General features: G+C 52.7%; 5 protein-coding genes across 7 annotated transcripts in view; 1 reads left to right on the top strand and 4 right to left on the bottom strand.

Moving 5' to 3' along the window:
* The first annotated feature begins 64988 nt into the window (after positions 1-64988).
* LOC125438352 (rap1 GTPase-GDP dissociation stimulator 1-like) lies at positions 64989-157884 on the top strand. 2 transcript variants are annotated; one of them, XM_048506764.1, is made up of 14 exons: positions 64989-65195; positions 88897-89007; positions 96653-96775; positions 98931-99056; positions 101524-101652; positions 103255-103380; positions 109255-109398; positions 118986-119117; positions 125915-126049; positions 138552-138677; positions 143180-143319; positions 146694-146820; positions 151503-151631; positions 157648-157884. In XM_048506764.1, the coding sequence occupies exons 1-14, from the start codon at positions 65192-65194 to the stop codon at positions 157788-157790; spliced, it is 1695 nt and encodes a 564-aa protein (XP_048362721.1). In that variant the 5' UTR covers positions 64989-65191; the 3' UTR covers positions 157791-157884. The 2 variants fall into 2 exon arrangements, with proteins under 2 accessions (XP_048362721.1, XP_048362722.1); XM_048506765.1 differs by lacking the exon at positions 118986-119117 and having other exon boundaries at positions 64996-65195.
* Positions 157885-161582: 3698 nt separating this feature from the next.
* Positions 161583-234681, bottom strand: TSPAN14 (tetraspanin 14). The gene is made up of 9 exons (XM_048506236.1): positions 234321-234681; positions 192944-193051; positions 177802-177852; positions 172877-173023; positions 171837-172007; positions 168732-168857; positions 167559-167603; positions 164239-164358; positions 161583-162080 (listed from the first exon to the last, which is right to left on the bottom strand). Exons 2-9 carry the CDS (start codon positions 193022-193024, stop codon positions 162009-162011), a joined length of 813 nt encoding a protein of 270 aa, XP_048362193.1. The 5' UTR covers positions 193025-193051; positions 234321-234681; the 3' UTR covers positions 161583-162008.
* LOC125438069 (putative uncharacterized protein DDB_G0271982) lies at positions 211369-212291 on the bottom strand. Its single transcript, XM_048506238.1, has 2 exons — positions 211499-212291; positions 211369-211462 (listed from the first exon to the last, which is right to left on the bottom strand). The coding sequence occupies exons 1-2, from the start codon at positions 211907-211909 to the stop codon at positions 211376-211378; spliced, it is 498 nt and encodes a 165-aa protein (XP_048362195.1). The 5' UTR covers positions 211910-212291; the 3' UTR covers positions 211369-211375.
* Positions 234682-245007: 10326 nt separating the features above from the next.
* PRXL2A (peroxiredoxin like 2A) lies at positions 245008-271525 on the bottom strand. 2 transcript variants are annotated; one of them, XM_048506525.1, is made up of 6 exons: positions 271370-271525; positions 258002-258181; positions 255341-255432; positions 250691-250831; positions 246883-247047; positions 245008-245413 (listed from the first exon to the last, which is right to left on the bottom strand). In XM_048506525.1, exons 2-6 carry the CDS (start codon positions 258177-258179, stop codon positions 245309-245311), a joined length of 681 nt encoding a protein of 226 aa, XP_048362482.1. In that variant the 5' UTR covers positions 258180-258181; positions 271370-271525; the 3' UTR covers positions 245008-245308. The 2 variants fall into 2 exon arrangements, with proteins under 2 accessions (XP_048362482.1, XP_048362483.1); XM_048506526.1 differs by lacking the exon at positions 271370-271525 and adding an exon at positions 262004-262225.
* A 4171-nt stretch (positions 271526-275696) lies between these two features.
* EXOSC3 (exosome component 3) overlaps positions 275697-284296 on the bottom strand; it is a 12455-nt gene continuing 3855 nt past the window's right edge. The window contains exons 2-4 of the mRNA XM_048504860.1: positions 282526-282675; positions 277541-277692; positions 275697-276163 (exon numbers count right to left, since the gene is read on the bottom strand). Coding sequence (XP_048360817.1) covers positions 275962-276163; positions 277541-277692; positions 282526-282675 — 504 coding nt within the window. The 3' untranslated portion in view covers positions 275697-275961. The remainder of the gene's footprint in view (positions 276164-277540; positions 277693-282525; positions 282676-284296) is intronic.

The following is a 284296-nucleotide window of genomic DNA, read 5'->3' as shown; positions in this document are numbered from 1 at the left end:
GGGGGTGGGGGGGGGGGGGGGTGGGGGGGGGGGGGGGTGGGGGGGGGGGGGGGTGGGGGGGGGGGGGGGTGGGGGGGGGGGGGGGTGGGGGGGGGGGGGGGTGGGGGGGGGGGGGGGTGGGGGGGGGGGGGGGTGGGGGGGGGGGGGGGTGGGGGGGGGGGGGGGTGGGGGGGGGGGGGGGTGGGGGGGGGGGGGGGTGGGGGGGGGGGGGGGTGGGGGGGGGGGGGGGTGGGGGGGGGGGGGGGTGGGGGGGGGGGGGGGTGGGGGGGGGGGGGGGTGGGGGGGGGGGGGGGTGGGGGGGGGGGGGGGTGGGGGGGGGGGGGGGTGGGGGGGGGGGGGGGTGGGGGGGGGGGGGGGTGGGGGGGGGGGGGGGTGGGGGGGGGGGGGGGTGGGGGGGGGGGGGGGTGGGGGGGGGGGGGGGTGGGGGGGGGGGGGGGTGGGGGGGGGGGGGGGTGGGGGGGGGGGGGGGTGGGGGGGGGGGGGGGTGGGGGGGGGGGGGGGTGGGGGGGGGGGGGGGTGGGGGGGGGGGGGGGTGGGGGGGGGGGGGGGTGGGGGGGGGGGGGGGTGGGGGGGGGGGGGGGTGGGGGGGGGGGGGGGTGGGGGGGGGGGGGGGTGGGGGGGGGGGGGGGTGGGGGGGGGGGGGGGTGGGGGGGGGGGGGGGTGGGGGGGGGGGGGGGTGGGGGGGGGGGGGGGTGGGGGGGGGGGGGGGTGGGGGGGGGGGGGGGTGGGGGGGGGGGGGGGTGGGGGGGGGGGGGGGTGGGGGGGGGGGGGGGTGGGGGGGGGGGGGGGTGGGGGGGGGGGGGGGTGGGGGGGGGGGGGGGTGGGGGGGGGGGGGGGTGGGGGGGGGGGGGGGTGGGGGGGGGGGGGGGTGGGGGGGGGGGGGGGTGGGGGGGGGGGGGGGTGGGGGGGGGGGGGGGTGGGGGGGGGGGGGGGTGGGGGGGGGGGGGGGTGGGGGGGGGGGGGGGTGGGGGGGGGGGGGGGTGGGGGGGGGGGGGGGTGGGGGGGGGGGGGGGTGGGGGGGGGGGGGGGTGGGGGGGGGGGGGGGTGGGGGGGGGGGGGGGTGGGGGGGGGGGGGGGTGGGGGGGGGGGGGGGTGGGGGGGGGGGGGGGTGGGGGGGGGGGGGGGTGGGGGGGGGGGGGGGTGGGGGGGGGGGGGGGTGGGGGGGGGGGGGGGTGGGGGGGGGGGGGGGTGGGGGGGGGGGGGGGTGGGGGGGGGGGGGGGTGGGGGGGGGGGGGGGTGGGGGGGGGGGGGGGTGGGGGGGGGGGGGGGTGGGGGGGGGGGGGGGTGGGGGGGGGGGGGGGTGGGGGGGGGGGGGGGTGGGGGGGGGGGGGGGTGGGGGGGGGGGGGGGTGGGGGGGGGGGGGGGTGGGGGGGGGGGGGGGTGGGGGGGGGGGGGGGTGGGGGGGGGGGGGGGTGGGGGGGGGGGGGGGTGGGGGGGGGGGGGGGTGGGGGGGGGGGGGGGTGGGGGGGGGGGGGGGTGGGGGGGGGGGGGGGTGGGGGGGGGGGGGGGTGGGGGGGGGGGGGGGTGGGGGGGGGGGGGGGTGGGGGGGGGGGGGGGTGGGGGGGGGGGGGGGTGGGGGGGGGGGGGGGTGGGGGGGGGGGGGGGTGGGGGGGGGGGGGGGTGGGGGGGGGGGGGGGTGGGGGGGGGGGGGGGTGGGGGGGGGGGGGGGTGGGGGGGGGGGGGGGTGGGGGGGGGGGGGGGTGGGGGGGGGGGGGGGTGGGGGGGGGGGGGGGTGGGGGGGGGGGGGGGTGGGGGGGGGGGGGGGTGGGGGGGGGGGGGGGTGGGGGGGGGGGGGGGTGGGGGGGGGGGGGGGTGGGGGGGGGGGGGGGTGGGGGGGGGGGGGGGTGGGGGGGGGGGGGGGTGGGGGGGGGGGGGGGTGGGGGGGGGGGGGGGTGGGGGGGGGGGGGGGTGGGGGGGGGGGGGGGTGGGGGGGGGGGGGGGTGGGGGGGGGGGGGGGTGGGGGGGGGGGGGGGTGGGGGGGGGGGGGGGTGGGGGGGGGGGGGGGTGGGGGGGGGGGGGGGTGGGGGGGGGGGGGGGTGGGGGGGGGGGGGGGTGGGGGGGGGGGGGGGTGGGGGGGGGGGGGGGTGGGGGGGGGGGGGGGTGGGGGGGGGGGGGGGTGGGGGGGGGGGGGGGTGGGGGGGGGGGGGGGTGGGGGGGGGGGGGGGTGGGGGGGGGGGGGGGTGGGGGGGGGGGGGGGTGGGGGGGGGGGGGGGTGGGGGGGGGGGGGGGTGGGGGGGGGGGGGGGTGGGGGGGGGGGGGGGTGGGGGGGGGGGGGGGTGGGGGGGGGGGGGGGTGGGGGGGGGGGGGGGTGGGGGGGGGGGGGGGTGGGGGGGGGGGGGGGTGGGGGGGGGGGGGGGTGGGGGGGGGGGGGGGTGGGGGGGGGGGGGGGTGGGGGGGGGGGGGGGTGGGGGGGGGGGGGGGTGGGGGGGGGGGGGGGTGGGGGGGGGGGGGGGTGGGGGGGGGGGGGGGTGGGGGGGGGGGGGGGTGGGGGGGGGGGGGGGTGGGGGGGGGGGGGGGTGGGGGGGGGGGGGGGTGGGGGGGGGGGGGGGTGGGGGGGGGGGGGGGTGGGGGGGGGGGGGGGTGGGGGGGGGGGGGGGTGGGGGGGGGGGGGGGTGGGGGGGGGGGGGGGTGGGGGGGGGGGGGGGTGGGGGGGGGGGGGGGTGGGGGGGGGGGGGGGTGGGGGGGGGGGGGGGTGGGGGGGGGGGGGGGTGGGGGGGGGGGGGGGTGGGGGGGGGGGGGGGTGGGGGGGGGGGGGGGTGGGGGGGGGGGGGGGTGGGGGGGGGGGGGGGTGGGGGGGGGGGGGGGTGGGGGGGGGGGGGGGTGGGGGGGGGGGGGGGTGGGGGGGGGGGGGGGTGGGGGGGGGGGGGGGTGGGGGGGGGGGGGGGTGGGGGGGGGGGGGGGTGGGGGGGGGGGGGGGTGGGGGGGGGGGGGGGTGGGGGGGGGGGGGGGTGGGGGGGGGGGGGGGTGGGGGGGGGGGGGGGTGGGGGGGGGGGGGGGTGGGGGGGGGGGGGGGTGGGGGGGGGGGGGGGTGGGGGGGGGGGGGGGTGGGGGGGGGGGGGGGTGGGGGGGGGGGGGGGTGGGGGGGGGGGGGGGTGGGGGGGGGGGGGGGTGGGGGGGGGGGGGGGTGGGGGGGGGGGGGGGTGGGGGGGGGGGGGGGTGGGGGGGGGGGGGGGTGGGGGGGGGGGGGGGTGGGGGGGGGGGGGGGTGGGGGGGGGGGGGGGTGGGGGGGGGGGGGGGTGGGGGGGGGGGGGGGTGGGGGGGGGGGGGGGTGGGGGGGGGGGGGGGTGGGGGGGGGGGGGGGTGGGGGGGGGGGGGGGTGGGGGGGGGGGGGGGTGGGGGGGGGGGGGGGTGGGGGGGGGGGGGGGTGGGGGGGGGGGGGGGTGGGGGGGGGGGGGGGTGGGGGGGGGGGGGGGTGGGGGGGGGGGGGGGTGGGGGGGGGGGGGGGTGGGGGGGGGGGGGGGTGGGGGGGGGGGGGGGTGGGGGGGGGGGGGGGTGGGGGGGGGGGGGGGTGGGGGGGGGGGGGGGTGGGGGGGGGGGGGGGTGGGGGGGGGGGGGGGTGGGGGGGGGGGGGGGTGGGGGGGGGGGGGGGTGGGGGGGGGGGGGGGTGGGGGGGGGGGGGGGTGGGGGGGGGGGGGGGTGGGGGGGGGGGGGGGTGGGGGGGGGGGGGGGTGGGGGGGGGGGGGGGTGGGGGGGGGGGGGGGTGGGGGGGGGGGGGGGTGGGGGGGGGGGGGGGTGGGGGGGGGGGGGGGTGGGGGGGGGGGGGGGTGGGGGGGGGGGGGGGTGGGGGGGGGGGGGGGTGGGGGGGGGGGGGGGTGGGGGGGGGGGGGGGTGGGGGGGGGGGGGGGTGGGGGGGGGGGGGGGTGGGGGGGGGGGGGGGTGGGGGGGGGGGGGGGTGGGGGGGGGGGGGGGTGGGGGGGGGGGGGGGTGGGGGGGGGGGGGGGTGGGGGGGGGGGGGGGTGGGGGGGGGGGGGGGTGGGGGGGGGGGGGGGTGGGGGGGGGGGGGGGTGGGGGGGGGGGGGGGTGGGGGGGGGGGGGGGTGGGGGGGGGGGGGGGTGGGGGGGGGGGGGGGTGGGGGGGGGGGGGGGTGGGGGGGGGGGGGGGTGGGGGGGGGGGGGGGTGGGGGGGGGGGGGGGTGGGGGGGGGGGGGGGTGGGGGGGGGGGGGGGTGGGGGGGGGGGGGGGTGGGGGGGGGGGGGGGTGGGGGGGGGGGGGGGTGGGGGGGGGGGGGGGTGGGGGGGGGGGGGGGTGGGGGGGGGGGGGGGTGGGGGGGGGGGGGGGTGGGGGGGGGGGGGGGTGGGGGGGGGGGGGGGTGGGGGGGGGGGGGGGTGGGGGGGGGGGGGGGTGGGGGGGGGGGGGGGTGGGGGGGGGGGGGGGTGGGGGGGGGGGGGGGTGGGGGGGGGGGGGGGTGGGGGGGGGGGGGGGTGGGGGGGGGGGGGGGTGGGGGGGGGGGGGGGTGGGGGGGGGGGGGGGTGGGGGGGGGGGGGGGTGGGGGGGGGGGGGGGTGGGGGGGGGGGGGGGTGGGGGGGGGGGGGGGTGGGGGGGGGGGGGGGTGGGGGGGGGGGGGGGTGGGGGGGGGGGGGGGTGGGGGGGGGGGGGGGTGGGGGGGGGGGGGGGTGGGGGGGGGGGGGGGTGGGGGGGGGGGGGGGTGGGGGGGGGGGGGGGTGGGGGGGGGGGGGGGTGGGGGGGGGGGGGGGTGGGGGGGGGGGGGGGTGGGGGGGGGGGGGGGTGGGGGGGGGGGGGGGTGGGGGGGGGGGGGGGTGGGGGGGGGGGGGGGTGGGGGGGGGGGGGGGTGGGGGGGGGGGGGGGTGGGGGGGGGGGGGGGTGGGGGGGGGGGGGGGTGGGGGGGGGGGGGGGTGGGGGGGGGGGGGGGTGGGGGGGGGGGGGGGTGGGGGGGGGGGGGGGTGGGGGGGGGGGGGGGTGGGGGGGGGGGGGGGTGGGGGGGGGGGGGGGTGGGGGGGGGGGGGGGTGGGGGGGGGGGGGGGTGGGGGGGGGGGGGGGTGGGGGGGGGGGGGGGTGGGGGGGGGGGGGGGTGGGGGGGGGGGGGGGTGGGGGGGGGGGGGGGTGGGGGGGGGGGGGGGTGGGGGGGGGGGGGGGTGGGGGGGGGGGGGGGTGGGGGGGGGGGGGGGTGGGGGGGGGGGGGGGTGGGGGGGGGGGGGGGTGGGGGGGGGGGGGGGTGGGGGGGGGGGGGGGTGGGGGGGGGGGGGGGTGGGGGGGGGGGGGGGTGGGGGGGGGGGGGGGTGGGGGGGGGGGGGGGTGGGGGGGGGGGGGGGTGGGGGGGGGGGGGGGTGGGGGGGGGGGGGGGTGGGGGGGGGGGGGGGTGGGGGGGGGGGGGGGTGGGGGGGGGGGGGGGTGGGGGGGGGGGGGGGTGGGGGGGGGGGGGGGTGGGGGGGGGGGGGGGTGGGGGGGGGGGGGGGTGGGGGGGGGGGGGGGTGGGGGGGGGGGGGGGTGGGGGGGGGGGGGGGTGGGGGGGGGGGGGGGTGGGGGGGGGGGGGGGTGGGGGGGGGGGGGGGTGGGGGGGGGGGGGGGTGGGGGGGGGGGGGGGTGGGGGGGGGGGGGGGTGGGGGGGGGGGGGGGTGGGGGGGGGGGGGGGTGGGGGGGGGGGGGGGTGGGGGGGGGGGGGGGTGGGGGGGGGGGGGGGTGGGGGGGGGGGGGGGTGGGGGGGGGGGGGGGTGGGGGGGGGGGGGGGTGGGGGGGGGGGGGGGTGGGGGGGGGGGGGGGTGGGGGGGGGGGGGGGTGGGGGGGGGGGGGGGTGGGGGGGGGGGGGGGTGGGGGGGGGGGGGGGTGGGGGGGGGGGGGGGTGGGGGGGGGGGGGGGTGGGGGGGGGGGGGGGTGGGGGGGGGGGGGGGTGGGGGGGGGGGGGGGTGGGGGGGGGGGGGGGTGGGGGGGGGGGGGGGTGGGGGGGGGGGGGGGTGGGGGGGGGGGGGGGTGGGGGGGGGGGGGGGTGGGGGGGGGGGGGGGTGGGGGGGGGGGGGGGTGGGGGGGGGGGGGGGTGGGGGGGGGGGGGGGTGGGGGGGGGGGGGGGTGGGGGGGGGGGGGGGTGGGGGGGGGGGGGGGTGGGGGGGGGGGGGGGTGGGGGGGGGGGGGGGTGGGGGGGGGGGGGGGTGGGGGGGGGGGGGGGTGGGGGGGGGGGGGGGTGGGGGGGGGGGGGGGTGGGGGGGGGGGGGGGTGGGGGGGGGGGGGGGTGGGGGGGGGGGGGGGTGGGGGGGGGGGGGGGTGGGGGGGGGGGGGGGTGGGGGGGGGGGGGGGTGGGGGGGGGGGGGGGTGGGGGGGGGGGGGGGTGGGGGGGGGGGGGGGTGGGGGGGGGGGGGGGTGGGGGGGGGGGGGGGTGGGGGGGGGGGGGGGTGGGGGGGGGGGGGGGTGGGGGGGGGGGGGGGTGGGGGGGGGGGGGGGTGGGGGGGGGGGGGGGTGGGGGGGGGGGGGGGTGGGGGGGGGGGGGGGTGGGGGGGGGGGGGGGTGGGGGGGGGGGGGGGTGGGGGGGGGGGGGGGTGGGGGGGGGGGGGGGTGGGGGGGGGGGGGGGTGGGGGGGGGGGGGGGTGGGGGGGGGGGGGGGTGGGGGGGGGGGGGGGTGGGGGGGGGGGGGGGTGGGGGGGGGGGGGGGTGGGGGGGGGGGGGGGTGGGGGGGGGGGGGGGTGGGGGGGGGGGGGGGTGGGGGGGGGGGGGGGTGGGGGGGGGGGGGGGTGGGGGGGGGGGGGGGTGGGGGGGGGGGGGGGTGGGGGGGGGGGGGGGTGGGGGGGGGGGGGGGTGGGGGGGGGGGGGGGTGGGGGGGGGGGGGGGTGGGGGGGGGGGGGGGTGGGGGGGGGGGGGGGTGGGGGGGGGGGGGGGTGGGGGGGGGGGGGGGTGGGGGGGGGGGGGGGTGGGGGGGGGGGGGGGTGGGGGGGGGGGGGGGTGGGGGGGGGGGGGGGTGGGGGGGGGGGGGGGTGGGGGGGGGGGGGGGTGGGGGGGGGGGGGGGTGGGGGGGGGGGGGGGTGGGGGGGGGGGGGGGTGGGGGGGGGGGGGGGTGGGGGGGGGGGGGGGTGGGGGGGGGGGGGGGTGGGGGGGGGGGGGGGTGGGGGGGGGGGGGGGTGGGGGGGGGGGGGGGTGGGGGGGGGGGGGGGTGGGGGGGGGGGGGGGTGGGGGGGGGGGGGGGTGGGGGGGGGGGGGGGTGGGGGGGGGGGGGGGTGGGGGGGGGGGGGGGTGGGGGGGGGGGGGGGTGGGGGGGGGGGGGGGTGGGGGGGGGGGGGGGTGGGGGGGGGGGGGGGTGGGGGGGGGGGGGGGTGGGGGGGGGGGGGGGTGGGGGGGGGGGGGGGTGGGGGGGGGGGGGGGTGGGGGGGGGGGGGGGTGGGGGGGGGGGGGGGTGGGGGGGGGGGGGGGTGGGGGGGGGGGGGGGTGGGGGGGGGGGGGGGTGGGGGGGGGGGGGGGTGGGGGGGGGGGGGGGTGGGGGGGGGGGGGGGTGGGGGGGGGGGGGGGTGGGGGGGGGGGGGGGTGGGGGGGGGGGGGGGTGGGGGGGGGGGGGGGTGGGGGGGGGGGGGGGTGGGGGGGGGGGGGGGTGGGGGGGGGGGGGGGTGGGGGGGGGGGGGGGTGGGGGGGGGGGGGGGTGGGGGGGGGGGGGGGTGGGGGGGGGGGGGGGTGGGGGGGGGGGGGGGTGGGGGGGGGGGGGGGTGGGGGGGGGGGGGGGTGGGGGGGGGGGGGGGTGGGGGGGGGGGGGGGTGGGGGGGGGGGGGGGTGGGGGGGGGGGGGGGTGGGGGGGGGGGGGGGTGGGGGGGGGGGGGGGTGGGGGGGGGGGGGGGTGGGGGGGGGGGGGGGTGGGGGGGGGGGGGGGTGGGGGGGGGGGGGGGTGGGGGGGGGGGGGGGTGGGGGGGGGGGGGGGTGGGGGGGGGGGGGGGTGGGGGGGGGGGGGGGTGGGGGGGGGGGGGGGTGGGGGGGGGGGGGGGTGGGGGGGGGGGGGGGTGGGGGGGGGGGGGGGTGGGGGGGGGGGGGGGTGGGGGGGGGGGGGGGTGGGGGGGGGGGGGGGTGGGGGGGGGGGGGGGTGGGGGGGGGGGGGGGTGGGGGGGGGGGGGGGTGGGGGGGGGGGGGGGTGGGGGGGGGGGGGGGTGGGGGGGGGGGGGGGTGGGGGGGGGGGGGGGTGGGGGGGGGGGGGGGTGGGGGGGGGGGGGGGTGGGGGGGGGGGGGGGTGGGGGGGGGGGGGGGTGGGGGGGGGGGGGGGTGGGGGGGGGGGGGGGTGGGGGGGGGGGGGGGTGGGGGGGGGGGGGGGTGGGGGGGGGGGGGGGTGGGGGGGGGGGGGGGTGGGGGGGGGGGGGGGTGGGGGGGGGGGGGGGTGGGGGGGGGGGGGGGTGGGGGGGGGGGGGGGTGGGGGGGGGGGGGGGTGGGGGGGGGGGGGGGTGGGGGGGGGGGGGGGTGGGGGGGGGGGGGGGTGGGGGGGGGGGGGGGTGGGGGGGGGGGGGGGTGGGGGGGGGGGGGGGTGGGGGGGGGGGGGGGTGGGGGGGGGGGGGGGTGGGGGGGGGGGGGGGTGGGGGGGGGGGGGGGTGGGGGGGGGGGGGGGTGGGGGGGGGGGGGGGTGGGGGGGGGGGGGGGTGGGGGGGGGGGGGGGTGGGGGGGGGGGGGGGTGGGGGGGGGGGGGGGTGGGGGGGGGGGGGGGTGGGGGGGGGGGGGGGTGGGGGGGGGGGGGGGTGGGGGGGGGGGGGGGTGGGGGGGGGGGGGGGTGGGGGGGGGGGGGGGTGGGGGGGGGGGGGGGTGGGGGGGGGGGGGGGTGGGGGGGGGGGGGGGTGGGGGGGGGGGGGGGTGGGGGGGGGGGGGGGTGGGGGGGGGGGGGGGTGGGGGGGGGGGGGGGTGGGGGGGGGGGGGGGTGGGGGGGGGGGGGGGTGGGGGGGGGGGGGGGTGGGGGGGGGGGGGGGTGGGGGGGGGGGGGGGTGGGGGGGGGGGGGGGTGGGGGGGGGGGGGGGTGGGGGGGGGGGGGGGTGGGGGGGGGGGGGGGTGGGGGGGGGGGGGGGTGGGGGGGGGGGGGGGTGGGGGGGGGGGGGGGTGGGGGGGGGGGGGGGTGGGGGGGGGGGGGGGTGGGGGGGGGGGGGGGTGGGGGGGGGGGGGGGTGGGGGGGGGGGGGGGTGGGGGGGGGGGGGGGTGGGGGGGGGGGGGGGTGGGGGGGGGGGGGGGTGGGGGGGGGGGGGGGTGGGGGGGGGGGGGGGTGGGGGGGGGGGGGGGTGGGGGGGGGGGGGGGTGGGGGGGGGGGGGGGTGGGGGGGGGGGGGGGTGGGGGGGGGGGGGGGTGGGGGGGGGGGGGGGTGGGGGGGGGGGGGGGTGGGGGGGGGGGGGGGTGGGGGGGGGGGGGGGTGGGGGGGGGGGGGGGTGGGGGGGGGGGGGGGTGGGGGGGGGGGGGGGTGGGGGGGGGGGGGGGTGGGGGGGGGGGGGGGTGGGGGGGGGGGGGGGTGGGGGGGGGGGGGGGTGGGGGGGGGGGGGGGTGGGGGGGGGGGGGGGTGGGGGGGGGGGGGGGTGGGGGGGGGGGGGGGTGGGGGGGGGGGGGGGTGGGGGGGGGGGGGGGTGGGGGGGGGGGGGGGTGGGGGGGGGGGGGGGTGGGGGGGGGGGGGGGTGGGGGGGGGGGGGGGTGGGGGGGGGGGGGGGTGGGGGGGGGGGGGGGTGGGGGGGGGGGGGGGTGGGGGGGGGGGGGGGTGGGGGGGGGGGGGGGTGGGGGGGGGGGGGGGTGGGGGGGGGGGGGGGTGGGGGGGGGGGGGGGTGGGGGGGGGGGGGGGTGGGGGGGGGGGGGGGTGGGGGGGGGGGGGGGTGGGGGGGGGGGGGGGTGGGGGGGGGGGGGGGTGGGGGGGGGGGGGGGTGGGGGGGGGGGGGGGTGGGGGGGGGGGGGGGTGGGGGGGGGGGGGGGTGGGGGGGGGGGGGGGTGGGGGGGGGGGGGGGTGGGGGGGGGGGGGGGTGGGGGGGGGGGGGGGTGGGGGGGGGGGGGGGTGGGGGGGGGGGGGGGTGGGGGGGGGGGGGGGTGGGGGGGGGGGGGGGTGGGGGGGGGGGGGGGTGGGGGGGGGGGGGGGTGGGGGGGGGGGGGGGTGGGGGGGGGGGGGGGTGGGGGGGGGGGGGGGTGGGGGGGGGGGGGGGTGGGGGGGGGGGGGGGTGGGGGGGGGGGGGGGTGGGGGGGGGGGGGGGTGGGGGGGGGGGGGGGTGGGGGGGGGGGGGGGTGGGGGGGGGGGGGGGTGGGGGGGGGGGGGGGTGGGGGGGGGGGGGGGTGGGGGGGGGGGGGGGTGGGGGGGGGGGGGGGTGGGGGGGGGGGGGGGTGGGGGGGGGGGGGGGTGGGGGGGGGGGGGGGTGGGGGGGGGGGGGGGTGGGGGGGGGGGGGGGTGGGGGGGGGGGGGGGTGGGGGGGGGGGGGGGTGGGGGGGGGGGGGGGTGGGGGGGGGGGGGGGTGGGGGGGGGGGGGGGTGGGGGGGGGGGGGGGTGGGGGGGGGGGGGGGTGGGGGGGGGGGGGGGTGGGGGGGGGGGGGGGTGGGGGGGGGGGGGGGTGGGGGGGGGGGGGGGTGGGGGGGGGGGGGGGTGGGGGGGGGGGGGGGTGGGGGGGGGGGGGGGTGGGGGGGGGGGGGGGTGGGGGGGGGGGGGGGTGGGGGGGGGGGGGGGTGGGGGGGGGGGGGGGTGGGGGGGGGGGGGGGTGGGGGGGGGGGGGGGTGGGGGGGGGGGGGGGTGGGGGGGGGGGGGGGTGGGGGGGGGGGGGGGTGGGGGGGGGGGGGGGTGGGGGGGGGGGGGGGTGGGGGGGGGGGGGGGTGGGGGGGGGGGGGGGTGGGGGGGGGGGGGGGTGGGGGGGGGGGGGGGTGGGGGGGGGGGGGGGTGGGGGGGGGGGGGGGTGGGGGGGGGGGGGGGTGGGGGGGGGGGGGGGTGGGGGGGGGGGGGGGTGGGGGGGGGGGGGGGTGGGGGGGGGGGGGGGTGGGGGGGGGGGGGGGTGGGGGGGGGGGGGGGTGGGGGGGGGGGGGGGTGGGGGGGGGGGGGGGTGGGGGGGGGGGGGGGTGGGGGGGGGGGGGGGTGGGGGGGGGGGGGGGTGGGGGGGGGGGGGGGTGGGGGGGGGGGGGGGTGGGGGGGGGGGGGGGTGGGGGGGGGGGGGGGTGGGGGGGGGGGGGGGTGGGGGGGGGGGGGGGTGGGGGGGGGGGGGGGTGGGGGGGGGGGGGGGTGGGGGGGGGGGGGGGTGGGGGGGGGGGGGGGTGGGGGGGGGGGGGGGTGGGGGGGGGGGGGGGTGGGGGGGGGGGGGGGTGGGGGGGGGGGGGGGTGGGGGGGGGGGGGGGTGGGGGGGGGGGGGGGTGGGGGGGGGGGGGGGTGGGGGGGGGGGGGGGTGGGGGGGGGGGGGGGTGGGGGGGGGGGGGGGTGGGGGGGGGGGGGGGTGGGGGGGGGGGGGGGTGGGGGGGGGGGGGGGTGGGGGGGGGGGGGGGTGGGGGGGGGGGGGGGTGGGGGGGGGGGGGGGTGGGGGGGGGGGGGGGTGGGGGGGGGGGGGGGTGGGGGGGGGGGGGGGTGGGGGGGGGGGGGGGTGGGGGGGGGGGGGGGTGGGGGGGGGGGGGGGTGGGGGGGGGGGGGGGTGGGGGGGGGGGGGGGTGGGGGGGGGGGGGGGTGGGGGGGGGGGGGGGTGGGGGGGGGGGGGGGTGGGGGGGGGGGGGGGTGGGGGGGGGGGGGGGTGGGGGGGGGGGGGGGTGGGGGGGGGGGGGGGTGGGGGGGGGGGGGGGTGGGGGGGGGGGGGGGTGGGGGGGGGGGGGGGTGGGGGGGGGGGGGGGTGGGGGGGGGGGGGGGTGGGGGGGGGGGGGGGTGGGGGGGGGGGGGGGTGGGGGGGGGGGGGGGTGGGGGGGGGGGGGGGTGGGGGGGGGGGGGGGTGGGGGGGGGGGGGGGTGGGGGGGGGGGGGGGTGGGGGGGGGGGGGGGTGGGGGGGGGGGGGGGTGGGGGGGGGGGGGGGTGGGGGGGGGGGGGGGTGGGGGGGGGGGGGGGTGGGGGGGGGGGGGGGTGGGGGGGGGGGGGGGTGGGGGGGGGGGGGGGTGGGGGGGGGGGGGGGTGGGGGGGGGGGGGGGTGGGGGGGGGGGGGGGTGGGGGGGGGGGGGGGTGGGGGGGGGGGGGGGTGGGGGGGGGGGGGGGTGGGGGGGGGGGGGGGTGGGGGGGGGGGGGGGTGGGGGGGGGGGGGGGTGGGGGGGGGGGGGGGTGGGGGGGGGGGGGGGTGGGGGGGGGGGGGGGTGGGGGGGGGGGGGGGTGGGGGGGGGGGGGGGTGGGGGGGGGGGGGGGTGGGGGGGGGGGGGGGTGGGGGGGGGGGGGGGTGGGGGGGGGGGGGGGTGGGGGGGGGGGGGGGTGGGGGGGGGGGGGGGTGGGGGGGGGGGGGGGTGGGGGGGGGGGGGGGTGGGGGGGGGGGGGGGTGGGGGGGGGGGGGGGTGGGGGGGGGGGGGGGTGGGGGGGGGGGGGGGTGGGGGGGGGGGGGGGTGGGGGGGGGGGGGGGTGGGGGGGGGGGGGGGTGGGGGGGGGGGGGGGTGGGGGGGGGGGGGGGTGGGGGGGGGGGGGGGTGGGGGGGGGGGGGGGTGGGGGGGGGGGGGGGTGGGGGGGGGGGGGGGTGGGGGGGGGGGGGGGTGGGGGGGGGGGGGGGTGGGGGGGGGGGGGGGTGGGGGGGGGGGGGGGTGGGGGGGGGGGGGGGTGGGGGGGGGGGGGGGTGGGGGGGGGGGGGGGTGGGGGGGGGGGGGGGTGGGGGGGGGGGGGGGTGGGGGGGGGGGGGGGTGGGGGGGGGGGGGGGTGGGGGGGGGGGGGGGTGGGGGGGGGGGGGGGTGGGGGGGGGGGGGGGTGGGGGGGGGGGGGGGTGGGGGGGGGGGGGGGTGGGGGGGGGGGGGGGTGGGGGGGGGGGGGGGTGGGGGGGGGGGGGGGTGGGGGGGGGGGGGGGTGGGGGGGGGGGGGGGTGGGGGGGGGGGGGGGTGGGGGGGGGGGGGGGTGGGGGGGGGGGGGGGTGGGGGGGGGGGGGGGTGGGGGGGGGGGGGGGTGGGGGGGGGGGGGGGTGGGGGGGGGGGGGGGTGGGGGGGGGGGGGGGTGGGGGGGGGGGGGGGTGGGGGGGGGGGGGGGTGGGGGGGGGGGGGGGTGGGGGGGGGGGGGGGTGGGGGGGGGGGGGGGTGGGGGGGGGGGGGGGTGGGGGGGGGGGGGGGTGGGGGGGGGGGGGGGTGGGGGGGGGGGGGGGTGGGGGGGGGGGGGGGTGGGGGGGGGGGGGGGTGGGGGGGGGGGGGGGTGGGGGGGGGGGGGGGTGGGGGGGGGGGGGGGTGGGGGGGGGGGGGGGTGGGGGGGGGGGGGGGTGGGGGGGGGGGGGGGTGGGGGGGGGGGGGGGTGGGGGGGGGGGGGGGTGGGGGGGGGGGGGGGTGGGGGGGGGGGGGGGTGGGGGGGGGGGGGGGTGGGGGGGGGGGGGGGTGGGGGGGGGGGGGGGTGGGGGGGGGGGGGGGTGGGGGGGGGGGGGGGTGGGGGGGGGGGGGGGTGGGGGGGGGGGGGGGTGGGGGGGGGGGGGGGTGGGGGGGGGGGGGGGTGGGGGGGGGGGGGGGTGGGGGGGGGGGGGGGTGGGGGGGGGGGGGGGTGGGGGGGGGGGGGGGTGGGGGGGGGGGGGGGTGGGGGGGGGGGGGGGTGGGGGGGGGGGGGGGTGGGGGGGGGGGGGGGTGGGGGGGGGGGGGGGTGGGGGGGGGGGGGGGTGGGGGGGGGGGGGGGTGGGGGGGGGGGGGGGTGGGGGGGGGGGGGGGTGGGGGGGGGGGGGGGTGGGGGGGGGGGGGGGTGGGGGGGGGGGGGGGTGGGGGGGGGGGGGGGTGGGGGGGGGGGGGGGTGGGGGGGGGGGGGGGTGGGGGGGGGGGGGGGTGGGGGGGGGGGGGGGTGGGGGGGGGGGGGGGTGGGGGGGGGGGGGGGTGGGGGGGGGGGGGGGTGGGGGGGGGGGGGGGTGGGGGGGGGGGGGGGTGGGGGGGGGGGGGGGTGGGGGGGGGGGGGGGTGGGGGGGGGGGGGGGTGGGGGGGGGGGGGGGTGGGGGGGGGGGGGGGTGGGGGGGGGGGGGGGTGGGGGGGGGGGGGGGTGGGGGGGGGGGGGGGTGGGGGGGGGGGGGGGTGGGGGGGGGGGGGGGTGGGGGGGGGGGGGGGTGGGGGGGGGGGGGGGTGGGGGGGGGGGGGGGTGGGGGGGGGGGGGGGTGGGGGGGGGGGGGGGTGGGGGGGGGGGGGGGTGGGGGGGGGGGGGGGTGGGGGGGGGGGGGGGTGGGGGGGGGGGGGGGTGGGGGGGGGGGGGGGTGGGGGGGGGGGGGGGTGGGGGGGGGGGGGGGTGGGGGGGGGGGGGGGTGGGGGGGGGGGGGGGTGGGGGGGGGGGGGGGTGGGGGGGGGGGGGGGTGGGGGGGGGGGGGGGTGGGGGGGGGGGGGGGTGGGGGGGGGGGGGGGTGGGGGGGGGGGGGGGTGGGGGGGGGGGGGGGTGGGGGGGGGGGGGGGTGGGGGGGGGGGGGGGTGGGGGGGGGGGGGGGTGGGGGGGGGGGGGGGTGGGGGGGGGGGGGGGTGGGGGGGGGGGGGGGTGGGGGGGGGGGGGGGTGGGGGGGGGGGGGGGTGGGGGGGGGGGGGGGTGGGGGGGGGGGGGGGTGGGGGGGGGGGGGGGTGGGGGGGGGGGGGGGTGGGGGGGGGGGGGGGTGGGGGGGGGGGGGGGTGGGGGGGGGGGGGGGTGGGGGGGGGGGGGGGTGGGGGGGGGGGGGGGTGGGGGGGGGGGGGGGTGGGGGGGGGGGGGGGTGGGGGGGGGGGGGGGTGGGGGGGGGGGGGGGTGGGGGGGGGGGGGGGTGGGGGGGGGGGGGGGTGGGGGGGGGGGGGGGTGGGGGGGGGGGGGGGTGGGGGGGGGGGGGGGTGGGGGGGGGGGGGGGTGGGGGGGGGGGGGGGTGGGGGGGGGGGGGGGTGGGGGGGGGGGGGGGTGGGGGGGGGGGGGGGTGGGGGGGGGGGGGGGTGGGGGGGGGGGGGGGTGGGGGGGGGGGGGGGTGGGGGGGGGGGGGGGTGGGGGGGGGGGGGGGTGGGGGGGGGGGGGGGTGGGGGGGGGGGGGGGTGGGGGGGGGGGGGGGTGGGGGGGGGGGGGGGTGGGGGGGGGGGGGGGTGGGGGGGGGGGGGGGTGGGGGGGGGGGGGGGTGGGGGGGGGGGGGGGTGGGGGGGGGGGGGGGTGGGGGGGGGGGGGGGTGGGGGGGGGGGGGGGTGGGGGGGGGGGGGGGTGGGGGGGGGGGGGGGTGGGGGGGGGGGGGGGTGGGGGGGGGGGGGGGTGGGGGGGGGGGGGGGTGGGGGGGGGGGGGGGTGGGGGGGGGGGGGGGTGGGGGGGGGGGGGGGTGGGGGGGGGGGGGGGTGGGGGGGGGGGGGGGTGGGGGGGGGGGGGGGTGGGGGGGGGGGGGGGTGGGGGGGGGGGGGGGTGGGGGGGGGGGGGGGTGGGGGGGGGGGGGGGTGGGGGGGGGGGGGGGTGGGGGGGGGGGGGGGTGGGGGGGGGGGGGGGTGGGGGGGGGGGGGGGTGGGGGGGGGGGGGGGTGGGGGGGGGGGGGGGTGGGGGGGGGGGGGGGTGGGGGGGGGGGGGGGTGGGGGGGGGGGGGGGTGGGGGGGGGGGGGGGTGGGGGGGGGGGGGGGTGGGGGGGGGGGGGGGTGGGGGGGGGGGGGGGTGGGGGGGGGGGGGGGTGGGGGGGGGGGGGGGTGGGGGGGGGGGGGGGTGGGGGGGGGGGGGGGTGGGGGGGGGGGGGGGTGGGGGGGGGGGGGGGTGGGGGGGGGGGGGGGTGGGGGGGGGGGGGGGTGGGGGGGGGGGGGGGTGGGGGGGGGGGGGGGTGGGGGGGGGGGGGGGTGGGGGGGGGGGGGGGTGGGGGGGGGGGGGGGTGGGGGGGGGGGGGGGTGGGGGGGGGGGGGGGTGGGGGGGGGGGGGGGTGGGGGGGGGGGGGGGTGGGGGGGGGGGGGGGTGGGGGGGGGGGGGGGTGGGGGGGGGGGGGGGTGGGGGGGGGGGGGGGTGGGGGGGGGGGGGGGTGGGGGGGGGGGGGGGTGGGGGGGGGGGGGGGTGGGGGGGGGGGGGGGTGGGGGGGGGGGGGGGTGGGGGGGGGGGGGGGTGGGGGGGGGGGGGGGTGGGGGGGGGGGGGGGTGGGGGGGGGGGGGGGTGGGGGGGGGGGGGGGTGGGGGGGGGGGGGGGTGGGGGGGGGGGGGGGTGGGGGGGGGGGGGGGTGGGGGGGGGGGGGGGTGGGGGGGGGGGGGGGTGGGGGGGGGGGGGGGTGGGGGGGGGGGGGGGTGGGGGGGGGGGGGGGTGGGGGGGGGGGGGGGTGGGGGGGGGGGGGGGTGGGGGGGGGGGGGGGTGGGGGGGGGGGGGGGTGGGGGGGGGGGGGGGTGGGGGGGGGGGGGGGTGGGGGGGGGGGGGGGTGGGGGGGGGGGGGGGTGGGGGGGGGGGGGGGTGGGGGGGGGGGGGGGTGGGGGGGGGGGGGGGTGGGGGGGGGGGGGGGTGGGGGGGGGGGGGGGTGGGGGGGGGGGGGGGTGGGGGGGGGGGGGGGTGGGGGGGGGGGGGGGTGGGGGGGGGGGGGGGTGGGGGGGGGGGGGGGTGGGGGGGGGGGGGGGTGGGGGGGGGGGGGGGTGGGGGGGGGGGGGGGTGGGGGGGGGGGGGGGTGGGGGGGGGGGGGGGTGGGGGGGGGGGGGGGTGGGGGGGGGGGGGGGTGGGGGGGGGGGGGGGTGGGGGGGGGGGGGGGTGGGGGGGGGGGGGGGTGGGGGGGGGGGGGGGTGGGGGGGGGGGGGGGTGGGGGGGGGGGGGGGTGGGGGGGGGGGGGGGTGGGGGGGGGGGGGGGTGGGGGGGGGGGGGGGTGGGGGGGGGGGGGGGTGGGGGGGGGGGGGGGTGGGGGGGGGGGGGGGTGGGGGGGGGGGGGGGTGGGGGGGGGGGGGGGTGGGGGGGGGGGGGGGTGGGGGGGGGGGGGGGTGGGGGGGGGGGGGGGTGGGGGGGGGGGGGGGTGGGGGGGGGGGGGGGTGGGGGGGGGGGGGGGTGGGGGGGGGGGGGGGTGGGGGGGGGGGGGGGTGGGGGGGGGGGGGGGTGGGGGGGGGGGGGGGTGGGGGGGGGGGGGGGTGGGGGGGGGGGGGGGTGGGGGGGGGGGGGGGTGGGGGGGGGGGGGGGTGGGGGGGGGGGGGGGTGGGGGGGGGGGGGGGTGGGGGGGGGGGGGGGTGGGGGGGGGGGGGGGTGGGGGGGGGGGGGGGTGGGGGGGGGGGGGGGTGGGGGGGGGGGGGGGTGGGGGGGGGGGGGGGTGGGGGGGGGGGGGGGTGGGGGGGGGGGGGGGTGGGGGGGGGGGGGGGTGGGGGGGGGGGGGGGTGGGGGGGGGGGGGGGTGGGGGGGGGGGGGGGTGGGGGGGGGGGGGGGTGGGGGGGGGGGGGGGTGGGGGGGGGGGGGGGTGGGGGGGGGGGGGGGTGGGGGGGGGGGGGGGTGGGGGGGGGGGGGGGTGGGGGGGGGGGGGGGTGGGGGGGGGGGGGGGTGGGGGGGGGGGGGGGTGGGGGGGGGGGGGGGTGGGGGGGGGGGGGGGTGGGGGGGGGGGGGGGTGGGGGGGGGGGGGGGTGGGGGGGGGGGGGGGTGGGGGGGGGGGGGGGTGGGGGGGGGGGGGGGTGGGGGGGGGGGGGGGTGGGGGGGGGGGGGGGTGGGGGGGGGGGGGGGTGGGGGGGGGGGGGGGTGGGGGGGGGGGGGGGTGGGGGGGGGGGGGGGTGGGGGGGGGGGGGGGTGGGGGGGGGGGGGGGTGGGGGGGGGGGGGGGTGGGGGGGGGGGGGGGTGGGGGGGGGGGGGGGTGGGGGGGGGGGGGGGTGGGGGGGGGGGGGGGTGGGGGGGGGGGGGGGTGGGGGGGGGGGGGGGTGGGGGGGGGGGGGGGTGGGGGGGGGGGGGGGTGGGGGGGGGGGGGGGTGGGGGGGGGGGGGGGTGGGGGGGGGGGGGGGTGGGGGGGGGGGGGGGTGGGGGGGGGGGGGGGTGGGGGGGGGGGGGGGTGGGGGGGGGGGGGGGTGGGGGGGGGGGGGGGTGGGGGGGGGGGGGGGTGGGGGGGGGGGGGGGTGGGGGGGGGGGGGGGTGGGGGGGGGGGGGGGTGGGGGGGGGGGGGGGTGGGGGGGGGGGGGGGTGGGGGGGGGGGGGGGTGGGGGGGGGGGGGGGTGGGGGGGGGGGGGGGTGGGGGGGGGGGGGGGTGGGGGGGGGGGGGGGTGGGGGGGGGGGGGGGTGGGGGGGGGGGGGGGTGGGGGGGGGGGGGGGTGGGGGGGGGGGGGGGTGGGGGGGGGGGGGGGTGGGGGGGGGGGGGGGTGGGGGGGGGGGGGGGTGGGGGGGGGGGGGGGTGGGGGGGGGGGGGGGTGGGGGGGGGGGGGGGTGGGGGGGGGGGGGGGTGGGGGGGGGGGGGGGTGGGGGGGGGGGGGGGTGGGGGGGGGGGGGGGTGGGGGGGGGGGGGGGTGGGGGGGGGGGGGGGTGGGGGGGGGGGGGGGTGGGGGGGGGGGGGGGTGGGGGGGGGGGGGGGTGGGGGGGGGGGGGGGTGGGGGGGGGGGGGGGTGGGGGGGGGGGGGGGTGGGGGGGGGGGGGGGTGGGGGGGGGGGGGGGTGGGGGGGGGGGGGGGTGGGGGGGGGGGGGGGTGGGGGGGGGGGGGGGTGGGGGGGGGGGGGGGTGGGGGGGGGGGGGGGTGGGGGGGGGGGGGGGTGGGGGGGGGGGGGGGTGGGGGGGGGGGGGGGTGGGGGGGGGGGGGGGTGGGGGGGGGGGGGGGTGGGGGGGGGGGGGGGTGGGGGGGGGGGGGGGTGGGGGGGGGGGGGGGTGGGGGGGGGGGGGGGTGGGGGGGGGGGGGGGTGGGGGGGGGGGGGGGTGGGGGGGGGGGGGGGTGGGGGGGGGGGGGGGTGGGGGGGGGGGGGGGTGGGGGGGGGGGGGGGTGGGGGGGGGGGGGGGTGGGGGGGGGGGGGGGTGGGGGGGGGGGGGGGTGGGGGGGGGGGGGGGTGGGGGGGGGGGGGGGTGGGGGGGGGGGGGGGTGGGGGGGGGGGGGGGTGGGGGGGGGGGGGGGTGGGGGGGGGGGGGGGTGGGGGGGGGGGGGGGTGGGGGGGGGGGGGGGTGGGGGGGGGGGGGGGTGGGGGGGGGGGGGGGTGGGGGGGGGGGGGGGTGGGGGGGGGGGGGGGTGGGGGGGGGGGGGGGTGGGGGGGGGGGGGGGTGGGGGGGGGGGGGGGTGGGGGGGGGGGGGGGTGGGGGGGGGGGGGGGTGGGGGGGGGGGGGGGTGGGGGGGGGGGGGGGTGGGGGGGGGGGGGGGTGGGGGGGGGGGGGGGTGGGGGGGGGGGGGGGTGGGGGGGGGGGGGGGTGGGGGGGGGGGGGGGTGGGGGGGGGGGGGGGTGGGGGGGGGGGGGGGTGGGGGGGGGGGGGGGTGGGGGGGGGGGGGGGTGGGGGGGGGGGGGGGTGGGGGGGGGGGGGGGTGGGGGGGGGGGGGGGTGGGGGGGGGGGGGGGTGGGGGGGGGGGGGGGTGGGGGGGGGGGGGGGTGGGGGGGGGGGGGGGTGGGGGGGGGGGGGGGTGGGGGGGGGGGGGGGTGGGGGGGGGGGGGGGTGGGGGGGGGGGGGGGTGGGGGGGGGGGGGGGTGGGGGGGGGGGGGGGTGGGGGGGGGGGGGGGTGGGGGGGGGGGGGGGTGGGGGGGGGGGGGGGTGGGGGGGGGGGGGGGTGGGGGGGGGGGGGGGTGGGGGGGGGGGGGGGTGGGGGGGGGGGGGGGTGGGGGGGGGGGGGGGTGGGGGGGGGGGGGGGTGGGGGGGGGGGGGGGTGGGGGGGGGGGGGGGTGGGGGGGGGGGGGGGTGGGGGGGGGGGGGGGTGGGGGGGGGGGGGGGTGGGGGGGGGGGGGGGTGGGGGGGGGGGGGGGTGGGGGGGGGGGGGGGTGGGGGGGGGGGGGGGTGGGGGGGGGGGGGGGTGGGGGGGGGGGGGGGTGGGGGGGGGGGGGGGTGGGGGGGGGGGGGGGTGGGGGGGGGGGGGGGTGGGGGGGGGGGGGGGTGGGGGGGGGGGGGGGTGGGGGGGGGGGGGGGTGGGGGGGGGGGGGGGTGGGGGGGGGGGGGGGTGGGGGGGGGGGGGGGTGGGGGGGGGGGGGGGTGGGGGGGGGGGGGGGTGGGGGGGGGGGGGGGTGGGGGGGGGGGGGGGTGGGGGGGGGGGGGGGTGGGGGGGGGGGGGGGTGGGGGGGGGGGGGGGTGGGGGGGGGGGGGGGTGGGGGGGGGGGGGGGTGGGGGGGGGGGGGGGTGGGGGGGGGGGGGGGTGGGGGGGGGGGGGGGTGGGGGGGGGGGGGGGTGGGGGGGGGGGGGGGTGGGGGGGGGGGGGGGTGGGGGGGGGGGGGGGTGGGGGGGGGGGGGGGTGGGGGGGGGGGGGGGTGGGGGGGGGGGGGGGTGGGGGGGGGGGGGGGTGGGGGGGGGGGGGGGTGGGGGGGGGGGGGGGTGGGGGGGGGGGGGGGTGGGGGGGGGGGGGGGTGGGGGGGGGGGGGGGTGGGGGGGGGGGGGGGTGGGGGGGGGGGGGGGTGGGGGGGGGGGGGGGTGGGGGGGGGGGGGGGTGGGGGGGGGGGGGGGTGGGGGGGGGGGGGGGTGGGGGGGGGGGGGGGTGGGGGGGGGGGGGGGTGGGGGGGGGGGGGGGTGGGGGGGGGGGGGGGTGGGGGGGGGGGGGGGTGGGGGGGGGGGGGGGTGGGGGGGGGGGGGGGTGGGGGGGGGGGGGGGTGGGGGGGGGGGGGGGTGGGGGGGGGGGGGGGTGGGGGGGGGGGGGGGTGGGGGGGGGGGGGGGTGGGGGGGGGGGGGGGTGGGGGGGGGGGGGGGTGGGGGGGGGGGGGGGTGGGGGGGGGGGGGGGTGGGGGGGGGGGGGGGTGGGGGGGGGGGGGGGTGGGGGGGGGGGGGGGTGGGGGGGGGGGGGGGTGGGGGGGGGGGGGGGTGGGGGGGGGGGGGGGTGGGGGGGGGGGGGGGTGGGGGGGGGGGGGGGTGGGGGGGGGGGGGGGTGGGGGGGGGGGGGGGTGGGGGGGGGGGGGGGTGGGGGGGGGGGGGGGTGGGGGGGGGGGGGGGTGGGGGGGGGGGGGGGTGGGGGGGGGGGGGGGTGGGGGGGGGGGGGGGTGGGGGGGGGGGGGGGTGGGGGGGGGGGGGGGTGGGGGGGGGGGGGGGTGGGGGGGGGGGGGGGTGGGGGGGGGGGGGGGTGGGGGGGGGGGGGGGTGGGGGGGGGGGGGGGTGGGGGGGGGGGGGGGTGGGGGGGGGGGGGGGTGGGGGGGGGGGGGGGTGGGGGGGGGGGGGGGTGGGGGGGGGGGGGGGTGGGGGGGGGGGGGGGTGGGGGGGGGGGGGGGTGGGGGGGGGGGGGGGTGGGGGGGGGGGGGGGTGGGGGGGGGGGGGGGTGGGGGGGGGGGGGGGTGGGGGGGGGGGGGGGTGGGGGGGGGGGGGGGTGGGGGGGGGGGGGGGTGGGGGGGGGGGGGGGTGGGGGGGGGGGGGGGTGGGGGGGGGGGGGGGTGGGGGGGGGGGGGGGTGGGGGGGGGGGGGGGTGGGGGGGGGGGGGGGTGGGGGGGGGGGGGGGTGGGGGGGGGGGGGGGTGGGGGGGGGGGGGGGTGGGGGGGGGGGGGGGTGGGGGGGGGGGGGGGTGGGGGGGGGGGGGGGTGGGGGGGGGGGGGGGTGGGGGGGGGGGGGGGTGGGGGGGGGGGGGGGTGGGGGGGGGGGGGGGTGGGGGGGGGGGGGGGTGGGGGGGGGGGGGGGTGGGGGGGGGGGGGGGTGGGGGGGGGGGGGGGTGGGGGGGGGGGGGGGTGGGGGGGGGGGGGGGTGGGGGGGGGGGGGGGTGGGGGGGGGGGGGGGTGGGGGGGGGGGGGGGTGGGGGGGGGGGGGGGTGGGGGGGGGGGGGGGTGGGGGGGGGGGGGGGTGGGGGGGGGGGGGGGTGGGGGGGGGGGGGGGTGGGGGGGGGGGGGGGTGGGGGGGGGGGGGGGTGGGGGGGGGGGGGGGTGGGGGGGGGGGGGGGTGGGGGGGGGGGGGGGTGGGGGGGGGGGGGGGTGGGGGGGGGGGGGGGTGGGGGGGGGGGGGGGTGGGGGGGGGGGGGGGTGGGGGGGGGGGGGGGTGGGGGGGGGGGGGGGTGGGGGGGGGGGGGGGTGGGGGGGGGGGGGGGTGGGGGGGGGGGGGGGTGGGGGGGGGGGGGGGTGGGGGGGGGGGGGGGTGGGGGGGGGGGGGGGTGGGGGGGGGGGGGGGTGGGGGGGGGGGGGGGTGGGGGGGGGGGGGGGTGGGGGGGGGGGGGGGTGGGGGGGGGGGGGGGTGGGGGGGGGGGGGGGTGGGGGGGGGGGGGGGTGGGGGGGGGGGGGGGTGGGGGGGGGGGGGGGTGGGGGGGGGGGGGGGTGGGGGGGGGGGGGGGTGGGGGGGGGGGGGGGTGGGGGGGGGGGGGGGTGGGGGGGGGGGGGGGTGGGGGGGGGGGGGGGTGGGGGGGGGGGGGGGTGGGGGGGGGGGGGGGTGGGGGGGGGGGGGGGTGGGGGGGGGGGGGGGTGGGGGGGGGGGGGGGTGGGGGGGGGGGGGGGTGGGGGGGGGGGGGGGTGGGGGGGGGGGGGGGTGGGGGGGGGGGGGGGTGGGGGGGGGGGGGGGTGGGGGGGGGGGGGGGTGGGGGGGGGGGGGGGTGGGGGGGGGGGGGGGTGGGGGGGGGGGGGGGTGGGGGGGGGGGGGGGTGGGGGGGGGGGGGGGTGGGGGGGGGGGGGGGTGGGGGGGGGGGGGGGTGGGGGGGGGGGGGGGTGGGGGGGGGGGGGGGTGGGGGGGGGGGGGGGTGGGGGGGGGGGGGGGTGGGGGGGGGGGGGGGTGGGGGGGGGGGGGGGTGGGGGGGGGGGGGGGTGGGGGGGGGGGGGGGTGGGGGGGGGGGGGGGTGGGGGGGGGGGGGGGTGGGGGGGGGGGGGGGTGGGGGGGGGGGGGGGTGGGGGGGGGGGGGGGTGGGGGGGGGGGGGGGTGGGGGGGGGGGGGGGTGGGGGGGGGGGGGGGTGGGGGGGGGGGGGGGTGGGGGGGGGGGGGGGTGGGGGGGGGGGGGGGTGGGGGGGGGGGGGGGTGGGGGGGGGGGGGGGTGGGGGGGGGGGGGGGTGGGGGGGGGGGGGGGTGGGGGGGGGGGGGGGTGGGGGGGGGGGGGGGTGGGGGGGGGGGGGGGTGGGGGGGGGGGGGGGTGGGGGGGGGGGGGGGTGGGGGGGGGGGGGGGTGGGGGGGGGGGGGGGTGGGGGGGGGGGGGGGTGGGGGGGGGGGGGGGTGGGGGGGGGGGGGGGTGGGGGGGGGGGGGGGTGGGGGGGGGGGGGGGTGGGGGGGGGGGGGGGTGGGGGGGGGGGGGGGTGGGGGGGGGGGGGGGTGGGGGGGGGGGGGGGTGGGGGGGGGGGGGGGTGGGGGGGGGGGGGGGTGGGGGGGGGGGGGGGTGGGGGGGGGGGGGGGTGGGGGGGGGGGGGGGTGGGGGGGGGGGGGGGTGGGGGGGGGGGGGGGTGGGGGGGGGGGGGGGTGGGGGGGGGGGGGGGTGGGGGGGGGGGGGGGTGGGGGGGGGGGGGGGTGGGGGGGGGGGGGGGTGGGGGGGGGGGGGGGTGGGGGGGGGGGGGGGTGGGGGGGGGGGGGGGTGGGGGGGGGGGGGGGTGGGGGGGGGGGGGGGTGGGGGGGGGGGGGGGTGGGGGGGGGGGGGGGTGGGGGGGGGGGGGGGTGGGGGGGGGGGGGGGTGGGGGGGGGGGGGGGTGGGGGGGGGGGGGGGTGGGGGGGGGGGGGGGTGGGGGGGGGGGGGGGTGGGGGGGGGGGGGGGTGGGGGGGGGGGGGGGTGGGGGGGGGGGGGGGTGGGGGGGGGGGGGGGTGGGGGGGGGGGGGGGTGGGGGGGGGGGGGGGTGGGGGGGGGGGGGGGTGGGGGGGGGGGGGGGTGGGGGGGGGGGGGGGTGGGGGGGGGGGGGGGTGGGGGGGGGGGGGGGTGGGGGGGGGGGGGGGTGGGGGGGGGGGGGGGTGGGGGGGGGGGGGGGTGGGGGGGGGGGGGGGTGGGGGGGGGGGGGGGTGGGGGGGGGGGGGGGTGGGGGGGGGGGGGGGTGGGGGGGGGGGGGGGTGGGGGGGGGGGGGGGTGGGGGGGGGGGGGGGTGGGGGGGGGGGGGGGTGGGGGGGGGGGGGGGTGGGGGGGGGGGGGGGTGGGGGGGGGGGGGGGTGGGGGGGGGGGGGGGTGGGGGGGGGGGGGGGTGGGGGGGGGGGGGGGTGGGGGGGGGGGGGGGTGGGGGGGGGGGGGGGTGGGGGGGGGGGGGGGTGGGGGGGGGGGGGGGTGGGGGGGGGGGGGGGTGGGGGGGGGGGGGGGTGGGGGGGGGGGGGGGTGGGGGGGGGGGGGGGTGGGGGGGGGGGGGGGTGGGGGGGGGGGGGGGTGGGGGGGGGGGGGGGTGGGGGGGGGGGGGGGTGGGGGGGGGGGGGGGTGGGGGGGGGGGGGGGTGGGGGGGGGGGGGGGTGGGGGGGGGGGGGGGTGGGGGGGGGGGGGGGTGGGGGGGGGGGGGGGTGGGGGGGGGGGGGGGTGGGGGGGGGGGGGGGTGGGGGGGGGGGGGGGTGGGGGGGGGGGGGGGTGGGGGGGGGGGGGGGTGGGGGGGGGGGGGGGTGGGGGGGGGGGGGGGTGGGGGGGGGGGGGGGTGGGGGGGGGGGGGGGTGGGGGGGGGGGGGGGTGGGGGGGGGGGGGGGTGGGGGGGGGGGGGGGTGGGGGGGGGGGGGGGTGGGGGGGGGGGGGGGTGGGGGGGGGGGGGGGTGGGGGGGGGGGGGGGTGGGGGGGGGGGGGGGTGGGGGGGGGGGGGGGTGGGGGGGGGGGGGGGTGGGGGGGGGGGGGGGTGGGGGGGGGGGGGGGTGGGGGGGGGGGGGGGTGGGGGGGGGGGGGGGTGGGGGGGGGGGGGGGTGGGGGGGGGGGGGGGTGGGGGGGGGGGGGGGTGGGGGGGGGGGGGGGTGGGGGGGGGGGGGGGTGGGGGGGGGGGGGGGTGGGGGGGGGGGGGGGTGGGGGGGGGGGGGGGTGGGGGGGGGGGGGGGTGGGGGGGGGGGGGGGTGGGGGGGGGGGGGGGTGGGGGGGGGGGGGGGTGGGGGGGGGGGGGGGTGGGGGGGGGGGGGGGTGGGGGGGGGGGGGGGTGGGGGGGGGGGGGGGTGGGGGGGGGGGGGGGTGGGGGGGGGGGGGGGTGGGGGGGGGGGGGGGTGGGGGGGGGGGGGGGTGGGGGGGGGGGGGGGTGGGGGGGGGGGGGGGTGGGGGGGGGGGGGGGTGGGGGGGGGGGGGGGTGGGGGGGGGGGGGGGTGGGGGGGGGGGGGGGTGGGGGGGGGGGGGGGTGGGGGGGGGGGGGGGTGGGGGGGGGGGGGGGTGGGGGGGGGGGGGGGTGGGGGGGGGGGGGGGTGGGGGGGGGGGGGGGTGGGGGGGGGGGGGGGTGGGGGGGGGGGGGGGTGGGGGGGGGGGGGGGTGGGGGGGGGGGGGGGTGGGGGGGGGGGGGGGTGGGGGGGGGGGGGGGTGGGGGGGGGGGGGGGTGGGGGGGGGGGGGGGTGGGGGGGGGGGGGGGTGGGGGGGGGGGGGGGTGGGGGGGGGGGGGGGTGGGGGGGGGGGGGGGTGGGGGGGGGGGGGGGTGGGGGGGGGGGGGGGTGGGGGGGGGGGGGGGTGGGGGGGGGGGGGGGTGGGGGGGGGGGGGGGTGGGGGGGGGGGGGGGTGGGGGGGGGGGGGGGTGGGGGGGGGGGGGGGTGGGGGGGGGGGGGGGTGGGGGGGGGGGGGGGTGGGGGGGGGGGGGGGTGGGGGGGGGGGGGGGTGGGGGGGGGGGGGGGTGGGGGGGGGGGGGGGTGGGGGGGGGGGGGGGTGGGGGGGGGGGGGGGTGGGGGGGGGGGGGGGTGGGGGGGGGGGGGGGTGGGGGGGGGGGGGGGTGGGGGGGGGGGGGGGTGGGGGGGGGGGGGGGTGGGGGGGGGGGGGGGTGGGGGGGGGGGGGGGTGGGGGGGGGGGGGGGTGGGGGGGGGGGGGGGTGGGGGGGGGGGGGGGTGGGGGGGGGGGGGGGTGGGGGGGGGGGGGGGTGGGGGGGGGGGGGGGTGGGGGGGGGGGGGGGTGGGGGGGGGGGGGGGTGGGGGGGGGGGGGGGTGGGGGGGGGGGGGGGTGGGGGGGGGGGGGGGTGGGGGGGGGGGGGGGTGGGGGGGGGGGGGGGTGGGGGGGGGGGGGGGTGGGGGGGGGGGGGGGTGGGGGGGGGGGGGGGTGGGGGGGGGGGGGGGTGGGGGGGGGGGGGGGTGGGGGGGGGGGGGGGTGGGGGGGGGGGGGGGTGGGGGGGGGGGGGGGTGGGGGGGGGGGGGGGTGGGGGGGGGGGGGGGTGGGGGGGGGGGGGGGTGGGGGGGGGGGGGGGTGGGGGGGGGGGGGGGTGGGGGGGGGGGGGGGTGGGGGGGGGGGGGGGTGGGGGGGGGGGGGGGTGGGGGGGGGGGGGGGTGGGGGGGGGGGGGGGTGGGGGGGGGGGGGGGTGGGGGGGGGGGGGGGTGGGGGGGGGGGGGGGTGGGGGGGGGGGGGGGTGGGGGGGGGGGGGGGTGGGGGGGGGGGGGGGTGGGGGGGGGGGGGGGTGGGGGGGGGGGGGGGTGGGGGGGGGGGGGGGTGGGGGGGGGGGGGGGTGGGGGGGGGGGGGGGTGGGGGGGGGGGGGGGTGGGGGGGGGGGGGGGTGGGGGGGGGGGGGGGTGGGGGGGGGGGGGGGTGGGGGGGGGGGGGGGTGGGGGGGGGGGGGGGTGGGGGGGGGGGGGGGTGGGGGGGGGGGGGGGTGGGGGGGGGGGGGGGTGGGGGGGGGGGGGGGTGGGGGGGGGGGGGGGTGGGGGGGGGGGGGGGTGGGGGGGGGGGGGGGTGGGGGGGGGGGGGGGTGGGGGGGGGGGGGGGTGGGGGGGGGGGGGGGTGGGGGGGGGGGGGGGTGGGGGGGGGGGGGGGTGGGGGGGGGGGGGGGTGGGGGGGGGGGGGGGTGGGGGGGGGGGGGGGTGGGGGGGGGGGGGGGTGGGGGGGGGGGGGGGTGGGGGGGGGGGGGGGTGGGGGGGGGGGGGGGTGGGGGGGGGGGGGGGTGGGGGGGGGGGGGGGTGGGGGGGGGGGGGGGTGGGGGGGGGGGGGGGTGGGGGGGGGGGGGGGTGGGGGGGGGGGGGGGTGGGGGGGGGGGGGGGTGGGGGGGGGGGGGGGTGGGGGGGGGGGGGGGTGGGGGGGGGGGGGGGTGGGGGGGGGGGGGGGTGGGGCGGGGGCGGGCGGTGGGGGGGGGGGGGGGGGGGGGGGGGGGGGGGGGGGGGGGGGGGGGGTGGGGGGGGGGCGCCGGGGGGGTGGGGGGGGGGGGGGCATTTTATTTTCCCATGCTCTTAAGGAAACACCTGTCTGTAGGTGCCATCCAGCAAGCTACTTTAGGTCGTACCAATCTTGCATATGTGCAGTGGGATTTTTTAAAAACAGCCGGCTTCCACGTCCCTTCTCAAACTTTCTGAAACTTTTACATATGTCAGAAACTGTGGGTAGCCAGCAAAGGAAGGGGGCCCAGCTCAAAGTCAGAGTATGTGTTTTGCATGCAGAAAGTTCCATATTCAGTCCCTGGCAGGGAGTTGCCAGCTTTGGGTTGGGACATTCCTAGAGATTTTGGGGGTGAAGTCTGGGAAGGATGGGGTTTGGGGAAGGGAGGAACATCAGAGGGTCATAATGCCCTAGAGCACTGGTGGCGAACCTATGGCACGGGTGCCAGAGGTGGCACTCAGAGCCCTCTTAGTGGGCACGCAAGCTGTCACCCCAATTTGGGCACTCGGCAGTGGCATAGCGCCAAGGGAACGAGGGATGCGCGATGCAGTGGGCGCGGGCCCCTGCGGCAGTGTGGGTGTTCCGGGGCAGGGCATGGACACAGGGTGCACACGTGACCCAGGTGCAGTTTCCCCTCGCTCTGTCCCTGGCACTCAGTCTCTGAAAGGTTCACCATCACTGCCCTAGAGCAGCGATTCCCAACTAGGGTTCTGTGGTATCCTGGGGTGCCATGAGCATGTCCCAGGGGTACTGCAGCAATGCTACCGGCCCCCCTTACTTTTGTGGTGTCTCCTGCCAGCACCAGCAAGGATATGAAGGCCATTGCTTTCACCTCCTGCATGTGAGCTCCCAAAGGCACCTGGTGGGCCACTGCGAGTAGCAGAGTGCTGGACTAGATGGACTCTGGTCTGATCCAGCAGGCCAGTTCTTATGTTCCTATGTTCTTATGAAGCTGGCCCAGGGGGCAGGGCCTGCTGCAAGGTCAGCGGCCACTCCCCACCCCCCGTGCTTCCATTCACTCTGGGAGGGGAAGGTGGGGGTGGCAAGCAGGGGAACTGGGAGGGGAAGGTGGGGGGAGGATGGCAGGGGTACCGTGAGATATGAAGAGTGAGGTCAAGGGTACCGTGATGTCGAAAAGGTTGGAAAACACTGCTCTAGAGTCCACCTTTCAATGCAGCTGTTTTCTCCAGGGGAACCAATCTCTGTATTCTATAGATTGGAATTCCAGATTTCCAGATTCCGCCCTGAGGATTCCCCTATCTTGGCAGATTCCTTATCCTGGCATTCCAAGGGGAAAGGCTCTTAGCTCAAGGCAGGTGCTGGGAAACGTCTTTCTTTGCCGGAGCTGTTGCTTTCCAAAGTACGGTGGTGCTGAATCGAACAATACTCTAATTCATCGGACGGAAGCTTTACGCATTTGCAGGATTGCTGTTCCCATTGTTGTGGCTTCAGTGCAAAAGAACTTAATTAACACCAGGAACAAAGTCGCTCTGAGAAACGGCACTGTTCTGAATGAAGCGTAAAACTGCAGCAGCTTTACAACCTAAACATGCTAAAGGGGGGCACAGGGACGGACAATGGCAACTCTCCATTTGCAAATATTTGAAATCCTCGCCAGGTTTAATGTTATGCCTTCTGCCTTGTTACATGGCAGATTTAATAAGCAAGAAAAGGCTAAAAGATTGTGCCCATGTAACGATGGCTTAGTTGAATCTTTGGCCCACCAATTACTTCACTGTCTCAGATTCAAGGAAATCAGATCCAAGTATGTGAATCTCACTCCTTTACATTTACCCGATCTCCCCGATTTAATTAGATTACACTACTTGTTGGACAATCCTGATCCTTCTCTCTGTATGATAGTGGCAGCCTTTCTCCTGGAAATTACTAAATGCCAGTAGATTTCCTTCATCCTAACATGTATTTCCAGTATTGTATATGCTTTTTAATCTGTTTTTATTATTGTTGTACTGCTGTCTATGCCAATAAAGGCTTGCTTCATGAAAAATATTTGAAATCCGCTGAAATATTCAGTTCAACACCAGGTATTGTGACGGGTTTTTTTAGAATACAAAGATTGATTCTGCAGTTTTAGTTAAATTTTCATTTCAAAATTCAAATCCCAGCTCCCAATGCATGCCATCTATCAAACTACATGCTGTCCGATACTATCACAGCATGCTAAATATCAAATAAGTAGAATACGGCCACAAAACAGATACCCTCAGCTATTGTTGTTAATTTCATTTGTAGCCCACCTTACTCATGGATACTTGATATGGATTGCAAAATATGTAATTTCAATCAGACAGCCAGAGCCTCCGATAAACAATACTAGAACTACTGGACTGAATAGCAATGCAAACAAAACACTTAGTCCAAAGGAACTAAGGTGGATTCTGCACGGCATAAATATAATGTCTTCAGAATGTTATAAAAAGATCCATTTTGGGTTCCCACAGTTCCCACAGGAGAACACAAGTGTTGCTAGCAAAAAAAAAGATTTTTCCCCTGCCTGCTGTATGGAGTTCTTGTCAGTTTCACAGCGGCATCTGCCATTTTGTGTGCCGCAGCAGATTCTCCATAAAGATTCACATTTTTTTGAGGGGGATGTTTACGAAGCTATGGTGACATGATTAGAGAAGCTACAATATGCTCATATTTCTGTTGCTGTAGCTTTGCAGACATCCCCCTCAAAACAAAACAAAAAAGGAAAATGGCACATGCATGAGATCATTAAGCTAAACAAACTTTATTCATCTACTTTTGACAGTGAAATAGCAATGATAGCTCCCTCGGTCCTGAATAGATGACAACAATCACATCCCAGCCCTGTGCCTGGGGCAGTTACATCAGGGTCCCCTCATATGAGGAGCCCCACCGCCCCCCCCCCTCAGGGAGGTAGGTTTTAAATTGGGCCAGACGCCTTCTATTTATTTATTACGTATTATGGTTATTCGCTGTTTTTATGAGTTTTAAGTCATTTTATGAGATGGAGCCTATGTATTTATATTTGTATGATTGCTCCTGTTGTTCACCGCCCGGAGCCCCCCGGGGATCGGGCGGTATATAAATTGAAAAAATAAATAAATAAATAAATGAGAAATGAGAAAACTTAGAATAAATGAGGGAATATGCGACAATGGCCAAGTTAACTAATGTTACAAATAGAAGGCCGACTTGATGAGAAACAGGAATTATATTTTATGTATTGAGCTGAAATGGTTAAAAAAGGATGGTTTACTTTGATAACCATTGCATATTTTATAGATTTAAAAAAAATAATGGTTAGATTTCCTCCCGACTCTTCCTGAATTAAAATTTCAAAATATAATATTTTATATTCATAGTTTGATTTTTGTTTCTGTTTTTGAATCCTATATTTGATATTTTCTGTTTCCTTGGTATTTTACATAAATGAGACAATATTTTTTTTAAAAAAATTCCATAGGTCTGTAATTCTTCTGAAGTATCTTCAACACCAGATCATACAGAGGCCCCTTTCCCCTCCTCCTCCCTCCCACTCTCACCAGGGGGGGTGGGCCTCGACCAGATGCAGGGCCCCTTCCCCCCTCCCTCCTCCTCCACTCTTTCCTCCCCCAGTGTGGGTGGAGCATGACCAGATGATGGGCCCCTTCTCCTCCCTAACACTCCCCCCAGGATAGGTGGGCCCAGTGGTGGGATCCAAAAATTTTAGTAGCAGGTTCCCTCGCCAGCCCCCCCTCAGCAAAGGGGGCAGAGGCATACCTAGGCAAACCTGAGCCCTGGGCAAAACCTGAGTTGGATGCCCCCCCATGGGCAGCCACCCCACCACAACCCCCCCAAAATTTTTTTGCACTAGGTCATTTCTAAATCATCATCACATTATAGAAAATGCCCCAACTCACAAATCTGAACACAGCAATGGTGAAACACCCAGGTTCTTTGATAGAGACTGGTGAGATAAAAGGTACGAAAGGCTGAGAATCAATGAATTGCAGTACCTGAAAGGGATTAACCCAGTTCAGGGAGTGACATTATTAGTCGCAATTGCTATATGGAACCTTCATGTTCAAAGGCAGTATGCCTCTCGGGGAGGTGAGGGCGTGGAGATGGAAAAGCGGACCCAATCAGTAACCCCCTCTCGGCACACACAAATAATTAGTAACCCACTCTCGGGAACTGGTAAGAACCTGCTGGATCCCACCTCTGGGTGGGCCTCAACCAGATGCTGTACCCCCTTCCCTCCCACAGCACAGGCCCCAAATTAAACCTCTTTTCTTTCTCCAATATGTATGTGCAGCACTTCTTTTCCCCACGAAACGCGTCCAAGTATGCCACGCAGGCGCTAATTGCCTTTAATACACTCTCTAGTACAGTTTAGCTACATTATACATAATGCAGCAGTCATGTTGCATTAGCCTCACATCATATTAGGCAAACTGAATTGATTACTAATGCAATTAGAGGAAGCCAATGATTGGGGGGGAAGTTAATAATCAAGATGACCCAGCAGTTTTATGGAAGACGTTTCCTGAATTAGTCATGTGCCCAGCTGTACTTAAGCTGTACATTTCGGGACTCGATTTCTCTCAGTAAGTAAGTTTGCCAGATTGCAGGGGATGGGGGTTAAGGCAGTGACTAGGGGAAATGGAGCCCGGGACAAAATCTGAGTTTTGTGCCCCCCCCCCCCCCGCATATGGGCAGCGTCCCTCCCCCACCATGACCAAACAACTTTTTTTTGCACCAGGTCATCTCAAAGTCACCATCATATTATAGAACATGCCCCAACACACAAATCTGAACACACCCAGGGCTCCCTAATTTAAACAACATTGACAGTGATGCTATTTTTTGAAGGGGGGGAAATTCACCCTGAAACAGCATCACTTTTAATGATGTTTAAACTAGAGAGCCCAGATTCTCCTTTTAAATCCACCTTAAAGAGAGACTCTGGGCTCCCCAGTTTAAACAACATTGAAAGTGATGCTGTTTCAGAATAGTGGGTTAGGGTTACCAGATCCAGGTTGGGAAACTCCGGGAGATTTGGGGACAGAACCTGGGTAGGAGAAGCTCAGTGGGGTACAATGCCACCGAATCTGCCCTCCAAAGCATTCATTTTGTCTATAAAAACTGATCTCTGTAGTCTGGAGATGAGCTATAATTCCAAGGGATTCTCAAGTCCCACCTGGAGGCTGGCATCTGTACGACTAAATTACTGTAATATTTTCCTTATCAGCAGTGGCGTAGTGGTTAACAGCAGGTGCATTCTAATCTGGAGGAACCGTGTTTGATTCCCCACTCTGGTAGTTTCCTCACTTACCTCGCCCAAAGGTTGCTGCGCGCTACTCCCAGCGCGCGTCATTTCTGGCGTGGTCCCAGGCTTCCCCACGACCCCGCACTCTGCGTGGGGTCATCAAAAGGCGCCATTTTGAGGAGCGGCAGGAATGACGCGCACTGAGGGGGCGCGACAGCGACAGCATCGGGGCAGCTGCGTTGTCGCCGTCCCTGTAGTTGGGAGTGCCGGAGGACCCCGCACTACTTGGGGAGAGTAGCGTGCAGCAGCAGGTAAGTGGGGAAATGACCTCTGCCGCCTGAGCTGTGAAGGCTTATCTGAGGAATTCAGATTAGCCTGTGCACTCCCACACATGCCAGCTGGGTGACCTTGGGCGAGTCACAGCTTTTCAGAGCTCTCTCAGCCCCACCCACCTCACAGGGTGTTTGTAGTGAGAAAGGAGGAATATAAATCCAAACTCTTCTTCTTCTCTTCTTCCAAGTATATGAGAGTTTACACCTGGTATGGATGGCCAGCTGTGAGTGGGAATATTCATACCAGGCATGCTGAGAATTCCTCCCCCTCCCCCTCCCCCTCCTCCCCTCCTTTTTACGCTCTGGGCCCTTAATTCTTATGGGGCCCTCAGCTTTTTGGGTTTGTTTTCCAGGGTGGGTGAAGTTTTATGAAGTTGTCGGATGCCGCTGTAATTGTAATTGTAATTGTAATTTATTTAATCTGCTGTTTTAATCGGGGTTTTAATATTATTGCTGTTATTATTTTGTTGTTCACCGCCCAGAGCCCTTCGGGGGAGGGGCGGTATATAAAATTAATTATAAATAAAATAAATAAATAAATAAATAAATAATGCTGATGATAATATAAGGATCAGCTCTCTATCTGAAATCTCTCTATGCCAGGGTTCCCCAACCTTTTGACCCTCTGGGCCACAGTTCTGGAGAAGGTGGCGGGTGCAACCACACAATGACTGCCACAAGCGGTGGGGCTAGACATGCAGACGAAGCTGAAGTGCAGGCGAGAAGAAGGGCAACTTACAGTCCAATCCAGACCATGGAGGTGGCCAAATATGCTGCTATTAATGCCCTGCCCCACTACCTCCAGATGACTTTCCAGAGGTGCAGGCAGGGACAAAACAGCAAAAATGCTCAGGGGCATAATGCCCATTGGGCAAGGTGGGCAGCTGCCCAGGGCACCATCTTGTGGGGGGCATCAAAATGCAGGGTTCGTTTTTGGGGTTTTTTAGTGGTTTTCCATTTTTGGCCTGCAGGTGGCGCGGTTTTTAGGCTACTGGCTCCAAAATTTCAGCGTATCATCAGAAGACTGTTATTATGCTACCCCTCAAGATTGGTGAGGTTTGGTTCAGGGGGCCCAAAGTTATGGACCCTCAAAACTGTAGCCCCCATCTCCTATTAGCTCCCATTGGAAACAATGGGGGATGGGGCACCCCCTTTGGGAGTCCATAACTTTGGACTCCTTGAACCAAACCTCACCAAACTTGGGCGGTAGCATAAGAACAGTCTCCTAATGATACCCTGAAATTTTGGTGCTTATATGTCTAACAATGCACCCCCTGCAGGCACCAATGTTCTGGTGCAAAAAATTGGTCATGGTGGAGTGGCCGCCCATGGGAGGGGGGGGCATCCAACTCAGGTTTTGCCCAGGGCTACAGTTTGCCTCGTTATGCCCCTGAAAATGCTCCCGGCCTCTAAGAAGCCTTCCACTGGGGCCAATGGACTTACACCACCTGAAAGGATAGCGCAAGTCCAGGGCAATGGCTGCAGTACGACTTGTCGCAAGCCCCGGGGTGGAGCTGACTAATATTGGCTCCGTATCCAGGAATGCCCCGGTCCTCCCACCATCACCAGGGTCCATTCGGATGCCAACGCAGCCCTACCACAGCCAGGACTTACAGCTTTTGTGGTGGCAGGGCACCTGGCCACCCACATCTCGGGCCCTCTTCCAGCACATGTGCCCTTTGTGCCAGCTCCACAGATAGGTCTGTCCTCTGCTCCCTGAATTGGACTGTCCAGCATGCACTGGGAATAGGTGTGAGAGAATAAAGCCACCATTATGGTGGCAGCTGCCCCGAAACAACATTATTTTAATCTGTCCGGCCAATCACAAACCCCTGCTCTATGCTCCCAATTCTGCATCTGTAACTCCCATGCTCAGAATGGGTTGACCCAGAAAGTAAACCATGTTAAGAAAGGGAACCATTTTGTTTGAAAAATTTGTTGTTGCAAACTCATTCCAAGTTCTGCCCCACAGAACCCACAGATAGAGGTTACACATCCACCGACAAAACAACACTTTCTCAGCTCTACATCTTTCCATTCATCCAATTTCAGGGTTCAGAGCTTCTGTGCACAGGCATCCCAATCAGACCCAGACCTAAAGCGTCAAATCTAATTAAACATTTTCAAGCTGCTGCTGGCCCTCTTCCCATTGAATTTATCTTGTAGATTTGTGGCCACCACAATGTCCACTGGCAACGTATTCCGCACTAGCTAGCTGAGTCACGAAACACTTCCATTTGCTGACTCTGAATCCATTGCCCAACTTCAATGGTTGCTTTCATTGGAAGAGAGGAGAAAATGTTTTCTCTAGTGGCATTCTTCACTCCGTACGTAATTTTATGAACTTCTGTCATGTCCCTCTGAGACATCTTTTTTTCAAAACTGGGAAGTGCTAGACTCTTCGGTCTTCCCCAGTGGCATAGCACCAGGGGGACAGAGGGGTGTGCGATGCAAGAGGCGTACACAGAGGTGGGATCCAACCAGTTCTCACCACTTCTCTAGAAGTGGTTACTAGTTTTTTCTGAGTGCCGAGAAGGGGTTACTAAAGCAACCTCCCTGCCCAATAGGGACTGGAGGTGCGTGTGTGCGGCGGCGCCACTGTTTGAATCCCACCACCATCGGAACCTGTTATTAAAATGTTTGGATCCCACCACTGGGCGTACACCAGTGTGGGGCATGGTGGCGACATTCCAGGGCAGGTGGGGGTGAGGTGGGGGTGTTCTGGGGTGGGTGGGGGCAAGGCAGGGGCGTTTTGGAGTGGGGATATGGCAGGGGTGCAAGGCACACCGGTGCCCCAGGTGCAGTTTCCTGTTGTTCCATCCCTGGTCTTCCCTCATAGGAAAAATGATCTAGACCTGCTACAGCAGGGTTTTCTATAGGTTGCCATATCTGTAAACGTCCCAGTCAATCCCCTTCCGACGTATAATAAAACACATCCCGGTTTGTATTCAGTGAGCAATCATGTCCACATCATCAAACAATGAAAAATAAAAAAGGGTCGCCCAGGGAACGTTGACCTGCGTTCCACCGGTTTTTGTCCCTTAACGACAGAAGGAGCCAAAAGAATTTGCTGACGCTGAGTAACCTGCAAGCAAATCTGGTCAACTGTAAAAAAAACAGCCCGTAAAACGCTTGGTTTCCATCCCTATAACCAATTTTACAATGATAAGCATCATTGTTTCACGAGAACAAAATAAAAACAAAATTACCCATCTAAGACTATTGCGTTACCTTTGTCCCTCCCGGCAGTTACTGCCTTTAAGTGCTGGCAGCGGTGCCATTTGGGGACTTTTCTCTTTGGCAGCGGCCTGCCACGTTTCTCTGGGAGCCCTCAGGAGATCTGAGCAGGGATGCAGGAAGGCTGCAGCCACCATCTCGGCCGACGAAGCAGACGTAGTTTCCCTGGGGGAACTAAAACGTCTCTGGGGATTACAGATGAGCTCCGGATCTATATTCAGTTCTGTTGTTATGAGAAAAAAGCACGCCATCAGGCAACAGAGAAAAAATGGAGGAAACGGTGGCATTCTGCCCGTTGCGGGGGCCCCCATTCCTGTTCATTTCAAACGTGCTTGCTGGCAGAATATCCTGGGGAATTGTAGATCACAACATCTGAAATGACAGCGCTGTTGCATGTGTAACCTCTTTCGGTGGGTTCTGTGGGGCAGTACTTGGAAGGAGTTGCAAAGAACTAAATTTAAACAAAACAGTCTACTTCTCTTAACAAATAACACTTTTAAAACATTTTAACATTTACACTTTACCGTCCTGTTAAGTTTGCATTTTCAAGTCCTTATGTTTACAGTCTACTGATATTGCCAAGTTCAATTCTTCTTTGCTTGTGGTTGGCTTTTGAAGACTTCAGAGGCTTGGTGGACGGGATTCAAGATGATGAAGGTTCCCAGAAAACTCTCACCATTTACATACACAAAAACCCTGAAACAATAAATTCTAACATTTACAATATAGCAAAAAAATAAACTCCCTTCCCACTAGTTCCCAACAACATTACAGTTACCTTAAACAAGGTGTTAAGGGCTTAATATAATCAATCAAGGTCCCAGCCTGGTAGCCTCGCTTCTTCCAACCTCATGAATTCTGCAGCATTCTGCTTCTTTTCAGACTCCACCCCTTTCTGGGTCATCCCATTCTTAACATAGGGGTTACACATGCTTCTAACTACTAGCTACAATGAAGAGATTTTGGAATGTCAGCACTGCTAGGATTCAACGTCTGGGGAAGGCCTTGCCTTCTAAGTTGGTTGTTGGCCATCCAGGACAACTGGTTGGCCACTGAGTGGAAGAGGACGCTGGAACAGATGGAATAGTGATCCAGTCCAGTGGGGTTCTTCTTAAGCCAAGGTCCATCTAGTTCAGGATCCTGCCAGAGGGACATGAAGGTGAATATTTTCCTTCCTCCATTGATTCCCTTCCAGCAGAGTGGTGAAAATTGAAACAAATAAGCTCACATTACAGTAGTTAAGAGCAGTGGACTCTAATGTGGAGACCTGGGTTTGATTCTCCAAATGATAGGAAGACTCTAACCTGGTAAACTGGGTTTCTTTCAATGCTCCTCCACATGAAGCCTTCTGGGTGACTTTGGGCCAGTCACAGTTCTCTCAGAACTGTCTCGGTTCCGTCTACCTCACAAAGGGGCTTTCCCCACTACAGAAGGGAGCTAAAGATAGAGCTTCGGTTCCTTCAGGTGGAGGCCGGTCTGTAGGAGCTTCAGGATCTGGGGGCTCAGATTAGCCTTTGTGCACTCCCACACACGCCAGCTGGGTGACCTTGGGCTAGTCACAGCTTCTCGGAGCTCTCTCAGCCCCACCCACCTCACAGGGTGTTTGTTGTGAGGGGGGAAGGGCAAGGAGATTGTCAGTCCCTTTGAGTCTCCTGCAGGAGAGAAAGGGGGGATATAAATCCAAACTCCTCCTCCTCCTCCTCCTCCTCCTCCTCTTCCTCTTCCTCTTCCTCTTCCTCTTCCTCTTCCTCTTCTTCTTCTTCTTCTTCCCAAACTCCACTCCCCAGATCTTCGTGAATTTTCCAACCCAGAGTTAGCAGCCCCATCACTATTAGATATGCCCATTCAATTCACCTTATGAATGTGATGAGAACCTATATGAACCTCCAACAGCCCCTTGCTCCCTGCAGTGTATTTTAAGCCGTGATGTCTGTGTGTCCGCTTCCTAGGTTATGATGCGTGCAACAAATCTGTAACTTGCACTAACTAGAAATATTGTATATAATGACTCTCTCCTTTCAAATCTGATGCAACATGATTTGGATCAGGCATACCCAAGGATTCTGTGCTATGTATGGGTTGTGCTTATAATCTAACAAAGCATCCAGCGAGGACTGTTTTTCAGGGTGTTTTAAAAACGTTACATAATGCTCTGTTTTCTTAAAATACTAAGTGCTGCGGAGAAAAAAAAGTTAAAGGATTTAGCATTGTTTCCACTTTTTTTGCATGTAATCTATGGTATGTAGGCCAGTGAAAGATTTAAGTAGCCGAGCAGATGGTTGATAAGAAACATTACACAATGCAATGGAGCCTAAAAATAAATGGTTCAGAATATGCTGCTATGTGTTTCGTTCATGGGCCAGGTTTCCTTATTTCAAAAGCAAGCTTTGGTCTTGATCAGGCAACTATATTTTAATTTGATCATATCAGTGAACCTGTGATTTTTATAAAGTGCCATATATCATTAGGGAGGGGGGAATTCAAGGCCCTTCCCTACAGAGTTAACCATTCAAATTTCATCAATTGGCAACACCAGGAAACTTAAAGAGAAAGAGAGAAAGGTCACAAACAGTGGATGAGTGTGAACATATGAGAAGAGTTGGTGTTGGAGCATAAATACATCACACTTCCAATACAGGGCTCTCTTTTGGGAACCTATGAAATTCTGACACAGGGTGGCGGGTGCAGCCACAAAATGTGTGCTGAATAGGGTTGCCAATTCCAGGTTGGAAAATACCTGGAGATTCAGTGGTTGAGCCCCGTGACGTACCAAAAAAAAATAGTGTTCAGGGCAAGCAGTTTTTATTTGTCCACCCACCCACCCCTGCCCGGACTCCAGCAGATTCAGGAAGACCCCAAGCAACCCTAGTCGTGTTAACTACCAGTAGAAGGAAGGAAGGAAGGAAGGAAGGAAGGAAGGAAGGAAGGAAGGAAGGAAGGAAGGAAGGAAGGAAGGAAGGAAGGGAGGAAGGGGAAGAGGAAGAGATGGAGGGAGGGAGGGAGGGAAGAAGAGGAAGGAAGGAAGGAAGGAAGGAAGGAAGGAAGGAAGGAGACAGAATGAGAATGAGACCGACGATTGATGGAGCCTGAGACTTGAACCAGTGAAGACCCGGACGGACGGAGAAAAGGGGAAGAGAGAAAGTAGGAAAGAGAGAGAAAGGGGGAAATGGAGGAAGAGAGGAAGGGGAAGAGAGAGAATGGGGTAAGGAAGAGAAACAGGAAAGAGAGATTTTATTTATAAGATGCTTACTGAATCACATTTATCTAGCTGGCTAGCTATAATCGAGAGAAGATTAACTCTATTGGCCTGTTTATTGAGTCCTTTCATTCCTGCTCTGCTTCTGGTGCTTACAGAAGCATAAAACACAGATTTTTGGAAATAGGGGCTTATTTGTGCTGCTTATAGGACATGCTCCTCATTGAGTTGGGAATGCCAAGCACACCAGGCCATATAGCTGAATATCCTTCTCTCTTACAAAATCCGAGGCAGCGCAGAGCTTACTCGCTTTAACGTTATGCCATCTGCCCTACTTTTTGGAAGATTCCAGAGAGTAACCTATGCAGGAAGAGTCTACCTTTGAGATACAGGAAGTACTGAAACACTGCAACACCTATTTTATTTTTCTGCCAATTCTATGTTGAGATTCGGGCCACGTTCTTAACTCCTATTCTTGCACTAAGAACCGACTCTTCTGTTGCAGCTTTTCGTCCTTATTAAATAGCTCTTCTGCAGATCTGCATGAGAGGGTAGCCAGTTTCTTACAGCGCGCTATAAATCTTTGAACTGTTAGGAATAAGTGCCAATGTAAAATCTACAACATATGCATGTTTATAATTTTGTATTCTGTTTCATATTACTTTTTAATGTCAATCAATTGCGTCTCCATTTAATTATTATACTGGATTATACTTTGATGCCAATAAAGACCTATGTATGTACAAGGTGTGTAAGTAAAGAACAAGGGAAGGAAAAGCATACTTCCTTCTCATTACCTCTTCCCATGTACTAGAATCCCGACAACAGCTGAAATCCCCCAGTGTGCGTTGCCGCCATTTTGTCTCAACAGAGGCAATGTCTGTACTTTGCCCGTACCCAGAGGTGGGATCCAGCAGGTTCTCACAGGTTCCTGAGAGTAGGTTACTAATTATTTGTGTGTGCCGAGAGGGGGTTACTAATTGGTGATTTTGCCACGTGATTTTTTTTTGCCTTGAATTCACGCCCTCCTCTCCAGCAGTAAGCGCTTGCCTAGAACTGGAAGCAGTCTAGCAGGAGGCGCACCGGCGTGTGTGGCAGCCTGTGCCTGCGTGCATTCATTTCCTGCCCAAGGACCGGCGCAGTGCTTGCCACAGCCCCGCCTAGGAATGCCCTGCCCCCAGAATGCCCAGCCATGCCCCCATCGTGCCCTGCCCAGCCCCATTGGCGCTACGCCACAGTTTGAATGCCACCTCAGTTTGAATGCCACCTCCATGGGAACCTGTTACTAAAATTTTTGGATTCCACCACTGCCCGTACCTCTAGTTTCAGTACCCTCAAACTGACTTTCTAGGGTTCTGGTTCACCAGTGCTATCCACATATGCCAACTACATGTGTTCCCCTGTTCAAACAATATGGCAACCACATATCAGGTGCATCATGGGTAGCCCACTTCTGTGGCACGTTTAGACCCCGCCTAATAGCAGCTCTCTGTGTGAGCAGTGAGGGGAAAGACAACATTTGAAGAGGAAAAATGGCAATGAAAAAAAATTCATGGAAGGGGAGTGTTGTTGATTTTTAAAAGTAATTAATAGATTGTGTATAAAACACCAAATCACTGGGAAGCATCCTTGGAGAGACATAGTAATAAATTGAATCTGACATCTGGTGTGCCGAACATAACACTGAGAGGATCCTGAGAGAAATTGTAGCTGAGAAGCCACTGTTCCTGCGGCCTCTTTCCCCTTGAGTTGTAAGCAGGCTACTTGCCAAAAAAGAAGAATATCTCTCCCCACCTCCCAACCCACCCACCCACCCACACACACCTGGTAATGCCTGTTGCTGCACAGACAGGCATGTGGGAATAAGATTCATTTCTTCAGATCCCTCCTTGGAAACACGTTTTTTAAGCTAACCTCTTCAGTCCCAACCAAAAGGAAGCCAACATTTATTGACCGACATTCTTCTTCTTTTCCTTGATCGCGCTCTCTTCCTCATCTCTTGCTGCTGTCTCCGACCTTTGTCGAAATGGAGGGCTCAGCTAAATGGGACACCAAAACGATCCATTCCATTTCCCAAATACAAATCCCGCACACTTCTGCTGCTAACCCCAGAAGAAAAAAGAGCCAGAATGCTTATCTTTATCTTTATCTTTATCTTTATCTTTATCTTTATCTTTATCTTTATCTATCTATCTATCTATCTATCTACATATATATATATATATATATATATATATATATATATATATATATATATATATATATATATATATATATATATAATAAAGATATATATCATAAAGATATCTCTCTCTCATAAAGATATCTCTCTCTCATAAAGATATCTCTCTCTCATATATATCTCATATATATATCTCATATATATGATATGTATATGATATATATATATCTCATATATATCTCATATATATATATATCTCAATACAATATATATATATATCTCAATACAATATATATTGTATATATATACAAATTTCTAAAACAGGGATCCCCCATCTTTTTGACTCCACCGGCACCTTTGCAATTCTGACAGGATTGCCAGGGGAGGGCAGGGGAGGGCAGAGCTGGAAGGGGGTCCTACCAGGCTTAAAATAAGACTTAGACCTTGATGGTGATGGCAAGTGAGACACTCTGGTATTGTAGAAAAAAAACTGTATGGTAGAAACTGCTTTTACCGTAGAGTTTTGTCCAAATATCAGCATGTCTCCCTTCATATTGCCACTTTGCGGTGACATCATCATGCCAGTGAAGTGAAGTGATGTCATCATGCCAGTGAGGTCATGAAGTGAAGTGATGTCATCGTGCCAGTGAGGTCATGAAGTGAAGTGAAGTGATGTCATCATGCCAGTGAAGTTAAGGCCTAAGCCTCACTTTAAGCCCAGTAAGACCCTCTCTCCAGTGGTGGGATCCAAAAATTTTCGTAACAGGTTCCCACGGTGGTGGGATTCAAACTGTGGGGCAATGCCAATGGGGATGGGCGGGGCATGACAGGGGTGTGGTTGGGCATCCCAGGGGCAGGGCATTCCTGGGCGGGGCTGTGGCAAGGATGCAGCCGCTGCGCCAGTCCTTGGGTGGGAAACGAATGCATGAGGGCAGCCAGGCTGCCACGCACACCAGTGTACCTCCTGCTAGACTGCTTCAAGTTCTGTCCAATACTGCTGAGAGGAGGGGCGTAACTAAGGCAAAATCACCCATTAGTAACCCCCTCTCGGCACACACAAATAATTAGTAAGCTACTCTCGGGAACCTGTGAGAACCTGTTGGATCCCACTTCTGCCTCTCTCCAGCCAGCTAAATTACACTAAGGTGAGGGGGCCCAAAACAGAAGATGTCCCGCCATCTGGTAACTCTACCGACACAACATGGTGGGTAGAGCCAAAAAATGGCTGCCACATAAAGTTGTCAACATCCAAGTGGTGGCATAGTGCCGAACCTGTTATTACAATTGATCTCCAGATGATCAAGATCAGTTCTCCTGGAGAAAATGGCTACTTTGGAGGATGGAGTCTGTGGCATTATATCCTGCTGGGGTCCCTCCCTTCCCCAAATCCCACCCTCCCCAGGCTCTATCCCCAAAATCTTCATCTATTTTCCAACTCAGACCTGACAACTCTACTGCCACATCAGGCCGAGCCACAAAATGGCTGCCCCATAGACACAAAATGGCTGCCCCAGAGACACAAAATGGCTGCCCCAGCCTACCTTCAGTCACACATCCTAATGCTCTGGTGGCAGCTACTGACAAAGAAATGTTTTTTTAAAAATCCCTACAGCCAATCGAATCTCAAATTGCCCTTCAGAAGGTTTGCTGAGCAAAAAGACCCACCCGACTCCTCCCACTTTCCAAAAATACTCAGCAGGTACAATGAAAGGTGTTGGCAAACACCAAGGCGTCCACGGCAGCATGGAGGGCACCCCTGCTGTACAGCAGATTCTCCCAAAACATTCTTCCTTGACTTTATTTTATACTTTTTTAAAAAACTAATTCCTGGAGAATTGAGGATTCTGGAGAGGGTGGGATTATGGGAAACTGGAGAGAAGGCACCTCAGCAGAGTATGATTCCATTTTCCAAAGCAGTCATTTTCTTCAGTCTAGAGCTCTAATTCCAGGATATCTCCAGATAGCCCTACAGTGAACTCTTTTCTCCCTCCTTCATTTTGTCTTCATGATAGTGTAACCCCCATGCTCAGAATGGGTTGACCCAGAAAGGGGTGGAGACTCAGAGCAGCAAAAGGCTGCAGAGGTCTTTGGAGGAGACAAGGCTACCAGGCTCGGACCTTGGTTGACTAAGCCCTTAACACCTTGTTAAGGTAACTGCAATATTGTTGGGAACTACTGGGAAGGTAGTTGTTTGTTTTTTGCTATGTTGTAAATGTTGGAGTTTATTGTTTCAGGGTTTCTTTTTGCGGTTGTAATGGGTGAGAGTTCTCCTGGAAACCTTCATCATGTTGAATCCTGTTCATCAAGCCCTTGGAGTCTTCAGGGGCCAACCCACTTGCAAAGAAGAATTGGACTTGGCAATATCAGTAGACTGTAAATATAAGGACTTGAAAATGCAACCTGAACAGGACCTTGAAGTGTAATGTTAAATGTTGATGTTTGATGATAATATGTTAAGAAAGTAAACCATTTTGTTTTTAACATTTGGTGTTGCAAACTCATTCCAAGTTCTGCCCCACAGAACCCACAGATAGAGGTTACAACAGCTCTGTGAGAGAAAGAATCTGGGACAAGGTCAATTAGCGATGTTCATAGCTGAGGGGGAATCTGAACTTGGTCTCCTAGTCCAGTACTACACTGCCCTAGATTACCGCAAATAGAACTTGGATCCCAGCCGGGCTATTGACTGCTCAGCCTCTTTGCCCAATGCAGCTTTTTTTAGACACGTCGACACCAGCAGGTGGACTCAGACATCTGTTGTTGACATACATTAACAAAACTACGCCGGGCCTGAGATCCATGTAGTTCGCAATCTGGCATGTAGTGTGGCAGGTACAGTAAAGCGCAGCAGAACGTTTCTATTCCTGGAAATATGCTTGGCGTGCCGTCAAATTTTATCTTGCCGTTCGGGCTGTTTGTACAATCCCTGTCAGTGGATTTGTCACATCTAAAACTTAGATTGTTATCGGGATATAGGTTCCCAAGTGCTCCTGCAAACACAATAATCCAACAGACACTACTGATGAAATCCCAATGTTCTCAACAGAACGTTCCCACAGTGCAATCCAACACAGAGTAACTACGTGGGACGTAGATTGGAGCAACTCTGCATAGGACTGCAATGGTAGTCACAAACTAAGGAAGTGTGCAATCCTGGGTGGCAGGGGGTGAAACTGTTGTGAAAGTACCAACGCAAATGCCCTACATGCAGAGGCGGGATCCAGCAGGTTCTCACCAGTTCCCGAGAGTGGGTTACTAATTATTTGTGTGTGCCGAGAGGGGGTTACTAATTGGGTCCGCTTTTCCGTTAGAAATTCCATTAGGCCCAAAAATCATAAAGTCCTGTTGTTTCCTATGTGGCTGGTTAGCGAAGGTAGAAAATGGGATAATTCTCCCTGTTGGGCTGTTTTGAAAACATGTTTTAGAAATATGGTCAAGTTCCTTGTTTCAGGAAAGTATCCTTCTTTTGATGTCTAGAAACAAAATGAAGTATTTGAAAGTATTAAGTATTTGACAGGCAGTCAATTAGAGGAGAAGTATTTGTTTCTGTTGGCAGTAGACGATAGGACTCACTATAATGAGTTTAAATTATGGACAGAAAGATACCAGCTGGAAATTAGGAACTTTTTTTTACAGTAAGAGTTTTTTACAGTAACAGAGAAATTATTAACGCCCCACCCCCGGAAAGCCCGGCCACGCCCCCGTCGTGCCCCGCCCAGCCCCATTGGCGCTACGCCACTGTTTGAATCCCACCACCATGGGAACCTGTTACTAAAATTTTTGGATCCCACCACTGCCTACATGCCTATGCAAGAGGCAAATATGCTGGCAGGGGGGAGGTCACTTGCACCACCAGCAGGGCGCACTGCAGCTCTGCAGCATGTGAATGCAGAATTTGCCCCTGCGCCAGTGCTCCGCCACTGCAGGAGCCTGCGCCAGTGCTGGGAGGGGGAACTAGGTTGTTCCCGGAGATGGGGTCAGTTTTAGTAAGTTTCCAAGGGGTTTTCAACCTAAGAACATCCCCTGCACGAGAAGTCAACACACAACACGAAAAAGTGTGTCATCACTCATGCAGCTGCATGCAGTTTCTCAGCCAACCAGAGATTTCTGTTGTTTCCTGTGCTTTATGTGCTGTTTAAAAACCCTTTGGGATTCTGCCCCGCACTTCCCTGCCACCACCATGGATTGCACTGTTAGACGCTGGTTAAAGATCAGGTCTAACAAACAACATGTTATCTTGTGAATCATAAACAGGAAAACTGCAAGATCTATTCCCCTCCCTGTACGTAGAAAACTAGTTTATCAAGGGAAAAAGGATAGAGCTTTGTGTTGGGATTTTGCCAGTGTCTGTCACAACTCAGGGTTAACTGTTTGTATGTAAACAAGTTGCTGAAGTCACTGTTTATGGCCCGATCTATTGATTAGCTATTGGTTAGTGAGATAGCCATTGTTTACATGTTAGTGAGCAGGTGCTAATGTACAGTCATTCATAACATTTCATTATACAGCTTTTTATGAAATTTTTCTGGAGTTCATGAATGAATGAGCACAGCAAAAAGTTCATACATGGACAGTCTCCATGAGTAAATAGATCTGTAATCAACGGGCATAGAACGGAGTCCCCATAAAAAAGCGCTCCGCTGCAAAGGGGAACCTCCGTCAATCCTGTCAAGGAATCCAAACGCCTTTGCGTAATAGTGTTTTCAATGTAAGTCTTCTTACAAGTAATATATATTTGTCATCAGAACAATTTTATAAATTAAACAACAATACAGACTAGCCATGAATGAGATGTGAAAAGCAAAGTTGCTTTCTTGTAAGTATGAACTGTGTTGTTGTTTAATTTGTTGTTTAATTTATAAAATTGTTCTGATGACAAATATATATTACTATGGCTCATTCCGCACATTCAGAATAAAGCAGTTTCAAACTGCTGTCAATGCTCTTTGAAGCTGTGCGGAATGGCAAAATCCACTTGCAAACAGTTGTGAAAGTGGTTTGAAAACGCATTATTTTGCGTGTGCGAAAGGGGCCAAGAGGAAAACTTCAAAAATGGCAGTTAAAAATCATTGGCTGAATTCCCTGAAGGAGACTTACATTGAAAACAGACACCAAGCAAAGGTAAGTAAGGTGGAGGGGGCGATTCTCTGGTTTGAAAATTTAAAGCCACTATGGAAGACTCCCTTCCAAATAGCTGAAGTGTGATAAGCTGAATAGACACAGATATTCAGCTTTTGGGATTTTCTAAGTCTTCAACTCTTTTTTTGTTGTGGCTTGTATTCAGGACCAAATCAAACCCGAAAAATGCAGAATCAGGCTTTTTCAGGTTTAATATTGATTTGGCTTTACCGAATCGCCAGGCCTACTTCACACAACTCTCTCCCCCAAAATGAGTTCAGCCCATTATATTTCTCTTAACCCGAGTTTTTGAAAGATGGCTAAACTAGCTATTTTCCCGCCCCCCAACCTGGTTTGAGTGAATGCCAGAAGGCGGGAGATGCTCTATTTCTCCTGGCCGAACCTCTCGCTTTCATTTCCGCCGCTTGCACCCGCCATTTTGTGTGCTGCAGGAGATTCTCCATGGAGACTTTCCACCGATGTTTCCTCGGCTTGCAGCTCATTTGTTTGCTATTTTGCTGCCAAAAGTAGATGAATGAAGTTTGTTTAGCCCAGCGATCCCACACACGTGTCATTTTTTCCTATGCAACAGTGGCATAGGAGGTTAAAAGCTCATGTATCTAATCTGGAGGAACCGGGTTTGATTCCCAGCTCTGCCACCTGAGCTGTGGAGGCTTATCTGCGGAATTCAGATTAGCCTGTGCACTCCCACACACGCCAGCTGGGTGACCTTGGACTAGTCACAGCTTCTCAGAGCTCTCTCAGCCCCACCTACCTCACAGGGTGTTTGTTGTGAGGGCAAGACAAGTATGTAAGCCCTTTGAGTCTCTCCTGCAGGAGAGAAGAGTAGGGATATAAATCACACTCCTCCTCTTCTTCTTCTTCTTCTTCTTCTTCTTCTTCTTCTTCTTCTTCTTCTTCTTCTTCTTCTTCTTCTTCTTCTTCTTCTTCTTCTTTCTTCTTCTTCTTCTTCTTCTTCTTCTTCTTCTTCTTCTTCTTCTTCTTCTTCTTCTTCTTCTTCTTCTTCTTCTTCTTCTTCTTCTTCTTCTTCTTCTTCTTCTTCTTCTTCTTCTTCTTCTTCTTCTTCTTCTTCTTCTTCTTCTTCTTCTTCTTCTTCTTCTTCTTCTTCTTCTTCTTCTTCTTCTTCTTCTTCTTCTTCTTCTTCTTCGATGGGGCTGTCTGCAACACAACACAACCAGAGTAGCTGCAACATGTGCATATTTGTATTGCCGTAGCTTCTCAGACAGCCCCCTCAAAACAAAAAAAGGAAAAAGGCACGTGCATGGGATCGCTGGGCAAAACGAACTTTATTCATCTACTTTATCAGTGAAATAGCAAACGGATTACCTGCAAACAGAGGAAACCTCCATGGAGGATGTCCATGGAGAATTTCCTGCAGCTCATAAAGGTGAGTGCCACTGTGAAACTGACAAGAGCTCCATGTAACAGGCAGGAAAAAAAGAACTGTTTTGCCTGACAATGCTTGTGTTATCCCACGCTGTGGGAATGCAAAACCTCCAAACGGATCTTTTTGTAATGTCCGAAAGTCGCTGTATTTATGCTGTGCCGAGTCCACCATATATTCAAGGTAAATGTAATCTCCTTTAGCAAGCATTGGGTCATTACTGACCCTTATTTACTTACTTACTTACTTACTTACTTACTTACTTACTTACTTACTTACTTACTTACTTACTTACTTACTTACTTACTTACCGCCCTCCCCCGGAGGGCTCAGGGCGGTTCACAACAATAACAACAGACAAGTGGATAGATCAAATACCGTACAGAGTACTGGTCCTCAGGTTAAAATACAGCGCTCAATTACCGTAACCATTTTAAAATACAGATGGCGTCCGACTACTAAAACTCCTCTAAGAGGGGAACAGCGGGCCTTAGTTGTTAATGGGCACGTATATCAGCAGCTGGCCTCCCCAAAGGCCCGGCGGAATAGCTCAGTCTTGCAGGCCCTGCGGAACTCGTTAAGGTTCTGCAGGGCCTGGACAGCTGGAGGGAGAGCATTCCACCAGGCGGGGGCCAGGGGCGTAAAAGCCCTGGCCCTAGTGGAGGCCAGCCGCATCATGGAGGGGGCGGGGATCACCAGCAGATTGGCCTCTGCTGAGCGCAGAGACCGACGTGGGACATATGGGGCCAGACGGCCCCTTAGGATAACATCATATCACAAAATGTACAAGGCAGACTGTGGCCCTTTCTACACAAATCCCTTTAAAAGTTTCTTAAAATGTTTTCAATCTTCCCCTTTACAACTATGTATGTCTGCACTCTCCCCCTTGAAATGATTCCTGGCCATAATTATGTGTTTTTCTTCCTTAAAAAAAAAAAAAAAGCTAAGTTGAGTCAGTGGTTTAATGCTTCACAGTCTGTTGCTGCATTCTGTACATCTTGTATACTTGATGTTTAGAAGATCGGTCTCCCCAAAAAATAAGACAACAAACAGAAAAATGCTGCAAATAAACAGGTGAGGGGAAACAGAGTGAGCTCAGAAAATGGCACCGAGGAGGAAATTCAGGGAAGCAACAAAGCATGGGAAACATAGGTCAATTCCGCACTTGCGTTATCGACCTAAGTTCGAACTGCGTTCAACCTAAGTGCTCCGCACAACCACTGGGATCGACGTGGTTTTGTACCAGCTTCGCCCCGTGTAACGGTCAAATTTCAGACTCCAGTTGGGAACTACTACTTTTTCAGGGAACCACGCTCGAACTCAGCTCAATTCCAGTAAAGTGCGGAATCTCTGGTGCCAGGAGTCCCCCATTCAGCCAATCACAGCTGAGTGTTCTGGGCATGCGTACAGCTGGCCAATCAAAAAAACGCCACCTTCGTCCCTCCATTCCTGTGGCAGTTTTTTTTATAACGTGTGTGGGGATAGACGGAACATGGCCGTAGAACAGTAGCCAATCGGAATGGAGCGGCGAAGAGGCACAGGATGATTCCGCCCTCCGAGCTGGGATCAAGCTGGTTGTAGTGGGGAACAACAATGGCTTCGACCTAGGTTAGTACCCTTCTCAGGGAACTGGGTTGAACCTATTTTACTCGTGTGCGGAATCACCCATAGTCAATAGATTGCACAGCAACTGAAGATGTTTTCAAAACATTGCAACCAGAGAGGATTCATTTAAAACATTCATTTAAAACATTCAACCAGAGAGGATTCATTTAAAACATTCAACCAGAGAGGATTCATTTAAAACATTCATTTAAAGCATTCAACCAGAGAGGAGACATTTAAAACATTTCGAGGTAAAAGCAGAATTCCATGGAGGAAACGTTTTATTGTTTGCCTCAAAACGTTTTAAAAGGTTTGTGCGGAAAGGGCCTGTGCTTACAGGGTGGCTTGCCATTGCCTTCCTTAGTCATCTACACGTTACTCCCTAGCAAGCAGAATGATTTTACCAACCTTGGAAGGATGGAAGGCTGAGTCAGTCCCCCACTTCTGTCAGGGTCAAAGTCAGGTCATATTTGACCCACACATAAACTGATCTGATGTCTGCAGCTAATTGTGTTGCAGAATTTTTCCATCTGGGCTAATCGGACTTCTCAAGGATAAGCCGGTGCCTGGCTGTTGCATCACCCACTAGCTGAAGGCACAGAAGGTTGAGACAGCCAACAAAACACCCAAGGTGTGATTCACGCAGGCTCTTGGATGCCTGCAGAGGAGCTGCTGTGCTTTCTGCCTCCTCTAGCTCTCCCTGTTGCATGACAGCGGGAGGTGGGAGGAAAGTAAGTCTCCCAGGCTAACGGCTCCTTCTTACTACATGGGTTGAAGTGGGATTATGAGCTCTAATGCCATCCTCTATCATTTCCCCCTCTGCTCCCACTCCTACACTTTGCCTTCTGTTTGCTGTTAGGCTGTGTAGCAGAAATATGCTTAGCACAATAGATGCTTCCCCCCAAAATACCTCATTCCTTGGAACCAGTGGTGGGATCCAAAAATTTTAGTAACAGGTTCCCATAGTGGTGGGATTCAAACTGTGGCGTAGCGCCAACAGGGCTGGGCTGGGCACGACGGGGGCGTGGCCGGGCATTCCAGGGGTGGGGCTTACCTAAGCGGGGCTGTGGCAGGGACACAGCCACTGCGCCGGTCCTTGGGCGGGAAACGAATGCACGCAGGCACAGGCTGACACGCATGCTGGTGCACCTCCTGCTAGACTGCTTCAAGTTCTGCGCGCTACTGCTGAGAGGAGGGGCATAACTAAGGCAAAAATCATGTGGCAAAATCACCAATTAGGAACCCCCTCTTGGCACACACAAATAATTAGTAACCTACTCTTGGGAACCTGAGAGAACCTGCTGGATCTCACCTCTGCTTGGAACCAAAGTGAATAACTCCTCAAAATGTCCCTTTGTTGATTTTTATGTTGAATAACAGATAACTTTTAATGGCAAAGTACTGTCAGAACTGAGTCTGTCAGGATCAAACACGGCGGCAGGCGGCCTGGGTGTGTGTTATTATTATTATTGTGTGTGCGTGCGTGCGCAAGGCAAGTAAGGCAGGCGCGCAAGGTGCTAAGTGCAAGCAAGGCACAGCGGTGGCATGCGGATCCTATCAAAGGAAGGTGCGAACCGGTCCCCGACTTTCAACGCTTTGTAGTAACTGCTTTGTAGTTTGTAGATTAGAGTAGGGGGTTGACTACATAGGAGGGGGCTACAGAACATAGGAAGGGATTTGCGCGCGAATTGTCAGATTCTAAGATGCTACCTACGTGCTGCTGAAATAAAGGACTTAGAACCAAATCTACAGTCTCCGTTATTTTCAGATCCGGGGTCTGACAAGTTCAAAGACCCAAAACAAGATACAAAAAATTAAAAGACAACATACAAAGCAAAATTAAGATCGTTTGTTTATGGCCATGCATAAAAACCTGGCCAGTTGCTCTAGACCTGGGCATAGCTGGATTCATTGTTTATTAAATAAACAGTCTTCTGCTGGTATGTCCAGCACTCTAAGCCCATCAATAAGGTTGAGAGGAACTTTCTTCTGGAACGGTTATAATGCAGAACATGGTGTACAGTTTCTGCAGTTACAGATGCAAAAACACTCACTATGGGGTGTTTTGGTGCCTCTTCCATCCCTCAAAGCAAAAGGAAGCACACTGCATCTGGCCAATGTAATGGCACGTCGTTGCCCCGGTTCAGAAAGAGCAAACAAATATCCGGCCACGACTAGGCGGCCGTATGGGATGCCAACGGAGAGGGGAGAGCAGAACTTTTTTTTGCATGAGCCATGTTCTAATTCAAAAAGTCTAGATTTTATAGCAGAGAACATCTCGTTGGGAGGGAGCATGGCTATATTTGTTGAATGGTCTCCCGAAGAACGTAAGACAAGCTTTGTTGAATTGAATCAAAAGTCTGCTAGCCTGGGTTCCTATTTTCCAACCCAGATGCTCCTGGGAAACGGAAAAGAGCATGAAGCAACAGCCCTTGTCTACCTTTTTTTCCCCCAGAAAATGTTATTCAGAGGTATAGTGCCTCTGAACCTGGAGGCTCAATTAGTTACCGTGGGTATTAATAGAACTGTTCTACCTAAATTTATCTACTCCTCTCTTAAAATTTATCTACAGCAGTGGCGTAGGAGGTTAAGAGCTCATGTATCTAATCTGGAGGAACCGGGTTTGATTCTCCGCTCTGCCACCTGAGCTGTGGAGGCTTATCTGGAGAATTCAGATTAGCCTGTGCACTCCCACACACACCAGCTGGGTGACCTTGGGCTAGTCACAGCTTCTCGGAGCTCTCCCAGCCCCACCCACCTCACAGGGAAGGGCAAGCAGATTGTAAGCCCCTTTGAGTCTCCTTCAGGAGAGAAAGGGGGGATATAAATCCAAACTCTTCTTCTTCTTCTCTGAATGCTGCAGTGTTTACCGGCAGTTCTCCAAATGTTGGGTATCTGTCTTTGACGCTCTATTATAGCCAGTTTCAATGTTTGGCAGCACATTACAATGTAGGTAACAAAGATGTAGGTAACGTCTGAATAAGCATTAACATACAAACCACGTAACCCACTGGCAGCCAATTTAAGTTTGGTATTTCTTATTTATATAATAAGGAACAATGCTCATCACATACAATAATATAATTCACTGTTGTATCATCACATGAATTATTTTTCTCTTTTTTTCATTCAATAATCTAAACTAAACCTTTTCTCTTTTTTCATTCAATAGTCCTTTCAAAGGTGTATCCACATTCATATAAATCCAAGTTCTTGCAATTGATAACAAAGTTCAGTCATAAATATTGCAGTCTTCAATTCATTGCTGGCAGGAACGCATCGCACGAAATTGCGCTCTTCGGTGCCTTCATCAGTGCCAATTTGCCATTTACTTGTACATGAGGTGTTCTATAGGTAATAAACGCTTTCCAAGAAGCTGTTAGATCCTTCCACACCTTCCTCTGGTAGCTGACTCTCATTACAATGACTCTCATTACAATGACCTGGAACGATAGGTTGTACCTGAGAGCATTTGGAAGCTGTCAAATACCTGCCCAGCAATCAGAGAGGCCAAGAGCACTTGCTTTCAGTGCTGTGATAAAAAAATTCCCATTCCGCAGGCAAATTCAATGCGGAAATGTCCCATTCAATGCGGAAATGTCCCATTCAATGCGGAAATGTCCCATTCAAAATGGAATCCAGAAGTTGCGCAGGAAACCATTTCAGTTTTGACTCTCCTCCACCAACACAGAAGCCATCTTAAGCCACCTTAAAGGAATTTCTCTCCCGTTCGTTGTTCTCTGACTCTCTGCAGGTATTAGCCACACATCCTGGTGCTGGAGGTTACTTGACAAGGCGATCCTACTCAGGGCTATTAATTAGCTCAGACAGCTCAGCTGTGAATCTGGCATGGGAGGGAGAATTCACTCTCCCTCTGGAAAGTTCCACGCATGCTGCCCAGTGATTGGTTGAGCAGGTCAGGAGGTTACGGCCAGCGTTTCTCCGTAAGCATAGTTAGACCGAAGAATCCTTATTCTCAAAGGCTTTCAAGGCCGGAAGCACTGGGGTGCTGTGTGGTTTCCGGGCTGTATGGCCGTGTTCTAGCAGCATTCTCTCCGGACGTTTCGCCTGCATCTGTGGCTGGCATCTTCAGAGGATCTGATAGTAGGAATGGAAAGCAAGTGGAGTATATATACTGTGAGGTCAAAAGCTGTGGACAAGTCTACATAGGAACCACCAAACGCACCGCTCAGACACGAATTAAAAAACACGAAAGGCACTGCAGACTATTTCAGCCAGAAAAATCAGCAATAGCAGAACACTTGATAAACCAACACAGAATATTATTTGAAAACACAGAAATTCTGGACCACTCTGACAACCACTACCTCAGACTACCCAAAGAAGCCATTGAAATTCACAAGCACATGGACAACTTCAACAGGAAGGAAGAAACCATGAAAATGAACAGAATTTGGCTGCCAGCATTGAAAAACTCTAGAATCAAGACAGTGACTAATCAGCTCCACACAAACACAGGACAGCTATAGACAATAGCAACCAAGGAAACAAAGACCAGGATACTTCTATTCAGATGCATTCACCTATTGACCTTGCTATCTTCATTGTTAGTCCCAGGCTACAGACTTCTTTGTGACTCACATGCCAGGCTACTCTATTCAGAGAGCCTCACCTTTTGACCTCACAGTATATATACTCCACTTGCTTTCCATTCCTACTATCAGATCCTCTGAAGATGCCAGCCACAGATGCAGGTGAAACGACAGGAGAGAATGCTGCTAGAACACGGCCATACAGCCCGGAAACCACACCAATTCTTATTCTGTTTCCCTCTTTCCTCTGGACCTTTTCTTGCTGTCAAGAAGATATTTGTATTATGCTCTGGAACTCTTGTCTTTCAGAGCCAACTGAAATAAGTAAGAAAGCTAGACAGTTTCGTCGCTCTTGTGTAGTTCACTGCCACTGAACTACACGTCTTGTTTTTAATTACCTTTTCTTGAATTTCTTCGTGAAGCCTTTCTTTGCTTTATGTTGCCTGCTGCTCAGGGGAGTTACTGAGACCAAACCCAGGGAAAGCTCGATTATGCTACTGCACCAAGGTAGAGTTAGCCTCCACAATCTCGCAGCACCTACCCTGTTTCTCCGAAAATAAAACATCCCCTGAAAATAAAACACAGTAGAGGTTTTGCTGAAGTGCTAAATATAAGGCCTCCCCCGAAAGTAAGACGTAGCAAAACAGGACAGAACACCAGAGCACCAGAATTCTTCTTCATGGAAAAATAAAACATCCCCTGAAAATAAGACATAGGGCATCTTTGGGAGCAAAAATTAATATAAGACAGTGGCGTAGGAGGTTAAGAGCTTGTGTATCTAATCTGGAGGAACCGGGTTTGATTCCCCGCTCTGCCGCCTGAGCTGTGGAGGCTTATCTGGGGAATTCAGATTAGCCTGTGCACTCCCACACACGCCAGCTGGGTGACCTTGGGCTAGTCACAGCTTCTCGGAGCTCTCTCAGCCCCACCCACCTCACAGGGTGTTTGTTGTGAGGGGGGAAGGGCAAGGAGATTGTAAGCCCCTTTGAATCTCCTACAGGAGAGAAAGGGGAGATATAAATCCAAACTCCTCCTACTACTCCTCCTCCTCCTCCTCCTCTTCTTCTTCTTCTTCTGCTTCTTCTTCTGCTGCTTCTTCTTCTGCTTCTTCTGCTTCTTCTTCTTCTTCTTCTTCTTTTCAGAGAAACAAGGTATTATGCATGCAGTACTTTCCGCAATGCTTTGAGCCCTGCAGTGCCTTCATGGGGGGGTCACTGCCTGCCGCCCGGCTTCTGCTTGCCTCCTGCTTCTGGGTCACTCCCCTGTCAAAAGTCAAGACTGAAGGCTGCCTTTTTTGCCTTTTAAAACCTTTTAAATGTGATATCAATATTCTTTATATCGATATTATGCAGGTCACTTTAATTGTTTTTGAATTTTCAGGGAAAATGCCAGCTGTCGATCCCTGCAGGGAGTAGCCCCTCTACAGCTTCCTATACTCTAATGCAATTGTGAGCGTACGCTTCCTCTCTACTCATTTCATAATTGCATTTGTGAAATTAAAATCCTCACTGCTTTCCATGCTAATATGTGCAAAGAGGGGGGAGTTGTAAATAGAATTGGAAGTGGAAGATTGGTATGCAAATAAAGAGTCCGATCCTATTCTTTTAGTACATAATAAAGAGTCCGATCCTATTTTTTTAATACATACCAGTATCTATCTTACAAAGTCTTCTTCAGGTGGATTGGGGCAATCCTCCAACTTTCCATCTAACATTTCAACCAGTACTAAAAGTTGGGTGAAAAAGAGAGAAAGACATATTTTGTGGGTCACAAACGGGCATTTCCCACGGCAAATTGGGGAGCTGTCCGCTCCAAATCATTTTGAAATTTTCACAGCACGGTTCTTCAGAAGAACCAGATAAATATGGCTCCCTTTACATTAGAAGAAAATACAAAATATTCCCAATCCAATCCAATCCAAAAACCTTTATTAGGCATGAACCAGAAGTGCCATACATTCCAAGTACAAAAACAGGATCATTGTTATATATCATGTAGAACATGGATGAAAAATGTAGCGACTGCTTCAGAAGTTTCTACATTAGGGCTGTTCAGTAGCTTAGACATTTTTAGTTTGTCTGAGAGAAACATAAATTCTAGAGGTAGTAAAGCTCCCAGATTGGTTCTAATATCATTATACCTTGAACAGTAAAGCAGGATCTGAGGGATTGAGTCCATAGCGTTGGGACAGTATCAACAACAACGCTCACTTTGTGGGATGTTAAGGAAACGACCTTGAAGATAGACAGAGGGGAATGAGTTGCACCTTGCTCTTGTCATGACCCATCTGCACTTATAATGAACAAGCTGTTCTAAATATACAGCAGGGCTAGATTTCGGGGGTGTGATCCCAAAGTATAGAGGGGAACAGGAGCTTTGTGCAGCACTCAGGAGAGATTGGTATTCCTGGTCGTACAGTCTGATCTTTAGATGATGGTAAATTTCCATGGCGGTAAGCATATGAAGAGACTCCCATGAGAAACCCAAGGAGAAGATTTTTTTTCAATATGGAGCCACCACTTTGAAAGCTGAAGCTCCCTCATTTCTAGCAAAGATAAACTTTTTGGATCTGCACAAAATATTCCCATTTCAGTGTCAGGACTGATGATCTGGAGTCAAACTGTTAGCCAGGAGACAAGATGCTCTGTCAGGCCAGAGTCTGGAGCAACATTTTGTTTTGTCTTTTGGTTGAAAAACAGCATGTATGCAGTGAGAAAAGACAAGTAAATAAATAGAAATTGGATCCTAATAAAGCCCCTACATCAGGGTGTCCAACTCTGCTTTTCAGATGTTCATGGACTATAACTCCCATCAGCCCCTTTGGCCTGAAGCAACCTTCAGCAAATGGTGAACAATGCCCCTCTCCAAACATGTAGGGCACAGGTGTCCAACTCTGGTGCTTCAGATGTTAATAGACTACAATTCCCATCAGCCCCTGCTGGCATGGCCAATTTCAGCCACCAGCTAGGGTGAAACTGACCAGAGAACAACAAGACATTTGCTCTGCAGGCTCCGATCCTGGGCGCCCATGGCCTTTTGGACCCCAAAAGTACACAGTTGTACTAAGCTGGTCCTGCCAATTCCTACAATATATAGTTTTCCTATTTTTTAAAAAAAATTCAACTTAATTCAATGAACTATCTCTGTCGCTAGGCAGACACAGATATGAGAATCTTAGCCAATCAGACTTTCAGAACTCTCTCAGCCTCACCTACTTCATGATGTGTCTGTTGTGGGAGAGGAATGGAAGGCGTTTGTGAGCCGCTTTGTGACGCCTTAAAGCCAAAACTCTTCACTTCTTTTGTTAAGAACATAAGAACAAGCCAGCTGGATCAGACCAGAGTCCATCTAGTCCAGCACTCTGCTACTCGCAGTGGCCCACCAGGTGCCTTTGGGAGCTCATGTGCAGGATGTGAAAGCAATGGGCTTCTGCTGCTGCTGCTCCTGAGCACCTGGTCTGCTAAGGCATTTGCAATCTGAGATCAAGGAGGATCAAGATTGGTAGCCATAGGTCGACTTCTCCTCCATCAATCTGTCCAAGCCCCTTTTAAAGCTATCCAGGTTAGTGGCCATCATCACCTCCTGTGGCAGCATATTCCAAACACCAATCACACGTTGGGTGAAGAAGTGTTTCCTTTTATTAGTCCTAATTCTTCCCCCCAGCATTTTCAATGGATGCCCCCTGGTTCTAGTATTGTGAGAAAGAGAGAAAAACTTCTCTCTGCCAACATTTTCTACCCCATGCATAATTTTATAGACTTCAATCCTATCCCCCCTCAGACGTCTCCTGTCCAAACTAAAGAGTCCCAAACGCTGCAGCCTCTCCTCATAAGGAAGGTGCTCCAGTCCCTCAATCATCCTCGTTGCCCTTCTCTGCACTTTTTCTATCTCTTCAATGTTCATATGTTCCTGCCCAGCAGAGAGGCCCTCCTGAAAGAAGCTTGTCTGCTGGGTGCACAAGGGAGACCCTTTTAAGTAGCAGCCCCGAGATTATGGAACAACCCCAGGAAGATGCCCTTCCATAGTCTTCTTCCCCAGGGAGATCTAAACATCAACTGAAGTCTGTTTTGAGACAGCGTGATCAGGTATAGGAGCAGATGTCGGCACTGCAGAGGAGCAATCTTTTCTCAAATGGCTCCTGCTCCTCCTATACCTGCCACCTTTTGATGTTTGAACCATATAGGAGCGTTTTTCAGCCTTCTTTTCTGTGACCGATGCTAGTACCCATCGCTTATGTGTCTGCATCCACACGCTGTTCCCACTGAAGGAATTCCCACTGGCCGAATTCCCACTGAAAATTTAATCTAGATACAACCAAATTTCAAAAGAATCGGCACCTTTTCATCCAGGTTCCAACATCCTCACTGCAGCATGTTTCTAGTGAAGACGTCTAGCCCTGGGTGGAAGGGACAAGGACTGGATTTTTCCACACCATTCATTTAAAACATTTTGAGGCAGGAAATAAAATGCTTCTTCCATTGAGTTCCGCATGGTTTTTATCCCAAAATGTTTTATTTCCAGTCTCAAAATATGTTAAATGAATCCCCTTTTAAAACGATTCTCTGGCTGAAATATTTTGAAAACGTCTTAAGTAGCTGTGTGATCTATTGCCTAGGTTTCCCACTTCTCTGCTTCCCTGAACTTCCTCCTCCGTGCCATTGTCTGAGCTCATTCCAACCCTAACCCCTGGCCTGTTTGCAGCGTTCCTCAATTCTTTTATTTGGAGAAGGCAACCTTTGAAGCATTGAGAATATGAGGAGTAGGTAATGCAGCAATGAGGCTGTGAAGCATTGAAGCATCAATTCAACACAGAATGAAGAAAAAATAAAAGGGAAAAATCATATAATGAGCAAAAATCATTTCAACCGGGTGAGAGTGAACCAAAGGGGGAACACTTTACAAACATATTGTCAAAGGCTTTCACGGCCAGAATCGCTGGGGTGTTGTGGGGTTTCTGGGTTGTATGGGTAGCATTTTCTCCTGATGTTTCATGTGAGTTACTCATGTGAGCAGTGGTGGGATACAAAAATTTTAGTAACAGGTTCCCATGGTGGTGGGATTCAAACTGTGGCGTAGCGCCAATGGGGCTGGACGGGGCATGACGGGGGTGTGGCCGGGCATTCCGGGGGGCATTCCTGGGCGGGGCTGTGGCAAGAACGCAGCCTCTGTGCCAGTCCTTGGGTGGGAAACGAATGCATGCAGGCGCAGGCTGCCACGCATGCCGGTGCACCTCCTGCTAGACTGCTTCAAGTTCTGCACGCTACTGCTGAGAGGAGGGGCGTAACTAAGGCAAAAAACACATGGCAAAATCACCAATTAGTAACCCCCTCTCGGCACACACAAATAATTAGTAAGCTACTCTCGGGAACCTGTGAGAACCTGCTGGATCCCACCTCTGCATGTGAGTAACCATGAAGATAGTATAGTCAATTAGTGAGGGCATCTGCACTGTAGTAGCCTGGCCTTTTGATCCCTTTCATTTCTTAGGCTAGGCTACTACAATTGCTTAGGCTGGGCTACTACAATTGCTTAGGCCAGGCTGCTACAATGCAGATGCCCTCACTAATTGACTCTGCTATCTTCATGTTTACTCACATGCTAAATGAGTGGATCCCACCCAACACATGCAAATCACGCTTGCTAACTGCACCCTTTACACTTATTAAAAGACAAATGGTTCTTTCTCCCACCCTGCACATTCCACAGGTATATATATACCCCACTTGCTTCACTACCATCAGATCCTCTGAAGATGCCAGCCACAGATACAGGCGAAACATCAGGAGAAAATGCTACTAGAACACAGTCATACAGCCCGGGAACCACACAACACCCCAGCTTTACAAACGGTTGAGGTGATTTATGCAAAAAGGGCCACTGTCTATCAGAGGCGTAGCAAGGGGGGAAAGCACCCGGTGCACTGGTGCATCTTCTGCCCCCCATCCCACCCCAGAACACCCTCACCACACCCCCACAGGAGCGTGCACCTGGTGCGTCACCCCCCTTCCCCTTGGAGCTACGCCTCTGCTTTCTATTGCAGCAGACCGTTGGCCACACTCAACTACTGCAGGACTGGGTGATGGAGCCACTAATGTTGCAGGTAGAGTGCTGGTTAGAAGCCTTTGCTAGGGCATACTCTAGACTAGTGATAGCTCACCTTTTTGAGACCGAGTGCCCAAACAGCAACGCAAACTCCACTTATTTATCGCAAAGTGCCAACACGGCAATTTAACCTGAATACTGAGGTTTTAATTGAGAAAAAATGATTGGTTCCAAGGTGCGCATTACTCGGGAGTAAGCTTGGTGGTAGTTGAAGCAACCGTGCAACGCTTCGAATGGGTGAATCACGACCCTAGGAGGGTTTACTCAGAAGGAAGCCCCATTGCCAGCAACTGAGCTTACTCCCAGGAAAAGGATCACACTTTAGTTCTTCCTATGAAAATCAGTGGAATTTAACAGCGCTTAACAGGGTTACCTACACTGCTTCCCCAAAACTAGGTCTTAGGTTTAATGCTAACAACCTCCCTGAAATAATTACACTATTATCACACTGGGGGCCTGGCGGGGGAAGGGGGAGGGGTGTGGGGGGAGAGGGAAGTAAAACTTTCGCTTTCTGAAACCCAATAACCCCCCACCACCACCACCACAAAACAGAAGTAAAAAGGCAGTCAAGGAAAGCAATCCTAAGCAAGAGTGCTGTGCGAGGGGTGGGATAACTTCAGGAAAGCTAAATTGGTAGAGCAGCCTTCTGATCTGCTGTTTTTCCTTCACATGTCATCACAGCACTTGACTTCCCACAAAAATGCAACAGGAACAGAAAAATAAAAACAGTTCTAGCAAAGACCTTGGTGTGCTTTTTAAAAAATCCTAAATGCATCTCAGTTTCTCCTCCCTAGCCTTTTTTTTAAAAAAAAAATTATTGTATATAATGTTTTTATAACCATTACATACAATATATTTATTCAAACTATACATTTTCTTCCTTTTTCCCCTCCCTTCCCCTCTCCTTTTTCCGGTTATTCAAGCAAGCAGCAGTAGGTTCATTCTCCGTATTCTCTTCTCCCAGATTTCTTCGTTAAATCCGGCTTCTCTCATCCATGTATCAAACATTGTCCATATCTTCATAATGTCTCTTATCCTCCCTAGGCTTGACCTGCCCAGGCGATCGGCAAAAAACGCTTTGTTTGTTCAACCCCTCGAGCAGCAGCAGCCAGCCTGATCCAGCCTCCACCAGTTCCTGTGTGCACCCGCAGCTCTGCCCTGCGCTGCTCCAGCGGCTCCACCCCACCTCTCTGCCTTTGCCCCACCCCCTCGAGCAGGGACCGGCCTGCTCTAACCTCCAGCAAGCCCTGCACGTCCTGCTCTGCACCTCTCTAGTATCTCCACCTCCTCTGCCTCTGCCCCCACCTTAGGCAGCAGCCACCAGGAGCACAGGCACCAGGCCCGCCAGTCGAGTTGTCCCTGTTCGCCACGGTGCGTGCACGTCATGCCCAGCGGCCCAGACAAGCCTAGATGTGGGGGGGTTTCCTGCCCCCCCCATGATGAACTCTGTGCATGTGTGCCCACAGAGAGGGCTCTGAGTGCCAGCTCTGGCGCTCGTGCCATAGGTTCGCCACCACTTAAACTAGACCCAAAACAGGCACATTCCTCAAACTGAGTAGGGCAGATGAAGCTCCAAACCATCTATGGAGGTTTTTTTAAGACTTATGTTTGATGGTTTGAACCATGTGTTTGTGTAACCTCTATCTGTGGGTTCTGTGGGGCAGAACTTGGAATGAGTTTGCAACAACAAATTTTTAAAAACAAAATGGTTTACTTTCTTAACATATAACATCAACATTTGACATCACATTTCAAGGTCCTGTTCAGGTTGCCTTTTCAAGTCCTTATATTTACAGTCTACTGATACTGCCAAGTCCAATTCTTCTTTGCAAGTGGGTTGGCTCCTGAAGACTCCAAGGGCTTGATGAACAGGATTCAACATGATGAAGGTTTCCAGGAGAACTCTCACCTATTACAAACACAAAAAGAAACCCTGAAACAATAAACTCCAACATTTACAACATGGCAAAAAAAACTACCTTCCCAGTAGTTCCCAACAATATTGCAGTTACCTTAACAAGGTGTTAAGGGCTTACACAAACCAAGGTCCGAGTCTGGTAGCCTTGTCTCCTCCAAACTACATGAGCTCTGCAGTCTCCTGCTCCACCCCTTTCTGGGTCAACCCATTCTGAGCATGGGGGTTACATTTGGCCAGACTATTGGATTGGGGACAGCCAGGTCTGGAGTCGTTGATGGAAATACCCTATTCAGATGCAAATGGTTTTACCACCGAACTCACAAATGGGACATGGTCACAGATGAGCACTCAAGGGATAGCGTGGGAAGCAAACACTGCCTTCATCTTGGCCACCGCTGCGTCATCCATCTTTTCAAGCAGCAGCAAAATGTCAGGGCATTTGGAATAATCGTTAACAACTGTAAGATAGGACTGGCAGTTGTTGTCGAAAATAGCCAACTTGAACCAAGGCGGTTTTGGGAACTCAGAGGAGATCATTGGCTTTCTGTGATTGGTGAAGTTCCTGACATGGTACACAGTGCTCAGCTGAAATACCTGACATGGGGGCTTTCCGCACTGACAGAGTTGTACTGGTTTCCACCTAGGTTCATCTCAGTGAATCCGCACTGCAACCGAGCTCAACGTTGTTTTGTCTCAGTCCCCCCCTCCCTCAGAACTGCGACATCCCTGTCGCAGTTATGAACTACACCTTTCTGCTGGAACAAGATCGATACCGCTTTGAAGCTTCGAAGTGCGGACACATCGAAATGACACCTCATCCGTTCAACCAATCAGGAGCCGCTTTTGTGGCATGCGCAGAACGGGAGAGTCGTGGCGGGCAGAAAACTCATGTAACTGTAAACTGTAAACTGTAAAAAAAGAGAGAATGCTCCCGTTTCCCATGGTAACACAAGCTCCAATCACTATCGAGGAGTGAGACAGGCACCAGGTTGATCCCGCCCACTTAGCTCGGTTCCAGAGGGCCAAGTAAGTTGATGTGCGGACAGCCTGGACTCGCCCTCCACTGAAGGGAACTGAGTCGACCTTAGCTCCCTTCTGTAGTGCGGAAAGCCCCATGGTACACAGTGCTCAGCTCACTGTTTCATGTGTGCATTCACATTGTGATCTGACATGATCTGACAAGCCCACGCCTGTTGGGGTGTAACATCCTGTGATGCGCTGACATCACTTTCGAAAAGAACACTCCAGGAATTCCTCATGTCTCTATGGTAAATACCATAGATACTGCAGGAATTCCTAGGGAGTGTCTCGACGAAGTGAAGTTATGTCCAGGTTTTCTGCTGAAGTGACATTGACATATTGTACAACATCACAGGTAAGGAACACAGGCAGGAGATTGCCCACTGGGTATCATGCAACTTGCAGGCCTAGATCCCAATTTTGCCCTGAAAATAAACATTGGGCTGGCACCTGCACCATCCTGGTACCATCCTCTGATCATCCTGGGTAGAGACACAGCAGTGCAGTCAACATCTAGTCAGCAGTTCTCCAGGAAAGGGATTTGAGAGTCTTAGTTGATAGTTCCATGGGAATGTCAACTCAATGCATGGCAGCTGTGAAAAAGGCAAACTCTATGCTGGGGATAATTAGGAAAGGAGTTGATCATAAAACTGCAAGGATTGTCATGCCCTTATATAAAGCAGTGGTGCGACCGCACTTGGAGTACTGTGTTCAGTTCTGGTCGCCACATCTCAAAAAGGATATCGAAGAGATAGAAAAAGTTCAGAGAAGGGCAACAAGGATGATTGAGGGACTGGAGCACCTTCCTTATGAGGAGAGGCTGCAGCGTTTGGGACTCTTTCGTTTGGAGAGGAGACGTCTGAGGGGGGATAGGATTGAAGTCTATAGAATTATGCATGGGGTAGAAAATGTTGACAGAAATTTTTCTCTCTTTCTCACAATACTAGAACTAGGGGGCATCCATTGAAAATGCTGGGGGGAAGAATTAGGACTAATAAAAGGAAACACTTCTTCACGCAACGTGTGGTTGGTGTTTGGAATATGCTGCCACAGGAGGTGGTGATGGCCACTAACCTGGATAGCTTTAAAAGTGGTTTGGACAGATTGATGGAGGAGAAGTCGATCTCTGGCTACCAATCGTGATCCTCCTTGATCTGAGATTGCAAATGCCTTAGCAGACCAGGTGCTCAGGAGTAGCAGCAGCTGTAGAAGGCCATTGCTTTCACATCCTGCACATGAGCTCCCAAAGGCACCTGGTGGGCCACTGCAAGTAGCAGAGTGCTGGACTAGGTGGACTCTGGTCTGATCCAGATGGCTTGTTCTTATGTTCTTATGTTCTTATGGATCTGAAACCCTCCAAAATGCTGGAGGGCCCAAAAGTCTGTGGTCTTTACCACTGTAGCTCCCAGCTCAGGAACACAGGTGTCTTTCATTAACAGTGGCCAGATCCTGTTGTCAGTGCTCAATAATTCTTGGGTGCCAAAAGTTAGTAAGGAATGGATGACAGGATTCCAATCTCATGTCGTCCCCCGCCCCCTTGTGCCTACTTGAGTATTTTATTATGACGTCAATGGCTGAATTTGACTTTCAGATCAGCCCCTTGCTGTACATTTTTATATGAACCTGATCCGATTCTATTCAAGCTGGCTGAGTTTATGGGAGGGGAAGATCCAGACAGACAGCCTGTTATTGCCAGTGGGCCAGGCTTGACCCAGATCCATTTCACTCCAAATGGTTCCTGCATTAAACTCTGTATTAAGGTGAAGTCAAGGTCAGTCAGAGCTGGGCAGAATCTCATGCAAATGCCACCAAAAGTCACACCTGAGAGATTTGATGTTCCCTTAGACGAGAGAACTTCAGCAAATAAATTCGATCAAAATTGCCACGAAATGTTGGGAAGGGGGCGGTTGCTTGACGCGATAATTACGACTCTCGTTTCCTTTATTATTTTTTTCCCGTAATGACACCTAAACTGGACACACCAGCAGAGCCGAGGATTAAGTAATTAAGCAGCATTAGCGGGTCAGGCAGAGAGGAAGCGACGGGATGCTTCAGTCTGCCAGCCTACAGGAGAGCTATAAAATATTCTCCTTACTCACAGCTTGCCAGCAATAAAGCACAGAGCCTCACAGACTGTGTGTTCCTTATTATCCCCAGTCTGGAAAACCTGCAGTAGCCATGGGTGAGTAGAAATCCTGCTAAATTTAGAAAGTGAATTGCCATTTCATATATGTCAGATCGTTTTTCTTCATTCTGTAGGGGCTGCAACAAACGGTTACAGTATGAGGGTGTGTGTGTGTGTGTGTTTTTGAAAAGCCTGTTTTGTTTTGTTATATATAGCCTGGTAGTTTAACATACCTGCCTGCCACCAAGTCAGCCCAAATTTATCAGTTGGTTGATTGGTCAGGAGATGAGTGATTAATCTGTTAAAAGTGTAAGAACTCTGCACATTGTGTGAAGTTGCATCGGAGGTATCTTGCCGGGAAACAGAACAAAACCTGTTCCGCACAGCGCACAAACAAGGTGTCCGTGGGACATCTTAAAAAGAGGCGACTGCTTCTTTTCATTCCGCACGCCCAAAATAGTATGTCCAAGGGACATCTTAAAAAGAGCTGGCGGCTGATGTGTTTTCCGGACAGCAAAGGCGTCAGAGGGGAAAGGGGGCTTTTTCCTACCTGACCGTTTTGCTCTCTGGTCAGTTTCACCCTCAGCTTGTGCCCGACATTTTGTGTGCAGCTGAAGGGATTCTCTGTGCTGCCATTTGCTGATGGTTGCCCCAGGTTACCCATCTACCTCCCGTTGAGAAGCACTGGGTAGACCTGCCCTTCGCAGACTGACAGCTTTTCTGTGCAGTAAGAAAAAACCAAGAGGTGTCTTCCAAGTGGCTGAGATTCTCATATTTGTGTCTGCGTAGCTGCAGAGGTAGCTCATCCAAAAAATGTTAGAAGAGAAAAACTATATATTGCCAGAATCAGCAAGACCAGCTGAGTACATCTATAGGTTTTTGGGGCTGAAAAGGGACCCGGGATCGGAGCCTGCAGAGCAAACGTCCTGGGGCCACCTTCAGTAAATGGCAGCAAGGAGAATCCCTTCAGCGGCAAACACAAGTGGGTCTCGATTCTATTTTAGCGAGCAACACAAAATGCTGGGCAGGAAAATGGAGAGTGAAAACTGAGTGAATGAGGGTGAAAACTGAGTGAACAGAGGGTGAAACTGAGGGTGAAACTGACCGGAGAACAAAATGGTCAGGCAGGAAAAATAAGACGCCTCCTGAGTTCTGCATTCCTTACAGCCGGGCTGGAGACGTCTTGCGGCCAGCTTAGGGGGAAAAGATGCACTTCAAAGTGTTCTAAAATAAATGCCCTGAGCAGAAATAAGGTGTTCTGAGAATATCTTGGGGGGAAATGCTGTGCGGAGTTCCTCCTGAAGGTGCCCTTTAAATGTCCTCGGGACATTTGCCGTGCGGAATGGACCCCACCTGTGAGATAGATTGAATTAAACTGAAAGTTACCGCTGCCTGATGGAAGAAGGAATCTTCCATGTGTTCTCTTCCATCCCCAGTGACAATATCTATGAGAACCAAATCGCTCTCAATAGTGCGCTGTTGCCTTTCAGTCCCATCAGTTAATCAACTGAAGATTAATCTGCCCATTAAAGCTGGAGCTTATCTTCAAGAGGTGGCCACCTTGGAAAAAGCTAACAAGACTAATTACATTGACGGAGATCTCGCCTATAGACCAGAGTGCAAAGACCCTCAGTGCCATGTCTAGTACTGTTAGGCCAATCCAATCCAATCCAAAAACCTTTATTCCAAATACAAAAACAGGATCATTGTTATATATCATGTAGAACATGGATGAAAAATGTAGCAACTGCTTCAGAAGTTTCTACATGAGGGCTGTTCAATAGCTTAGACATTTTTTGTTTGTCTGAGAGAAACGTAAATTCTAGAGGAAGTAAAGCTCCCAGATCGGTTCTAATATCATTATACCTCGAACAGTAAAGCAGGATATGAGGGATCGAGTCCATAGCGTCGGGACAGTACCGACAACAACGCTCGCTTTGTGGGATGTTAAGGAAACGACCTTGAAGATAGACAGAGGGGAATGAGTTGCACCTTGCTCTTGTCATGACCCATTAGGCCATAGATGTCAAATGTCGTTGGGCCATAGATGTCAGATTCGCGGCTCTCCAGATGTTATGGACTACAGTTCCCATCATCCCTTGCCAGCATCATGTTGGCAGGGGATGGTGGGAATTGTAGTCCATAACATCTGGAGGGCTGCGAGTTTGACACCTGTGCGTTAGGCGAACATCAACACACCTGCATCCCTATTCCAGAAAAAAACAGCACAACACGCATGCTTAAAAAGCCCGAACAACTTGGTGCGTGGCATTTTCGTTTAGATTATCACAGCCTTTCAGAGGAGTGAAATAGTTTCGGATAGTGAAATAATCCCATCCTGGAGAACAAAGCAGGGAAAAACTTGTGGGTATAAAGACTCAAACGTCCGATGGTCTCAACTTGGGAGGATAATGCTTAATTAACCTGGGCTTTTAATTCTTCCTGAAACCTCTATTGCACTTACAGAGCTGACGTTACCACCCTGAGAATTCTCTAATCTCTCCTTAGGACTGTCATTGTAGCCACTGGCACCTAGTCTGCAATCTGCATTGCTTGCTAAAATAGAATCCAGACCCGTTGAATGGAATGCTGTTTATGAAACACTGTGCGTTTATGCCACTTATTTTCATATCGTTTCTGGGGCGGACTTTGGTCTGCTAGGATCAGGAGTCTCCTTGGACGGCTCTGGCCCCGGCCTGGTGGAACGCTCTTCCTCCAGCTGTCTGGGCCCTGCGGGACCTCGGTGAGTTCCGCAGGGCCTGTAAGACAGAGCTGTTCCGCCGGGCCTTTGGAGGAACCGGCCGCTAATGGTGCCCCCTTTCTGTGGCCCCCGACATCTGGCCCACTTGTCACCTAACGAGACTCGCCATGCCTCCCTTTTTGGGTGGGAGGGACTTTTTCTTATTGGAATGCTGGACGCCACTCTATTTTGTAGAGTTTTTTATATAATTCTTGGAACAAAAATTTGTAATTTTTTATCGCTGCTTTTAAATGTTTACTTATTTTATATTGTATCCCTATATGCTGTACACTGCCCAGAGCCCTTCGGGGATGGGGCGGTATAAAAGCCTAATAAATGGATATAAATAAATAATAAATAAATAAATAAATAAATAAATAAATAAATAAATAAAGTTCTCTTTCACTATTCCTCTCACCAGTTTCTCTCTACCCGACTGCAAATCCTGTCCATGCTGATCAGATAGCAAATCCCACAGAACGCTCCTCTGCGTAAACATGCATATGCTCAGGCTGTCTTCTAAGCAGAAGACACTTGGGCGGATCCATAAACAAATCTAGTCTGATTGACAGGTGTGCTCAGCCACTCTTTTAAACCAATTATTCCGGGGACGAAACGATCTGGACTGCAGCTCACAGTAATCTGGACCGTAATCTCCAACAAGGACAACATTCCACCTGCCTTGGCAAACTCAATTACAAAGCAAGCCGTTGCTTCTCGATAAGTTTGAGAAGCAGCAAAAGCGGGCAGTGGGAGAACACGGGAATCTGGCAGGAGGCAGACCTGTCAGCTTGCATTTTGCAGGTAGCTCTGTGCAGATTGTTCAACAGCAAAGAGTCATGGTGTCTGCACTCATCTGCGGGCAGAGCTGAAATGGGTCAGCGAGCAGAGCGTTTCCCACGCGGCTGGCGAGAAGCAACCTGCCTCCATCGTGCTGTGGCTGCTTGAAATAAACCTCAGCAATTCCCAACAGGCGTCATCTTTGATACCCACCAAATTCAGTATCTAGAGAAGGATTGGAGTAAAACACTAATTTGGGGGTTAATGAAGGAACCGGGTTTGATTCCCAGCTCTGGAAGAACCGGGTTGGATTCCCAGCTCTGCCGCCTGAGCTGTGGAGGCTTATCTGGGGAATTCAGATTAGCCTGTACACTCCCACACACAGCTTCTCGGAGCTCTCTCAGCCCCACCTACCTCACAGGGTGCTTGTTGTGAGGGGGGAAGGGCAAGGAGATTGTCAGCCCCTTTGAGTCTCCTGCAGTAGAGAAAGGGGGGATATAAATCCAAACTCTTCTTCTTCTTTTTAATTTTTATCTGACAGCTGACATGGTATGGCAGTTAAGTGCGGCAGACTAATTTGGAGAACTGAATTCAGTGTTCCGCTCATCTACATGAAGCCTGCCGGGTGATCTTGGGTCAATCACAGTTCTCCCCGAACTCTTTCAGTCCACGGGGAGGCAGGCAATGATATTAACCCGGTGAATCGACCAGGGATAGAATAAGGAACCCAGTGCTACTCCTCAGTCAAACACAGGGGCTCCTTCCGCACATGCAGAATAATGCACTTTCAAACTGCTTTCAGTGCTCTTTGAAGCTGTGCGGAATGGCAAAACCCACTTGCAAACAGTTGTGGAAAAGTGGTTTGAGAAAGCGCATTATTTTGCGTGTGCGGAAGGGGCCAGAGTCATGAAAAGTTTAAAGTTTATTCATGATCACGGATAAAGACCAACTGCATCAATAGGTTCAGGACACCGAAGGCAACATTAGCATGCCGGCTGATTTGTTTGATGCTATCTCACTTACATAAGCTCTGCCTCTAGGTTGCTCCTAGGGTGGTACAATTTACATCATAACATGTTTCCCTGTGACACCCATAGCATACCTCCGCATGCACTGTATGTAGATTAAAATGCACAAAATAGCGATTGAGGGTGTGGATTTTACAATTTAGAAGAAGAGAAGAAGAAGAAGAGTTTGGATTTATATCCCCCCTTTCTCTCCTGCAGGAGACTCAAAGGGGCTTACAATCTCCTTGCCCTTCCCCCCTCACAACAAACACCCTGTAGCCAAGGGAACAGGTGGGAGCTGAGAGAGCTCCAAGCTGTGACTAGCCGAAGGTCACCCAGCTGGCGTGTTGTGGGAGTGTACAGGCTAATCTGAATTCCCAATTCATAAGCCTCCACAGCTCAAACAAGCTGACAGAGCTGGGGAATCCAACCCGGTTCCTCCAGATTAGATACACGAGCTCTTAACCTCCTACGCCACTGCTGCTCTTTTTGACTCTTTTCGACTTGACCCTGAATTTGTAGTATATTTCACAAGGCAGCAGGCACTGCTAGTATCTGTTAGTAGAAAGTCCCTGAAAGAGCCATTTGTGGAGCCAACATCCTGCTTTTTATTAAAGCTAAAAGCTGTTTCCTCTGTATAAAACCCCTTCTGTAAAAGTTGTTTGTCTGGCAAACACACAAAGGAGCTGTTCCCCAGTGAAAGACTCCAGTTTCTCCACGCTTGAATCTTCACTATTAGCTCGTTGCTACCTTTTGGAGAAGCGTAAAGCAATGCAAAAGGCTGCACAGGTGTGTTTGATGCACCTACGGCAGGCAGGCTGCAGTGGCAAACCACCTCTGATAATCTCTTGCCTTGAAAGCCCTACGGCAGTGGTGGCGAACCTATGGCACAGGTGCCAGAGGTGGCACACAGAGCCCTCTCTGTGGGCACACACACAGAGCCCCACCCCCCGCACACACACACACATATAGGCTGGCCTGGGCCGCTGGGCTCGATTATTAGCATTAAGCCCTAAGACCTAGTTTGGGAAGCAGAGCAGGTAGCCAACCCTGTTGAAAGCGCTGTTAAACCCACTGGTTGCTACATGCACAAGAACTAAAGCTCCATCCTTTACCTGGGAGTAAGATCGGTTGCTAGCAATGGGGCTTGCTTCTGAGTAAACCCTCCTAGGGTCGTGATTCACCCGTTGGAAGAGTTGCACAGTTGCTTCAAAGCAAAGCCACCCACTACCACCAAGCTTACTTCTGAGTAACACGCGCCTCGGAGCCAACCATTTTTTCTAAACTAAAACCTCAGCATTCAGGTTAAATTGCCGGGTTGGCACTTTGCAATAAATAAGTGGGTTTTGGGTTGCAGTTTGGCACTTTCAGGTCTGAAAGGTTAAGCTATCACTGCCCTACGGGGTTGCCCTACGACAGTCAGCTGTGGCTTGAAGGCACTTTCCAGCACAACCCATTTTTTGTGTAGACCATACTGGGCACAAGTCTCAATCAAGTTCCATGTTGTAACCTTAGATCAGTGATGGCGAACCTATGGCACGTGTGTCAGAGGCGGCACTCAGAGCCTTCTCTGTGGGCATGCGCACACATAGTTCATCATGTGGGAGGGACTGGGCTGCTGGGCTCAATGCGCATGCACTGTAGCGAGCAGGGAGGACTCGGCGGGCAGGCCTGGTGCCCAAGTATATCTCCGGGTGGCGCTGCTACCCGGGGGGAGAATTGGCCGAGGCTGCTTGGAGAATGCTAGAGAAGGCATAGGGAGGTGGCGCATGGGGAGGACTTGCTGGGAGCCTACAGCAAAGCCTGTACACCTCTGCTTTCGAGGCGAGGAGGCAGAGGAGTGGGGCGGAGGCACTAGAGCAGCGCAGATCAGAGCGGAGGGTGCATGCAGGGCCTGCTGGAGGCTGGAGCAGGCTGGCTGCTACTGCTCGAGGGGTTGAACAAACAAAACAAGTGCCTTTCCAAACACCGGGGAAATGCTCAGACCCAAATTTTTTGCTGATCGTCTGGGCAGATCAAGTCTAGGGAGGAGGAACCGAGAAGCATTTAGGATTTTTTTTAAAGCACACCAAGGTCTTCGCTAGAACTGTTTTTATTTTTCGGTTCCTGTTGCATTTTGTGGGAAGTCTGAAGTGCTGTAGGTAAGATGTCTTGTGAAGGAAAAACCGCCAGAGTCAGATGGCTGCTCCACCAATTTAGCTTTCCTAGAAGTTATTCCACCCCTCGCACAGCATTCTTGCTTAGGATTGCCTTCCTTGACTGCCTTTTACTTCTGTTTTGTGGTTAAGGGGGGGTTTATTGGGTTTCAAGAAAGCAAAGGTTTACTTCCCTCTCCCCACCCCCCTCCCTCTTCCCCGCCGGAGGCCCCAGTTAATGATAATGGTGTAATTATTTCAGGTAGATTATTAGCATTAAACCTAAGACTTAGTTTTGGGGAAGCAGTGTAGGTAACACTGTTAAGCGCTGTTAAACCCCATTGATTTTCATGGGAACAACTAAAACGTGAACCTTTCCCTGAGAGCAAGCTCGGTTCCTGACAATGGGGCTTGCTTCTGAGTAAACCCTCCTAGGGTCATGATCCACCCATTCAAAGCGTTGCACAGTTGCTTCAAAACAAAGCCACCGACTACCACCAAGCTTACTCCTGAGTAACGTGCGCCTCGGAGCCAACCGTTTTTTATAAACTAAAACCTCAGTATGCAGGTTAAATTGCCATGTTGGCACTTTGCGATAAATAAGTGGGTTTTGGGTTGCAATTTGGGTACTCTGCAGTGGTGGGATCCAAACATTTTAGTAACAGGTTCCCATGGTGGTGGGATTCAAACTGTGGCATAGTGCCAATGGGGCTACTCGGGGCATGACGAGGGCATGGCCTGGCATTCCCAGAGCGGGGCATTCCTGTAAGGCCAGGGCGTAGCAAGACTTTAGCTGCTCGCGGGATCATGAGCAGGAAACAAATTAACGCGCCAGGCGCAGGCTGCCAGCGCCGCGCTAGTGCACCCCTCCTGCTAGACTGCTTCACCAGAGTTCTGCTGGCCTTCTGCTGAGGAGAGCGTAACTGTGGCAAGGACACAGCTACTCGCATGAGTCCTGGGCAGGAAACAAATGCATGGCGCAGGCTGCGCGTAGATGCACCTCCTGCTAGACTTCTTCCAAGTTCCTGCGCTACTGCTGGAGGAGGAGGCGTGCTTAAGGCAAAAATCGCATTCGGCAAAATCACCAGTTGGTAGCTCCCTCGGCACACACAAATAGTGGTAATGCCTACTCGGGAACCTGTGAGAACTTGCTGGATCCCACCTCTGGTACTCTGTCTTGAAAAGGTTCACCATCACTGCCTTAGATTGTAGCATAACATGAACTTTAGATTCAGACACACACAAGAACCTACCAACACTAAATAATATTAGTTGCAACGCGATACGTTTTGGCTGAACTGATGCCTGCGTTCTCTCAGCCGTTCACACACCTAATTCAGTACTGGATGGTAATTTTTCCTTTCTTTACTTATATTCCACCTGTCTCCCCAGTGGAGACTCAATGCAACACACATCATATTTCTCTCCATCTTTCGATATTTCTAAATGGCCTCCTATTACAACTCAGGAAATCTCAGACCTAATAACTGAACTGAAACCCCGTAAAGCCTCTGGTCCTGATATTATTTCTTCAGAGATACTAAAGTCATAAGAACATAAGAACATAAGAACAATCCAGCTGGATCAGACCAGAGTCCATCTAGTCCAGCTCTCTGCTACTCGCAGTGGCCCACCAGGTGCCATTGGGAGCTCACATGCAGGATGTGAAAGCAATGGCCTTCTGTGGCTGTTGCTCCCGAGCACCTGGACTGTGCTTAATGGACGTAGAGTGGTGGGCACCTCTTTTGGCTAATTTATTCACCCAAATTAATAACTAAGGCCATATTCCCAGATCTTAGCTCTCAGCAGTCAGTGTCCCCATTTCCAAAAAAAGGTGATCTTTCATAGTTCTCTCCTCCATTTAATCCTCACAGGCACGCAATGAGGCACGTTATTTTGGATTCCGCACAGCATATTTATAATGAGTCATTATTGTTACCGCGCCGCCTGGTAACTTTTAATAGCTCCAGACCAACCCAGCTCCTGCCGGCAGTGCAAGGGGGGGGGAACACAAAGCGGGACCCGACACAGCCGAGATATAGTAAATAATAAAAGGCTTATATGCTTCCCAATCAGGCCGGGAAGAACACCAAGAGTCCCAGATTAGGTTGCCTGGGAATTCGGGAAGCGAAACTTGATGACGATGACCCCCTTATCAGCCTGCTGGGGGAGATTAGGCAGGGTGAGGCACTTCTTCCAGGGTCCCCTTTGTCAGCGTCCATTCAGAGTTTTACAAGTGAAAGGGACATGCCGAGGTGGAGCAGGGGTGGATTCCTGCCTTGATCCAAGGAGGTTCCGTGCAGACGCAAATGCAGAGGATACAAAAGATAACTACAAACCCTCCTTTCTATCTAATACAGTTTGTTCCTACCGATCTAATACAGAAATAAAACATTGTTCCATCTTTATTAAAAACAGGTCCAGACTTGGAATAAACTGGCTCCGCTATCATTATAAACGAATGCATTTTCATTTTCCTGTTTGCATGTGTGCCGTTTACATGTCCAGGAAGCTATCCGAACCCATGGAAACAATTTGGGTTGCTTTCGCACCTTTGCAGAGAATTGCTTCTCTCTTTTATTTATTTGTTGTCAATGCATGCCTAGCTGCGAAGGCAGACAGAAATGAACCCTCGCAGCCGTGCCGTTCTCCCACAATCTGATGGGCTGCACCTGCACGGCTTCGCATATCCTACGTACAATTTTTTAAAAAAAGAAGAGAAAAAAGGACTGTCTTGCTATAGCCAGGCAATCAGGAATGTGTTACTGTAGATCTAGGAGTGAAATGGCGGTCATGCTCGATACCATGGGGACAAAATGTGCTTGGGGGACTTATAGAGGCGGATGGGCAGAATCTTCCTGACATGGCCAACAGCAGCAGACAGGAACGTCAAAGGGTGAACGGCAGAAAGGGAGGGGGGAAATGACCAGCAGGCAGGAAGAATAAAGCATCTCCTGCTGGTTGCGTTCGCATGGGAGTGCCTTCAACTCTGGATTTTGCAAAAAGATTGCTAGTTTAGTGATTTTTAGAACACCCAGGTTTAGAAGAGAGAAGAAGAGTAGAGTTTGGATTTATATCCCCCCCTTTCTCTCCTGCAGGAGACTCAAAGGGGCTTACAATCTCCTGGCCCTTCCCCCCTCACAACAAACACCCTGTGAGGTAGGTGGGGCTGAGAGAGCTCCGAGAAGCTGTGACTAGCCCAAGGTCACCCAGCTGGCATATGTGGGAGTGCACAGGCTAATCTGAATTCCCCAGAGAAGCCTCCACAGCTCAGGCGGCAGAGCTGGGAATCAAACCCAGTTCCTCCAGATTAGATACACGAGCTCTTAACCTCCTACGCCACTGCTGCTCCATTTAGAGGAATACAACGGGCTTAAATTGTTTTGGGGAAGAGTCCCATGAAAACCTCTTCCCCAAAATGCTATTTGTAACATCCTGAAGATGTTATATATGTGCTGCGCCGTATCCACTTATGATTGGCCCAAGGTCACCTAGCAAGGTTCCATAGCAGACCAGGGACTCAGACCTGGGTTTCTCAGCTCCCAGTCCGACACTCTAACCACTATACCATGCTGGCTCCATGCCAAAGAGTTTGTTTCTATAGTTACCACATTTTGAATATGTATACATTGTTTCCCTGGCAAAACTAATTTGTGGCAGGTAACAAAGCAATTCAGAATCCCAAAATTTAACCAGTGGTGGTGACTATCAGACAAAATCTTTCAGAAACACTGTTAGCACACCGTATACTAAAAGGCTTAATCTTCTCTGTCTCTACAAGTACTCAGACAAAATCAAAACAATTTTTTTATCTGAAGGCACCAAATGTCCATAGAGTTAATCCCAGAGTCTAGAGAGAAGTACCTGTCATTTTTTGTAGTAGCTGCCAATATATGGAGGGATTTTTATAGTTATTTTCATATAAAGCTTTAGTTAGAATATAATCTCTTTTAATGGATAAAAGTTTGTAGAACGTCGTTGCCCCCGATTAGTTTGCTGATCTATCAACTAGAGAGACAATTTCCTTTGGTGTTTATTGAAGAGCTGGCACTCTGTCTCCTATCTTTTAGGCCATGGGGCCTAGTAAGGTAATTGCACCCATTGCTTGCCAATTGGAACAGCCTCTGAAGTGTGAATTATTCACTCAATTGCAGGTCGTAACTCACTAGAGAACTGCAACACTCTGTGATTTCAAGGGTGCTTCAGGAACATTGGAAGTTCCAATAAGCAATGAATTAGACTCTTCCTCCTCACTTCAAGAGATAAGGAATTTAGCCACAGTCTAGGTTGTTGTTTTATGACTTGGCGGTGGAAAGTTTTCGTTTTCACCAAGTTGGAATGTTGCCCCAGGTCTCATTACCCATAATAGAATCCCCTTCTCCAAGCCCTTCTTCTCCGCCATTTTCTGATCATGGCTGTATGTGATAGTCTGAAGGGGGCTGTCAGGAATTGTGTCTAATGACTGAGGGCATTTCTACTCTGCAGTGGGTTTGCAAGCAATCAATTTATATTGACAGGGATGGTATTTGGTATACTTTCGCTTTAGTGCAAGGTATATGTTGTAACCAGCCTGACATATGTAATAGATCTTTCCTTTCCCCTTGATCTTTATGGCTTAACGCATTCATAGGCCCTTTCCCCCACTTAATCGGCTTAAGCCCCGCTTACTCTCAAGATAGCTGGTCCAGCTGCACTTCACTTCAGGGGTGGCGAGAATCTGCTGTGAAGCCAGCCTCAGACGCTATGGACTACAGTTCCCAGCATCCCCTGCCAGCATAATTCCTGGCGCCTTTTGAAATGGCACCTTTTTATGACCCCACGCAGAGCGCGGGGTCGTGGGGAAACCAGGGCGCGCGCCAGGAATTGCACGCGCCAGGAATTGCGCGCAGCAACCCTCGGACAAAGGTGAGTGGGGAAAGGGCCATAGATAACTAGGCTGACCCTGGTGGATTACTCCTGAGGGAAACAGGATGTTTCTGTGGGGGTAAACAAGCCAGGTGTCTGTATCTTTCCCTATCGCTGACCTTGGGGCGCCTAAGCTCCAAAACAGCTCTTTTCACACATTCTGTGGGAAAGCGGGAGGGGGGACTTTGGGGAAATAAAGGGACCTAGCCAAGCCAGGTCTGGCAGAACTGGCTTTCTCAAGCTGCGTGCTTCGTTGCCTTTCAATAAACACTACTGATCAAGAATCCAGAGTCTGGGAATTGCCTGAGGATCCGGGACCTAACAGGGGCTTCACATGTCTTCACATGCAAAGGGTCATCTTAAAGCAGTGGTGGCGAACCTTTGGCACTCCAGATGTTATGGACTACAATTCCCATCAGCCCCTTCCAGCATGGCCAATTGTAGTCCATAACATCTGGAGTGCCAAAGGTTCGCCACCACGGCCTTAAAGTATAGCAACTGATGACTGGCATATGTTCTCTGATATAACCTCTGAGCTTTGGTTATATCATTGCTGCTGACTTTGGTCAGTTGCCTATTTTGGCTGCAGCTCAAAATAAAGATTTTCTTCGTCCCTGCACTCCTTGGCATCTGACTGATTGGACTGCCCGCAGTGGCGGGATCTCAAACGTAAACCCCCCCCCCCCCCCCACATTGGAAGATCAGTTTCTATCCATCTGGCTTTTGGTCCTAGGGGTAGAAGCAGGTAAGCCAATGAATCTCAGCAGTGTTTGAGTACTTCAGAATCAGTGTCTGGCAAGGTCTTTACTGAATGAGTTTAAAGAAAGGGGTTAGTCTATTCTTAATCAGGAAAGGAATTGATAATAAAACTGCAAAGATTGTCATGCCCTTATATAAAGCAGTGGTGCGACCGCACTTGTAGTACTGTGTTCAGTTCTGGTTGCCACATCTCAAAAAGGATATTGAAGAGATAGAAAAAGTGCAGAGAAGGGCAATGAGGATGATTGAGGGACTGGAGCACCTTCCTTATGAGGAGAGGCTGCAGCGTTTGGGACTCTTTAGTTTGGAGAGGAGACGTCTGAGGGGGGATATGATTGAAGTCTATACAATTATGCATGGGGTAGAAAATGTTGACAGAGAGAAATTTTTCTCTCTTTCTCACAATACTAGAACCAGGGGGCATTCATTGAAAATGCTGGGGGGAAGAATTGGGACTAATAAAAGAAAACACTTCTTCACGCAACGTGTGATTGGTGTTTGGAATATGCTGCCACAGGAGGTGGTGATGGCCACTAACCTGGATAGCTTTAAAGGGGGCTTGGACAGATTGATGGAGGAGAAGTCGATTTATGGCTACCAATCTTGATCCTCCTTGATCTCAGATTGCAAATGCCTTAACAGTCCAGGTGCTCGGGAGCAGCAGCAGCAGAAGGCCATTGCTCTCACATCCTGCGAGTAGCAGAGTGCTGGACTAGATGGACTCTGGTCTGATCCAGCAGGCTAGTTCTTATGTTCTTATGTTCTTATTTATTTGAACAATTTACTTCCCATTCCTCAGCTCACAGATTCTCAGGACCACTCATGAGACAGTAAGCAAGATAATGGCTGCAATTCTTTACATGAATTGGCTGGATAATAAATCTGACAATTGGTCTATCAAGGTCCACATAGTCCACTCTCTCCAGACTTCAAGTAGAGGTATCTAATATCATCTACTACCTAATCCTTTTAATAGCTGTGAATTGAGCCTGGAACCTTCCGCATGCAAAGACGATGATCTACAGCTGTTTCTGCATGGCACAATCATACCAGGTTACAACCAGTTTCTTATCATCTGGGTATGTTTAATCCTGGTTTCTCCCTTTGCATGGCTGCCCCTTCTGTGAAGGAATCCAGTGGGGAGGAAATACTCACATTTCTTTTGCACGAGCCCAGGACTTCTGTATTTACATTGTAAGCGTATCTGAGCATGCCTGATGTCCCACATTTTGATTGGCTGTTGTTTTTGAGTGGCAGCTTGAATGAATGTCAGGCAGGGAGATCAGGAGGGCAGGCGACGAGGTGGGGAGGTCAGGTGGCTAGGTGGGAAAAATGTACTGGTTCTGTTCCCGTGGGCGTTTGCATGGTAGCGGGCTCAAACTGGGAGTTTGGAAAAGAATTGGTGATTTGGTGATTTTTTTAGTACCCTGGGAGGAGGGAAATATTGTGGGGCAAACCCGCTTGAGGACCAGGAACCATGCCCGGTTCTTCCAGATTAGACACACGAGCTCTTAACCTCCTATGCCACTGCGTAGTAGAATATAAATATCTACTTTCTATTATTCAAAAGTACAATACATAAAAGAGTCTGTGCATACAATCACTCTGTTCCATATGGGTGCAACAAACAACTTAACAATGAAGTGTTTGTGTTTATTTGTGGTCATGTACAACCTCATAGATAAGCAAAGTTAATTAAACTATAGATGGGTATAACAACCTTAAAGCAAACACAGCCTAAACATCTGTGCTTTAACCAGTACATATATATCCAGACAGGAAGCACTGCCTTACTCAATTAATATATCAGCAAATGAACAGCTTCTCAAATTGGTATTAAGCATCACAACTTTTACATTCACAATTGCACAGAATGCCTTAGCCAATGTAAAGCAATGTAAACACACAAATCCATTTTGCACGGTTGAACAGATATCCTGCACAATGCCCTTTACAAATCAATCAAACCAAACAATTTGCTATTTCAGTTGTTACATCCATATAGAATGGAATGATTATATGCACAGATTCTTTTATATATTGTACTTTTGAATAGTAGAAGCTAGATATTTACACAGTTATCATTGCCAAACTGTATATGGTTTATGTCGTTGAATGAATGAATTTTATCATTGCGGTCAAAGACCAGTCCTTAAAAGTTTCTACATCATTTCGTCCATAAAATACCTATATACAGATCTGATGGACCTTCTGCTGTTGCACAAGTGCATACAATAAAATATACAGTTACATAAAAATAACCTCAAGATTCAGTTCCTTAGATGGGCAATCCAAAAGTACAGTCATAATATCCATGTATACAATATTATCACATTCCCATCATATCTTAATCTCCCCACTAATTATTTGCTGCTAAAACATATGTATTATAAATTTGTCTTACAATTCCTTTAAATTTAGCTCTTCTCCACTTATCATAAGTGGAATTCTCAATCTGTGGAGCCCTGTTGTTATTTAGAGCCAGACAGAATAGACCACACTGAATATGAGGGACCAATAGACTCATCCAGTATAACACAGCTTCGTATGTTCACATAACTTTTATTTAGTTGTTTCTCTAGAGATTTCAGCAAGCATTCCCCTAGAACAGTGATGGCGAACCTTTTTGAGACCGAGTGCCCAAACTGCAACCCAAACCCACTTATTTATTGCAAAGTGCCAACACGGCAATTTAACCTGAATTCTGAGGTTTTAGTTTAGAAAAAATGGTTGGCTCTGAGGCGTGCGCTACTCAGGAGTAAGCTTGGTGGTAGTGGGTGGCTTTGCTTTGAAGCAACTGTGCATCTCTTCCAACGGGTGAATCACGACTCTAGGAGGGTTTACTCAGAAGCAAGCCCCATTGCCAGCAACCGAGCTTACTCCCAGGTAAAGGATTGTGCTTTTGTTCTTTGCATGAAAATCAATGGGGTTTAACAGCGCTTAACAGGGTTACCTACACTGCTTCCCCAAAACTTGGTCTGAGGTTTAATGCTAACAATCGAGCCCAGCAGCCCAGGCCAGCCTAGATGTGTGTGGAGGGGGGCACTCTGTTTGCGCGTGCCCACAGAGAGGGCTCTGAGTGCCACCTCTGGCACCCGTGCCATAGGTTCGCCACCACTGCTCTACAAATTTACTTTTTAAACACCTGAAATTCTTAGGAAGATTAATTCTGCATCCATTACTGTGTTTGCAGGCACCTGTACAAAGTCAATATATGCTCAGCTCTTCTTGTACTGAGGCCTTAACAGTTTTACTGTATTAGGTCATAGGCACAGAGTCAGTGAGAAATTGAAACCGAGCCACCATACCTGGCCTGCTGCCCTTGCTAAGCCTCTAAACACACTGACCTGTCTGTCACCTTGCAACATCCTTCAGTACAGAAAAGCTTCAGTATATTGCTTCAATACATAACAGAAAAGCAAAACATTACATACTTCGACAATGTTTTGTACCTACTATCGAGACAAAATTTTGAATGGTCATTTTGAACAACCTCTGCCTGGCCTGTACCCTGTACATGCCACACATTTAAGTTTTAATTACATCTGTGTGAATGATTGCTTGGCTAAGAATTCTGCCACTAGTAGACAGTTTTAAGTTTTAACCATAGCAGCAACTGACACCTTCCTTCATGCTGTATCAAATTCAGGTGAACTCCTTGGAAAAGTAACTCCCCTTTGCCTGAAATCCAAGCCTGAATTAACAACAAGCTTCAATAGAGCTTCATTCATTCTATGTATGCTCAGATGGCAGCTATCTCTGGCATACTATTGATTTCTGTGATGAAAGGGCTAACAGAGATGGGGGTTTTACGTGAACAATTGGTTACTCTGACTCTGTTGGCATGAGCTGCTGTAAAGATATTGTTGCTACGAAATACTTTTTTAGCCTCATTATAATTGCTGCAAGGGAACTGTGTTAGACCTTTCGGGAAAGTTGTATACAAAGCACTTATTAGAGAAACTTTCTGTGGATTTCTAAGAACAAAACCATTGGTCCCAAGCAGATAGGATTCAACTCTGGCAAATCTATGCTTGATCACGGCTTGGTCCCGAATGCCTTAATTTCCAAGTATTCTTGTCATAAGTACTGCAAGGTTTATGCCGCTTTTTTTGGACCTTAAAGGGTCTTTCGATTCCATACCCAGAGATCTTCTCTGGAGGAAGCTGCGGACTCTGGGTGTTGATGGCAAACTAATTTCTCTAGTTAAATCTATATATACAAATATGTTTTGCCAAGTTAAATGCAATCAACTAGGCCTTCTTACCCCTCCAATATCAACCAACAAAGGGGTGAAACAAGGGTGTGTTCTTGCACCAACATTATTTAGTCTTTACCTACATTATTTGCCTACTGCTCTTTTAGAACTGGATGCACATGAACTATCTCTAGGGACTTCTAAAATGCCCATCTTACTTTATGCAGACAACGTGGTTCGGCTATTATGCTCTCAAGTAGGTTTAATGCGTCACCTCAAATGTCTCCTTCCACTTCCAGTTTTGGAGAACCACAAAACCAGATTTGGGTTCACAAGATGCTCATCCCAAGAGGACAGTTGCTGTATGTGGTCGATGCAATGTTCAGTGTTCCTCTGAACAAAACAGACCTTTCATTTTCCTCAGGGATGTCACAAAAATTTGTTTTTCTGTGGGTCTTTCCCCACTTACCTTAAGCCCCACGCTACTTGAGGAGAGTAGCGCAGTGTCCCCCGGCATTCAACATGAGAGGGGCGGCGACAGCGCAGCCATCCTGCCGCTGCCGCTGTCATGCCCCCTCAGTGCGTGGCATCCCAGGCGCTCTTCTTAAGGGTGCCTTTTGATGACTGGCGCCAAGAAAGCCGGCTGAGTCCCGATGGGGAATTTTACCAGTGCCCGGCGCCTGGGATGCTGCACGCTGAGAGCAGCGTGTGGCATAGGGGGGATCCAAGAGAGTGGGGAAAAGCCCTTTGATGACTGATCATCTTCAGAAGCACTCACCATGTAGACTTGGGTCTCCAAGTCAAACAAGACTCAGCTCAGTTGACATGAGAAGTTCATTTTAGATGGGGAAATGGGTGAATGCAGGAATTGTTCCCCTTTTGTCAGGTGTTCAGGACTTTCCACACATTTGGTGGAGGGGAAAGGGGTGGCCGTGTGAAGAAATACATGGTTATTTGTTTCAGCAATTTTGAAGGCACCTCTTCCCATCACTTTTTCTGGAAAGAGGAAAGTCCCACATCTCCAGAGAGCAACAACAATCCTTCCTCTTCAGCTCTTGGAATCCCAGCCCTGATTTCATAGTCATAAATATCACCTCTGAGGTAGTGGGGATAGTGGCTTAAAATATGTATCTTTAGAAGTGTTTACATATTGATAAATCTTTCTCATCTTCGTGGAAATGGCACTATTTCTTGAGTCCCGTCTGTATCTCCCTCTGTTGTCAAACAGTAGCGAGATAGATGTTAGCCAGATGGAAGAGTTTCAAGGACTCTGAAAGTCACTGTGCATATGGTGTTATTCTACTAAGCCAATCTCCCGGGAAATCACAGAGCATCTGGACTTTTAAAAATGATATTACATTGTATGTCTAATGATGGAGCCTGAGTCCTGTACATCCCCCATCTCGCCAGGTGTAGAACAACTCCCTTTGAATAAAGAGATCTTCACTGCCTCACCTGTTCCCCAAATGAGAAATGTAGCTAAACATTTCTAACAGGATTAAATATATAGTTACAAACATTAGGCAACTAGAACATGGTTAAATGCACTTCTTTATGTTGGTGACCTTAAGCTTTGTAGCAGCCAATTGTGAACAGAGTGTTCCCCCCTTTTGGGGGGAAAGGAATCTAAAAATATAAGAGCTGCCTTGCTGGATCAAACCAAAGTTTGTGTACTCCAGCATTATCTTCCCAACAATAGTGAGGAAAATTACTCTGAGGGGTCCACAGAAATACAAGTTCCATTCATCTGTTGGAGTTGACAGACATCAATGAATTTTCCTGTAACTTTTTCACAGCCTTCTGAAACTAGTGGTGATCATCCTATGGCCCATTATGAATGGAAGACTTACCTCGGGGCTCTTCTCTGCACAGTAGGCTTGTAGCGGGTTCTCCTCACATTTCTCTCCTTGCATTTCTACACACGAGGAGGCACTCACTGCTGCCATGGAGCTTTTCTGCAGAGAACTCTCCCAAACCTGGTTCCCTTAACTCCACCCATCAACTAATCCTTAAAGGCACAGATCTCATTACAGATTTCAAGATTGCTGGCTTAGCCTTTCAAGCTGCACTTATATCACTATTATTATTCCAAAAATAAATGAAAGAGGCAAAGTAATTCCCTGGACCACAGGCTGCTAAAGAATGGGCAGTGTCAATTTTTTTAAATTAAAAAACTAGAAGCTTTTTTTATCACTCGGAGTTGCTCGCTAAAGAGTGAGAAGAATTGCTGTTGGGTGGGCAGGGGGAAGGTAAAGAGGAGCAAGAAAACCCAGTGCAAACCAAATGCATGCTGTCTCCCCTCGCTTTCTCTGTGAAGCAAGAGGAAAAGTCATTCTTTCATAAGTTTCAGAAACTGCAGAGATACTTGCTTTGAGGTACAGTGAGTTTGGGAGAGGGGAAAACGTGCATTACAAAGAATCCAACCTGAAGGGGATGTACGCTCAATGCGAAGCAGACCATAAGTGCATAAATGGCCATCAAAACAAAGGGAGGGTGGAAGCGTGGGAACATGGCCTCTCAAACGATCTTCTGCTTCTTCTCCATAACCTGGGGCCACTGGCACTTTTATGTGCATTTGTTTGTTGACATCTTTTCCACCAAATGCGTTTAGAACTACTTGCAGAACATTTGAACAGGAGCCATTGTCCTCTCACAAGAAAGCAGACCGCTGGCTTTATATACTAGCTGAACCTTCTGAACAGTCTCCAAGGAAAAACTTGTGCCAATCTTTAGGCAGTAGTCTATCCCTCCCATGCTCTCTTAAAGCTATACATTTCCCTCCTTTCACATCCTCATCATCTCATTCCTTGAGAGTGAAGGCTACTACATAGTAGAGCAGGGGTCTTCAAACTATGGCCCTCCAGATGTTCATGGACTACAATTCCCATCAGCCCCTGCCAGCATGGCCAAGTGGCAGGGCTGATGGGAATTGTAGTTCATTAACATCTGGGGGGCCATAGTTTGAAGACTCCTGCAGTAGAGCAACAACTAACATCCAACTTCCTCTGACTTAGTGGTTTGTTTTCAGCAACACTGAAAGTTCACTGCAGACAAGACTTGAAAGGGAAAATATAACCATACTTACATAAGGTTTTTCCTCCCCGTTCCTTGCTCATCTATGTGCAAAATTCTCCTGGTTGTTAACTCTTTGTGGTGGCCCAGCATTTCCGCAGGTTACCAGCAGGCAAGCGAAGCTGTTTTCTTCTTATTCTCATGGAATGCAATGTACATGAATGGAGGTCTTCAGGGTTGGGTTTTTAAAGAGACAGAACGTCACAAGGGCAATCTTAGTTCTTGTACACACTAGGACAGTGATGGCGAACCTTTTTGAGACCGAGTGCCCAAATTGCAACCCAAAACCCACTTATTTATCGCAAAGTGCCCACCCGGCAATTTAACCTGAATGCTAAGGTTTTAGTTTAGAAAAAAAAAACAGTTGGCTCTCTCTTCCTCAACCCCACCCGCTCGAGCAGGGGCCAGCCTGCTCTAGCCTCCAGCAAGTCCCACGTGCACCGCTCTGTGCCTCTCTAGCATTTCTGCCTCTTCTGTGCCCCCCCCCTCGGGCAGCAGCCACCTGGAGCACAGGCACCAGGCCCACCATCCGAGTCCTCCCTGCTCACCGCGGTGCACGCACATTGTGCTCAGTGGCCCAGGCCAAGCTAGATGTGTGTGTGTGGGCGGGTGATTTTCCACCCCCCACATGATGAACTCTGTGTGTGCGTGCCCACAGAGAGGGCTCCGAATGCCGCCTCTGGCACCTGTGCCATAGGTTCGCCATCACTGCACTAGGAATTGGATCCAACCAGCATTTTCACTGGTGAGAAAGAGAACAGGGAATCTCCTTTGGCCACCAAAAATACTATGCAGGGGACTCTGGGACCTACCTGGACAAAAGCCAGGGGTAACAGGGGAGAAAATATGGAATGGAATTAGGCAAGGTTGAGTGAAAAGTTGATGAGATCCAAAATTATATCCTGGTTCAGGCATTTATCATCATGAAAGAAGCCAGTCAATATTGAGTCTGACCATTAGTCTGTGTGACTCAGGACAACCTCTTACCAGCAGTGGCTCTTACAGGATCCCTCTCAGGACCAGCTAGATTTGATCTTTTATCTGAAGACTGAACCTTCTGTATATTAATCAAATGATCTATCCATGTCCCTCCCCATAAATAGGGTTTCTGGGCAATTGCCTATGTGGGCCAGTGTTGCCAATTGCTCACGATTGGTTGTAAATTTCCATTGACAATCCCCTATCTCACTGATGTTCAACTGAGCAACAGGAGGAAATTGAGGGGAGAGTGGCACATCAGTGGCACACAGATATCACTTCCAGCTGGCACCTGGAAATGATATTGTCTATGGTCTAAGAATCTTCCCAAACTCTATGGTTTTTAATCATAAAAATTGGGCCAAATCCCAGAGTATCAGTGGTATCACTTGCATGTTCACTCCAGATGTGACTATAACATATCATCAACATTCTTTTCCAGAGGTGGGATCCAGCAGGTTCTCACCAGTTCCCGAGAGTGGGTTACTAATTATTTGTGTGTGGAGAGAGGGGGTTACTAATTGGGTCTGCTTTTCCGTTAGAAATTCCACTAGGTCCAAAAATCATAAAGTCCTGTTGTTTCCTTTGTGGCTGGTTAGCGAAGGCAGAAAACGGGATCATTCTCCCTGTTGGGCTGTTTTAAAAACATGTTTTAGTAATATAGTAAAGTTCCTTATTTAAGGAAAGGATCCTTCTTTTGATTTCTAGAAACAAAATGAAGTATTTGAAAGTATTAAGTATTTGACAGGCAATTAGAGGAGAAGTCGTTGTTTCTGTTGGCAGTAGACGATAGGACTTGCTATAATGAGTTTCAATTATGGACAGAAAGATACCAGCTGGAAATTAGGAACTTTTTTTTACAGTAAGAGTTTTTTACAGTAACAGAGAAATTATTAATGCCCTGCCCCGGAATGTCCGGCCACGCCCCCATCATGCCCCGCCCAGCTCCATTGGCACTATGCCACTGTTGGAATCTTACCACCATGGGAACATGTTACTAAAATTTTTTGATCCCACCACTGTCCTTTTCCCCATGCCAAACCTCCCAAATTTCTTCAGGCATTCCAGGGAAGTGACTAGCAATCCAAAACTGGGCACTGGCCAGTCTCTCACCTGATTAGTTTTTATAACAGTGTTGCATATGCTTAGAGGATAGAAGTGATGGAAGAGCTGATACTCATACCTCCCTTTCACCAAATACATAAATAAATATGTCTAGCAGGTATACCACACTATGATACAATTTGAGTGAAGGAGAGTTTCTGTAAATGGGGCCATCATGCACATAGCTGCCATGCTCAATGCATTCACAAAGAGGTAAGTATTTGAAGCACATATTTAAATAATGACTTCATGTTCATGGGTGTAATGGAAGACAGAAGGGTGGACAAACAATATAGTTATGTGTATCAAATAATGATCAAAGCAGCCCATGCAACAATAGCCTTGGGCTGGAAAGAAAAGAAAAAATGGACACTTCAGAAATGGTTAGAATATAGCTGGGAACAAGCGACACTTGATATTTTCGATATACTCACCAAAAATAAGACGTGGCAAGATAAACAGAATGAAATTTTGAAGATATGGATAATACACGTGGACTGGATGAAAGATGGGAAATTCGACGAAGAAATATGGGAGAAGAGGCTACAGAGAATGAACTTACTGCTGTTTGTGTGACAAAACTATGAAGAAGAAGCAATGGGGGGAGGGAGAAAAGAGGGGAAAATATCGTTTGAAAATGTGTGAAGAAGAAAATTACTATAAACTGTAAAATTCAAATGATACAATAATTTTTTTTAAAAAAAAAGTATTTGAAGCACATCTGTATTTCAGGAGCAGACTCATTTGACTTATGCAAACTCATTGTATCTGAATAATATATAGGGGAAAGAACTTGCAATTAACTTTTGTAAGCAGTGGGCAATTCATGGAAATACATCCACTGGGTGCATCTTCCTTTCAATAAGGGCCAACATGGTAAGGACACAGTGTTGGCTTTGATGGCTCAGAGGAAGAACATCTGTTTTGCCCAAAGATGTGTAGACGATACTGCTTGGCATACTTAAGTTCCCAAGTTCAGTCCCCAGCATCTTCTGTTATAAGGACCGGGCAGTAGGTGATGTCAAAAGACCTATAACTGAGACCCAGAGGCATACGGGGGGAAATGGCACCCAGGAAAACACCTGCCCCCCTCCCCTGCATACCCCCGCTCCTCCTTCCTGCCCCACACTTACCTAAGGAGCAGCATGGCAGGGCCAGGCCAAGGGCAACTTGTGGCAGGTTCCCGGCCGGTTGCTAGGAGCAGCTGGGCCAGGAGCCTGCCATGGCCCGGCAGGCACCCCCCATGAGATCCAATGGGGGGTGCCTAGGGTCAACTGAGCCCCACATGTACCTCTGGTCTAAGACATCTTGTCTAATGTAAGTTCATAGAGCAAAACATATGTGTGTGTGTGTGTGTGTGTGTGTGTGTGTGTGTGTGTGTATTGCTTTATATATATATATATATATATATATATATATATATATATATATATATATATATATATATTGTTGATGCCATGTAATATGTAATTATGAAAAGTGTCATTATGATATTAAGAATAATGTTATATGATATGTTATTATTTTTAGATTACAGCCGGTTGGCTTAATTAAGTTATAGTAAACTAGCATGTTCCTGAAGAAGATGGATGATTGAAAACGCAAATACGCGATTGCGTTTGAATTGAACTATAACTATTCATATCACAAATCGAGGCTTGCATTACTGCAGCGGAGCAGCTTCCAGACAGTGACGCTTGAATTTCGCAACAGCGGAGCAGCACTTGAACTCTTTGGCAAGATATTGCTGGCACCGCACTCTGTTATGGACTTTTGCGGTTTGCTTTTTGCTTTCTGCTGTTTCAGATACATGAATAAGGAATCTAGCTTCTTATGAACTATCCCTCTTTATATTTAGGATTTGTGATGCATCTCAGTACATTACTATGTAAAATTGTACCAACAGCTTAAGAACTTATGTCAATAAGATACATTTGAGTTTTGAGACTATAGTAGATTATTCATGTGACTATAATTGTTGACGTTTTCACTACCAGCCAGCCGGTGTGCTGCGCTATTTCCTGACTCAGTATGAGACAGCTTCATGAGTGCACATGCATATATATTTGTCTTCCGGCAGAGGCTCTCAATCTACATCTGGACCATCTCAGACTGGGTGGCGAGGACACCAAAGGTGAAGACGAGATTATCAGAAGTCTTGATGGAGTTCTTCAAGCTCTGGCTGAAGACAGTTAAGTATTACTGACATCCTCTTTCAACTGACTGGGCCAGAACTCTTACCAATCCTCCCAAATCCATCAAAACTTATTTACTTATATATATTATTATATTTATATGCCTTTCCCAGCCTTAGCCAGGCTCAGGGCGGCTTACGAACGAGATTAAAACATCAAAAACAGTCTCAGTTCAGAGGCGTTCCTCCCATTGGGCAAAGTGGGCAATTGCCCAGGGCGCAACCTTGGGGGGGGGGGGGTGTAGGTTTGTTTGTGGGATTTTTTGTAATTTCAGTGTTTTTTCTGTTTTTGGCCTGCAGGGGGTGCAGTTTTTAGGCTAGCAGCACCAACATTTCAGGGATTCTTTGGGAGACTCTTCTGATGATATCACCCAGGTTTGGTGAGGTTTGGTTTAGGGAGTCCAAAGTTATGGACTCCCAAAGGGAGTGCCCCATCCCCCATTGTTTCCAATGGGAGCTAATAGGAGATGGGGGCTACACCTTTGAGGGTCCATAACTTTGGACCCCCTGAGCCAAACTTCACCAAACCTGGGTGGTATCATCAGTAGGGTCTCATGAAGATACTCTGAAATTTTGGTGCTGTTATCTTAATAATTGCACCCCTGACAGCAGGCACCCCCCTAAATTTCCCCAGATTCTCCTTTTAAATCCACCCCTTCCTGCCAACGCTTGTTTTCTTTCTTTCTTTTATTCTCTCAATGCCTAATAAAGGTTATTATTATTATTATTATTAAATCCATCCCCTTCGGCATCTAAACGTAAAACTTAAAATCGAAACTTAACAATCGAAACCCAAAATGAGCTTTGCAGCAGCTTTCCTTCACAAGCAGGTTGAGAACCACTGGCATAAAGAATGATTTGTTTCCCAAAAGACATTATTCAGGCTCTAGACCAGGAGTCGCTAACCTTTTTGAGCATTTGGGAGCATTTGAAATTTTGAAGGGGGGGGGGTGAGCACCATCCCAAAAAGAGGTTCCAGAAAAGGTAGAGCCACACCAGAAATGGCATCTGCAGCATGCAGAGCCAAACAGAAAACGTCCCCTTCCCACCGCTGCTGGGAAGAAGGAACGCCTAAAGGCGTGGTGGAAACACACACTGAGGACAGCCCAGCATGGTGTAGTGGTTAAGAGCAGTGGACTAACCTGTTGAACTGGGTTCAATTCCTCGCCCCTCCACATGGAGCCTGCTGGATGACCTTGGGCCTCATCACAGTTATATCAGAACACTCTCAGCCCCACCTACCTCATAAAATGTCTGTTGGGAGGACAGGAAGGGAAAGGAGTTTTCAAGCTCCAACTGTCCTTGGTGAGTTCCGCAGGGCTTGTAAGACGGAGTTGTTCCGCCGGGTTTTTGGGGTGTCCAGCCGCTGAAAGTGCCCCCCTCCCCCCCCCTTTTTTCATTTTATAGGTAGGGTCCATTCCATCTGCAGGACCCACCCTTTTTCTCTCCCCCCTCGGGCGGGTCTAAGAGGGATTTTGTGGGCATTGTTTTTATGTATTAACTTGCTGCATTTTAAATATGTTATTAGTAATCCATTGATATTTGATTTTATGTTTATTTGTATTTGAATTTTATGTTGTTCGCCGCCCAGAGCCCTTCGGGGGTTGGGCGGTATATAAGTTTGAAAAATAAATATAATAAAATAAATTACAGGAGAGAAAGGGGGGTATATAAATTCTACTACTACTGCTACTACTGCTACTTCTACTCTTCTTCTTCTTCTTCTTCTTCTTCTTCTTCTTCTTCTTCTTCTTCTCAGTTTTCCTTTTTGGTCCAGGTTCTGGCCTGATGGAACTCCTTGCCGTCTGATGCTAGGGTCTGAAAATTGGAAATGTTTCACCAGGACTTTGGCTGAGACAACCATGAGCCACCTTGCTGGCCCCCTGACCCTTATCCCTCCTCCCTTCCTCAACTGAACAGCAACTTGATTTATGACAGCGATTAATACTATTTAGGCTGTGTTGGGATCCATAATGGATACCCGATTAGACACCACTGGATAACTTATATTTGTTTTTTAATATTTTAATGGATTATGTAATATTGTTATTGTGAACCAATATTATGATGAATCGTCGTATTTTAAATTGTGTGCGTAAGCCAACCTGAGCCTGGCTCTGGCTGGGAAAGGGAAGGGTAATAAATCTAATTTTTAAAAAAAGAAAAGAAAACCCTTTTATTTGAAAGAGGGTGGCCAATTACAAGCCCTGTCTTACAGTGGCCCCAATCTACTTTCTGAGAAGCTCGGCAAGTACCAAGGAAAGTACTGGAAGGCACCCCATTGGGGAACTCTGCTCTCGACTGCATAAAGACCTAATTAGGTGTTACAATTCATAAAGATTTATTTTATTTATTTATATATTAGATTTTAAACCGCCCATCCCCGAAGGGCTCTGGGCGGCGTACAGCAGACCTGCAACGACAATACATAATAACATTAAACACAGCAGGCTAAAAAACAACATTTTACACATAAAAACTAAGGTAATTGAAAACAATTTACAAATCTATAACCATAAAACACAGCAGCAGCAATAATATATGGCGCCCGATCCCAAGGCCGGGAGGGAACAGTACTGATTAGATTGTATATCAGGCGTGCCAATGATGGCACGCAACACAAGGGCATCCTAGAGTAGCACACACTACTGTTGCCATGTTGACCAACTTCCCTGTATCCAGACAGCGTTACACCACATGCAAGCGTGGCAGAAAAATTCACACCATTGTGACATCAAGGAAGGAGTTTGACTCATGCTAGAATTGATAGTGGGAACTGCACACCCAAATCTAGTTTTCACTCATAGGGGAGCATTGAATTGGAACATTTCATTCGGTTTCAATTAAATTCAATAAGCCTTTATTGGCATACACACGATATTTCCAGTTAAAATATAATTCCAGTTAAAATATAGGTCCAGTTAAAAAATACAGTTCCAGTTAAAAGTGAATAGTAAAAAACTTCGCATTTGTCATACGTTCAGTTTACAAACTTCTGACAAAAACTTTGCCACTATAAGGCAACAATGAAAATCCTGACAATTTAAAAGCATAACTACTTTATCTGATTCAGTATAATCAATCATAGGGTCTATAGCTTGGGAGAGCAGGCTGGATCGGAGTTCTTGGTATAATACGCAGTTCAGGAGAATGTGTGGGATGGAATCCAGCTGTCCTATGCTACAGGGACAGAACCTCTTATCGCTTGGAAGACCTTTAAGTCTTCCTCTATGTAACGGAGATGGCATGATGTTAAATCTAGCCAGCATATAGGCTCTCCTGTGTATGGGATTTGTGAGCGCTGTAATATAATAGGCTGGGTATTCATTCATTCGGTTTCAAGTCACATATGTGAAGCCTGTGAAGTGATGCTGTGAATAGTCTTTCAGAGAGCTGAAGGACCTTTTTTGTTCATTTCATGGCCTTTTTCATAAAGATGCTCTATTATGCTCTATGATTCTAACTATGAAGGAATCTTGGGGGCAGGGAGTAACATGCAGCCACAAATGCAGTATCTGAGGGATTCAATTCAAATGGAACCACGGTCGGGCCTGGTCAGACCCTGGGTGAACCAAGTATGAATCCCAAAACCCACACAAAGATTCCTTAGCAATCAAATTGATGCTTCACATTTGTACCTTACCCTTTCTCCACGAACCACTCTTAGGGGCTTTCCCCACTACAGAAGGGAGCTAAGGTCGACTCGGTTCCCTTCAGTGGAGGGCGATTCCAGGCTGTCCCCACAGCAACTGAGTTGGCCCCCTGGAACCGAGCTAAGTGGGCGGGATCATCTTGGTGCCTGTTTCGCTCCTCGATCGTGATTGGCACTTGTGTTACGGCGGGAAATGGGAGCATTCTTTTTTTTTTACAGTTTTTACAGTTTACAGTTTACAGTTACATGCGCTTTCTGCCCACCACGACTCTCCCGTTCTGCGCATGCCACAAAAGCGGCTCGTGATTGGTTGAACAGATGAGGTGTCGTTTCGATGCTTCCCCACTTTGAAGCTTCGAAGCGGTATCAACCTTGTTCCGGCAGAAAAGTGTAGTTCATAACTGTGACAAGGATGTCGCAGTTCTGAGGGGGGGGACCTGAGACAAAACAATGTTGAGCTCGGTGGCAGTGGGGATTCACTGAGGCGAACCTAGGTAGAAACCAGTACAACTCTGTCAGTGGGGAAAGCCCCTTAGGGTGGTGTTCTCTCCCCCTATTTTATCCCCACAATAATCTTCTGAGGTAGACCAGACTGACCCAGAGCAACAAGAATGATTAGCGGCCTGGAGACCAGGCCCTGCCAGGAAAGGCTGAGGGACTTAGGAATGTTTAGTCTGGAGAAGAGGAAATTGAGGGCGGGACATGACTGCTCTCTTTAAGGATTTGAAAGATTGTCACTTCAAGGTGATTAGGGAGCTGTTCCTGTTGACAGCAGAGGATAGGATTTGCAACAATGGGTTTAAATTACAGGCAGAAAGGATATTAGAGGGGGAATGTTACAGTAAGAATTACGCAACAGTGGAATCAGTTGCCTAGCGAAGTGTTGAGCTCCTCCTTAGTGGACGTCTTTAAGCAGCGGCTGGCCAAACACTTGTCTGGGATGCCCTAGGCTGGATTTCCCTGGTGGCCTCCCATCCACTAACTAGGGCCAACTCTGGTTAGCCTCTGAGATTGGACGAGGTCAGGCTAGCCTGGACCACACAAGTCAGGGCCATTCTGCACAGCTCAGATAAGACTGGGGTGCTGCGTGGTTTCCGGGCTGTTTGGCCGTGTTCTAGCAGCATTCTCTCGTGACGTTTCGCCTGCATCTTTGGCTGGCATCTTCAGAGGATCTGATAGTAGGAATGGAAAGCAAGTGGAGTATATATACTGTGAGGTCAAAAGGTGAGGCCCTCTGAATAGAGTAGCCTGGTATGTGAGTCACAAAGAAGTCTGTAGCCTGGGAGTAACAATGAAGATAGCAGGGTCAATAGGTGAATGCATCTGAATAGAAGTATCCTGGTCTTTGTTTCCTTTGATTGATATTGTCTATACTTGTTCTGTGTTTGTGTGGGGCTGATTTGTCACTGTCTGGATTCTAGAGTTCTGAAACTCTAGAAACGCCTGAAACTCTAGAAATGCCTGAAACTAAGGCAAAACATCAGGAGAGAATGCTGCTAGAACACGGCCATACAGCCCAGAAACTACACAGCACCTCAGTGATTCCGGCCGTGAAAGCCTTCGACAATACATTGAGATAAGACTTTCTGAGGAGGCAAAAAAAAAAGGCATCCTGGGAAGGCACTCCCAAGGCAAATGCTCAAGAAGTCTTTTTAAAAAAATTATTTCAAAGTGTGCCTCTTTCCCCTAAGCCACCTGCCAGACGCCTCATGCTCAGGAGGCGTCTTATGTTTCGTGCCCGAACATTTTGCTGTCTGGTCAATTTCAGCCTCAACTTGAGCCCATCAAACTGCACAGAAAACCAAAGTTGGTCCGCGGAGGGCAGGTCAACCCAATGTTTTTCAATGGGTGGCAGACCCATCTTCCAAACAGTTAAGATTCTCGTATATGTGTCTGCATCATTACAAAGATAACTCCTCAATTTTTTTAAATAGGAAAACTACGTGTTGCCAGAATTGGCCGGACCAGCTGAGTACAACTATGTACTTTGGGGGCTGAAAAGGCATCAGAGCCTGTGTAGCAAATGTCCTGGGACAGTCTTCAGAAAATGGTGGCAGGGAGAATCCCTTCACCAGGACAAAAAATATGCTGGATGTAAGCAGAGGAGGGAACTGACCAGAGAGCCAAACTGTGAGGCAGGAAACAGCCTCTTTTCCCCTTTGACACCTTTGCTGTCTAGAAAGCACCCAGAAGCAGTGGCGTATCAACAGAAAATGGAGCCCGGGGAAAGAACTGAGTAAAAACCCCCCCCGGGGCAGCCCCTGGGGTGAGGAGAGGGGCTGGAGGCCGGCAAAGGCCAGGCGTCTGTGGGACCCACCTTCCCGACTTGCTCTGCTGCCCAGCGGGGCTACCACCCAGAAGGCGTGCAGACAGGGCAGCAGTAGAGTTGGCCCAGCAGCATTCTTGGGGCGGCTGGCCCGGCGTGCTGTCTGCAGAAGGGTGGGTCCTTCCTTCCCAGCAGAGCACCAGCTACAGGGGACCTGGGGGGAAGAAGGAGGGGTGTGGGGTGATTTTCCGGCCCCCACATGACTAAATGGGTGCCCCCCGGGGACATTTGCCCCTGCCCAGAAGCCACCTCCTTTTAAGATGTCATACAGACATCTTCTTTTGTTCAGAATGGACTATAGACATGCTTGTCAGAAATCCCTATCTACCTAGGACCAGGTATCTGTTCTTGCTAAACCACTAAAAACATTACTTAGAAAGTTCTGTCACTTGTAAAAGAAATTCTGCTACTTTTTCCAAGAGCACGACATCTGTGTTGTTTAACAGAAGCTCCACAACAGAACAGTCAGAGTCACTGTCAGATTTGTCTAGGGCCAGCCTGGGAGAGAAATTCCTAATGCCCACATATCTCGGACAGTCAAGAATAATGTGAGCAAGAGTCTCCACTTGATTTTTTACAGTGTGGACAAACCCGATCCTGGAGAGGGATGGATAAGTAACGACCCGTTGTAATGGTCGATGGGAAGGTATTGGATCTGGCCCTTGTGATAATCCATCTCTGTTGGGGTTCAGTTAATAATTCAAGATATTTGGCTATGTGCCCCCGTTCCGGTATTATTCCAACAGAGAGGGGTGAGCATGATTTATTTGCTTGCCCCAACAAGATATGATATTCCTGTTCTAGAAGTCTACTTTTCAAGGTTTGGATAATCTCTCTTGGTGTCAGCATACAGCTAAACCACTATTTAGCCTTCAAATCCTCATGCAAACCCATCCATCCCCTAACAGTGAAACTAGTCCTGCATTCTCAAAGTAGTTTCCCTGCCCTTTAGAAAGCCAGTGTGGTGCAGAGGTTAGAGGCTCAAACTAGGATCTGGGAGATCCATATTTGAATCCCTGTTCTGCTATAGAAGCTGTCCAGGGGGACCTTGAGTAAGTTATACTATCTCAGCCTAGCCTACCTCACAGGGTTGTCGTTGTCAGGATTCAAGGGAGAAGAGGAAAATGACGTAATCTGCTTTCGATCCCCCTTGGGAAGACGCTGGGGGGGGGGCACATTTCTGAATGCACAGTCTCAAAACTTTCATGGTCTCATCAGGAGACTGCCCTAATGATACCCCCAGGTTTGGTGCAGTTTGGTTCAGGGGGGCCAAAGTTATGGACCCTCAAAACTGTAGCCCCCATCTCCTATTAGCTCCCATTGGAAACAACGGAGGATGGGGCACTCCCTTTGGGAGTCCATAACTTTGGACTCCCTGAACCAAACCTCACCAAACTTGGGGAGTAGCATAAGGACAGTCTCCTGATGATACGCTAAAATTATGGTGCCACTAGCCTAAACAATGTGCCCCTGCAGGCCAAAAATTGAAAACCACTAAAAATACCCAAAAACGACCCCTGCATTTTGATGCCCCCCATAAGGTGGTGCCCTGGGCAGCTGCCCACCTTGCCCAATGGGCATTAAGCCCCTGAAGACGGGGTATAAATGAAGTCAATCAATAAGCAAGTAAATACATAAATAACCTATGTTATTTCTCATTGCAGAACACAGAACCTCCATCCTTCTCTCAGACGGGGAGATTTTGCCAGCTTTCGGCAGGCTCTTGCATAGCACTCCTCTGTGTGCCGTGAAGGCAGCCCAGGTGCTTGCAGAGATAGCCAAAAATGGTACGTCGCCTGTCATTTTTTTTAAAAAAAGAACACTGATTATTTAAGAAGAAGAAGAAGAAGAAGAAGAGTTTGGATTTATATCCCCCCTTTCTCTCCTGCAGGAGACTCAAAGGGGCTTACAATCTCCTTGCCCTTCCCCCCTCACAACAAACACCTTGTGAGGTAGGTGGGGCTGAGAGAGCTCCAAGAAGCTGTGACTAGCCCAAGGTCACCCAGCTGGCGTGTGTGGGAGTGTACAGGCTAATCTGAATTTCCCAGATAAGCCTCCACAGCTCAGGCGGCAGAGCTGGGAATCAAACCCGGTTCCTCCAGATTAGATACAGGAGCTCTTAACCTCCTACGCCTCCTACGCCACTATAACATACTAATCTGTTCATTAATCGTGTAGATGTGAAACTTATGAACTTTCTTGCTCCTCCTCGGAGATGAAGGCCTGCTATTGAAAAGGGATCCAGCTATTCCCTTTTAAAAAAATAAAATCTAGTTATTTGCAGCAGGCTTTGGGATTTAGATTGCCTTGGGCATTTTCCCCATGGCCAATATATCCTGGGATAAGGAAGTGAGCCATTGTGGTTCAGCCATGATTTCCGCATGGCTTCCAGGTCTAACTCGGGCTCACCCCACGAGATTTCCCTTATCCTGTGCCTTTCAAAAAACGGTGAAATTGCGGGTTCTTTTAAAGAAAACGTGCCAATCCCGCTCGCATGCAAACACTGCGAGAGGCGGAATGGTTTATTTTTCCTGCCTCGCCGGCTGCAGCCAATCAGAATGGTGGAAAAATGGGACAGTTCACGCATGCGCGGCAACGTCAGCAAGGAAAATGAAACTAAACCGGGGGCTGTGTGTAATCACCTGGAGTTCTTCCTCCCGGCCTGAATGCGGTGACTGGCTGCCGAGAGATAGAAACATCCCTGTATGTATGACCCCAGTTTTCCCTGGGATATTTTGGCCGTGGGGAAAACACCTTGGCGTGAAGCATTACAAAAATGTTTTGTTTTTTCCCTAGAAGCATCCTGAACAATTTTATTTTACAATCAGGATAATTAAGAAACAGTTCTGCAAAAGCTAAGCTTCTAGGGCTCCTTCCGCACATGCAGAATAATGCACTTTCAAACTGCTTCAGTGCTCTTTGAAGCTGTGCGGAATTGCAAAATCCACTTGCAAGCAGTTGTGAAAGTGGTTTGAAAACGCATTATTTTGCGTGTGCGGAAGGGACCTAGATCACACCTAAGCACCTTACAAGAGCTCATTTCCTCATGGAGTTAAATTAAAGTTGGAGGCAGTAAATAATTCTGTACTGGTCAGGCCTGGTTGCTGGGGTTGTGCCTAAGCAGAGAGAAGAGAGAGTAAATAAAAGGGCGCACAATTTTAAATGGGGCCCAAAATAATGTATTCATTTGAAATTATTTATCACACACCTCTGTATATGACTATACATGACACAGCATGAACCTTAGAATGACAATATATTCAAATCCAGTAAAACATTAAAGTTCAGGTTAAACTCCGAGGTTTCCCTGTTGCAAGAAATATGTGGAGAATCAACTAAGGTTTCTCAAATGCATTTCAAAATGGGTCAGGGGAGAAGCCATAACATGCGTTCACAAACTTCATAAGAGACAAATGTATGGGCTCCATTTCCCCCTTAAAATGTGGTGAAATAAACAGTGGGGTGGAATGGGGGGGGGGGTTATGGTGATCATAGTCTATGTTTGCCATTTGAATATACTGATTTTTAACACCTGTCCTGTTCTTGTGGTTTTACTTTCAAATGAGCCCTAAAAGCTGCAATCTTTGAATTTTAAAATGCTGAACTATGGCCCTTTCCCCACTTACCCTTGTCAGAGGGTTGCTGCGCGCAATTCACAGCGCGCGCAATTCCTGGCATGCACCCCAGCTTCCCCACGACCCCACACTCAGCGCGGGGTCATCAAAAGGCACCATTTGAAAAGGTGCCAGGAATTACGCGCACTGAGGGGACGCGAGAGAGGCAGCGTCGAGGCGGCTGCGTTCTCGCCACCCCTGAAGTGGGGAGTGCAGCTGGACCCCGCGCTACTTTAGGAGAGTAGCACGGGGCTAAAGGTAAGTGGGGAAAGGGCCAGAGATATCAGAATGACAGAATGAATATAGCCTCTCTCTTTTGTCTGTGAAGAGGAAATGAAGATTCCCTGTGTGGATGCTGGGTTGGTTCCCATCTTGGTACCCCTCCTAGACAGCACCGACCAAGAAATGCTGCTTCATGTTGGCAGGGCCATTGGCCGCATTTGCTACGATAACAGTAAGTAGGCACCATGAACTGTTGAACACGTGAAACGTGAGGGAAAGCAAGCAGGAGTGGGAACAGCCGATGCTGTGGCATTACAGTATTGAAGCGTCACAAAACTTTTTGACTAGTAGAAATGTTCTTTGGGTTCAGCAATTGGATCCGTAGGAGCTTCTGTTTTCAGGCAGCCATTTTACTTTTCTTCCCCTGTTTTTGGTGCCTCGCTGGTGCCAGCCAACCATGATTTAATTTTCTTCTTCACAATCCTTTATTGGCATTTAAGGTGTATTTAATCACTGAAGGTAGTTGAAGACAATAGGAAAGGGGGAGACCCCTTATAAAATGGATTAACTCTATAAGGGAAGCCACAACCATCAGTTTGCAGGATTCGAGCGAGAAGCAGCGGCAGGCAATAGCAAACCACCTCTGAACATCTCTTTTCTCGAAAACTCTGTGGGATCACTGTAAGTCAGATGTTTTGTTTGGGTTTTCTTTGGCCCTTTCCGCATGGGCCAAAATCCATGATTTCGGGCCCATAAAACACTGTTTTGGTGGGGACCCTTCACACAGGCGCCGCTGCTACATCGATGCAGTGGCGCTCTGTTCCTGCCAAAACAGTGTTTTCAAAAATCACTCGGGGAGCAAGGTTTTTAGCAAGCGCCGGCTTCCATTCGGTGCCATGCGAACGGCACCGGGTGGAAGCCGGCGTTTCTCCCCCCGGCCCTCCCAAACGTTGCTTACCTCCAGTCTCCTTCCATCGTGTTGTGGGGGCCAGGAGACACGCCTCCTGGCCTCCAACTCCAGGGTCGGCCGGGGGTGTGTGTCCCTTGGCCTCCACAACATGACAGAAGGAGACAGGAAGTAAGCAATGTTTGGGAGCGGTGCAGCCACAGGCGGTGCACCCAAGTGGGACTGTCCATGCGAACGATCCCACAGGGGTGCATTGGCATAAACTATGCCAATTTTTTTAAAAAGAGTTTTGCTTGCTCCAGTAGGGAAGGAAACAGGGTCCAAAGGCCAGCTGGCAACTTTCTTCAGATCGTCTGGGTTACCATTTTTGCCACCCTTTTGTGTGAAAGGTGTCCGAAACTCCCATGAGAATATCACCCCTCCCCCTTGCCTAAGGAAAAAGCTTTGCTTCTGAGGTCTGATAACAAAGAACTAGTCCGAGATATAAGGGCTACTACAGCAGTTCATTCCAGTGGTGGAGTGACAACGGAGTGGGGGGGGGCGCGATGCCCTGGGTGCACGCCTGGGCAGGTGTGTGGCCAGGGCATGGAGGGGACATGTAGAGGTGTGGCAGGGGCGCAGGGTGCTTGTGTGCCCCAGGCAGAATTCCCCCTCACTCCACCCCTGGTTCTTACCCTTAGTACCATACAATTCCATGGAGAGTTACTCTAACCCAGTGGTGGGATCCAAAAATTTTAGTAACAGGTTCCCTCACCAGCCCCCCCCCTCCCTCAGCAAAGGGAGCAGAGGCGTACCTCGGCAAACCTGAGCCCTGGGCAAAACCTGAGTTGGATGCCCCCCCCACATGGGCAGCCACCCCACCACGACCCCCCCCAAAAAAATTGTTTGCACCAGGTCATTTCTAAATCATCCTCACATTATAGAAAATGCCCCAACTCACAAATCTGAACACAGCAATGGTGAAACTCACAGGTTCTGTGATAGAGACTGGTGAGATAAAAGGTACGAAAGGCTGAGAATCAGTGAACTGCAGTACCTGAAAGGGATTCACCCAGTTCAGGGAGTTACATTGTTAGTCGCAATTGCTATATGGAACCTTCACGTTCAAAGGCAGGATGCCTCTCGGGGAGGCATGGGAAAGCGGACCCCATTAGTAACCCCCTCTCGGCACACACAAATAATTAGTAACCCACTCTCGGGAACTGGTGAGAACCTGCTGGATCCCACCTCTGCTAACCTGCTGGGCAGGGTAATTGTCATACCCAGTCCTATGCCTGGCCTGACTATAATTCCCCTTCTGGTGGGAGGTGGGATACAGTAGTCTTTGTTTTCCCCCTCCCCCCCCCTTGAATGCAGTCCTGGGAATCTACAGCCTATTGTTTTTGTTAGACACCTGGGGTTATTTCCTCTGTCAGCTTGGGTGGAGTAGAACACGATAAGGAAGGGCCAGGCCAGCTGTATTCCTTTCCAGATGAGAGGGAAGAGTCAGGTTTCTCTGGGATAGAAAGTGTGGCTAGGGTAGGGCTGACTCCTCTTTTCTATTTGAAAGAGGTTTTTTGGGGGGGGAGGTACTGGTTCTGCAAAAAATGTCTGACGACGTATCTTTCCCAGAACTTCTGTTTCTAAATTAAGACTTTTGCTCACACGGAAGCGCTTTTCTTGGACAGACCTGGGGGCCCTGACGGTAATATTGCACAGGATTGCACCATTGATTTGGGCCATGCTCTCCTGGGCTGCTGCAGTGTTCGATTGTTTATTCCCGGTGCCTCATTTTTGCATTTACCTTTTCTAGACGAACTTCAGGAACAGCTGGTAGCAGCAGGAGTGATCACATCCCTGGTCAGAATATTGTCAGACTATCCGGAGAACGAAGCCCTCGTCCGTGTCAACCTGCTGGCCTTATCCAATCTCGCAGATCTAGGTGAATACATGACTGACTGACATAGCAACCAGCCTGCAGCTGGATTGTGCTGCTGTTGAATCCAACAGAGTGTCCCATGCCTTTCACCATGTCCTCCTTCTAAGCAGCTTTTGTGGCTTAGGAATACAAGCATGCCTAGCAGATTACATTGCCAATACACTGCCGTACAATAGAGTGCATTCTCTCACCCCCATTTCCAGAACACAGAACGTTCTACCAGTGTTGCCACCAAGTAGCAGAATTGCTTGAGTACAAGTCCAGAGCCTTGGACCACTTTTTCCCAAGTGGTGAAATGCTAGGTATATCATTTACCTGGTTTGGGGTCTTCCAAAGGAGCATACTTGTGGCATTAGTTGTGACATTCGTTGTAGTTACAAATATACAGGAAAAACACAGGGGAGGGCACTTCCTATAGGGCAACAGACCCACTACCTCAAACCAGCTATACACACAAACAGAAGGGTGACCTTGGGCTAATCACAGCTTCTCGGAGTTCTCTCAGCCCCACCCACCTCACAGGGTGTTTGTTGTGAGGGGGGAAGGGCAAGGAGATTATCAGCCCCCTTGAGTCTCCTACAGAAGAGAAAGGGGGGATAGAAATCCAAACTCTTCTTCTTCTTCTTCTGGTCATAGCAACTTGTTTTCTGTTGGAAAGCGGGTTTTTCCCCCAGGTCCGTACAGCCTCGTTCAGTTTCCATACACCTCCAGGGTGCTTCTCCCTCTTTCTTGCAGCTTTTCCCTAACTTTGTGTTGGGAAAGATTATAGCAGAGACATATGTATGAGGCCACAAATGTCTGAATATTTCCGGTCCCATCCATAATGGCACCATTTTCCCATTCCCAGTCCATACAGCAATTATTTCCCTCTAACACAGTGGTTCTCAACCTTCCTAATGCTGCAACCCTTTAATACAGTTCCTCATATTGTGGTGACCCCCAACCCTAACATTTATCCATTTTACAGATGGAGAACCCTGATGCAGAGAGTCTTAGGCGACCCCTGTGAAAGGATCGTTTGACCCCCAAAGGGGTCCCGACCCACAGGTTGAGAACCACTGTTCTAACACCTTTGGCTTTAAAAAAAACCCACAAATAACTAATTGACAAATCATTATAGCATGACAACATCATGACAATCCTTCTGTCAGCTTCTCTGAATTCCCAGCCCTTTAAAAATAAACGTCTCCAGCCCCTTCTGCTGCAGAGATATGCCTTTGCCCTTATAACCTCGGCAAAGAAAGGGGCTTAGGACTTCATTTTAAGAGAAAGCTGGCAATTCGGAGAACCTGATAGACTGATTGTTGTAAAGTATTGTCCAATGCTTTCATGGCCAGAATCAACTAGCTGTGTTGTGGGTTTTCTGAGCTGTGTAGCCATGGTCCGGTAGTTTTTGCTCATAACGTTTCACTTGCATCTATGGCTGGCGTAGATAGAAACTCATCTTACCATGACATGGTGTAGAGTTTCTTACCAAGCTGGAGGTCGTAGCAGAATGGAGACCGCTTTCATGTGACAATGGAGGCAGCCGTTTCTCAGCTCAGCTCAGAGGAGGATTTGCTTCCTAGACATATTGTAATTCATACAGATCCCATTTGTGTGCAGACTCGGCTAAAGAGGCCCTTAGCAAGACCAAGGTTGCTGAACAACTGGTCCATCAGCTGCGACAGGTGAACCATCATGAGAAGGTCGAGATCATCCTTGAGGTCCTCCAGACCCTAGCGGAGAACGGTAAGAGTGTCGCTCGTTGGATGGGGTAGCTGATGGGGACTTCAACTTTTGCTGCTTGAAGAAGGAAGAGAAAGCATTTTGAAAATCTATTTCCTAAATGTGCACTGCAAGCACACTCTTTTAGATCAACAGTACTTAAGAAAGAAGAACTACTGTGGTGTCCTCTGTAATGTCACTGTTCCTAACACTGACTAGCCAGATTAAACCCAGATTAACAGTCCTGACCTGGATAGCCCAGGATGGCCAGATCTCTGAAGCTAAGCATGGTTGACCCTGGTTAGTACTTGGTTGGGAGACCACCAAAGAAATCCAGGGTTGCTACACAGAGGCAAACAATAGTAAGCCACCTCTGAATTAACCCTTGCCTTGAAAAGCCTGAAGGGGTTGCCATAAATCAGATGGAACTTGAAAGCACTTTCTACCATCGGCAGTCTGGATTGCAAACTTATGTCCACAGCATATTTTTTTTTAACATGAGCCAGTGTAACCTCTAACTGTGGGTTCTGTGGGGCAGAACTTGGAATGAGTTTGCAACAACAAATTTAAAAAAAAACATGGTTTACTTTCTTAACATATAACATCAACATTTAACATCACACTTCAAGTCCTTATATTTACAGTCTACTGATACTGCCAAGTCCAATTCTTCTTTGCAAGTGGGTTGGCTCCTGAAGACTCCAAGGGCTTGGTGAACAGGATTCAACATGATGAAGGTTTCCAGGAGAACTCTCACCCATTACAAACATTAAAAACCCTTAACAAGGTGTTAAGGGCTTATAGAAATCAAGGTCCGAGTCTGGTAGCCTTGTCTCCTCCAAACTACATGAGCTCTCCTGCAGCCTCTTGCTGCTTTGAGTCTCCACCCCTTACTGGGTCAACCCATTCTGAGCATGGGGGTTACACCAGCAAACAAGCCCTCAGGGATTTTCATTCTGGAAGCTTGTAGAATGGATCTAAGTAATGTGTATAACGAGCTGAGCATCGACGCAAAACTAGCACCAAAGGAAGAGAGAAAGAATGTAATCCCCGCTCCACATTTTATGATAATATGAGTTTTTAGAGGTGCTCCACAGAGTGTGTCATAAAAGCGAGATGCAGAGAGCTGTAGCCAATCAGAATTTTCCCCACAGCAACCATTTCTATCACCCAGGTGCTTTAAGACACAACTTGAAATGTAACCATTGCATGTTAGCTTGTGGAATTTGACTAAGTATCCCAAAAGGTAGACACATGAAGACATATTTGAAGAAGAAGAAGAAGAAGAAGAAGAGTTTGGATTTATATCCCCCCTTTCTCTCCTGCAGGAGACTCAAAGGGGCTGACAATCTCCTTGCCCTTCCCCCCTCACAACAAACACCCTGTGGGGTAGGTGGGGCTGAGAGAGCTCCGAGAAGCTGTGACTAGCCCAAGGTCACCCATCTGGCATGTGTGGGAGTGCACAGGCTAATCTGAATTCCCCAGAGAAGCCTCCACAGCTCAAGCGGCAGAGCTGGGAATCAAACCCTGTTCCTCCAGATTAGATACACGAGATCTTAACCTCCTATGCCACTGCTGCTCATTTGGGTGATACTCTGCCACTGAGCCACAGTGGTGAATCAATAGAGCATGGGCACCGCAATAAATTGAATTACCGTTTGGATTTATGAGATAATTTAATTGAAATATTCACAGCTGTAACTATTTTCCTTCCTTCTGCCCTGTTTTTGAAAATTTTCATTATTAAAGGTAAGAATATCTCCTGATTTTACTTAACAGCCAAATTAGGGGTGGTTGGTTTTTTTTTAATGAATTTAGACTGAAATCATTTGATTTGGACTTTGCACAGGATTGCTCTGTCCTGGGCAAGCAAACAAAACACTCTGCAGTCATCAGCATGGCGTCGCCTTTTGCACTCAGCACAGGGGTGTTACAGCTGTTTGAACACGATGCAAGCACACAGCGCTGCAGTCCTTGGCCTGCTAGCTTAAGCCAGTGGACCACAAAACCCCTCATGGCTATAAATAAACGAGTGAGCCCTCAGATCCCTTCTGGAAATAAGCCAGTAAAATCACTGGGCTCTAGAATAATCTATAAAAAGTCACCCAGCCATTGCGTGTCAACTCTGTTGCTGTCCACAGTGACAGAGAGAGAAAGCTGGGCCCTCGAGTGGAAACTACCAGTCAAAAAGTATTGTAGATAACACTGGAAAGTGGTTGAGCTAGTCTGAGGGGTTTATGTTTTGATTTCTCTTTATCTCTGAGCTATCTGCCTCCCTTGAACAGGAGCTTATTCCACATTTCCGCCTATCTGGTCTGGTTTCCCGTTCTGTTCCTTAAATATACTTGTTTCCTTGTATTTGGAATAAATGCTACTGCTTTTCCTTCAGCATTTAGCTACTGTCTCAAAGGGCTGAGCAATAGCTCTCTGAAGGAAGGCAGGAAAAGATCAACTTTCCTTCAGAGTTTCCTTCTCTTTTAAGCATATGTAGTATCAACTTCATTAATGTACAGTTTAAAAAAATACCATTTCATCACTTCACGATTTCACTTTAACAAATGTTGTGCCCTAAATTTAAGCAAAGACTTCCCACTTCTTCACGAAGACAAGAGTAATCTCTTTTTCTTTGCCACCAGTTGCTGTCACCGTACTGATATGCTGATAATAATGTCTTATTTCTACTACAGTTGAATCTACTCACTACTGTGTAGTGGTTGAGCAGGTGTACTCTAATCTGGAGGAACCGGGTTTGATTCCCCGCTCTACCTCCTGAGCTGTGGAGGCTTATCTGGGGAATTCAGATTTGCCTGTGCACTCCAACACACGCCAGCTGGGTGATCTTGGGCTAGTCACAGTTCTTCGGAGCTCTCTCAGCCCCACCTACCTCACAGGGTGTTTGTTGTGAGGGGGGAAAGGAAAGGAGATTGTCAGTCCCTTTGAGTCTCCTTGCAGGAGAGAAAGGGGGGATATAAATCTTCTTCTTCTAATGTTCAAAGCCGACAGTTAACAAATCTTTTTTCACATTTTATCAGATAGGCGATAAATGGTTTCCAGGTCTTAAGATACCCTTCGGGGTCTTGTCCTCTTATTATGTTTGTTATTTTGTCCATTTCTGATAAATCTATCAGTTTCTCAGTCCATTCTTCTTTTGTTAGTAGTTTCAACCCTTTCAATTTGAGCAATTATCAGCCTCGCCTCTGTAACCATACATATCATGAATACTTAGTATTTCCTATATTTATTCTCTATCATATTCAGCAGAAATAATTCTAATTTTAAAGCCATGTTAAGTTTAAGCCTCTTCTTCATTTCTTCTCCAATCTCTATCCAAAATTTATGTATCTTTTTACACACGTTTGTCTCCGTGTCTGCAGGAAGAGAGACCAATATCCTGTTGTTATTTATTTATAAAATTTGTGCCCCACTTTTCTGCCTCAAAGTGGCTAACTAGAAGGAAATATATTCTTTTATTGTAAATTATGTATTGGATGTTTTAAATTGTTTTAGTGTTGATGGACACCGCCCTGAGCCTTCGGGGAGGGCAGTATATAAATATAAATGAATGAATGAATGAATGAATGAATGAATGAATGAATGAATGAATGAATGAATGAATGAATGAATGAATGAATGAATGAATGAATGAATGAATGAATGAATGCCAAACAAAACATTAAAAAAGCCTTCACCTGCTAGAAGAAGACCATGGCTTAGTACACACTGCCAGCATTCCCTGGCCTCGCCCCACTGACACAAAAAGTTGTGCCAGAAGTGCTCTCACATTCCCTGGGAAAAGAAAGAAGCACACACAGGGGAAGAGGAAGCATGTCCGGACCAGATTTCTTGCCCTGGTGCACCTCTTCTCTTGACACGTTGCAAACAGGAAGCATGTCGGGACAAGATTTCTTGCCCTGACGCGCTTCCGGTCCCACTGCGCACCTCAGCACTAGTGGGTAATTGGCCCATGACAGAAGGGGAAAGATAAATTTCCCTGCGGATCGATTTCCAGAGATGTGGTGCCTTGACTGAGAAGGCCCTCTCCCAGGTAGCTACCTGCTTTACCTCAGAAAACAGGGACAGTCAAAGCAAGACTTCCAATGATGACCACAGTTGTCAGGCAGTTTCATAAATCAGTTTTTTGTGGATGGCCGCCAAAGTCTTCCCAAGTCCAGGGAACCCCCAGCTCTTTTCCCTACAGCTAACTGACCAAGGGATCTCCCCCTTCTAGCACCTGTTCTCATTTGGTTCTGACCATATTAACATGGGACTTTCTCAGTGGCGTAGGAGGTTAAGAGCTCATGTATCTAATCTGGAGGAACCGGGTTTGATTCCCAGATCTGCCGTCTGAGCTGTGGAGGCTTATCTGGGGAATTCAGATTAGCCTGTGCACTCCCACACACGCCAGCTGGGTGACCTTGGGCTAGTCACAGCTTCTCGAAGCTCTCTCAGCCCCACCTACCTTACAGGGTGCTTGTTGTGAGGGGGGAAGGGCAAGGAGATTGTAAGCCCCTTTGAGTCTCCTGCAGGAGAGAAAGGGGGGATATACATCCAAACTCTTCTTCTTCTTCATACAATCAGCCCCTCCAATGAGATCTTTGCCTTTCATTTGTTTCTGAGATGACATCATGTGTAGATTAGAGGTGCCCAATATGGTGACCATGAGTGTCATGCAATGGCATCTGCTGATACCTTTTCTGGTGGCCACAAAGTGCTTTTAGCGAATGGGCAGAGTCTGAGGTACTTGGCTCCCCCTGGTCACCAGTGGGGGATGTGGGGTTGGGTTGCCAGATCCAGGTTGAGAAACAGCTGGAGATTCAGAGATGGGGTATAATCAGTGGTGGGATTCAGCAGCTTCGCACCACTTTGGCGGAACCGGTTGTTAAAATGGTGCTTGTAAACAACCAGCTGTTAAATTATTTGAATCTCACCACCGGAACTGGTTGTTAAATTATTTGAATCCTACCACTGGGTATAATGCCATAGGGCCTGCTCTCCAAAAGCATACGTTTTCTCTCCAGGGGAATGGATCCCTTTAATCTGGAGATGAGCTGTAATTTCAGGGGATCCCGAGGTCCCACCTGGAGGCTGAGATCCTAGTGGGACCACGTAGGGCTTCTGACCAGCAAGCTTTCTGATTGACTCAGTGGTGTCGTGCTCAGGGGACGTGGGGGGCGCAATGCTCCGGGTGCACGGGGGTGTGTGGCCAGGGTGTAGCGGGGGCATTCTGGAGCATTTCAGGGGCATACCAGGGCAGGGCGGGGCAGGGGCGGGTGGCGCTGCAGCAGGGGCGCAGTTTCCCCTAACTTCACTTCTGGATTGACTATTGTTTGATTTGTCTAACAAAGTTGCTTCAGCAGCAGCTGTCACCTCACCATCTTATTGAAGGTAAGCTGTGTTGCTCCTGTGGAGGCCATTTTGTGGCAGCCATTTTGTTGCTGTGTCCACCATGTCAGAATGCCAAATGTTCCAGAGGTTTGGGAACCCCTGATGTAGATCAGGAGAAACAGCTGTTTTCAATGCATTGTTGAAGGCTTTCACAGCCGGATTCAACGGGTTGTGGTGGGTTTTCTGGGCTGTGTGGCCGTGGTCTGGTGGGTCTTGTCCCGAATGGTTCACCTGCATCTGTGGCTGGCATCTTCAGAGGTGTATCACAGAGGGAAGACACACTCGCACTCTGGAAAAATCTGCTGAGTGCGAGTCATCACAGCTTTGTTTCAACACTGCCTAACAACCAGCTACTTCCAATGGGACAATGATTACTATGAGCAGATTGGTTACTATGAGCAGACCATGGCCACACAGCCCAGAAAACCCACCACAACCAGCTGTTTGCCCTGTTTAGTCTGGACACAGACCCAGCGAGAAGCCTTCAACATGTCTATTTCATGACCTTCACAGATACCCTGAAACTGCAGTTGGTAGAAGCCGGCATCCAGGATGCTGTGACAGAGATCCTGACGAGACTCCAAGACAGCTCCAAGCCAGAAGACACGTGTAGCTTGAAAGCTGCCTCTGATCTCATTGTGTCTTTGCTACTCGGAGGTAAGAATAAACCAACAGGGAATTTGGGGGCTCCCAGCAAGATCAGGTGCCACTTCTTAAAATGACCATGAGATTGTACCACGACAGCAGTGCTCACATCTGTCTCCAAGACAAAAGACTCACCTCAGGCATTTCATAGCCCTGGGCCTTTTGGGTCCAGAAGTACCAGGAGGAAGACTGAGGTAGCATCTAAGTTCAGTCAGCCCAAACCTGTGCTCACAACGAGCTTTTGTTACAGAAGAAAAATGTGGTGTACCAATCTCAGGGTAAGATTTTACAGTATATTTGATTTGCATGTTTAGAGGCCCTCAGCTTTTGTTCATCCTGTTTTTCTCCCAGCAGCTCAAGGCAGCATACATGGTTCTTTCTTTGGCCCTTTTCCTCATAACACACCTGAGAGACAGGCAGCCCAACCCAAAGCCTGAGGCAGCCAGGGATGCATCTCTCCCATCATGCCACCACGCTGCCTCCAGAGGGTTTCCAGGTGGTGTGGAGGGGCAGCTAAAAGGAAAGACCTGTCACCTGGAAGCCCTCCAGAGGGCTTAATGGAGTTACACCACTCAAAAGGGTGGCATGAATTACCAGCCCTGAAGTCAGCTCCACCCCTGGAAACAGCTCTATCCCTGGGGACGCCCCCCCCCCCACACACACACACACTGTGCTCCTTTGAAGCAGTGCCCACTACTGGGTTTCACTGCCTCTGAGCTGAGGCCCAGGACATTCCAAAAGCTGTGTAGTGCATCTGAGGGCCTTTCCCCACTTACCTTAAGCCCCGCGCTACTCTCCTCAAGTAGCGCGGGGTCCCCCGGCACTCCCCACGACAGGGGCGGTGACAGCAAAGAGTCTAGGCAGCCGCCTCTAACGCTGTCAGCTGTCACGCTATTCAGCGCCAGCTGCATCCCACAAGAGGCGCTGGAGAAAATGGTGCCTTTTGATGACCCCGTGCAGAGCACAGGGTCATGGGGATGCCTGGGCGCGCGGCATAGGGGGGATCCTGGAGAGTGGGGAAACGCCCTGAGATACCTGGATATGGGGAAGCTGGTCTGATATTGTTTTCAGCCTACAACAGACTACTGACCCTGCTTGAGTCCCACCTGCTCAACGTGTGCATTTAACTAGTAATTTACAAACAAGCCTGGAAGTGTAAGTACTGTTGACTCAAGAGGAAACTCATCCAGTAGAACCTCTGGAGTGTCCTAAGACTTGCACAATTAGAGCTTTTTGGAGCAATGCCTTTACGTGTAAAATGGACAGAAATAATATTTTCCTTTGCGGTTGAAATTGGATACAAGAACTGCCAAGTCCCTACTGAGAAAGGGAAATCTCCTATCCTCAGATCCCATTGAGCTACCCAGGAGTGACAAAGTGTAGCTCCAGGAATCACCAGAAACACCTTGGTAAGAACCATTGGTTTTACAACAGTATGTGCAACGATTCCTAGAGCTACTTGTCACTTCTGGGAAGTTCTAGGAATCACCAGGCACTCTGTGGTAAGAACTTCCTGTAAGCAGATGAAGCCTTATTTTTCTTCTTAACTTTTCTCCCAGGATTTTGCCTTTACACAACCATCCCATTGATTGTTAGGCAGTGCCTGATAACTGTAGTAATATGCATCAGTGGGTTAAATATTGCTAAGTTAAGTGGCATATCTTGTCAGAAGAACTTCAGTTGTGATTTTTATTATTAGACTTATCTGGATAAAAAGAAGCACTTTGACGTTTCTTCCAAATATAAACATTGGAGAAAGGCTGTTCTTTAATTGTTATAAATCTTGCAGCAATTAGGTTGAACAGGAAGGAATTGATGTAAATTAGATGTTCTGTTATTCAGTCGTTCACTTAATACTCAATTTCCTATCACATTGCTTATGAAAGGAGTAATGAACTCTGTTTTTTGCTTCTTCTTTTTTGCTTATTTATTTAGCTATTATTGTTGTTATTTTTCTTGATTCTGGGCAGATCAACATGTTATTTTTACCACAAGAAAGAAAGGGAAATCCCATCCACAGACAAGGTGTCTAATATGACATGTTATGTCATCCCTCCACCTGGAAAGTTTCTATGCCAGAAGCCGACTACAGCCAGGAAGTACATCCTGCAGACAGGAAGTAGCTGTTCTTCCTGGCTGCAACGGCACTAGTGTATTTATTTATTTTATTTTATTTTATTAAACTTATAGGCCGCCTATCCCCGAAGGGTGGAAAAATATAAAGTATCCTATTGAACATGACAGCAACAACATGGGAATGTTTTGTTTCCATGGGATACAGGGAATATCTAGATAGACCCAGCTACTCCTTCTGTTTCCACCTGTTGTTCCAGTTAACAAATGTAACAACATAATAGACCTAGAATCCATTTTTTTTGTATTTGTTTGGGTTAAGGCTACTGCATACAATTATTTTCTTACCCAGATGCAGTTTCCATTTTAAAAAACAGCTCTGCTTGACTTGTTTTCCTCAGACTATTAGTCACAATTTTTAACACCGAAATTTGTAAACCTTCCAAATGCTGCTAACGGTCATGGTGAATAACGCAAATCAGATTTGCCAATTGACATAAGTGTAGTGCCATCTTGGGCAGGAACAATAAAGTTCCAATTACCCAAGATGAAAGACCATGAACCAAGCAGCTAAACTCTGGAAACAACACTACATTCAGTTGTGGGATCCAAAAATTTTAGTAACAGGTTCCCTCGCCAGCCCCCCCCTCCTCAGCAAAGGGGGCAGAGGCGTACCTAGGCAAACCTGAGCCCTGGGCAAAACCTGAGTTGGATGCCCCCCCATGGGCAACCACCCCACCACGACCCCCAAAAATTTTTTTGCACCAGGTCATTTCTAAATCATTATCACATTATAGAAAATGCCCCAACTCACAAATCTGAACACAGCAATGGAGAAACACACAGGTTCTTTGATAGAGACTGGTGAGATAAACGGTACGAAAGGCTGAGAATCCATGAATTGCAGTACCTGAAAGGGATTAACCCAGTTCAGGGAGTTACATTATTAGTCGCAATTGCTATATGGAACCTTCACGTTCAAAGGCAGGATGCCTCTCAGGGAGGCGAGGGCGTGGAGATGGAAAAGCGGACCCAATTAGTAACCCCCTCTCAGCACACACAAATAATTAGTAACCCACTCTCAGGAACTGGTGAGAACCTGCTGGATCCCACCTCTGACTACATTCTACACTTTCTGTGTTCCTACAGAACCAGAGGTGTAGGTTTAAAAAAAGAGTGTCCAGGGCTAACTCTGGGTGCCATGACCCCCCCCCCATACACACACACATAGAGTTGTGCCCCCCAAAACTCCACAGGAAGCTCAGAAGTGGGGACAGCCATTTCACCCTGTCCTCGATCTCCAAGTGGAGATCAGGGGCAAGGGTGAGCCATTGGATGCTGGCCTCAGCTCGCCCGGGTTCAGCTTTAAACTGAGGGCTACTAACAAGTCTGCCTGCCCCTGATCTCCGTGTGGAAATCAGGGCAGAGTGCCAGTTGGCCCCTTCCTGAGCTCCATGTGGAGTTCAGGGGCGGGGAAAAGCCCTACTTGTCCGTATTCAACTGTGATTCTACCCTGAACTCCATGGGGAGTTTGGGGCCAGGGCACAGTTGGAGGGGGTTGCCCTGAAATTAAGGTGACCAGATTGTCACCTTTGTAAACCGGGACCCGGCCAGCCGCATGCGCGCATGCACGCGCAGCCGCAGGAGTGCACTGCCTTTTGGGGCGCTCCTGTTTCCTGCCCTGTCACAGGGTGGGAAACGGGAGTGCCCCAGAAGGCAGTGCAAAAATTGGGACAGTTCAAAAAACCCGCGGGACACAGGACAAATTGTTTTAAGGCGAGACTGTCCCGCCAAAAGCGGGACATCTGGTCACCATACCTGAAATGCTCCCCAAAGGAAGTGGTGCCAGGGTTCCAGCCCCCTCCTGCCCCGCTCGCCACACCATTGTACAGACTGGAGACATACACACAATCTTAAACAAGGACAAGAGGTATGAATCTAAATGAGATAACCTCGTGCAAAATATAATGGGGGAACGGGGGTTTCATCCTGCATCCTCTCCGATGTTGTCAGTAGATAGCATTTACGTACATGGAACACTGGTTTCATAAAGATATCATATAGTTCAGTGTGAAGTATTTAATGATGAAAAAATAGTAACAATAAATGCCGCTTCATTAGATAGACCAGTGGTTGCGAACCTATGGCACGGGTGCCAGAGGTGGCACTCAGAGCCCTCTCTGTGGGCACGCGCAAACAGAGTGCCCCGCCTACATCTAGGCTGGCCTGGGCCACTGGGTTCGATTATTAGCATTAAATCTAAGACCTAGTTTTGGGGAAGCAGTGTAAGTAACCCTGATAAGCGCTGTTAAATCCCACTGATTTTCATGCGAAGAACTAAAGCGCGATCCTTTACCTGGGAGTAAGCTCGGTTGCTGGCAATGGGACTTGCTTCTGAGTAAACCCTCCTAGGGTCGTGATTCACCCGTTGGAAGAGTTGCACAAAGCAGAGCCACCGACTACCACCAAGCTTACTCCCGAGTAACGCACGCCTCGGAGCCAACCGTTTTTTTCTAAACTCATACCTTCGGGACTGCATTACCCCATATGTCCCTACTAGGCCTCTGCGCTCAGCGGAGGCCAATTTGCTGGTAGTCCCTGGTCCCTCAATGATGCGGCTGGCCTCCACGTGGGCCAGGACTTTTACAGCCCTGGCCCCTGCCTGGTGGAACACTCTTCCTCCAGCTGTCCGGGCCCTGCAGGATCTTGGCGAGTTCCGCAGGGCCTGTAAGACAGAGTTGTTCCGCCGGGCTTTTGGAGTGTCCAGCCGCTGATATGAGTGCCCCCCGTCCCCTCCTATATTCCTGGCCCATTACCATCTATGGGTCCATTCTTTTTCTCCCCTTCTGGGAGAGTCTAATAGGATGTTGCGGGCATTGTGTTTATTAATTTGCTGCATTTTAACCTAAATTGTTTATAGACTATTATGTTATTGTTATTTTATGTTGTTCACCGCCCAGAGCCCTTCGGGGGTTGGGCGGTCTATAAGATAGATAAACAAACAAACAAACAAACAAACAAACAAACAAACTAAAACCTCAGTATTCAGGTTAAATTGCCATGTTGGCATTTTGCGATTAATAAGTGGGTTTTGGGTTGCATTTTGGGCACTCGATCTCGAAAAGGTTCGCCATCACTGAGATAGACAGACTCCCTAGCAGTCCCTAAGCCAGCGCCCTGAAAGGTTATAAACCAGCTGGGCTTCTAGCCGGCTTAAAAATTCTGCATCTCTTTCTCTGACTTCTTCATCCACTAATCTTAGGAAACAGGAAACATTCCTCTGGGGATCTTCGGTGCCCTCGCCCCCCGTTTTTCCCCCTCCCCTGCACCCCTGACCTCCCACAATGCATTCTGATGACAAGGCCAGACATAAAATGTTGATCTAGGGGTGACCAACCTATGGTGCTCCATGGCCATGCTGGCGGGGCTGATGGGAATTGTAGTCCATGAACATCTGGAGCACCATGGGTTGGCCACCCCTATCTTAGACAAACTGCCCTCTCCCTTTCCTCAAGTCCCCGGGCAGTAGGGTTGCCAGTCTCCAGATGGTGACTGGAGAGGGCCTGGAATTACAGCTAAGGTAGCCAGTCCCCAGGGGGTGGCTGGAGATCTTCTGGGATCATAAGCAACTGGATCTCCAGGAGATCAGATCTCCTCTAGAAAAATAGCAGCTTCGAAGGTGGACTATGCGGCATTATACCCTGCTGAGGTCCCTTCCTCTTGCCAAAACCATGTCTCTTCCCAGCCTGTGCCCCAACTCTCCAGGAAGTGCTCAACCCCTGGAGCTGGACAGCCCTGTACATGGCGAAACTCAGTTTTCCTGAAACCAGATAGGGTGTTTTCCCAGATTTATCGTGGTAGTTTCACAATCCAGTTCAAGAAAGGAGGCACGGAGATTCACACAGCCAGCCGTAAAGCAACATCATCTCCACCCACATCCCACTGTCTGCAGTGGCAGAGCTACAAGGGGAAGGGGATGCTGCTGCGGCAACTCGGGCACACACGCCTGAGGGTGCGGAAAATTACCCCCCCAGGGCCTTCTCCCCTTCCCAAGTGCCTCCCCCGCTGGGTGACCCCCATGGTAATTTCTCATAGCCACCTCTCCCCACAGCACTTCTCTCTGCAGCATCTTTCCACTTCTTTCCTGACATTATTTTAGTTCATTTCCTTAGTTCCTATAATTTATTCAGTGTGCTTGAAAATGCCTGTTCACAGTACAGGCTAAAAACGGCCTGAGGAACTACAGTTCCCAGGAGACCTTGGGGCTCACAAGGTCTCCTGGGAAGTATAGTTCCCGTCAGGTCGTTTTTAAGCCTGAACAGTGAATAGGCCTTTTTTCAGCCTGAAAAAGTTCTAGGAAGAGGAAAGGAACTAAGGTAAGTGTGGGAAGGGGGGAAGGGGTGCCGCAGGGGAGCCATGGGGGAGGGGGCAGAAAATATAGACTGCGCACTGGGTGCATTTTGACCCTCTGCCTGCCTGTTTCTTCCAAGCTTGGAGATTCCTTCTTTGAACAGCAAGGCCAGAGGTAGTGCTTCCTAGGGGTTAGAGTATCTAACTCAGACCTGGTACAACTGAATTTGAATCCCTGCTCTGTCACAGACCCTCACCAGATGATCTTGGGCCCAAACTGCTCACTCAGTCTAACCCAGGGGTAGGGAACTTGCGGCTCTCCAGATGTTCAGGAACTACAATTCCCATCAGCCCCTTTCAGCATGGCCAATTGGCCATGCTGAAAGGGGCTGATGGGTGGGGTGGGGGGGGGGGGGGGTGGGGGGGGGGGGGGGTGGGGGGGGGGGGGGGTGGGGGGGGGGGGGGGGGGGGGGGGGGGGGGGGGGGGGGGGGGGGGGGCCTCAGGCCGTTTTTAGCCTGTACTGTGAACAGGCCTTTTTTTCAGCCTGAAAAAGTTATAGGAAAAGGAAAGGAACTAAGGTAAGTGTGGGAAGGGGGGTGGAGGGGTGCTGCAGGGAGGGGGTGCTGTGGGGGGAGGTGGCATGAGGGGGTGCCATGGGGGTCACCGCGGGGGGCAGGGGAAGGGGGAAGGCCCTGGGGGTAATTTTCCGCACCCTCAGGCGTGTGCCCGGTGCACGGCGCATCCCCTTCCCCCTTGTAGCTCCGCCACTGCAGACAGTGGGATGTGGGTGGAATGATGTTGCTTTACGGCTGGCTGTGTGAATCTCAGTGCCTCCTTTCTTGAACTGGATTGTGAAACTACCACGATAAATCTGGAAAACACCCTATCTGGTTTCAGGAAAACTGAGTTTCGCCATGCAGGGCTGTCAGCTCAGGGTTGGGCAATTCCTGGAGACTTGGGGCACAGCCTGGGAAAGACATGGTTTTGGCAAGAGGAGGGACCTCAGCAGGGTATAATGCCGCATAGTCCACCTTCCGAAGCTGCTATTTTCTAGAGGAGATCTGATCTCTGGAGATCAGTTGTAATCCCAGAAGATCTCCAGCCACCCCCTGGGGACTGGCTACCTTAGCTGTAATTCCAGGCCCTCTCCAGTCACCATCTGCCCGGGGACTTGAGGAAAGGGAGAGGGCAGTTTGTCTAAGATAGGGGTGGCCAACCCATGGTGCTCCAGATGTTCATGGACTACAATTCCCATCAGCCCCGCCAGCATGGCCATGGAGCACCATAGGTTGGTCACCCCTAGATCAACATTTTATGTCTGGCCTTGTCATCAGAATGCATTGTGGGAGGTCAGGGGTGCAGGGGAGGGGGAAAAACGGGGGGCGAGGGCACCGAAGATCCCCAGAGGAATGTTTCCTGTTTCCTAAGATTAGTGGATGAAGAAGTCAGAGAAAGAGATGCAGAATTTTTAAGCCGGCTAGAAGCCCAGCTGGTTTATAACCTTTCAGGGCGCTGGCTATGGGGGGGGGGGGGGGAGGGAGGAGGGGGGGGGGGGGGCAAGGGGGGGGGGCGGGGGGGGGGGGGGAGGGGGTGTGGGGGGGGGGGGATGGGGGGGGTGGGGGGTGGGGGGGGGGGGGGGGGGGGGGGGGGGGGGGTGGGGGGTGGGGGGGGTGGGGGGGGGGGGGGGGGGGGGGGGGGGGGGGTGGGGGGGGGGGGGGGTGGTGGGGGGGGGGGTGGGTGGGGGGGGGGGTGTGAGGGGGGGGTGGGAGGGGGGGGAGTGGGGGGGGGTGGGGGGGGGAAGGGGCGGGGGGGAGGGGGAGGAGAGGGGGGGGGGGGGAGGGGGGGGGGCGGGGGAGGGGGGGGGGGGGGGGGGGGGGGAGGGGAGAAGGGGGGGGGGGGGGGGGGGGGGGGGGGGGGGGGTGGGGGGGGGGGGGGGCAGCATGGCCAATTGGCCATGCTGAAAGGGGCTGATGGGAATTGTAGTTCCTGAACATCTGGAGAGCCGCAGGTTCCCTACCCCTGGTCTAACCCACTTGGCAGGCTGTTGTTATGAGGATAGAGCAGAGAGAACAATACGATGCACTCTTGGCATGGAGAGAAAAGCAGGTTAACAACAACAACCTTTATTTGGCATTTAAAAATAGGTTCTAGAACATTGCCAGACATTTTTGAAATACAAATCAAGAGTACATTCAAAGCGCAGACAGGAAGACTGTATATAGCAGTATACATTACTTAGAAAGTTCTTATCACTTGTAAAAGAAATTTTGCTACTTTTTCCAAGAGCACGACATCTGTGTTGTTTAACAGAAGTTCCACAACAGAACAGTCAGAGTCACGTTCAGATTTGTCTAGGGCCAGCCTGGGAGAGAAATTCCTGATGCCCACATACCTCGGACAGTCAAGAATAATGTGAGCAAGAGTCTCCACTTGATTTTTACAGTGTGGACAAACCCGATCCTGGAGAGGTATGGATAAGTAGCGACCCTTTGTAATGGCCGATGGGAAGGTATTGGATCTGGCCCTTGTGATAATCCATCTCTGTTGGGGTTCAGTTAATAATTCAAGATATTTGGCTAATTGAAATTGGACTAATAAAAGGAAACAAGATATTTGGCTATGTGCCCCTGTTCCAGTATTATTCCGACAGAGAGGGGTGAGCATGATTTATTTGCTTGCCCCAACAAGATATGATATTCCTGTTCTAGAAGTTTACTAGAAAAGCAGGTTTAACAAGCATATTTAAAACTGCAAAATGTCTCCCCTTCCCCACTATTTGGGCCTCCATCCCGGCAAAAGGGATTGGCCTGCATTCCAAGGAGGCCGGATAATCAGATGACTATTGTGCTAATGTTGCCAACCTCCAGGCGGGGCATGGAGATTTCCCAGAATGACAACTGATCCCCAAATGACGGAGACCAGTTTCCCCTGAAGAACGTGGTTGCTTTGGAGAATGTTCTATGACCTTATATCCCCCCAAATCCTCATTTCTCGGGCTCCACCCTCCAAATCTCCCAGAATTTCCCAACCCAGAGCTGGCAACCCTAGACTAAGTTGCACCCCAGCCTGCAGCGATCTTCATCTCTTCATAACAGCAAGACAAAAAGCCAGCAAGCTAGGTGTAGGATTGCACGATCGCGGTACTACCAGTCTGTCTCCGTTTGTTGTGCTGCAGATGAATCCATGCAGCAGCTGTTTGCAGAGGGGCATGGTGTGATCTACCAGAGCGTGGGCACGTGGCTGGCATCCAAGCACGCCCAGTTACAGCTGACAGGGGCTCTAGCTATTGCTAACTTTGCCAGGAATGGTAAGGATGCCCGTTCATTTTCTATTCCAATGGCCCCGGCTGCGGCTCTCAAAGCATTTTTCTTGAACGCAGGTCCAGTCGAAGAACTGCACCACTTCCTTCCAAGCAGATATGTTCAAGGCTGAGTGACAACAGAGCAACAGTGAAGTCCTAAGTGGAGTTACACTCCTCTGAATCCCTCAAAGGCAAAAGACTAGGAATCAGGCTGCCAACCTACAGGTGGCAGATGAAGATCTCCTGGTAAATTACGACCAAACTCCAGGTGGCAGAAATCAAGTCACCCGGAGAAGATGGATGCTTTGGAGCATAGGTGTCAAACTCGCGGCCCTCCAGATGTTATAGACTACAGTTCCCAGCATCCCCTGCCAGCATTATGCTGGCAGGGGATGATGGGAAATGTAGTCCATAACATCTGGAGGGTCGCGAGTTTGACACCTGTGCTTTGGAGGGTGGACTCTATGGCATTACGTCCCATTGAAGTTTCAAACCCCGCCCTCTTCAGGCTCCGCCCCCAAATTTCTGAGTAATTCTCAACACGGAGCTGGTAACCCTAGCTAAGAAGGGTGTAACTCTGCTTATAACTTGCACTGCTTCATTGGGCAAACAGACATCTCTCCCCCTCTCTCTCTCTCCCTCTCTCTCTCTCCAGCTCACCAACCAGTTATTTTGTTAAATTTATGGTACAATCTTCAGCATCTGGAGTTGTAGATAATTATGTACTTTAAAAAGGCATTTAGAATCGGGAGCCGCCTCTAGAAGGACTCATAGACGTTTGTTGGAAGATGAGTACATTTTTCTTTTGGAAATTAGGCAGAGGAGAAGGAGTTTTCTGGCACCTATTTGGAGACACTGAAAGAATGTGTAAACTAACCTCGTATGCTGCATGGTAAAACTTTAGATATGCTTGATTAATGGAACAGTATTCCAATTAGGATGACAAATTGAACCAAATAACTCCTGGATGGGGTACTGTATGGTTTCCGGGCTGTACAGCCGTGCTCCAGCAGCATTCTCTCCTGACATTTCGCCTGCATCTGTGGCTGGGATCTTCAGAGGATCTGATAGTAGGAAAGCAAGTGGAGGAGTGTCCAGGGTGGGGGAAAGAACCATTGTCTGTTAACAAGTAAAGGGTGCAATTAGCAAGCTAGATTAGCATGTAACAATGAAGACAGCAAGGTCAATAGGTGAGGGCATCTGAATAGAAGTAGCCTGGCATGTGAATAACAATGAAGATAGCAAGGTCAATAGGTGAGGGCATCTGAATAGAAGTAGCCTGGCCTTTGTTCCCTTTGATTGTTTCCTATCTATAGTCATCCTGTGTTTGTGTGGAGCTGGATGATTTGATGTATTGTTAAAGGCTTTCACGGCTGGAATTAACTGGCTGCCGTGGGTTTTCAGGGCTGGGTGGCCATGGTCTGGTAGTTTTTGCAGATGCAATTGAACTCTGCCCAGACACATGCAAATGTGCTTCATGTCCTCCCCCCCCATACACACACACACAGGCACGCCTATGAGGTGGATAAAAGATATACCCCACCACACCATCACTCCACACTGTGCCACGGAGAGAAACACATCTCACCATGATGTGCCTCCAAAGAGGCTGGCAAGAGAGGCAGGTAAAATGGCTTGGAAAACGCACAACAGTCAGTCTGTGTATTTTGTTTGCAGAACTGAAGATGAATGTCTAAAGCTTTGCATCCAGCTTTATTTTAATTAATATTTTCATTAAACAATTAAAAAAATAAAATCTGGCATCACAAGACTGTCCGGGTATTTTGCTGTCAAGTCACAGCTGACTTATCATGACCTCGTGAGTTGCTCAAGGCAGGATTGGAGCCCCTTCCTTATGAGGAGAGGCTGCAGCGTTTGGGACTCTTTAGTTTGGAGAGGAGATGTCTGAGGGGGGACAGGATTGAAGTCTATAAAATTATGCATGGGGTAGAAAATGTTGACAGAGAGAAATTTTTCTCTCTTTCTCACAATACTAGAACCAGGGGGCATCCATTGAAAATGCTGGGGGGAAGAATTAGGACTAATAAAAGGAAACACTTCTTCACGCAACGTGTGATTGGTGTTTGGAATATGCTGCCACAGGAGGGGGTGATGGCCACTAACCTGGATAGCTTTAAAAGGGGCTTGGACAGATTTATGGATATATTTCGATCTATGGCTACCAATCTTGATCCTCCTTGATCTCAGATTGCAAATGCCTTAGCAGACCAGGTGCTCAGGAGCAGCAGCAGCAGAAGGCCATTGCTTTCACATCCTGCAGGTGAGCTCCCAAAGGCACCTGGTGGGCCACTGCGAGTAGCAGAGTGCTGGACTAGATGGACTCTGGTCTGATCCAGCAGGCTAGTTCTTATGTTCTTAAGGCAAAGACATACACAGGTGGTTTTCCATTGCCTGCCTCTGTAGTAGCAACCTTGGTTTGCCTTGGTGATCTCCCATCCAAATACTAACAGGGGGCCAATTTCCTTTTGTTTATGCAAGGGATTCTCCTACTGCAAAGTGTCCCCAGCCAAGCCAAGCCAATCCATTTTGCAGACACCCACTTCCTTGTACTAGCCATGCAATCTCCACCTAGGAAAGTTGTCTGCCACCATTTGCGGTGTGCGTGGAGGGGGGGGAGGGGTTGCTGTATTTGGTCTAGCATTAATTTGCTAGACCACATAAGTTTTAGGTCAGTTTCAAGGGTCTTTTGCTTAAGTGATAGACCCTCAATGTGAAAAAGCAGCCCGTTTGATCCTTCTGAAGTGGTGCCCAGAAGAGCGGGAGAAACTTCTGCTGTGTGGGCAGGGAAAACCAGGAGGAGCAAGAAAACCCAAAGGAAGTGAAATGCTTGTTGATACTCTTTGCTCTCGCTACAAAGGGAGAGGAAAAGTCAAACTTTCACAGGTTTCAGAAACCATGGAGATTCTCCAATCTGAGGCAAAGTGAGTTCAGGAGAAGGGGAAACATGTGCGTATATGAGATTAATAGAATTCAATTCCCCATTTCTGTCAGCATGCATAATTGGCCATGCTAGGGCTGATGGGAATTGTAGTTCCTGAACATCTGGAGAGCCGCAGGTTCCCTACCCCTGATCTAACCCAAAGGGAATTAATGCTTAAGGTGAAGGAGACTGCCATAGAAAACTCAGTGAATCATCCCACCTGTTTGTGCTCAAATCCCATTGTGCCCCAAAGGTTCCAGCTATTATAGAATAATGCACATGTGTAAGTGTCCGTTACTCCAGTCATCAACAAGACTCAGGAAGGTTTCAAGAGCTTTATTGGCACTGTGTCATCCCAGGCTCAGATAGCCAAAACTGGGGGTTTCGCTCTCTGACCCCTGGTATAAACCTTACAGTTTGGTTCAACCCCTGAGTTCCTCTCCCCTGCCCTCACATTCCCATAGCATCAGCATGTGAAAGACAGTGGGAACAGTTGTATTGCTTGAGTATTCAAGTCACTGCTTCAGGAAGGCAGATAAGGGAGTGAGAGGCAACGCATTCTTAGGTCGATTCCGCACTTGCATTATCGACCTAAGTTCGAGCTGCGTTCGACCTAGGTGCTCCGCACAACCACTGGGATCGGCGTGGTTTTGTACCAGCTTTGCCCCGTGTAACGGTCAAATTTCCGACTCCAGTTGGGAACTACTACTTTTTCAAGGAACCACGCACGAACTCAGCTCGATTCCAGTAAAGTGCGGAATCTCTAGTCCCTCAGGAGTCCCCCATTCAGCCAATCACAGCTGAGTGTTTCGGGCATGCGTACAGCTGGCCAATCAAAAAACGCCACCTTCGTCCCTCCATTCCTGTGGCAGTTTTTTTTTATAATGTGTGTGGGGATAGACGGAACATGGCCGTAGAACAGTAGCCAATCGGAACGGAGCGGCAAAGAGGCACAGGATGATTCCGCCCTCCAAGCTGGGATCAAGCTGGTTGCAGTGGGGAACAACAATGGCTTCGACCTAGGTTAGTACCCTTCTCAGGGAACTGGGTCGAACCTATTTTACTCGTGTGCGGAATCACCCTCAATTAGTTACTTTGCAAGCAGGGGGGGCCTCCATAGCCTTGAGCGATGATAACGACTGAGCCATCTGCAGCTGGGGGGAATTGTACGTGCGAACTGCCAGGCATGTCATGGCGCAGGCCTGACAATAAGCTGAGGTTTATTCTCACACCCAACTAACGTGTGCAAAACCCACAGACTGTATTGCAACTGGACCTTACACCTCCCATCTGGAACACCCCTCCCTACATTATCTTGCAACAACCTTCACATAAGCTGCTTTTTAAAAACATGCATGGCCCCATACTTTCTAAAATCACTTGGTGGGCGCCAGTAAAGGCATCAGTGGGTGCCGTGAGGCCCACAGGAACTGTGTTTGGCACCCTGGTTCGGGAGGTTTCAAGCCAAGTGTTCTCCTATGGTGGAGGCAGCTGTTTCTGAACAGGGGCTCACTGGGGATACAAAGGTGACTTTCTTTTCTGAAGAAAACCAGCACGGGCACAGGGCTTTGGACAAGGAACAAGCAGAGGTGGGATCCAGCAGGTTCTCACAGGTTCCCGAGAGTAGGTTACTAATTATTTGTGTGTGCCGAGAGGGGACTACTAATTGGTGATTTTGCCACGTGATTTTTGCCTTAGTTACGCCCCTCCTCTCAGCAGTAGCGCCGCGATGAACATGGTAGAACAGCTCTTAGCAGGAGGTGCACCGGCGCAGCGTATAAGCCTGCGCTTTCGTGCATTCGTTTCCTGCCCAAGGACCGGCGCAGTGGCTGCATCCTTGCCACAGCCCTGCCCAGGAATGCCCCGCCCCCGGAATGCCCAGCCACGCCCCTGTCGTGCCCCGCCCACCACCATTGGCGCTACGCCACAGGTTGAATCCCACCGCCATGGGAACCTGTTACTAAAATTTTTTGGATCCCACCACTGGGAACAAGGGTATGCCACAAAATGCACGGGTTTTGTGGATGCCACAACCACTAGCCCCCCACTGGTAATCGCTGACCTATGCAATCTCAGAATCCCTTCAGCATTTCCAAAAGGGGTTGGGTTCAGGAAAGATAGCAAAACTATTTCATCAAATGCAAATTAGCCTCGTGAAATGCAGGTGATCCATCAATTAGAAATCCTTTAATCTACAGACCATGGTCATCTTAAGACTCATACACGTCCAAAACACAAAACGAAATTTCCCTTTTGCTATAAAAATGGCAGCTAATCAGATTTTTCGGTATAAATTCGACTCAGCCTCCAAAGTCAGTAAAATGAGCACCCAGTTTGCTGTGGGTGAAGTGTGGATAGCTAGGGTAGGCAATGGCAAACCATCCCATAACCGTAAGCCCTTATTCATGTACCCCACATTCATCAGCTTTGCAGTGGGCTCCCCCCCCCTTATTTTGTTTAAACGGGATTCTCCTGCTGCAAAATCAGTCGATCCAATCCACCATTTACCCATCTATTCCCTCTGGCCAACCTCCTCTCCGCTGCCCCTGTGTATGCGCCATCTTGGCATTAGCAGTATTTTGCTAGACCAGGGGTCTGCAACCTGCGGCTCTCCAGATGTTCATGAACTACAAATCCCATCAGATCCCTATGCTAGACGATAACATTTTTGTGCAGATTTCACTAGTCTGTTGCTCCACTAAAACACCGGCAGTGTTAAAATTAAAATCAGTTGCTTTTCCAATTTGCTGTCCCAAAGAGTGAGAAGAATTGCTGTTGGGTAGGTAGGGGGAGGTGGGGAGGAGCAATAAACCAGAGGTGGGATCCAGCAGGTTCTCACCAGTTCCCGAGAGTGGGTTACTAATTATTTGTGTGTGCCGAGAGGGGGTTACTAATTGGGTCCGCTTTTCCGTTAGAAATTCCATTAGGTCCAAAAATCATAAAGTCCTGTTGTTTCCTATGTGGCTGGTTAGCGAAGGTAGAAAACGGGATAATTCTCCCTGTTGGGCTGTTTTAAAAACATGTTTTAGAAATATGGTAAAGTTCCTTGTTTAAGGAAAGTATCCTTCTTTTGATTTCTAGGAACAAAATGAAGTATTTGAAAGTATTAAGTATTTGACAGGCAGTCAATTAGAGGAGAAGTAGTTGTTTCTGTTGACAGTAGACGATAGGACTTGCTATGATGAGTTTAAATTCTGGACAGAAAGATACCAGCTGGAAATTAGGAACTTTTTTTTTACAGTAAGAGTTTTTTACAGTAACAGAGAAATTATTAATGCCCTGCCCCCGGAATGCCCGGCCACACCCCCATCGTGCCCCGCCAGCCCCATTGGCACTACACCACTGTTTGAATCCCACCACCATGGGAACCTGTTACTAAAATTTTTGGATCCCACCACTGAATAAAACCCGATGCAAGCCAAATGCACGCTGTCTCCCTTGCTTTCCCTGCGAAGGCGGAGGAAAACTGGCACGTTCAGAGGTTTCGGAAACCATGGGGATCTTCTGATCTGAGACGCTATGAGCTCCGGAGAGGGGAAAACATGTGTGTTACAGAGAATCCAGCCCAAAGGAAATGTATGCTCAATGCAAAGCACCCACAAGTGCATGAATGGCCATAGTCTGCCTAGTAAACATCATGCTGTGACTCACCCCATGGATCAGTAAAGACCTGGTGTTCACACAGGGGACCGGTTTACCTTTACCTGGAAGGTTTGCAAAAAGTGGCCACCCTAAACAGAGCTTTGCCCCCTGCAGATTGCTTCGGAGGTAAACCCACCAAAATGTGAGATCAGTTTTCTCAGCATTAAGCTATGTCGGCTCTAATCTTTGGACTGTTTTCTTCCTCCCTTGGTTTTCCAAGACAGCAACTGCGTTCAAATGGTGCAACTGGGAGTGGTACATCAGCTGCTGGATCTTTTAGAGCAACACGTGGAAACTGGAGACGTCTCCGTTCAGCATGCTGCGCTCAGCGCTCTCCGAAACCTCGCCATACCAGGTACAAGAAAAACCTCCAAGGAAATTATTTAAGTTGAGAGTGGAAAAGTGGAGAAACAGCGACGGTAAAGAATTTGATTACTTGGGAAAGGGAGTTCTAAGGCAGTGGAATAGCAAATCGGGCGTGCGTGTGTGTGTTGAAATTTGGGTTGCCAACTTCCAGATGGGGCCTGCAGATCCTTCAGAGTTACAACAACTCTCCAGGCTGTAGAGGGGAGTTCCCCTGGAGAAAATGGCTGACTTGGAGAGGGGACTCTATGATATTATGCAGTGGTGGGATTCAAAAATTTTAGTAACAGGTTCCGATGGTGGTGGGATTCAAACAGTGGCGTAGCGCCAGTGGGGCTGGGTGGGGCACGATGGGGGCATGGCCAGGCATTCTGGGGGCGGGGCATTCCTGGCCGGGGCTGGGGGAATGATGCAGGGTGCATGCGCCCCAGGTGCAGTTCCCCTTCGCCCTGCCTCTAGATTCAAATAATGACTGTTTAAAGTAATAAAAAAGCAATATACCGAAAGGTAGTGTATTATTTCCTTTTTATATAATTATATTGATTGATTTTAAATAATAACATAAGGAGCGAAACCAAAAACCGTTTACAATTGTTAACATAGTACAAACATATATAATTGTCTCTCTCAACCCCCCCCCCAACTAAAACATCCTATATTGATTCCCTCCTTCCCATATTTCCTTCCCTCCCTACTTTCTACTTCCCCTTCATATTCCTAGAACTACTTTATCTATTCCACTTGAAAGAAAACTAACAGAGGGAGAGATCCAAAATCCTTAATCTAAAAGAGTAGTTTAAACTCCTGTCTTTCTAATATAAATTTCAAGGGGAAAAAAGAAAAATCTTTACCTATAATACTTTCCCAACCTTTATACCAATGAACCAAAAAATAGAATTACTATATATTGTATTATTTCATACAGTTCATACACATGTGGGGGGTGCCGTGGGGAGCAGGGGGGCCACAGGGAGCCCTGGGGGGCGATTTTGCATCCCCCACTTGACAAGATTTGTTGTACCCAGGGACAGAGATTACCCCCTTGTCCCTAGTGGAGTTAATCATTAATAACCGGTTCTCCGAACTGAGAAAATTTTAGTAACCAGTTCTACCAAATAGGTGCGAATAGGCTGCATCCCACCCCTGATATTATGCCCCTCTCCTTCCCCTCCCATCTCCAGTCCCCCGCCCTGAAATCTCCATGAAATTTCCAACCTGGAATTTGGCAACCAAGTGGAAATGCAAATGTTAACATCCCAGAAACATCAGCTTTGATTGTAGCCATGCAAGGCAGACAACAGAGTATAGATAGACAGCTTTCTGTTGGTTTGCCTGTTTGCCTATATACAGTGGATATCAGGCTGATGTTTGCCAGTTGTCTATTCACAGTGGATATAAGTTTGACAGGGAGATATCACATTTTTGCCAATACAAGCACCATATAGAGCAGGGGTCTTCTAACTATGGCCCTCCAAATGTTCATGGACTACAATTCCCATCAGCCCCTGCCAGCATGGCCAAGTGGTAGGGCTCATGGGAATTGTAGTCTGTGAACATCTGGAGGCCCATAGTTTGAAGACGCCTGATATAGAGACTGTTTTGTTGTGCTGCCTGTACTTTTTGAAAGCATATTTTGCTGATGGAAACCATTTTGGTTGTGGCGAACAATATATTCATGCTGATGCAAGTGTAAACACTTACGTACATTGACTTGTGTGATCTAACAGATATTTAGCCTCAACACATGTTGTTGTTATTGTCATTATTATTCCCATACTAGCAGTAAAGCCCACAGTAAGAACCAATACAACAGGCTTTAGAAAACGGTTGATGGGTTAACGGCGCCCACCAAGGGGAGCAATCACTCCTGCTTTTTCTTTCCCCTTGACCATACGTCACCAGCTCCCTCCTTTTCCTCCTCTTCCCAGAAGTCTGTATTGCCATGCAACAGTTAATGGCACAGCTGTGGCTGCCAGCAGTTGTGAATCTCTCATGGGGAGTGGCTGACGCCTGCATCTGCTCCAACGCAGGCAGCTGCAGACTGTAAAGTGACAATAGTTATTCAGCAATGGGGAAAGAAGGGCGTGCACATGAGAGAGAGAGTGAGGAACCGCCACGTTTGGTTGTTTTGTTTGGGTTGGTTTTTCACCCATTCTGTGCAAGCCCTGCCACCAAGTCAGACGTGTGTGGTGATTGGCTGGAAGTTGTGCAGTGTGATTGGTTGGAAGTGAGTCATCGCCAACACAGCTTGCCTTTTATATAATAGGATGTGTACTGTGTTGCCCTTTTTTGGTTTTCATACAAAGCACACAGCCTCTCTGAAAAGAATTTGAAACTATTAGAAAGAGTCAGACTTGGTAGAATGAGGCAGCAGTATTTGTTCATATGTCTGACCACTGTGGTATGAAACAGGGCACTTACTGGTAAGAGCATTCCGCAGGTATTCTCCTCTGTCTTGTCTTCTGACGCATCAATGTTTAAAGCAGATTCCCCCTCCCCCAGTCCACTTCACATCCAATCTCAATTCCACCCCGAGAGGGGGGGAAATTCTGACAAAGCTTGGTGGGGGTCAGCTCTTTTCACTCTCACACACTTTTTCTTAACAACTAAACTGAGGACCACCTGGAGTTCTTCCTCAAGTCCTGAACGCGCTGACGGGCGGCCATGCAGAGGGAGAAACTGAGATGGAAATATCCTGATATACATAATTCCGGTTTTCCCCGGGATAATTTGTCTGTCCGGAAAACGCCTTTTTCAATACTGCTGAAGAAATCTCCACAGTTTCACAAAGGAGTTGCATTGTCAGGATCAGAATGATTGGGAGACAGCTGTATAGTCTATGAATTAAGCAAACCCCCTCCCCCCCAAAAAAGGAAAAGAAAAAGCCAAGCGGCCTCTGAAACAGAATAAATTAGATACAGTCTTTTTTAAAAAGGAAGTCTAGACAGACACAAGGGCCTTTATTAATTGATTAAATCCTCCGAGTCCTGCCCGAGGAGCTCTCTTTGAAACACATACCCCACTCAAGGGCTTACGGTTTGCACTTTCTGTGCCGAGCCCAAGGAAATTGCAAACAAGTTAATTAACCGCCAGTTTCCCAACACCACCAAGATGCCTGCGAGGGAGGCCGCCAGCCGCACTTGCCCTGGGCAAGGAAGAAAGCAAAGGGCCAGTGTCAGGAAATTGGCTGGCAGCATGCTGTTTCTATTTCCCTCCAGGGACGTTTGCTTTTAATTATTATCTCCGAAGGCTTTAATGTAAGAATACGGTAAGAGGAAGAAAAGGGACATGTTCAAATGTTACCTCAATAGGCAACATAGTTGGTTGATAGGGTTTCTAGATCTGGTTTGGGAAATCCCTAGAGATTTAGGGGTGGAGCCTGAGGAGGGGGGGTTGGGGGGAGGGACTCCAATGGGGTATAATTCCAGACAGTCCACCTCCAAAGGCACCAAATTATCCAGGATAACTAATATCTGGAGTTCAGTTGTAGCGTACAGACTGCCGCGGTGGTTAAGAAGGCCCAGCAAAGACTGTACTATCTGAGACTTCCAAGGAAACAACAACTGAATGGAAAACTCCTGGTGTCCTTTTACCGCTGTGCTATAGAGAGTGTCTTAACCTACTGCATCTGTGTGTGGTTCTCCAGTTGCACAGTGGCAAATAGGAAGGCGCTCCAAAGGGTGATCACTACTGCACAGAGGATTATCGGCTGCCCTCTCCCCTCCTTGGAAGTACTCTATAATTCCCAAAGCATAAAAAAAGGCCAAAATATTCTGAGAGACCTGTCTCATCCAGCACACTCTCTTTTTGAACTGTTACCCTCCCCGCAGATCTATGCTAGGTCTATCAAAAACTAGGTCAAAGAGGTTTAGAGACAGTTTCTGCCTCTAGAGCGCCAGTGGCTATGCTAAACTCTGCAGCTTCGTGTTGATGTGTTTGGGGCTGTGTAGGGATGGGTGGAGGAAGGGGAAAGTGAGGATGGGGTATGAGTCTGAAATTGTGTGCATCGAGGAATGCTGCTGTAAATTTCATTGTGCGTGCACAATGACAATAAAATGCTTATGCTTAATTCTGGGAATCTCCAGGCCTCACCTGGTTGTTGGGAACCCTAGTTGATTTCCATTGCCTGGGTATCAGACCAAAGGGGGAACTTTCCCTTACCTCTGTTGCCAGTACCATCCCCAGAGGGATAGCTGCAGATTTTATGTACTAGCCGGGTTGTACATTTTAACACCCACCCACCCCACGCACACACATCCCAAGCGTCGTTCAGTGCCTATAAAAGAAAGCATGTCTTAACTATCATGGTTTCCCCACAGAGAAACAATCAATAATTCTTTGTGCAGCCCTGGATAGTGTCACGCCCAGATGGTCCTGCCATATTTCTACTTTCTTCATCTACAGAGGGTCTGCTCTTTTACGCTCTTTTACGCTCTTTTACGCTCTTACATCCTTACCTAACTCTGAGCCTCTTTGTGGAAAAACTGCTTCTTCGCATGCTATTCTCAGGATAACATCGTTCGCTCTGTCCTGAGAATCCAGCTTCACCGTTATGTAAACATCCAATTAAATTATACCGTCTGCTTAAACCGGTCCCACCTGGCACTGGGGAAAAGGGGATTCTTATGTGTATATCAATGGGCAGCTTGTGATGTATTTCCAGATCTGTCTATCGTTTCCTACCTGCCAATATCCTGCTTTAGTTCTACAATAAAGAATATCATGTTCCACCTCTATTGTAACATGATCTTCCACATGAACCCACTAGGTGGGGCTTTAGGTGGTCGTCGGTCATCTCTGCCCGCACAATACTGTACGGCCTTGTGCGCGCCGCTAGCAGTTCACTGCAGTATTGTTATCACCAAGATATTTAAAGTGCTTTGTAAACCGGTGTCAAGTTAGATACTGATACCCTGCTCTTTTTTTCCTAAGGAGCTACAGCGATTTACACAATTTTCCCTTCCTCCTTTTTATCTTCATAACAACAACTCTATGAGGTAAATCAGGGTTGAGAGAGAATGATTTAATAGCCCAGCAAATTTCCACAGTAGAGCGACCACATTTTTTCATGAAAGCACCAGGAATTGGGCAGCTTTCCGCCTTGTAAACCAGGAGTGATTCCTCTGGCTTCCAGCGCTCACTTGGCAGTGCTTTTTGGCTTGTGTTCTGTTAAAGGATTTCACTTTTCCGTTTCCGTAGTTCTTATTTATTTTGGTTACTTTCCTCATGTTTGTGCTAGGCGACTGGTTTATTTTTCTCCCACCGAGTGGTAGTCTATGGCACCGAGGCAGCGTCTTCAGTGTTTTTTTTCTTGTTAGAACAAATCATGTAGGGCAGTGATGGCGAACCTTTTTGAGACCGAGTGCCCAAATTGCAACCCCAAACCTGCTTATTTATCGCAAAGTGCCAGCAATTTAACCTGAATACTGAGGTTTTAGTTTAGAAAAAACAGTTGGCTCTGAGGCCTGCGTTACTTGGGAGTAAGCTTGGTGGTAGTCGATGGCTTGGCTTTGACGCAACTATGCAACTCTTTCAATGGGTGAATCACAAGCCTAGGAGGGTTTACTCAGAAGCAAGCCCCATTGCCAGCAACAGAGCTTACTCCCAGGTAAAGGATGGAGCTTTAGTTCTTCACATGAAAATCAGTGGTGTTGAACAGCACTTGACAGTGTTACCTACACTGCTTCCCCAAAACTAGATCTTAGGTTTAATGCTAATAATCGAGCCCAGCGGCCCAGGCCAGCCTAGATGGTGGTGGGGGGGCACTCTGTTTGCACATGCCCACAGAGAGGGCTCTGAGTGCCACCTCTGGCACCCGAGCCATAGGTTCGCCACCACTGATGTAGGGAGTGATTCGATGTTTTCCAGCTGTCCCCACCCATATTTTACCTCTTGATCTTTAAATTGGTAAGTTATTATTTGTAAATTAAAAGTTACCACTTTACTTGGTTTTGTATTTTCTTTTTTTCCCCTTTGCCACTATTATTGATAGCTGCATAGTTTTAAAAAAGAAGTAAAAACATGGTAAAGTGCCGGGCCGGATAAAACTGATGTGAGGCCAGAACCGTAGCAAGGGGGAACTGCGCCCAGGGCCGTGCCCTGCCACGCCCCCGAAACGGTCCCACCATGCCCCCACACAGGTGCACGGCTGGTGCAAGATGCCCCCCCCGGTCCCCTGGGTGCTACACCATTGTGTGTGGCTTTTAGCATATTTTATAAAGGGGCCCTAATTTTTTGTAAAAATACACATGAATATTTAAAAAATATTTACTTGCATAGTGAAGTAATTCAATTTTTTTTGCATTTGCTGAATAGTCAGATAATACTAAATAAGCCACAATTGGGACTGGCGCAGGAACCAATATCTGCTAAGAAAAAAGCACCCAGAAAGTTGATCCTAGAGTTATTTCTCCTGTATACTATCCCAAGTAAACTGCCCACAATGAAATGTGAACTATGCCAACCAATTCCAGCATTGGTGCTTAATTTACAAATTGCTCAAATCACTCTCAAGCGTAATTGGCAAATTAAAGATAGTGATGCGGCTCACAAAGAGCAGTTGGCAACCACGCTCTCATAGGTCGATTCCGCACTTGCGTTATCAACCTAAGTTCAAGCTGCGTTCGACCTAAGTGCTCCGCACAACCACTGGGATCGACGTGGTTTTGTACCAGCTTCACCCCATGTAACGGTCAAATTTCCAACTCCAGTTGGGAACTACTACTTTTCCAGGGAACCACGCTCGAACTCAGCTCGATTCCAGTAAAGTGCGGAATCTCTGGTGCCAGGAGTCCCCCATTCAGCCAATCACAGCTGAGTGTTTCGGGCATGTGTACAGCTGGCCAATCAAAAAACACCACCTTCGTCCCTCCATTCCTGTGGCAGTTTTTTTTATCAAATGTCTGGGGATAAACGGAAAAGTCTCCTAGAACATCAACCAAATGTAATTTAGCGATGAAGAGGGCTTATGATTCTGCTCCTCCTCGAAGCTGGGATCACGTTGGTTGTAGTAGGGAACAAATAATGGTTCTGACCGCAGGTTAGCACCTCCTTCTTCAGGGAACTGGGTCAAACCTATTTTACTTGTGTGCGGAATCGCCCATAGAGAACAGTCCATGAGTCATTCCTTCAGTACAAAAAACATCAGAGGTAATCTTGATGCTTTATATCAGTAGTTAAAATGACCAAATATGATCTAATCTCCAGATAGACACTTGCCTCGGTAAAGTACCTTCAATGGGCATCCAGCTTTTTTTAATCTTGTGCATTAATAACAGCACAATTAACAAACTATGACCACAAATCCTAGACATAATATTATTAAAACGAGAAGCACAAACTTACCAACCTTAACTACCACCTCACGCTGGCTTTCATACAAGGAATGCAATATAAATAATCTATGCATTTAATAGGCTCAAGGGGGCTCCACCTACAAATACTTATCATGTTTCCCCAAAAATAAGACAGGGTCTTATATTAATTTTTGCTCCAAAAGATGCGTTAGGGCATATTTCAGGGGATGTCTTATTTTTTCCCATGATTTTGCCGCCCCCCCCCCACACACGTGACCAGATCAGCTGCGCTGAGGAATCTGTAACTACGACTTATTTTTGGAGTAGGGCTTCTATTTCAAGCATCCTCCAAAAATCCCAAAAAATCATGCTAGGGCTTATTTTCAGGGTAGCTCTTTATTTTCAGGAAAACAAGGTATATCTGCTGATCGAGCCCAGAGACGGAGAAGAAAGATTTTTCTCCAAACCTGGGGGAATCCCCAACTTTGCAGAAAAATGGACAAACAATTAAAAATGCATTGTTGCGGGTTTAATTCATCCCAAACAAGTGGATTGTCTGTGCATGTCCTCACAATGTACCTTCTTCAGGCAGCGAGGATGGAGGGGGTTAGGGTTAGGGTTAGGGCTGGGAAGCTGCAGAAGGCCCAGCAAGGGAGCTATACCATGCGTGAAGTCAATGTGGAGGGTGGCCGGGAGCTGCAGGAAGCCCAACACCAATTATGGCTGGGTGGGAGAGCCCTGGCAACCCCCCGGTGATAACAGCAGCAATTGGGGAGGGAAAAGCTGGTTCACCTATCAATACTGGTGGAGGAGGGGGAAGCTCAGAAGGGCCAGTCTGTTTAACTCTTCAAAAAACAAAACAAAGAAGCTTTCTGCTTGGTTTTTCCTCCCCTTGACCAGTACTCCTCCCTCGATTTGAATCATAGAATCATAGAGTTGGGAAAGATCACATGGGCCATCCAGTCCAACCCCCTGCTACGCAGGAAGACACAATCAAAACACTCCCTTTCTCCAAATATTTTATTTGATGTTATCAGTGGCACGGCTTGAAACAAATGCATAAATTTGGGGAGCGTAGTCATTTTTACTGCATTAATTCTTCCTAATAATGAAAGTCTTTTATTTGCCCAGTTATTAAAATCTTCCTTCATTTTTTTCCCCTATTCTATCATAATTATTTTTATCAGGTTTTTATTGTTATCTTCAAGTATAATGCCTAGATATTTTATTTTATTTTCTATTTTGATATTTGAGTTCCTTTCTATCATCGTCTTTTCTTTTTGAGTCATACTCCATAGAAACATTTTAGTCTTTGTATAATTTATTTTTAATCACGCTACCCTCCCATAATTGTTAATTATATCCTTTATAATACTCATTTTTATTTGTGGTTCATCTAAAAAAATAACTATATCATCGGCATATGCCATCAGTTTGTAATTATAGCCTTTCAGTTTAATACCCTTGATTCTTTCATCATGCATAATTCCCTTTAACAAGAACACTCCCGATATATGAGCCTCTGTTTAAAAACCTCCAAAGAAGAAGACTCCACCACTCTCCGAGGCAGTGAATTCCACTGTCAAACAGCCCTGACAGTCAGGAAGTTCTTCCTAATGTTTAGGTGGAATCTCTTTTCCTGCACCTTGAATCTGGGGAGACCTCAGTTGTAGAGAGACAGCAGATCCTTACTGCAGAGAATGCAGAGTGACTGAGGAGAATGGGAGAGCTCAGACTTGGAATTAGTTACAAGGCGTTGGAGGCAGTGGTGGGATCCAAAAATTGTAGTAACAGGTTCCCATGGTGGTGGGATTCAAACTGTGGCATAGCGCCAATGGGGCTGGGCGGGGCACGATGGGGGCGTGGCCGGGCATTCTGGGGGTGGGGCATTCCTGGGCGGGGCTGTGGCAAGGATGCAGCCACTACGCCGGTCCTTGGGCGGGAAACGAATGCACGCAGGCGCAGGCCGCCACGCACGCTGGTGCACCTCCTGCTAGACTGCTTCAAGTTCTGCGCGCTACTGCTGAGAGGAGGGGCGTAACTAAGGCAAAAATCACGTGGCAAAATCACCAATTAGTAACCCCCTCTCGGCACACACAAATAATTAGTAACCTACTCTCGGGAACCTGTGAGAACCTGCTGGATCCCACCTCTGGTTGGAGGGGGGGGGTCTCCTACGCTAGAGCGGTAGAAAGAAATAGTGATGAAGTAGGGGGCAGAAAGTGAGAAATAATGATGGGGTGTGGGCAGAAAGAGACAGAAAGCGACAGGCATAGAGGAGAAACAGGGTAAGAAAAAGGGCAGCAGTGGACAGAAAGTGGGAGAGACTGAGAAATAGGAGGAGGGGGAGGAAGCAAAGATGGGGGGAATAAGATGCTGCTCCATTGGGTTTTTTTTTCTTTGCAAAGGGATATATTGAGTTAGCAGAGTTTGGAAAACAATGAGCCAAGATTCATGAGTTGCAAAGTTATACAAAGTTTGCTATCCAACTAAGTAAGTTTACATGTATATTGGAAAAAAGATTTTGAGATTACTATGCTAATCTGCCCAGTTACACATATCATTGGTATCTAGCTGAACTCTTAACACTACATTTTATGCTTTACTTAGTAGGAATAGAGCCCAAAAAAAGGGAATACAGATTTACTTTTCAATCACTTTAAGACATGTGACCTGTTGCATGTAAGCAATGGAGATTTAATTACCCAATAGTTCATCAACAGCTCAATTCATCACAGTGTGACATCGTCAAGTTGTTTACATACAAACAACATTTAATTCCTTCAGGACTGGAGTGACATACACTTGTAATACACCAACAAGCTTCCACAAGTTTCTTGTGGGTGTCCACTTGTACATTTTACTAATAGCGTAGGCACATAGCCCGGTTAAAAATGATTTCCCCAATCCCTATAAGTAACCTATAAGTAAGACTCTTTCCTCCCCCCCATTATTTCCTTTCCTTATAATGGGGTGTTGGCAACCATAATGCTGCTGAATAAGAATATATGCAGGCCTTTTTGCTTCTTGTCCCTCTTCCCTTGTTACTAACCAGAATTGTAACAGCCTTGATGAATACCCCTTTGTTCTAGTTTACCCCTTAGAATCAACAATATTCCAATTATGCTGCCTCTAAGACAGTGATGGCGAACCTTTTCGAGACCGAGTGCCCAAATTACAACCCAAAACCCACTTATTTATCGCAAAGTGCCAACACGGCAGTTTAACCTGAGTACTGAGGTTTTAGTTTAGAAAAAACGGTTGGCTTAGAGACGTGTGTTACTCGGAAGTAAGCTTGGTGGTAGTTGGTGGCTTTGCTTTGAAGCAACCGTGCAACTCTTCCAACGGGTGAATCACGACCCTAGGAGGGTTTACTCAGAAGCAAGCCCCATTGCCAGCAACCAAGCTTACTCCCAGGTAAAGGATCGCGCTTTAGTTCTTCACATGAAAATCAGTGGGGTTTAACAGCTCTTAACAGGGTTACCTACACTGCTTCCCCAAAACTAGGTCTTAGGTTTAATGCTAATAATCGAGCCCAACGGCCCAAGCCAGTCTAGATGTGGGGGAGGGCACTCTTGTTTGCGCTTGCCCACAGAGAGGGCTCTGAGTGCCACCTCTGGCACCCGTGCCATAGGTTCGCCACCACTGCTCTAAGGTCTTCTCGTCCTTACAGGCACCAGAAGTCTGTCTTTTTCTGATACAAACTAGAACACAGCCAAATGTTTAGGCTCATTGTTTAGATAAGTGGGACAACTGAGAACAATACTGATAAGGTGAGGTTGGGTCTTAGTTCACGGGAAGTCAGTACCATGAAATAATGACACGCTCCAATGAGGGCATTTGCATGGTAAAATGTTTTGGGTAGCGGGGTGATCTCCCTTTCTGATGATTGATTGATGATGCTAACTTTGGGGTGTATTCTTTCTAATGAACTGTTTTGATGTAACCTATAAAAATGAGAATTTTCAGCCATTTTGGTGTGGCTCCTCTGATACTAGCTTGCCCTTTGTTGGCCTGAATAAAATTATTTCGTTAATTTTATTCCTTGTCGGCTTGAGCTTTTTGGGCTCCAATTTCTTAACAAGTTACCCCGCATTAACAATAGCAGCAGCATGCTGGGATGTTCACTCAGTGGTTTTGCCACATATTCTATTAAGGCGGGCTAATGGAAACAGAGTGGATCACATGAAACAGCCTGAAGCGATTTCAAATAGCCAAGGGAGTAAATGAAAGCCGGGGATTAAAGTCAAGTTTTCCACTTGTGTTCCTGAGCACCCTGTGTAATTGATGAAAACACTAGAACTCAGATATTTCCAAACATGCAGAGTCCTTGAGAGGAACTCTACAGCACATGGCTGCCCAGCCAAACGGTTTTCCGCTGCTTTAGAGCATTGCGCCAAACGATTTTGAGATAGCAGCTGTTCCGTATACCGTTCCCTTCCCTGCCCCCATGGACTTAAAAGTTTGTTCCACCTTAAGGAACAACTGAGCATCTCCTGGCTTTGTGCTCATACCTGCAGAGTTCAGTGAGTGGCATTGGTGGTCTTAATTGGAGCTCTCTGCCTTGCTTCCGACGGGCTGTAACAACACCATTTCTCAGAAACCAGTCTGCCTATAGCCAGAGGTGGGATCCAGCAGGTTCTCACAGGTTCCCCAGAGTAGGTTACTAATTATTTGTGTGTGCCGAGAGGGGGTTACTAATTGGTGATTTTGCCACGTGATTTTTGCCTTAGTTACGCCCCTCCTCTCAGCAGTAGCGCGCAGAACTTGAAGTAGTCTAGCAGGAGGTGCACCGGCATGCGTGGCAGCCTGCACCTGTGTGCATTCGTTTCCCGCCCAAGGACCGATGCAGCGGCTGTGTCCTTGCCACAGCCCCACCCATGAATGCCCCGCCCCCAGAATGCCCAGCCATGCCCCCGTCATGCCCCGCCCAGCCCCATTGGTGCTACGCCACAGTTTGAATCCCACCACCATGGGAACCTGCTACTAAAATTTTTGGATCCCACCACTGCCTATAGCTGTTCTGCTACACAGGTTGTGGTAGTAGGGGCCTTATACTTGAACGCTGTTAGGTTTTACTAATGCGTTTGTCCTGCGTTGGTTGGGCTTTTCCAGAGGTCATCAGTGTAGACACATTAGCCCCCATTCCAGTCTTGAGGGCACCAATTGTAACTTCTGTCTTCGCTTGCTATTTCCCAGTGGCTAACAAGATTCAGATGCTGGATGAAGGAGTCGGCAAGCGGGTCCAGACGCTGTTGAGGTCAGAGATGCCCCCGGTCCAATTCAAACTCCTTGGAACGCTGCGAATGTTGATCGACGGACAAGGTAGGGACATGCCAAGAGCATTCGTGTGGATATATTCGCAGGTTATCAAAGAAAGGGAATTATATTGACCTGTGATTGTGCTTTTATCAGTGTGGCTGCCTCAGGCTGAATGCACAAGAACAGGAGACTTTCCCTCATGTTGACTGCTGATCAAGGTTATGTAGGCTGGCCAAGTTTCCCCTCATGTGGATGATATGTGTGGCCCACTGCTGCTCAGACCAGTGGTGGGTTTTTTTCAAAAAACATTGGTGTTGCATGAACCATGATGTCACTTCCAGGCAAAACCCAGAAGTGACACCAGGTAGCTCTAGGAATCGCCAGAAACTCTATAGTTTTATGGGAAGTGACATCAGAGTGTATGCAGTGTCATGCATACACACGTTCAAACCCCCACCAGTTGCCAGGTATGGCAATCCTTGGGTTAGTATCATCTACTCTGACTGGCACAGGTTCTTCAGAGTCTTATTAGTAGTAGTAGTAGTAGTATTTATTCAATTTAGTATACCGCCCCATCCCCGAAGGGCTCTGAGTTGAGACCTTTCTGAGTTGAGACATGGAAGGAGTGGAGACAGAGGAGACAGAAGGGGGTTCCTTAATTTCCCTCTTACCTCTGCAGTGGAGACCAACTTGCAACATCGTTCTGCCCTCAACTCTATCCTCAAAATAATCCTGAGAGGTAGGCTGGGCTGGAACCCAGGTTAATATTTGAGCTGGAATTTCCCTAGCCTAACACTCTAACCATTATACCACGCTATAGCACAAATGTGAGACAGGTTAATATTTGAGCTGGAATTAACCACGGCCAGGTTAATATTTGAGCTGGAATTTCCCTAGCCTAACACTCTAACCATTATACCACGCTATAGCACAAATGCGAGACAGAAGCTCGTTTTGCCTTGAACCACACGTTGGTTTCTGATGCTTGGATGCCTGCCCACCAATCTTGCTTTCAGAATTTACAGCCGTCAGCACAAAGCAGGGAAAACCCCTTCCGTGTCCACCAGCTGATCCACCTCCCATTTAATTGCTAGCTGTTCTGTTTACCCAGGAGCCAGTGCTGACCTTAATTAACTCAGCGCGACACGCTCCCGTGAACACACGTCTGCTAACAAGTCCCTGCTAAATTAGTCAATCGCATTATCTAGTGTAAATTCATTACCTCCAACAATCACCCAGGCATGTGGATACCTGCAGAATTTAGAAAGGCAGTTTCCTTAAAACAAACGAACAAACACATAAAAAAAGACGACAGCCTGAACCCTCCCGTGTCAATAGCTTTTCGGCAGTGCCAATTAAAAAAGAAATGGTCTGCTGAACAGCTCTCGTGTCTACATAGTTGTACAGTCCCGGACTAACCAAGCTCGCTCAAGGACATGGTTCCAGTTTGGCTCTAGGAAGGCCCTCTGCAAAATGAACGCCAGTTCACCACCTGTGGGCTGCAGGACACTAGCAACAATTTGTACATGTGAACAGACCATCTCAAATCAAACACAACTAGGGTTGTTAAGCTCACAGTCTGGGCAGATAACCCCCCCTCCCCCCACCCACACACACACAAACACTGCTCAGTGGAAGAAAACTTTTAAAAAATTGGCTGCACATCACTTCTGGTAAAAAAAAACAAGGCGGAAAACCAGAAATTCACTCTAGGAATTGTCAGAAACTCTATGGTGAAACCATAGAATTTCCAGCAATTCCTAGAGCAGTGATGGCGAACCTTTTCGAGACCAAGTGCCAAAATTGCAACCCAAAACCCACTTATTTATCGCAAAGTGCCAACATGGCAATTTAACCAGAATACTGGGGTTTTAGTTTAGAAAAAACTGATTGGATCCAAGGTGTGTATTACTCAGGAGTAAGCTTGGTGGTAGTCGGTGGCTTTGCTTTGAAGCAACCGTGCAACTCTTCCAATGGGTGGATTATGACCCTAGGAGGGTTTACTCAGAAGCAAGCCCCATTGCCAGCAACCGAGCTTACTCCCAGGTAAAGGATCATGCTTTAGTTCTTCACATGAAAATCAGTGGGGTTTAACAGCGCTTAGCAGGGTTATCTACCTTCCACAGGGTTACCTGCTTCCACAAAACTAGGTCTTAGGTTTAATGCTAATAATCAAGCCCAGCGGCCCATGCCAGTGCGGGGGAAGGGGCGACTGTTTGCGCGTGCCGTGCCATAGGTTCGCTACCACTGTCCTAGAGCTATATCACTTCCATTTTTTTAATGGGAAATCATATGACATTGCAACCCATTGCACTCCTCTCCCACATATGCACACATACATTTCAGCCCTAATCACTAAAGACAGAACTGTCATATTTATCAGTTATACTTCCTTTCCTCCAAGGAGCTAAGGCTGTAAAGAAGAAGAAGAAGAGTTTGGATTCATATCCCCCCTTTCTCTCCTGCAGGAGACTCAAAGGGGCTGACAATCTCCTTGCCCTTCCCCCCTCACAACAAACACCCTGTGAGGTAGGTGGGGCTGAGAGAGCTCCGAGAAGCTGTGACTAGCCCAAGGTCACCCAGCTGGCGTGTGTGGGAGTGCACAGGCTAATCTGAATTCCCCAGATAAGCCTCCACAGCTCAGGCGGCAGAGCTGGGAATCAAACCCGGTTCCTCCAGATTAGATACACGAGCTCTGAACCTCCTACGCCACTGCTGGATGGAGGATGAGGGAAAGAAGGAAATTGTTTGCTACCTGCCCACCTGCTAACACACCGTCTGTGTTGCCCTCATTTCTTTTCTTCCTACTGTGGCAACTACCTGTGCTAACAGTCTGTGACACTGCTGCTCCTGAGTGACTGACTTGCTTCCACTGAAAAGCGTTGTATTTCCAATGACATGAATGCTGTGTAATTTTGATCCCGTGATAATCTTCTGGGTTGCCATAAGACTGGGAACAAGCATTCCAGGTTTTCCATGAAAGATGCAGAATGCTTCTTTATTCAATGAGTAATTAAATTGTGAAATTCGTTGTCAGCGGACACAGTAATGGTTTCAAGTATAGATGACTTTAAAACAGGCCTAGACAGATTCATGGAGAAAAGTTTCCTCAGGGGCTGCTAGCCATGGAGAGTCTGTTACCAAAAGGAAGTTGTCTCCATTTTCAGTTGGAGGGACTAGCTTTTGGAGTTGAAGCTAAGCTGATGAGGCATTGCCTGGGAAGCAAAAGTACAGAGTGTGAGAAAGAACAACCACAGTAATTCAGAGGGAGGGGGAAAGAGGAGAGAGAGAGAGGCTGATCATTGTGTGAAACAGAATTCTGGACTAGATGGACTACTGGTATGATCTTGCAGGATTCTTCTTATGGTATCATGATAAGCTCTGAAGGCTTCTTCATATTACCCAGATCCAACGCAGTCACTGTAGAACAAATCATATGACTTGCCCAGGTCTAGGGTTCCCTGAGGCCTCGGTTCCATCCCAAGCATGCATGATAAGAAATGGATGAGTACATAGATTTATGCAGTGGTGGGATTCAAAAATTTTAGTAACAGGTTCCAATGGTGGTGGGATTCAAACAGTGGGGTAGCACCAATGGGGCTGGGCGGGGCACGACGGGGGCGTGGCCAGGCATTCCGGGAACAGGGCATTCCTGGACGAAGCTGTGGAAAGGACGCAGGGCGCGTGCGCCCCAGGTTCCCCTTCGCCCCGCCTCTAGATTCAAATAATGACTGTTTAAAGTATTTTAAAAAGCAATAAACCGAAAGTTAGTGTATTATTTCTTTTTTATATAATTATATTGATTGATTTTAAATAATAATATAAGTAAGGAGAGAAACCAAAAACTGTTTACAATTGTTAACATATTACAAACATATCTAATTGTCTATCTCTCTCAACCACCCCAACTAAAACATCCTATATTTCCTCCCTCTTTCCCATATTTCCCTCCCTCCCTACTTTCTACTTCCCTTCAGATTCCTAGAACTACTTTATCTATTCCACTTGAAAGAAAACTAACAGAGGGAGAGATCCAAAATCCTTAATCTAAAAGAGTAGTTTAAACTCCTCTCTTTCCAATATAAATTTCAAGAGGAAAAAAGAAAATGAAAAATCTTTACCTATAATACTTTCCCAACCTTTATACCAATGTACAAAAAACACAGAATTACTACATATTATATTATTTCATACAGTTCATACACACGTGGGGGGGTGCCATGGGGGGCAGGGGGGCCGCACGGGGCCCTGGGGGGTGATTTTGCATCCCCCACTTGACAAGATTTGTTGTACCCAGGGACAGAGATTACCCCCTTGTCCCTAGTGGAGTTAATCATTAATAACCGGTTCTCTGAACTGAGAAAATTTTAGTGACCAGTTCTACCGAATAGGTGTGAATAGGCTGCATCCCACCTCTGGATTTATGTCACTATCTACATATAGCGGAGCAAGGAATAAAAGAACTTACCCAAGGACATTCTGTCAATTGCTATCAATTCAAGAAGGGGGCAGCCATTGTAATTCACCCGCTGTGTGAGACATGTTTCAATCTTTGTCTTTTTCAGCGGAGGCAGCAGAAGAAATGGGCCAGGATCCCATGTTGCTCAGTCGACTGGTACACTGGTGTGACTCAAAAGACCACGCAGGCGTCTGTGGAGAAGCTAACCGATTGCTGGCATCGCTCCTACGTCACAGTCGATCTCCAGTACGGAATGGGTGGATGAGGGTTCAAGTTCACTGTTCTGCCTCACAAAGATGGCTGCTGCACAGTGTCTACGCTGCCTGGGATGAGGCCGTTTTCTTGGTCACTGTAACACAATTCACAGATGCGCACACATCTAACTTCCCACCTAACAATAATCCCTGTATCCTAAGAGCTGAACATTTTTTAAAAAAAAATCCAGACCAGCCAACAACACCTTTTGAGGTGAAGAGGTAGAGCAGTGGTGGTGAACCTTTGGCACTCCAGATGTTATTGACTACAATTCCCATCAGCCAATTGGCCATGCTGGCAGGGGCTGATGGGAATTGTAGTCCATAACATCTGGAGTGCCAAAGGTTCAACACCACGGAGGTAGAGCCTCCAAAGGAGACAGTCAACTAACTCTGTTACCTCTGCCATGGCTTTCTTCACCCATTTTGTCTTATTTAACTTATTTATACTCCACTGGTTTCCCCAAAGTGGTTTACATCCTCCTCCTCTTCTCCATTTTATCTTCACAACAGCCCTGTGAGGTTGGCCAGCTGAAATGATGTGCCTGACTTAAAGGTCGCCCAGTGATTTTCCGTGGCATAAGTGGGGATACAACCCTGCCCTCAGCAGGTGACCAATTCTCTATATAATTAAGCGGCGGTTTCCTAACGACACACTTCGAGCCAATCATCATGCATGACTCACTTCTAGTCAGTCGTCACACGTGACTCACAGCCAATCACCATGCACACACAGCTTGGAAGTGGGATGTACACTGAGCGGGTAAAAACAAACACAAACCAAACAACAGAATGTGGCAGTTACTCTTGAAAATAGACCACTAGAAGTTGCATGCTCCAGACCTCCCCATCCTCTGCTGCCCAGCGTGATGCCAGTTCCACACATGGGAAGGGCAGATGTGTAGCGGCAATGGGGACATCCTGGGCGCCTTGTCCCGGGTGCCGCCATTGCCATCACGTGTCGGAAGTGGGGCTGGGGGTGTTTCAGGGGCGGGGCATATTGAGGTGTTTGGGGGTGGGGCAGAGTGGGGGTGGGAGGGGGCATGTGGGAAGCTCATGCGCCGGGCGCAGTTCCCCCTCCCTTTGTCACTGGGGAAGGGGGTGGAACGGCCCTGAGGAGGGCCAGGTGCTGTTGACAGCAAATGATGGGGGGGATGGATGGGGGAATGCATCCAGGCTCCCCACTGCCAGTGAGGAGGAAGAAGAAGAGTTTGGATTTATATCCCCCCTTTCTCTCCTGCAGGAGACTCAAAGGGGCTGACAATCTCCTTGTCCTTCCCGCCTCACAACAAACACCCTGTGGGGTGGGTGGGGCTGAGAGAGCTCCAAGAAGCTGTGACTAGCCCAAGGTCACCCAGCTGGCATGCGTGGGAGTATACAGGCTAATCTGAATTCCCCAGAGAAGCCTCCACAGCTCAGGCGGCAGAGCGGGGAATCAAACCCGGTTCCTCCAGATTAGATACACGAGCTCTTAACCTCCTACGCCACTGCTGGATGGAGGATGAGGGAAAGAAGGAAATTGTTTGCTACCTGCCCACCTGCTAACACACCGTCTGTGTTGCCCTCATTTCTTTTCTTCCTACTGTGGCAACTACCTGTGTTAACAGTCTGTGACATGCCAAAGAGCCCTGTTTACGTTGTTTCTCACAGACCACAAGCAGACACGCAGGCTGGCCGTGTGCTGGCTGGGCGAACTTCCTTCCCTTCTCCCCTTTGCAAAGCCAGGATCCAGCTTTGCAACTTAGGGAGGGTGCTATGGAGATGAGGAGAACTCTCCCCATTCTCACAGGCACCCTGCTGGCTCCCTGCTTGCAAGGCTGGGGTCCAGAACTCTCCCCATCTCCCCCACTTTGCAAAGCCGGGATCCTGCTTTGAAAATCAGGGTTGCCTATATCTTCACAGGGACCTTTCTGTCTCTATCCCCCCAACCCAGGATCTAGCTTTGTAAACAACAGGTAGCATGGCAAAAAGAGAGAGAGAGATGGGGTGGGGTGGGGGTCAGAAGGACAGTTGGGATAGTGTGGGGGGGAGAGAGAGAGTAGGAGTAGCAGGGCAGAAAGTTAAAAAGAGAGCTGGGGTGGTAGGACAGAAAGAGGAAGTTGGGGATGGCAGGACAGAAAGAGAAGAGTCAGTGAAGGGGCGGCAGTATGGAGAGTGACAGGGAGAAAAGTTGAAAGAAGATGACCAAGGAAAGGCAGAAGGGGTTGGTCCAGTGGTGGGATCCAAAAATTTTAGTAACAGGTTCCCATGGTGGTGGGATTCAAACTGTGGTGTAGCGCCAATGGGGCTGGGCAGGGCATGACGGGGGCGTGGCCGGGCATTCCAGGGGCGGGGCATTCCTGAGCGGGGCTGTGGCAAGAACGCAGCTGCTGCGCTGGTCCTTGGGCGGGAAATGAATGCACGCAGGCGCAGGCTGCCACGCACGCCGGTGCACCTCCTGCTAGGCTGCTTCAAGTTCTGCGCGCTACTGCTGAGAGGAGGGGCGTAACTAAGGCAAAAATCACGTGGCAAAATCACCATTTAGTAACCCCCTCTTGGCACACACAAATAATTAGTAACCTACTCTCGGGAACCTGTGAGAACCTGCTGGATCCCACCTCTGGGTTGGTCTCCTTGGTGGACACTGTTATCCCATCAACAGCTGTCTGCAGCCCATTGTATTGTTCAGCACAATGCCGTATAACAGCCAGTGAGCTTGCAAATTTTGCAGGGCTTAGCCCCATACTAGCCATTCCATTCCACAACTACCTTTTTGAAGTCAGGTCCTGTCAATCAACTGTCTCAGGAATGGAGGTACCAGCCGCAGCTTGCAAGGGAGGCACTGACGGCAGAACTGGCTCCCAGTTACAGCTGGAGAAAACCAGCATAGACTCCTCAAGACCAGATCTACCCTATGGGTCTCCTGAGCTAAGCAATAATCCCCCAAACTCAAAGACCCACGAAAACATTGACTTTTGTTTTACCACAGAGTAACTGAAGGGTACCTAAAAGCCGCTGTTGTCTACCTGTGCTCAAGAACCAAAAAGAATTGACAGTTGGACATTCGTTCTTCCCAGCGAACGGAACGGATTTCCGTTTTGGCCTCCAACTGAGAACAAGTGATCATTTGAGAGTGACTTTCAAGTGATATTTGTACCCCCAAAGATACAATTCATGAGTAACTTAGTTCTCCATACCTGGCAGTTGTTGTGGGGTCAGGGACAAGTGGGGGAAAGCCAGTCACTTTCCTGTTCAAGGACAGCGTCCTAATTCATTTGTACGCCCAGGCAAGAAGACCTCTTTCATCTAACTGGTGTCAAGGCAACCTCTTGTGTCCTGAGAAAATTCCACAAAACCCACCCACCCCTTTTGTTCTTCTGCCAACAGGAAGTTGTCAAAGCCATTCAAGAAGCCCAAGGAGTGAAGCACCTGGTTTCCATGGCAACAAGCGAGCATGCAATAATGCAGAATGAAGCTTTGATCTCCTTGGCCATCGCCTCTGCCATCAGTTTAGGTATTCAAGCACTTAATCGAAGCTGTTCCTTAAGTCACCGCTCAACGCAGATTGTTTCAGTGGTCCCATCTTTGACTCACAGGCCTTTATAGACAAAATAATTCTCTGTCTGATGGTTCACCAAGTTGACCTTTCTTGTGCCCTTGGAGTGTCCCAAGACCTCTCTATCGGATTGGGGCCTGGGAACTGGGCAACAGAACCAGTGGCTGTTGCATAGAAGAAGTGGTGGAGTTTGGATTTACACCCCACCTCTAGTCTATGGGGCTATCAAGAAGAGACTTTTTGATAGAGAGTTTCAACAGATGCTAGAGGAAGCTAATAAAACCTGTTTCCCGATCTCTCTGGGAATACCTGTGGATAGATTAATTGCAGCCCTGTACCTTAATCTCCTGGTTGAGACCCGGTGGCATAGAGCAATCACCTTAGCTAGGTGTAATGCCCTGCCTTCCTCCTTTAGCCTTGGACGCCACCTTGGAATTCCACATAAAGAAAGGAAATGCCCGTGTGGCATGGGTTCTGTGGAAACAGTATCTCATATGCTGTTGGACTGTCCTTTTTATGAGATAGGTAGGAAGAAGCACATAATCCCCTTCCTGCATGGAAGTGAAGGCATTACAGATAAACAGAAGGTTATATATCTTTTAAACAGCCACAACTACGAGCTGTTGGAAGCAGCGGCTAAATTTTTAAATGGTGTTATTTTAACTCGTCAGAAGTTGTAAAGGCTGTTATTATCTTGCAATGTTGATGTTAAACTATTTATATGCCATTAAAGGTATTCGAAATCGAATCGACTCATGCACCCCACCTCTAAGGAGACTCCAGGTGGCTTACAAACTCCTTTCCCCTCCTCTCCCCACCCCAGACACTTTGTGAGGTAGTGGGGCTGAGAGAGTTCTGAGAGAACTGTGACTAGGCCAAGGTCTTCCAGCAGGCTTTAAGCGTAGGAGAGGGGAAACAAATCCAGTTCACCAGATGAGAGTCCATCACTCTTAACCACTACACCATGCTGGCTCTCAGCATTGTCAACTCTGTGTTGACAAGCTAGCATCAACTCTGCGTTGACAAATTCCTGCAGGTGTGGGTGGTACAGCCCAGGGAGAGAGTGGTCTTGAAGAGGGAACTCAGCAAGGTAAAACACCGTAAGAGCCCACCTTCCAAACTTTTTCCAGTGGGACTACCTTTACTTTTTCACAAGACTTTAGGGATACAATGGATATCTCACTAGGGCAGACCTGGGCATTATACGGCCCGCGGGCCACATCTGGCCCGCCGGATGACCCTGACTGGCCCGTATGAGTCACAAATAGTAAAAAATGTTAACATTTTGTCTACCATTGTTTTGAGAAATTTGTGTGAATAAATTACATTTTTTGGAAGACAACCTCACTTTTTCATTGCATAACTTTATTGCATAACCGTCGCCTTGGGCGAGGTCGCACCACCAGGTTTCGTGTGTCTCCACCGATCACAAACACGGGGCCGGGGGGGTGGCGTGGCAATGTTCATCCGTGATTCCATCCCTTTTAGGGCGATCCCTGTCCCGGAGATCACTGGCATGGAGTGTGTCGGCTTGGAGTGGTTGGCTTTGGAGAGATTGGCTATCCTCCTGGTGTACCGGACGCCTAGCGCCCCAGGGGATAGCCTGCCGCGGCTGCTGGAGGTGGTGGCAGACTGGGCGCTGCGGTTCCCCAAGCTTATTGTTTTGGGGGACTTCAACGTCCATGTCGACACCGCCTCATGTACGGTGGCCGCGGACCTGGTGTCATCCATGGCGACGCTGGGTGTCTCCCAGGTAAATTCTGGCCCCACTCATGAAGCTGGTCACACACTGGACCTGATCTTCGGGTCAGGTGTTGACGTGGTCATATCCTCCAATGATAGAGTGCCATGGTCTGACCACCATGCTCTGAAGGTTCGGATGCACATGCCACAATACCCCCGTCTTCCAGGGCGACGAAAGCGGATTTATACTCGTACCGTGGAGACTTATGGATCCTGCCGGATTCCTGACTGCTCTGCGGGATCCTTGAACCCACCGGCACCCTTTGATGGACTGGTGGCGGATTGGAATACCCGCCTTTCCAATGCCATCGAGGCTGTTGTTCCCCTCGACGCTTCATTTAATTCTCGTTCCTGGCTAGCTCCATGGTATACCGAGGAGCTACGCTTGTTTGAAACGGGAACTTAGATGGTTAGGAGCGTAGTGTGGAGGAAGTCTCGTGACGAGTACGCTACAACATCTTATAGGACATTTATGAAGGCCTATGAGATGGTGATGAAGAGGCCGAAGAGAGCATTCTTCTCCTCCTCTTCTCACATCTGCTAGCTCTCGCTAGCACAACTGTTTCAAGCATTATTCAGTCTCTCACCTCAACTATCTGAGGGTTCAAAAAAATGACCAATTGAAATACATATTAGCTGTGAGGCTTCTTATGAGGCTATTTTGCAGATAAAGTCGCCACGCCTCCGCTTCCAGGACCTCCCTGCCACCTTTAGAGACAATTGGGCGAACTGGAGAGCTCCCTTGCACGTCTTCTGGCCCTTGCTTTGGCCCAGTTTTCCCTGCTCTCTGAAGCAGCGCTGTTGACAGAAATCCTGGCTGCTGTTAGAACCTACTACCTGTCCTCTGGATCCGTGCCCCTCTTGGCTTATTAAAACATGCCGAGGAAGGAGTTACGCACTCCCACCTGTTGAATATCATCAACAGCTCCCTTGAGCTTAAGGAGTTTTTTCCGGGTGGGTTGGAAAGGAGGGCAGTGGTCCGCCCACTCTTAAAAAAAAGACCGGGCTGTTAGATCCTAGTGATCCGGCCAATTACCACACCCGTTTCGCCAATCTTTCGTTTCTGGGGAAGGTAATTGAGAGGAATTGGTGTTGGAGCAGCTTCAAAGGTTTCTGGAGGACGCATCGGCCTTCGATCCCTTCCAGTCCGGCTTCCGTGCTGGGCATGGGACGGAGACGTTCTCGTCGCTGTCACAGATACGCTCCGTGATGCAGCGCTTGACCGAGGCGGATCGGCGCTGCTGGTATTATTGGATCTTACCACAGCGGCGTTTGATGTGGTGCGACCATGACGCTTTTTTTGACCCACCGCCTCGGCCGCTTCCGGAGGTGCACCCAAGGCACTCAATCCTTCAATGCGGATTGCCTCGTTCCTCCGGGACCGGAGTCAGCAAGTGTGGTGTGTGGGACCGGGCCTCCCGAGTGCCCACTTCATTGTGCGAGTGCCCCAGGGAGCGCTGCTGTCCCTCGGCTGTTGTTTAATATCTACATGCGACCCTTGCTCAGCTGAGTACGGAGCTTTGGGCTGGTGTGCCACCAATATGCTGATGACACCTGTAGCTCATTCTGTTGATGGAGGGGGAGCCGTCACCGCCCCTGCAGCTCTGCAGCATAGTTTGGAGAAGGCGGTAGCTGGTTGGTTGAAGCAGAGCAGGTTAAAGCTGAATCCAGCGAAGACGGAGGAATCTCTCTGGCTACTTAGGCCGTGGGGAGGGAGTGGGGGGGGGGATTTCCAGCCGCTGATGTGGGAGGGGGGTCTCATTTGGCACCCACCCCCTCCGTCCAAGCAGCCTGGGGGTCCACCTGGATTACGTCTCTCTTCAATGGAGACCCAGGTGGCCCATGTAACCTGGGGTTGCCTTCTTCCATCTTCGACACGCCCGCCGGCTGGCCCCTTCCTCTCCCAGACGCGACTCTGGCCACTCGTAATCCATGCAACGGTCACCTCCAGGCTGGACTATTGCAAATCGGCTTCACGCGGGCCTTCCCTTGCGGCTGATCTCGGAAATTCGAAACTGGTCCAGCATGCAGCGGCACGATCTGCTCACGGGAGGAGTGCCTTTAGAGATCACTATCATGCCCGTGTTGCATCGCTTGCACTTTAGCTCCCAGTTGAGTTCCGGATTGTCTTCAAAGGTGTTGAGTGTTAACGCCCTTTTAAGGCCCTACGCGGTCTGGGACTCTTTCGTTACCCTATGAGACCGTCTGGCCCCATATGTCCCACGCCGGTCTCTGCGTTGCGGCCAGAGGCCAATCTGCTTGTGATCCCCGCCCCTCTATGAATGCGGCTGGCCTCCACTAGGCCAGGGCATTTACGACCCTGGCCCTGCCTGATGGAATGCTCTCCCACTAACTGTCCGGGCCCTGCGAGACCTGTAATGAATTCGCGAGGGGCCTGTAAGACTGAGTTTATTCCGCCGGGCTTCGGAGAGTCCAGTCAGCTGATAGGGGGGTGCCCGGAAACAGCTACAACCCGGCTGATATTCCCTTTGTAGGAGTTTTAATAGCGGGACGCCATCTTTATTTTAATTGATACAGAAATTGGATGCTTTTTAAATTGTTTTAATATTTATTGTTTTACCACTGTTGTAAACCGCCCTGAGCCCTTCGGGGGAGGGCGGTATAAAAGTAGAATAATAAATAAATAAATAAAATAAACTTTAACATATACTAGTCTTGCCCGCTTGTCAAAACAATGCTATTTACTGCTTTTTTATATAAAGAAATACAATAAATATTATGCAGAATTGAGTTGAGTCCTATGCAGAATTGAGTTCAGTCCGCCACAATATTTTCTGTTCCTTATGCGGCCCCATGGAAAAAATAATTGCCCACCCCTGCACTAGGGAGTAGGGTAGGGGGTTAATAACAAAAGCTTTTTTTCTTTTATGTTTCAGAAAATATCGAAGAGGGGTATAAAGAAGCCCAGCTGGTTCAGAATATACACAAACTGCTCCAAGCGGAAAGTACAGGCCCAGAGGTGAAATATAACGCGATTGGTCTGCTGTGCAGCCTCCTCAATTCAGGTAACTTTGGACCAATGGCTGTGTGTTTGAGTGAATCAGCATTTGTCATTTCAAGATGCGAAATACATATCAATCGGGGCCCTTCGCAGCTAAGCTGTGGTGTGGCACACAGCATCCTTGCCCCGAATGGTTTTTTTCAACCCGACACACAGTTGAGCTCATAGCATGGTAAGGCCTGATTCACACACAGTAACTTTGTGGGTTCTCCATCTGACGTTCCCCACTGGGAACTCCATTCTCAGGCACGTGTGTGTAAGTTTGGATCGGGGCCATGGTCTACAACAGTAGGCTGACCAGACGGTGACAGGGCGGGAAACAGCAAGCCCCAGAAGGCCATGCGCTCCTGCGGATCACAAAGGTGACCATCTGGTCATATTATACAACAGTGGTGGCGAGCCGATGGCACGGGTTCCAGAGGTGGCACTCAGAGCCCTCTCTGTGGGCATGCGCAAACAGAATGCCCCCCCCCCACATCTAGGCTGGCCTGGGCCGCTAAGCTCGATTATTAGCATTAAACCTAAGACCTAGTTTTGGGGAAGCAGTGTAGGTAACCCTATTAAGCGCTGTTAAACCCCACTGATTTTCATGCAAAGAACAAAAGTGCGATTCTTTACCTGGGAGTAAGCTCAGTTGCTGGCAATGGGGCTTGCTTCTGAGTAGACCCTCTTAGGGTCGTGATTCACGCATTGGAAGAGTTGCACAGTTGCTTCAAAGCAAAGCTACCAACTACCACCAAGCTTACTCCTGAGTAATGCACACCTCGGAGCCAACCATTTTTTCTAAACTAAAACCTCAGCATTCAGGTTAAATTGCCGAGTTGGCACTTTGCGATAAATAAGTGGGTTTTGGGTTGCCATTTGGGCACTCGGTCTCGAAAAGGTTCACCATCACTTGTCTATGAGGATAAAAGGCTTACGGATGTGCCTGCCATGATCAGCCCATTTCTGGTTTCTTCCTGCTGGGACGTGAGATCTTCTTTCTCTCCTCTTCCGCCCTCCCTCAGAATTACCGTGGTTGTCCTTTCTCTCGCTCTGTACTTCCGCTGCACTTCCACTTCCTTATCAGCTCATGGGACACCTGCTGTTGTAGTTCTTGCAGTAGTGTGGAATGTAGTTAGCCTTGACCCTGGGGGAGGCTGCATTGTCTCTGGACCGTGGGACTGGTGGAATGCCATCCGCCCAGAGTGGGATCCAGCAGGTTCTCACCAGTTCCCGAGAGTGGGTTACTAATTATTTGTGTGTGCCGAGAGGGGATTACTAATTGGGTCTGCTTTTCCGTTAGAAATTCCACTAGGTCCAAAAATCATAAAGTCCTGTTGTTTCCTATGTGGCTGGTTAGCGAAGGTAGAAAACGGGATAAATCTCCCTGTTGGGCTGTTTTAAAAACATGTTTTAGAAATATGGTAAAGTTCCCTGTTGAAGGAAAGTATCCTTCTTTTGATTTCTAGCAACAAAATGAAGTATTTGAAAGTATTAAGTATCTGACAGGCAGTCAATTAGAGAAGTAGTTGTTTCTGTTGGCAGTAGACGATAGGACTTGCTATAATGAGTTTAAATTATGGACAGAAAGATACCAGCTGGAAATTAGGAACTTTTTTTACAGTAAGAGTTTTTTACAGTAACAGAGAAATTATCAATGCCCCGCCCCCGGAATGCCCGGCCACGCCCCTGCCGAGCCCTGCCCAGCCCCATTGGCGCTACGCCACAGTTTGAATCCCACCGCCATGAGAACCTGTTACTAAAATTTTTGGATCCCACCACTGCATCCGCCCTTGAGAACTGGTAGACAGGGGTGGCATCGTGAGACATGGGGGCATAACGTGGCATATAGCGGAGGGTGCCTTGTTGCTTATGCTTTAGTTCTGGTAATAGAAGTCCAAATGCTTATACCTGATGCTGTGTCACAATAAGAGATCATCTGACCACAGAGTCTCATTATTGAGCGGTCCAGGGACATGCCAGTGCCATTTCCCTTATCTGGACTGGTCCTGGTGCAGCCAACATTTGACCCATTGCCAGCATATCTAGATGGCAACCCAGATCTGGAGGGCCCAGGTTAGCCTGGTCTCATCAGACCTCAGAAGCTAAGCATTGAACTCGCGGGACCCCGGGATCCTGCTTCTTACCCTAAAAGGAAAAACAAAAATCTGCAAGAAGTGGTCTCCCCTGCAACTCCACACTCCGGGGCTGCTTTAACTGAGAATAGAGTGAAACGCACAGCAGAGAAACCCATCCCGGTATTCTGAACCGGGTTTTCTTTCCAGCTATCTCTAAGATTGCCTAGAGCACAGGTGTCGAACTCGCGGCCCTCCAGATGTTATGGACTACAGTTCCCAGCATCCCTGGTTACTACTTGGATGGGAGACCGCCATGAAAAGCCAGGGCCGTTGTGCAGGAAAATGCAATGGCAAACCACCTGTTAGTCTTTTGCCTTGAAAACCCGATGGAGTTGCCATAAAGGCAGCTGTGACTTGACAGAAGACTTCGTTTTTATACGCCGCTTTCTCTACCATGAGGACTCTCAAAGCGGCTGACAAACTCCTTTGGTAGGTGGGGCTGAGAGAGTTCTCAGAGAACTGTAACAAAGGTCAGCAAAATAGGCTGCATGCGGAGGAGTGGGGAAGCAAACATGCCCCTCCCCCCAGATTAGAGTCTGCCACTCGTGTGGAAGAGAGGGGAATCAAATCTGGTTCTCCATATTAAGAGTTCGTCGCTCTTAACCACTACATCACAGCACAGCACACACGCACGCACACGCACGCGGGCACACACACACGCACACATAGAGGGCTGCATATAAATTTCCCCAATGGGACAAACACCAGTGGCCCCAGGCAGAGGTGGGATCCAGCAGGTTCTCACAGGTTCCCGAGAGGAGGTTACTAATTATTTGTGTGTGCCGAGAGGGTGTTACTAATTGGTGATTTTGCCACGTGATTTTTGCCTTAGTTACGCCCCTCTTCTCAGCAGTAGCGCGCAGAACTGGAAGCAGTCTAGCAGGAGGTGCACCGGCGTGCGTGGCAGCGTGTGCCTGCATGCATTCGTTTCCCGCCCAAGGACAGGCACAGCGTCTGCGTCCTTGCCACAGCCCCGCCCCCGAATGCCTGGCCATGCCCCCATCGTGCCCCACCTAGCCCCATTGGTGCTATGCCACAGTTTGAATCCCACCACCATGGGAACCTGTTACTAAAATTTTTGGATCCCACCACTGGCCCCAGGGTTGTTTCATATCAGAAAACTAGTCATAAGCCCCTTCTTCCTGCATGCCAGGGTCCCAAACCAAATGCACCTGAGGATTACGTTCCTAGCAGGCCTGATAGAAACTCACCTGGCGACCACAAGGACTATGTAATGCAGGCAACATCCTACATTTTTAAAGAATGCTGAATTCTAACCATGGTTGCAGCAACTGGGACCCATCTTCCCCTCTCGTCGTGTCAGTTTCCAGATTTCATTCCCAGTAATGGGCCGTGCCTTAATCTTAGTTTCCTTGGAGGTCACCTGGATCTTAACTCCATGGATCAAAAACTGGGATCCACACACAGAGACTGTCAAATGTTCTCATGCTTCATTCGTCCAAGGGCCAGAATGGTCAAGAACAGTTTATGGATGAATTGAGCAAATGTGGATGGGACAGAAGGGAAAGGAGGGGGGAAGTTGTGGAAAGGTTAAAAGGTGAGGACAGGGATTCCTGCTGGAGGCGATCATGGAAACACTGATGGCGTGGAATATCCCAGTGCCAGCAACACACTGATGTGGAGACTCTACATACAACTGGAAACTGGGAAGGTGGTCCCTAGATAAGGAACAAATCAGCTGTCTGCAGGATAGCAAATTTTCGAGCTGGTGGCGTAGCAGTTACAGCAGCGATGCTCGCCCGGTGGAGAACCACATCTGTAATTCCCATTAACCACAGGAGCCAAATGATTTGGTATGCCACGTGCCTAACTATTAACATGCAACTGTAATACAAACTTTTTCATCATTATAGTCCCTTTGAGCATGTAAGGGTTGCCATTCCACAGTACAGGGTTTTTTTGTTTTAGGTGTCTCAGCCGCTTATTGCAAATCTGCGGAATCCCAGTTATCATCATTATGGCCAAGTTGTATTGTGTTTAAAAAATAAAACAGGTTTTACCTTGGACCTCGGGCAGAGGTGGGATCCAGCAGGTTCTCACAGGTTCCCGAGAGAAGGTTACTAATTATTTGTGTGTGCCGAGAGGGGGTTACTAATTGGTGATTTTGCCACGTGATTTTTGCCTTAGTTACGCCCCTCCTTCTCCTCAGCAGTAGCACACAGAACTGGAAGCAGTCTAGCAGGAGGTGCACTGGCGTGTGTGGCAGCCTGCACCTGGGTGCATTCATTTCCCGCCCAAGGACCGGTGCAACGGCTGTGTCCTTGCCACAGCCTTGCCCAGGAATGCCCAGCCACGTTCCTGTCATGCCCCGCCCAGCCCCATTGGCGCTACGCCACAGTTTGAATCCCACCACCATGGGAACCTGTTACTAAAATTTTTGGATCCCACCACTGGCCTAGGGTAATAATGAAATGATTCCCACTTCTAATAGGATTGCCCACTCGCCTAGAACATGGGGCAGATTATTCTGTAGCCTAAAAGATATCTGGCTGGCCTCATCCAGGGCCAAGGCGTTCTCGACCTGGGCCTTGACTTGGGGAAACCCTCTGTCTAATTATACCAGGGCCCTGTGGGATCTTATGCAATTCTGAAGGACCTGGAAGATAGAGCTGTTCTCCCAGGCATGTGGATGAGGAAGCTTGGGGTCTCTATGTAAGCCTCCCCCCCCCCCACCCGCCCGGCACCATTCTGTGACTGATCTGAGATTATTGATTGGGGTCCCATTTCTGAACGTTTAGCTTATTTTAAGATTTTTAGGCACCATCTATGTTTTAACACATTTTACTGTATTTAAGGTATTCATTGTAGATTTGTATATGTTGGAAGCTGCCCTGAGCCCATAAACTGGAGAAATAATCATAATAATAATCATAATATGTCCGACGTGTTTTAATACAAAATCCAGCATATTGATCTTGTTTGCTGTGTATTACTGTTTTTGTACCCATAAATAATAATAATAATAATAATAATAATAATAATAGTTGTTGTTGTTGTTATTGTTGTTATTGTTGTTGTTATTATTATTATTATTATTATTATTATTATTATTATTATTATTATTATTATCGATTTCACAGCTGCCAGATCTTTAGCTGGTTGTTGGCCTTCATTACAATCCGAGCCTCACCCAGAGGCCTAGGAAGTTGTAATGTATCGGCATAGTATTCGTGCGGATCCCAGCAGGGCTGCCTTCTGAATTTGACAGATGTTAATGTTGTCAATTCGAAGATGTTTCAAGGGCTGCCCTAGTGTTTTTGGGATGGTGCCCAGCGTACCGATTACCACTGGGACAACCTCAGCTGGTTTGTGCCATAGACGCTGAAGATCGATTTTCAAATCGCGATATCTAATGATTTTTATTATTATTATTATTGTAGATTTCACAGCTGCCAGATCTTTAGCTGGTTGTTGGCCTTCATTACAATTCGAGCCTCACCCAGAGGCCTAGGAAGTTGTAACGTATCGGCATAGTATTCATGCGGATCCCAGCAGGGCTGCCTTCTGAATTTGACAGATGTTAATTTTGTCAATTCAAAGATGTTTCAAGGGCTGCCCTAATGTTTTTGGGATGGCGCCCAGTGTGCCGATTACCACAGGGACAACCTCAGCTGGTTTGTGCCATAGACGCTGAAGCTCAATTTTCAAATTGATCGTCACCTTCCAAATCCCATCCTTGCTCTGGTAGGCTAATTAACTTTATCCACAGTAGGTTGCCTGGGGGTCCTCTCAAATGGCACAACAGGCCCAATTTCACCTTGTATCCACCTAGTTGCAGCAATAAAATATTCATGGAATGTTCTCCATGTCCCTCTACTGCAGCACGAGAGCTCCTCTAAAGAGATGTGGTTTAATTTGGATGTGATTGCTCTCTTTCAGCCGAGTTGAGACGAGAAGCTGAAGAGGACCAGATGAAAGCCACCTTGGAGACCCTCTGTGGCCACAGCAACGGGAACGTAGCCAAGCAAGCTCTCATGGCTCTTCAGATCTTGAACGAGGAGCCCAGGCTCTTTGAACCATAATTGGCTGCACCCAACAGTGCACTTCTCTTTCACTGCTTTGTGGGAAAACTCGGTCGGGTGTAATGGTAATTAAAGCTGTACCTTGCCTAACAAAGAGGGTTTGGGTTTGGAAGTCTTGCGTCTCAGCGTACAAAGTCATTTCAGACAGAGTTTTAAAAACGTTGAAGTAGTTGGTGTCGTGGTGGCGAACCTTTGGAACTCCAGATGTTGTGGACTACAATTCCCATCAGCCCCTGCCAGCATGACCAATTGGCCATGCTGGCAGGGGCTGATGGGGATTGTAGTCCACAACATCTGGAGTGCCAAAGGTTCGCCACCATTGTGTGCCTGTGCCAAAAACCCTTCATAGGGCTTCATTTGATGCTGGATTTTTTATCTCAAAGCCATCCATGAGTTCATTAGAGAACGACACTCCAGAGAACCTAAATTGGAGTGCCTCAACAAACTGGGGTTCATTTTCAAGCAACGGGGATTTCAAACCAGTTTAATCACATTTTAGAATCCCACTCAGAAACAAATTCCAATTTAAGTTGGCCAAATTCATTTGTTGAGCGCTCTTTTACACAAAAGGCTTCCTGAACCATTAACGTTTCCAAAAGAGGGCCTCTTCTTCAGGAGGAGGAAAGGCAAGCTTGAATGTTCAAGGCTTCCACGTCCACAAACAAACTGTGGTTTATTTGTGACATCTGAAGAGGACCTCAAATCGGTGAGATAAAAGGATAATGTAAGAACCACACGAGAAAATTCAAAAGCCCCATGCGAGTCCTAACAGTGAGCTGTCCTGAGTTAGGGTTACATCACAGAGTTGGGTGACATCACAGTTGGGTGACATCACAGAGCTGTGTCTGGAGAGAAGCAGGGAGTCGAGAGCCGACCACAGCAGTCCGTAGTCCGAGAGAGTCGAGTCAAGGGTCCGTCACACAGGTTCAGGTTCAGAGGTGTGGTCCGAAGGTCAGGGTCCACAAAGTCAATGCAGTAAGAGGACGCGATGCACCAGTCAGCTTGCATCGTTGCGTCCTGGCTGCCTTGGTCTGCAATCCTCTCTGATATAGGGCCTCCCAAGAGCCTAGCATTCATCCTGTGAGGAATCCAATTCGTCCGGGTGAAGGAGGTGCCTTCTCTGAGCCAGCAACGTGCACATCGTTGCCTTTTAGCCTTTAACAGATCTCTACCGCAGTGTCTTCAGTGACGAATGGGCTCAGGTGAACTATTTGCCTGAGGGACCTCAGCTAGGAAAGGGCTGGGTGCTCTACCCCTCAGGGCTCCTCACTCTCCAGGGGGCAGCCCACAACTGAATGGCTTTGAGATGCCTGGAACACTTGAAGGCATTTTATTGGGGGGGGGGTGATGGTTGGGGGGACAGGGACTGTTGAGGAGGGACACCATGATGATAGAATTAAAAATTTTAAGTCATGGGCAGCTGATAAAACACTCCCCCCCCCACAACTACTTCAGGAGCAGCAGTGGCGTAGGAGGTTAAGAGCTCGTGTATCTAATCTGGAGGAACCAGGTTTGATTCCCAGCTCTGCCACCTGAGCTGGGGAGGCTTATCTGGGGAATTCAGATTAGCCTGTACACTCCCACACACGCCAGCTGGGTGACCTTGGGCTAGTCACAGCTTCTTGGAGCTCTCTCAGCCCCACCTACCTCACAGGGTGTTTGTTGTGAGGGGGGAAGGGCAAGGAGATTGTAAGCCCCTTTGAGTCTCCTGCAGGAGAGAAAGGGGGGATATAAATCCAAACTCCAACTCCTCCTCCTCCTCCTCCTCCTCCTTCTTCTTCCTTAATGCAGCAATCTAGGACTTGCTAACGGTTTTCTTTGCCCCTTCCCAGATAATTACTTACAGAAAAAGGTAGATGAAGATACAACATTTATCTTATTTTTTTGTGGATTCACTGATAGTTAAAGAGTTTGGATTTATATCCCCCTTTCTCTCCTGTAGGAGACTCAAAGGGGCTTACAATCTCCTGTAATGATGCTGGCAGGGTATGATGGGAACTGTAGTCCATAACATCTGGAGGGCTGCGAGTTGGACACCTATGGCCGAGAGGGTCTTCACCATTAGACTCCCCCCTCCCATGCAAATGAAGCATACTTCCTTATTTCTATAGGACAGAAAAAAGTTCCGGATAATTTCTGTTCCTAGCCAAACGAGAGAGAGAGAAACCTATGAAACCAAAAAAGATCAGGAAAACATTGCAAATAACCCATAGAAAATATCTCGCATTATACAGGAACAGTTCCCTTTAGGTCATCGAATCTCCGCGTACACCATACCCTTGTTTGATCAGCTCCCAAAACGCCTGTCAGTCCTGAAGGGTTTTAAGCATATGTTTTATCTGAAGGCAGCATTTTTGGCCCCCGAGGCATCCTACTTCAAAGCAACAAAAATCACACACGTGTAGAAAAAAAGGGGAAAAAACATTGTTGTTGCTTATTTTTCATGCATTAAAAACACACACAGACAGATTCAGGATTACAAAAATACAGAATTTACAATGCATATTAGGCAGCTGCGAGATATCTTCTATTTTGGGGGGGGGAACGGTGGTCAGCAGTAAAACGTGGGCCTGCTGCAGCTGAAATTAAGCTCTCTTAAGTCCTGCCACATTCCTGCAGGAAGTGATGCAAGTTCTTCCGCTCTCCCTGCTGAACGAAAAAGAAAGCACTCAGGTGGAGTCGCATTCTGCCCTTTGTTAGGAAAACGAAGCAGCCGTTGGTCCACAGTTCTGGGGGTTCCTGAAACGGATCGATACTCCCGCTGTTCAAAGATGTGCTATATCATGGTAGCTCACTGGAGGGAGAGGCCGACACCAGTGGGGCACCTTTGACCCACTGCCCCAAACAAAACGGCTCAAATGGCTGATGCCCGATTCACAAGGTCAAGTTCTGCTCCAAGTGAACTACAGTAAGCCCCCCCGCTCCCCACATCTGCCATGCAAAGAAACGGTCTGGCAGACTCACTCCTGATATTGACCACGAGGGGACGAGTCTCATTCATGGTGAGACACTGATCGGGAAAAAAACGATCAGGCCATTTTTATTAAGTGTGCGTATTTTTAAGAGCCCCGCAAAAGAGGGCTTGAATTCGAATAGCGTAGAAAACTCTGGAATCATCCCTCCCCCAAAAAGATTGGTTTTGGCTGACTGGGCTAAGAGGCCATTTGGAATATGAAAAACAACCATGATTTGGAAGCAAGCAGAAAGGAACCAGGTAAGGAAATCTCTCAGAGGACTGGTGCTTCCGTGCGTCTAGCCAAACCCAGGAACTTTGGATACACGGTTTGAGACACTGATGCTGCCAGCGGAATGGTAAGCGAACACTTTTTTGGGCGCAACGGTCTATAAATAGTGACACATTACAAAACACTGAAAAACTGAAGAAGAAAACCATGGCGTGGCAATCCGGTCTTGGTCTCTGGCGGTCTGATGCCACATAGAAACAGATCGATGCTATACAACGCCACAAGAGAAAAGATTTTCAATAGGGTACAAATCCTTTAAGCAAAAATCTCCAGTGTTCTCTGCACAGACCTTTAGGGTCTGAAAACGGGAAACGTTTTACACGTGGCTCAAACGAGAGGAAATCCCTCGTTCCGTACAGTAGGGGCTTTGAGGCTGTCACCAAACGTCACAGGTTTCCAAAATCTGTACACATGTATGGCTCCAATGTTTTCGTATAAAAAGAAAGCCCACACTGTATGCTTGAATTTTGTCCACACACACAACAATTCCCTGAACAATATTTTCAATATATCTCAAAGGCATCTGTATAATTCTCTTCTGGCCACCAAACCACCTTCCTTAGGAAGAGGTCATTCAACATCCTGGGACTTCTTCTGCGTCAATCAACATTTGGAATGTAAATAATACTGCAAATGCTAACCAAGACAGTAGTCCTTAATCAGAAATAGCTTCAATTTCAATTCCTGTCTGTTCGAGTCTTCACATCCCAGCACAGAAGGTAGGAAGGTATGATCGTCCTTCAGGAGGCTGGAGTTGTCTAAAAATATTCGTGCAGGCGGCTGAGAAGAGGAAGAGGTGCTCGCTCCGTTCTGGCCTTCAGCTAAGCTGGATGGCCCCCGGCGATTACGTTTCAAAACAAAGTCTTATGGCTTGAATGCGTCAGATCTTTTCAGAATTCTCCGGTTTCTTCCCTCTCTGCCGTCGATGTGAGCAAACACGGATGGTCTTTGCAGAAGATCTCGACTTGTGTCTTCAGAAATGGTAGCCTGACTTGACCACTTCGATGTCTGAAATCAGCGTCCTGGCCAAGAAAATCCCGAAGATCTAACAAAAGACAAAGAGGCGATACCGTTAAGACGCTTTCCTAGCTTGCAACGATTCCTGAAAGTGATATAAAGAGAGGCAAAGCAACGGGTGTAGAATCCTATTACAAGCCCTTTATATGCAGCCTGGAAAAGATTATACATAATCTGCAGTAGACCTAGCATAAGAACAAGCCAGCTGGATCAGACCAGAGTCCATCTAATCCAGCACTCTGCTACTCGCAGTGGCCCACCAGGTGCCTTTGGGAGCTCACATGCAGGATGTGAAAGCAATGGCCTTCTGCTGCTGCTGCTGCTCCTGAGCACCTGGACTGCTAAGGCATTTGCAATCTGAGATCAAGGAGGATCAAGATTGGTAGCCATAAATCGACTTCTCCTCCATAAATCTGTCCAAGCCCCTTTGAAAGCTATCCAGGTTAGTGCCCATCACCACCTCCTGTGGTAGCATATTCCAAACACCAATCACACGTTGCGTGAAGAAGTGTTTCCTTTTATTAGTCCTAATTCTTCCCCCCAGCATTTTCAATGGATGCCCCCTGGTTCTAGTATTGTGAGAAAGAGAGAAAAATTTCTCTCTGTCAACATTTTCTACCCCATGCATAATTGTATAGACTTCAATCCTATCCCCCCTCAGACGTCTCCTCTCCAAACTAAAGAGTCCCAAACGCTGCAGCCTCTCCTCATAGGGAAGGTGCTCCAGTCCCTCAATCATCCTCGTTGCCCTTCTCTGCACTTTTTCTATCTCCTCAATATCCTTTTGAGATGCGGCGACCAGAACTGAACACAGTACTCCAAGTGCGGTCGCACCACGGCTTTATATAAGGGCATGACAACCTTTGCAGTTTTATTATCAACTCCTTTCCTAATTGATAGAAACGTAAGAGCTGGAAGTTCGCCCAAAGGTCATCTAGTCCAGCCCCCTGCTTTCACAAAACTCACAGCTATCTCTCCCTTTTCCAAGTGACCCCTTGCTCTATGCCCAGAGGAAGGCAAAAAACCTCCAGGATCGCTGGCCAAGTTGGCCCAGAGGAAAATTCCTTCCTGACCCCAAAGTGATCAGAATCTGCCTAATCCCTGTTGTGATTATATTACAGTCAGTTATATGGAAGTCAGTTCCGCCGGGGACATCTTTAAAGAAAAAACAGCTTGAGAATTACTCGGTATGCTAAGTCAAGTCATTCAATTATTTTGTACAGATGATTAGAAGAAGAAGAAGAAGAAGAAGAAGAAGAAGAAGAAGAAGAAGAAGAAGAAGAAGAAGAAGAAGAAGAAGAAGAAGAAGAAGAGAAGAGTTTGGATTTATATCCCCCCTTTCTCTCAAAGGGGCTTACAATCTCCTTGCCCTTCCCCCCTCACAACAAACACCCTGTGAGGTGGGTGGGGCTGGGAGAGTCGGCGAAACTGCAGGGACTTCCCCAAGGTCACCCAGAAATGGCATGCGTGGGAGTGCATTATATTAATCTGAATTCCCTTAGATCAGCTCCTTCTACAGCCTGAAGTGCAGAGCTGGGAATCAAACCCGGTTCCTCCAGATTAGATACACGAGCTCTTAACCTCCTACGCCACTGCTGCTCCTTACTTATTCCAAACATGTCTTGTTTCACAAAAGCCTTTTTTCCCCTCTGCTTAGAACTTCACCAGAGATTAATTCCTTTCCAAAAGACACGGGCAGAGGTGACAGCGGGGGCACGGTGGCCAGGAGACAAACAAGGGACCGGCAGTGTGGTTTCGTAGCCTCGCTTTGCAAAACAACATGTCTGTCCTCTCTGAGTCACCCTCTGCCCAAAAGAAAAGTCTAAAACTGGCACACGTTTGGAAAGCAAGGAGCCGGTGAGAATCCCCCTTCCTTCTAGGAGGACTGAGTTTAAGTGAGATGCCGATCTTAGGAAATAACTGCTGCTTTTATTATATTTATAGAAGTTGTATTATAATGATTTTATATACATGATTTTATGTTGTACACCGTCCAGAGCCCTTCGGGGATGGGGCGGTATATTAAATAAATAAATAAATAAATAAATAAATAAACAAACAAACAAACAAACAAACAAACAAACAAACAAACAAACAAACAACAACAACAACAACAACAACAACTCTCCACTGAACATAAAGCTCCAGCCAGTCGGCTGAAGATCCTGCCGTTTACGACTGCTCACCTGCAACAAAGCAATGGCTATGAAGACCCCGGCCACGATGTAGATGTTCCGGGGCAACCAGGCTTCCAGAGCAGGGATGCAACCTCTGGTGAAGATTCGTTCTTCCCACAGTGATCTGGCCTGGATGAGGGAACGGGGGTGGGGGAGACACAAAAACAGAACGTTTGTTTCGTGTGGGTGTGCCTCGGTCCTACAAGAACGGAAAGTGACCCGCTGTGCTCGACCTGGAGATCAACAGGGTCTGCCTGCATGCTGCTCCACATCGCCCTGCGTTAGGAAAACGATTTAAGCATTAAAAAGACGTGGCCTGGCAAATCCAATTCGGTGCCGAGACCTGAAATTCTGACACTTCTGTTAGGCACAGTTTTAAAGATCTGCATAGATTTCTCAGAGCTGCCATCCGAATTCAATTCTATCTGCTAAGCCAGGGGTCTGCAACCTGCGGCTCTCCAGATGTTCATGGCCACGCTGGCAGGGGCTGATGGGAATTGTAGTCCATGAACATCTGGAGAGCCGCAGGTTGCAGACCCCTGCTCTAGGCAGCTTACAAAGTGAGCATCCACCAGGCAAACATATGCAGTCAGGTTCTGACAGTCAAGGGAGGGGGACAGAAAATACAAGAGCAATCGGTGTATGTAGAAGAAGAAGGTGAAGAGTTTGGATTTATATCCCGCCTTTCTCTCCTTTAAGGAGTCTCAAGGCACCTTTTTCCCCCTTTTTTCTCTCCACAACAGAAACCTTGTGAGGTAGGTGGGGCTGACAAGAGTTGTGAAGACTGTGACTGTCCTAAAGTTCTCGAAGGCTTTCATGGCTGGAATCACTGGGGTGCTGTGTGGTTTCCGGGCTGTATGGCCGTGTTCTAACAGCATTCTCTCCTGACGTTTCGCCTGCATCTGTGGCTGGCATCTGTGGCCCACACATTCAGATCCTCTGAAGATGCCAGCCACAGATGCAGGCGAAATGTCAGGAGAGAATGCTGCTAGAACACGGCCATACAGCCCGGAAACCACACCGCACCCCACTGTCCTAAAGTTACCCAGCAGGCTTAACGTGTAGGAGCGGAGAAACAAATCCAGTTCACCAGATCAGAGTCTGCTGCTCAGGTGGAGGAGTCAGGAATCAAACTGGGTTCTCCAGACTGGAGTCCACCGCTCTTAACCGCTACACCACGCTGTAAACAAACAACCGCCACCGACAGCACTTTCAAGTCAACTTCACACTTAGCAATGTTATTCAGTCAGTAAGTTCACCCACCAGGACACCCATCCTCAATGAAATGAATAAAGAAATTTTGGGCCACGGGGGTTTGGTAATCAACTGACTTGCATGTGTATGAACCGGTGCTATAAGAGATCTTTAGTGAAGCTCGCCCCAAAGTCACCCTGTTCCTTGGAATGAAACTCTCAGCCATAAATAATTTGGAATCATGGTTCTCACTGATAGAGAGGAAGATCGAATCAATTGGTATACCCCTTGACTCCCTTCTACCTTTAACTTGTTCAGAATCGTATACATTATTAAAACAAAAATTGTTGGTGAGAGAATGGAACTATTTAACTCTGGCAGCGAGGAAAACTTGTTCACCTTTACATCTATCAATCCCCTTACAACATAACAGAATGGCCTCCTATCTGTATCATTTGACCAATCCAGATCAGAGAAGAGTTTTTTCACTCGCTCGCTTCAATGTTTTCCCTTCTGCCATACTACGAGGTAGATATAACAATCTAGAAATGTGCAAAAGGGTGTGTTCATGTGATGCAAATCAATTAGAAACATTAACTCACCAATTATTCCATTGTCCTAGATCGGCAAGTATTAAGAGTCAAATACTCTAGGTTGCTTTCTATGATACCTAGCGAGCTGGATGAACTAAGCAGACTAGTGTTCTTATTAAATAATTCTGATGCTACATTCTGTAAAATGGCTGCAAACTTTCTGCTGGAAATATCCCATAAGCAACAGTATGTATGAATCAACTTCATTTGTTATATGTTGCAAGCTTGTATTTTGATGCGATTTAGATGTGATTTTATACTGTTTATGCCAAATAAAGGCTAAATGAATAAATAATTTGGACCCAGTATTTTTTTTTTAACCTGAATAGCCACGACTAGCCTGAACTTCTCAGAACTTGTCCGCTAAGTGAGAACTTGCCTGCCCTTAAGACCCTGACTGGTCTGGGACATTCATATCTGTGGAACCCATAACACCCATGGAGGAGGCTCCAGTCCTCCAATAGAAATCATTTGGTGGTCTCTGGCCCCAAAAACATTAGCACGCCCCTGGCTTCAGCCTGGCGGAACTCTCTGTCAGCTGACACCATAGCCCTTAAACAGTTCCACAGGGCCTGTAAGACAGAGATGTTCCATTGCACAGTCTTGTGCAGAGGTGGGGATGATGTTTTTATCGGGTGTTATGCAGAGGTGGGATCCAGCAGGTTCTCACAGGTTCCCGAGAGTAGGTTACTAATTATTTGGGTGGGCCGAGAGGGGGTTACTAATGGGTGATTTTGCCACGTGATTTTTGCCTTAGTTACGCCCCTCCTCCACTCCTCAGCAGTAGCGTGCAGAACTTGAAGCAGTCTAGCAGGAGGTGCACCGGCGTGCGTGGTAGCCTGCGCCTGCGTGCATTCGCTTCCTGCCCAATGACTGGCTGCCTCCTTGCCACAGCCCCGTCCAGCAATGCCCTGCCCCAAAATGCCCAGCCACGCCCCCGTCGTGCCCCGCCCAGCTCCATTGGTGCTATGCCACTGTTTGAATCCCACCACCATGGAAACCTGTTACTAAAATTTTTGGATCCCACCACTGGTGTTATGTGTGATTCACCATCTGTAAGATTACTTGATTGTGATGCCATTGCCTAGATCTTTTTAGATTTAAGATGGCAAGACTTGTTTTAACGAACATTATGATTTTATTGGTGTACATTGTTTGAAATGTGTGTATGCTGCCCTGATGCCGGCTGTGGTCAGGAAGGGCGGGATATCAATCAATCAATCAATCAATCAATCAATCAATCAATCAATCAATCAATCAATCAGTCAGTCAGTCAGTCAGTCAGTCAATCAATCAAAGTAGATAAATAAATAAAACATCTGGCCACATTTAGATAAAAGTCCACCAAGAAAGATGGGGTTGCTATGCAGAGGAAGCAATCTTGCTCTCCTCTGCATAGGAGGCTGGGGTTTGTCATAAGTCAACCGCAAATTGAAAGCGCATTATTATTTATTATTATGTCTTTTTTGCGCAAGGCAGGACAGCAAAAGGAATAGGGCAGGAATTAAATTATTTTTTAAAATTACACACAGCAATACTCACCATAGTTCTTATGTCATAGCCACACTGTGTGTTCAGAACTTTTTGCTAAAAAAAAGAAAATTACACAGTTAATACCTCAGCAGGATTTATATGCCTCTCTGATTTTAAAGGTGAGTTCACGTGACATCATGACAATTACTAGGCGGACTATATTCATGGGGTGGTTTGCTATTGCCTTCCCCAGTCACTGACCTTGGAAGGATGGAAGGCTGAGTCAACTTTGAGGCAGCTACCTGAATCTAACTTCCATTGGGATCAAACTCAGTTTGTGAGCGGAGTTTGCACTGCATTACTTTAGCATCTGTGAAACATCTAAGAAACTAAGTTGAACTGTAACTGAGAACTGAAACTGAACAAATAATCCTGTGCTGTGCCGACAACCAAATACTGCTACTCTGCCAAGCTCTTTTGTAAGTATATATTTATCCTGCCTTATCCATTCCTTTCTACAAGTTATTCATCTCTCATTCCCATCTCATATCTTGTTAAATAAATCATTTATTCTGTTTAAAATATTTCTGTCTCAGTATTATTATTTGGTGTGCCTTGAGAAGCGGTTTGACAATTTTTTTTAAAAAATAATGGGCTTCCTTCACCTTTTAAGAGTCCAACAGGAAGAAGAAGAAGAGTTTGGATTTATATCCCCCCTTTCTCTCCTGCAGGAGACTCAAAGGGGGTTACAATCTCCTTGCCCTTCCCCCCTCACAACAAACACCCTGTGAGGTAGGTGGGGCTGAGAGACCTCCGAGAAGCTGTGACTAGCCCAAGGTCACCCAGCTGGCATGTGTGGGAGTGCACAGGCTAATCTGAATTCCCCAGATAAGCCTCCACAGCTCAGGCGGCAGAGCTGGGAATCAAACCCGGTTCCTCCAGATTAGATATATGAGCACTTAACCTCCTACGCCACTGCTGCCCCAGAGCTTCTTGTCATCAAACGCTACCATTTTCCAGAGGTAAAAAAGAGGGAAAATCTGACAAGCTTGGTCAGTGAGTGGTGTCCCTGCCTTGGTGATATTGGGAGGTGTTGGGGGAGTTCGTCGCACAAGCTTTCTGATGAATTATGTGCATTTGAAGGGTAATTTTTTAAAATGCTTCTTAGAATACACTTTCTCTCCCCCCCATGCACCCCTCCCCCCTCCCCCCCCAATAACAAGAAGCCAGGAAACTGCTCACCGCGGGGTCAGGAACACAGCAGGAGAAAGGAACTCCACATCTTTCCCGGCTTTTGCTACTGCTGCTGCAGTTGAAGTAGATGTTCAGGTTCCAGTCATTCGGATCCTGGGCACCACAGCAGTGGTTCTACAAGAGGGAAACAGAGGAAGGTTGTGCACAGGTATTCAATACTCAGTTTCTACCTAGCTTAGGATTTTAATGTTATTTATTTATTTATTATATTTATATACCGCCCTCCCCAAAGGCTCACGGCGGTGTCCATCAATATTAAAACAGTTTAAAACATCATCACAATATATAAGTTAACATAAAAGAATACATAAAATACCAAGACTCCAGATGGCTTCAACCCTTCCCTCCCCTCTTTATATACCCACGGGCGGCCAGATGTTTTTTATGGCGGAGTTGACATCATCCCGGCTGGCCAAACGCTTGGCGGAACAGGTCCGTTTTACAGGCCCTGCGGAAACTTTGTAAGTCCCGCAGGGCCCTGATCTCACCTGGAAGCCTGTTGTTCCATTTCAGGTAGGGGCCAGGGTCGTAAAAGCCCTGGCCCTTGTAGAGCGCTGCCAAGCAGCCGGATCGCCAGCCAGGGATCACCAGTAGGTCCGCCTCCGATGAACGGAGGGGCCTAGAAGGGCGATATAGGGAGAGACGGTCCCTCAGATAAGCAGGGCCAAGGCCGCGAATGACTTTGAAGGTCAGTACCAAAACTTTAAACATGACCTGGTACTCGATTGGCAGCCAATGCAGTTGGTACAGGACCGGCGTAATCCGGTCCCTAGTTGTCACCCCAGAAAGGAGCCTGGCTGCTGCATTCTGTACGAGTTTCAATTTCCGGATCATGGATAAAGGTAAGCCCACGTAGAGCGAGTTACAGTAGTCTAATCTAGAGGTGACTGTAGCATGGATCACCGTGGCTACATCGGAACGGGAGAGATACGGGGCCAATTTCCGTGCCTGCCGCAGATGGTAAAAAGCTGCCTGGGCTGTCTGGGTGACCTGGTCCACCAATGACAAAGATGGATCCAGAGTCACCCCCAGGCTCTTGGCGGACGAAGTTAGTTTTAATGTCTCGCCATGAAGCGTAGGCAGGCCAAAGGCCTGGGAGGATGCACGCGGAAGAGCTCTCATGTCTCCCAGAGCAGCGTGAAGTCAGGTACAGTGGATTCATTTATTATTATTTCATTAAAACATTTACATCCCACCTTTTCACACAGTTCAAGGAGGCTTTCGATAACAGTGTAAAATTTCTGCTTCAAACCAAAAGTAAAATTATAAACCTCAAATCTACTCCCAACCCTGCTGAAAAGATGCCTGCCGTTCAACTCCCCTGAAAAGCCCTGGAAAACGATACTTCAAGCAGTGGGTTGTGCTCTCCTCTTGTCAGAACTGAACCTGTCAGTACCAAATGGCAGGTAGGCAGGGGGAGTCCGGAGTCTTCTCCTTGGCACCCCGGGGCATCCTGGACACAGATCTTTTCAAAGGAAGGTGTGAACTGTTCCCAGGCTTCCAATGCTTTGTAGTTTGTAGAGGGGAGTAGGGGCGTTTGACTCTGTGGGAGGGGGCAATGGAATACAGGTAATCCTGTATTTGAGTGCATTGTGTGCATTGTGTTTGAGTGCATTGCAATTGAGTGTATTGTAATGTTTAACCCCACCTGCAATACAGGTAATCCTGTATTTGCACGGGAATCGTCAGATTCCTCTTTCTAAGATGTTACCTACATTCTTCTGAAATAAAGCCTTTAGAACACAATCTACAGTTTCCGTTGTATCCAGAGCCGAGGTCTGACACCTCTTCTGGGAGCCCATTTGACAGAGCTGGAGTTCTGATAGAAAAGGCCGAAGCTCTAGCTGATGCCAGACAAGCAACCCTAAGCAGCCAACAGATTGTCGAAGGCTTTCACGGCCGGATTCAACTGGTTCTGGTGGGTTTTCCGGGCTGCGTGGCCGTGGTCTGGTAGATCTTGTTCCTAACGTTTCGCCTGCATCCGTCGCTGGTATCTTCAGAGGTGTATCACAGAGAGAAGCCTGTTACACACTGCGTCTAGTGTCTAGTGAGAAGGAGAAGCAGTGGCGTAGGAGGTTAAGAGCTCATGTATCTAATCTGGAGGAACCGGGTTTGATTCCCAGCTCTGCCGCCTGAGCTGTGGAGGCTTCTCTGGGGAATTTAGATTAGCCTGTACACTCCCACACACGCCAGCTGGGTGACCTTGGGCTAGTCACAGCTCTTCTGAGCTCTCTCAGCCCCACCCACTTCATAGGGTGTTTGTTGTGGGGGGAAGGGCAAGGAGATTGTAAGCCCCTTTGAGTCTCCTGCAGGAGAGAAAGGGGGGATATAAATCCAAACTCTTCTTCTTCTTCTTGAGTGGGGTATATATTGTCCATGTCCCAGGGTGGGGAACCAATCAGTAAGTGTTTGGGTGGAACTTGCTACGCAAAGGTGTGATTGAGTGCATTGTAATGTTTAACCCCACCTGCAATACAGCCCAGGAATGCCCTCTTCCTCTGCTGGGAATTTACGCCATGAAAACAGCAGGCATAGCCATTGAAAAGAATGATGAGTTTGGGGACTTGGGAACATCCACATTTATGTTTCTCCTCTGTGCCTGCCCAATTTCCTTCTTTGAAGGTGGCATGGCCTTCCTTGGCTGCTACAAAACTGCGGTGCTGGAGGAACTTTTGCACCCTTCCTTGGATATTCCTCCTTTCCTTGTGATTTGCATTTGGCTGGCTAATATTATACGATCCCTTCTGCAGCTCCCACCTCAATACGCCTCTAAGTTTACAAAACAGTTAGGCCTTTTGTATTGTCGAAGGCTTTCACGGCCGGAATCACTGGGGTGCTGTGTGGTTTCCGGGCTGTATGGCCGTGTTCTAGCAGCATTCTCTCCTGACATTTCGCCTGCATCTGTGGCTGGCATCTTCAGAGGATCCTCCGAAGATGCCAGTTACAGATGCAGGCAAAACGTTAGGAGAGAATGCTGCTAGAACATGGCCATATAGCCCGGAAACCACACAGCACCCTAGTTAGGCCTTTTGCCCGCTGGCCTCATCACTGAAAATACAGACAATAAAACAAGATTGATCAGGAACGGCATACCATTTTCTGCAAAGAATCGATGAGGTTCTGCAAATCGATGTCATCTCGGTACGACACAATGTTGTTCTTGAAAAAGATCTCTACCTGATCTCTCACCCAATCCTGGAACAAGAAAGCCAGCACGGCTACAACTAACTCCAGGATAAAAATCAGCACAATGGTGCCACAGAACTGCAAGAAAAGGCAAAGGAAAAACAGCAAACATGTAATACAAGGTAAGATCTCAGGTTTGAAATACAAGCAGGTCAGTAATTATCCATCTGCGTTCCACGAAAGAGTGGAGATCCCCCGGAAGCTATCAGAAATTCATGAAAAAGAATATTCACAACTGCTTTAAAGAGCTCGATTCGAGACCACTGCAGAAACCAACAAGATTTTCAAAGTATAGACTTCTCAGAGTCAAGGAGCAGCAGTGGCGTAGGAGCTTAAGAGCTCGTGCATCGAATCTGGAGGGACCGGGTTTGATTCCCAGCTCTGCCGCCTGAGCTGTGGAGGCTTCTCTGGGGAATTCAGATTAGCCTGTACACTCCCACGCACGCCAGCTGGGCGACCTTGGGCTAGTCACAGCTTCTCAGAGCTCTCTCAGCCCCACCTACCCCACAGGGTGTTTATTGTGAGCGGGGAAGGAGATTGTCAGCCCCTTTGAGTCTCCTGCAGGAGAGAAAGGGGGGATATAAATCCAAACTCTTCTTCTTCTTCTTCTTCTACAGCATGAACTGAAACAAAATAGCTGCAAGAGGCATTTCTTGGGCTTACAGCCCCACAAAATACAAACAGTCCTCACTGATTACTCAATTAAAGTTTGGATTAATTCGACTACTGAGTAATCAGATGCAGCGGGCAATGTTTCAAACCGGTACTACGTGAAGGGAGGGAGTCTCAATCTAACACGGATGCCCAATTAATGAACTCCCCTTCGCGACAGGGGGTGTAATCCAGTGGGAATTGTTGTTTTGCGTTTCTTCAACCGTGCCGCATTTCCATCTCTGCCAGCTGGAAGCACAGGGTGTTAAAAGCAGCCCCTGCGTTGGGCAACTTACGAATCTCAAGAGGCAGATATTCTCCCGCAAGGCTCCTATGCATCCCGCGAATCCGAGAATGAACATCACCCCTCCGACCATCAAGACGAGGATGACGGGGTCAAAGCCGTTGATCCGGGTCATTTTGGATATGTCGGATAAGATACCCTAATAAAAAAAGGCCCATGAGGGAAAAAGGGAATATGAGGGTCTGGTTTATTTCTGCCGATTAGTTCTATCTTTCCATTACAGCTTCATCTCTCAGGCCCCTTCCGCACACGCAAAATAATGCGTTTTCAAACCACTTTCACAACTGTTTGCAAGCGGATTTTGCTATTCTGCACAGCTTCAAAGAGCACTGAAAGCAGTTTGAAAGTGCATTATTCTGCATGTGCGGAAGGAGCCTCTCTTTTTCTGCCAGCTGCTGTTCGCTTTGTACTTCGAACGCTCGCTCGCAAACTGGGCTGGCTGGGTCTATGCTAAAATTTCACAGAAATGGCAGAAAAAGCCCAGGTTGTGGAAGCAGCCATGGGATTCCGCTTGCCGAGAACTGCACCTTCTGTTTCAAAGAGAAGAGGTTTCAAGTGGCAAAGCAAGAAGGGAGGAAGAGGCAGCAGAATCAAAAAGTGCATGGTTAAGATAAGGATTTTAGCATTCATAGGGGCTTTCCGCACTACAGAAGGGAGCTAAGGGCAACTCGGTTCCCTTCAGTGGAGGGCGATTCCAGGCTGTCCGCACAGCAACTTACTTGGCCCCCTGGAACCGAGCTAAGTGGGCGGGATCATCTTGGTGCCTGTCTCGCTCCTCGATCATGATTGGAGCTTGTGTTACCATGGGAAACAGGAGCGTTCTTTTTTTTTTTCAGTTTACAGTTACATGCGCTTTCTGCCCACCAATACTCTCCCATTCTGCGCATGCCACAAAAGCGGCTCCTGATTGGTTGAACGGATGAGGTGTCGTTTCGATGCGTCCGCACTTCGAAGCTTTGAAGCGGTATCGACCTTGTTCTGGCAGAAAAGTGTAGTTCATAACTGCGACAAGGATGTCGCAGTTCTGAGGGGGGGTGGAACTGAGACAAAACAATGTTGAGCTCGGTTGCAGTGCGGATTCACTGAGGCGAACCTAGGTAGAAACCAGTACAACTCTGTCAGTGCGGAAAGCCCCATTTTGTTCCTGTGATTACAAGAAAAGAACAGAATTATATAAAATTATGAAAATTTGCTTGGTTTGAATTATTTAGGCAGGTCAAAAATCAATTTCTCCTACTAAAGGTTTTTTTTTTTAAGCATCGGGCGTAGACAATATTGCTCATAAGCCACGTGGAAACAAAGTTTTTCTGATGGCAATGGATTAAATGGCCAGAAGGTGCAAACACCAACATTTTTCTGAAGGAAGAGTCAGGATCATACCCACTGGGATATCCACAAATCTTGCCTATTTTCCAGTTGGCCAGAATTTTCGGATCCTACGTCATCCCGCCAAAAAAAGGGGAATCTACTTCCATGTACACAGGGCCCAGAACAGTTCCATCTGGGAAGCATGTCGAGGAAACTATTCTCCATAAAATGGGTCTTGTCCACACCTAGACTACTGAAAGTAAGGAAAGGAAGTCCAAAATCTGTCCAACTGGAGGTTAACTCTGTGCAGTAGAGTTAAGGTACTGACTTGACTTATCTGAAAAAGTAACAGATGAATGGAGCAATTTGGCAGACACCACAGGGCTATAAGACAGCCTGCCTGCAGCTTTCTGTCAACCGCACGTTTCGAGGCAAACTTTTACACTGCTATTAGTGGGGGGAAATGGCCTTCAATATCTCATTCTGCCAGCAAGCCTTTGAGGACCTGGCAGCCCAAAACAGTCCTCCACTAGATGGCACTACAGGCCAAGAACAACGATATCGTAGCTCGGACACATCTGGCAATTTCAGCGTATCTGACGTAGAGGCCATGCAATTTTTTAAAAAAACTAAAAGCCAACAGATTAACCTTGCTATTGATGAGAGAGACTGGAAATTCAGATCCCCACTCCACCACAGAAACCCTGTACCAGTTATTCTGTTTGACTGTCCCTTAGATAAGGACAGAATGGAAACAAATAAGCTAAGCAGAGGTGGGATCCAGCAGGTTCTCACCAGTTCCCGAGAGTGGGTTACTAATGATTTGTGTGTGCCGAGAGGGGGTTACTAATTGGGTCTGCCTTTCCGTTAGAAATTCCCTCAGGTCCAAAAGTCATAAAGTCCTGTTGTTTCCTATGTGGCTGGTTAGCGAAGGTCGAAAACGGGATAATTCTCCCTGTTGGGCTGTTTTAAAACATGTTTTAGAAATATGGTAAAGTTCCTTGTTTAAGGAAAGTATCCTTCTTTTGATTTCTAGAAACAAAATGAAGTATTTGAAAGTATTAAGAATTTGACAGGCAGTCAATTAGAGGAGAAGTAGTTGTTTCTGTTGGCAGTAGACGATAGGACTTGCTATAATGAGTTTAAATTCTGGACAGAAAGATACCAGCTGGAAATTAGGAACTTTTTTTTTACAGTAAGAGTTTTTTACAGGAACAGAGAAATTATTAATGCCCCGCCCCTGGAATGCCTGGCCACGCCCCCATCGTGCCCTGCCCAGCCCCATTGGCGCTACGCCACAGTTTGAATCCCACCACCATGGGAACCGGTTACTAAAATTTTTGGATCCCACCACTGATCGAAGGTCAGCTGAAATAAGAATATTTTCGTAGCCAGAGGAACTTTTCAAGAAGAAGCAGCCTTTTTAAAGAAAAAGGGGGCCAGGGGGATACCATAATTGGCACTTGACATGTAACCCGCCATGCTCGAGAGGGAACCTCTCATTTAAGTTAAATGTAAACAAACTCCTTTTCCAGCCCTGACTTGCAGATTCCTTTGGTTAGCTGCAGAAAAGCATATGTCCCAAAGCTTCAGAACCCTACAATCATGTAAGGAGAAGTATAAAATTATGAACCCTTTTCAATGCAACAGTTCTCAGACTGTGGGCTGAAATCCGGAAGTGGCCTGCAATTCAGGCCGCCGCCTCCAATCTGAAAAATTCCTGAAGATTTAGGGGTGAAGCGGCATATAATGTCACCGCATCCATTCTGCTGATCCACCCCTTTCTACAGCAGAACAAATCTTTGTTGCCTGGAGACCAGCAGTAATTCCAGGAGATATCCAGGCCTCCCCTGGAGATTGGCAACACTATATGTAATCCTCTCACAAGCCGTCCATGAATCGAGAAGGGAAAAGAAAATTAGAGGAAGGCGCAGCGGCTCAAATATTTCACCTCTGCATGACGGCATGAAGTTCTTGTTGTTGCTGTTATTACTATTTCTTTGGCTTATATCCCCCTCACCCCGTGAACGGGCTTAGAGCAGTGAACAACCATAAATATACAATTAAAAGCATATACAGTGGAACCTCGGTTTTCATTGCCTTCGGTTTTCATCAGTTTTGGTTTTCATCGATTTGTTCAGTGAAAAATCTGTCTCAGTTTTCATTGATCTGCAGTAAGGTGCAGGGGGTTGTGGAAAAAAATCACCCGGACAAAGCTGTTGCAGGTCGTGTCTGCAACTTGTTTAATGACAATCTCTTGCCCCATTTCAGACAAATCTTAAAGAGGCGTCAGAAACAGACTTCTTTGGACAGCTTTCTGGTGCGACATTGGTCCACGGGCTCTGAAGCTGGTCCTAGTGTTATTGTTTGTTACTGTTTTCAGCATTAAACACTATGTTTATTCACCCAAAAATGTGTTTTTGGTATGTTTTTTGGAGTTCCTATAACAGATTAATTGGATGTACACTATGGAAAAGTTTGCCTCGGTTTTCATCGGTTTCGGTTTTCATTGATTCTTTTCAGACGGATTACCAACGAAAACCGAGGCTCCACTGTATAAAACAATTTGCAAAGTGGCAGCCTTCTAAATATGTTCTGACAAGGCTCACAATGACAGCATGGATTTCAAAAAAACACAACCCAACACAAGGTCCAACAGAAACAGGCAAAACTGAAAAGCTAAAAACTGAAAAAGGAAAACAGAAAAGGGCCCGAGAAAGAGATCAGGCTGCTCAGTAATGTTGTATACTGACAGCTACTAAACCTGAACATTAAAAGTCAAGCTTGTTCAGCATTAATGGTTGTGAGATTCTTGTGTTTTAAGCAAGGGGGGAGCACGTTATTTTTAGGTTCCCCGAGATCTCAGAAGGTCAGCAGGGCGGGCGCTGGTTAGTACTTGAGTGGGAGATTAGCAAGGAAATCCAAACGCAAACCGCCTTTGTTAGACTCATGCCTCAAAAAACACCATACTGGGTTGCCGTAAGTTGGCTGCGACTTGGTGGCACTTTACACACAGAAATATTGGCGACTGTTTGGATGGGAGACCACCCGGGATTGCTACACAGAAGCAGGCAATTGTGAACCACCAGAGATTTGAAGAAACGCTGCTCTCCCTGGCGAGGCAGGATGTAAACTGGAGATTGGGGAGGAGTGCCCAGCCAATGTCCAGGAAGTGACATAATTCTTCGTCCTGCCTCCCTGAGCAAGAGCTGGAAAACAACCATCCAGATGTTCTCCGCCTCCAGTAGAACACCCAGGATTGCTACACAGAAGCAGGCAATTGTAAACCACCTATGAGCTTCTCTTGCTTTGAAAACCTGGCACGGTTGCCACCAGGAAGTGACATCTTGATAGCAAAAAAAAGGGAAGGGATATTAGCTGCGGTTTCAGCTGGTTTAATGATGTGCTTTTTGTTGTGATCTTATTGCTTATGCCTTAACTTTGTTAGCCAACTTGTGGCCCTTATGGAGGCAGAAAATAAATAAACGAGGGCGGAAAGTACAATAAATAAGTGATACGGAGCTACGTGGTAAGTGGATCCTCAACATGCGCAGTTTAATCTTTTTTGAAGGAACAGGTTCAATCTGCCAAGCTTCCCACTTGCCTTACCTTTTCACTCCAGGCCCAGAGACCGACTCCAAGAAAGGCAACTCCTGCTAACTAGGGGGGGAAAAAATAAGATAAACAAAGCTCATTAGTCACTGAAAATCATTACTGAATCATCACCCAAAAAATGCAATATCATAATGGGATGGACTTCGGACAGGATCAAGAGCGGCACACAGATATCCGTGTGAAAAACTCCCCGAAAACTCTGTTAACTGCTGCGGTGCCCAGGTGGGAAAGACTGCAGTGAGATTCAAGCAAAAATGGAGGCCCTGGAGCAAAAATTCGAGGCTTTAGACCAGGGGTCTTCAAACTATGGCCCTCCAGATGTTCATGGACTACAATTCCCATCAGCCCCTGCCAGCATGGCCAAGTGGCAGGGCTGATGGGAGTTGTAGTTCATGAACATCTGGGGGGGCATAGTTTGAAGACCCCTGCTTTAGACTTACGGGAACGGGGTGTGAACTGACCGCAACACCCTACAGTGGTGGCGAACCTTTGGCACTCCAGATGTTATGGACTACAATTCCCATCAGCCCCTGCCAACATGGCCAATTGTAGGGGCTGATGGGTGGGGGGGGGGGGGGGTTGGGGGGAGAGGGGGTGGTGGGGGGGGGGGGGTTTTGGGGGGGGGGGGTGTGGGGGGGCGGGGGTGGGGGGGGGGGGGGGTTGGCGGGGGGGGGGGGGCGGGGGGGGGGGGGGGGGGGGGGGGGGGGGGGGGGGGGGGGGGGGTGGGGGGGGCGGGGGGGTGTGGGGGGGGGGGGGTGGGGGGGCGGGGCGGGTGGGGGCAGGGGGCGGTTGGGGGGGGGGGGGGTTGGGGGGGGGGGGGTGTTGGGGGGGGGGGCGGGTGGGGGGCGGGGGGGGTGGGGGGGGGGGGGGGTGGGGGGGGGGGGGGGTGGGGGGGGGGGGGGGTGGGGGGGGGGGGGGGTGGGGGGGGGGGGGGGTGGGGGGGGGGGGGGGTGGGGGGGGGGGGGGGTGGGGGGGGGGGGGGGTGGGGGGGGGGGGGGGTGGGGGGGGGGGGGGGTGGGGGGGGGGGGGGGTGGGGGGGGGGGGGGGTGGGGGGGGGGGGGGGTGGGGGGGGGGGGGGGTGGGGGGGGGGGGGGGTGGGGGGGGGGGGGGGTGGGGGGGGGGGGGGGTGGGGGGGGGGGGGGGTGGGGGGGGGGGGGGGTGGGGGGGGGGGGGGGTGGGGGGGGGGGGGGGTGGGGGGGGGGGGGGGTGGGGGGGGGGGGGGGTGGGGGGGGGGGGGGGTGGGGGGGGGGGGGGGTGGGGGGGGGGGGGGGTGGGGGGGGGGGGGGGTGGGGGGGGGGGGGGGTGGGGGGGGGGGGGGGTGGGGGGGGGGGGGGGTGGGGGGGGGGGGGGGTGGGGGGGGGGGGGGGTGGGGGGGGGGGGGGGTGGGGGGGGGGGGGGGTGGGGGGGGGGGGGGGTGGGGGGGGGGGGGGGTGGGGGGGGGGGGGGGTGGGGGGGGGGGGGGGTGGGGGGGGGGGGGGGTGGGGGGGGGGGGGGGTGGGGGGGGGGGGGGGTGGGGGGGGGGGGGGGTGGGGGGGGGGGGGGGTGGGGGGGGGGGGGGGTGGGGGGGGGGGGGGGTGGGGGGGGGGGGGGGTGGGGGGGGGGGGGGGTGGGGGGGGGGGGGGGTGGGGGGGGGGGGGGGTGGGGGGGGGGGGGGGTGGGGGGGGGGGGGGGTGGGGGGGGGGGGGGGTGGGGGGGGGGGGGGGTGGGGGGGGGGGGGGGTGGGGGGGGGGGGGGGTGGGGGGGGGGGGGGGTGGGGGGGGGGGGGGGTGGGGGGGGGGGGGGGTGGGGGGGGGGGGGGGTGGGGGGGGGGGGGGGTGGGGGGGGGGGGGGGTGGGGGGGGGGGGGGGTGGGGGGGGGGGGGGGTGGGGGGGGGGGGGGGTGGGGGGGGGGGGGGGTGGGGGGGGGGGGGGGTGGGGGGGGGGGGGGGTGGGGGGGGGGGGGGGTGGGGGGGGGGGGGGGTGGGGGGGGGGGGGGGTGGGGGGGGGGGGGGGTGGGGGGGGGGGGGGGTGGGGGGGGGGGGGGGTGGGGGGGGGGGGGGGTGGGGGGGGGGGGGGGTGGGGGGGGGGGGGGGTGGGGGGGGGGGGGGGTGGGGGGGGGGGGGGGTGGGGGGGGGGGGGGGTGGGGGGGGGGGGGGGTGGGGGGGGGGGGGGGTGGGGGGGGGGGGGGGTGGGGGGGGGGGGGGGTGGGGGGGGGGGGGGGTGGGGGGGGGGGGGGGTGGGGGGGGGGGGGGGTGGGGGGGGGGGGGGGTGGGGGGGGGGGGGGGTGGGGGGGGGGGGGGGTGGGGGGGGGGGGGGGTGGGGGGGGGGGGGGGTGGGGGGGGGGGGGGGTGGGGGGGGGGGGGGGTGGGGGGGGGGGGGGGTGGGGGGGGGGGGGGGTGGGGGGGGGGGGGGGTGGGGGGGGGGGGGGGTGGGGGGGGGGGGGGGTGGGGGGGGGGGGGGGTGGGGGGGGGGGGGGGTGGGGGGGGGGGGGGGTGGGGGGGGGGGGGGGTGGGGGGGGGGGGGGGTGGGGGGGGGGGGGGGTGGGGGGGGGGGGGGGTGGGGGGGGGGGGGGGTGGGGGGGGGGGGGGGTGGGGGGGGGGGGGGGTGGGGGGGGGGGGGGGTGGGGGGGGGGGGGGGTGGGGGGGGGGGGGGGTGGGGGGGGGGGGGGGTGGGGGGGGGGGGGGGTGGGGGGGGGGGGGGGTGGGGGGGGGGGGGGGTGGGGGGGGGGGGGGGTGGGGGGGGGGGGGGGTGGGGGGGGGGGGGGGTGGGGGGGGGGGGGGGTGGGGGGGGGGGGGGGTGGGGGGGGGGGGGGGTGGGGGGGGGGGGGGGTGGGGGGGGGGGGGGGTGGGGGGGGGGGGGGGTGGGGGGGGGGGGGGGTGGGGGGGGGGGGGGGTGGGGGGGGGGGGGGGTGGGGGGGGGGGGGGGTGGGGGGGGGGGGGGGTGGGGGGGGGGGGGGGTGGGGGGGGGGGGGGGTGGGGGGGGGGGGGGGTGGGGGGGGGGGGGGGTGGGGGGGGGGGGGGGTGGGGGGGGGGGGGGGTGGGGGGGGGGGGGGGTGGGGGGGGGGGGGGGTGGGGGGGGGGGGGGGTGGGGGGGGGGGGGGGTGGGGGGGGGGGGGGGTGGGGGGGGGGGGGGGTGGGGGGGGGGGGGGGTGGGGGGGGGGGGGGGTGGGGGGGGGGGGGGGTGGGGGGGGGGGGGGGTGGGGGGGGGGGGGGGTGGGGGGGGGGGGGGGTGGGGGGGGGGGGGGGTGGGGGGGGGGGGGGGTGGGGGGGGGGGGGGGTGGGGGGGGGGGGGGGTGGGGGGGGGGGGGGGTGGGGGGGGGGGGGGGTGGGGGGGGGGGGGGGTGGGGGGGGGGGGGGGTGGGGGGGGGGGGGGGTGGGGGGGGGGGGGGGTGGGGGGGGGGGGGGGTGGGGGGGGGGGGGGGTGGGGGGGGGGGGGGGTGGGGGGGGGGGGGGGTGGGGGGGGGGGGGGGTGGGGGGGGGGGGGGGTGGGGGGGGGGGGGGGTGGGGGGGGGGGGGGGTGGGGGGGGGGGGGGGTGGGGGGGGGGGGGGGTGGGGGGGGGGGGGGGTGGGGGGGGGGGGGGGTGGGGGGGGGGGGGGGTGGGGGGGGGGGGGGGTGGGGGGGGGGGGGGGTGGGGGGGGGGGGGGGTGGGGGGGGGGGGGGGTGGGGGGGGGGGGGGGTGGGGGGGGGGGGGGGTGGGGGGGGGGGGGGGTGGGGGGGGGGGGGGGTGGGGGGGGGGGGGGGTGGGGGGGGGGGGGGGTGGGGGGGGGGGGGGGTGGGGGGGGGGGGGGGTGGGGGGGGGGGGGGGTGGGGGGGGGGGGGGGTGGGGGGGGGGGGGGGTGGGGGGGGGGGGGGGTGGGGGGGGGGGGGGGTGGGGGGGGGGGGGGGTGGGGGGGGGGGGGGGTGGGGGGGGGGGGGGGTGGGGGGGGGGGGGGGTGGGGGGGGGGGGGGGTGGGGGGGGGGGGGGGTGGGGGGGGGGGGGGGTGGGGGGGGGGGGGGGTGGGGGGGGGGGGGGGTGGGGGGGGGGGGGGGTGGGGGGGGGGGGGGGTGGGGGGGGGGGGGGGTGGGGGGGGGGGGGGGTGGGGGGGGGGGGGGGTGGGGGGGGGGGGGGGTGGGGGGGGGGGGGGGTGGGGGGGGGGGGGGGTGGGGGGGGGGGGGGGTGGGGGGGGGGGGGGGTGGGGGGGGGGGGGGGTGGGGGGGGGGGGGGGTGGGGGGGGGGGGGGGTGGGGGGGGGGGGGGGTGGGGGGGGGGGGGGGTGGGGGGGGGGGGGGGTGGGGGGGGGGGGGGGTGGGGGGGGGGGGGGGTGGGGGGGGGGGGGGGTGGGGGGGGGGGGGGGTGGGGGGGGGGGGGGGTGGGGGGGGGGGGGGGTGGGGGGGGGGGGGGGTGGGGGGGGGGGGGGGTGGGGGGGGGGGGGGGTGGGGGGGGGGGGGGGTGGGGGGGGGGGGGGGTGGGGGGGGGGGGGGGTGGGGGGGGGGGGGGGTGGGGGGGGGGGGGGGTGGGGGGGGGGGGGGGTGGGGGGGGGGGGGGGTGGGGGGGGGGGGGGGTGGGGGGGGGGGGGGGTGGGGGGGGGGGGGGGTGGGGGGGGGGGGGGGTGGGGGGGGGGGGGGGTGGGGGGGGGGGGGGGTGGGGGGGGGGGGGGGTGGGGGGGGGGGGGGGTGGGGGGGGGGGGGGGTGGGGGGGGGGGGGGGTGGGGGGGGGGGGGGGTGGGGGGGGGGGGGGGTGGGGGGGGGGGGGGGTGGGGGGGGGGGGGGGTGGGGGGGGGGGGGGGTGGGGGGGGGGGGGGGTGGGGGGGGGGGGGGGTGGGGGGGGGGGGGGGTGGGGGGGGGGGGGGGTGGGGGGGGGGGGGGGTGGGGGGGGGGGGGGGTGGGGGGGGGGGGGGGTGGGGGGGGGGGGGGGTGGGGGGGGGGGGGGGTGGGGGGGGGGGGGGGTGGGGGGGGGGGGGGGTGGGGGGGGGGGGGGGTGGGGGGGGGGGGGGGTGGGGGGGGGGGGGGGTGGGGGGGGGGGGGGGTGGGGGGGGGGGGGGGTGGGGGGGGGGGGGGGTGGGGGGGGGGGGGGGTGGGGGGGGGGGGGGGTGGGGGGGGGGGGGGGTGGGGGGGGGGGGGGGTGGGGGGGGGGGGGGGTGGGGGGGGGGGGGGGTGGGGGGGGGGGGGGGTGGGGGGGGGGGGGGGTGGGGGGGGGGGGGGGTGGGGGGGGGGGGGGGTGGGGGGGGGGGGGGGTGGGGGGGGGGGGGGGTGGGGGGGGGGGGGGGTGGGGGGGGGGGGGGGTGGGGGGGGGGGGGGGTGGGGGGGGGGGGGGGTGGGGGGGGGGGGGGGTGGGGGGGGGGGGGGGTGGGGGGGGGGGGGGGTGGGGGGGGGGGGGGGTGGGGGGGGGGGGGGGTGGGGGGGGGGGGGGGTGGGGGGGGGGGGGGGTGGGGGGGGGGGGGGGTGGGGGGGGGGGGGGGTGGGGGGGGGGGGGGGTGGGGGGGGGGGGGGGTGGGGGGGGGGGGGGGTGGGGGGGGGGGGGGGTGGGGGGGGGGGGGGGTGGGGGGGGGGGGGGGTGGGGGGGGGGGGGGGTGGGGGGGGGGGGGGGTGGGGGGGGGGGGGGGTGGGGGGGGGGGGGGGTGGGGGGGGGGGGGGGTGGGGGGGGGGGGGGGTGGGGGGGGGGGGGGGTGGGGGGGGGGGGGGGTGGGGGGGGGGGGGGGTGGGGGGGGGGGGGGGTGGGGGGGGGGGGGGGTGGGGGGGGGGGGGGGTGGGGGGGGGGGGGGGTGGGGGGGGGGGGGGGTGGGGGGGGGGGGGGGTGGGGGGGGGGGGGGGTGGGGGGGGGGGGGGGTGGGGGGGGGGGGGGGTGGGGGGGGGGGGGGGTGGGGGGGGGGGGGGGTGGGGGGGGGGGGGGGTGGGGGGGGGGGGGGGTGGGGGGGGGGGGGGGTGGGGGGGGGGGGGGGTGGGGGGGGGGGGGGGTGGGGGGGGGGGGGGGTGGGGGGGGGGGGGGGTGGGGGGGGGGGGGGGTGGGGGGGGGGGGGGGTGGGGGGGGGGGGGGGTGGGGGGGGGGGGGGGTGGGGGGGGGGGGGGGTGGGGGGGGGGGGGGGTGGGGGGGGGGGGGGGTGGGGGGGGGGGGGGGTGGGGGGGGGGGGGGGTGGGGGGGGGGGGGGGTGGGGGGGGGGGGGGGTGGGGGGGGGGGGGGGTGGGGGGGGGGGGGGGTGGGGGGGGGGGGGGGTGGGGGGGGGGGGGGGTGGGGGGGGGGGGGGGTGGGGGGGGGGGGGGGTGGGGGGGGGGGGGGGTGGGGGGGGGGGGGGGTGGGGGGGGGGGGGGGTGGGGGGGGGGGGGGGTGGGGGGGGGGGGGGGTGGGGGGGGGGGGGGGTGGGGGGGGGGGGGGGTGGGGGGGGGGGGGGGTGGGGGGGGGGGGGGGTGGGGGGGGGGGGGGGTGGGGGGGGGGGGGGGTGGGGGGGGGGGGGGGTGGGGGGGGGGGGGGGTGGGGGGGGGGGGGGGTGGGGGGGGGGGGGGGTGGGGGGGGGGGGGGGTGGGGGGGGGGGGGGGTGGGGGGGGGGGGGGGTGGGGGGGGGGGGGGGTGGGGGGGGGGGGGGGTGGGGGGGGGGGGGGGTGGGGGGGGGGGGGGGTGGGGGGGGGGGGGGGTGGGGGGGGGGGGGGGTGGGGGGGGGGGGGGGTGGGGGGGGGGGGGGGTGGGGGGGGGGGGGGGTGGGGGGGGGGGGGGGTGGGGGGGGGGGGGGGTGGGGGGGGGGGGGGGTGGGGGGGGGGGGGGGTGGGGGGGGGGGGGGGTGGGGGGGGGGGGGGGTGGGGGGGGGGGGGGGTGGGGGGGGGGGGGGGTGGGGGGGGGGGGGGGTGGGGGGGGGGGGGGGTGGGGGGGGGGGGGGGTGGGGGGGGGGGGGGGTGGGGGGGGGGGGGGGTGGGGGGGGGGGGGGGTGGGGGGGGGGGGGGGTGGGGGGGGGGGGGGGTGGGGGGGGGGGGGGGTGGGGGGGGGGGGGGGTGGGGGGGGGGGGGGGTGGGGGGGGGGGGGGGTGGGGGGGGGGGGGGGTGGGGGGGGGGGGGGGTGGGGGGGGGGGGGGGTGGGGGGGGGGGGGGGTGGGGGGGGGGGGGGGTGGGGGGGGGGGGGGGTGGGGGGGGGGGGGGGTGGGGGGGGGGGGGGGTGGGGGGGGGGGGGGGTGGGGGGGGGGGGGGGTGGGGGGGGGGGGGGGTGGGGGGGGGGGGGGGTGGGGGGGGGGGGGGGTGGGGGGGGGGGGGGGTGGGGGGGGGGGGGGGTGGGGGGGGGGGGGGGTGGGGGGGGGGGGGGGTGGGGGGGGGGGGGGGTGGGGGGGGGGGGGGGTGGGGGGGGGGGGGGGTGGGGGGGGGGGGGGGTGGGGGGGGGGGGGGGTGGGGGGGGGGGGGGGTGGGGGGGGGGGGGGGTGGGGGGGGGGGGGGGTGGGGGGGGGGGGGGGTGGGGGGGGGGGGGGGTGGGGGGGGGGGGGGGTGGGGGGGGGGGGGGGTGGGGGGGGGGGGGGGTGGGGGGGGGGGGGGGTGGGGGGGGGGGGGGGTGGGGGGGGGGGGGGGTGGGGGGGGGGGGGGGTGGGGGGGGGGGGGGGTGGGGGGGGGGGGGGGTGGGGGGGGGGGGGGGTGGGGGGGGGGGGGGGTGGGGGGGGGGGGGGGTGGGGGGGGGGGGGGGTGGGGGGGGGGGGGGGTGGGGGGGGGGGGGGGTGGGGGGGGGGGGGGGTGGGGGGGGGGGGGGGTGGGGGGGGGGGGGGGTGGGGGGGGGGGGGGGTGGGGGGGGGGGGGGGTGGGGGGGGGGGGGGGTGGGGGGGGGGGGGGGTGGGGGGGGGGGGGGGTGGGGGGGGGGGGGGGTGGGGGGGGGGGGGGGTGGGGGGGGGGGGGGGTGGGGGGGGGGGGGGGTGGGGGGGGGGGGGGGTGGGGGGGGGGGGGGGTGGGGGGGGGGGGGGGTGGGGGGGGGGGGGGGTGGGGGGGGGGGGGGGTGGGGGGGGGGGGGGGTGGGGGGGGGGGGGGGTGGGGGGGGGGGGGGGTGGGGGGGGGGGGGGGTGGGGGGGGGGGGGGGTGGGGGGGGGGGGGGGTGGGGGGGGGGGGGGGTGGGGGGGGGGGGGGGTGGGGGGGGGGGGGGGTGGGGGGGGGGGGGGGTGGGGGGGGGGGGGGGTGGGGGGGGGGGGGGGTGGGGGGGGGGGGGGGTGGGGGGGGGGGGGGGTGGGGGGGGGGGGGGGTGGGGGGGGGGGGGGGTGGGGGGGGGGGGGGGTGGGGGGGGGGGGGGGTGGGGGGGGGGGGGGGTGGGGGGGGGGGGGGGTGGGGGGGGGGGGGGGTGGGGGGGGGGGGGGGTGGGGGGGGGGGGGGGTGGGGGGGGGGGGGGGTGGGGGGGGGGGGGGGTGGGGGGGGGGGGGGGTGGGGGGGGGGGGGGGTGGGGGGGGGGGGGGGTGGGGGGGGGGGGGGGTGGGGGGGGGGGGGGGTGGGGGGGGGGGGGGGTGGGGGGGGGGGGGGGTGGGGGGGGGGGGGGGTGGGGGGGGGGGGGGGTGGGGGGGGGGGGGGGTGGGGGGGGGGGGGGGTGGGGGGGGGGGGGGGTGGGGGGGGGGGGGGGTGGGGGGGGGGGGGGGTGGGGGGGGGGGGGGGTGGGGGGGGGGGGGGGTGGGGGGGGGGGGGGGTGGGGGGGGGGGGGGGTGGGGGGGGGGGGGGGTGGGGGGGGGGGGGGGTGGGGGGGGGGGGGGGTGGGGGGGGGGGGGGGTGGGGGGGGGGGGGGGTGGGGGGGGGGGGGGGTGGGGGGGGGGGGGGGTGGGGGGGGGGGGGGGTGGGGGGGGGGGGGGGTGGGGGGGGGGGGGGGTGGGGGGGGGGGGGGGTGGGGGGGGGGGGGGGTGGGGGGGGGGGGGGGTGGGGGGGGGGGGGGGTGGGGGGGGGGGGGGGTGGGGGGGGGGGGGGGTGGGGGGGGGGGGGGGTGGGGGGGGGGGGGGGTGGGGGGGGGGGGGGGTGGGGGGGGGGGGGGGTGGGGGGGGGGGGGGGTGGGGGGGGGGGGGGGTGGGGGGGGGGGGGGGTGGGGGGGGGGGGGGGTGGGGGGGGGGGGGGGTGGGGGGGGGGGGGGGTGGGGGGGGGGGGGGGTGGGGGGGGGGGGGGGTGGGGGGGGGGGGGGGTGGGGGGGGGGGGGGGTGGGGGGGGGGGGGGGTGGGGGGGGGGGGGGGTGGGGGGGGGGGGGGGTGGGGGGGGGGGGGGGTGGGGGGGGGGGGGGGTGGGGGGGGGGGGGGGTGGGGGGGGGGGGGGGTGGGGGGGGGGGGGGGTGGGGGGGGGGGGGGGTGGGGGGGGGGGGGGGTGGGGGGGGGGGGGGGTGGGGGGGGGGGGGGGTGGGGGGGGGGGGGGGTGGGGGGGGGGGGGGGTGGGGGGGGGGGGGGGTGGGGGGGGGGGGGGGTGGGGGGGGGGGGGGGTGGGGGGGGGGGGGGGTGGGGGGGGGGGGGGGTGGGGGGGGGGGGGGGTGGGGGGGGGGGGGGGTGGGGGGGGGGGGGGGTGGGGGGGGGGGGGGGTGGGGGGGGGGGGGGGTGGGGGGGGGGGGGGGTGGGGGGGGGGGGGGGTGGGGGGGGGGGGGGGTGGGGGGGGGGGGGGGTGGGGGGGGGGGGGGGTGGGGGGGGGGGGGGGTGGGGGGGGGGGGGGGTGGGGGGGGGGGGGGGTGGGGGGGGGGGGGGGTGGGGGGGGGGGGGGGTGGGGGGGGGGGGGGGTGGGGGGGGGGGGGGGTGGGGGGGGGGGGGGGTGGGGGGGGGGGGGGGTGGGGGGGGGGGGGGGTGGGGGGGGGGGGGGGTGGGGGGGGGGGGGGGTGGGGGGGGGGGGGGGTGGGGGGGGGGGGGGGTGGGGGGGGGGGGGGGTGGGGGGGGGGGGGGGTGGGGGGGGGGGGGGGTGGGGGGGGGGGGGGGTGGGGGGGGGGGGGGGTGGGGGGGGGGGGGGGTGGGGGGGGGGGGGGGTGGGGGGGGGGGGGGGTGGGGGGGGGGGGGGGTGGGGGGGGGGGGGGGTGGGGGGGGGGGGGGGTGGGGGGGGGGGGGGGTGGGGGGGGGGGGGGGTGGGGGGGGGGGGGGGTGGGGGGGGGGGGGGGTGGGGGGGGGGGGGGGTGGGGGGGGGGGGGGGTGGGGGGGGGGGGGGGTGGGGGGGGGGGGGGGTGGGGGGGGGGGGGGGTGGGGGGGGGGGGGGGTGGGGGGGGGGGGGGGTGGGGGGGGGGGGGGGTGGGGGGGGGGGGGGGTGGGGGGGGGGGGGGGTGGGGGGGGGGGGGGGTGGGGGGGGGGGGGGGTGGGGGGGGGGGGGGGTGGGGGGGGGGGGGGGTGGGGGGGGGGGGGGGTGGGGGGGGGGGGGGGTGGGGGGGGGGGGGGGTGGGGGGGGGGGGGGGTGGGGGGGGGGGGGGGTGGGGGGGGGGGGGGGTGGGGGGGGGGGGGGGTGGGGGGGGGGGGGGGTGGGGGGGGGGGGGGGTGGGGGGGGGGGGGGGTGGGGGGGGGGGGGGGTGGGGGGGGGGGGGGGTGGGGGGGGGGGGGGGTGGGGGGGGGGGGGGGTGGGGGGGGGGGGGGGTGGGGGGGGGGGGGGGTGGGGGGGGGGGGGGGTGGGGGGGGGGGGGGGTGGGGGGGGGGGGGGGTGGGGGGGGGGGGGGGTGGGGGGGGGGGGGGATCTCTTCAGAGTTTCATAGGGAAGATGCTCAACAAGATCCCCCTTTTAAAAAGTCCCTTCAGGTTCTCCTTCAACACGGATAGCTGCAAACCCTGCTCAAAGGAGAGCCATAATGCTCGCCAGGTTTAATGTTATGCCTTCTGCCTTGTTACATGGCAGATTTAATAAGCAAGAAAAGGCTAAAAGATTGTGCCCATGTAACGATGGCTCAGTTGAATCTCTGGCCCACCAATTACTACACTGTCTCAGATTCAAGGAAATCAGATCCAAGTATGTGAATCTTACTCCTTTACATTTACCCCATCTCCCCGATTTAATTAGATTACACTACTTGTTGGACAACCCTGATCCTTCTCTCTGTATGATAGTGGCAGACTTTCTCCTGGAAATTACTAAACGCCAGTAGATTTCCTTTGACCTAACATTTATTTCCTGTATTGTATATGCTTTTTAATCCGTTTTTTATTATTGTTGTACTGTTGTCTATGCCAATAAAGGCTTGCTATTAAAAAAACACACACGGATAGCTTATAATTACGCAGTGAAGATGCTGGCGCGGTGATGGCAGCCGCTGCCCCAAAGCAAATCTTTTTTGCAGGTCTGCAAGCTCAGCTGGACAGAAGTCCCACCTGCTTTCCAAAAACACTGGGTGGGGGCCGAGAAAGGTGCTTTGGCCGGGTGGGATTGCACCCAGGATACGCTGTGTGTGTGGGGGATTCCTGCCGTCATGGGCTCCAATAGTGCGGATTTCCCAGTGAGCATGGCTCCCTAGCATTCATGGAGCTTCCTGGCCTGAACAAAAAATTCTGTAACATATAAATTTAATATTTAATATTCACACCTATTCACTGAATATTCACTGTGAATGAAGCTGCTGGCCACCTGTAGTGCAGCGAAGCAACAGCCCAAGGCTTACCTGGGAGCTGCCTTTGCATCCACATAGCAGGGAGCAGGTGCAGAAAAACACCCTCAGCTCCCAGCCTTTTTTCGCTCGCCACCCGTTCACTCGTGTATAAGTCAAGGGGGGGGGGGGGGGTCAGCTCAAAAAATGTGCTGAAAAAGTAGACTTATACACGAGTATATAAGGTATGTTCAGACTCATCTCGCCGCTGCTGTGGCCACTGTTGCTCTCCAGTCATATAAGGTATGTACTCTGCATCTCCAGGGAGCACCTGTTTGGAAAAAGCCAACTCCACTGTAGAACCTCCAAACATTCAGTGATTGGACCCAGCCCGCCATGGCAGCCAATTTGTTGCAGTGTGACAACACAAAGGCCTGCCACAGGCCCCAAGATCTGAAAGGCCAGCTACAGGCCCCAAATAGTTTTTATTCTTATTGTTTTGCCGTGTTTTAAAAAGTAAACCGCATTTGACCATCTTGACAGACAGGAAAGGTGCAAAGGCATTAAACAAGCAAACAAATGAAACTTTCTCCCACACACACCCACCTCTGTTCAAAGGTTTTGCCTGAACCTTATTGCACTCAAGCCAAAACATGTTTCTGTTGCAAACAAAAGATAGTTACTGGGAAAGGAACATCCAGGTCCCATCTTATGCAGGCAAAGGGCAACAGAAACAAGATTTGGACGCAGATCAAACAACCAGTTCTAAGATCATGAACCTTTGCAGGCATGGGAGCCTTGTTTGACAAGCTCTGTGGTTCTATGGGACCATCTCTGCTGATACCGTTTCCCCAAATATAAAACATCCCCTGAAAATAAGACGTAGTCGAGGTTTTGCTGAAGTGCAAAATATAAGGCATCCCAGAAAGAGTAAGATCAGCTTATGCCAGAGTTTTTTGTTTTGGAAGCATGCCTGTCAGAACCAGAACACCAGAGCAATCTACAGCTGTGGTAACTGAGAAAAATAAGACACCCCCTGAAAATAAGACATAGCGCATCTTTGGGAGCAAAAATTAATATAAGACACTGTCTTATTTTCGGGGAAACACGGTATAACCCCCAGAGAGCACTCCAATCAACTTGCTGTTGGTCCCTGGCCCCAGCTGGTGGGACGCTCTGTCTGAGGAGACCAGGGCTGGGGTGACTTAACACAGTTCCGCAGGACCTGTATGACAGAGCTGTTCCACCAGGCATATGGTTGAGGCAGTTACAGTTTGCAATGTAGGCTTTCCCCATAACCACAGCCACTCACCAACCGTACCATCATCCTTGACTTCCGTTGCCAAGAGCCTCTCGGTGAGATGATTTTAACGGTTGTACTGGTTTTGAAATTAATCGCTGTTTGGATGATTTTGTGTTTTATTGGATGTTTAAATGTTTTATTAATTATCACTTATATGAATTATGTACGCTGCCCCAAGCCTGGAAGGGTAGGGGAACATATTAAATCAAATGAATGAATGAATGAATGAATGAATGAATGAATGCCTCACTTTTCTCACCACTGGGGACCCAAAGTGGTTTACACTGTTCTCCTCTCCTTCATTGCAACCTCACAACAACTCTGTGAGGTAGGTTAGGCTGAGAGAGCATGGACTAGCTCAAGGCCACCCAGCAAGCTTCCATGAAACAAGTGGAGATTCAAACCCAGGTCTCCCAGATAGTAGTCATAAGAACATAAGAATAAGCCTGCAGGATCAGACCAGAGTCCATCTAGTCCAGCACTCTGCTACTCGCAGTGGCCCACCAGGTGCCTTTGGGAGCTCACATGCAGGATGTGAAAGCAATGGCCTTCTGCTGCTGCTGCTGCTCCTGAGCACCTGGTCTGCTAAGGCATTTGCAATCTCAGATCAAGGAGGATCAAGATTGGTAGCCAGAGATCGACTTCTCCTCCATCAATCTGTCCAAGCCCTTTTTAAAGCTATCCAGGTCAGTGGCCATCACCACCTCCTGTGGCAGCATATTCCAAACACCAATCACACGTTGCGTGAAAAAAATGTTTCCTGTTATTAGTTCTAATTCTTCCCACCAGCATTTTCAATGAACAGCTGAACCGCTACGCCACATAGCAAAGTTAGCTTTTCTCTGCTTACGTTGCTATTTCATAGAATGTTAGCAAAGCTTTAAGTAAATGCCTGTACCACCACCACCCAAATTTGGAAACCGGGAGATGTAGATTCACAGCTGGGGCCATCTAGGTTTGGATCCAGTAACAGAGTCAACAAGAATGTCCAGGGAACAAACTTTCAAGAGACAGCGCTCCCTCCGTCAGATCTGGTCTCTGACTCTTCTATTGCAGACCAACGTGGCTACCCTCAAAAGAACATAAGAACATAAGAACAAGCCAGCTGGATCAGACCAGAGTCCATCTAGTCCAGCTCTCTGCTACTCACAGTGGCTCACCAGGTGCCTTTGGGAGCTCACATGCAGGATGTGAAAGCAATGGCCTTCTGTGGCTGTTGCTCCTGAGCACCTGGACTGTTAAGGCATTTGCAATCTCAGATCAAAGAGGATCAAGATTGGTAGCCATAGATCGACTTCTCCTCCATCAATCTGTCCAAGCCCCTTTTAAAGCTATCCAGGTTAGTGGCCATCACCACCTCCTGTGGCAGCATATAAGATAACAAGGGACTGATAACAAGGGACTGAGTCACACAATCCCTTTGCAATGTGGGTCTCCAAATAAATACCAAAAGCTACCTAGATGCCATTCATCTAGGCATCTAGATGAAGCTTGTTTCAACAGAGGGGGGAGATTGTTCACAAAACACTTCCTGCTGCCCTCCAGTTTCTCTCTTTTCAAACTATTTCTCAGGCACTTTTTTTGTTGATCTCGATGCAATCAAATTCCGCTGCCACCAAAAAAAAAAAAGAATGGGAGCATGACCACGGTCTGAATTGTGTATTTGATCAATATTTTGGAAAGTTGTGAGCTTATGCAACCATCAAACTGTTCTCCTTCATCTTATTTTAGTTTGCAAACTAAACCTTCTCAAAAGTGGGGAAAGTTTCCTCAGCTATGTTCCTATGCGCCAGACTGCCGATAAAGTGAAAGTACCAGACAGCGTTATACTAGCTATCACTAATTTGTTGGATTTTCAGTTTTGGTACAAGGGGGTGGGAATAGAAGATGAGAGAAAACGGAATCCATCCACGTTACGTTTCTTGAGATGTCACTGCATTCGGATGCCTACCTCACAGCTTCCTGATTCACCAACCCATTTCACTGCAATAGCATCAAACACACATTTAAATCACCTCCAACATGTTGAACACCACACAGGTGTCAGGCTCTCGAACGTGGAAATAACAGAGACCGTAGGAAAGTCCTAAAGCAGTTTATTTCTACAACGCGTAGAGTAACAATCGAAAGCTGAATCTAAGCTCTCCCGCTTAGATCCGGAGATTATATCCTTCAATCCCCCCCCCCCCATTTGATTCTAACCAAATGTGTTTCACAAAGTGTATAACATTTGCACTACAGAGGTTCAAGAAACCTGGGAACCGTTTGCACCTTCTTGCAGGAGAGCTGGCGCCAGGAAATTGCCAGGGAGGGGAGAGGGAAACAGGAAAGCATTTACAGGAAACATTTGCAATTCTTACACAGCAAGACATCTGGGCATTGACAGGCTTGGACCTGACATTAGGCAGTGCCAACCCACACTTACCCAAAAGATTATATTGTAACTGAAGAGCAGGTACTTGTACCAACAGCTGACTTCCGCAGAAGCATACCGGTAATAGTGCATCTTTTACAGAGTGGTCGCCGTACAGAACTAGGAAGGAAAACAAACAAAAGCTGATCAGTGATCAAAAGAAATACCACAGCGGTCGATTTTGCCAAGTCACTCTCATGCCGTATACTCTGCAAGATTAGACTCAAGGAAGGCTAGCAGTCCATTTCGGCTGCCAAATTCCTTAGAAGGAAGTTCCACCAGGTTCAGTGGGTGTAACAACCAAATAAGTGATTCACGATCTTAAAGCTGAGGTCTGATTCACAGTCAAGAGTGTCTCCCGTGAGGACTTTCAACCGATGTCTTCCGAAGTTCCCTGCTGCGAACTTAATTTCCAGACATATATAGGCCCAATTTGGGGTACAAAGGAGCAGCAGTGGCGTAGGAGGTTAAGAGCTCATGTATCTAATCTGGAGGAACCGGGTTTGATTCCCCGCTCTGCCGCCTGAGCTGTGGAGGCTTCTCTGGGGAATTCAGATTGGCCTGTACACTCCCACACACGCCAGCTGGGTGACCTTGGGCTAGTAACAGTTCTTCTGAGTTCTCTCAGCCCCACCTACCTCACAGGGTGTTTGTTGTGAGGGGGGGAAGGGAAAGGAGATTGTAAGCCCCTTTGAGTCTCCTGCAGGAGAGAAAGGGGGGATATAAATCCAAACTCTTCTTCTTCTTACATCTTCACCCTCATGCTGTTTTATGAACCTGAAACAGCCCAGGGGAACACCTATCTACACCTGGGGAAACATACTCGTAAGTTCCCTCCATGGGGGAAACATACCCATAAATTCCCTCAATCTGTTCCCTAGGGTTGTTTTGGCTCTAAAAAATAACACTGTGGGGAAGGCTGAATCCACGAATCCCTTGTCTCCCACGCATCCTTGGGAAGCCCAGCAGGGAACTCCGAATTCACATCTGATCAAAAGTCCATGTGGCAGCCACAAGGACTCTGGAACCGGCAACGGTCTTTAATACCTGCGGAAGAAAATCCTGTTGAATGTACTGAATTGTTTAATCTGGTCCACGTAGAATTGGCATTCGAGCCACAATGAGCACTAATGTTCCCTGCAAGCTGCACAGCGGGAAAAATAAACTGTTTCGTATGATTGCGCTGAAAGGAAAGCTGGCTCAGAAACGTTTCAGCGAAAACAAACCCTGTAAAAGTGTTTTCAGATATAATGGAGAAAAGGTGTTTTGAAAACGGTTTTCAAAACCAAAGGGACCACTGCGGAACCCCACAGAAGAAATGTTCTATTTCCAGCCTGAAAACACTGTAACTGGCATACGGATAAAAAGCTGTGATGTCCAAATCTGGGATAAGCTCAGAGCTTTACAAGTCAGCTAGCTGGTACAGAAAGACTCTGAACTCTTTGAGCCTCCCCGCACCCGGGTCCATCAAAAACCTTTTGCATTTTATCCCCAGGACTTAGGAACAAGCAGGTGCCAGGAAATACATCAGTGGATGTCACCAAGATGTCTGCTGATCTACGAATTCGGAAGCGGGCAACTCACATCATGATGGGGTCGTCGCCCCCCTCCCTCTCCCATCCTCATCAGATTTGCATTACAACTCAAGAGCCAAATCATGCCAGAATTCAGAGTAAGAGAGCAAGAAAGCAGAAGTAAAAGAAAGCCAACTGGTCCCTCACCTATTTCAACTATACAGTGTAGGGCAGTTAAGAGCATAAGAACATAAGAACAAGCCAGCTGGATCAGACAAGAGTCCATCTAGTCCAGCTCTCTGCTACTCGCAGTGGCCCACCAGGTGCCTTTGGGAGCTCACATGCAGGAGGTGAAAGCAATGGCCTGCTGCAGCTGTTGCTCCCGAGCACCTGGACTGTTAAGGCATTTGCAATCTCAGATCAAAGAGGATCAAGATTGGTAGCCATAAATCGACTTCTCCTCCATAAATCTGTCCAAAGAAGCCCTTTTAAAGCTATCAGGTTGAGTGGCTAATCACCCTCCTGTGGCAGCATATTCCAAACACCAATCACACGTTGGGTGAAGAAGTGTTTCCTTTTAATAGTCCTAATTCTTCCCCCCAGCATTTTCAATGAATGCCCCCTGGTTCTAGTATTGTGAAAATGTCAACATTTTCCACCCCATGCATAATTTTATAGACTTCAATCATATCCCGCCTCAGACGTCTCCTCTTCAAACTAAAGAGTCCCAAACGCTGCAGCCTCTCCTCATAAGGAAGGTGCTCCAGTCCCTCAATTATCCTCGTTGCCCTTCTCTGCACTTTTTCTATCTCTTCAATATCCTTTTTGAGATGTGAGTGACCAGAAGCCTGAACATAGTACTCTAAGTGCGGTCGCACCACGGCTTTATATAAGGGCATGACAATCTTTGCAGTTTTATTGTCAATTCCTTTCCTAATGATCCCCTGCATAGAGTTTGCCTTTTTCACAGCTGCCATGCATTGAGTTAACATTCCCATGGAACTATCAACTAAGATGCCCAAATCCCTTTCCTGGTCTGTGACTGATAGCACTGACCCCTGTAGCTTGTATGTGAAGTTTGGATTTTTTTGAAGCAGGCTTTATCTTGGAAAACCGGGTTCAATTCTGCACTCCTCTACATGAAGCCTGCTGGGGTGACCTTGGGCCAGTCACAGTTGTCTCACTCAGCCCCAACTACCACACAAGGTGCCTGATGTGGGGAAAGCAAGGTAAGGCAATTGTAAGCCGCTTTGAGACTCATTAAAGGGAGAGAAAACAGGGTATAAAAACCAATCTTATTCTACTTAAAATTACTGGCAACTGATCTGCTTATTAATAACCAGAAAAATGAGGTATAGTATACACTGGAGGAAACAACACAAGCAAAAACAAGCTATAGCCAGGCTACAGTACAATAATTTTAGGCTACCCGGGCTACAGTGCAATGATTCCAGGCTACCCAGGCTGCAGTACAATGATCACAAATGTGAAATACAAAATCTGGCACAATCTTGAGGACTTTATGCCAGATTTGCACAACATAGTTGTACAGCTATAGTGCACTGCGAAGATTCTTGTGTCTGATGTTCCCCATGAGTTTGTAGTTTCTGCGCTTCTGCAAATGCATGTGTAAGTTTATATTAAATATCTTTATCACTTTTTGCACTTATCACGTTTGCGATCACTTTATTGTAGCCGGGGTGTAGCTTGCTCATTAACAACCCATAATGTTTTTGCCACCTACATGTTGTTGTTTTTGCAAGTCCTCCGGGGGAGGGCGGTATATAAACCTAATAAATAATAAATAATAATAATAATAAAAATAATAAAAATAAAAATAAATAATAATAATAATAATAATACATGCAAGGTCTTGCAATGAGTGCCACATATACACTGGAGCACCCTGCTTCTTTAAAATCTTGTACTATATACCCTTTTTCTTTCTTGTGGTGCCTCTAAAATATCCCCTCCCCCCCAAGCCCCACAAAAGCCATGTCACATCTTTGATTATGGCCGAGCAACATGACACAAAACAACGTTCAAGATTTCATGCTCTCTAGAACTCTTTACAAAATGTCCCAAGAAGAAAGGGATGGTTTCAGTCCGTGACCGTGAGTCTTTCTGTCTGCACCCAAGTAGAATAGCGAGCGGACTTAATAAGCCCTAAGTAGAATTGGAATCAGGTTATATTACTGGCCCTCTTGGGAGAAGAGAAATGAATGGCAGCCTCTGACAACAAATACAGAAACGAGCGGTTTGTCAGATGACTTCAAAATGTCAACTTCGGTCCATGAGGCGCACGTAGGGTTTTAATAGATATAAGTAGAGCTTAGTTCCCTTTAACCATTACCAAAGGGAATGATACCCCAGGTTCTTGTAGCAATTAATGGCCAGGTCTGGAGTACATCTAGATAGCTTTCATGTTACGCATTAAAATGACAAATGTCAGTTGGAATGAAACCATCATCAGTGGCTCTTGATGAACATGCTCTTAATAAACCAGACACACATATGAGCATAAATCACTTGTATGTATTAACTGTAGCAAAAACAGTGGTCACCCTGACATGGACAGCCCAGATCCCAGAAGTTAAGAGGATCTGCCCTGACTAGTATTCAGATGGGAGGAAGCCAATGAACACCAGGGTCACGACACAAAGGCAGGCAATAGTAAACTACCTCTGAAGCTCTCTTTCCTTGCAAAACAAAAGGGTTAGTCTAGTGGATGGGACATGGAATCCCACTTGCGAGGTCACGAGCGTTCACTGAGAGCAGACATGAAGAGTAGATTTCATTTGTTACAGCTTTGCTGCATCATTTTGTTTGCGTTTATGTCTGTCATCTGATGAACGCCGATCTTCTGATGGAGTTGAAATGGGTCTTCTGATGAAGTCGAAAACTCATCATTCAACTGGCCAAGCCATCCCATCTGGCATTTCTGCACTTTAAATGCCATCTACGTCTTTATGATATCTGAGTGACTGGGTTTCGTTCTGGGATAATATGTTAATTTGGCAGTAATTTTTCAATTGTTCGGTCATCTACTCAAGCTTTCTTATCTGCTGTTTCTGTATACTGTAAATGTAATTAGTACATTGTACCATTATGATATTTATGCGATTACACATGGTCCCAGGAATTGATGTTAATTCACCAACCAGCTGTTCAACTAGTATAAGCTGTCTTATTGCCTATGTGAATTTTGTCACTTAAGTAATGCAAAGCTACTATGCTCGGTTGGACTATGTTCAGTCCTAACAAGTGATGAAGTCGCAGGGAATTTGCTCTGCACTCGAAATTAATAGTCTAGAATTTTTATTATGACCTATTACAGCAGCCGTCAGGGATCTACAAGCAGCTGGAGCTAATCGTTGATTTCTTTGGGGTCACAATATAACAGCACAGCGTTGTCTTGTTCGATTGGGGGTCATGAGCTCCTACATTTCGGAAAGACCTGCTGCTAATGCACACACAAAGAGAATGAGGGCACCACACCATCCACCATTCATGATCGCTGACAGGAACAAAGGGCAGTGAGGCAAAGCCATCGGAGGGTGGAGAGGATTCCACCGAGATCCTAATCTGGCTTGGTCCTCAGCGGATCACTCATGTTTTTTGGCCCCAGCTTTCTGGAACTGTGCTAACCTTCACGCTGGTGAGGTCATAATTCAACTTCCATCTCTTCCTGTCACATGGTGCGACATTCTAATCTAGAAGCTTTGTAGGACCCGCTGCTCAGGGGCTAAAAGAGGATCCCGAATTAGGAAATGATGAAGGCCACTGCAATAAAGATCCTTTTATCTAGTACACATTAGATCTTTGGGTGGAAATGCCATAGACCTCTTCCATTTCATTTCCCACAACCTCACTGTCGAAAGGTCCTCTCTCATGTCCTCCCATACTCCTCTGACCACCAAGGCCACGCTTGGTTTATCGAGCTTAGTCCAAGAAGAAGCTTTTGTCGCACTAAATCTATCGCAAACACGCTGCCTTTGTGAAGTAACAAAAGCTGTAATCATTACCAAACAGAATTACTTCCCTGATTCCAGCAGCAGTTCATGCCCAGGTTTGGAGTTCACGTAAAACTTTTTGACGTGCAACTTAAGGCACAGCTCAGAAGTTAAGCGTTACCTTCGGCTCAGAAATAAACACAACACACACAGCCTTCCATTAATTTTACCTAAGAGCTTCTGTGTTTAGAGGTTTTCCAAGAAGCGTCTGGGCTTCTCAACCAGAGTATAATGGCAATAAGTAGGTAACGAGTAACTGAGGCTAACTTTGACGTCGCTGTCTAAACAGGAAAGATACTTTGAAAAGCAAACACAGAACCACAGTTTCAATACTGAAGCCAAGACGCTAACAGACTAGGAAAATACAGGAAATCCTCTCTTTAGCAAAACGTGCTTCCAAATTAAAACAAAATCTTGTTTGTGACAGACGGACAGATTAAAAATGTCATGGTACTTGTTGGAGTCTCTAATTTCTAGCATCCTATATGCGACGCTAAAAACATTTGGCTTTACCTGAGACTTAGTACAATCGAGCAAAGTTAAAAACGGGATTGGAATATGGATAGGAGGCAAAAGCAAGTTTGGACACTTTTCTCCAGACACCTCGAACACTGCTGGCGCTAAGAGAGACAAAAGCACTTTTCGGTTCAGTATTCTGACGCCCGTTCCTTTCATGACCAGCCACTGTAGACATGTTTCCACTGGTTGTTAAGCATATTAAAATGGACATACATGAATTTTCAGACAGACACATTCTCACCCTGCCCTGAGAGTACAAGGATATTTAATTTGGTGTTTCCTAGCAGACAGGACTCTGTGGGAAATCTGCAGATGTCATCTATTTCCTTCTCCTCCCAAGGGCCCCCATCTAAGATCAAACCAACTTCCCGCCATGTACTCGCTTGAGGTAGATTCTTTCTTTTCTTTTTTAAAATCCCATTCACCCTGAAGGAAGGCTGTACGGTATAGTCCAGTGATGGCGAACCTATGGCACGGGTGCCAGAGGTGGCACTCAGAGCCCTCCCTGTGGGCACGCACAAACATAGTGCCCCCCCCCCCACAACATCTAGGCTGGCCTGGGCTGCTGGGCTTGATTATTAGCATTAAACCTAAGACCTAGTTTTGGAGAAGCAGTGTAGGTAACCCTGTTAAGAGCTGCTAAACCCCACTGATTTTCATGAGAAGAACTAAAGCGCGATCCTTTACCTGGGAGTAAGCTTGGCTGCTGGCAATGGGGCTTGCTTCTGAGTAAACCCTCCTAGGGTTGTGATTCACCCATTGGAAGAGTTGAACGGTTGCTTCAAAGTAAAGCCACCAACTACCACCAAGCTTACTCCCGAGTAACATACACCTTCTAAACTAAAACCTCAGTATTCAGGTTAAATTGCCGTGTTGACACTTTGTGATAAATAAGTGAGTTTTGGGTTGCAATTTGGGCACTTGGCCTCGAAAAGGTTCGCCATCACTGGTACAGTCTGATCATTTCCGATCTTGGAAGCGAAACGGAGTCAGTAAGTGGATGAGAGAACACCAAGGAAGTCTCTGGAGAGGGAGGCAATGGCAAACCACCTGTCAGGAACAGAGCGTGGTGATTGAGGGACACTCCTATGTAACCTGATTGATATGCAACCTGATTGATAGGTAAAGGGCCTCTCTCTCTCTCTTCCTCTCTCTTCTGATCTTTAATATGGATTGCAGATACCATGTTTCCCCAAATATAAGACAGTGTCTTATATTAATTTTTGCTCCCAAAGATGCGCTGTGTCTTATTTTCAGGGGATGTCTTATTTTTCTGTGTTCTGTTCGTCGGGCATGCTTCCAAACAAAAACTTTGCTATGTCTTACTTTCGGGGGATGCCTTATATTTCGCACTTCAGCAAAACCTCGACTATGTCTTATTTTTAGGGGATGTCTCTTATATTCGGGGAAACAGGGTAACTAAGGCTCATTCCGCACACGCAAAATAATGCACTTTCAAGCTGCTTTCACAACTGTTTTTGCCATTCCGCACAGCTTCAAAGAGCCCTGAAAGCAGCTTGAAAGTGCATTATTCTGCGTGTGCGGAATGAGCCTAAGCTAGTGACCCTGGCGAGTCATTCTTCAGAGAAACAGGATGTGCCTGTTGGTCTGAGTGGGGAGGCGAGCCAGGTGGCTGCATCTATCCCTGTCACGACCTTGAGGCGCCTAAGTCTCCAAACAACTCTTTTCACACTGTCCCTGGGAAAACAGGAGGGCGGACCGGCTGAGGATATAGGGACCCAGGGTACTTCTCAAGCTGGGTACTTCCCTGCCTTTCAATAAATGTGACTGATCAAGAACCCGGAGTCTGTTTATTGGCGAAAGGTCCAGGACCTAACACCGCCTCTGCTTCTCACTTGCCCTGAAAGCCCTTGGCTAGGGTGGCCAGAAGAAGAAGAAGAAGAAAGAAGAAGAAGAAGAAGAAAGAAGAAGAAGAAGAGGAGGAGGAGGAGGAGGAGGAGGAGTTTGGATTTATATCCCCCCTTTCTCTCCTGCAGGAGACTCAAAGGGGCTGACAATCTCCTTGCCCTTCCCCCCTCACAACAAACACCCTGTGAGGTGGGTGGGGCTGAGAGAGCTCCGAGAAGCTGTGACTAGCCCAAGGTCACCCAGCTGGCGTGTGTGGGAGAGCACAGGCTAATCTGAATTCCCCAGATAAGCCTCCACAGCTCAGGTGGCAGAGCGGGGAATCAAACCCGGTTCCTCCAGATTAGATACATGAGCTCTTAACCTCCTACGCCACTGCTGCTCGGTTGCGACTTGACAGAGCTTTACCTACGTACCCCGCAGGAAAGGAGATTAACAAGATCTATGGAATATAAGAACACAGATGAAGATTAGCAGAGCACAAACAAGAACATGCGCCCACTTTTACAAAACCACTCATAAAACGCCTTCTCGGGCAAGAGCAAATGCTCTCGACTGGTTCAAAATCTACAGCCGAAGCCTCTATAAATGAGGACACGTTTTGAACGACATCTCCCTCCGGAACACATTTTATGCAAAACAGAGAAATGGATGTTTTGCTCTCCGTCTTTGCCCCTGGTTGACCAACCTGAGCCCAGATTGTTCTTATGCTCTTAACTTTCCTAGAACGCTTGCAAGTCCTTTTGAAAAACGCGGCGAGTGGAGAATTGTCAGGGAACAAAGGCTCCTGGTCGCCACCATGCAATAACTTTAAAAGAAAAAGAAAAAAACAACTAGCCAAAATAGCCCCAAAAGCAAGATTTTCCAATTCTGCAGCATTCCTCATCTGGCATTCAACCTGACCCAAAAAAATTGTGGAGAACACAACAGTGGCGTAGGAGGTTAACAGCTCATTGTGGAGAACAGTGGCGTAGGAGGTTAAGAGCTCGTGTATCTAATCTGGAGGAACCGGGTTTGATTCCCCGCTCTGCCGCCTGAGCTGTGGAGGCTTAGCTGGGGAATTCAGATTAGCCTGTACACTCCCACACATGCCAGCTGGGTGACCTTGAGCTAGTCACAGCTTCTCCGAGCTCTCTCAGCCCCACCCACCTCACAGGGTGTTTGTTGTGAGGGGGGGAAGGGCAAGGAGATTGTAAGCCCCTTTGAGTTTCCGGCAGAAGAGAAAGGGGGATATAAATCCAAACTACTACTACTACTACTACTACTACTACTACTACTACTACTCTTCTTTTGAAAGTCTTTTGGTTGGTTGTTTTTAAACCAAGATATTACACGGCTTTTGCATTTAGGTGAAGGTGACATCATGCCGTGGTTGAAATGCTGAACTGAGACCTGGGGGACCGAGGTTCGAACCCGTGCTCTGCCCCAGAAGGTTGCTGGGAGACCTTGGACCACTCGAACACACTCACCCTAACCTACCTCATAGCACTGTAGTGCGGACAAGACAGAGGAGAGTGGAATGAAGAAGCTGCTTGGGGGTGGGGGGGGGAAGGCAAAATTGAAATAAAGCAAACCAACAAAATGAGCTTAATCCTTCTCCCGCCAAGATCCCGGAGCCAAAACGAACAGAGTTGGGAAATATAGAAGGAGCAGCCATTCTCCTGAGCCTGTCGCTTCCCCCCCTGTGTAAATCAATCCCTCCTGGTACGTTCGTTTTTGCAAAAGGAAAACCTGAGTCTAAGGTTTCAAAGCCTGACACCCACAGCAGATCGCATAGTTCTAGCTTGATGGTGTGAACCTTTTCTTATGTGTAAAGTGCCGTCAAGCCACAGCACACTTATGGCAGCTTAGTAGGGTTTTTCAAGGCAAGAGGTGAACGGGTGGTTTGCCACTGCCTTCCTTTGCACGACAGCCACAGTATTCCGTGGAGGCAACGGCCCTTCTAAGGCTTCTGTTGGGTTAGGGAGAACTTCCCCTGCCAGGGTGCCCACCAAACCTGCACAGCACCAATAGGATGCCCCCGTGGTCACACAGCTCAGAGAGAACGTTGCTCGGTGGTCTCCCCTCCAAGTACTCACCAGGGCCACCCTTGCTTGGCTTCTGAGAACAGACAAGATCAGGCTAACTCGGGCCAACTTTTGTTAACCATTGCTATAAGCTCAAGATGCAGCTGGCCTCCACGCGGGCCAGGGCCTTTACGGCTCTGGCCCCGGCCTGGTGGAACACTCTTCCTCCAGCTGTCCGGGCCTTGCGGGATCTTGGTGAGTTCCGCAGGGCCTGTAAGACGGAGTTGTTCCGCCGGGCCTTTGGAGGGACCAGCCGCTGAAGGTGCCCCCCCCCCCCCCGGCTCTTTTACATCTGGGTCCCATGTTTAATGGGACTCGCCGTCCCTCCCTCTTGGGGAGGATTTTAAATATAGGGTTTTTTGTTGGACGCCTCCTATCGTTCTTATCGCTGTTTTTAAAGGTTTTAGCAACTGTATTTAAAATTGATGGAGCCAGCGTAATGTAGGTAGGTAGGTAGGTAGGTAGGTAGGTAGGTAGGGTAAGGTAGGGTAAGGTAGGGTAAGGTAGGGTAAGGTAAGGTAGGGCAGGGCAGGGCAGACAGACAGACAGACAGACAGACAGACAGATAGAAAGATAGATAGATAATACAGCGGAGAGTTAGAAGCAAAAACAGGGGAAGGAAAGGAGAGTCTATTCTGGGCATTGTCCACAGTTGAGACAATGGGCCAGCCTCAGCAGAGTTTGCCTATATAATTTTCACTCCAGGCAAAATGCCCCAAATAGAAACCAAACCCACTTAAAAACCAAGTGCTTCAGCCAGGAACCTAGTGTGCCAAAGAACAACAACAACACACACAACACAAAACACGGTGGCCTTATTTATGTGAGTCATAGCAATCTAGTACTGAGGAAAGAAGAGATGATAACCACTTCTGTGTGCCTGATCTTCCAAGCCAAGCATCTCTGCTGTAGACTCTTTGGACATATTTATACAATAGGCTCAAAATAGAATATAGCCAGTTCTTCTACTGGGGGAACCCCAGATGTTAACTGTTCGGGGGTAGCAAGGGTGCAACAGAGAACGCACTCCCAACAAGCTAGAATTCCCAAGATTATGGAGTGGGTGGAGGACCACAATAGTTAAAATTCATGTAAAACCTACATTACTTCACAGCTCAGAATCAGGGAAGATTTGTCCTGAAAAGAGAAGAAAGGCTGAATTCTTCTGGTGCTTTAATATCAGAAGAGTTCCTTAAAAATGAATCAGAAACTATTTACAACTATCAAGAAGGCCAAACTGGACAATATCTTCTGGCAAAATGCTAAAATATGGGCAATGACGAATGAGGAACACCCTGTTTATCACTCTCTGCTGGTGAGAGGGGGGGGAATTGTCCATCTGCTGTCTAATCACCGCTTAGCCTCTTGAGGTATTAGCGTTAATTTGAATTAACTGAAATGCTAAAGATTTTACCAGTTGGGGTGCTGTGTGGTTTCCAGGCTGTATGGCCGTGTTCTAGCAGCATTCTCTCCTGACGTTTCGCCTGCATCTGTGGCTGGCATCTTCAGAGGATCTGATGGTGCCAGCCACAGATGCAGGAGATAAGGAATTAGCAGAAGCTCACAAATACAGAGAAAGGCAAAATAGAAACCAGTAGTTGTTATAGAAACCTTTTACGCAAGGTGTTTTTGACTTAAGTTTCACCAAATATGGGAATGGGCAAGGTGTGGTAAAAGGTGGGATGAGATGACCAGGTCTGTACGTCTTCTTGACTCAAACCAAGGGTCAGAAGACAAGGAGGGATGCTTGTAAGAGGGTATAAATTATGTTACGCAAGCAACAGCCCCTTGAACCTCCTCCCGTTGCTTGCTAACAGAGGAGGAGAGTTCCCTCTTCTGCGCAGAATTGAATGAAAACAATAAATCTCTGAACACTGAAGAAGATGTTGGATGGTTATTTTTGTAACCGGTCAGAGCTTTTGCTCTGTGGACAGGGCCTTGCCCTGTGCCTATCAAGACTGAAGTGGAATTTACTTTATTACTGCATTTATACCCCACTTTCTGCCTGGCGAGAGACTCCAAAGTTTACATTTTTCTCCTCTCCACTGTTTTGACCTCACAACTGTGTGAGGTAGGGTTAGGCTGAGTGCGTGTCCGTCCCATGGTCACCCAGCAAGATTGCATGGCGAAGCGAGGACTTGACCTTGGATCTCCCAGGCCCCGGTTCAACATTTTAAACACTGCTTGTTCTTTGTGTCTTTCTAAGCATCTTACTGCTAGCTCGCCAGAGCCCTTGTTCCTTTGATCTGCTATTCATTAATTCCTATAAGAATTTGCTTCTCAGATACAACGGAACAAGTATGTTCCTTTCTTTGTAGGGAGAAAAAACATTGGCTCCAAGTACCTTAGGTGCTTCGTGTGAGACACTGAAGACTGCAAATGAGTTTCTGGCCAAGTGGTGCTGGGCCCACACCCTGAGATTCCAGTACTATCTCTTCAAGGCATCATCATGTGTTCTTTTTGCCTTTTTACAATCGTTGACAGAAAAAATAATTTGCCGTCCTTGAGTTGCAGCTACTGAAGCACACGTGAAGCAGACCACGATAAGAACAGCCCTGACACTTATTTGAGGAAAGACTGAGCTGATGGAGTCAAACTTTTGGCAACCTCGATTAAAACCACGAATGAACGAATTTCACAAGTGGTAAATGGCTACCTAAGCAGGTGATAAAATGGGTGACCTGCATACAGTGGCATACCTAGGCAAACTGGAGCCCTGGGCAAAACCTGAGTTTGATGCCCCCCCATGGGCGGCCACCCTCCCCCACCGTGACCAAACAATGATTTTTTCCGCTAGCTCGTTTCAAAGTCACCATGCCCCATCTCACAAATCTGAACACAGCAATAAGCCATGCAACACAGCAAAAAATAATTTTTTGAAACATTTTCAAAATGCTTTCAAAATGTTTTATTACTGCTATGAAAACTTTTTATGGTGTTGTATCCAGTCCCCCCAATTGGGGGAAACAGCATCACTTTAATGTTATTTAAACTGGGGACCCCAGATTCTCCCTTTAAGGTGGATTTAAAAGGAGAATCTGGGCTAGGAGGAGGAGGAGGAGGAGGAGTTTGGATTTATATCCCCCTTTCTCTCCTGTAAGGAGACTCAAAGGGGCTTACAAACTCCTTGCCCTTCCCCCATCACAACAAACACCCTGTGAGGTAGGTGGGGCTGAGAGAGCTCCGAGAAGCTGTGACTAGCCCAAGGTCACCCAGCTGGCATGTGTGGGAGTGCACAGGCTAATCTGAATTCCCCAGATAAGCCTCCACAGATCAGGCGGCAGAGCGGGGAATCAAACCCGGTTCCTCCAGATTAGATACACGAGCTCTTAACCTCCTGCGCCACGGCTACCTAGTTTAAACAAGTGATGCTGGAATCCACTCCCAAACAGCATTATTTTCAATGGTGTGTAAACTAGGGAGCCCAGATTCTTCTTTTAAATCCACCTTGAAAGGAGAATCTGGGGTCCCCAATTTAAACAACATTGAAAGTGATGCTATTTGGGGGTGGATTCTCCCCCTCCCTGAAACAGAATCACTTTCAATGTTTAAACTGGGGATCTCAGATTCTCCCTTTAAATCCATGCCAAAGGGGGTGGATTTAATAATAAAATAATAATAACATTTATTAGGCATTGAGAGAATAAAAAAGAAAGAAAACAAGCATTGGCAGGAAGGGCGTGGATTTAAAAGGAGAATCTGGGGAAATTTAGGGGGTGCCTGCTGTCAGGGGTGCAATTATTAAGATAGCAGCACCAAAATTTCAGAGTATCTTCGTGAGACCCTACTGATGATACCACCCAGGTTTGGTGAAGTTTGTTTCAGGGGGTCCAAAGTTATGGACCCTCAAAGGTGTAGCCCCCATCTCCTATTAGCTGGGGGCACTCCCTTTAGGAGTCCATAACTTTGGACTTCCTAAACCAAATCTCACTAAACCTGGGTGATATCATCAGGATAGTCTCCCGAAAAATCCCTGAAATTTTGGTGCTGCTAGCCTAAAAAGTATGCCCTCTGCAGGCCAAAAACGGAAAAACACTGAAAATACAAAACCCCACAAACGAACCTGCATTTTTGGCGCCCGCCACAAGGGGGCGCCCTGGGCAACTGCCCACCTCGCCCAATGGGAGGAACGCCCCTGCCTGCATATCCTTTCAGGGAAGAGGGAAGAGCCTACGGGCCACGGCTCACCTGCCCTCCTTTCTTGCCTGATCGCTGCACCTGCTGGGGCCCCGCTTGCTTTTCCTGGCCTGCCGGGGGAGGAGGGGCAGGTGCCAAGTGTGCCCCCCATGTGACTGAGGCAAGTGACGCCTGGGTCACAGGACCCCCAAGATACACCTGTGGTGGCCAAGAACACGCATTTGTTGTCATACTCGTTTATTGAATGGCCATAGTGCCATTTGGTTTAGACCAGTGATGGTGAACCTTTTTGAGACCGAGTGCCCAAATTGCAACCCAAACCCCACTTATTTATTGTGAAGTGCCAACCCGGCAATTTAACCTGAAGGCTGAGGTTTCAGTTTAGAAAAAACCGGTTGGCTCCCTCTTCCTCCGCCCCACCCGCTCGAGCAGGGGCCAGCCTGCTCTAGTCTCCAGCAAGTCCTGCATACACCGCTCTGTGCCCCTCTAGCATCTCTGCCTACTCTGCACCCCCCACCCCGGGCAGCAGCTACAGAGAGCACAGGCACCAGCCCGCCAGCCGAGTCCTCCCTGCTCACTGCGGTGTGTGCACGTCATGCTCAATGGCCCAGGCCAGCCTAGATATGTGTGTGTGGGTGTGTGTGATTTCCCGCCCCGCCCCCGCATGACAAACTCTGTGTGCGCATGCCCACAGAGAGGGCTCCAAGTGCCACTTCTGGCACCCGTGCCATAGGTTCGCCATCACTGGTTTAGACCCTTCAGCAGCAACAATAATCAGTGTTGCCTCCCTCTACACAACCACCAGTTGACAGCGGCATAGGAAAAGACTGTAGATGAATGGATGCCCATTGTCAGCCCTTCACAAGTAGTCACAATGGATACTGCAGTTTGGCTGGGTCCCAAGTCCGCACTGGGGGGGGGGGGGCACTTTCCAGAAGGTACACAGATCACTAATGAACAAAGGTGAAAAGCAGCTCTGATTCAGATGTACAACTGAGCCAACACCCTTCCAATACGACATCTTTTTTCACAGGATAGCAAGAGACGCTAGCGTAGGTCTAGGAAAACGAAACCAGCTCAAACCAGCCCAAAGCGGCACCTTATGAGAACGCAACTTCTGAATAAGGGGCTAAGAACTCGACAAGGAGGGAATCCCAGAAGCGTCTGCCTGGGCAAAGGGACTGGACGAGCGGCCGCTCACAATTTGATCCCTTCTGAGAACCGCAGAGAATTCAGAGTCAAACCGCAAGGTGACTTTATGAATGGAACAGTCAGCGCCAACAATCCGCGCACACAAGGAACGCTTTAAACTTCAGATCTCATTTATTTACCTGCAGCAACCATTGTAAACTCTTACTTGCCTTATCTCCAGTCACCTGAATAATTTTTTAAAAATAGAAACTTTCAGCAAGGCTATGAGAAGGAGGCATAGAAATCTACTCAAATAAATTATATGCAATTGTTGCCCGATCCTTCTGGGACTGACTCAGTCACTGCATTCTTTGGTAGTCAGTTTAATTTTTTTTTAATTAACCCAATATTGTCTGCATCACAGGTTAAAGTATGGTGAAATTTGCATTGGATAAATCCCATCCGAAAGTGAATAGCATAGTGGTTAGTTTGTAGGGGCAATCATTCTGCCAAATGGCTGGGGGGGGGGGGGCGTTCTCCAAGTTCTCCAGGTCTTGAGAGACAGCCTTTGGAGGGTGTGTGGGCAGGGAGAGATTTCTCCCTGCGATGGCTTCTCAAGTCCGGACTCGAGAAGCCGCAGAGGGGAGAACTGGAATTTTTCAGGTTCAAGTTTGTAAAACCAGAAGAAGAAGAAGAAGAAGAAGAAGAGGAGGAGGAGGAGGAGGAGGAGGAGGAGGAGGAGTTTGGATTTCTCTCCTGCAGGAGACTCAAAGGGGCTGACAATCTCCTTGCCCTTCCCCACTCACTACAAACACCCTGTGAGGTAGGTGGGGCTGAGAGAGCTCCGAGAAGCTGTGCCTAGCCCAAGGTCACCCAGCTGGCATGTGTGGGAGTGCACAGGCTTATCTGAATTCCCCAGATAAGCCTCCACAGCTCAGGCGGCAGAGCTGGGAATCAAACCCGGTTCCTCCAGATTAGATACATGAGCTCTTAACCTCCTACGCCACTGCTGCTCCTACGCCACTGCTGGAAAAAAAATCAGTAAAAATGAAATAAAGCAGAAAGGTACTGGCTTTATTTCGCTTTACTGAAAGTTTTTTATTTTTAAAACCCCAACCCAAAATTTACTGGTAAAAAATATCCATGGCCACACTTCGTAAGTATTAGAGACCCAGATTCAAATTCCTTTCTACAGTTCCTACCGACCTACCTCACAGGGTGGTTGGGAGGGCAAAATGGAGGCAGGGAGAACTATGCATGCTTCCTCAAGATGCTTGGAGGATGAGCAAGACAAAAACTGAGACAGAATACCAAGGCAGAAAAGGTGCAGTCAGTGTATAATATTATATTGTAGATTTCACAGCTGCCAGATCTTTAGCTGGTTGTTGGCCTTCATTACAATTCGAGCCTCACCCAGAGGCCTAGGAAGTTGTTGTTGTTGTTGTTGTTGTTGTTATTATTTTGGCAGCAGAATATATTACACTGCACTGAATGCCTTGGCAACAATTATAGTTTCATTTTGAGTTGCACATGTAAACCCAACAGCAGCCAATGAAGCTCTGGCAAAACAGAAGATTTCCTGTTTATATCATTAGCAGGTTTGCAGCTGTATAAAGGACAGGGTGAAGTTTCTGAATAGTCTTCACGTGCAGCCTAGGTAAAGTGCACAAAGTTTATGATTTGCTCAAGGCCCTCTCCTCACAAGCTTTTTAAAAAGTTTTCAGGCAGAAAATAAAACGTTTGCTTCTGTGGAGTTCTGCACTGTTTTTCCCCTTGAGTTCCAAAAATGTTCTTTGGCTTGAAACATTTTCAAGACTTCCTCCCTTGCTGTGAGGGCACATTTAAAAAGTTTTATCTTTCCGGGCTGTGTGGCCGTGGTCTGGTGGATCTTGTTCCTAACGTTCTGCCTGCATCTGTGGCTGGCACCTTCAGAGGTGTATCACAGAAGGAAGTCTGTTACACACCGTTTTATCTTTCTTGCTACCATTTTCCATGCCTCTGCGCTGTCCCTGAACTTCCTCCTCGGTACCATTTTATCGTGTACCCGAGCTCACTCCGTTCCCCATCACCTCTTTATTTTTGTCATTTCTGTTTGTTTTGGTTGTTGTGGGTTTTCCGGGCTGTGTGGGTGTGGTCTGGTAGATCTTGTTCCTAACATTTCGCCTGCATCTGTGGTTGGCATCTTCAGAGGTTTATCACAGAGGGAAGTCAGTTACACACTGTGTCCAGACACACTGTGTAACATACTTTCCTCCAAGGACATAGATAAGGGGGGGGGGGTTTCCGCGTTCAACCTCCCCCCCCCCCAATTACATGTCCAAAGCTCTGCCCCGTTTGTGGTTTTCTTGTATTTTTTTCGTGTTTTTTAAGTTTTTGGCCTGCAAGGGGTGCAGTTTTTAGGCTAGCAGCACCAACATTTCAGGGATTTGTTGGAAGACTCCAAAAGGGGGTGCCCCATCCCCCACTATTTCCAATAGGAGCTAATAGGAGATGGGGCTACACCTTTGAAGCTCCGTACCTTTGGACCCCCTGAACCAAACTTCACTAAACCAAGGTGGTATCATTGGAATAGTCTCCTTCTGATACCACCCAGGTTTCGTGAAGTTTGGTTCAGGGGGTCCAAATGTATGGACTCCCAAAGGGGGTGCCCCATCCCCCATTGTTTCCAATGGGTTACACTTTTGAGGGTCCATAACTTTGAGGGTCCATAATCTTCTGAAGAATGGTTGCAGCTGCCATAGCCATGAGATTGCAAATGCCTTAGCAGACCATGTGCTCAGGAGCAGCAGGCCATTGCTTTCACATCCTGCACGTGAGCCCCCAGAGGCACCTGGTGGGCCACTGCGAGTAGCAGAGTGCTGGACTAGATGGACTCTGGACTGATCCAGCAGGCTCGTTCTTATGTTCTTAAAGGTCTTACACATGGCAAAAAAGACATTTTGCTACCAGAATAGCAATCTGAGGGGCTACAAACAGCCCACCTTCCAAAAAGTGGACCCAGTTCTCTAAGAGAGACATGTACCCCCAGCCAGGAACCCAAGAATCCTCATAATCTATAATCCTATTCACAAATTAAAGGGCACACATGTCAATGCATGTGCAATTCATGAACTGTGTACACTTGATTTTTCCTTTTTATGCTCATTGAGTCATTTTCAGTGTTACAGTGAATGCTGGCTATGGGATTTAAACTCCACATTAATCCATGTACTGGTCCCCGGTTTCACTTGTAATGTGTCTTTCTTTCTTTCTTTCTTTCTTTCTTTCTTTCTTTCTTTCTTTCTTTCTTTCTTTCTTTCTTTCTTTCTTTCTTTCTTTCTTCACATTTATCCATGTACTTTCCCCCAGTTTCACTTGTAATGTTTCTTTCTTTCTTTCTTTCTTTCTTTCTTTCTTTCTTTCTTTCTTTCTTTCTTTCTTTCTTTCTTTCTTTCTTTCTTTCTTTCTTTCTTTCTTTCTTTCTTCACATTTATCCATGTACTTTTCCCCAGTTTCACTTGTAATGTTTCTTTCTTTCTTTCTTTCTTTCTTTCTTTCTTTCTTTCTTTCTTTCTTTCTTTCTTTCTTCACATTTATCCATGTACTGGTCCCTGGTTCCATTTCCGCTTTACAGGATGAGGCCTCTGAGCTGGAGCCATTCCCTGCCTGAATAACTCCCCTCAGGTTACAGGACCAGCGCGGGATGGCTCGGCATCGCACGCTACAGAGCAGGCGGTGAGAACTTGGCAACATCACAGCAGCATTCCGCTTGCTTTCTGGCTCATCAATCTATCTCCACGTTAAAATCATCAAGAGGCGAAAGATGATTCGTTTGCGCAATAATTGGCCTCGCAGTCAAAACGGAGCCGGATGAAACACGTTATCAGCTCTCCTCAGCTTCTTCTGGTGACGCCCATGGACACACCACCCGGCTGACTCAGTATACAGTTATTGAATTGCTTTATTAGATAAGGGCAGGCAAACAAAACTTCAGAACCAGGGTCTGCACTCCAGCTTCTCGGCACAGTGTCTAAAGACATCCTTGTCTTAGCGCAGTGTTTCCCAACCTTTTCGAGGTCAGGGTACCCTTGACCTCACTCTTCATATCTCACGGTACCCCTGCCGTCACCCTCCACCTTCCCCTCCCATTGCCCCCGCTTGCCACACACCCCACCTTCCCCTCCCAGGGTGAAGGGAAGCACTGGTGGGCTGAATTGACTACTTGATACTGTGAAAGGCCCTACCCCATGGGCCCAGCTCCATGTCCTTGCTGAGCGCCCGATTGAAGACACCACAAAAAATGAGGGTGGGTGTGGTAGTGTTGCGCTTTCGCTGATGCCCTGGGACATGCTCACGGCACCCCAGGGTACCAGGGAACCCTGGTTGAGAATGGCTGTCTTAGCGCCTTCAGATTACAAGCCTATAAGGCACATGTGTCAAACTCAAGGCCCGTGGGCCACATCTGGCCCAGAATACAATCATATCTGGCCCGTGTAACACACACTTCAAATCCCACTGTCTGGCCGACCTCTCACTGGGATGCCAGGAGCTGAGGCGAGCCAGGAGGGGGCAGCCTTACGGGGCCAAATGGTGTCCAGAGGCAAACCCCACTCCGGGTGCCACCCCCGTGGAGCACTGCTTACTCATGAGTAAGCCCCGGCTGCTGGGCAGGAAGAGGAGCTGAGGGCAGCCCCTCTTCCCAGCCCAGCAGCCAAGATACCAATTTCTCTGGTAGCTGCCGGGCGAAAAGGAGAGCCCACGGCAGCCCTTCTTTGCAGCCCAGCAGCTGAGAAACCAGTTTTTATTTATTTTGGAATTATATCCTGTGTTTTGATGTATATTAATGTTGAAAAAATGTTTTAGTCTGTTCAATAAATGTTTATCCTGTTCGGCCCACGACCTAAAGTGTGCCTTGAGTTTTGGCACTCTGTGCGATTGAGTTTGACACCCCTGCTACCCTGTTTCCCCGAATATAAGACATCCCCTGAAAATAAGACGTAGTAGAGGTTTTGCTGAAGTGCGAAATATAAGGCATCCCCCGAAAGTAAGACGTAGCAAAGTTTTTGTTTGGAAGCATGCCCGACGAACAGAATACAGAAAAATAAGACATCCCCTGAAAATAAGACACAGTGCATCTTTGGGAGCAAACATTAATCTAAGACATTGTCTTATTTTTTGAAACATGAATATAAGGCATGGAGTGTCAAACTTGCGACCCTCAAGATGTTATGGACTACAGTTCCCGTAATACCCTGCCAGCATCATGCTGGCAGGGGATGTCAATTAGTTATAACATCTGGAGAAACATCGGACCACAATGTGTATAAGGAGCTGATGACCAGCCAAAGAGAAATTGGGTCTTCTAAAGTAATTAAAACAATATTATGTTAACAGGAAATTATACAGAAAGCCAGTAGAAACTTCATTGTGGGACACTGAAAACGGAACTTCAAAAAGACAAAGGGACAGGACAGATATAGTCTCGATAAGGACAGATGACATCAGAGGGGCTTCCAGGAACTATGAAATGTTTCAGAAAGCTTGGTCTCACACATGTGTCTGGCTAGTGGTGGAGACCACTGGGAAAAAGGAGGCGTTCAGATGACTCTTCTTCTTTTTTTGTGCTATTACTACCAAACCCACCAGTTTGAAAGAACATGGGCAACCTTATCTAAGCCGGTGAAATTGGCTGACGCCAACACCACAACTCCGCACGTCGCATGGCTGTCAGAGAAGGATTCCAGTGGGGAGGCTTGCAAAGCCAGGCAGCCTCCCAGCTGTCGAGAACCTCCATGGGGCTAAACGAAGTCCACATGACCCAGCGTCTCCTTATGTCTGAATTCCCACCACCATTTTCCTTAGCGGTGTCGGGGATGAAGCTGTGAAGGCCTTCCGCACACACAAAGGCTCCAGGTTTATTACCGTTGTCCGTGGAAATAGTTACTTGAGCTCCGACTCTCCGTTTCTCCAGCACGGCAGCTGGCTGGTATCTCGGAGCTGAGTTCAAGAGGGTGGGACCACCTCTCCGAATCCTTTCAGCTCCTCATCATTCCCGATTGGCTTGCCGTTCTATGGCGGAAGCGTGGCGCGATGTCCCGCTTTTCGTTTACCCGGCGGTAGGAGCTACGGTGGAGGATTTTGTACCCAAGGCGTTGCTTCTGGCTGCATGCGGTGAAAACTCCAGTTCTGCGCATGGGCGAAATATTGTGCTGTGATTGGCTGGCTGGCAGAGTCGAGATGAGGGAGATTCCGCACTCCGCTGAAACCGGCTTGAGTGCAACCCGAATTCGTCATGGTCAACTTCGACTTCCCAGTCCGAGGCTTTCGAGGACAGCGAGAGGGGGGGGTGAAGGTCCGGAGTCAGATACGAGTCCGATGCTTCTGACTGTCTTGGAGGACCCGGGTCTGACACAAGTCGATCTAAGGTCGAATCCTACAGTGCGGAAGGGGCCTAATATAAGATACTCCCCTGGCCACACCTCCATTGTGCTGGCAGCAACAGGGGTGCTGGATTACCTTCCCAGCATTGGGGGAGACCAGTGGCAGCTATACACTGGGGGCTTCGCCTCTCCACCAAGGTAAGTGCCCAAGGGAGGGTGAATGTGCCAGTTCAAGGATGCCCCACTTCCACAGTTCCTTTTGCCCACCCCCCTTTGGATGAGGCTCTAAACCCGGTTCCAAAACACCCTTTCGTTCATCACACAGAAAGAGACCAAACCTTAGGGGTAAGAAACTCTCTAGTCCTAAGGCAGAGAAAGGGTAGGCATGAACCCATTTAAAATAAAAACCACACACTCTGCCATATTAAGTTTGCACAAAATCGAGGGCGCAGGTTTTCCCCCCCCTAAATATTGCAGGAAATAGGCAGTAGGTTTTGATTCCGTGAAATCTCAAGAACTTTGCATGACGTTCAATCATGCGTGGCAGTGTCTTTACACTATCACACTATCAGTGTTGTCATGCCAATCAAAGCTGGCCCCACCTACTATACAGTGTTGTGGTTACACTGCCAAACAAGCATCTGGGAAACCCAGGTTTGAGTCCCCACCTTGCAGGGTGGGGGATTGTTGTCAGGATAACATGGAGGAGAGAAAAATGATGTTGGGTTTTGGTCCCCCATCTGTAAGAAAAACAAGCTATAAATACCTAAATCAGTGGTTCTCAACCTGGGGGTCGAACGACCCTTTCACAGGGGTCACCTAGGACTCTCTGCATCAGTTGATCTCTGCATGTATAAAGTGGATTCAAATCGTTAGGGTTGGGGGTCACCACAACATGAGGAACTGTATTAAAGGGTCACAGCATTAGGAAGGTTGAGAACCACTGACCTAAATAAACAAGATCTAGCTGCTGACAGCAGGGTTGTCCTACCCAGCAGGGACAGATCAACAGATTTCCCCAACCTGGAAAACAAGGAGCACATATTAACAGTACTATTTCTACCTCAATGCTCATTCCCACACTTGGCAACCCGCCCCTGGCCGAAATCTCAAAGCTGTGTCTCTCACCAGAAGTAACCGCATCAATAAGGGCAGTTAGTCATTGGCACCTCCTCCGAAAAAAAACTTCACACCCTGATGATTTTTTTTTCAAATTGTTTTTTAAGCCACAACACAGCAAGACATTTCTTGGTGCACACTTTACTTAAGCAGTGGCCTCAAAGCTCGCCACCATGGGACTACTTTGAAAAGTCATTCAGGCAAGTATGCAACACAGAGGAGATATCAACAGAGAGACAGCCTGAGGACGTCTGAGTTCAGATAGCTGATAAGCCAAGTTATCAGGAATGATGCCTTTGCCCTACTTGGACACTTTGAAATATAAGCATAATTGCATTTAATGCGTGAACAACAGAGGCAAACCTTGGCATGACGGTTTCCTCATGGCTTCTATGTTTTGAAGTTGTTGGACAATACCATAGGGACCCAATCCTGATGTTGAGCGAACCTGCTGCACACTTGCTGGGTCCCCCATCCAGGAGTGTGGATGTTTTGGCACTTGTGTAGGCATGGGGGTGAGAATAAGACACACACACACACACACACACACACCCAGCCTGCTGTATTGTGAGCCCCATGGCATTTTCTGTTATTTAAAAATGGAAGTTTCCTCATGGAAGACGCGACTACAACCCTATCACTTGGGTAAAGCAGACATAGACAAGACCACAACCAGTGAGAGATGTGGAGTTCAAATCCCTACTCTGCCACCGAACCTGCGGCAGTGATCTATAGGCAGTGCGTTCCTCAGAAGCCTTTCTCACAGAGTTACTATGAAGATAAAATGGAAGGGGAAAAAAATATACACTGCCCTTTTCCATATATCTTTGTCTTCCCACAATTTTTCCAAATCCTGAACTTACTTGCTAATTGGGATTGAGATTTTTTGAGGAAGAGATTGCCCCAAAACAGTTTCCCCATTCCCCGTTTGCTGTTGTTGTTTGTTTCACATTGTATTCCCCCCACATTAAACTCCCATCCTTTTAAAACCAGACATACAGTTAAGAGTCAGTATGGACTTAGGAAGGGATGCCCAAGACTTTGACGTTCTGAAACATGGTGGTAAGCATAACCACAAAATGGCTGCCAGAGAATACCTGGATTATATACTGCGGCAGAAGAAGAAAGAAGAGTTTGGATTTATATCTCCTGCCATCTAACAAACACCCTGTAAAGTTAGGAATTGGGAGCTGAGAGAGAGCTCCAGCTGCTGACTAATGCTGGTCACCCAGTAGGTGTGTGGGAGTGTACAGACTAATCTAGTTCCCAGATGACCTCCTACGGCCTCAGAAGCTGACAGAGCTGGGAGATCAAGCCAGTTCCCTCAGATTAGATACCACTGACTCTTAACCTCCTACGCCACTGCTGCTCCCGTTTGCAGGGGGAAAGGCCAATTGCAGGGGAAAAGAGGGATAATTAAAAAATACACAGGGAAAGAGGAGTGAAAGAATAATACCAACGGTATGGTGTAAGCTGCCACTGAAATAATATTATTTTAATCTGCACAGTCAATCATATTTTAAATGGCCAATCGGTATCTCTGTGGAATCCCTCACCTCATCTTCTTTCTAAAAAGACCTGGTAGATACCAAAAAAGGCACCTTTGTGCTCACAAGCTCCAGGTTGAACCTCCTGGTTTAGGCGATGTTTGCAATGGTTTAGGCCAGTGGTTCTCACCTTCCTAATGCCGAGACCCTTTAATACAGTTGTGGTGACCCCCAACCCTAACATTTATCCATTTTACATTTAGGAGCAGCAGTGGCGTAGGAGGTTAAGAGCTCGTGTATCTAATCTGGAGGAACCGGGTTTGATTCTCCACTCTGCCGCCTGAGCTGTGGAGGCTCATCTGGGGAATTCAGATTAGCCTGGGCACTCCCACACACGCCAGCTGGGTGACCTTGGGCTAGTCACAGCTTCTCGGAGCTCTCTCAGCCCCACCTACCTCACAGGGTGTTTGTTGTGAGGGGGAAGGGCAAGGAGATTGTAAGCCCCTTTGAGTCTCCTACGGGAGAGAAAGGGGGGATATAAATCCAAACTCTTCTTCTTCTTCTTCTTTACAGATGGAGAACACTGATGCAGAGAGTCTTAGGCGACCCCTGTGAAAGGGTCGTTCGACCCCCAAAGGGATCCCGAGCCGCAGGTTGAGAACCACTGGTTTAGGTGACGTTTGCAAGAGTTTTAAACGGGGGCAATGCTTTACTCCAGAGGAAAACTCTTCCACTGGCAGAACCGATCCACAGGATCCAAGCCAATATTTATGCACTGCCATCTGCATACGAGAGACCTGAAAGGGTTTCATCAGCATTTTGTTTCGCCTGTTCATTCCTAACACCTACATTTTCACCCTCAGAAGGAGATACCACAAGAATCTGGTTCGAAGTGTGTGTTTTTTTTTAAAAAAGGGGAAAAATGAAAGAAACTGACCAGCCCCACACTTCCTCCCTCTAGCAACTGTTTCCTCACCCCATATGGGTGAGGTGACTCATGCCATGTTCTCAAAACAAAAGCCATGTAATATTTTTTTGCATCGGATCACCCAAAACATATGACAAAATTGTTTGCAGGGGTTTTTTTTTTTGGAGTTCTCCAAAACTTCTCCTCAGGATCAATGTTTGAACAAAACAAAGCAAACGAAGGGAAGGAAAAAGGAAGTTTGAGGAACCAATCTTAAGGCCTGTTTTCGACATCACGCACAGGATGTGTCACAAACTCAGTTAGGTTAGACGGTGCTGAGCAGAACTCCTATGAAGCGGTAACTTATGGCTCCCTGAAGGAAGGTGGGGGAGGCAGCCTGCATTCAAAAAAAACGTGTTTTTTTAAAAAAGAGTTGATCAAATGTCTCCACATCACCAAACAAAGGGGCATTAAACGGCTGAGATCTGAGGTAAACCGGATGATATTACCTCACAAAATCCCCGCATACACAGCCCTATCCCAGATCATAACCGACACGCCTCAGCAAACGCTTCTAGAAGTTTCTGCCCACAGTGTTTCGTTCACGAACAAACAGCCCCGGCATGACCGTACTGGGCCCGTGACCTAGGGAGCCGGAAACTGGGATAATGGAACAAAACAGAGGGAAGAAAGTGGTCCTTTGTGGCACTTGGGACATTATTCCGCCTCCCAAAATGAACCAAAACCGGAAGGAACTTCAAACCGCGACACAATACTTAGGGACTAGCCGCGTGACACAAGCGTGCGGAGACTTCGCGCCGCGAGGAAGCGAGGCAAGTATGTGCGACTCCCATAAAAGGAGCTTTATGTTACAGAGAAACCCATCACGGCCCTGACAGGAATGCCGACTCGCTTCATACCGCTTAGAATGCTTGGGAATAGAAGGGGCATTCACTACAAATTATTGTTCCCAGCTGCGTTGCGGTGAGAGCTCACCCATCCCTACCCCTTTCTACGTGGACCGCTTGAGTGGGGCGGTAGGGCATGAGAGGTGTCATCCATTGAAGGTTTTTTGCATCCCTTGAAGGGGTAACACCGAGGCAAACTGCTTTGCTCCCTCCCTTTCCATCTCAGTCTGGCCTGGGGGAGAATACAAATCTCTCTTTTTGCCCTTCAAATCGTAGAAATCCAAAGAGCAACTTCTTCAAGCAACGCTCCCAAGAAACTAGCCTAACTTTGGACTCACAAAGACACAACCCCCTAGCTTTGTGTGGGACGCCTCCGGCTCAACCATCACAGGCTATAGCCCTTGGTGCAGGAAGAGAAACCAGGCCTGTGAAAACAAAAGGGGTGGAGGAAACATGTGCTTTAAGCCAAGTTTTAAAAGCTTTGATGATAGCCACTTTGCAGACCAGGAAAGACACCATTATATATTTTGGCACCGATCCCTACTCCCTAAAGAGGACAGAACAAAAACTTTCTTTTAAGCCAACCTCCCTTTCATAAGCGGCTCTTGGCCTGAATGGCTTCATCGGAACAAGCCAGTGGGTTGTGGTTGTTTACATTTTTTTTTACATATGATTCTGAAAAAGCCCTCATTTTTATCCTTGAAGACAACAAGGCTTCTCTCTTTTTATTCTCACAATAATGGCATCCTGCAAAGTAGACTGGGAAGCTGACCAATAACTGCTTGACCAAGATCTCTCCCAGGCGGAGGCCTAACCAGATTGTATCCTGGGGGCTCTGTTGTCAGGGGCTCACAACTTTTTAAGGGGGTCCAGTTTCGATTTAAACTGTGGTGTAAGATAGTTTCTTCATCCCCACCGTTTTCCTGACCTAAAATGGCCTGAGGGACCACTATTTGCCCCACTGAGAAAACCTATGTGTACTGGTACCAATACACCTGACACACAACTCCTAGTGCAGCGATGGCGAACCTTTTCAAGACCGAGTGCCCAAACTGCAACCCAAAACCCACTTATTTGTGCAAGAGATTGCCAACCACGGCAATTTAACCTGAATACTGAGGTTTTAGGATAAGAAAAAATGGATTTGGCTCCAAGTAGCGTTACCTCGAGGAGTAATGCGCTTGGTGGTAATCAGTGGCATTACTCACAAGCAACTAGCATAGCGGCGCGAGCGGGTGAATCATGACCCTTGGAGGGTTTACTCAGAAGCAAACCCCATTGCCAGCAACCAAGCTTACTCCCAGGTAAAGGATCACGCTTTAGTTCTTCCCATGAAAATCAGTAGGGTTCAACAGTGCTTAACAGGGTTACGTACACTGCTCCCCCAAAACTAGGTCTTAGGTTTAATGCTAATAATCTCCCTGAAATAATTACACTATTATCACATGATGAACTCTGTGCATGCGTGCCCACAGAGAGGGCTCTGCATGCCACCTCTGACACCCGTGCCATAGGTTCACCACCACTGTCCTAGTGCATGGTTAGGCCCTCAGGAAGGATCTGAACCCAGGTCTTGCTAAGAAGAAAAAGGTTTGGATTTATACCCCATCTTTCTGTCCTCTAAGGAGTCACAAAGCGGCTTACAAATTCCTTCCCTTCCTCTCCCCACAGCAGACACCTTGTGAGGCAGGTGGGGCTGGGAGAGTTCTGAGAAAACTGCGACTGGGTCAAGATCACCCAGCAAGCTTCATGTGGAGGAGCAGAGAAACAAATCCAGTTCTCCAGATAAGAGTCCACCACATATGAAGGAGCGGGGAATCAAACCTGGAGTCCACTGGCTCTTAACCACCACCACCCTGGCTCTCAAGAACAACACTCTATCCACTACACAAAATGAGGTTCGACGGCAGAACATCCCGTCATCCTTGGGCGGTGAATTCTACATGTGAAACAGATAAATAAAAAGTGGAATTCACTACCAAAGAACGTAGCAATGGTCACAAGCATTTTTCTTCTTCTCGAGTTATAGATGACTTATGATGATCCCGTAGGGCACAGGTGTCAAACTCGCAGCCCTCCAGTTGTTATGGACTACAGTTCCCATCATCCCCTGCCAGCATCATGCTGGCAGGGGATGGTGGAAGGCTATAGTCCTAATAACTTTCGGAGAACCCATGAAACTGTTTACCTATACGTAAGGTTTGCAAGGCAAGAGATATTTAGATATGGTTTGCCACTGCATCACATCCCTGGTAGAAGGCTTTAAAAAGGGAGTGGACAAATTAATGGAGGCCAGGTCTACCAGTGGCTTCTAGTCATGGTCACTAAAGGAAACTCCATGTCCAGAAGCAGAAAACGTCTGAATACCAATAGAGCCAACATCAAGAAAGGTCCTTGGCCTCTATGCCCTGACACTGGCCATCCACAGTGACTGGGCAGCAGTGGCGTAGCACCCACGGGATGGGGGGCACAATGCCCTGGTGCAGGGTCATGGAAGGGGCATTCTGGGGCTGGGGGCGTTGCGGCAGGGGCGCAGGGTACACGCACACCCCGGGCGCAGTTCCTCCTCGCTCTGCCCCTGCTGAGCAGCCGCTATGCATGATAGGATGCTGGACTGGATAGACCAGCGGTCTGATCCAGCAGGGCTCTTCTTATGTTCTCAGAATGTGCTTTGCACACAGAAGACCCCAGGTTTCCTCTTCAGAATCTCCAGCTTAAAGAAGCTGGGGCAACAGGTGAAATACCTCCACCTGGAACCATGAAGAGCTGCCACCAGCCAAGGCAAACAATACAAACTTTGAGAGGCTTATAGTTTGGCTCAGCGGAAGGCAGCTTCGTGGGACACATTGTGCACTCGCTCCCATGTGACCACCGGTGGTGGCTTCACAACAGGCTAGCTGGGAGGCATTTTCCCAGCAATCGCACCCTGAGTTTCTCTTTCCCCCCTCTCCTTATTACTCAGTCCTGCTCTGTGAACTGCTGCATTGTGCTGACTTGAATGGGTACAGAGCGCGACGGGCCAGAGAGGACACAGGGCAAACCCACCATTTTGTGTCACCACAGAGAAGGCGAAAGGTCACAACCTCCCAGCTTGACACATGAATACAGCTCCATCCCCCACCCCTGCCGTTTTCTTTTAGTCGAGTTAAAACATCTCAGCAAGTCCTACCACTAAGCACTACAATGTGCAGGGCAAACATGTATTTATATTTTATTTATATTTTACATTTCTACCCCACCAATCTCCCAAGGGGACTCGAGGTGGCTTACGGATACACATAGAGTAAAACAGTATAATGTAAAACAGTATAAAAATATAAACATTAAAACTGTTTACTAACAAGATGGCATAAAACCTGCGTGACAACATAAAAGAACAGACGTGCACGCTGCACTTTAGCTTAAGCAGCAGAAGGGGATATCCCCAATGCAATGCCCCATTCGATCCTTCCACACAATACATCTGTGGAAACCGAACTTGCATGAAGAAATGGCAGAAGCAGCATTAGGGCAGCAGGTATACAAATTCATTTGAAGGTGTTCCACTCGCCTAGGATTGTGGGAAGAGTTTCCCAGGGTAGCCATGTTGGTCTGTGGCAGAACAACTAGCTGCGTCCAACAACACCTTAAGACTAACAAGATTTCAGGGGTATGAATGTCGAAGAGTCAAGGCCCATACCCTCAATCAATTTATTTACTCATACAGACCTAGGCCCAGGAATTTTTTTTGTAAAAAAAAAAAATTACATATACATATATCCACCAAACAGTGGTGTGAACCTTTGGAACTCAAGTCTTTGTGGACTACAGTTCCCATCAGCCCCTACCAAGCATGAGCCAATTGACCATGCTGGCAGGGGCTGAAATGTAATTATAATATCTGGATTAAAAGGATTAGCCGAGCAAATTTCACTCTCAAGGAACAAGAATTACAAGATGTTATACTGTTAGAGTGATAATATTAAGATGGACAAAACATCTTCAATTAAATTCCTACACATTGTTTTATAAAAAGACCGCTTTTTTACGCTTTTTTGCACAGAATTTCACCACAACTTGGGTAATATTTGGGTCTCTGTCGTCAAGCAAGACTTGTATATGGAAGGAATCCATTTCAGCTGCACCTGTATGTGCAAACCAGGTTAACAAAGGAGAAATTTAGAGAGTTCCTTTCCTCTCTGTAAAATTCACAGTGGAGAAAGATGTGTGAAACAGACTCCACATTCCCCGAACTGCAGATACAACTTCCCAACTCACGTGGGATTTTATAAAACTTTCCAAATAATATCGCCAGAGGAAAGGCATCGAAGTAGGCTCTGGAGAAATAAGTCTCATACCCTGAAAATCTTGTTAGTGCTACTGGGCACAAATCTAAGGCCCCTTCCGCACACGCAAAATAATGCGTTTTCAAACCACAACTGTTTGCAAGTGGATTTTGCCATTCCGCACAGCTTCAAAGAGCACTGAAAGCAGTTTGAAAGTGCATTATTCTGCATGTGCGGAATGAGCCTAAGTAAAGGAATGCATATGCCTAGGCAACTTTGCATAACTGGAAATCAAAAGAGGTTCCCAGTTGTGGGGAGAAAGGTGTACACCCACACTGGACGTTTGCAGGCCTGCGAGGAAAAAAAATGGCTCTGGAAAAGTTCTCGGCTCCCCAGCCCAGCCCCACAAAGGAGGTTGGAAAGGAGGCTCAGCCAACCCCAACTGCTCCGCTGGGCACAGCTCCTGCCTAGGTCAGAAGGTGTCTTCCCTGGGCCGAGCACTGGGTCTTCTACCCTGGGTTGGTACCTGTAGCATAGGACAGCTGGATTCCATCCCACACATTCTCCTGAACTGCCCAGCCCATACCAAGAACTCCAGTCCATTGTCCCAAACTATAGACCCTATGGCCCCTTCGCTGCATGAGAATAATGCGTTTGCAAACCACTTTCACAACTGTTTTAAAATGGATTTTGCCATTCACATACAACTTCAAAGAGCCAACAGTTTGAAAGGGTGCATTATTCGCGTCTTGGAATGAGCCTATGATGATTATACTAGATCAGATAAAGTAGTTATGCTTTTAATTGTCAGGATTTTCATTTGTTGCCTTATAATTGTAAAAGTTTTTTGTCAAGTTTATGCAAACTGAATGTATGACAAACGTGAAGTTTTTTGCTAGTCACTTTTTAACTGGAACTGTATTTTTGTACTATCGTGTATATGCCAATAAAGGCTTATTGAATTGAATTGACTACCCTGGGTTGGACTGGCCCCTCTCTCATTGGAGATGACAAGAAACTATATCATCAGTTGACCAGTCCATCCCTACTGTCAAGTGACTACAAATATATCAGGGAAGGAGGGTGAACTTGATGCTACATTGCTTGTCACCAACCGTGTTCAGATAAGTTCCATGGATTCTCTAGTCACGTTCTCCCTGCTCCCGATCAGGAGTATTATGCAGAAGGCTACATTTCATCGTACAAGGGAACGGGTAAACCTAGACCAGAGTAGGATGAATGTGGTTGCTCTCAGTTTTACCCTCAAACCACAGTTTGATTTTTACCATAAACCATGGTTTGGTGTGTTACCAACCCTTCTGATGCTCATAAACTGACTCAGTGGACTGGTTCAAGATTTAAGGATACTTGATTTGGAAGATTCCATACTCTTGGTAGAGACTAGGTTAGGGACGAGATGCAGATCGCGACCTTGAAGCCATCAAGGAATAAATTCAAAGCCAGCTAACAAAGGAAGAGAACCACCAAAACTGCTGGGGGGGGGATTGGGCAGGGAGAGCAATAGGTTTGCAACTGGCCGGTCTCGTCTTAGATCGGTGGTGGCGAACCTGTGGCACGGGTGCCAGAGGTGGCAATTCAATTCAATTCAATTCCAATAAGCCCATTTATTGGCATAGCAAATAATATAAAATACAGTTCCAGTTAAAAGTGGAGCGTAAAAGGCAGCGTTTGTCATACATTCAGTTTACAAACTTCTGACAAAAGAAACTTTGCCCACTATAAAGGAGGCAAACAATGAAAGTCCATGTTTTAAAAGTATAACTACTTTGTCTGATTCAGTACTTAATCAATCCCTTGGTCTATAGCTTGGGATAGCAGGCTGGATCGGAGTTCTTGGTATAACCTTCTGCAGTTCAGGAGGATGTGTGGGATGGAATCCAGCTGTCCTATGCTACAGGTACAAGAACCTCTTATCGCTTGAAGACCTTTAAGTCTTCCCTCTATGTAGCTCAGAATGTGATGTTAGAAATCTAGCCAGCATATAGGAAGCTCTCCTGTGTATAGGTTGTGGCTGTAATATAGTAGGCTGGGTATCCCTAGAGTGAAAAGGAATTGACATATTTGTTGGTGAACAGATTTATTAAGCCAAGTACACAGTTGTTGATCCATTGCTAACAGCCTCTCTACATGAGGGCAAAGAAAGTTTCCAGTAAAGGTTATGTGAGAGGAGTCACTGTCACTTAGCCCAGTTCCCAGTCTTTGCTGTAACTATTGTGCACCATTTTGAATGGTGGAGTTACTCAAGGTAGTTGGGTCAATGAGTTTCTGGAGCTTGGTGGTGAATATTTAAGCAGAATTTTTTATAATGATTGTAAAATAGTGGCCTCTCTATAGAATATGTGATTCTAAACATAAGACTGCGTATGGGGCCTTGGTTGGCACATAAATAATTTATTACAGAATTTGGAGTGGAATGATTTAGTAAATGCTGTTATTAGTGTGGAAATAGAGGCTCCATAGGTAGCTGGGCTCTCACCTTAGCTTGAAGACTTGCAGAGCTGAGGGGAACCATATTGGTTACCTAGATTAATAGAACCTCTTAATAGAAGCGTCCAATGCCGGATAAGGCAGACCCAGTCACATATTTTAGATGAGTGGACCATGACAGGTTTAATTGTTGAACCAGAGTCCTAAATACTTGAAAGTTGTTACTTACTTAATATAATGGCCCTTATCTTCAGGTTTGCTTTTTTATTTACTTTTCCCAAAGACCAGAATCTTAGTTTTATCATAGTTCACCTGGAAATTAAGTTTGTCACCATAGAGGATTTACGATGAATTTATGCAGAGGTCTTGGCCCCAAGAAACCCACCGCGAGGTGAGGACAGTAGGGCTGCATCATCCATAAATAGCAGAAGAGGGACATGCTTTGCTTGGGCCGATCTTAGGGCTATACCCGTCCACTGAGAACCAGGGCTGGGAAGTCATACAAGAGATGTTGGCAGATAGTAAAGAGCCAGAACAGAGCCCTCTCTGTGGGCAGCACAAATAGAGTCCCCACATACACACACATCTAGGCTGGCCTGGGCCACTGGGCTCATTGAAGTAGCATTAAACCCTAAGACTGGTTTGGGAAACAGTGTAGGTAACCCTGTTAAAGCTGAGTAAGCCTGTGATTTTCATCTGAAAAACAAAAGTGATCCTTTACCTGGGAGTAAGCTCGGTTGCAGGCAATGGGGCTTGCTTCTGAGTAAACCTCCTAGGGTTGTGATTCACCCATTGGAAGAGTTGCACGGTTGCTTCAAAGCAAAGCCACCGACTACCACCAAGCTTACTCCCGAGTAAAAGTCGCCCATGGAGCCAACCATTTCTTCTAAACTAAAACCTCAGCATTCGGGTTAAATTGCTGTGTTGGCACTTGCGATAAATCAGTGGGTTTTGGGTTGCAAGTTGGGCACTTGGTCTCGAAAAGGTTCGCCATCACGGTCTTAGATCATCCATTCAGATGCGGGCGGTGCAGAATGAAAACTCATGGAGCAAGAGCAACTGTGGTAGCACATACTAGCGTTAATGTGCAGCCCTCTTCATGCCATGGGAGTGTTCATGGGGACAGCCATCTGCGCATAGCTTGAAGGCAAAGCTTGCCACCATGCTCTTAACAGAAAAGTTCTTACATCTTATCTGGACAAGCACATTAGACCCCTTCTCTTCATTCCGCTCCATATTAAAAAAAACCCAATCACTTATAATCTTGCACATTTCAATCTCGTTCTTCCTCAAAGGAGCCCAGGGTGGTATAGAACTCTCCCTTCTCCATTTTAGTCTCCCAACAACCCTGTGAGGTCAGGTTGAGAGCATGCCGCTGGCTTAAGGAAACACAGCAAACTCCTTATTAATGTGGCGATTTCTGAAATGTGGCTAGTTCTGAAATTCGAATGAAATTCAACAGCTTGCCATGCTTAGAAGGAAGGCATCCTTCTTCGCTACCGGAAAGGAATTCCAAGTTCTGCTTCTTGGGATCGCAAGCGTTTGCTCTAAGAAACAAAACGATGCACAGGAACAGAGGAGAATGCACGGGGTCAGAACTACCCTGTTTCCCCGAATATAAGACATCCCTAGAAATATAAGAGGTAGTAGAGGTTTTTTGCTGAAGTGCAAAATATAAGGCACCTGGTTGTGCCAGAGTGCGCCAGGGGAAGAGGCGGAGCAGCATTGATATCATCGATTGGAAGGCAGCCAGCAGCAGGAAACGCGGGATCCTTGGATCCACAGCAACTCTGCAGGTATTGTAGTCCCTGGCACCCCTTTTATTAGAAGGGTTTCTCTGGTGGCAAGGGAGGCAGGCAGGTAGGGAAGGTGGGAGAGCGGAGACCATCATGTGATGCATGATCTCATCCAGGCTGCTACGTGCAGAAGGAAGCATCCGCGTCTGGGTCTAATCCATACCTGGGGGCAGGAGCCCTTTTGTCCCCAATCTGGGACACCTGGTGACGTGACAGGTGTGACCTGTGACTCTACTTACTGAGCAGAGGGGCCCAGTGCGCCAGAGGCCGCAGCTGGCACCCGGCATTTCAAGCCTTCTCGGCTGTTCTGGGTTGGGCTCACCTGACACCCCTGAAAGTAAGGCAGTAGAAAAGTTTTTTGTTTGGAAGCATGCCGACCAGACAGAACGCACACAAAAATAAGACATCCCTGAAAATAGAACCTTAAGCATCTTTGGGAGCAAATTGCTTATAAGGAACTTACTGTCTTATTTTTTGAGCTTTCTGGTATTCTTGGCTCTCCAAGGAAAACTGGCTGAAATGGCCGTTTGTCAAATGTTTATATGGCCTACAAATTTTGACCCAGGGTCAACGAGAAGCAGGGCTCTTTACGGGAGGAGGTCATAAAACCTGATACTGGCTTCCTGAAACGCTGCCGGTTTCACGCTACCATAGAGTTTTTAATTTCATGTGTATTTCACTTCTTCTAAGACGGAACTAGAAAAGATACTTAAGGGTGTGTCACTGGCGACCAAGATAGTTCATATGTTGGTATTCCCCATGACTGTGAAACCTGGACAATGAAGAAAAGTGAAAGGAAGAAAGATGATTCATTTTAAATGTGGTGTTGGAAGAGAGTTTTACACATACCACGAACTGCCAGAAGGACAAATAAGTGGCTCTAGATCAAATCAAGTCTGAACTCTCCCTAGAACCGTGGTGGCGAACCTTTGGCACTCCAGATGTTATGGACTACAATTCCCATCAGCCCCTGCCAGCATGGCCAATTGGTCATGCTGGCAGGGGCTGATGGGAATTGTAGTCCATAACATCTGGAGTGCCAAAGGTTCGCCACCACTGCCCTAGAAGCTAAAATAACGAAACTGACACTATTGTACTTTGGGTACAACATGAGGAGATGAGAGTTAACTGGAAAAGACAATAACGCTAGGAAAGGTTGAAAGTAGAAAGAGGAAAACCCAACATGACTCTCAGGCCCCTTCCGCACACGCAAAATAATGCGTTTTCAAACCACTTTCACAACTGTTTGCAAGTGGATTTTGCCATTCCGCACAGCTTCAAAGAGCACTGAAAGCAGTTTGAAAGTGCATTATTCTGCATGTGCGGAATGAGCCTCAGTTTGCAAGACTCAGCACAGCTGTCTGGAGAACTGGGCTTGATTCCCCATTCCTCCACTTGAGGTTTATCTGTTTTTACTAGGAATTATATACCCTAAGGAAACCTCTGTTCTTTTTAATTTTGTTGTGTCACTCTGTTATTAAGAGATTCTTATTACTTTATCTGGGGATTGTTTTAAATTTGTTTTTTGTAACCTAACTCTATCGTCCTAAATGCCAATAAAGATTTGTTTGTTTGCTTGCTTGCTTGTTTGTTTGTGTTGGCTGGTTGGTTGGTTGGTGAGCTTGCAGGGTGGGGAGAGGCCAGGCAGATTCAAACCTAAGTGCCTCAGATCCTAGTCTGACGTTTTAACAACTACACCACATCATCTGGTTTCCACCACTGGGTGCCTTCAAAAGCCACCAGATCTTCCACTTATTCACCACCGCAGTTCCTAATGTTTACTATCTCCACCCCCAGATGTTACAGTCTTCTACCCGCAGGCAACCAGAACCTGTCAAACGGAGGCATTGCGTTTCTGACAGAGTTATTACTTGGATGCATCCAGCCAAGGGAGGGGTTACGTTTACGCTATCTCAGCATCAAAAACTCACAATGTTTATTTGTTCCCACCAACTGAGTGTATTAAGCCCACAAAGAAGTCCACCTGAGAGACCAGCAAGACAACTCATTTGCCTTCCTCGCGATCCTTCCGTCGCCAGACGAAGACATTTTTATTCTGGGCAGCCCTAAACATCTCGATCTTAGCAAGCAATGATTTAAGTTTTGTAGGCGCATTGTACTGCAGTCTTGATTTTCACAGTACTGTGCAATTTGGTTGCATTGTAATTGGACTGTTGTAAAATATTGGATTTTATTGTATTTATTGTATTTTGTATGTATTGTATTTGTTTCACTGTATTTTGTAAGCCACCCTGAATATGTACTATAAAAAGGCAGGGTATAAATACTTTAAATAAGTAAACAGGTCTGCCATTCAAACAAAGCAGTTCTTTTTACTTTGTGACGCACCCTCGAAAAAAATCAAGAGACCCAACATTTGGTCAGTTATTCAGGGCACCGTGTCCAAAGAACTGGAAAACCCAAGAACTGATAGTGGGTAGAAATGTGATGCCCACCAACACTTTTTTCGGTGCCCGCCAAGTAGGAAGGGGTTTGGGGCCAGCTAGGACTTTCGCCCAGCAAGGTTTCTGAATGTCTATTGGAAATTTGATTGGCTGTCCGTATTTTTTTTAAATGTGACTTTGGTGGAAGAAGACACCACAGTACAAAAGTCTCAGCTGTGTGACTGAAGTAAAACTATGGCAAACGTTTGTTCAGGTGGCCCCGCCTCCTGTGGCAACCATTTTGTGGCTGCGCCCACCATCCACACCTGCATTCCAAAGGGCCCTGCAAGCTCAAAATGGTTGGGGACCCCAGCCTACTTGCAGAGGCCGTGTTCACCTACAATACAGCTCTGTTTTTAACACAGTGGAACATTAAGATGCCTTCCCGGATCAGAAACCTAAAGCTGCACAATCCAGGAAGAAGAATGCCACCTCTCTCTTTTGTCTGAGCTTCTGGTTCTGGCCTGCCTGAGGAGGCAAAACTGAATTATTCAAGAGAGCTTTTCTACACAGGAAATGGGGCTGCCCTGCGCGAAACAATTCACAAAGTTACTTGGACAGACGATTAGAGACTGGGGCTTATAGTACTGTGGCTAGCTGGATCCTTTTATGGAACTTTTCTGCATTTAATGGGTCATATTAACACTTTTGCTTTGCTTCAGTGGTGTCTTCAGGTTTCTGGTTGGTTTCAAACCCCTAATTCTACCACATTGTTTACTGCATAGGTGTCAAACTCGTGGCCCTCCAGATGTTATAAACTACAGCTCTCATCATCCCCTGCCAGCATGGGAACTGTAGTCCATAACATCTGGAGGGCCACGAGTTTGACACCTGTGGTTTACTGAATGGGCTATCTTGTTGATTGTCTTGACTCACTCTGTAATCCACCATGACTCCAGAGAGAAATCACATAAATGGAAAAAAAATGGCACTGTTTCAGCATACAGTCCACCAAACATTTAGGTTGTAAAGGGTTCCCCAACACAACACCCACGGGCACCGCGGCACCCGCTAGAACAGTGGTTCCCAACCTTCCTAATGCCACGACCCTTTAATACAGTTCCTCATGTTGGGGTGACCCCCAACCCTGACATTTATCCATGTTACAGATGGAGAACACTGATGCAGAGAGTCTTAGGCAACCCCTGTGAAAGGGTCGTTCGGCCCCCAGAAGGGTCCCGACCCCCAGGTTGAGAACCACTGCGCTAGAACTTCCCTTTATATCAGGGGTCTTCAAACTATGGCCCTCCAGATGTTCGTGGACTACAATTCCCATCAGCCCCTGCCAGCATGGCTAAGCGGCAGGGCTGAGGGGAATTGTAGTTCATGAACATCTGGGGGGCCATAGTTGGAAGACCCCTGCTTTATATCCACGGGGCTTTTCAGAAAGTTGGCAGGTTCATTGGAAGGAGGGGCTCTTTACTGGCTGTGCTCTTTCAAATGGAGAGGTTTCCCGCTGCAGAATCAGGTTTTATAAACACCTAAGCTTTCCTTAGTCCGTGTATGATTTTATTCCCCTTTCAGGATTTCCCTTGTCCCAAGAGTTGCAAACAGGCATTTGGCTTCCCCAAATGAAGCAGCCATTTTGGAACGCCATCCCACATTCCCTCTCAAAATTTTAAAGGCGCCTGCAGCCCCCAACCTGACGTCGAATATTTCTACCTTGCCCTCCCTTGGAGAAGCCCAGCTCAGAATACGGGGCATTCTCCTCCTTCACTCTGCCCTCACAACAACCCTGTAAAGTTGGCCAGTTTCATGCTGGGGACCTGAACCCAGGACTACTCAGCGTCTGACCCCTGCAAAAATCTCCATCTGACCGGCAGCAAGGGATTGAAGAGGATTTTGGCGGGTGGAACACACATGATCCGGTTCGGGTTTGTTCCGTTGCATAATCAGCGACGGATTAAAAATTGATACCCTACCGTCTTTGAAGAAAGTGTTGGAATATGACCAAGTGAGATTAAGACGGAACTGGCACCGGGGAAACGTCCATCTGCGCAGATCCTTTTGAAAGAGTCCTTTATTCACGCTCCCTGGGTTTGTCAGGTGGAGACACGCTCACCTGCTCAGGCTAACCTATCAGGAAGAAGAACATCTCTTCTCCCAGACTTTCACTTGAAACCAGTCAGGTGACTCAGCTAGCCAAGGTAGCCCAAGGGAAGAGGCCAAGACAGGGCACTTTTAAAATTAAACTTCTCTTTATGAGGAGACAGGAAAGGTCTTGGAGGAAGAACCCCGGCTTTCATCCCAATGGGGAAAGCAGATAATTTGAGAAACTTTTGACATTGTCCACAATTTCATCAGTTTAGGTCAGTGGTGGTGAACCTATGGCACGGGTGCCAGAGGTGGCACTCAGAGCCCTCTCTGTGGGCATGCACAAACAGAGTGCCCCCCTCCCCCCACATCTAGGCTGGCCTGGGCCGCTGGGCTCGATTATTAGCATTAAACCTAAGACCTAGTTTTGGGGAAGCAGTGTAGGTAACCCAGTTAAACACTGTTAAACCCCACTGATTTTCATGCGAAGAACTAAAGTGTGATCCTTTACCTGGGAGTAAGCTCGGTTGCTGGCAATGGGGCTTGCTCCTGAGTAAACCCTCCTAGGGTCATGATTCACTTGTCGGAAGAGTTGCACGGTTGCTTCAAAGCAAAGCCACTGACTACCACCAAGCTTACTCCCGAGTAACGCACGCCTCGGAGCCAACTGTTTTTTTCTAAACTGAAGCCTCAGTATTCAGGTAAAATTGCCGTGTTGGCACTTTGCGATAAATAAGTGGATTTTGGGTTGCAATTTGGGCACTCGGTCTCGAAAAGGTTCACCATCACTGGTTTAGGTACTCAGAAAAGCAGGGTTGCCTGTTCTGGGTTCGAAACGCCTTGGATTTGAGCGTGGAGAATGGTTTTAGCCCATTGGGATACTCCAGGGGTTAGTTTGGTTGCCATATCTGCGTTCAAAATATCTGGGGATTTGAGGGAGTAAAATCATCTTGAGACATTTTTGACGCCGTTCACAATTTCATTTCGCGAATTTAGATACTTGGGAAAGTAGGGTTGCCGGCCCCGGGTTCGAAATACCTGTGGATTTGAGGGTGTAGAATGATTTAGCCAATTTAGGTACTCCAGGGGTTAGTTTGGTTGCCGTATCTGGGTTCAAACCTGGAAATTTGAGCGTGGAGGATAATTTAGCCAATTTTGGACACCGTGGGTTCAAAACACCTGGGGGTTTGAGGATGAAATTTAGGTAAGAAATTTAGGTAAGGAAATTTAGGTAAGGAGCAGCAGTGGCGTAGGAGGTTAAGAGCTCGTGTATCTAATCTGGAGGAACCGGGTTTGATTCCCTGCTCTGCCGCCTGAGCTGTGGAGGCTTCTCTGGGGAATTCAGATTAGCCTGTGCACTCCCACACACGCCAGCTGGGTGACCTTGGGCTAGTCACAGCTTCTCGGAGCTCTCTCAGCCCCACCTACCTCACAGGGTGTTTGTTGTGAGGGGGGAAGGGCAAGGAGGTTGTAAGCCCCTTTGAGTCTCCTGCAGGAGAGAAAGGGGGGATATAAATCCAAACTCTTCTTCTTCTTCTAAGAGAGGAACCACAGCAGGGTAATGCCATACAGTCCACCTCCCAAAGCGTCCATTTTAATGTTAAATAAATAAGCTATCTATAAAAACCTATAATTCTGGGAGACCTCCAGCCCCCAACTGGAGGTTGGTAACTAGCTCAACAGATTTTCTCTCCCCCCCTCCCCCATATACGTTGTGAAAGCCTCGCATTTCTAAGTCAGCACTTCTAGGAAGGAGAACTTTGCCAAACAAACTTTCCACGGGAGGAAGAATCGAGTTGCAACGACACGAGCCAAATGTCAGGCTCAGAAATGGGGAACAAAATCAGCACCCCTGAAATACCCCCAAACAAGAACTGCAGCTGCAAAGCAGTAGAAAAGCCCCCGCGGTTTGGGAAAAAAAATGTGACTTTGGACGTGACTTCCAGACCTCTTTGCGCCCAAACCGAATTGGGGATCGCCTACCTCCCCTTGGAAGTGTCTTCCATTCTGAATCACCAGGGGAAAGGGGGGAGGGTGTTTTCCCTCCCTCAAGTCACCCCGCGATCCCACGCACTTACTCCGGGGTAAACCCACCCCAGCCCGCCGTCGCAAACCGGAGTCACGCCGCTTGGGGATCGCCCTGCACAGCCCACTCGCCGGCGCCCGGCGCGCACCATAGAAAGCCACGAGAGAGACAACAAAGCGCCGGGCGAGAGATCGGCCTCTTATGGGGAAGCAGCCCCACATTGCCACGGGGGGAGGGGTCGGAAAGGGGCGGGGGGGGGGCAGAGGAAAGCAGCGGGGCGGGGGGGGGGTGGGCGCAGGAAAGCAAGCGGACGCCCCAATGCAAGGTTTGGAGCCGGAGGCGGAACTCACCGAGCTGCTGGCAAAGTTTGCAGAATTTGGGGAGGGGGGCCCGTTTGCAATGCTCGTTCAGGGGCTCCCCGGCCGGAGAAAGTCCATCAGCTCGGGGTGGTGGTTGTTTTTCCCTCGGGGGCCCCCCCAGATCCAAGCAAATGGCAGCTTTGCGAGTCGCTAAAGCGCTCTCGCCTCTCCCCGGACAGGAAATCTACTCATGTGCACAGCGGCCACGCCTGCCGCGCTCCGAGCCGGCGCGCCCTGCGAGGGAGGGAGGGGTGTTATTTTGTGCTTCCTCCAGCCGAGGGGAGGGGAGGGGAGGGGAGGGGCGGGGCTGGGAAAGCGGGTGGCAGCCCTCCCCCCCTCCCCGAAAGCGCCGGCCGAGGCCCCGATCCTCTCCCGGGGGGGTTGCAAAAGAGCCGCCCGCCTCCTGGGCTCCGTGCGGGAAGGCGACCAGCGGAAGCGAACCCGGCAGAGGTCGGAGTTGCAAAACAAGAAAAGAAAGGAAGTCTTTTTGCGAGTCGAAGAGCCGGGAAATGCCGTGGCGGCTGAGACCAAACGCCTTGCTGGATCGCGTTGCTTTTTGTTGATGGGTTTGCTTCGTTTGCAGCCCGCTTTCTCCCCATTGGGGGGCTCAAAGGGGTCTACATTATTCTCCTGGCCTTCGTTTTATCCTCACAACAACCCTGCGCTGTAGGTTAGGCTGAGTGTCTGTGGCTGGCGCAAGGACCCCCGCCTTCTCCACACTGGGGGAGTCAAAATGCTTTATAACATAGGTGTCAAACTCGCAGCCCTCCAGATGTTATAGACTGCAGTTCCCATCTTCCCCTGCCAGCATCATGCTGGCAGGGGATGATGGGAAATGTAGTCCACAACATCTGGAGGGGCGCGAGTTTGACACTTGTGCTTTATAACATTCTCCCAACAACAAGGGAATATATATTTTCTTATATTTTTAAAGTGAAACTTTCAATAAACATCATAAGTTAAAGTGGATCAATACATCAATGAAAAAGATTCATTCATCCGCTATAGTACATGAAGCATACATTAAGGGGGATAGTCCATTCATAAACATATAAGGTTATGCAATAGCGGCTCATTCAATGCGGGTAAGTATAGTCCAAAGACATCAAAGCTCCGCTCAGATAATTCTTCAGGACTACACCAGGTAATAAGTGAACCACAGGTAAAACAGACACTATATTGGAGTGCGAATTGCATCTGTTTTACCTGTGGTTCACTTATTACGCGGTGTAGTCCTGAAAAATTATCTGTGTACATCATTTGAAGCAGTAGCGGAGCTACTGACGAATGAATCTTTTCCATTGATGTATTGATGCACTTGAACTTATGATGTTTATTGAAAGTTTCACTTTAAAAATATAAGAAAAGATATCTTCCCTTGTTGTTGGGCGAGCAATTGGGTTTTGGCCGATCTTGTCGCTTTGCATCGTTCTTGTTCGTATCTCGCCTGTTGCTTGTTTTTGGTTGATATCATTCTCTTCTCCATTTTAGCCTCACAACAACCTTGCGCTGTAGGTTAGGCTGAGTGTCTGTGACTGGCCCAAGGACCCACCACCTTTCTCCCCACTGGGAGACTCAAAGCGGTTTGCATCAGTCTCCTCTCTTTCGTTTTATCCTCACGACACCCCCGCGAGGTAGCTTAGGCTGAAAGAGCGTGACTGGACTCAAGGCCACCCGGCCAGCAACCTTCCAAGGCAGACTGTGAATTCAAACCTGGGTTTCCAGATTCTAGTCTGACACGCTAACCACTATGACACACACTGGATCAGATTTCTGGGTTCAGAGTTCAGAGTTGATCAGATTTCTGTTTCCAGAAGCAGATAAACAGACGCTTCTAGGAATCTGTGCGGTGGGGGGGAGGGAGGTAAATATTCCACCTCTGGTTGCAAACTGCAGTTTGGGAAATGCCTGAAGATTTGGGGCAGTTCCTAGGGAAAGTGGTATCTGCGTAGGAAGGAAGTTCAACTAGAATGCGATGCCAAGAAGTCCAGAGGTGCTAGAGCAGGGGGGTCCAACGCTGGCACCCCAGATGTTTGTGGACTACGATTCCCATCAGCCCCTGCCAGCAAGACGGTGGCCCACTTTGGCAGGGGCTGGTGGAGAATAAAGTAGTCCATGAATTTATCTAGGATGCCAACGTTGAGCACACCCTGTGCCTTGTCTGATTTGTTTGTGGTCCACACAGCTTCGTAGTGGACCAAAACCTCGTGAGTCCTTAAGGGGACTTGGGACTTCTGTTAGACTTGCTTAGCTACCCTTCTGGGATTTCTGACATTTGCCTTGTCCTGTTTTTAAAAAGCTGCTGGCTATGCTGGCAGGGGCTGATGGGAATTGTAGTCCATAACATCTGGAGTGCCAAAGGTTCGCCACCACGCAGCTCCGGCTGGAATCAATTGTGCTGAAACAGAAGCTCAGCAAGGCCCAGAGAAGCAGCACAGGAGGGGGGAAAATCACCCTGTCACTTTAAGAGAGGCAGGATGTGTGGAAATGAGCAGCTCAGTCGTTAACATCATCTGGTAAATTACAACCTCTTCAGCCTCTATTAAAGGGACAGGACTGTTTTTTTCCTGCAAGCCTGTTGACAATCCTGCTTACCACTACTTCTGTTTATGTGTCCTGAGCAGTTGGTCTCTCTGGATTCGACGGGACTTATTCGTAGGTCAGTTGCAGCTTTATAGCATTTGCAAAGGGAAAGGCGGGCACGGTACAGCCCGATCTCAGAAGCCAAGCAGGGACGAGAGGCCACCAAGGAAAGTTCTTCAGAGGCAGGCAATGGCAAACGCCCTCTGCACCTCGCTTGCCTTGAAAGACTCCTTGCTGGGGTCGATACAAGCCTGTTGCAATTTAATGGCACACATAGCATTTGTGGTAGATTTCCAACGTGTGCCCACGTGGCAGATCGTGCGTGGCAGGAGGCTGTTTGTGTCACCCCAAACCACTGGAACAAATTAGTCACGGCAACTCGAGGGCCATTGTCGGGCATGACTCACTTCGGCTGGGTCGGGGCCCTCGTTTCCATTAAGCCTTGAGAACTAACTCATAGTGTGCTGGTGAATTGTATGCAGCAGGGTGAGGCATTCATAAGATGACAATCGTCTGCTTGTCCCTTTTGTGACGCTCGTGGGCACTGCTGCGACCGCCAGCGTGTTTCTCGGCCCCCGCTTGCTTCTCCCCCAAAGCAAACAGCCAGTCTGGGTGCTCCTCCGCTGCGTTGGGATAGGAGACTGTTCAAAAGACTGTGAGATTCTTCAGCTTTGAATCCGCGGGGACATCCGTGGGCCAGAATATGTTTCAACTGGGAAGAATCCGACCCCACAGTCCAGGCTCTCTCAACTCTCCGTTCTACCAAGGGGGGGTCTAGAATTGAAACCAAGCTCAATGACCTGGGGATTCCCATTGATGATTTGTCAATATTAACAGAGCAAGAGGCCTTCGGTGTCATTGAGAAAAGACTTTTCAATAGAGAATCCCAACAGATGTTGAAGGCAGCTGACGAATCCTGTGTTTCTGGGAATCCCCTTCGATAGATTAACAGCTGCTGGCTATCTTTATCTATTGATTGAGGCTCGGTGGCGTAGAGCACTTACTCTTGCCAGGTGCAATATTCAACCTTCCTCCCTCCAACAAGGACGCATCCTCGGGATCCCATATAAAGATAGGAAATGCCCGTGTGACCTGGACTGTGTGGAATCTGTAACACACATGTTGCTACTGTCCCTTCTATGTTCTAGATAGGAAAAAGTATATAACCCCCCGCCCTCTTGCGTGGAAGGGAAGGGACAACTGATAAACGGAAGGTTATGTTTCTTCTATACAGTCATTGCTACCGTGTTTCTCCGAAAAGAAGACAGTGTCTTATCTTAATTTTTGCTCCCAAAGATGCGCTATGTCTTATTTTCAGGGGATGTCTTATTTTTTCTGTGTTCTGTTCGTCGGGCATGCTTCCAAACAAAAACTTTGCTACGTCTTACTTTCAGGGGATGCCTTATATTTCGCACTTCAGCAAAACCTCTGCTACGTCTTATTTTCAGGGGATATCTTATATTCGGGGAAACAGGGTATGAGGTGCTGGGAGCGGTGGCCACATTTTTAAACAGTGTAATTTTAAGTCGTTCTAACCTGTGTTAATTGGAAGGTTTGTGATGCTATGTTTTTCTTTTATTTATATGCCATTAAAGGTGATTGATTGATTGATTGATTGATTGATTGATTGATTGATTGATTGATTGATTGATTGATTGATTGATTGATTGAAATGGATCCGTCTCAGACCCCAAGACAGCCAATTGATGATTGGTTCCACGCCCCACGGCCAGCCATTTGGTTAGGACACCCGCGACCTTGTTCTCAGAACTGGCGGCACAGCCACAGGCCGCAGAAGGCCAAAAGCAAAACTTATCCCATTAGGACAAACTTTGTAAGTAATGTTACCACAGATGCCTACAAAGGGTGCAGGTTCTAACTGGGGTTGCCCTGCTTGGCTGGCCTCCCAAAACAATGGACTTTTGTTGAGGTTGTAAGGTACTAACACATTAAACACGTCACCCACTAGGCAGCCAATGTAGGTTGGGTATTTCTTATATATTAAGGAACAATGCTCATCACATACAATTGTAATCATATATTTATCTCATATCAACAGAATTTCATCATTCACTGTTGTATCATCACATGAATATTTTTTTCTCTTTCTCTATTCAATAATCTAAACATAAACAGTCCCTTCAAAGGTGTTTCCACATTCATTCAAATTCCAGGTTCTTGCAGTTGATCACAAAAGTTCATTCCTAAATATTGCAGTCTTCAATTCATTGCTGGCAGGAACGCATCGCACGAAATTGCTGCTTTTAAAACAACCGGTGCCTCTTCATCGGTAAAAGCTAATTTTGCCATTTTACTCTGCATATGAGGAATTGTTCTATAGGTAATCTGCTCAATGGATATTACTTGCACATCAATTCATAGCTCATTCTTCTAAATAGTCCCATGGAGACTCCACCACTCTATTAAGCAACATGATATATACATTTTATTTTACATTTTATAACTGATACACATGTATAGTAAAATAAACAATTATTAAACTCATTAATAGAAATGCTAAACATTATTAGTGGTGGGTTCGATAGGACATCGCACGAATTTCGTGCGATGCGTTCCTGCCAGCAATGAATTGAAGACCGCAATATTTATGAATGAACCTTTCTGATCAACTGCAAGAACCTGAAATTTGAATGAATGTGGAAACACCTTTGAAGGGACTGTTCATGTTTAGATTATTGAATAGAGAAAGAGAAAAAATTATTCATGTGATGATACAACAGTGAATGATGAAATTCTGTTGATGTGAGATAGATATATGATTACAATTGTATGTGATGATGAGCATTGTTCCTTAATATATAAGAAATACCCAACCTAAATTGGCTGCCTAGTGGGTGACGTGTTTAATGTGTTAGTGCTTATTTGGACGTTACCTACATCTTTGTTACCTTTACCATTATGGAGGTTGTAAGGTACCATTGAACTACAAGCAGGGGGTGGGGTTGGAAAACTGGGGATTTGGAGATGGAGTCAGGGGAGGAAGGGACTTCAGTGCGGTCTAAAGCAGCCATTTTCTCCAGAAAAACTGATCTCCGTAGTCTGGAGGTCAGCTAAAATTCCAGAAGGCCTCACCTGCAGTCTGGCATCCCAACAGTTGTGGTGCCTTAAAGACAAACCAGTTTGGGAGTGTGTTTTTGTTTTGTTTTCATTTGCTAGACCAGAGGCATGGGGGGCAGGGGGGAATGGTGCCCGGGGCAACACCTGCTCCGGGTGTCCCCCCTCTCTCCCCCACACTGCCCCTGCTCCTTTTGCCCCACTTCCATTAGCTGGCAGGAGCCTGTGGCAGGCCACCACTTGGCCCGGCCCCGCCAGGCTGCCCCTTCGGCCGGCAGAGCCTCCAGTGGCTGAAGGAACTGCCTGGCAGGGCGGGGCCGAGGGGAGGGGTGTGGGGGCGATTTTCTGCCAATTGGCCATGCTGGCATGTGCTGATGGGAATTGTAGTTCATGAACATCTGAAGTGCCAGAGTTGGGACACCTCTGCTGCAGGGGTTAAGGCTGAAAACAACACTTGTATGGACATAGCAAAGAACATATTTGAAAATGGCCACCAGAGGGCACTCTTGCCACACGTGACTATCAACCCGCTGGCCACGTTTCTATTCAAGCAGGGAATCCAACAGAACTTCTCAAAATGTCAGCATTCCCAATTTCAGTGCTTTTGACAGATTCTCCACCTAAGATCTCTCTTTTGCCTTCTGACTCCGCTTACATCTAAAAGTCTCCGCTTGTTAATGGTGCTCCATATAGACGAGGAGGGACATCTGGTAATATGCACTGCCTCAAGGTGATCTTATTTCCAATGGCCCTGTGTGTTTCAAAACCAGACCACTAGGGGCAGTGGTGGGATCCAAAAATTTTAATAACAGGTTCCCTCGCCAGCCCCCCCTCAGCAAAGGGGGCAGAGGCATACCTAGGCAAACCTGAGCCCTGGGCAAAACCTGAGTTGGATGACCCCCCCATGGGCAGCCACCCCACCACGACCCCCCCAATTCTTTTTGCACCAGGTCATTTCTAAATCATCATCACATTATAGAAAATGCCCCAACTCACAAATCTGAACACAGCAATGGTGAAACACACAGGTTCTTTGATAAAGAATGGTGTGATAAAAGGTACAAAAGGTTGAGAATCCATGAATTGCAGTACCTGAAAGGGATTAACCCAGTTCAGGGAGTTACATTATTAGTCGCAATTGCTGTACGGAACCTTCACGTTCAAAGGCAGGATGCCTCTCGGGGAGGCGAGTGCGTGGAGACAGAAAAGCGGACCCAATTAGTAACCCCCTCTCGGCACACACAAATAATTAGTAACCCACTCTCGGGAACTGGTGAGAACCTGCTGGATCCCACCTCTGACTAGGGGTTGCCAGTCCAAAACTGCAGCTGAACTCCAGAAAACAGAGATTAGTCCGCTTGGAGAAAATGGGAGTTTTGGAGTACAGACTCTATAGGAAGGGGTCCCAAACTATGGCTCTCCAGACCTTCACGGACTACAATTCCCATCAACCCTTGCCAGCATGTCCAATTGGCAGATCTGATGGGAATCATGGTCTATGAATATGTGGAGGGACCCTGCTCTATAGCATCACATCCCCACTGAACTGTCTCTCCTCCCCAAACTCAACCTTCCAGAGGCACCGCCCCGAAGCCTCCAAGAATTTTCCAGGCCAGAGTTGGCAGCTCTACAGGCTACCCACAGATGCTACCCTGTTTCCCTGAATATAAGACATCCCCAGAAAAAAAGACGTAGTCGAGGTTTTGCTGAAGTGCGAAATATAAGGCATCCCCCAAAAGTAAGATGTAGCAAAGTTTTTGTTTGGAAGCATGCCCGACGAACAGAACACAGAAAAATAAGACATCCCCTGAAAATAAGACATAGCACATCTTTGGGAGCAAAAATTAAGATAAGACACTGTCTTCTTTTCGGGGAAACACGGTAGTAAGAGACTACAGAAAAGAACATGACTTTGCAAATGAATCCCAAATGAGTATACCAACATAAGCCTGATGAGAACTAAACCTTCTCTGGAAGGGATGGACTGTTGAGGGCAGATGAGTGTCACTTAAAGGGGAAGAACCGTGGAAAAGGAGAAAAATGCAGCTGGAGTTTAAATAATCATTACGGGAAGATGGGGAGGGTGGTTGTCAAAATTGACCCCCCCCCCCTTTCCTGGTTCATAATTTCTGCACTGCTTGTCAGGCCATCAAGAACTGGTTTTTCATGACTGACTTGGATTTTTAAGGAGCCTCCGGCCAAGACTCCAGATTTTTCAGGAGAGTTGATTCCCTCTGAGAGGTCCATCCCGATTGTGGTGGGATGTGCCACCCAACCAGTTGAGTTACCAGCTGGTGCTTGTGGGAACACCGGTATTCTGCATATTTGGGGAGGTGGGAAGCAGCAGTGGCGTGGTGGTTAAGAGCAGGTATACTCTAATCTGGAGGAACTGGGTTTGATTCCCCACTCTGCCGCATGAGCTGTGAAGGCTTATACAGTGAACTATAAGAACATAAGAACAAGCCAGCTGGATCAGACCAGAGTCCATCTAGTCCAGCTCTCTGCTACTCGCAGTGGCCCAATAGGTGCCATTGGGAGCTCACATGCAGGATGTGAAAGCAATGGCCTTCTGCGGCTGTTGCTCCCGAGCACCTGGACTGTTAAGGCATTTGCAATCTCAGATCAAAGAGGATCAAGATTGGTAGCCATAAATCGACTTCTCCTCCATAAATCTGTCCAAGCCCCTTTCAAAGTTATCCAGGTTAGTGGCCATCACCACCTCCTGTGGCAGCATATTCTAGATTAGCATGTGCACTCCAACACACGCTAGCTGGGTGACCTTGGGCTAGTCACAGTTCTTCTGAGCTCTCTCAGCCCCACCTACCTCACAGGGTGTTTGTTGGGGGGGGGGAAGGAGTTTGTAAGCCCCTTTGAGTCTCCTTACAGGAGAGAAAGGGGGGATATAAATCCAACTCTTCTTCTTCTTAGATTGCACATAACTTATCAGCACATGTGGCTATGATGTGCAGGTACCTGCACCACAACATAGGAAATGGCTCTCACACCCCTGAGGGAAACGTGAAAGAGACTTCGCTCTGATGCCCCACGGACTACTGCCATCTAAATACTGGGCCATGAAAGGTCCGGTTACCTCGTCTCCAAAGGCTCACCATCTCTCTGCCTCTTCCTTGAGCGCCGTTTCAGGTAGAATGGACATTGAGAAAGACTGAAATGGCTTCTGCCCAAGTCATGTCTTGCCTAAGGGCTACATCCTGACAGATTTCTCTCAACCAGCAGGGACAATGACGCCTCATAATGAGAAACTGTGACATTACATTGTGAAATAAGAGAGGGATATCAGATATGAGCTCCCAAAGGCACCTGGTGGGCCACTGCGAGTAGCACAGTGCTGGACTAGATGGACTCTGGTCTGATCCAGCAGGCTAGTTCTTATGTTCTAGAACTTTCATAAGCAACAAAGTTGAGGGGGAAAGGGATATGTGTACCTGTTAGTCTTTATGAAGGGATCCGTAGAAAAACCATACTAAAGAATATTTCTGATGAGTTTGTCAATGGAGAAAGTTTAGAATAGAGATGAGCCCATTAAAAAAAATTCGATAAATTTCGGAGGGTTTGGACATTTTTGGTAAAACCAGTACCCATTGGCTTTATTGGGCTTTTAACAGACATTTTTCAGGTTTTGAAGAAGAGTTGGATTTATATCCCCCCTTTCTCTCCTGTAGGAGACTCAAAGGGACTTACAAACTCCTTTCCCTTCCCTCCTCACAACAAACCCCCTGTTGTGGGGCTGAGACAGAGCTCAGAAGAACTGTGACTAGCCCAAGGTCACCCAGCTGGCATGTGTCCGAGTACACAGGCTAATCTGAATTCCTCAAATGAGCCTCCACAGCTCAGGTGGCAGAGCGGGGAATCAAGCCCAGTTCCTCCAAATTAGAGTACACCTGCTCTTAACCACTACGCCACCGCTGCTCCTAAGAACCCCAAACAGGCGTAATAAAAAATTCACCCCACCCACCACTATTTTCCAAGTCCACGTGGACCTGAGAAACAGTGGCGGGGTGAGCTTCAACTGAATGCTCGCTTGCCAATCCAAAAGTTGAATCATTTTCAGCTTTCTTGCCGAATAGACGGAGGGGGGTGGGGGGTTTGGTAAAGAAAAAAACTGAAAAAGCTGATATGCTTTTTTCAGGATTTAAACCGAATCACCATCCCTCGTACTGGATGGTACCAGTGATGGCGGTGGAGGACGCAGTGCTTGTCTTTGGGAGACAGGACACATCAGCAATTGCTGGCAACATCTGGGATGGCTCACTACAGAATCAATCACGGGAAACTCTGCATGTTGCTACTGTGTTTCCCCGAATATAAGACAGTGTCTTATCTTAATTTTTGCTCCCATAGATGCGCTATGTCTTATTTTCAGGGGATGTCTTATTTTTCTGTGTTCTGTTCGTCGGGCATGCTTCCAAACAAAAACTTTGCTACGTTTTACTTTCAGGGGATGCCTTATATTTCGCACTTCAGCAAAACCTCTACTATGTCTTATTTTTAGGGGATGTCTTATATTCGGGGAAACAGGGTAGGTAGGCCGGCACTACTGTTATTTCTATATTGCAGGTTGGGCCAGGGGGCTCCAGAGGTCAGTAGCCCCTTCCTGGGGGGCAGGCCCAAGTGATAGTGGCATTTACTGCCACCCCGCCCCATCCAACCAAACCCACATGTTCCATGGGATATAAAAATCCAATTTAGGATAAGCTGGAGGAAACATTGAGAACACTTGGAAGAGAGGGGGAAGAAACAATGAGTTTTTACAGGGAAGGTACAAAGAAGTTCTTGCTTCAAAGCAGGTCTGTAAAGAGACGGGCAACAGGAAAACCCTCCCAGAGTCAGAATGCCCATCTGCATTACAAACGTCTCTTAGCTTTATTTTCCCCATGATAATCCGAACAATAATGTCTTATGAATAAACCGGGGGGGAGGTGCGGAATCAGGACAGAAGCAGTGAGAGAAAAGTGGTTGGCTGGCAGAAAAAAAGAAAGAAAAGAAACCCACTTGAGACTTTAATTATTTCAGTTTTTATTGCCTTCCCATCAGCCTTTCTTCTGACAAGATACCAAGAAATTCCCCAACAGTTCTGGTCTAACTGGAAGCCATCTAGACTGGACTTGAACGTTTTAGGCCCAGCCTTTCATTAATCCAGCAAGACAACAACAGAAAGGATCCCCGGATATCTAGAGCCAACAAAGCACAGCCATTCCTGTGAGACGGCAGCTGATGGTTTCTGGGTAGGAATTTCAGGTTATGTCGCTACAGACACTGTAGCTTCTACAGTTAAGAGGGCAGCAGGTATATTTCCCGTTTTAATGTTCCGAAGATTGCTGTTTTATCTCCTTAACAGCATCGAGGACAGCAGCAAGGCTCACTTTGTCTCCAAACTCCTTCTCACGATGCTCCAAGAGAACACCCTGAAACAGGACGGGGAGAAGATAGGTCAGGAAAGGGATTTTCACGGTTAAAGGGGGTTTGCTGAAGCTACCCCAGCCAGTGCATATAAAGAAGTTAATGCCAAAAGGCCAGAGTCTCAAACCTTCTTGTAATAATAAAAACTTCTAATCCTCTTTGTTCTAAGAGACCTGAAAAGATTCTTGGACCAAACCAGATGATAACATTACAGATACGTGGCGGACTCAGGGACACAGTATCCTCTAGTTCAGGGGTCTACAACCTAGACCCATCAGCCCCTGCCAGCATGGCTAATTGGCCATGCTGGCAGGGGCTGATGGGAATTGTAGTCCATGAACATCTGGAAAACCGCAGGTTGCAGACCCCTGCTCTAGTTTGACTTCTGCGTTTAAGGGGTCTTTTGGCCCCTTGGCATCTGCAAAGACACTTTCTCTAACCGTTAAGACACAGGCATTTGTGATGCCCTCTTGGCACAAGGGAACTTCCTATCTGGAATCCATGGGGTTGTGAAAGCACCAACCCAATCGCTGCTTCCTTGCACAGTTTTATTTCCAGTCGACTGTCCCAGGTGCCTGAAGGAATGGTTATCTCCCCACGCCCCTCAGGGTTAAAGCACATTACCAAGGAGAAGACTCACAATACTGCTGTACCCATTTCAGTCCATGGTCGCTCTGCAGAGGTGGGACCTATTTAGTACTTGGACAGGAGACCACCAAGGACAGATTTGCTCTGCAGAGCCAGCCAGTGGCAAAGTCCTTCTGCTCATCTCTTGCCTTGAAGGGTTGCCATAAGTCAGTGATGGCGAACCTATGGCACGGGTGCCAGAGGTGGAACTCGGAGCCCTCTCTGTGGGCACGCACACACAGAGTTCCTCATGTGGAGGGCGGAAAATCACACACACACCCCACACACACATCTAGGCTGGCCTAGGCCACTAAGCACGACATGTGCGCACCGCAGTGGGCAGGGAGGACTCGGCTGGCGGGCCTGGTGCCTGTGCTCCGGGTGGCTGCTGCCCAAGGGGGGGGGGGGGCAGAGGAGGCAGAGATGCTAGAGAGGCACAGAGTGGTTCCGCAGGGCCTGTAAGACCGAGTTGTTCCACTGGGCTTTCGGAGAGGCCAGCCACTGAGGGTGCCCCCGTCCCCCCTTGCTCTACAGGGGTCCCCAACATCATCGGGACCCACTATTTTGTTCCTGGGAGGGTTACATATGGGTTTTGTGGGACATTGTTTTAGAATGCAATTGTTTTTAACTTATATGTATGTTTTTATATATGATATTCTATTGTTCACCGCCCTGAGCCCTTCGGGGATAGGGCGGCATATTAAATCAAATAAATAAATAAATATAAATAATACATAAATAAAATCCAGTTAAAGGTTATCCTGGGAGGCCTGGCTGGAAGACCGCTCTCCAAGAACCTCCCGTGAGGGAAGAGGATATTACATTTTGCACAAGGTCTTTCCAATACCTGCTTCTCGGGACCGATGACAAAAACACCACCCAAGATGACGCCTTCTCCTTCGATGTTGCCGCTGAAGCCCCTGCACCAAGCACGGTAGAAATTCTTCCAGACATTCCACCGAACAAAGCCCAAGAACAGCATCTTCCTTTTCAGGGGTCCGTAGAATCGTTTCTGGGGAAAGGAATAAGAAACGCTTAAGGGGAGCAGGGGGAAGGACGATCTCTTTCCAGACTGTGCCCAAAGGCTTCTGGGAAAAGCAGGTTCTGAGGAGCGATTTGAAGGACGCCGGAGAAGTGGCATCTCACAGGGGTTCTGGACGATGGTGCCAGGCGGAAGGGGCAGTGAGGCAGAGGGGGTGGAGTCATTTGAAGGCACTACAAAAACATCTACCATTTCCAGTCATGGGTATCCAACTGGCCACTCTGCAAACCAGCTGTCTGCATGCCTGCATGTGTGCGCAAGGACACTGGAGTTCCACAGAAGTGCCGAAAAATACACAGAAGCCCAATGCGCATAGACCACTTACCTCGGGGCTCTTCTCTGCACAGTGGGCTTGCAGAGGGCTCTCCTTGCGTTTCTGTTTACCCATGGGGAGGCACTCCCTCCTTTCCCTGGAGTTTTTTCTGCAGAGAACTCTCCAGGGCTGGTTCTCCTTAACTCTGCTCATCAAGTGATTCTTAAAGGCACAGATCTCATTACATCCAGTAATCAAGACTGCTGACTTAGCCCTTGCACTGCACTTGTCGATATTACTATTCCCAAAGTCATCTTCCCCCACCCCAAATGAAAGGCAAAGCAATTCCCTGGACCGCAGACTGCTAAAGAAGGGGGCCATCCAAGAGCAAATATTCTCTCCCTCTCCTGTCCGCAACACTCCCTGCTGCTGGTGCTGCAGTCACAAAAGGACAGAGGTTTGTTATTTCCAAGCTCTCCTTATCTTAGTATGTCAAAATATCAAGAGAATTAGAGGTCGGTGTTGTGCAAGTGAGCTTCTGTTCTGTTACTTGAAGCAGCCGGCAACATGGGAAAGGGGTGTGAGGGGAAAGGCCTGCAAAGCAGTGAAAGGGAGAAAGAAGATTGGCCGTGGACAGAGAGAAGATCTCGAGGGCAATCTGTGCTCACTGGCAAAATCTGTCCCGCTCTGGCAGCGAAGCAAATTAGAAGTCATGCTAAAAGTGGTCTTGCTTGCTGCCGAGAGAAAAGAGAGTGAAAGTGGGGCTTGAGGAAACACCTGTACAAGATATCGTGCTGCAATGGACATTCGCCTGCACCTCGCAGCAAGCACATTGTGCGTAATCAGCCAAATATATGGCACTGGGCACAAGACTGCATTTCCTGAGAATCTTTGCTTTCATGCAAAGGGGGGGAAAAAAGATACAGTATGTTTCCAGTTTGTACGATGCTAAAGCTGTCCTTGAACAGATGTAGGCAGCTCCGGATGAAATCTTAGAAGAAGCGATCACATCGTCAGAAAAGTCAACGAATCCTGCTTTTGTCCTGTGGAGGTTTTTGTTTATTTAGGTCCCGCTGATCTTCACATTTCTGTGAAACTCAAATCTAGCTCCTTTGCCTCCAAAGAGACCTGTGTTGGGTTTTTGCCGTGAAGTTTCTTGACTCCCATGAACAAGGCAAGAGTAGCAGAGCGTAGCTTTGGGCAGGGGCAGAGGAGTGAAACATGTGCGTGCGTAAAGAACGGCCTTCCAGTGGAATGCTGGGTTGGGGGTGGGCGGAGAGGAGAGAAACTGGCACCCAAAAATGATCTATTATAGTCCACCCAACTCAGAACTCTGAACATTTCCCATTTGTAAATAACCCGACAGCGTTTTGCTCTTTCCAGGCACCCCTACAGTAGTCAAGAGGCACACCTATGTTTCGTAAACATAGCAACGCATCCATCAATTACCCCTGCCTCCTATTATCCCTTCAGGGGACGATCTGTCAGCTTGCTTGTTCCAACTCTTCCTTTTTTATTTTTAGCTCCAGCTTTTTGAAAACGGGATTGCTTAAATGGGATGGGCAGTCCTTTTTTCTCGCCGCAACTGGATGAAGAAGAAACAGTTGCTGTTTAATTTTTCTATTTAATCTGTGCGTGTCTCCGGCGACCCCTTGCAAGAACACGCCAATTCTTGAAAGATTAAAAACAAGTCTTCTGAGCGTGTTCATTAATGGTGTATAAATAGAACGGCATAAAAGCCGCTTACCCTAATGAGCAGAGCTACTAAGCCAAGCCGCATGCCCTGGATCTACTTACAGACCTTCCTGTTATACTCCAAGCGACTCAGAATGGTTTGCGAGGAGTTGGATTGGTGTGACCATTTATCGCACCACAACGATTCTGACACAAATCCATGAGAACATGGGCCAGACCATCAGGCATAGACAAGAGCCAGTGTGGTGTAATGGTTACAGTAAGGTGGCTCGGCGGCACAGCATCTTCTTGGCCCGCTGAAAGTCCCAAGTTCAATACCCAGCATCTCCAGTTAAAAGAAACCAGCGGCAGGTGGCGTGAAAGACCTCTACCTGACACTGGAGTGTTGCTACCAGTCTGAGCAGACAATACTTACTTCGGTGGGGTGTTGTGGAGTTTCTGGGTTGTATGGCTGTGTTCCAGTAGCATTTTCTCCAGACATTTCACCTGCATCTGTGGCTGGCATCTTCAGAGGATGCCAGTCACAGATGCAGGTGGAAATGCTACTGGTCATACAGCCCGGAAACCCCACAACACCCCAGCGATTCCGGCTGTGAAAGCCTTCGACAATACTGACTTCAATGAACCAATGATCTGATTTCGCTTCATATGCTGGACTATGAGCTGGGAGGTCCACGTTCAAATTCTTCACTCTGCTATGTAACTCACTGGGTGATCACTCACAGCGTAACCTACTTCCCGGATAATTGCAAGAATAAACTGAGGAAGGAAGAGCCACGTGTGTTACTCCAACCTCCTGGGAAGAAAGGAAGGGATAAAAATGTTCTGAACATGTAGGTGTCTGGATCAGAGACAGGGAAATCCCATTTTTCAAAAATCTGAACCATTCGTGTTTGACTTGAGACTAATGCTGGCCCAACGAGAAAGAGAGAAGAATTATAACTTTTTTCACAATTTTTAGCCTAAATCAGTGATGGCGAACCTTTTCGAGACCGAGTGCCAAAATTGCAACCCAAAACCCACTTATTTATCGCAAAGTGCCAACCCGGCAATTTAACCTGAATACTGAGTTTTTCATTTAGAAAAAATGGTTGGCTCCGAGGCGCGCGTTACTCGGGAGTAAGCTTGGTGAAGCAACCGTGCAACACTTCAAATGGGTGAATCACGACCCTAGGAGGGTTTACTCAGAAGCAAGCGCCATTGCCAGCAACCGAGCTTACTCCCAGGTAAAGGATCGTGCCCAGGCTAGCCTAGATGTGTGTGTGTGTATGTGTGTGGGGAGATTTTCTGCCCCCCCCATAATGAACTTTGTGCACATGTGCCCACAGAAAGGGCTCTGAGTGCCACCTCTGGCACCCGTGCCATAGATTCGCCACCACTGGCCTAAATCATTCAAAGAGAAAATGTTGGTCAAAACATGCATTTGCCGTACAGACAGCCAAAAAAAGTAGCCTCAAAGGCATGTAAAAATGCTTTGAGAAACAGGTTTCGTCTCCTTATTGCAGAAATGGACCATGCACCAAGCAATTTAAGCCCTTATATACCACTGGGGAGACCGAAAATAGCTATTTAGACTGAGTGGCTCAAAACCTCTGAGGTAAATCTTTGGGGTTTTCACTCTCTTACTCTTTCCAGGCTTGGCACAACTCGACAACCATGGCGTACCTTCTCATCCAGAAAGATTTCTCCCTTGAAGTACGGTTGAAAATCCTCCACCTCAGTGCCGATGTTCTCTTTCACAACAGCATAAAGCGGGACCCCCAGCTGCTCAAGCTGAGGCTTCAGAGAGGACAGCTCAGAGGCCTCCTAAAAAATGAGACAAGCATCACAACGTCGGGTGAAAGCCTCAGACAGACAGCGTTGCCTAATGGCTAAAGTGCCCAACCAGGACGCGGGAGAACCAGGTTCATAAACCGAATCAGCCATGAAACTTTTCCGGGTGATTTTCAGCCTGTCGTTCTCTTAGCCTAACCTACTTCACAGTATTGTGAAAAATAAATCCGTAGGCTTGGAGACCCACAAAGCTTTGGGGAGGAAAGATGGAATGAAGGTGTGTCAGATAAATAAGCTATTTGGCCAGAGGTGTAGCGGGGGGGAATGGTGCCCAGGGCAAAATGGTGCCCCCTGCACCACACTTAGCTGAGCCAGCAGTGGTCTTGGGCAGCCTGGCGGGGCGCCCTGCAGTAGCCTCCGCCGGGCCTGGTGGGGCAGGGCCAGGCCAAGGGGCACCCTGTGGTGGCCCTGCTAGGCCGCTCCTTCAGCCTCCAGTGGCAGGGCTGGTTGAGGGGGGGGGGAGGGGCGTGGGGGCAATTTTCCATCCCCATGTTGTAAGCGCAGAAGGAAAAGAGTGAAAAAAAGAAAGAAACAGCAAGTGATAGAAAGTGAGAGCAATAAAGAAAATATAAGAAAGAGAAAGGGAAAAGGATTTTAGATTCATAAAGGAAAGATAAACTCTTCTTTCCCTCCATTATTTTTCCTTATAATGGAGAGATGGCAACCATAAAAGCTGCTGACCAAAGAAATCATGCAGGCCTCAAACCTATTCTTTCACTAATAATGCTAACTCAGCCAAATAGCTCCAAAGATGCCCCTTTGTTCACAGTTATACAAAAGTGCAAACTAAACTGTTTTTGAGATCCTGCTGTACCCAGAAGATACTTTAAAAGTTGCCCTCTTCCCAAAACAATAGAAAGGCCCATGGGAATGTTCAAACTCCTTGTTTAAGGAACAGGGCAACAAGAAACATTAATGATAAGAGAAAACAAAGGTTTTTAGTTCACTTTACGTCAAAGGGTGAAATACTGACATCTTCCAATGGGGACTTTGGACAACCCCAAAATGTTGTGGGAACAGGGAAAATCTCCACCTTTTGTATGATTGATTGATGATGCAGGTACTTTGGGGTGTGTTCTTTGCTGCCATTTTGATGTAACCCGTCATTAATACGATAAAAGTGAGAACACACCGCCATTTTGTGTGGCTCCCCTGATCCTGTCTCCGCCCGTGGTTGGCTAAATAAAGTCTTTCAGATCTTTATTTCATTTCGACTTGAGCTTCTTTGAGCTTTTATTATTTAAACCGTTACTCCGTAGTAACAATGTGACCGAACGGGGACCCGCCTGGGGCATTTGTCCCCACCCCACTCCGTGGTGTCTACGCCAACATATTTGGCCAAGATATGATCACAAATTTGCGTGGCATCAAAGGGATGCATTGCTGGTAGATGTTTTTACAACTGGTAAAACAAAAGCTGGTAGATTAGGGCTGTGATGGGAAACTCCACAGCCAGCAATGTGTAGTCACACATTACAAACTGAGGAAACCTAAGCCCTAAATGTATGGAAAGTTCATCCGCTGAAAAGACTCCGCTGTCTCCAGACATCCTCTCGCATCTCCACACTTCATGACACATTTTCAGGAGCTCAACGCAGAACAATAGGCGGAAGGTGGGACGCTGGAGAGAAGACCATTAAAGAAATTGCTTCCTGCCACTTTTCTAACGAAAGGTTCAGAAGAACGAGGAGGAGAGGAAATGGTGACATTAAAAGTGCAAAACAGAACTGATATAAAACCACTTAACATTCCCAAAAAACCAACCCCAAGACCTGGCAACATATAACATAGGTGGGGTCCACAAATCTAGTCATAGACAGAGGTCATACATTTAAACCTGAATGACTAGAAAGGGAAAAGGCATTGTTATGCTGAGGTTCAGCTGGAGGGGAAAGCACTCAGAAAAACGGATCAAAATTAAATATTGGAATGCTCCATATCCTGCAATGAGGCCTGCTACCCAGTTAAAGAAATCCCACTGCCAATGTCATGGGGCTGACTCAGAAACCCCGCAGAATTAAACAGAGCCCATTTCACACTGGATACTTATTGATTTCATTTACAATCCAAGAATCGCGTCACACACTAAGGCGGAAACTAAATAAATGCAAAACCAATAAATCTCTGAAGTTACTACTATAATTCATAAAGTGTTGTATAACATACAAATAGACCAAAGTCATGATTCAAATTCATCAAAATAATTATCTTAAGTCTCTGTAAGTATCTAGAGTCTCTCATTCAAATTCTTATAACAATTCATATAGTGTGATATTATATGCAAAAGGCCAAAATAATGGTTCAAAGTGCATCAAAATAAATATCTCCAGTCTTTATAAATCCTTTAGAGTCTCTCTCTCAAATGCCTCACGTGTTTCAAAAAGCGTTTTCGTAGATATCTTCCTCAGGAGAGAGAGAGAGACTCTAAAGGATTTATAAAGTCTCTCTCTCAAACGCCTCACGTGTTTCAAAAAGCGTTTTCGTAGATATCTTCCTCAGGAGAGAGAGACTCTAAAGGATTTATAAAGACTGGAGATATTTATTTTGACGCTCTTTGAACCATTATTTTGGCCTTTTGCATATAATATCACACTATATGAATTGTTATAAGAATTTGAATGAGAGACTCTAGATACTTACAGAGACTTAAGATAATTATTTTGATGAATTTGAATCATGACTTTGGTCTATTTGTATGTTATACAACACTTTATGAATTATAGTAGTAACTTCAGAGATTTATTGGTTTTGCATTTATTTAGTTTCCGCCTTAGTGTGTGACGCGATTCTTGGTTTTTACATATCTATACGTTACACATTGTTGTATTGTTCTTCATTTACAATCCGTCACAAAGGCCCAGCTAGTAGCATCTCATTCACCTTTAGATTACGGCTCAAGCTCAGATTTCCAATGGGATTCACATCCCATCAGCCTCTGCCACCATGGCCAGTTGGCTGATGGGAATTGTAGTCCATGAACATCTGGAGAGCCGCAGGTTGCAGACCCCTGTTCTAGGATGAGTCTACTGTCACTTCTGCTTGTAGGTAATTAAGCCCGGGTATGGCCAGAGGCACGAGTCCTTAGACATAAGCCCAAAACATCTCGGCCTTTGCCTCCCAAACCAGCCCAGTGACTCTTGCTTCTTCTCCTTCTCTATCTTTGTTTCAATTTTAAGTGGCACTATAGTATTATACTCTAGACATCTCTGTACAGCGCCTCTGAAGGGGGAAAGCAGCATTAGATAGATATTTATTACGGCCTTTTGGCTAGCCAATAGTTTAAAATCAGAGTACATGTGAATACATAGCACTCCACTTATACAAAAATATAATATAAATTGTAAAATCCATTATAAAATCTATTGATAAATAACATTAGCTTCAGGCATTATTACAGTCCTCATCACACAGTGAAGCTCTTTGTCTTAATAAGGAACTACGCTTGTTGTGTACCAATATACAAAATTTAGCTACTTTCTGTGAAATGGCGGAAACACGATCTTCTAATAACATTCTCACAGAATTCGTATCTGAGTTATCTATGAATGGATATACATGACGAGTTAACAATGGTTGGATTGACAGCTCCCTTTCACTTTCATGTAACTTGCAATGCAATAAGATATGTGACACTGAGTCTACTTCCCCTAAGCCGCACACACAGGTTCTCCTGTGCCTTGGAATGTTTTGGAATCGGAAAGCAGCATTAAAATGCCCCTTCCTAAATACATGTAAAGAAAACTTCCCCATCGTGGAATTCAAGGCACGTACTGGATTCCCAGGTGGAGACCAAGATGGTGGACAAGATAGAAACTGGAACCTTAAGCCAATAACAGACTCTGAAGTATCAATCAGCACCGTTTATTGATGAGGTAATCAAGCACCATAGTTGGCAAAGCCAGCACTAACGAAGCTGGCGTTTACAGCCCCATATAACCCCCAACGAATCCCCCCTCCCAACTTCCCAGAGGCAGCCCCTGGAGCCGAGACTGCCCCAAGGTCAGCAACAGACAGCAGAGGAGCCACCTGGTCTCCTGCCCACAACAAGATAACAACCGTAACTCTTTTCTCACGGGACAGGCGAGACAGGGGAGGCCTACTTCACTACAAAGCATGCAAAGCCATAAAGCACAGGTCAAAGAAAGAGTGCACAGCTGACAATAGTAACATATGGCAGGCTGGTTACATATATCAAAGAGGCATTGATTGGTTATATCTGGTGGTTACATGGTTTCAAGAATGCATCTCCTTCACTCAGATATGCATCCCCCCTGACACTCCTGTCTGTTGCAAGTCATCATATATTATTTTAAAGTCTTTTGATCTGATCTTATGGATATTTTATGTTGTTTTCATTGTCTGGGAGCTTCCTATTTTAAGTTTGGCCCTTTCCATCCAGTCCATATGTTTCTTGACTCCACAGCTGACACAACTCAAATTAACTGTTATTCAGAAAAAACCCATGCAAAAACCCCACCGTACCTCTCTGCACAGAAATCATCCTGGTCTCCGTACCGCCATGATCACGGCCCCGTTCTTCCTCCACAGCTCCCCAGCTTTGAATGTTCTTTGCTCTGTTGAGGACAAAAAGTAGTGTAGGTTAGTGAACTTGTGGCTTTTCAATCCCCTGAAAAAAGAACTTGGGGGAAAGTGCTGTTAAGTCACAGCTGATTTATTGTGATCCCACAAGGTCTGACCACTAAGAAGAAGAATTTATATCCCACCTTTCTCTTTTGTAAGGAGACTCAAGGTGACTTACAAGCTCCTTTCCCTTCCTCTCCCCACACCTTGTGAGGCAGGTGGGGCTGAGAGAGTTTTGAGAGAACTGTGACTAGCCCAAGGTCACCCAGTAGGAATGTAGGAGTTCAGAAACACATCTGGTTCACCAGATAAGCCTCTGCCACTCAGGTGGAGGAATGGGGAATCAAACCCAGTTTTCCAGATTAGAGTGCACCTGCTCTTAACCACTACACCACGCTGGCTCTAAGACAATTTGTATGAAATGGTGCATGTGGAAAAAAGCAATATACAGGGATGGTGTGAAATTCACATCAGGAGGAACTAATGCTACATTTGTTGACTGCAGCTAGAATTGTTTTTAAACACTTCTGGAAAACTGAAACTGTCCCAGTACAAAAGGACTGGCTGATGAAAATCTGGGAAAAAGTTAGAATTACCATTCTAACTACATCCTGTGTTTCAGAGGTCTAAGGAGGTTGGAAACTAGGGAATACACTGGTGTTCCATAATGTGTTATATTGAAAGTCAACGGGTGGGTTAAATACTGTGATGATTCAAATACTGTGATGATCAGCAGTGTGATGCGGCGGCCAAGAAAGCCAATGCGATTCTGGGTTGTATCAATAGGAGTATAGTGTCAAGATCGAGGGATGTAATTGAACCTCTCTATTCTGCATTGGTTAGATCTCACCTGGAATATTGTGTATAGTTCTGGGCAGTTCAGGAGGGATATTGACCGGCTGGAGCGGGTCCAGAGGAGGGCAACCAAAATGGTAAAGGTTCTGGAGTCCATGCCCTACAAAGAGAGGCTTAGGGAGCTGGGGATGTTTAGTCTGGAGAAGCGTAGGTTAAGGGGTGACATGATAACCATGTTTAAATATTTGAAGGGATGTCATGTCGAAGAGGGAGCAAGCTTGTTTTCTGCTGCCTCAGAGACTAGGACACAGAGTAATGGCTTCAAGGTGAAGGAAAAGAGATTCCACCTAAACATTAGGAAGAACTCCTGACCGTCAGGGCTGTTAGACAGTGGAATTCACTGCCTCGGAGAGAGTGGTGGAGTCTCCTTCTTTGGAGGTTTTTAAACAAAGGCTGGGTCAGCATACGTCGGGATCGCTTTGGTTGTGTGTTCCTGCATTTCAGGGGATTGGACTGGATGGCCCTTGCGGTCTTTTCCAACTCTATGATTCTATGATTTGATAGTACTGTGATAATATCACGATGTTATGGAATTTATTGTATGCAGTTGGTGACATGTATGTCATCTGCATTTTCTAAGATTAAAAAACACACTGTTTCACCCAATGTAACATACTGGGTCAGATGCTGTACATGGACGTTGCCCACTGATCCCGTCCCTATCCCACCGAATGTTCTTGCTGAGGGACAAGAGATTTTTATGAACCTGAGTACAATGGGAGGGGTGTGTGGCTACAGCCATACAGGAAAGAAGTGTCTGGATTTATACCCCACCATTCTCTCCAAATTCCTTTCCATTCCTCTCCTCACAACAGAGACCTTGCGAGGTAGGTGGGGCCGAGAGAGTTGAGAGAGAACTGGGACTAGCCCAAGATCACCCAGCAGGCTTCATGTGCAGGAGTGGGAAACCACATCCAGTTTTTCAGCCACTTATGTGGAGAAGAGGGGAATCAAAACCCAGTTCTCCAGATTAGAGTCCCACCAGCTCTTAACCACGCTGGCTACATTACAATGGCAGAACTTTTCTCCCCTTTATCTTGCAAAAGCAGTGACTCCATTCATGGAGGTCCTCACACAAGAGGAAGCGGGGGGGGGGGTGTCGAATTTTGTTGATTCCCCCACCCAACCATCACCTCTCATGCGTCTCCTGACCCTCTGAAGAAGCTGGACAGGGGGAGGTATGAATTATAGCCTCTTACCTGAGCGGTCAAATTTAGTCCTATCACATCAGACCTCAGAAGCGATGCAGAGTCTCTCCCCTGGTTAATACTTGGATAGGATACCACCATGGAAGGCTAGAGTCAATATGCAGAGGAAGACAGTGGCACACTACCTCTGTTTACCTCTTGCCTCAAGCTGCCAGAATTCAGCTGTGACTTAACTGAACTTTACATACACATGAAGTCCTTGGGGGGGAAAGAAGAACAGGAAAGAAGTCCATTCCTTCTGTCTACAGCAGGGGTGTCCAACTCGGTGCTTCAGATGTTCATGGACTACAATTCGAATCAGCCATCAGCTAATTGGCCATGCCAGAAGGAGCTGATGGGAATTGTAGTCCATGAACATCTGAAGCGCCAGGGTTGGACACCTCTGGTCTGCAGGATGCAAACCACTGTACTGTTTTTCCTAGCATGTTTAATTCTGTTAATGCCCAGAATTGCAAAGATGAGACGTCAGAGGCTTCACCTTAATCTATCCCAACCGTACCTTCTCCCAGAGTCTTCAGCTCTATGTCCTCCAGAAACTCCAGCGACGCTCTCTCCACTTTAGACAGGAACAAATCCGTGTTGGCCAGGAGGATGCCAGTCACAGCGGCCCCGATGGCCCCAAGGCCGAGGGACCACATCGCCACAGTGAGGTACCCCAGGTCGAACTGTGAAAGCATACCTGGAATCAGAAGAAAGGGGGGGGGGGGAAGCCGTTGGGCGGTTGCCGTTCTTGGTTCCAAAGGAAAAAGATCTTGGAAAATCCCAGAGTTCGGGTCACAGGAACCACTGTAATCTCGTGCGGATGCACAGGGATTAAGTGCAATTCATTTCTGATCATTACAGACTGGCCTATCTGTTGTGGCCAACTCACTGTTTGGACACGTGATTCAAAAGGTACTCCAGGAAGAACACATTGCCTGTAATTCGACTGCAGTCCGCCCGCGTAACCAAGAACACTGTGTTCTTGGATCCAGGGGTGGACTGAGGTCGAATAACAGGCAATTTGTTAAATGTCCAGCCCCTATGGATGCAGAGATGTGCTTGAACATGTGAATGCTGGAATCCTGAAAGCCAGAGAAGGGGATAGAGGAGATATTGATGAGGGGACGGATGCTTCAGAGCCATGCGCTGTTCTTACTGTCCTACTATCTAGTGATAAGCTGGATTCTGCAGTCTGTCATAGATATTGTTTGTGAAAAGTTTAAAATGTCTACCGCAGTGATGGCGAACCTTTTTGAGACCGAGTGCCCAAATTTCAACCCAAAACCCACTTATTTATTGCAAAAAAAAAAAAAAAACGGTTGGCTCCGAGGTACACATTACTCAGGAGTAAGCTTAGTGAAGCAACCGTACAACGCTTCAAATGGGTGAATCACGATCCTAGGAGGGTTTACTCAGAAGCAAGCCCCATTGCCTGCAACCGAGCTTACTCACAGGTAAAGGAATGTCCAGGCCACCCTCGATGTGTGTGTGTGGGGTGTGTGTGTGATTTTCCACCCCCCCACATGATGAACTCTGTGCGTGAGTGCCCACAGAGAGGGCTCTAAGTGCCACCTCTGGCACCCGTGCCATAGGTTCACCATCACTGGTCTACCGTGTTTCCCCCAAAATAAGACAGTGTCTTACATTAATTTTTGCTCCCAAAGATGCGCTATGTCTTATTTTCCGGGGATGTCTTATTTTTCTGTGTTCTGTTCGTCGGGCATACTACCAAACAAAAACTTTGCTACGTCTTACTTTCGGGGGATGCCTTATATTTCGCACTTCAGCAAAACCTCTACCACGTCTTATTTTCAGGGGATGTCTTATATTCGGGGAAACAGGGTAGACACAGACTTGATGTGTTGGGATCTTATGTGTTCCATGCTCTGAGACAAAGAGAGACTCTTTGTACAAGCTGGAAAATGGGTTTGTTTGTTTTTAAATCAAGTGCAGGATTTTTCAAACAGGCAAGCCCCGGAAGGGCACAGAAGTGTCGGAGTAACCAAAAGCAAATGTAACATCACTGTTTTAGCTGCAACATCAAATCCAAACAATGATCTGCTGATCACCAATGTGGGCACAGTTTCTCTTCGTGAGGTATCCAGGACCTAGTTCGGACATCAATGGCTACTTCTGGGTAACTCCAGCAGCGGAATCTATTTGCACACATTCAACAGTAGATTCACTGCACACAAGTGACCGAGCGCTGAGAAAATTCAGCGATGCCCTTGCAGACGTGAACCGTGTGACCCCGTTATCTGTTGTGCTATTTTCAGGCGAGACATGCGCACCCAGTGACTAACAAACGGGTCGGGGCTTTTTCGGGCACCACACAACGATTGCGCAGAACCACAAGTAACTTGTCGCCCAGTTGCAGGGCGAGAGGACTGAGTCAGAAGTCTGACCTTGGAGCCTGCCAAGATCTTGTCTGCGCAACACTCCGAAAAGCACAGCAACACGGCATATCACAAGCAGCACACGGCACCGCAAGCATTCTCGGGCTCGAAAAATCAGAAGCTCCACAATTAAAACAAAACTATTAAAACGGAGCGACAGTGCTGCTCAAAGCAAGGAGACGCATTTTTTTTATTTAATTCATTTATTCTCGCTCTCCTTCTCCCCAGCGAGAAAGGGAGGATCTCAAAGGGGCCGCCAACGTTTCCCCCAAATTCACATCTGACACTTTTAACCGCTAGGCCACGATGGCTCTCTTAAGGAAACCCGTGAAACAGCCATTTCAAGCATATAGGGCACCAACATCCAGAACAAAGCAAGAATCTCATCGCTTGGTGGCCCTTAAGTTTGGATGTGTGCCCCATGGGGGTAAAAGTCCCACTACGCAACTGAACAGAGAACAAATGACCCTTAAGAATTAGGAAACCTGTCTGGTTTTCACAGTGCCAGAGAGCAAACAAATGAAAATGTATCGCAGGGAGAAGCAATCGGTGGTCAATTCAGGCCCCACAAGGGGACGGATAAACACCTTAGTAGCCAATTCAGCCTCAAGTCTCAGCCAGCCTTCCTTCCTAGACAATCTGCCATATTTCTACAAAGGAAATTAATTAGAAAACTAGGAAATTTGCTCACTAATAGCAGGAAGGATCAAAATATCTCCTGCTAAGCAGCAGCAACAACAACCACCTTTATTTGGCATTTAAAAATAGGTTCTAAAGCGTCGCCAGACATTTTTGAAATACAAATCCAGAGTACATTCAAAAAGCAGACAGGAAGACTGTATATAGCAGTATACATTACTTAGAAAGTTCTGTCACTTGTAAAAGAAACTTTGCTACTTTTTCCAAGAGCACGACATCTGTGTTGTTTAACAGAAGCTCCACAACAGAGCAGTCAGAGTCACTTTCAGATTTGTCTAGGGCCAGCCTGGGAGAGAAATTCCTAATGCTCACCTATCTCGGACAGTCAAGAATAATGTGAGCAAGAGTCTCCACTTGGATTTTTACAGTGTGGACAAACCCGATCCTGGAGAGAGATGGATAAGTAACGACTCTCCTGCTAAGCCTGAGTATCTACATATGTTTTGCTGTTAGGAAGGATCAGCATTCGATGTAAGTAATCAATATTTTTCTTTAAAAAATGTTCCCTGTTACCCTTTTCGAGCACACTGTCATTCTGACTCTCACAGATGCAAAAGAAGAACCCCCCAACATTGTGTAAGTATCAAGCCAATAGTAATTTTTTAAAAAATGAATGAGGGGTGCTAGGAGAGAGTTTGGAGCACTATTAATTGGGGGAGGGGGAGAGAGAGAGAAAGGTATGAGAAGCCAGATCCAACCTTGCAGCTTCTGAATTCGAAAAGGAAACTCTCATTTTTGGTAAGGATAGTCTCCATTTTACTGTTCTGCTAGCAAAGTATCTGTACAGACATGCCGTTTAAAAATATCACAGCTATTTAATATCAAGATCCAACTGTATGTTATATTATTGAGAAGGAGTACAATTACGGTATTTTTTTATTTACTAAGACAGCTTTATGGACCTCCTGTCTCAGCGGCGTGTTTGATCCTTCCGCTCCAAACGTCCCGAGGGTTACGATTCAAAGAAACCTCCCTGTCGTAATTGCCGCATCCAGATTAAAAACCTACTGTGTTGAAAAATGAGTTTCTGCCACCTTGCAGTCACTTGTAAGGCAAAGGTCCTCCAGATAAAACACACCGATTTTCACGTATTTAGAGTAACTCGGTGGAGGATTGCACATACAACCATAATCCTTTAAACGTAGGAAGTTTCCTTTCCCCTCTTCCATTCACAGGTCACAAACCCAACCCCAGAGCCCTGCCGAACAAAACACCACTACTCTAAAAACAATTTTAAAATGAACCAGAAATAGAGTTTGACGCACCACATAATAATCTACCCCTTTTTCATAGAATCCATGTTGGATCAGGTGGTACAGATTATCTGGGCTCAGTCATTGCAAGTTTTTCTTAGTAGCTTTCAGGGGCTACAATAGAGGACGTGGGCCCCGAAACTTATAGGAGGTTTAGGAGCACACACTTACCGAACCCCGCAAAGATAGAAGCTGCTCTAATGAGCAAAGTTCACCAGGATCTGGAGGAAGATCGAAGGCGTCTGGGCTGGCAGGCAGACAGGAGGAAGCTAGTTTGACTCGCCCTCCTCCAAGATAACGTGGGGCAAGACTGGGCACACAGCCCACATGGAAAGTCTTGGCATTCACCCTTTACTTATCACGCTATCGTTCTACAATAGAAATACGGGTAGGCTATCTGTGGGCACTGCTTCAAAGATGCCTTTCCCCCAAGGCAGTGAGACGACGGCACCTCAGTTTCCATACAGCGGATGCTGCACGAGGTTCTCCTCACCTTGATTTCAGTCTTGCAGAAGAAGGGCCATGAAAAGTACGGTTAGCCGGCCTGCCCTCGTGGGCTTGCCAATTGTACACATTTATGGTTTAAAGGATGGGTGGGGGCAGTGGTGGGATCCAAAAATTTTAGTAACAGGTTCCCTCGCCAGCCCCCCCTCAGCAAAGGGGGCAGAAGAGTACCTCGGCAAACCTGAGCCCTAGGCAAAACCTGAGTTGGATGCACCCCCACATGGGCAGCCACCCCACCACGACTCCCCCAATTTTTTTTGCACCAGGACATTTCTAAATCATCATCACATTATAGAAAATGCCCCAACTCACAAATCTGAACACAGCAATGGTGAAACACGCAGGTTCTTTGATAGAGACTGGGGAGATAAAAGGTACGAAAGGCTGAGAATCCATGAATTGCAGCACCTGAAAGGGATTAACCCAGTTCAGGGAGTTACATTATTAGTCGCAATTGCTATATGGAACCTTCCCGTTCAAAGGCAGGATGCCTCAGGGAGGCGAGGGTGTGGAGATGGAAAAGCGGACCCAATTAGTAAACCCCTCTCGGCACACACAAACAATTAGTAACCCACTCTTGAGAACCTGCGGGATCCAACCTCTGGGTGGGGGGATTAGAACCAACTTTGGGGATGCTCCCCGGAAATCTCTCTTACTTACCGCAAGCAACCATGACATAGAAACCCAATTCATTTGTAGATTTTGTTTGGGAAAAGCCGATTCTGTGAGGTCCAGTTAGCTAAAGATAATTACATCCCATGGTCATGCGAAAAAACACAAAGACACTACACAAACCTAATACACCGTATTAACAACACCAAGAGTACTGAGACTCTAACTGGCTGTGAAAGCATTCTTCACGCCACAATAGCAGACAGTTGAAGATGGTTTCATTTAGGAATGCACTTAATCCAGTTCATTAGCAGTCTGAAACTGTGATTGGTTTCTATGCTTTTGATTCAGTTCATTAGCAGGTCCCGAACTGTGGTTGGTTTTTATGGTTTTAATGTTGTTGTTTTTATGCTTTTAATTTTTATGCTTGGTTTTTTATGCTTTTTAATGTTGGTTTTATCTACACTGCAAGTCATTTTGAGCTGCAGAAGCAAGAAAGAAAATGTTGACAGAGAGAAATTTTTCTCTCTTTCTCACAATACTAGAACCAGGGGGCATCCACTGAAAATGCTGGTGGGGAAGAATTAGGACTAATAAAAGGAAACACTTCTTCACGCAACGTGTGATTGGTGTTTGGAATATGCTGCCACAGGAGGTGGTGATGGCCACTAACCTGGATAGCTTTAAAAAGGGCTTGGACAGATTTATAGAGGAGAAGTCGGTCTATGGCTACCAATCTTGATCCTCCTTGATCTGAGATTGCCTTAGCAGACCAGATGCTCGGGAGCAGCAGCAGCAGCAGCAGGCCATTGCTTTCACATCCTGCAGGTGAGCTCCCAAAGGCACCTGGTGGGCCACTGCGAGTAGCAGAGAGCTGGACTAGATGGACTCTGGTCTGATCCAGCTGGCTTGTTCTTATGTTCTTAAAAGTGGCTGATAAAAGTTTAAAATAAATCAAAGAGTCCTAAAATGCCAACTTATACAATTCTGTCTGAGGTTCAAGAGGAACGGGACTTCCCTGGACAGGATATGTGTGATGGCAGGGGCCACTACTCACCCCTCAAACTTACACTCAGCTTCTGATACTTACAATTATTGTATGTAACCAGCTTACATTCATTTATTTTGCATTCTACTTCTGCTAGTCTTGGGGAAGGCAACAGAAGTATGCATGGCGTGCAAACTGTAGCCCCAGAGTGCTGGATCTTTATCAGAAGCACGCACCCATTTTTCTGGGTTCCAAGAATATGCTGCCGTGGTTGCAACGTGCCTCTCACGTACTTCCATGTGCACTGTTGCAACCACATGGACTCGAAATTCATTTTGCAAGCTCCTAGCCTCATTCCGCACATGCAGAATAATGCACTTTCAAACTGCTTTCAGTGCTCTTTGAAGCTGTGCGGAATAGCAAAATCTGCTTGCAAACAGTTGTGAAAGTGGTTTGAAAACGCATTATTTTGCGTGTGCGGAAGGGGCCCTAGAGTCCTTGAGAGATAACTGACTCGGTACTGCAATTCCTAGGGTCAGAGCTAGACTAACGTCTCTTTGGGCACAATGATTACTGCTCTAGAATATGGTTTTGGTACCCTACCCCTGTCCAACAGCAGCCCAAAATGTCTCCCGAAATCTAGCTCCTGGGGGTTCCCCTCTCCTTCGGGAGCAGGAATTGAGGCAGAGGGTAGAAATTGTGCTTTGCGAAATCTTTGCACCTGCAGAATCATCTGGTCTGGTTTCAAGGCTGAGATTTGAAAAATGGCAAGTGGGATTCAAGGGGGCACGGAGCAGAGGCAGATTGAGGGGGGAACCCAAGCTGTTGCTAAATATCAGACAGAAGAAACCTCCCCAAAAAGTTGATATTTGACTAGATATACCCATTCGTACACACTACTTCTAAAGTGTGAGAGACTTTTTGAGGCATATGTATTCTATTGAGAAGCAAGCCTTCATTGGCATAGACAACAGTACAACAATAATAAAAAACGGATTAAAAAGCATAGACAATACAGGAAATAAATGTTAGGTCGAAGGAAATCTACTGGCGTTTCGTAATTTCCAGGAGAAAGTCTGCCACTGTCATACAGAGAGAAGGATCAGGGTTGTCCAACAAGTCGCGTAATCTAATTAAATCGGGGAGATGGGGTAAATGTAAAGGAGTAAGATTCACATACTTGGATCTGATGTCCTTGAATCTGAGACAGTGTAGTAATTGGTGGGCTATGTATTCTATTGAATTGTTTTGTCTTGTCATGCTATACTAGCTTGTCTGTTTTGATCTGTGGTGATGTATTGGGTTTGTTTGTTTGTTTGTTTGTTTGTTTGTTTGTTTGTTTATTTAATAAATAAATAAATAAATAAACCGCCCAATCCCCAAGGGGCTCTGGGCGGTGTACAACACTATGTATGCAAGACATAACAAGGGTCACGATAGTGACCAAATACACTAAAATCCATTAAAACAATTAAAACCATTTAAGCAGCGGACAGAAACAATAACAATAGTAATGATGGTGATGGCGTCCCGTAGCCCAATTCCTTTAAACTGCCCCCAAAAAGAGAGGGAGCGGCCAAACTCTTCCTTGAAATAGTAATGAATATACAAATAAAGTATAAAAATAGTAAACAAAAGCCCAAGGAGCAAAGCAAAGGGGGAGGCGGGGGGGGGCGCACCTCAGCGGCTGGACACTCCAAAGGCCCGGCGGAACAGCTCAGTCTTACAGGCCCTGCGGAATTCACCAAGGTCCCGCAGGGCCCGGACAGCTGGAGGGAGAGTGTTCCACCAGGCCGGAGGCAGGACCGTGAAGGTCCTGGCTCGTGTGGAGGCCAGCCGCATCATTGAGGGGCCAGGAACCACCAGCAAATTGGCCTCTGCCGAACGCAGAGGCCGAGTAGGAGCATATGGGGTAATGCAGTCTCTCAGGTACGAGGGTACTTAAATACTTTCAGACATACAAGGAAAGATCAGGTGACTTTGGAATCTAGTCACACTTGCTCAACGTCCTGCACTGCAAAGATAAAAACAACACACAATCCTGAGATGTTTGGAGGAAAATGGGAGAAAAATGTGATAAAACAGCCCTCTAAGCAGCCGCTGGCTACGGGTCTGGAGAAAAATGTCCCCTCTCTTGGGTGAGGTAAAGCGCCATTCAATTGCAGCTGATTTATGGTGACACTGTAGAGTTTTCACCACAAGACACCGAAAGAGGTGGTTTGCCATGGTCTTCATTAGCATAGCGATCCTTGACTTCCTTGGAAGACACCCATCCAAATGTCAATCAAAGTGAACCCTCCTTAGCTTCCAAGCTGTGACAAAATCGGACCAGCCTGGACTATCTGACCCTTTAACAGAAGCTTAACGGGATGCTACTGACCTCCACACCACAGAAAGGTTCAGCTAGCCAATCCTACACATTAAGCGCCTATTAAAGGGGCAGGACATTTTTTCTCCAGGACGGTTGGCAACCCCAACAGTCACTCCACCGAGGTACGCTCCCGACATGACTGTTGGACTGTTGGCAACCCTCTACCAGCTCACTCCACTCGAGGATTCTGGACAAGCTTCCTGCACACCACATATCAACACTGCCGGGCCACACCGGGCTGGGTGGTCCTGCAGCAACCACTCATGGCATCCGGAAGCAGGTAAGCAAGACATTACTCAGCTTAAGAGACCAGCCGATTCCGCTGCCTTTCTTTAATCTCTCTCCTTTCTTTTGATCCACCATAAAAGCCTTGAGTGGGAGAAAATACCATTATTCAGATTGACTAGCCGTTAATAGCGTGTCTCTCTTTGTGGTTCAGGAGAAATTGCTATAAATTCAGTTACTCATGAAATTCTGCCAGCCAAGTTTGTTTCCCTCCCAGCCACTGCCAACGATCCAAGGGCCAATAAAAGCATACGTTTGCGTGCAGTGAGCACTTGGCAGCCAAACAGCCGATTTCCAACAGATGCAGAAGAAGTAAATACCCTATATCAGTGGTGGCGAACCTATGGCACTCCAGATGTCCAAGGATTGCAACTCCCAATTGGCCATGCTGGCAGGGGCTGATGGGAGTTGTAGTCCGTGAACATCTGGAGTGCCATAGGTTCACCACCACTGCCCTATATACTCGTGTATAAGCCGAGGCACCTAATTTTACTGCCCAAACCTGGGAAAACTTGACTCGCATATAAGCCGAGGGTGGGAAGCCGGGAGGCAGAGGGAGCTCCTTATTTGGGCAGTGACATCAGGGGGGTTTGAGGAAGCCCAGCCAATCAGGGTGCCTTGGGGTTCCCCCTTCACCCTCTGAGGAGGGCAGCAACAAGCGGCCGCAGGGAGGTCGTCCCGGCCACGCCCCCAGCCTCGGCAGAGGTCTGAAGAGCCGGCTGGTAAGCGGTGACTCGTGTATAAGCCGAGGGGGCATTTTTCAGCCTTAAAACAGGGCTGAACAACTCGGCTTCTACACGAGTATATACGGTAGATATTTTGCCAGCGAGTCTTGGATTGCCAGAGGGGCCAGAGATCTCGGTGAGCCCTAGATAGTGCTCATATGGGAGATCACGGAGGAAGTCGTGGGTCACTAGATACAGGCAGATGACAAACAACTCCTGTTAATCTCTTGCCTTGAAAACCCAACTGATATTATCCCCTCTGCCAAGCTTTGCACAGCCGAGCTCAGGTGATCCACTCAGAGTGTGCGTGGACCATTCCCAACAGTCGGTAAAGTAACGTGATTCCACATCGCCTGTGCAAAGGGGAAGGAGGAGGCAATTACTACCTGTTATGAACAAACTACCCTAAATTCCCAGTCGGACAGTATCAGATCAATGAACCACCTTCTTACCACGTCTGAACCTTTGACGAGAAGTCGAGCAACCTTGCATTTCATTGCTGAACACTGCAGGAAACTGAAGTGCTCCCACTGTGGTTTCAGAGCGCATCCCTAAGTCCCTCTCGCACACGTTGAGCAATGTACTTCAGTCCACTTTCAGTGCACTTCAAAGATTGGGGTGCTGTCTGGTTTCCGGGCTGTCTGGCCGTGTTCTAGCAGCATTCTCTCCTGACGTTTCGCCTGCATCTGTGGCTGGCATCTTCAGAGGATCTGATAGTAGGAATGGAAAGCAAGTGGAGTATATATACTGTGAGGTCAAAAGGTGAGGCCCTCTGAATAGAGTAGCCTGGTATGTGAGTCACAAAGAAGTCTGTAGCCTGGGAGTAACAATGAAGATAGCAAGGTCAATAGGTGAATGCATCTGAATAGAAGTATCCTGGTCTTTGTTTCCTTGGTTGCTATTGTCTATAGTTGTCCTGTGTTTGTGTGGAGCTGATTAGTCACTGTCTTGATTCTAGAGTTTTTCAACACTGGCAGCCGAATTCTGTTCATTTTCATGGTTTCTTCCTTCCTGTTGAAGTTGTCCATGTGCTTGTGAATTTCTAAATGGCTTCTCTGTGTAGTCTGACGTAGTGGTTGTCAGAGTGGTCCAGAATTTCTGTGTTTTCAAATAATATTCTGTGTCCAGGTTGGTTTATCAAGTGTTCTGCTATTGCTGATTTTTCTGGCTGAAATGCAGGCGATGCAGGCGAAACGTCAGGAGAGAATGCTGCTAGAACACGGCCATACAGCCCGAAAACCTCACAGCACCCCAGTGATTCCGGCCGTGAAAGCCTTCGACAATACACTTCAAAGATTGTTTGCGAGTGGATGTTGCTGTTTTACGTGGAGAGCCATCGTGGTGAAGTGGTTAAGAGTGTTGGAATAGTATCTGGCCTTGAATCTCCACTTGCATCGTGCAGGCTCGCTGGGTGGCATTGGGCCAATCCCACTGTTGGCCTAATCTACCTCGCAGGGTTCTTGTGTGGATAAAACGGAGAAGAGGAGAAGGCTGTAACCTCCCTTGGGGAAGGCTGTAACCTCCCTTGGGGAAGGCTGTAACCTCCCTTGGGAGTTTTTGAAACGATAGTAGATTATTTATGTGAACATAATTGTTTATTTTTTCACTACCAGCCAGCCGGTGTGCTGCGCAATTTCTTGGGTTAATTAGTTTCACGCCGCACACCTGTTTGTGTTCATTTTGTAGTTCATTTATTGGGAAATATTCAGGTAGCGTCCAAAGCATGTTTAATCATGAGACCCGCCCAGACCTTACGTCACGGCACCTAATCCTGTTAACCAAAAGGATTCAGGTCACAGGAAGACTGGCTTCCCATCTCACCTTCCAAAGAAATCTAATCTGGGCAGCCAGCAAGGTTCACAATGGGGGGTGGGGAGAGAAATCTGCTCTCTAATTACCCCTCCTGACTCCCTTTACAAGGGCCCCAGTTTTCTCCAGCGACGTACAGAAAGCACTCCCTTAAATCCCTCCAATTGGCACCCATCTGCATAAGCAGAAACTCCGCCTCCGGCCCGGCTTGGAGCATTTTCTTTGCATTTTGCCGCAATCTACTTGGCAACCAAAAGGTGGGAAAGTGGACATTCTCACACTTCGCAGGAGCTCTTTCTTTGATCCCCAGCCAAAAGCTGGAATAACAGAGCTGGATAATTGTTATGTTATATGCAACCAAGGCCCCAAGACAGGACTCGGCTACAGATGAACCATCAAACTGATATTCGGGTCAGTAGCTGGATGGAGGGTTCACAGCTCCTGGTTGAGAAATTCCTGGCAATCTGGAGATGGAGGATGAAGAGGGACCTCAGCAGGGTGTAACTGTTTTAATGCCATAGAGTTCATCCTCCACAGCAGCCATTTTCTGGAGGGGAACTGATCTCCATAGCCTAGAAATCTCCTAATTCCAGGAGAACTCAACCTGAAAGATGGAAACCAAAGCCAGAGGGGGGGATCTTAAAAGCACTCGCACTCCCTATATCAGTGGTGGCGAACCTATGGCACAGGTGCCAGAGGTGGCACTCAGAGCCCTCTCTGTGGGCACGCACAAACAGAGTGTCCCCCCCCCCCCACACACACACATCTAGGCTGGCCTGGGCCGCTGGGCGCGATTATTAGCATTAAACCTAAGACCTAGTTTTGGGGAAGCAGTGTAGGCAACCCTGTTAAGCGCTGTTAAACCCCACAGATTTTCATGGGAAGAACTAAAGCGCAATCCTGGACCTGGGAGGAAGCTCGGTTGCTGGCAATGGGGCTTGCTTCTGAGCAAACTCTCCTAGGGTCGTGATTCACCTGTTGGAAGAGTTGCACGGTTGCTTCAAAGCAAAGCCACCGACTACCACCAAGCTTACTCCTGAGTAACGCTTGGCGACTTTCCGGAGGTTTCAACTCGTTTTTTCTAAAAACTTCGAAACCCCTACAAGCATTCACAGCGGTAGAAATTGCTGGGTTGGCACTTCATTCGCCGATAAACTCTGGGAGAGTGGGGTTTGGGTTGCAATTTGGGCACTCGGTCTCGAAAAGGTTCGCCATCACTGCCCTATATGTTTGATGGCTTTCATCCTGGCTTCCTGAGAGCATCCACCCACATATCCTTGCCCGGGTGCTGAAATTGAAGGGGGAGGCCTGCCTGGCTGTCCCCTCCCCTTCACAGGGTAGGGGAGGTGGGAGCCACCCCAGGCCTTCTCTACAGTGGCCCCCACACTGTAGAACGGGTCTCCCTCCAGAGGTTCGGCAGGTGCCTAATTTCTCGGAGTTGTATGCCATGTTTATGGTTTTTATTGTAACCCACCCTGATGCTGGCAGGGGATGATGGGAACTGTAGTCCATAACATCTGGAGGGTCGTGAGTTTGACACCTATGCTCCAGACGCAGGGGTAGGGAACCTGCGGCTCCCCAGATGTTCAGGAACTACAATTCCCATCAGCCCCTACCAGCACGGCCAATTGGCCATGCTGACAGAGGCTGATGGGAATTGTAGTTCCTGAACATCTGGAGAGCCGCAGGTTCCCTACCCCTGCTCCAGAGTAATTCCTGAGCGCAGTCTTCGCAAAGTGCGTTCTCACCACTGGGAAAAAACCGCGACCTGCCTGTGCAACACTAACCACTGCACTACACTCTCTAGACAATGAGCGCGGCATTGAGAGCTTTCCCCCAGGCCCTCTCCAAGAGGAACCTCCTCCAACATCAACCGCACCGTCTCCTACAGGGTCACCCTTCCACCGTGCATTGCTTTCTCCAAGCTGGCCTCTGCATGCACAGTGCATGCCAAAGCCTCGCGCAGGCAAGCCGCCCGCCCCAAGGGAAAGGCCCTCCTCCTCCTTAAATGCTACCTGCGAGCTTTCTCAAGCGCGCTGCTCCGGTTGCAACGTCTGCTGCACAAACTCTCATGCAATACGCAATGTCTAACATACAGTGCAGTGCAATGCAACATGCAATCTGCAGTGCAATACGCAATGCAATATGCAGTGAAATACGCAATATGAAGTGCAATGCAATGTATTTGCAATGCAACATGAAATGCAATGCGGGTGGCCGCCCAGGGAGACCACAGTACTCACACTCCAGTGGCAGCTAAAGATCCCCGGTGGCCGCTTCGGGTCAAGCGGTCCCTTCCCGCGGAGCCCAGCCGGCCATAACCTGCAGCAAATCCTTTTGCCGGTCGGAATCGGATCCTGCGGCTTTTCAAGCAGCCGCAAGCCCCGCCAGCAGAATGCCGAGAGGACAAGCCGAGGCTGGCTAATCGAGCCCATCATACACTGATCGGCAGGGAAATTCCCACCCATGCAACACCCCCCCCCCCCCGCCCCTCCTTCGGGGAAAAATAAATGTCCGAGTGGCCTATTTTCTTGGGTGCTGTGTGGTTTCCGGGCTGCACAAGGCCTTTTTTCTCTTTGCACAGTTCCCTGTAGGAGAGGGGGGGGGGGGCTCCAGGTTGCAATGCTTGCCCGTAAATGGGAGGGGCACTCTTCTGGTTGCCAACTCCAATTTGGGAGATTCCTGGACGTGGAACTTCTAGAGAAAGGTCTTCGCGTAGGGAGCAGCACAGAGATCAGTGGGATATAATCTCATAGAGTTCACCCCCAAAGAAGTCATTTGGCCCAGGGGAACTGATCTCTGGAGGTAATCTGGAGATAATCTGGAGATCAGTTGTCATTTTAGATCTCACTGGAGGTTGGCAACCCCACATAGCACATCAGGCTGCTAACGGAGAAGACTATGGGGAACCCTCAATGGCAGTTTTCTAGATAGCGTGGCGAAGTGGTTAGCTATTATTTATTTATTTATTTATTTACCATTTCCCTGAAAATAAGACATCCCCTGAAAATAAGACGTAGTAGAGGTTTTGCTGAAGTGCGAAATATAGAGCATCCCCCAAAAGTAAGACGTAACAAAGTTTTTGTTTGGAAGCGTGCCCCTGGACCAGAGCATGCAGCTGTGGAGCTGAAAAATAAGACATCCCCTGAAAATAAGACATAGCGCACCTTTGTGAGCAAAAATTAATATAAACTGTCTTATTTTTGGGGAAACGGGATATTTATTTATTTATTAGGATTTCATAGACCCCCTCATCCCTGAAGGGCTGTAGTGGCCACACATGATGTCCTCTGGTGTAGAAGGCTGGAAGAACTTTGGGCGATCCGTTTTAGCACTGAAACCTACGATCAGGTCAGGCACCCCGGGGAACCTTGCGCCAGGGCTAGGTAGTACAGGTGAGTGGGGCTTTGACACAGCTGCATCTAAAGCACATTGCTTCAGGTAGTGCGACAACCGTGCACAGTAGTCAATTCAGACTGGAGAAGGGGAAAATGCACAGGTATTCATTCACTCATATGAAAACACACTACCTCGTGAACACAAGGGTTCAACCTTAGTCTGATGTCCTAGGCGCGAAGAATCTGGTTTTCAGCTACAGGGTAGCATTCCCCCGTGCCCCCCTGTGAGACAGTCCAATCTAGCAAGGTGAGTGGCAAAACACTGTCAATTGTGCTTAACAGTCGGCAAGAGGGTTGCTAGCCTTTAGGTGGGGCTCGGGGATTTCCTGGGATGACACCTCATCGCCAGCCAACAAACAGCCGTTCACCTTGAGAAAAGGGCTGTTTTGGAAAGCAGATTCTCTGGCATTATGTTCAGGCATGCAAGTTCAGTCATGAAAGAGTTAATGATGCTTCAGTCATGAAAGAGTTAATGATGCTGTTTGTGAGTAAATGTTAGCTAGATTAGATTAACAGCTAGCTGGGCAAGGGATAACTAGATACTTGCATTGACAAGGTTTGCTGATTGTGAATGGTTAATCAATGTTACCATGTGTATGAAGTCACGACAACTTGGAAGGAGATTGTAAAAGTAACTTCCCCTCTTTGTGTGCATGTTTGCTGAATTGAATCAGATGCTTGTGAGCCCTTTATCCCTACAATAAAGACTGTCAAACTTGCATCATATTCCTTTCTGTGGATTTTCTTCTGACAGCTAATCTCTGTATTAAATCTGTATGTAATCTCTGTATTAAAGATTCCTTACCCAAGCCTCTTGCAACATTATAAAGCAGTCTGCTCTAAGCTAATTTTCCCCACATTATTGAGAGACTGTGATTCCACCTTGGGTAACATAGAAGCAAAATGTCATGCCCCAAGAGACACCCTCACTATTTTCTTTAAACCTCAATTATACCCTTAGATAGAATGGGCTGAGGAAACCTTAGTTAAACCCTGTCCCTTTAAGTCCTCCATAGGCAAAGAGCACTATAGTATCTCTTATTAGCTAGCAGTCCCCTTTTTCAGTTTGTTTTAATCTCAGGTGTCTGTGGAAGGCTGAAGACAGCAATATCCCAGACGCCTAAGATGCTATATATAAGATGTTAGAGATCCATAGTATTTGAGTAAGCAAGTTTCAACAGGATTGCAGGAAAAAACAGTTAGAGGACACCATGCAGAACTCAGAAGAAGCAAGAAGCAGAGCAAACTTTTTGGGAAGCAAGCAAGGAAGAATTGGTGACTGCAAGCTCTTCAATAATCTCCAATTGTTTTCAGCATTGCAAGTATTCTTTAAGAGTTAGACTTCATGGGAGGAGTCAAAGAGTCCTAAACTGTCAACACTATTAAATTGTTTTTGAACTGTTACTCATTCGTCTGTGGGTCTTACGTTCTGTTCTGGCTGAGTGCAAGGCACCTGATATTAGTTTGCTTGGGGAACAGAACACAACATGTTGCTCATCTTAGAGGGAACTGTTGATTGTTTTCTACCCATGTAACCTTTCCCTATCTCTCTTTCTTAGTAAACTTTGCTTTGAGCAAATCGTCAATGTCTAAGATTATTTTACTCAGATAAACAATATATATATATATATACCCTCCGCAGATTCCACCCCCAAAAGCCCAGGTATTTCCTAAACCAGAGTTGGTGACCCTGGCTGACAGTCATGTGTCAAGAGAAAGCAACAGTTGGAAACCTGAGAAAGTGTATGGGTGTCAGTTTCAATAGAATGGAAGTAGTGTGGTGGCCAAGTTTGCAGATGATACCAAATTATGTAGGGTGGTGAGAACCACAAAGGATTGCGAAGAGCTCCAAGCGGACCTTGATAAATTAGGTGAGTGGGCTAAGAAATGGCAAATGCAGTTCAATGTAGCAAAATGCAAAGTGATGCACATAGGGGCAAAAAATCCACACTTCACATGCACGCTACAGGGGTCAGTGCTATCAGTCACAGACCAGGAAAGGGATTTGGGCATCTTAGTTGATAATTCCATGGGAATGTCAACTCCATGCATGGCAGCTGTGAAAAAGGCAAACTCTATGCTGGGGATCATTAGGAAAGGAGTTGATAATAAAACTGCAAGGATGATTGTCATGCCCTTATATAAAGCCGTGGTGCGACTGCACTTGGAGTACTGTGTTCAGTTCTGGTCGCCACATCTCAAAAAGGATATCGAAGAGATAGAAAAAGTGCAGAGAAGGGCAACGAGGATGATTGAAGGATTAGAGCACCTTCCTTATGAGGAGAGGCTACAGCGTTTGGGACTCTTCAGTTTGGAGAGGAAACGTCTGAGGGGGGATATGATTGAAGTCTATAAAATTATGCATGGAGTAGAAAATGTTGACAGAGAGACATTTTTCTCTCTTTCCCACAATACTAGAACCAGGGGGCATTCATTGAAAATGCTGGGGGGAAGAATTAGGACTAATAAAAGGAAACACTTCTTCATGCAACATGTGATTGGTGTTTGGAATATGCTGCCACAGGAGGTGGTGATGGCCACTAACCTGGATAGCTTTAAAAAGGGCTTGGACAGATTTATGGAGGAGAAGTCGCTCTATGGCTACCAATCTTGATCCTCCTTGATCTGAGATTGCAAATGCCTTAGCAGACCAGGTGCTTGGGAGCAGCAGCAGCAGCAGGCCATTGCTTTCACCTCCTGCATGTGAGCTCCCAAAGGCACCTGGTGGGCCACTGCGAGTAGCAGAGTGCTGGACTAGATGGACTCTGGTCTGATCCAGCAGGCTAGTTCTTATGTTCCTTCGAGAAACCCATGAAAACTTGGGCTCAGCAGACACAGAGGGCGAACATAGGTTTGTGTGTGTGTATAAATTGCCATTAGGTCGCAGCTGACTTACAGCAACCCAGTAGAGTTTTCAAGGCAAGTGACTGACAGAGGTAGTTTGGTATTGCCTTCCTCTGTGTAGCAACCCTGGACTTCCTTGGTGGTCTCCCATCCAAGTACTACCCAGGCCAACCCTGCTTAGCTTCTGAGGTCTGCTGTCATGAGGCTAGCCTGGGCTGTCCAGGTCAGGGCAATCCTAGAACTACGTGGTTGCAAATAAGCCATTTGCGAATAAATATCTATATATCTCCGTGACTAATGACAAGGTTAAGATGCGAACAAGCAAAGCTGAAAAAAAGAAAGCTTTTATTTAATTGTGGGGGGGAAACAGTGATGTTTGCTCCAATTGGCATCATGAAGGCTGTACGAAAATCCCACTTGGAGTCTGCTGAAGAGACAAGGTGCCAGAGGGTGAGTGTCAGAGACAGAGATGCAAACATCAAGGTGAATGTCAACATTTATAACATTAAATGTATAAAAATAGATTGATCGTTCCCACCTAAACTACACACACACACACACACAAATCGGATTATCCCCCACCCCTTTTCTCATCAGCTCCCCGATAGCCTGGCAACTGCTTGCTTCCTCTGTTCGGGAGTCATGTGCTCACAGGCCTCCAAGATATTTGCCACAATTAGAGTCTGTTGAACTGTTCTGGCTTTCATCCATATTCTTCCGTTCATTCCCAGCACCAGCTCAAATGGGTAAAGCTGTCCCAAATCCTGGATGATTTCACAGCCGGGAGCAAGAAGTCTGAAACCAGACATTAAAAAGATTATAAGCAGAGAAGTTACGCCTGGCTTTGAAGACCTCGACTTCTTCAAGAAATAATTAAACCTCTACATCAGGATTCCCCAAAATACTGCCCGCGGGCACCACGGTATCTGCAGGAACTTTTTCTGGAATGGGCCAAATGTTTTTTAGAAAGTGGATGGAGCCAGGAGGGAATTTTTGTCAGAACATGTGTGAATGTTTAGATGAGCAAAATCTAAATGACAGCTGGACCCTCCTTCTAACAGGTGCTGTGTGCAGATTAGGACCGAGTGCACAGCTTGTACCGTGTGCAAACCTGATAAGGTGAGGGCACCTGATTGGTGCCACTTTTGTATATAGTCAGCACAGACAGCAGAGTGAGGTGTGCGTGAAAACACCTGTGGTCTGGAGCACTTTGTCAGTAGATAGCAATAAATGGAACTGCACTGGTGACTGTGTGTCTGTCGGTTCTTGTCTACATTGCGTTCTGCAAGGTGGTCTACTCCGAGTAAATCCGCTGCTTCAACAATTTTTGCCTAGCAAAGCTTCTTTTTTAATTTTTAAAAAATTTTACTGACAAAGAAATCCAGATGAAAAAGAAAAATTAAAAGATTAAAAATAAGCAAACATAACCGACAAAGTAGTCCCTATAACTGAAAAAAATTATAATAAATGCATGTATTAGCTTATATAATCAAAGTCAAACACAATCTATATCAGAATTAAGTAATATAAAGATAGACTCACATTAACTGGTATACAAAACAGAAACAACCTTATTCATTCATCGTTAAATGAATCTAAGTAATTTTAGCTCATTCTTATTATTTATATTTGGAAAAGAAATTGATAAAACAAGTACATATAATTTATAGGGGGCAGGGGGCATTAATTGAAAATGCTGGGGGGAAGAATTAGGACTAATAAAAGGAAACACTTCTTCACGCAACGTGTGATTGGTGTTTGGAATATGCTGCCACTGGAGGTGGTGATGGCCACTAACCTGGATAGCTTTAAAAGGGGCTTGGACAGATTTATGGAGGAGAAGTCGATCTCTGGCTACCAATCTTGATCCTCTTTGATCTGAGATTGCAAATGCCTTAACAGACCAGGTGATCTGCAGCAACAGCCGCAGAAGGCCATTGCTTTCACATCCTGCACGTGAGCTCCCAAAGGCACCTGGTGGGCCACTGCAAGTAGCAGAGAGCTGGACTAGATGGACTCTGGTCTGATCCAGCTGGCTTGTTCTTATGTTCTTACAGGTACATAAAAAAGATATTACACTGACCCAAGAAGTCCTTTCTCTGACCAGATCATTAGATGGGTCCCAAACTCGAGCGATTACAAACTGATAGTGAAGAACTCCGCTGCACTTACTTCCTTACTAAGCCTAAGGAAACCTTAATTAAGAAGCCATCTTGTCCGATAATTCCCATTCCGTTGGCTCTGCCGCTGCTATCTATGCAGACCATCTCAGGCTCCATGTCTTTGTTGGCGACGATGAACTGGCCGTAAATAAGGTCTCCTACCTGCAGAATGAAAGAAAGCTCAGAACAAAACCATCTACAATTCCACAGTACATGCCACGCATTGTGCCTCACGATGCCAACAATGTTTAGAAACAAAGGTCCTTTTTTCAACCACAGTGTTGACCTCTTTTCATCCAGTACATGTCAAAGGACCAGATGCTCCGAGGCAGGAACTGGGAGGAGCCACAGCAGACTAACCAACAACCAGCTCTGCTCCACTCACCCCTTGTCAGGACCAAGCCTGTCAGTGCCCAGATGTCTTGCCGTGTAAGAATTGCAGTGCCCAGATGTCTCGCTGTGTAAGAATTGCAAATGTTTCCTGTAAATGCTTTCCTGTTTCCCTCTCCCCTCCCTGGCAATTCCCTGGCGCCAGCTCTCCTGCAAGAAGGTGCAAACGGTTCCCAGGTTTCTTGAAGCGCTGTAGTGCAAATGTTATACACTTTGTGAAGCACATTTGGCGGGGATCAAATGGGGGGGGGGATTGAAGGATATAACCTCTGGATCTAAGCGGGAGAGCTTAGATTCAGCTTTCTCTGTTACTCTACGCGTTGTAGAAATAAACTGCTTTAGGACTTTCCTACGGTCTCTGTTATTTCCACGTTCGAGAGCCTGACACCCCTAACTATGCCAAGAAATATGCAAAGAATTGTAAGCGCTGCTCTCTCTTCCCCAGAATGTATGGACTTCCTTATACACCTTAGCTCCTTCACTTCTGTGCTTTGGCTTGAACAGGAGAAGGACAGCCCAAACCAAAGGGAGGGGGAGGTCAGTAGAGCAGCGGGTTGGGATGGCACGGTTGAACTCCCTCCAAAGAGAAAATGGGTGGCGTGGGCACCAGGGAGGAAGGGTTAATCCCTTCCAAACTCCAAACCTTTACTCCCTTGGGAAAGTCCACTGGGCAGAGTGACTTATAGAATAACTTTAATGTCATTGTGCCCACACAACGAAAATGCAAAACAACGAAAATACAAAACATCCCCTGATGAACCTATCTGCAATCCGCACACCCCAACTTACAGCCATCCCTACACAGCCACCACCATGTCAACACATTGCCATGGAGTTTAACATAGTCACACTTTGTGGTAGTGTAAGTCTGCACAACTGGGAGTGGGTGTTCCTGGCCTTAAAGAACTAATTTCGGCTCTGCCTTTAGGAACGCCCCCCACGATGTTGGCGGGGGCAGTTGTAGCTGAGGTCCAGCACTGCAGGGGGCAACCTCTGGGTTTGCCCATCATGCGTCTGCACAATGGCCCAGTGTCGAGGTAAGTGGCCTAACAGCATCCATGCCACTTTGCACAGTGCACTGCGCTCAGCCGTCAGCTTAGGGCTTCCGCCGCTTCCAATGTAGTCTCAAGGTCCCTTCCCCCCAGATTGCATTCTTAAAATGCATTTCAGCTGCTACTGTGAAAGCTCTTTCAAAGCACCGGTAATTCTTCATGCTGGAGAAGACAAGGTGAACAGCCTTGCTTTGATTTGGGAAGGAAGACATGGTCGAAATGCAAACGTCAGAGGGGATCGACAAGCTTATTGGGGGGAGGGGAGCAAACTGATGGCAATTACAGGACCTCGAGTGACCTCGAGGACCTCCAGCTCACATTCTTGGGCAGCCGATAGAGCAGTGGTGGCGAACCTATGGCACGGGTGCCAGAGGTGGCACTCAGAGTCCTCTCTGTGGGCACACGCAAACAGAGTCACCCCCTCTCCCCCACACATCTAGGCTGGCCTGGGCCACTGGGATCAATTATTAGCATTAAACCTAAGACCTAGTTTTGGGGAAGCAGTGTAGGTTACCCTGTTAAGCGCTGTTAAACCCCACTGATTTTCATGCGAACTAAAGCACAATCCTTTACTTGGGAGTAAGCTCGGTTGCTGTCAATAGGGCTTGCTTCTGAGTAAACCCTCCTAGGGTCATGATTCACCCATTGGAAGAGTTGAACGATCGCTTCAAAGCAAAGCCACTGACTACCACCAAGCTTTCTCCCGAGTAACGCACGCCTCTGAGCCAACTGTTTTTTCTAAACTAAAACCTCAGTATTCAGGTTAAATTGCCATGTTGGCACTTTGCAAGAAATAAATGGGTTTTGGGTTACAATTTGGGCACTTGGTTTCGAAAAGGTTCGCCATCACTGCCATAGAGAGTGAAGAAGGCAAACTGTACGCTGTGAAATTGTGCATCTTGGCAGTCTCACTTGTGCTGGAGAGTGCTGTCAAGGCACAGCTGACTTATTGTGACCCTGCATGGCTTCCAAAATAAGAAGCCAACAGATCAGCTTTGGTGGTCTCCCATTCAAGTACTAACCAACTTAGCGTCTAAGACCGTGGTGGCGAACCTTTGGCACTCCAGATGTTTTGGACTACAATTCCCATCAGCCCCTGCCAGCATGGCCAATTGGCCATGCTGGAAGGGGCTGATGGGAATTGTAGTCCATAACATCTGGAGTGCCAAAGGTTCGCCACCACTGGTCTAAGATCAAGCCGGCCTGAGGCCTCCAGGTCAGAGCAATCTTACCTAAAATGCTACTATTAAGAATGATTCTGCACACCAGCTTCGCCAAACTCATCATGTACTTCAAGAGTGTATATTTCCTGTTCGGGGGGGGGGGGGGATCCTCCCAATTTCCCTTTGCAGTATGTCAATATAAGTTTTGCCAGTGTGCTGAACAGTTTTCCTCTTGCGCACCCCAATTAGCACCTCCCCAAATACTGCTAAATTATTCTGAGTGGCAGCCAATTCTATAAACCAGGAAAACCAGATGAATCTTAAAATTCAACATTCCTGTGGGTAAAAAGGGGTAAAAAGAGAAACTCCTATGGTTTGTTACTACCACACCCTTACTGCAATTCAGGCATTGCAGAGCACATGAATGCAGAACAGATGGGGGAAAAAAAGGTTTAGCAACATTTAATAGCATACAGGATGGAGAAGAGGCCTCAAGCCAATGGTCCACGCCAATTGGCCATGCTGGCAGGGGCTGATGGGAATTGTAGTTCATGAACATCTGGAGAGCCGCAGGTTGCAGACCCCTGGATAGTATAAGGATATAGGTATTACAGAAAAGGGTCACCATTTTAATTTAATGTATTAAATGACACAACACGTATAGTATAGCTAGCTCTTAAAACTATTTAAATCACATGATAACTTTTGCTAATCATCATCTGAATTTCCTTCAAGTGGGAAAAAAATACAGGCAGCTCCATTACTGACAGACTTTACAAATCTGATACAAGCATGGAACGCATGCGATACAAACACTTAGAAATGTATTTGAAATGCTGAAGCTTTGGATGGAAGGAGGAGGAGTTTGGATTTATACTCCGCCTTTCTCTTCTGTAAGGAGATTCAAGGCAGCTTACAAGCTCCTTTCCCTTCCTCTCCCTACAACAGACTCCTTGTGAGGTAGGTGCGGCTGAGAGAGTTCTGACGGAACTGGGGCTGACCCAAGATCACCCAGCAGGCTTCATGTGTAGGATCGGGGAAACAAATCCAGTTCACCAGATCGGAGTTGGCCATTCATGTGGTGGGGAATCAAACCTGGTTCTCCAGATCAGAGCCTACCACTCCTAACCACCGCACCACAAGCCTAGCTTAGAGGCTTCTGCAAATCTCACGAGTTCTTCTTTCGCATGACCTCCCATCCCAGCAGAACCAAACCAGGAGGAAGCCAGTTATCCAGGACAAACAATCATTTTCAGAAGGAATCTGCCAGCAGGCAAAATAATCAATAGGTTCTATTCCTGGCAAGGGCAATGAATTCTTATCCCACGCTCCTCTCAAAGTACAAAAACTGGCGGCGGAAAAGAGAAAGAGGCAAAGGCATTTGAACTCTTTGCTCGAGTTGTATGCGATGTCTTCAGGCACGTTCACATGCAGACATTTTTCATGACTAAGGCAAAGGGACGCTGCTGTTGCTCAATATCACTGCTGTTAGCATTGAACACAAACCTCCAGACAATCCCTATTGTCAGTCATATTGCCAATTCCAAAGCCTTTATTGGCATTATAAATTACAGAATTAATAAAAAGGGCATTTGTCTATTGACTAAAACATTAAAATACATTAGAATCTACATTAACCATTTGCAACCTTGCATATGCTTTTTAATCCGTTTTTTATTATTGTTGTACTGTCTATGCCAATAAAGGCTTGCTTCTCGAAACATTTGCAACCAGACTTTGTAAACCGCGCACATAAAAAAATAAATTAGCCGTTACTACTTTGTAGGCAATGATTGCGCCTGACCAGATAGTGCCTCAAAAAACTCGCAACGTTCTCACATATAAAATCACAGGAACCGCTGAGTAGAAAATTCATAACAGAGGGTAACCTAACAACGTTTGAGCTCTCTATCAATGGATAAATGTACATAGAGCGTAACGACTTGTATATAGGGCATTCCAAGAGTACATGTTGAACAGTCTCAACAACGGCTATATTACATTGACACAACCTGTTCCCGTATGGAGTGTTGTTGTTGTTGTTGTTGTTATTATTATTATTATTATTATATTTATAGGCTGCCTCACCCCTGAAGGGCTCGAAGCGGTTCACAATACAGCTGTTCCAATAACAGCACATAAAATAAATAACTAAAACTAACCACATTAAAACAAATTTCCATAGCAGCAATTTCTTAAAATTTAAATAGCAAAGTTAAGAGCAAGCAAAATTAAAGACAGGCGCCCGATCAAAAAGGCTGGGAGGGGAGAGTCAGGGCCCAAGATAGAATCAAGGCCCTGCCAAGATGGAAAAAGGATAGTTGGCACAGTAATCTTTGTCAGGATAGTTGGCACAGAAATCTTTGTCGGTCATATTTTAGAGTCCTCACCTGCACATTTGGCCTGTTTCTCTTGGTTGCCCCTTCAAAGGCCAAGTAGGACAAAGACGCCTGCTCACTTCCGCCAACGTCCAGTTTGAATATGTCCCCGGCTTTGGTAGTCACTATGCCGATCACGTGGTCTCCTTTGACTGGGACGTACTGGAAATGAAAAGAAGAAGAGTCTGGATTTATACCCTGCCTTTCTCTCCTGTAAGGCCTCGCAGTTGTGGCTTCCCTATCTTCATTCACAACGCTTCCCACATTGCAAGGTTTCCGCTGGATGAGGTGTTGATCAACTGCCCGCCTGTGCCAGAGAGAAACACATCTTACCGTGACATGCCAGCCATAGATGCAGATGAAACATTAGAAGAAGAAAAATGTGGATTTATGCCCTGCTTTTCTCAACCATAAGGAGTTGCCCAGCAGCTTCCAAACTCCTTCCCTTCCTCTCCCCACAACGGACACCTTTAGAGGTAGATGGGGCTGAGAGAATTCTGACCGAACTGTGATTACTCCAAGGTCAACCAGCAGGCTTCATGTGGAGGAGTGGGGAACCAAATCCAGTTCATCAGATAAGAACCCATCACTCATGTGGAGGAGTGGGGAATTGACCCTGGTTCTCCAGATTAGACTCCACCGTTCTTCACCACTACACCATGCTGGGATATTAGAAAGTTGTGATCATCCATACTCCCGTCTCATGAAAAAAAACACTGACGCTACACAGTGGTTTCCTAAAACATAACCCACTGTCACACACACACACACACACACACACCCGGCAACCGGCAGATCCTTTGAGGAAGCCCCTGCTGCAGCTGATAGCTCGCCTGAGAAAGGGTTAATGGAGCCTTGCAGAGAGATGCCAGCTGAACTGGTAGAGCCTGAACTCACACAGGCTTCTGGCTCAGAACAAATCAGCAGGGCTAAAGGAGATGATAGGTAGGAGCTCTGGGTCTCCAGATGCAAGACTGAGGTGCAGACGGAGATTGAGACCGGCCTTAAAGCAGAGACGCCGCTCAGCAAGACTCCAGGCTAGGCATTACCCAGAGCCTTTGCAGGAGCAGTCCCAGGGAAGTAGCTCTGAGGAATAAAAGGCCTTGGGCAGGGACTGCAATTGTGGTCGCAAGACGGATTCCACCTGCCCTTGACTGCACACCACTGCTGTCTCCAGACCTGACCAGTGGTGGGGTCCAAAAATTTTAGTAACAGGTTCCCATGGTGGTGGGATTCAAACAGTGGCGTAGCGCCAATGGGGCTGGGCGGGGCACAACGGGGGCGTGGCCGGGCATTCCGGGGGCGGGGCATTAATAATTTCTCTGTTACTGTAAAAAACTCTTACTGTAAAAAAAAGTTCCTAATTTCCAGCTGGTATCTTTCTGTCCATAATTTAAACTCATTATAGCAAGTCCTATCGTCTACTGCCAACAGAAACAACTACTTCTCCTCTAATTGACTGCCTGTCAAATACTTAATACTGTCAAATACTTAATTTTGTGTCTAGAAATCAGAAGAAGGATACTTTCCCTAAACAAGGAACTTTACCATATTTCTAAAACATGTTTTTAAAACAGCCCAACAGGGAGAATTATCCCGTTTTCTACCTTCGCTAACCAGCCACATAGGAAACAACAGGACTTTATGATTTTTGGACCTAATGGAATTTCTAACAGAAAAGCAGACACAATTACCGTGTTTCCCCGAATATAAGACAGTGTCTTATATTAATTTTTGCTCCCAAAGATGTGCTATGTCTTATTTTCAGGGGATGTCTTATTTT

The sequence above is a fragment of the Sphaerodactylus townsendi genome, linkage group LG08 (genome assembly GCF_021028975.2).
Source record: "Sphaerodactylus townsendi isolate TG3544 linkage group LG08, MPM_Stown_v2.3, whole genome shotgun sequence".
NCBI classification, from domain to species: domain Eukaryota; kingdom Metazoa; phylum Chordata; class Lepidosauria; order Squamata; family Sphaerodactylidae; genus Sphaerodactylus; species Sphaerodactylus townsendi.
Note: the sequence above shows the minus strand (reverse complement) of the source record. Positions and strands in the feature narration are given on the sequence as shown.

What these genes read in the sequence shown, in the direction of transcription:
- LOC125438352 (XM_048506764.1), top strand. An exon ending in TGCAGAGATAGCCAAAAATG is followed by an intron (nt 96,776 to 98,930) that starts GTACGTCGCCTG and finishes TTGTCTGTGAAG; the next exon opens with AGGAAATGAAGATTCCCTGT. An exon ending in TACGTCACAGTCGATCTCCA is followed by an intron (nt 143,320 to 146,693) that starts GTACGGAATGGG and finishes TTCTGCCAACAG; the next exon opens with GAAGTTGTCAAAGCCATTCA.
- TSPAN14 (XM_048506236.1), bottom strand. Translation starts at nt 193,024, where the DNA reads ATGCACTATTACCGGTATGCTTCTGCGGAAGTCAGCTGTTGGTACAAG. An exon ending in GTTACAATATAATCTTTTGG is followed by an intron (nt 177,853 to 192,943) that starts GTAAGTGTGGGT and finishes TTCCCCCCCTAG; the next exon opens with TTAGCAGGAGTTGCCTTTCT. An exon ending in ATATCTGCCTCTTGAGATTC is followed by an intron (nt 172,008 to 172,876) that starts GTAAGTTGCCCA and finishes CTTTTCTTGCAG; the next exon opens with TTCTGTGGCACCATTGTGCT.
- LOC125438069 (XM_048506238.1), bottom strand. Translation starts at nt 211,909, where the DNA reads ATGTTGCCAAGTTCTCACCGCCTGCTCTGTAGCGTGCGATGCCGAGCC. An exon ending in AAAGTACATGGATAAATGTG is followed by an intron (nt 211,463 to 211,498) that starts AAGAAAGAAAGA and finishes AAGAAAGAAAGA; the next exon opens with AAGAAAGAAAGAAAGAAAGA.